The sequence below is a fragment of the Drosophila arizonae genome, chromosome 3 (assembly GCF_054131065.1).
Source record: "Drosophila arizonae isolate 15081-1271.41 chromosome 3, UAZ_ARI_1.0, whole genome shotgun sequence".
NCBI classification, from domain to species: domain Eukaryota; kingdom Metazoa; phylum Arthropoda; class Insecta; order Diptera; family Drosophilidae; genus Drosophila; species Drosophila arizonae.
In genome coordinates, this window is record NC_142923.1 from 6,810,754 (window position 1) to 7,030,173 (window position 219,420).

Here is a 219,420-nt window from a genome sequence, read left to right on the forward strand (position 1 = left end):
CCCAAGGCAAAAGTAGATTTTTAATTAAATATCATGATTCAAAACCAAAATTTGTATAAAATTTAAGTTTAAATTGTTCACAGTATATGAAAAAAAAAAGTGCCCAATAGAATATAAATGTATCAAATATTCATCATTTTTGGACTATATCTAGATCAATTCTTAATTTAAAAAATTCCCATCTTGTTGCTCCCCTCAAAAAGTTATTTTGTTGCCAAATTTGCAGCAACTCTGGCTATTCATGTGGCTGTGGTAATGTTGTTGCTGTTGAATGTTTGTTTGACTGTCGCTGTTTGTTGTTTGTGGCAGCTTTCATTGCACTGCGCTGCACGGCACTGCACAAAAGTTAACGTATCCTGGGAGCCAAAGTTGCGTTGTCAACAAGCGAACGCAAAAAGCGAAGCCAACCGGGCATAAAAACGTCCACCAGCGGGAAGAGCAAATGTTCCAGAGCGTGAAAAAAAGTATATATATATATATCTAAATCCAACATTAATGAAAAACTTTTTGCATAATCCAAGAGCAGCGGACGCCGCTGCTGCTGGTGTCGCTGGGGCTTAGGGCTGAGTTTTTGGCCAGACAGACAAACCCAACAAAATATCTAGAAAATCCAGCCAATGCCATCGGCTGCAGACACTCGCCGAACACTCGTACTAAAATACTTTACGCTAAAGAGCCAAAAAAAAGAAGAAAGACGAAAATACAGCAAAGGTGATTCAAATTCAATGGCTAAGCTATCCAGAAGCAAAGAGAGTTGGTTATGCGGTTGTCAGCTTTGCCAACTGAAGGCCAAGCGGCTTAAAAGACTGCGAAGGTTAAGCCATAGAGAAAAGAGTGAGTGAGGAGCAACTCGTCAAACTGATACTGATTATCAAATATGCCAAGGGTTCGTCTTAGGTCAGCTGCTTCAAATGTCAAGGTAGAGCAACCTCAGCTCTATTTAAAGATATTTAAGAAAAAAGAGTTGAAAACTGAGCATTGTGCCAGACCCACTATTGACTCTCTCAGAGTAAAACAAATGGGGAAAATGTAATTGAATTATGTAGTGAAATTTCTTAAGTCGGACTTGTCATACTTGAGGAAGACGTGAAGCTATTTTTTTTTTTTTTTTTTTATATAATACATATACAGAGCCGATGTAAAGCAAAACTCAAAATAGATATTCTTAATTTTGTGGCTTGCACTTTAGATTGTATAAATTCATTTAAAATACATATAATTATTCATTTATTTTAGTTTGTGTTTTTTTTTTTTTTTTTTATTTGTTATTTCTTTTTTTAAAATTTTTTTTATTGAATTGGAATGCTTAAAAATATTCTGCTATTAAAGAAGCTCATTTGCTTTAGCTTTTATAATTGGACAATATTCTTCTGTATTCCAAATCAATAAAAGCAAAATAAAAAAAATATAAATAATTATATTTATATATATTAAATAATAATTATATGTACAATAAAATAAATAATTATGAAATGAAATAATTATGGAAAACAAAACATTTGGTCGTTTGTAAAGATATTCATAAAATACAGTACTTTAGTTTATTCTGATTTCAGCGAATCATTAGACATCTATTAAAGTTGGTGAACTCAATTCTGTGCTAGGCTAAGTTAAAAAAAAAAAAAAAAAAAAGGACCTTCATTGCGATAGACTTTATGCAAATGAAACAATATTTAAAGCTACTGGATACACCTGAGAAGTGTCCTTGGAAAAACCTATAGTAAGGTAAGTAATTAGAGGTGCTGATAATTGTCGTAAAATAATAATAAAAAACATAAATAAAATTCATTAAAAATTCATTACCTACATTTGACTCACTAAGAAACCAATCTTATACATTTTACTTCCAATTAAGTCCTCCTGATGAGTCTCTATGTCTTTCCTTAACATTTATAAACATATTAAAGTCAGTTAAAGTTAAAAAATTACAACTACTGCAGTCATAGCTCTTCACGCTTTCTGCTCTTGCCTCAACTATTTCACAATGTAGCTCGAATATCAATGGTTTAGAAGTGAATGCATATTTTAATGCAAACCAAAAATTAATGTTCACCTGAGATACACCTGTATGCCGTTGTATAGCTTAGTTAACTTACATTCATTTCCCGCTCATATATTCACTGGTTGGTCTGGCGAATCGGGATATAAACTTCAAAGCATTTAACAGTTGTTCACTGACCAATACACCTACCCATGCACTCGCGCCACGCCCACCGGCCAGCCATTTTACGATGTAATCTGCACAATGCCAGAGCACAGTTTTAATTGCTGTGACACTGCAGATACGGCTGACTGAAGCTGGAAATTGGTCAGACTACAGAGAGGGCAGCAGATGGCAGCAGAGGGCAGCGGAGGGCAGAGGAGAGTTCCACTTGCTGCTCCGGCTGCTGTTGCTGTTGTCGTTTTCTAATTTGATAAAGATAAAAATCATTTTATAAATGCCGACGACGTTGCCATCAAGTGTATGCCCCTGACAGGCGAGTCCAGGGCTTAGATATACACACATACATACACACATATATATATAGTGTACAGCTTTGCTCTTAATTGAATGCTCATTTGAAAGAGGACGATGCTGGCAGCGTTGCCAACGTCGTCGCAGTCGACTTTAATTGCATTTTTATTTCATTTCCCAGCAATTATCGCTGGTTCGTGTTCAAATTTATAAGCTCCAGCTACTCGCTCGACTTGCACCTGTCGCCGCAGTCGCACCTGTGGCAACCTGCTAAGCTCCAAAGGTCAATCGTTGGTCAACTTTACCAGATGTATGTATGTATGTGTGTGTGTGTGTGTGTGTGTGTGTAGATGTGTGCAGTGTATGTGTATGTGTGCAACTAGTTGAGCATTGCGGTGTCCTGTTGTCGTAATTAAAGGTTGCCCTGGGCCAGTCCGGAACAGGGGCGCGTGCTTCCACTGCAGCAAGTTGTTGTTGGCGTTGTTGCTGCCACATTTTAGCAATATTTATAGTTGTTGCAACGCTTTGGCATTGGTCTTAGTGGAAGCCCAAGTTGTCGTTGGCAGTTGTTAGCAAAGCAATTAGCATGAGTTTGTTATTGCAACACGGCAGCAGCGCCAACAGCCAACAGCCAACAGCCAACAGCCAGCAGCCAACTGTCCAAGTCGGCAACAGTTGGGAAGCATGCTGAAAGTTTTTCGGTTGCCGCCCCTCTAAAGACCTCAATCCGAAAGTAAAAATTAAATTTATTTACTTTGCTGCATGGGCCAAAGTGTTGCCCATGTGGCATTTAACTCTTAACAACAAATCAAATGTAAGCGAGACTGCGCAACAAAGGGGCACACAGCCGTCGGTCATGCAACCCAAAAGCGGGGAAAGGCAGCTCAGGTGCTTAGCTCCAATTTCCCACCAAGCATACAATTAAAGTTTAACTAACGAAACTCCCTTTACATATAGGCCAATTAGACTCGGGCCTTGCTTTCAATTAGATTATCTTCTTGGTAATTTGTGATAATTAAATACACCAAACTGCATCTCCTATCTTCGCATTTACTCTTGAGACCCTCAAATACTCATCATTGTGCTGTACTTGATTTAAGGTGCTCAATAACTATCGCTGTAATGGCTCTAAAACAACTTTCGCTTCAATTTGCCTTCAAGCTGGCAATTAAAGTTTAACAAGCAAAGTATTCATTATCCATAGTCTAATTAGACTCATGCTTTGCTTCCAGTTTGATTTTCGTATATGAAGTGCAGCTCCGCTTGGTAATTGAGGAAAATTAAATACACCAAATATTTTTATTTCATCTCTTCTCTTTACATTTACTCCTGAAACTCTCAAATATATTGAACTCTGGTCGATTAAAAATGCAGCTTCCATGACTAATTCAAAAATTCGCTATTCAATTAATTTTTCATGAAAAATATTAGTAAAATTGCTCATAATTTTTTTAGAAATAAATAAATATATTTCAAATATATAAATAAAATATATTTTAAAAAGGAATCAAATATATTTCAAAAAGAATTTAATTTAATTTTAAATATAGTATAGTAAATTCTTTGAGATCGTCAACCGACAAGAAAACTTATTGAACAATTAAGTTCCCATGAAATTTCCTACTTGCCTGTATTGTGCCCGTCTCTATCAAAGGATAAAGTAATATATATATAGAGTAATAAAAATAAAAAATATATTCCAAAAAGAACTATATACAGTTCAGGAGGAATATACATAAAATATATATATATATATATATATATATACTTTTTTAAATACATTATATATAAAATATATTTCAACAAGATATCCGTATATTAGCTCAACTACGAGTAGCTATGTAAAATTCAATTGTAAAGCACAAGAGTTTAGCTCCGCAAATCTACCGAAATATTGTCGCCGTAATGTATCTGGTTTTATTTGATGTAGTGAGGCTAATTGCCTGTTGCTCAGCTCCGATATGTCCCATGTGACAATTAATTTTTAATTTAATGCACATAAACTGGGCGGCCTCATTCAGTCAGACGCTTTGCAGCGACGGCCACTCTTAATGGCATTTTGGGTCCATTTCAATTTACATGCGAACACAAAAGGACATACGTTACCACACACACGCACACAGATAGATGTTCCGGGGGAAGAGAGAGAGGGCAGAGAGGTCACACTGCCGCTGGCTGCATTTTACACGTGGTTCTTGCCAGGTGCCAGCAACGCTTTAAAGATGGGCGCACGGACACGCCTGCTGCTCCTCATGCTCAGCCAGCCAAAAGCGCCCCAGGGATGCGTTTGCTCTTCTCTTCTTCTTCTCCTTTTTTTTTTTTTTTTTTGTTGTGCTTGCTCGAAACATTTGCCTTCAATTTTACTGTCAGTTTTTTACACTCTTACGCTTCCCCTTGCTCTTGGCCAGCCACCCAACCGGTTTGGCAGTTTTGTTGTCTCACTTTATGGGCCAAGCGGCGTACTACAGCTTCCATTCATTTGAGTCGACCATTTTTGCCCCTCTCACTTGTTTTTTAAATGCCTCATTTTGTTGCTGTAGCTGTTGAGTGATTGACTGGACTGTTGGCCACGTGCTGGCCTGTGCGTTGGTTAACATGTTGATTTGCGTATGCTGGCCAAACGTCTAATTAACACATCTAACAACTTAACTTGCCAAGGTTTTTCTTTTCTCCCCCCCGCTACTCTACACTACTCCGCTCGAGTGTGGCAGCGGCTCATTAGCTGCTATTTGAATTTCCATTTTGTTTGCTCAATTTCATAAGCAATTGTGTGTGCATTTGCCTGCGCCTAAATGTATTCACCGCAAGCCATGCTAATATATGTTACATACACACATGCCCACACACACACACACTCACACATTTATGAATTTCAAATGGGCGCAAACGAAGTTCCAGCTGCAGCGCACAAAAGTATGCAACACAAAAGCAAGCAAAGTTGGCCGCTTTTTCTACTTCGCCTTCGCCTTCTCCTTCTCCTTCTCTTTCTGCTGCTCCTTTACTCAGCTTGCGCTCGCTCGATTTGCGCAACGTTTGTGCAAAACTTTATGCAACCACAACGGAACAGTTTTGCTTTTCTTTTTTTTTTTTACTGCTTGGGCAAGAGAAAGCTGAAGCTAAACCTTTTTCGCCACAGCGAAATGCGTAAGCCCCTTTTGCAGATGATGCGGATTAATTTTTAGCTGTTCTTCTTTCCCTTCTTTTGCTCCATAAAATAAAATCAGAAAAAAAAAAAACACTTTTTTTAAGCTAACATAATTGCAAACAACTAACAAATTCTAAAGGAGTGTAATAATTTGGAAAGTGTTAAGTGAAATAGTCAACAAAATTAAAGTTTATACATAAATTAAAGTATATACATAAATGCAAAAATAAATTATATATATAATAAAAAAAAAAAAAAACAAAAATAAACAAAGCTAACTGAAATAAAATGTAATAAAAATTCCAGTTCCATTCTTTTTTTTTTAGGAATTTATTGCGATGTTGAACACCGATTTTTCTGCATTCTTTTTACGATTTACATCAGAAATTTGTATTTACAAATACTTTGAGTGGTATCTCTCACCCTCAACATAGCTCGAATGCCCACAATGCCATGCAGAGTATGTGGCATAAAAATTGAATCAGTGTTAGGTTTGCAGTAGAATTTGCCTGATTTTCAATTAAGGCCACATTCTGCAGATTGCTGTGGGGCGAGAAGCGAAGCGAGAAGTTTCAAGCATGCCCAGCATGTAGCGTTGGTGGTGATTGCATCATAAATCCATTTGCCAGCGGGCAAACTCACTAACCAAACAGCCGCTGGACGGCGATGCGGTGAGACTCAATGGTCAATTGGCTGATTAGTGTTTAATTGACGACCTTTTGTTAATTTAGACCGGCGACATTTCGATCCTTAGCCTGAGAGCCCGAATGCGCACAAATTTGTGTCCTGCAACGAAAGTAATTACACGGCTTGCTTGCAGCGCTCTCCTCGAGTGTCCATTCAATTTGTGTGGGTCCAGGATCTTGGGGGAATGGCTGTTGACGATTTCTGCTAATTTCCGGTGCTCATATTTGGCAGACGGTCACGCCCATTTACACACAGCAGCAATAGCAACAGCAGCTGCAACGGCAATTCGAATAGACGAAGAGGCGAAGAGGCGGCGGCATGAGCAACAAACAGTTGAAATTGCACCACATCCTGTCTGGGAGTGAACGCAATTCAATTCAGCAATTGCATTCTTGACGGGCCCAGCAACAGCAACAACAAGTACGGGGTAAAGTGGAACCGAATAAAGAGATACCCTGTACGAAGATCTGATGGGATGATATACATATATATACCTACCTTATATGCTCCTGCTTTGGTTAAAGGATGTGATGAAAGGTATTCAAATGTATTATCATTGGTAATGACTACGATGAATATGATATAATATCAATACAATATAAAATACGACATCGATATATTTGACTTGATTTTATATTTATAATGTATGATATAGCATGGCTAGATCTACTAAACAGTACTACTCAACTACATGTGTGATTAAACCCACTTTCAATATTTTCAGGGTAAGCAGAAGACTTTCAGAAGAGCATCGACTGTGATATGACCAATGCTATGAAATAGCATCTAAAATCGGAAGCTGCCACAGACTTGTAAACACACTAAATCTATTACTCTGTCGAATTGACAAAACTCGATTCTTTATTTGTACCACTCACAATTCTCATGTGACATCCATTAGGGGTGTTCACTCTGTTAGTATTAGCTTTTTCGCAAACTTTATATAAATTCAATTTAGCCTTCACTTATAATAGACTCTTGTTTTAAATGTAATTTATTTAAATATTAAATTGATTTAAATATTTAAAAATTTGGAAGCTAAATATTAATATTTTCTCTTAATTTATTTCGATTCTTCATTTATTTAATTTGATATATATTTTTTATTTATTTATTTATTTATTGTTTATCATTTATTTCGTCCAAATTTTATATGGAATTTTCATAACAATTTTTTTCTAATGTGATTATATTTTATTCTTATAAAATGATTTAATTATATTTTATTCTTAATTTATGTTTTATTATTTATTATTGTTTTGTTTTTTTTTTTTTTTCTCTATATATATTTAATTTCAAATGTATATTAATGGATATATAGAAAAACAATTGTAAGTATAATGAAAAAATCTTATATAACCTGACATATTAAAATTATCATTATTTCTAAAAGTCCCTAACAACTGCATGTTTGATACAGATAAGCAAAGCTGAAATATTTATGCAATTGAGTATTGATAATAATTTACACTCTCATCCACGGCTTAAGTCAATCCATTGAAAATTTAGAATCAAATCCACAAATATTGTTATTTTTATTGAAGAAGTGCCAAGTATACTCTATAGAAATCGCGCTGTCTCATTCTCCTCCTCTCTCTCACGCTCTCTCTATCTCTATTCTCATACATAAGTTTGCAATTCGTGAATGTCCCTAATAGCTGCAACGCGACCAGCCATAACGCATTGAGTTGCCATGTCCACTGCATGCAGCTGCCCACCCACACAGCCGTAAGTGCTTGCAGCAATCAGTTATAGCCCGGCAACAACAACAGCAATAGCAACAACAGCGACAGCAACAAAGTCAGTGCAACAAGGTTTCCCCTTTTGGCCATCCAGTTCCTGTGGCGATTGTCAACAGCGCTGTTTTTACGCGCTCTCTCTCACACACACACACTCTCTCGCTCTTTCTCTTTCTCTTCTGTGTGGGCAGACGGCTCGCTGCACTGGCTCTATAAATCTGCACAAATTGGCAACACTCTGCGGGCTGCATTAAAAAATATTTTACAAAAGAGCAAAAGTAAATAAATATACAACGAGCGACGCAGCACAGCATATGTTGCCAGTCAGCCACACACACACACAGACACACACACACAGCATGTCCGCTACGGTTCTCTGCGCCTCTCTATATCTCTCTTCTTTTTTTCTGAATTTTTCAACAGCTGCTTGTTTATTTATGCTTGTAACGTTTATAAATCGCTTGGCCAAAACTACCAAAAAAAAAAAAAAAAAAGTAAAGAGAAGCAGGAAAACGAACGCAGCGAAAAGGCAAGTGCAAAAGAAGCGAATAAAGAGCACAAAGACTGACCCAAAGGTGGTCACAGCGTGGCGTATGCTTGTTGTCCTCAATTGAGCTATCAAGACACCATCTCTCTGTCTCTGTCTCTCTCTCTCTCTCTCTCTCTCTCTCGCTCTCGCGTTGTCCCTGTCTCTTGCAGGCTTTTACACACGCACAACTTCATAAATCAGCCAACTAACCGCATCGAGTGCCACCCGCTGCCTGTTGATGACCTTATTACGGTTAACTTGTCGCCCCCCCCCCCCCCCCCCCCCCCCCCCCCCCCCCATGAGGTGTCAGTGGTTTTTAATATTTAAACAGCGACCAGCTGCAACTTCAAGTTGTCATGGATTTCGCCACTGATTTGCCTGAATGGCGGCCAACGAGCAAGACCAAGACCACGCCCACGCCAAACGCCCTCGCCCTCGCCCTCACCCACGTCCACACGCTCGCCCAATGCTGAGCAAATATTTGTGTTGCCGCTCGGCGATATTTCATTTGGCTCGCATAAACTCATAAATCTCCTTGCCCGGCCAGACGAAAGTTATTTGGCATCGACTCTACCTGGGCTGGATGAGCGACCGCAGTAAGAAATCGTTAGACTGACAAACAGACATCAACATCAGCCAGCCAGCAGTGGCATCAGCCGTAGCCGTAGCCGTAGCCGCAGCAGGAGTGCAGCCAACTCCGCCAACTCGTGCCAAAATCAATATTTTCATCTGAATGAAAAATGACCCGCAGCGTGTCGAAGTAGTTGTCCAAAATGGACAGCTACAAAACCAATATGGATTGCCGTAAGCCGGGCGAATGAAGTGAGTGACTTTCGTTCGGGATGGATCGATGGCAGCTTTAGTGATTAGCGTAAATAACTTACTGTCTGCTTACTACAGAATTTGCAAGCGTTGCATAATTGATTAAACATTCAAATCGAATGACTTAATCAAGTGTGTGCCACGTGGCGTATACGCAATGCGAGCGCACACACAGAGACAAGAGCTACACGGCTAAGCAATCCAGATGAACTACATGATGATGCGGATGGCGATGACGATGACGATGATGATGATGATGATGATGGTGATGAAGACATTGACGATGATAATAAACAACAGCAACAATAACAACAATAACAACATCGGCAAATAAAGCTGCAAGAAAAACAAAGACACCAATCAGCAGCAAAAATAACACTGGTAAAAAACAACCAAAGGGAAGTGGCAGAAGCAAGAAGCAGCAGAGAAAACAGTAGAATCTTTATAGATATAGCAGATAGTATGCCTGCCGTGTCTTATTCGATGGAAATTCAATGCGTCCATGCGCTATGTGAAGCAGTTTGTGACGTTTGAATGTTTCGGAAAAGTTTGTGCTGGGGAAAAAAACATATATTTATATTAAAGTATAATTAATTATTTATTCTTATTTATATGAATTTATTATTAATATTAGATGATACGAATATTTTTAATTTTTTACCACTATTTAATTTCGTTAATTATTTTTATTATATATACTGAATCAATATCAGAAGTTTTATAATTTTGAACAATTTCGTCTCTAGATATTATGTATGTATAGAACATGCTTCAATTATTATACAAAATTATTTAATCTTTTATGTGTTCTTGAATCAGTTTTAATTTAATTTAATTTTTTTATCTTTATTTTTTATTTTTTTTTTTTTTTTTTTTTTTTTTTTTTTTGTTTATTTAGCTGAATGCTTCACAGCTTAAAGTAATATTCTTGAAAGTTTGGACTATCAGCAGTATCAGCTGTGTAGCTGCCTCTGAGAATGCTTAGGATATATTTGAGGATATATATATATATATATATATATGGCTAGATACATATATTGCCTTGTCGATTATTCAATAGAAAAATATCGAAAAAATAGTTCTAGTATCTAAACTAATATTTCCTCAATTTTCTTTCCCATTTTATAAAAAAAAACTTTTCTAATATATACTATATTATCACATGTATTCATATCGCATAAAATTCCTCGAATAGCTCGCTCAACTCGCCTCGCAGCGTATCCCAGCTTCGACATATTGAATTTAAGTGCTTTGCGCGTTGTTGTTGTTGTTGTTGTTGCTGTTGCCTACATCTTGTTCCGTGCTGCTCTCGCATTGTTATTGTTGTAGGCACTCTGCTACGTGACACTGACATGGATTTTCAAGTTGTTTGTCGTATGTGTCATTGCCTGCGGATGTCCTCAATGTGTAGCGACAACTGCCTGGCTGCTCTTGCTCTGTTTAGGCTCATCTATAGACGCCGCCATCGCCTCCGTCGTCAGCTCCTGACGCGTCGACTCGTGCCGTTGCCGGTGTCGTGCCCTAAAACCTGCTTGCACTTTGTCAATTCGTAAATCTTTTTTATACGCTATTCTTTTGGGCAAGTGCCGCCATAGACATGCCATAGCCATCGTCAGCCCCTCCGACTCCTCGGCTCTGAGCCGTGCGCCATCATCAAAGGCAACAACTTTAGAAAACTAACTCGGCGAGTGTTGTGCGGCAGCAGCTGTAGGCAGTCGTAGTCGAGGGCCGGGCCCCTCCCCCCGCCCACTGCCCACCGCCCACCGCCCACGTCTGCCGACCCATCCAAGCATTTGACAATTGTGCGAGCTAACTTTGATGAATTCAATTATTCGAGCACGACATGTTCGCCTTCGCTATCTCGCTCGCCGCACTCTGGCGCGGGGCACGTGTTTGTCTTTGCTGCCGTTCAATGAGTTTATTGTCGTCGTGCTTAGCAGGAATTGAAATTCCCCCAAGGGCTGCCACTGCACTATGGGTCAAAAGCCCGATTTTTTGGAAAAAAGTCTTATTTTCAAGTAGAAAAAATTTACAAAATTTTAATGCCAATCTATTAGGAATACTCTATATATAAATGTTACATACTCAGAATTTTAACAGAGGCGCGATCTGCTAACAAAACTTCTGTTAAACAGAGCTGTTATGCATGACACGCACATTATCAGTTTTGTAAAAACTTTATATGAGTTTCAATCGCCAATTGAAATAAAAATAATGGCAATTAGATCAAAATTTGTGGTGGAAAATATAGAATCGGGCTTGTTCTTTGTTTTTACGTGTTTCTATTGTCCAAAATCTTTATGTGATATGAAGTTTTGAGTAAGCCAAAAAGCTACTTTTGACATCAGTAAAAAAAAAATTTGCTGTCTTTGATAAGAGAAAACTTGTGTTTGTAGCATTTTGTAGCGATGAATTTACGCCCATCTTATAAAGTATTCAATTCCGAGCTAAGATCTATAAGTTCAACGTGCCCTTTTGCGCACTTTTTGCGCAATTTCATTTTTCAGCAGCTAACCTCGTCGCAGGTGAGGAAGAGGAAATAAGCCTGTTCGAAAGGCAGGACACTTCAAATTTTGAGGTTTATGGCATGCTAGCTTCAGATAATGAAGAATACGATGATTAGCAATAAAAGAGATATATTTTAATGTTATTTGTGCTTAAAATCATAAAATATAACCTTTTACTCCTTGAAAAAAATTTTTCTCAACTTCTACATTTAAAAACTATATGATATAGTTAACCGATTTTGATAATTTTTTTACAGATTCTTTAAAACATGAAAACACATCTAATTTGTGAATTTAGTGTAAATTACTTAAAAAGCTTAAAAGTTAGGACCGCTAATAATATGAAAGAGGGGTGATACCACGCCCATTTTTTCATCACAAATGCGTGTTGCAAACAAAAGTCAAATGCAAAAAAACAAATTTAATTATCTTTACTGATTCAAAAGTTATTAATTAATTCCAAAAATTCGGGCGTTTGACCCATAGTGCACTGCTGCTGCGCGTCCTTGTGCCTCAATCGGTAAAGTGGATTTATATTTGCCCCATCGAAAGTTGACTTCTTCGTCGTGTTACACGCGCTCCAAGCCAAAACACACTTTCTTCCATGCGTGTGTCTCTCCATCTCTATGTGTGTGCGTGTGTGTAGCATTAAAGGATTTAGCAATTGACGCTACGCAACTTAGGTAGGCTTCCATTTATTTTGCTTCTCGGCTGATTTGCTCCTCACAGCAGCAAAACACAACAAGTGTCTGATTAAATTGCTGTAAACTAAATTTGATATCAGGATATATGATTGGCATGGGATATATGTTTACTTAAGAGATCAGAGTCTACTTTAATTATATCAAAGTACATGGCTCAAAATTTTAAAAGACAACTTCTTGAAAATGTTTACCATTTTTTTAATAATTTTTAAAGGTTACCATAAATTGTTAGAGTATTTGATTTTCTTACTTAACAGATTTTTAAATACGTCAGTAAACATAAAACAAATTCATAGCTGAAATCAAACCTCAGACATTTTTATACCCTGAACCCATTGAAAATGGGAAATCAGGGTATAATGGTTTTGTGAAAAAGTATGTAACGGGCAGAAGGAGGCGTGGCAGACCCCACAAAGTATATATATTCTTGATCAGCGTGACGAGCTGAGTCGATATAGCCCTGTCCGTCTGTCCGTCCGTCCGTCCGTCCGTCCGTCCGTATGAGTGCGTCGATCTCAGAAGTTATAAGAGCTAGAGAGCTGAAATTTGGCATGCATACTCGTGTGTACCATACGCAGTACGAGTTTGCTTTATTTTTTCGATAAATCGTCCGATAACTTTTTATCGAGAATAATCGAAAAATTGATTTTGTTTTTTTAGCCTAACTTGAACATTTTTAGACCTGGAGTCTTCAAATTTGTGTTGTATATAAAGTTAATCGATACAAAGATTTTGTAATTTACAGATTTTGGATACCACGCCCCCTTCTCCCCCTATTTGTAAAAAACGCATTTCAAGTACTAGAGACTTGTGCTTTGGAATGTACACACATATTTACCATATAATTACAATCTGAAAGTTTCATTAAGATCATATGTTTACAAAAGAAATTATTCGACAAATAAATTCTCATAATATTGCCCACACTGCAGCGCAGCCCAAGCGCAGTCGCTGCTTACTGCGCAGTTAGCAGAGCGCAGGCTTATGCGTGCGTGTGGATGCATCTGTATGTATGTGTGCATAAAAGTGCAGAATGATTAGAGTATCAGATTAGAGGGTTCAGGGTATCTCCTAGTCGAGCAGTCTCGACTAGAGCTTTCTTACTTGTTTTTATTTATTTTTTTTTTTTTTTTTTATTAAAATTACCGAAACATCTCCAAGCGTTTTTGATATATGTCAGTTGCTTTGTCTATGACTTTTACTTGGCTACCCGATACATCTCCCATAGCAATCAATCAACCATCAAAAGCACAGCAAATCAATACATATATATACCAAATGTAGTTGAGGAATTTTTTACTACTGTAAACAAGTTTACATAGAATAAGAAATACAATTTAATTAGAAAAAAAAACCTTATTTATGTATTTTAATTTTTAGCAACATTTTGATCATTGATATAAAAAATAAAAATACATAAATACAATTAATAAAGAAACCAGAATTTTATTTTTTTGTATTTATTTTTATTTTATTTATTTTTATTTTGTTTATTTTTATTTTTGGCAAAATTTTGCTCATTATTATTAAAAATAAGTATATATTTTAATTTTCTTATTTAAATTTTAAGAAAAGAAAATCAATTAAAAACTACACATATATACTATATAACCAAACTTTCAATAATTAACAAAATAAGAAAATTTATTAAAAATAAAAATTATTTTTTTGCATTTGAGCAGATTTTTTTTTAGATTTTATGTTTGAAATAGTAACGAAAATTTGTCACGTGCATACAAATTGTTGGCCAACATATTGATATAGATATGAAATATACAAATTAATTAAAATAAATAAAATAAAAATAAATCTGAATATTTATATAAATTTGTTGCAATTTTGTAGCAAAATTTTATTAATCGAAAACATTTCTGAAATTGCCTGAATTTGGCGCCTCAGGCGCTGTGGTCAAATCATCGCCGTCAAAAATATAATAGCTGGATAAAGGAAATAAAATATAACCAGATTGTTATGGTTGTTAGTTTTGGGTTTTTTTTTTTTTTTGTTTTTTTTTTTTTTTGCATTTTGCATTTTGCAGCAGCTGCAGTTGATATTTTGTGTGATTTGATTATTTGCCTGCCAGCTCTCTGATATATATGTGGAATAATGTGCGGGATACACACACACGCACACACACATACACACTCATTTATTGTACGCTGCGTCATTTTCTACAAAATAAATTGTTTTCTGTTTTCAGCATTAATTTAATTGTTGCTCTTGTTGTTGCTGTTGCATCCTGAGTGAGCGATCGGCTCTGGCAGCTTTTATGATTATTACAATTGGTATTGTTGTGTTCCCCTTGCTGTTGTTGTTATTGTGGTTGCTGCTGTTGTTGCTGTTGTTGCTGGTCACATTTGTAATTTCTCGTTGGAGGCAATATATGAAATCGTTTAATTACAATTGAAGCGGTTTATGCATTTCTGTGGTCATTTCCATCGCATTCCGATGATGATTTCAATGCCGATGTCGATGTCGATGCTGCTGCTGCTGCTGCTCTGCTTCTGAAATGCAGCTGATGTCTTGTTTGCATTGAAATCCAAACAGCAATTTCTTTAAAGTGTCCACCATAAAAGCGTACACCGAACCGCAACTAAAGCCGCATAAATCAGTTGGCCATAAGCATTATTGCCGTTGTTGGCCAACTAGCAATTCCCGTTTAGCATAGCATTCCATATTTGACTGTTCATAATAAAGCATTAAATGCACTAGAAATTCTTTGGCCAGCATTTGCATTGCCTTTCCAACTGTTAACGAGTGTCTGTCTGGCTGTCTGTCTGTCTGTCCGTCGACTGTTGCCACTTTGCCGCCGAGTGGACAACTAACTAAATCTGATTGCCGGCAACCGCAGAAAGCCATTTTATTTAATCATTTTCCTGCATGTGGTGCATCTGAAATAAATTTGGACAACAATTTTAATAAGTAAAGAGAAATTTGAGCATAAAGTTTATTTTATTTATTTAGAAATGAATGAAAATTGTGTTTAGTGATGGGCAATCAAGACACAGTTAGATGAGCAACTGTAGATGTTGAATGCATAATTGAGCACCGATAAGGGATTGATTGTATTGGGTTTGAAGACGAGCTTCGTTTCAAATGGAACTCAAAATGTGAATAAATTTGTAAGCATATAAAAAATAAAAATAAAGGTCTGTCATAAACATAAATCATCTAAAATCAAAGAAAGATTTACTGCGGTGTAACTATCACAAGCAAAGCTCAAACAGATATTTGATACATTTGAAGTCAAGATCTGGTCCTGTAGATCTTGGGAGAAGAGTCCGACGCTTCTCTAAGGTCTAAGGAAGGAGCTAGTTGATATAGTCCAAAGAGAAAGAAAATCTAGATGTCTGTGATGCTATAGATTTGTTATTTAAAAAGCTCAATGAACGATCAAATTTAACGATATATAACATAAATACTCACTGGGAAAACTCTATGTCGTTTAGGAGGACAACAATTATATTTTTACTCTTATGGTTTCTATTCAATAAAAATTTCTGCAGTATATCCAATAATTAAATTATTAATCATAATTTCATTAATGTCGAAAAATAATGAACACCCAAATTACAGCACTAAAAAAAAAAAAAAAAAACGGACTTCAGATTTTAAACGATTTCTTGAGAACTCTTGCCAATACTATATATTCTTTTCCAGACTAGACTGAAAAGTCTCTAATGTAGGCCGAATGGCAATGTCAATGTGAAACACGTAAGTTAAAGCAATGAGTAAAGTGACAGAACAATAACTGCCTGGAGCTCTTAGTTGGCCAATTAAATTCAAATTTATAATTTATAAGATGCCAATTTAACGGCTGGGCGCACTGAGCGGCAATAATGACAACAGCAACAACAACAACAATAACAAATTGATATGCTGAATTAATGACAAGTAACTGGATAATGATTTCAGCACGAACTCCTGCAAATAGCAATCGGCATAAGGACAATTCTTGGCACAGCTCAAGTCGAGCGCACAGCCAGTGCCTGGCTACGGCCCAAGCCCAAGCTCAGGACCCAGACCCGAACCCGGACCTCGATCCTTGCCAATGCGTCGCCCAAGTCCCAGGCATATTTATAGATTATTTGCCTTGAACATTTGTTTGCTGAGCGCTGATGTCCTGAGCACGAAATGCAAATATGGATGTGCATAGAAGGCGCTCCACCCATCCACACACTATCCATGTTCCACTTGCCCCGCCCCACTGCCCCAAGCCCCGTTACAACCTCCAACTAGCACAAATAGTGTTTTGCCAAAAATTTGCACAGCACAATGTGTGCGGCGCTTTGACTTTATAAATAAGTGAAATTATTGGTCAAATCCATTTGATTATGTACAATTTATAATTGTTGGCTCATCCTTGCAGTAGATCACGTGCGTTCGGCTCGCTCCGGCTGCTGCCAGGACATGATTTTCATATCACATTTGAATTTTGATTTTGATTTGTGTTTGCCATGCGTAATTGCGCATCGGAAGTGCCGGCTGCCCATTAATGATGCTGTCTGTGCATTAGAATTCTCGCATCTCTTTACTCTAGGCTTGTTTATTGTTTGATTTACGCCCGCCAAAGAGTGTGAGCCGCACTGGCGCCATCTATTGCACGGCGGCAGCAACAGCCGCAACAGCACAGACAAACGTGGAAAGCTTGCAATGTAAAAGCTTCGCTAAGCTTTTTCCTTTTAACAGAAAAGCCATTCTAAGCATGTAACTCACACACAAACAATGTCCTTGCCCACGTGAGGGCAAAAGTTCCTCTCCCTCCCACCTCCGCCCACATGCGTCTAGCTATTTCCATTGTCATTGAGAAACACTCGCGGCAGTACGCATGCACCGAAACTTTTTCATAATATGACTCTATTAGTGTCGAAACATGTGGCTGCGTGTCAGATGTTTTCAGTGAGCAAATCACAGAGAGGGAAAGAGAGAGAATGAAAGAGATTTAGAGTAATATTTGAGCTTTTAGTTGGTGAAAAATTCATTGGACTAAGCATTGTTGTAATAATTCTTCGCAAGATTATTTCAAACAATATTTTAAAGAAATAATCAAAATATTATTGTATATTATTTGTATTCTTATTTAATTATTGCTATTATTATTTTCATTTATTTCTGAAAAATTTTACAATTTAATTATTAGTATTATTATCTTTTTTAACACTTTCTAAAATTCATTTAATTTTAAATTATTTATTTATTATTTTTTTAATTATTTACCCTTTTTTATTTATTCTTTAATTTTTTATTTTATTTATTTATTTATTTTTTTTTAATAAATTTTCTGAATATTTTAAATAAAATATACTACAATATACATATATTTTTATGTTAAAATTTATATATGTTTTTTTAATTTATAAAACAATTTTATATACAATTTTTATACAATATTATATGTAAATTTTTAGTAAGAAGTAGTAAGTGCTTATTTTTGCTATATCATTGTTTCTTATTTATATCATTAGCTTTGAAGTTTCAATACTTTCATCAACTCAAATAACATATTAATGATTTCCAACAGTCAGCTCGCCCATTGCTCGTCAATGTCTACACTCTCTGCAAAAGCTCTGTTGTGCTTTGCTCTGGTCTACAATGGACGCGCCGCCTCAACACAAAATCGATGCCTGACCCGATTCGCTCTCCTGCTGCTGGCAGCTGAACAGCGTTTGTGGGCTTTTTCCTAGCTGCTCCTTGGCTCTGTAGACCAAAACGCGAATGAACATCGACCGTGGAAGTTGACTGCAAGTGAAAAGCGCTGTGCTGAAGGTGAATGAATAGCAAAAAAAAAAAAGAAATAAATTCAACAAGGGCCAAGTGTTTGCACAACCCAACGACAAATAACAGCAACAAAATGTGCCTAAGATAATCCCCCCTCAGAGTGTGCTCAAAATGAAAATATAATTGGAATAATCAAAGTATTTTTTATTGAATGCCTATTGAGTTATTACATAAAACCAAATCCAAGCGAAAGGCCCAAAAAGTGTTGTGCGTGTGCTCAAGTGTGTGTGTGTATCAATTTGTGTGTGTGTGTGTATGTGTGTATGTGTCTTTCTCTCTCACTCTCTTACTCTCGCTCTCTCTCCTTCCACATATATGTGTGTGGCACGCGCTGTGCTAAAAACCAGAACTTTTTTTGTGTATCAGAATTTGTAGCGCTGCCTAAGCGAATTTGGTTTAGCTGAAAATTTGCAATAATAATTCGAAAATTTCACAAAAAGGCACGCAAACAGGAAGTGGTGGCTTATCAGATGAAATTTGTATTGAAAGTGAAAGCGCGTGTGAAGTGCATGGCTTAAATATTGATTTTTCCACACGATTTTACTCATTGTGACCCACTAAGAAAATCCAACTGCTTTTATTAAAATTACTATTCAATTCATATTTGTGGCCAACGAATTGAAAATGTAATGGAATACTTTCAGTAACTTGACAAATGAATATAACCCAAATATTTCGCAAGTTAAAACACTGTGCGCTCGTGTGACAAAAGAAAAGCTCGAAAAAATACAAAGAAAAAAATCGGCTCTAAGAAAATCTCTATCCTGAATTTGCTTTCACCAACGTCTTCGTGCCCAGCAGCAGCAGCAGCGCGAGCAGCAGCAAAAGCGAATTTGTCCTTCCCCTCGAACCATTCACACACACACACATACACAGCCACACATACATTTACAGCATACACTCTCGCACACAGACACCCAGAGAATACAAGCAGTCAGATTCGCTCTATCAATATTTACGCATACCATTGTATTTTTAATATTACGTATACGCGCTCTGCTCCCTCTCTTTCCCGCTCTCTTGCGCTCTCATCCGTTTATCGCTCATGCCGTTTGCATCACGCTAACCGTCTGACGAATATTAAAAAAAAAAAAAAAACCACAACAAAATAACATTACATTAACCACGCGCCGAACAACAAAAAACAATTCGAACCAAATTTCGCAAATGCGTCCTGGAAACTGCTAATCGGCAATCGATAATCGCCAATCGATAACAGAAGTGTTCAAATTACATGTGTGTGACTAGCGCGAAGCAAAGGCCTCACTAGCCAAGCAGCACAACACGCCTTCAGCCCTCACACACACACATCATTCACATGATTCGTCTGCCTGCAGCCCGAGCCTGAGACCGTCTTGAGCCTTCCGCCCTCCTGCCGGATCGACGTGAACACAAATACGCTGCGATCAACGGAACTAACAAACAACAACAGCAACAACTCATATACAACAACTACGTTAACTACTTGTAACAACAAACGATTTCGAGCTGCGCCTAAACTAAATACATTGACAACATTGTCTAACTAAGAGGTAAATATGAAACACGAGTTTAAAAAAAGAATAGCATACTTTTCGAGGCAACAATTTGAGATATTTAAGCCAAAATAATAATTAGGCTAAGCCTGTTTAAATAAAATAAAATAAAATAAAAAAATAATAATAATAATAATTAGACTACAGTAATATAAATTAATTATTACTTGACTTATTTTTAAAGCAATTTCCATTTAAGATATTAATTAAATTAATACGTGATAATTATTACAAACATATATTAATTTTTATATTGCTATGGCTGAGTACGAAAAACTTGTATAAATCTTTATTTTCATATTAATAAAATGTATCGCATTTTTCATATCTATCAACTTCTTCACTCACATTACAAATTTGATGACCATTTAAGCTATTCGCACTCAAGTCAATCCACCTGCCCACAGAGACATTGCCCTTCAGATTATAATAAGCGTCAGCTGAACATAATTAAGCATCTCTTTGAACGCTGCTTTTTTTTAAGTGGCTGAGCGAGCAACATCAAATATGTGCGCACACGAAAAACAACAAATTAGGGAGAAATAAGAAGGGGCGGCAGTCGAAGTTGTAGACGCGAAGCGTTTATTTTATTAGCACGAATTATGGAGCGGAGTTCCCAGGGCAACGCGTATAAAAACCGCACATAATTGCCAATAATGAAGTTGGCGGCGATGTTAAAGCAGACACACGCACACCCACACATACACCCACACACCAATAGAGAGTGACACTTGTATATATAAATTTGTGCGTACTTTTGACCCCTTAAGCTCATGCCAAAAAATTTTGGTTACAACCAACGTGGAAAGTCTATGTGTGTGTGTGTCTGTGTGCAGCTCGCGAAGATAGATGTGCAACGAAATAACGGTATATCGAACGCATTGTATGAAAGCGAAAAGCATAATGATGTGGAAAATTAGATTTCGTTTCGCCATCATCAATGCCTCGTGGGAGACTGTCGCCTAAGCAATCTTAACTTGGTTAGCCGTTCGTCTGGTTTTCTTCTTTCCGTTTCTCATTTTTCGTTTCTTGGCATTTATTTTTTTCTTTTCCTCTTTTTTTTTTGCGCTACTCTACCCACGGCTTTTAGCTTATTTTGTTGCCTTCTCTGGGTTATGTGCGCAGGAAGCGCAGAGAGAGAGAGAGCGTGAGAGTGCGTAGGGGCAGGCAAAACATATGTCTCTCCCTCTCTCTCTCTCACACGAGCCCTCTCTCTGATGAACGCTCTCTTGAAAAGTTTAACCGTTTCCTGCTCAGCGACTGTCAGGCAATGAAGAAGCTTAACAATTAATGGCTGAGTTTGAATGAGGGTCGCCTTCCTGCTTACAGCCCGCGCAGTACGACGCCAGAAAATAAAACACTTAATTCTATTTCTATTACACATTTGTTGTTGTTGTTGTTGCTGTTGTTGCTGTTGCTGTTGCTATTCGAATATTTGACTGCGCTGTGCGTCTGAGCCAGAGCTTAATTTGTTTTGACAGCCTGATTGTCAGTTCCTGACATTCGGCCAGACTGCAATTTGAGTGCCTGTCACTGGGCCACGACAGCAGCTACACTCGTTATCTCTGCCCGCTGCATGTTTTATGAGCTCAATTTATCTTATCGCTAAATGAATTCCGCCCCACTCCAAATGACAACCAATTGTTGCTATTTTTAGACAATTCCGTGCGACCTTCTAGCAGGTGCAAAGCAAACGGACTTAGCCAGAGATTAGAATAGCTTGCGTTAGCAAAAATCGAAATAATTGTAGCAAAAAGCGTGAGATTTGACTAGAGGTTTGGGAAATTGAAGAAGGACTGAAACATCAAGAGCTAAAACATTCAAATGTTAAGGGCAGCTTTAAGTGAATATTAGAAGAGTCAATAGATAAGGGATAACCTAAATAGAATATTAAATTAGAAGACTGATATATTTGCATTCAAAATTGCTTAAATATGGGAGACATATGGATGAGCTTTAAGGTATAGAGAATGACTGATAATGAATAACTAATAACAAATAACTGATAAGGAAGAACAGATAAGGGAGTGCAATATGAAAAAACACTCAGGACGTGTCTATAGATCATATAGATATATTATATAAATGATTTATATCTTAGAACACAGTTCAACTTCTTCTATCTTAGATCTATCTTAGACCTTATACCAGAGCTTAACTTAAAGTCCTCTATACACATACTTCTAGCAAAAGTGAGCTCATTCTTCATTAAATAAAAATCTTTCTATAATGCTCAGTTCAGTTTCCACTCGCTCACTCACTCCCTAATCGACTTTCGAGTGGTTCGTGTGGCATAAATAAATAAAACGCAATTAGGGAAATCACATTATAAAAACCAATTTATTTAATAAAATACAGCACCCAGGATATCAAGCATTTGCGACTTGCGAGCCAAAAGTTTTGTATTTGTTTTGCGACAGTTAAAACTGCGTAGTTTTGCTACCCGAATGGGCCAGACGAATGGGCACCAGGCACATCATAAAAAGCAACTCACACACACACATGCACACCTAGCTGACCTGTGTGCTCAAGGGAGAGAAAGAGAGAGAGAGAAATGGGAAAAGAAAGCGCAAAAGTAGCGCTGGCAAAATGACAAAAAATGTTGTGGCTGCGCTCAAATGTATGCTACAATAAAATGCATGCGTTTGCTTGTAGTTGTGCAGCTGTGCGTGTGTGTGTGCCTGTGGTTGTTTAAGAAAATGTATCTGTTAGTTGCACACACACTCACACACACACACGTCACAGCGACCATAAATTGCCTTTGTTGCCAGTTTTATGACAGCTATTCAGAGTAGTCTCCGCAGCTTCTTGGCCTGTCTTACACGGAAATCGTTATTTAGCTTTTGATTTGCGGCATTAATAAAATATCACGTACCAAATGTGCCAAATTTGCTTAGGCTTTTTATTTCTCTCAGCTTCTTTTTTTCGTGCATTTTTTCGAGTCGATTCCCTTGCCTTTGCATTAATATTTCATAAGTCGAAATTAAGTGGGGCAGGTGCTTGGGTGGCTAAAACGAACAACTTGAAGTGCCACAGCAGCAACAGCTAGCAACAGTCTTCCAGCTAATACGATATTCAACCCTTGTTCTCTATAGCACAATGGAAATTGCATGGGTAATAAACTTAAAAGGGTTTTTTAAATAGATTGGCAGCTGAAAAAATAAAAGTAGAGCTGGCATGGTCCAGCTGCAAGGCAAAGATTTTCAGTTTAAGATATACTCTCAATTTCCATTAACCTGCTTCAACTTGTCTATTCGAAAATCTTTCACTTGCCATTCTCGCACAGCTTCAATCGGAAATCTCATTCAACCTAATTTATTGATGTTCGTTAACCTTTCAATGTGCTCTCAAGGAACTGCTCAAACTCAATTTGCAATTGGAGCTCACTTAGGCCACTTAGCTGGCGTCGCGTCTTAATTTGCTCCACTCACAAGCTTTGCCGCGGGCCAACTTGTCTTTGAGCCTAGCCATTTAAATTTATTGATTTGGCGAAAAGTGTCGTCAATGTTTACTCAAGTGCCTGTGGCTGGATCGCTCGGTGGCGCCACATGCGCCCTGAAGCGACTACAGGGCGTGGTCTGAGCGAGGCACGAGTGTCCTTTAAAGGCCCACACCGAATTTTTGGCAAGTGGAAAATGCGCCCGCTGACCACCCCCCGTCTAACTAGGCCCAAGTCAACATAAGCAGCTGGCATTTGTATTTAAATGCGAGCGCGCATTTGTATTTTACGCATATTTATGAACCAACTTGGTCGAGGCTCTGCGTGGGTGGAATCAATTTGCATTTGTGGCCTGGAGGAGTGCAAAAAGTACGGGGCTTCATATGCTGAGTTTCCCATTACCTTTGACGTCATTTGATGTCCAAACAACCGCAACAGCAGCCCAGTTCAGCTGGCAGCAATCGGCGGTCGCATTCGCATTAAATTACGTATACGACACGATGGCAGAATTTTTTATTTTATTTATTTTTTTTTCCTACTTAGAGCTAACTAGATGCAGCTAAAAATAAGTAAACTATAAATTGGCACAAATAAAATGCGTTTTAAGTGCGAAAGGGCTTCAAGGGTTAAGTCAACTGGAAAATATGTTTTTCCTAGAATTTTCATCTTACCTCAAGTATTTTATAGACAAAAAGGTTCACCTTTGATTTAAGATACTTCAAAGCAAAAATCTTCAAGTGAAATTTCTTTTATTTTTAAATTCATTTTTGTCTGAGTTTGAGTAGATTTGGAACAGGCAGAGAAACAACTTTGAGTCGTAGCAGCTACAAAAAATTTGGAATTAAATTTGTATATACAAAACATTTATATTATTAAAATTGATGAGAGTAATGATTGATAAAAATAAAAATTCATAATAAGAAATTCAACAAATCTAATGAAATTCAAATCATTTTCATATCATGTTTAAAAGTCTCCGCCTTGGCCCTTATGGCGAGCCATTCAATACTTAATTGGCCAATTACTTGCTGTGCGGGCTTTCAGTTACAGCAAGCTGCTTTAGGCAGCTCAATGTTCATCAAAAAACAAAAAGTGACAGCAAGTAATGAGAATAAGGACAGTCGAAGGACCCCGTCTGAAAGGTCAAAGGCAACTGTAACTGCGAGTACACGCCATATGATAAAGAGTCGCAATTGCGTTTAGATTAACCGCGACTCAAGCTGTGTTAGCGCAAATAATATTTCATTAATTAAATATTGAAGCACAATGGAAGAGGAAACAATTATAAGAATCAGAGGCAGAGGGTAAACGCGGTTTTAATACAAATGAATTTAATTAGAAATAAAAATGGAAGCAGTAAAGCGTAATACTTAAATGTATAAGTGTATGTGAGAGGGCTAAGCTGCCTGTGGGTGTGTGTGTGTGTGCGTGTGCGTGGGCGCATTATTATGTCTGTACGTGTGTGTGTGTGTGCGTGCCCTTGGCATGCTATTCATAAGTACTCTTACTTGCTGCGCCAATTGTCGACACCCTCGCGGCATTTCTAGTGCTTCCAAGGATACGCCAAGCGTAAATTGCCAGCGACGTTTGTGGGATTTCTCGACTGAACTTTGTTGTCGCTATTCTTAAACGACGATTGGTAGCGAACAAAATAAAGTTTCTAAAAGAAAAACTTGAGCAATTTTCTTTTCAAAAGTAGTGTAATCACTAAGCTTTTAGTGGGAAAAAATAGCAGAGAAGCCAGAGCAGGGAATATAATTGACGAAGGTTAACTAAGAAAGAAGTCAGATTTAATTTACATAACTGCCAGATCTTTAAGGAACGTAATATATGGGATAACAAAGCCTGGATTATAAATGTTTTTATACTTAATGCAGCATTAGATTACGATCTAGTCGGTAACGAAAAGCAAAGACGAGCAGCAGCATATTTTTTGGATATAATTTACATTTATAATTATAATTTTTATTATTTTAAAATATAAAATCATACGCACCATACAAAAATAAAATGAAATAATATTATCCATATTATATTAATAGTATAATAATAGCCATTAATAATTAATAAATTACCAATAACTATTATGTCATCATTAGGCCAAGCTCTGCAATAGCTTATAATTAATTAAAATATTAAAATCATCTTATCGACGAGAAAAGGGTTTTCAAAGCCAAACCAAATCGATGGGTCTTCCCATCCAATTCGCCAACCATATAGGCAGTTCAAGCTCATGCAGTATATATAATAGCTCTACAAATATTTAATTCGTATTTATAAATATATATTCATAATAAATAATAAGTTGAACAAAAAAGAAACTATCACCACAAACTCAAGCCCATTCTAATCAAATCTCTTAAAATCCAACTATTTCCAGTTATAATCACAGTGCAATATGCCGCCAAATGCAAAATCGGAAACGGAGCCAGAGCCGGCGCCTGTGTCAGGCGCTGAGCCGGCGGCCGAGCTGGAGACGGCCAATCAGAAGCTGGAAGAAACGACACATCACTCCAAGTTTCGGGAACTGGATCAGCAGGAGCAGCAGGCGGCCGAGAGTCAAAGAATTGCACAAGTGGAAACAACAATAGCACCAAAAACAACAACAGAGGCTGAGGGTGAGTTGCAGAGCATAGATCCATTACTATTCCCAAGGTTTGGATATATATTAGAGCTTAATCTGTATAGAAGCTGCTACTACATCCGTGCCGGTTATCAAAAAGATTGAGCATGCTGGCGAAGTAGTCACTGAGGCAATTGCTGAACGCACTGGACTGCCCACATGGGGCGTGGTCGCGATTATAATACTCGTATTCCTCGTCGTCTTTGGTATCATATTTTTCTGTGTGCGCAGATTCCTGAAGAAGCGAAGAACCAAAGATGGTAAGGGTAAGAAGGGTGTCGATATGAAATCGGTACAGTTGTTGGGATCGGCCTACAAGGAGAAAGTAAGTATCTGCAACGCCACCAAATCTTAGTAGTTATTGGGTTCTGGTATGCCATAGGTTCAGCCTGATATGGAGGAACTCACCGAAAATGCCGAAGAAGGCGACGAAGAGGACAAGCAGAGCGAACAGAAGCTGGGGCGTCTCAACTTCAAGGTAAGCCTCGATCCCTAAACGCCGCCCAAAAGCCACTGAACTCGCCACAAATGCAAATGCGAATGGGCTGCAACACGCTGTCAACTAACCCAACTAATCCAATACCAGATCTAGTTACTGTCAATGCACTGTCGTTGTTTAATTGTTTTTTACATACACTGTGAAGGAAACAGCTGTCGAGTAAAGTCAAGTCAAGTCGCGTCAAGTCACGTCAAGTCACGTCAAGTGTTTGCCAGAAATACGTACCTTATGCTGCATACCTTACGCTAATATTTGCCTAACCTAATCACTTGCTCACAACATTTCTAGTATTAATCTGAATGAACGCCAAAGCTGTTTCAATTAATTGACATTTGGCAACTTCTTTGAATATTTCTTTGAGTAATTTTACCAAGAAATATTTGGCATACAAAATTATTTCAAATACTTTATATATTTTAGCTTATTTGAGTGAGATGACATAAACCAAGTTTGTCTGTCGTTATATAGCTTACTTCATATATATGTTAGCTCTAAGCCCTATTTTAATATTTCAATTTCGAATCCGAGCTATAAAACTAATATCTAAATCGAGTCTGAGTCGCTTCATGAGATTTCATTTTATTTTAATTTAAAATCCACACCATAGAGGATCTTAAGCCTACAATTTCATTTCATAACTCTATTCGAGCTATATGGGAGATATACAAATTAAATCGGGTTTTAAATCATTTGACTATGGTATTATGCAGAGCAAATAATAGTTAATCATTTAATACTTTGCGCTCTGCTCGCGAAACCAACAAAAAAAAAAAATTTTTTTACTTACTCTCACTTTGAACAAGAGACGACGGTTCTTTTCGTCTTGTTGTGTTGAGCACCTTCCGTCGTGTGAAACTCTTTTCACGAACATCGTTTAAGGAGCGATACGATTGGCGTTCGTGCAATCAGACACAGTAAATGAGCAACAACTCAAAGTCAAAGCAAACGGTCTTCACATATTCACACACACATACACGTGAATTGAGCTCGGGAGCAGTGTTGCCAGATTAGCTATTTAATAGCATTTTTAGCTATTTTTGAACCCTAAATGCTATGAAAATTTTGAAAATGCTATTAGCTATAAATTTAGCTATTTTACAAACGAATATTTTGAATTTGATTTTAGTATTTAAAGCCAAAAAAAAAAAAAAAAACATTTTTCGATTAAGTCCCAAATTGTACGTAATGATCTGCGCGATACTACCACCACGACTTTATCGTACTTATACTATCAGTTGTGAATTTACACCATCGCTAATTCTTCTTGGCGCGCTTCTTGGCATTAATTGTATGTGATGGATACAAAATATAAGCAGAAATTTCGTGATTCCTGGAAAACACTCACCGAATTTAAGAATTGGATTAAGGAGGATGAGTCAGACAACAGGTGGGCGTATTGTATATACTGCAAATGCAGTGTTTTTGCCAAATTGCACGATATTAAAATGCATGCCGCGACAAAAAAACATAAAACTGCGGTTGGCGCCTTTGGGCAAAAAATTTAAACATTTTCCATGATTCCATTTAAACATGATTCCAGTTAATCAAAAATATAATTCTGATGATGATTTGGATGTGGACCAAATTGTAACATTATTAAATAACATTTAAAAATAAAAGGTTTCAGCTATTTTGTAAGCTATTTTAAAATTTGTTTAGCTATTTTCAGCTATTTTTTAGAGACGATTTTGCTATTTTTATGTCTCAAAACCTGGCAACACTGCTCGGGAGCGCAAGCACACCAACACATATACAAAACTCATCAGAACAGTCGGCGTACAGCCACAACGAAATGAAACAAAAACAAAACGGCTACGAGCCGATCGCGAACGAACTCGTTGCACTCGCCGATGCCATCGGCTGCTCTCTGAGTTTTTTCTTAGAGTATGTATAAAAGAGACCTACATATTTGCAGATATCGTGAAACGGTCGACAGGGATTTGTGAGCTGTAGTAATATGTAATAATAATAATATGTATAGTGAGCAGCAAGCGCAGTAAGGAAAGCTCACATAAGGAGAGAGCAAGAGAGTAAGCAGTGCCAGCACAGGGAGAGCGGCACTCTAGCCCTTGCGGTGCCATCTTTAAATGCTGGTATTTTTGTGAGAGCATTTAATGCTGGAAGTGTAATAGTTGGAAGTCGCTCTCTGTGCTCTGTGCTCGCTCTACTTACGCTTGCTCTCCGTAATGCACTTAGTGAATAAACGCAGTGTGCAATCGAAGCTCGAGGCGATCGGATGGTGCTGTGACTTCTGTTGCTTTCGCAAAGTTTGATGCTCTATATTAAATTTTTTTTTTATTAACAACAAATGCAAAAGTATTTAAAATAATATTGTATGCCATCGAAGCAAATTGAAACATAGAAAATCTGCCAATAAAATACACAAAATTAGAATGCAGCACACAAAAGTCCATAACACATTTAATCCAACTGAAAATTTTAAATTATTGTAACCTGTCAACTAATATCGTTTATTCCATCTCTTTCTTGCTTATGGGAACGAATACCGCGCTTGCGGCTATTATTCTATAACCTATGTATTGCAGCTTGAATACGATTTCAACTCGAATAGCTTGGCCGTCACCGTTATACAGGCCGAAGAGCTGCCCGCCCTGGATATGGGCGGCACCTCAGATCCCTATGTGAAGGTATATCTGCTGCCCGACAAGAAGAAGAAGTTCGAGACAAAGGTGCACCGCAAAACCTTGAGTCCCGTCTTCAACGAGACATTCACCTTTAAGGTAAGCCTGACTATAATGAATTCAATAAAGTTCGCCCATCTCACTTGGCGTCTGCATGCAGAGTTTACCCTATGCCGATGCCATGAACAAGACCCTCGTATTTGCTATATTTGACTTTGATCGCTTCTCGAAACACGACCAAATCGGCGAGGTGAAGGTGCCACTGTGTACCATCGACTTGGCACAGACCATTGAGGAATGGCGCGACCTGATCAGCGTTGAGGGTGAAGGTGGACAGGTATGTAGAGAGTGGCCCATGGCAGCTTTATTGAATATCACAAATATCTATGTATATGTATACAAACATATATACATTTCGATCAGTTATTTAAGTTTTACTTTTGGTTCTTTTCATCTGGGGGTAAGGGCGGCTTATCCCTGGTGTTTACAATTCTGTATGTATATGTACTTAAAGAACTAAATGTGCCTCTAAGTGTGATTTATTTAGTTTTAATTGATTTGATTTCACTTTGGATCAATCAAACAAACAACAACTACAGCTACAACAACTACAAGTACAACAACAAATAACTGTTGCTTATCATTTTGATTTCGATATTTGGGTTTGTTTAAGTTATCCCACAGAACAAGCCACAAACTACAGTAAACCAAACAGAAAAAACAGTAAACAGTAAACTTAAAGCGTGTGAATTTGTTGACCTATGTAATCTAGACAGAGTATACAGAGTACTATTATCTGAGCTACCTTAACAAAAACAAACCTTAATCAAAATTGTGTTTTGTGTGTATGTAATTCGCAAATATAACATAAAAACCCGCCACAACAGAGACTAAGTTTACTAATTGTATTTTGAAACAAACTAAAAATAAATGTGTATAAATGTGTGTCGGCTCCAGTTATGTATTTAGCATCCCAGCTCCATTCAATGTCCTCGAAAGTACAACAGAAACAATTTACAAAGACAACCACAACATGAACAAAGTAAATACATTAAATGACAGACAGCAAAGTTCAAAAGTTTTTTCTCAACTTACTCTTCACACACCCAGTTCAAAATGCAAATCTAAATAACAACTCAATTTAAAATTCAAAAGTATATGCATACATATATCTATCTCTCAATATATACATATATCTATAACAGTTGTAATGCTCCATTAAACCCAATAACAAAACCAACAACAATAACAAAAGACAAACATGGAAAACAAAGCTACGTTAATTTTTGATCAACTTGAAGTTTCATGCGGACAAAGTTGATCAAAGATTATGAAAACAAATAAATAAAATACTCAATTTGATTTGTTTGCACATCATTTTGAAAACTTTTTGATTTTCCTTTATGAAAAAAAAAATCAAAAACAAAACAAATTTAATCAATAACACACACAAAGTACAAATTACTACTACTACTACAACTGAAATAAAAAACTCTTCAATTTCTCTTTCTCCAATTCCCCCGTCAACAAATTGTTTTCAATACATACATAAATATATTACAAATATAAAACTATTGTTTTCTTGAACTTTTGTAGAAGGTAAATACAATCAAAAAATACTAAAAAGTTTTAAAAGAAACAAATACCCAAAAACCAAATACACCCACTATGCATACCAAAACTTGTTTAGTTTTTCCTTCATTTGTTTTCTTTATCCTATATAACTTGCTCTGTCTCTTTGGTCTGTCGCTCTCATATACAATAACAACAACAACAAGAAACACACTCCAACAAATATATATCATAATAAAATAACAATTTGGATGCATCGAACTACACACACACACACACACACACACCTCTATATAGATACACTCCCTCTATACACTCTGAATACTTGTATTATATAAATATATTCTATATCCAAGATAATCTTAATCTTACTCAAATATATCCAACTAAGTACTTAAGAGAGTTTGTTGCGCATTGTTCTACAAATTTCTCGTGTTATGTCTGCATATTTTCTCGCATCATTAATATTGTAGCTGAATTGTTTTATAAGTCTAACAAATTGTTAATATCAACTTGCAAATGCAAATAATTACACTGCAATATTATTTTGTTGAGAGAATTTGTGGCATAATCACTAAGAAAAATAGCATGGTCTGCGAAATAATACTTATATATCTGTATATAAAATCTGTGGAAATCTCTATAACTAATACAGACGAAATGCTAGTAAAAATGCCTTAAGCTCTGTCATACACTTTCCACTCAACATTGCACACCTTTCCCCCTGTCTGCTAAATACACAAATTTTCCCTTTCTATTTGCACTGTGATTTGAACTATTTAAATCCCCGCCCCTAAGTAAAATCCGCTGAATATTTGCATTTAAGTAGCCTTTAACTTCTGCACCCAACAACAAAAACTCACCTATCTATTAAGATTTGATACTAAGAAGAAAAAAACCCCGCGAATAAACACTAAAAAACTGACACACTTACATACCAAAACTGAACCACATAAGAAGCCCTGAGAATGAAAAAATAAATGAATAGACAACATTATAAAATTATTCGGTAAGCCGGATATTATATACAGTTGCAGAAAAAATATATGAATATCGAAAGGAATAAAGAAATAGGTTGGAATATAAAATATACAAAAGAATAATAAATGACGAGATCATATTGATAATATATTGAAGTATATCAATATATAGATAAATTGTAGGAATAATGAATAGCCGCATGTCCATCTAGTGCATTTATGTATATCAAGGAATTTTGTTTATTTATAAGCTTCATTTGTGAAGGGTCTTCCAAATGTAGACTTCTCAAGATTTTCACGTTTCTGTAAGCTTGGCAACTGTCAAGACTATCAATTGTTCGTTTGCTTCGCCAGCTTATAGACTTCCTTACAGGCTGTTGATAGACAAATTATAGTTTGTTTTCAGACTATACATTGTCTATTTACTGAGAACCTAGTAATGGCTTAGCTTCTGCTGTACTATAATCTACATATAACCCCTCTAGGCTACTAGTGGCCTAGCCTTTGGTCTAACGATGCTCTAATTACAGCCTATCCTTAAACCATTAACTATCTATACTACTATAATATAGATTGCTACTACAATCTGCACACCGGTCTTTCCTTCAACTTCATAATATATTTACTGCAATCGTATAAACACGTTAAAAAAAAAAAAAAAAAAAAAAAAGACGAAGAAGAACAATATATGTTTAGCAACTGAAACACAATCTTACATCAAACACATAAATATATATATAAATAAAAAATAAAAACAAAATTATTTCAGCTGCATGTTTTTGCTTACGAACTATAATCTTCCGACTATATACTCTACTTAAGACATTTATGCCACCTATATTAGTGCGCTACACAAACTTTTTGACTATATTCAACACAAGCAAGCTGAACTCACACCTGTAAACACGCACACACACACACACATACTTAAACCCTGACACGCAGACACAACTCAAGCAACTTGTACACTGAAACAAATTCGTTGAAGCAATACATTTACCATTTTTGATTTAAAAACAATTTGCCAACTTATTGAAATTTTAATGGAACTGCAATTGAAAAATCTTTAATATGCTCTTCATTTCTCTCTTTAATTATTTTTAAACGTATCGCTAAAAAAAAAAATAAAAACAATAAAACCAAAATCAATCAACAACCAAAAATAATCTATACAACTCGACTCAAAATTCACCAAAAATTGAAACAAAAATCTTTGAAATCAAATTCAATATCCAAAACTCTACTTTACTCGAACTCGAAATTTGACTCATATCGAATAACAACATCTGGAAAACCCAATGAAATGCCTTGAACGAACATGTAAGTATCGAAACTCTCCTTGGGAGAGAAACTTCATAATTATCGTTATTTGCTTTGGTTGTTGTCCTCATAAATGTGTTCAAGTTATTTTCGTTGTGTTTGTGTTTTGTTCCGTTACAAAAAAAAAAAAAAAAAAAAAAAATTTTAAACAAAATTAAATTTAATGCAAAATGAAATTGTTATTAAAAAACTTAAAAAATACGTGAACAAATTTTGTTTTCATTAAGGTAAATGTTAAAATGCTTCTTTCGTATTTTGATTAATAGACTAAATTGTATTTTATGTTCTTCTATCGCTGTCTCGCCCGATAAATGTATAATGCAATTATATATATCTACATATATATATATATATACATATATTAAAATATATTTATGATTTGCGAATTGTTTGTGTGCTGTAATGTTTAAGCAGAGCTTCGATGACAGTCAGAAACAAATATATATATAAAACAAATGATCAACAAGTTTTAATTAATTACCTTTATTTTGATTTATTTGAAAGTTATTCAATTTCTTACTTTTCTATATATTTTGCTTATGATTTGTTTTTATTATGGTCAGCATAAACATAATTCACCATTCAACATTCGACATAATAAAGTCTTGAGACATTTTGAAAGCCCATGCAAAGTCAAAACTTTCAATTCAAAAACTCAAATTCTAAACTCAAACCAAAGTAGCGGTAAGTGACTACTCGAAAAAAAAAACTCTCTCACTCTCTCTTTCTCTCTATATCTCTCTATATATAAATATATATATATATATTACTGTTCCTCTCTCTCTCTCTATCTCACTCTGTTAATATATAACGCTCGCTCGTTCGCTCGCTCGCTCTCTATATAAATTAATTTACTTTTAAACTTAAAATATTCAAAAAACACACTTAGTTACAAAAATTTAAAAACCAAATAAAAAAACAACAATTATTTCACAACAAAATCCCAGGTTAGTTTGTACAAATTGCTTTGGCTTTGGAGAACTGAATTGAAGCAATTGGCAATTGATTAGAGTCTCTGTCCAATGAGAAAACGAAATCCAGTTCGTAAATCGCAAATCGAAAATCGAAAACTGAAAATCGATACCCAAACAAATGCAAATGGTTCCAACCAACTCAGGGTTTATATACAATATTATTAAAGTATTATACTTAGATAATGCTAGACATCATCATTTTGTTATCTCTCAATTGTAATATATTTATATAACTATAATTACTCTGTGATGCCTTTCATGTACATAGACATAAATAATATTCACTTACTTTAGCTCGTTCTAATCTCTCGCTCGCTCTCTTTCTATATATATTATATAAATTTGTTTTTTTTTTTTTTCCTAAATACTAACTACATTTTTTGAAGGCGCCTGAGGCCCGTCAGTTATCCAAAACGAAACGTAGCCAAACTGTACATATAATACGAATTGGCTGTCTTGAACCCCTCTCACTCTCTCTCTCTCTCTTTGTCTGTCTCTCTCACATATTCGTTTCGCTTCTTATATTAAAAATATTGACAATAAAAAAACTCCGTTTTGCTTTTTGCGCCGTTGGTTTTGAGCTGGGTTAATTGATATACAGTTTGTCTATAAGCATTATGACTCGTGCGTAAGTTTTGTGTCTTTGACCAGTAAATAGCAACAACAACAATATACATTCAAATATATAAGTAAACCAAAAACTCCGTACAAAAACAACTACAACAAACAACTAAACAACAACAAAAACTACAAAGAGTTAAACAAATAACACGCAAACAAAAGTAAATAAGTTTGTTTTATTTGTTCAGGTTAAGTTCATAATCAATTTTCAGTTCTACTCACATACATATACATGCTACTATACACTATATATACACCATATATCGTGTATATACAAGTGTGCATATATACATACATATACTTTAACAAATCGAAGCTCTAAGACGTGCAGTAATTGTATTTCCATGTACTTATTTGTGACGTTTTCGTTTTGTGTCAATATTAAAATATAAATCAAATTAATGTAACACTATTGTTTAAATATGTACTTAAAAAATAACTAAATTAACTGTATACGAGTACTAGGTGTCTCCCCGAATTGTCCCTGTTTGGCTATATGCGGATATATGTATCTGTTTTAGTTAATATGCAAACAGTACAATAATACATATACTAACTGTTTGTCTGCAATCCTCTTATATTCTATTCGTTTATCGTATTCGAATATCGTAATTACATGTTAATTGATAATTCAAGCGGACTATGTTAATTTATATTTTTATTTATTTTCTGAAAAGCTTTACAGCTAAGCTTTGATATTTCAACAAGAAATTGATGGCAAATCGATTTTTGTTATAAATAAATAAAGAAACTAAATGCATTTATATTTCTGAATTATTTAAGCACCTTCAATATGAATTTCTATTGCTTTCTCATCCCTGAACAAGGGCTGAAAATATTCTTTAAATATAATTCGATAAGCTCCATAATAGAGCTCATCAATGAATATCGCTTAAAGAGCTTCTTCAGTACATACCGTGCAGTCCTTGTGCCCGTCTCGAATTGAAAACCTAGTAAATATATATATTTATATGTATTCGTATCTAAATCGTGTTAAATGTAACCCAACAATTTTCTTAGACCTTATGTAAAGTGTTCAATGTTGTGAACCCGAATCTCGTATCTGAACCAATATCACTAATCCATAAAAACAATTTCGTTTTCTTAACTCTTTTCTGTCGCACAACAAACAGGAAAAGCTTGGTGACATCTGCTTCTCGCTGCGCTATGTGCCGACCGCCGGCAAGCTAACGGTTGTCATTCTCGAGGCCAAGAACTTGAAGAAGATGGACGTCGGTGGATTGTCTGGTAATATGGCGTGCTACCAAAGCGTTGTCCAAATGCAAACGGCGATTCCCCCATTTGAATCGCTGACAATTTTGGCAACGCTTCAGTGTCTATTTAAATATCTATCTCCCGTATATCTATATCTATGTGTATATCTATATTTGTATAACCAGTTTCATTTTCAGTTTTGGTATTTGCTTTGTTTCTGATCTGATTTGAGTAATTATCTTCATTTTGGTTTCGTGTCAAGATCAAATGATGAAATGCAAACGCCAAGGCAACGTTTGCATCGAGCAAAATATTCAATATCCAATGTTTTTTTCTACCCAATAATTTTTTTTTTTTTTTTTTTTGTCAATTCGCAATATTCGATTTTTCAACTAACTTTTAGCGCAAATTTTCGACTTGCATAATATTTTTATATAATACTCTTCTCTCTCTATCTCTCTATTTGTCTCTAAGTCTTAAGTAATATTTTGCGTACGCTAAAAATAAATAAATAAATATCATTTAATACCAATCAATGGATATATTTTCGTTCGGCAACGTTCCCATCACCCAAAAATACTGCACTTTTTTTTAATAACAAAATAAATATAAAAAAAAAAAGTATATAATGCTTAATTCGAACGGCTATTGCTATCAGAGATTAGCGGTACATTTAAATTCGCTTGCTTCTAGCTTCACTTTTGCATGTTATTTAATAACTACTCAATCAACATCAATTGAAATTCAAACACTCGCATTCAATATTTCGGAACTCCTCTACCTAGAGGGGAACCAAACGCAAACGTTGCCGCCGAATATATCCAAAAACCAAAAGAAACTTCCTTTAATGAAGGAAGTTTTCAAGTTCTTCTAGGCTTTTACAAACAACAGAACATTTTCCAAGTATGTTTTTGAAGAAGCAATTGACATTCTTTCCATGCTCTAATGATATTCGATCTGAAATTCTGAAATATGATGAGACTATCTAACTTTAATAACCATATATTTTCGTATCTTATGATTTCGTTGTTGTTCGCCTTGAGTTTCAAGTGTTTAAATGTTCCAAAATATTATCGTTAAACTAATTAACTAAATCTTTCAATAAATATATATATATATATATATGTATATTTGATTTTTAATAATTCTTTTCATGAGCAGGCAAACGAAAGTGGAAACAAATCTGCAAATAGCAATAATTATCGATAAACGCTAAACGATCAACGATCAACGCTTCGTGTCAATTCTATTTTCATGGGCTCTTTGTAAATCTTGCGATTTTCCATATGTTGATACGTTTCAATGCGATGAAACCTTAAATGCTAAACCCAAAGCATATAAGACTTTATTAACTTTCTAAGTTCTATAGTTACATAAACATATTTGCCACACATCCCTCTATGGGATTGGCCTTTATTTTACCCAAAACGTTTCTGCTTTCATTTGTTCTGGTCATTAAATCGTTTTTCCTTTTTCTTTTTATTGACGTAAAATTTATTCACTAATCTTATAATCGATAATATATATACATATATGTTATTATTATGAATCCAAGTACCGTTTTTCGTTATATGTGTGTGTAAACTGTCAAAACAAACAAAACAAAAAAAAAATTTAAAAACAAAAATCTGCTCATCAACTTCAAACTTTTACTTTATTATTATAAAAGAAAACGTTTTCTTTTTCTTTCTTTCAATTTTTTCTATTTTATAGATCCATATGTGAAAATTGCAATCATGCAAAATGGCAAACGTTTGAAAAAGAAGAAGACAAGTATCAAAAAATGCACCCTCAACCCTTACTATAATGAGTCGTTCTCATTTGAAGTACCATTTGAACAAATACAAGTATGCGAGAATGTATTATACTATCCTATAAAAACCTACTACTACTACTACTACCACTACTACTACTACTACTACTACTACTACTACTACTACTATTACTCTACTACCAATACTACTACTACTTACTATCTACTGTCAACTGTACTTGAAAGCTGTCCCTTTCTGAACTATCAACCAACAACAAAACAAGTTTCAGTCTACAAACCCGCCTTCCAAACTCAAACCACACACTTAGCCCTTATTCGTGCAATTTGTTGTTGTTAATATAACTATCTTTATATATACATATATATTATGTACATTAAATTTATTGAATACTCGTATTCTAACGCCGAACTCTTGAAACAAATTGTTTAACCAAAAACAAACAAACTACCAAATTACTTTCGTACTGCCCAGAAAAACCTCCAAAAACCCTCCAAGTTATCTAAATGTTATATGTGTGCCCCACCCATCAAACAATATATATATTGTATAACTTAACCGAAAACGTATTCAATGTTCAATGTTGTATTTAACCAAAAAAAAAAAAAAAAAAAAAATTACACACTTTTTGCTTTATATTTTGTGTTCCAATATGTATATTTCGCTCAACGACTGCCACGCCCACATGCCGGCTGTAAATAATAACAATTAAGATGCTGAGCGCAGCAAGTTGTTTGCGAATATGAAAACAAAAATATTTAAAACTTGCCCTGATTTGCTTTTATGTTTCGTAGTTGATTGAAAAATTAAGTGAAAATATTTTTAAAATAATTTTTAATTTTATTGCTTAGCTCTCTGACTCTGATTCTGATTTGGTTTTTCAAACTATCTATCTATATATATATATATTTATATATGTTCTTTGTTGATTTTGACACAGACAATGACAATTTGTTGTGATAGGTTTAGGTTTTGTTGCGCTTCGTAGTTAAAACTACACAAGAATTTGAGATACACCTCAGAGAACACAACACACAAAACGTAAAATGTAGCTAAAGATTCAGATAAAAGCAGCGAGCAGTAGTGCCGTTCGCTCTTGCTCGCACTCTCTATCTCTATCTGTTTCTCTTTCTCACTCTCTCTATAATTCTCTGTCGCGATAATTGAGGTTAAACACACTCACTCTTTAACTACAAAAAGAAACTACAAAGAAAAACCTATAAACTACCTACTACTACTCTTTCCATAATACAAACTATCGCAAACTATCGCAAACTATCGTCAGCGGCGTCAATAATGCACCACAATATGGGTACATTATTTTGACACTGTCTTCTGATTTGAATATCGAATAAACCAATCGCACCACCAACCACCAACAACAACAACAACCAACCAACCACCAACCACTCAAACTACAGTACTACTACAATACAAGAAATACAGTACAAGCTTAAGCATATCTATATATACTCTGTATATATACTATATGAGAACACCAAAGAGAAGTATAGCGTATCAACATAACATAACATGCCACATTCCAAACAACGTTGAAAACCAAACATATCTCAAGAACTTCGGCTGCTAGTCCAAGACCTGCCCCCCAATGCGCCCCCACTAAACCTGAGTAGCAACACAAAGGAAACTTTTGCATTCTGACTAGGAAAATATGTACGACAAATGGGATTGAATATTATACATTTTCGTTTACACGTATTTAATGAACATTTTTCTTTTTGCTTCAGCTTAAATGTTGACAAAATGTTGTATATAGCTATATATCAAATAAAAAGTAATTTGTTCATTAGCCCAGGTTAAAGAGAGGCGAACTATATCTATAAACATTTCTCTATAAGATCATTACACCAGCAAATAAGAGGAAAACTCATACGCTTTTCACTTCAACTAACTCTCTCTCTCTCTCTATCTATCTCTACATTTCATTTTTTTTTAGTTTTTTCATTTTTATTTGAAAGCTTAGTCAAATGCATGCAATGCTTGTTATAACGAAATATAAAATTAAAAAAAAATCCATTCCAAACATGGACCCAGCTTTAATTCATTCACTTTAGAAAATATATTTAATGGCGCTTTTTGTAATGCTTGAAAATATGTCGCCCACCTTTTTAGATAAAACTCCTTTAAAGCTTGTACCCCAACTCTGATGAGACTCTCTCTCTGCTCTGTAAGCTCTACAGACCTGTTTAAGCCCATATAGGGCTGTTCCAGGATTCCCGACCAAAACTCTGCATAACCGTTAACTCATGCACCTTGTTCCAACAGAGCACCCGAATAACTGTAGTTCAACTATGCCTATGTAAAATGCTTCCCAAAAACAACAATAAACAGTTCCCTCCCTCCCCTCAATACCCCAAAATCAAAGAAGGAAATACAGAACACGTTTATCTCTCGGCAAAAAGTTCTACATCCAAAAACATATTTCTATGCTACACGCATAGCAGTTCCATCCCCCCGTTTCAAGTGACCGTTTAGCTGATGAATATTACTGATTGATTATACGTATAAACTAACGCTTTGCTTTTTGCCATTGCCAACGATTTGGAAATTGTTTAGAAAATCTGTCTTGTTGTTACCGTTGTGGATTACGATCGTATTGGCACCTCCGAGCCGATCGGACGCTGTATACTTGGCTGCATGGCCACCGGCACCGAATTGCGTCATTGGTCCGATATGCTGGCCTCGCCACGTCGACCCATTGCACAATGGCACACTCTCAAGGATCCTGAGGAAACTGATGAAATACTGAAGAATATGAAGTAAACGCTACATAGCTGATCGATTCAGGTAAACACCAATGGAAGATCATGTTGTGGTCTACTATCTATAATAGTATTATATATTTTATTTTCAGAATAACAGCACACCTTAGTATCACACATAAAACATATGAAAGAAGCAAACAAATAACCAAAGAGAACTCAAGCAAACCGTCAACATTGAAATCGTATCGGATCATCGGATCATCCAGAACCTCAGTAAAGAAAACCTACAAAAATCAAGAAAAATCCAAACAACAATCAATACAAAATATCGTAGTTAATGCAAAATGTTCTTTTCGTGCAGTTCATACAAATGAGATCAAGGATAAATGATAATACAAAGTGAAACCATTCCATTCCAATAAGAACTAAACGGTTAAGTTCTAACCAAGACATTTTTATGCAAATTTTTGTCCAATAGTAAAAATGTTTATTAAAAGAAATCCATATGAATTAAACTCATTTCATTTCCAATTCGTTTATTGTTGAAACATAAACAAAATATAGTTAAATAAAATTAAAAACAAATTCTACGAGTATGTTGAAAATTGAATTCCAAAGTCTATATACTCAATATATATATAAATATATGTATATTCAAATATTGATTTAATGGTGAAAGGACAAACTAAATTTAATTTTATAAAATTTCATTTTTATTTTAATTGAATGGATAAAATAAACAAAAGCAAACTGTTTAAAACTTATTAGTAAATCAATGAAAATATTAGACATAATAAAAATGAAAATGAAAAAAAATAAAAGAAAATAAACTGTTATGTAAATTATTTATTTATATTTAATTATGGAACATTATGTATTACTATAACTTTGTAAGTAAATAAAATAAATATAATAAAAAAACAACAACAAACATGCCAGACATATTGAGAAAAGAAACCAAAAAAAAAAAAGTAAACTAAATATACTATATTGCGAGTCTATATATAAATATATATATATAATTTATGTATAACCCTTGCATAGACTTATGTTATATATACACAAATCGGCGGAAAAAGCTATATGACGTAAAAAATTCCGACGTATAAGTAGAAAAATAAAAAATTAAAAAAACACACACACACACAATACAAAACAAATAACATCAGCAACATAAAAGCAAATACAACAAAAGTTTAACTTTAAAGCGTGATTTCAATGGAATATATATCATCAGTTAAAACAAATTAATTAACTTATATATCAAACGTTTACTCTAGCTCCTCATTTCAATGAATATTCTTTCAATTTGAAAAACAATTGCTGATTTTGCTTTCAGTTGCATTCTGCTTTATGTCGAACTCTTACGGTTTCTAATACTCTACAATTTTTCGTATTTGATTTATCATAATTTTGGAAAAGCATATTAGATCATAATGAACATATATATTATATATACATACTAAATAAATGATTATTAATATAAAAAATAAAAAATAAAAAAAAAATACAATGTTAAAACAAGAAATATTAAGAACAATAATAGTTATTACTATTTATATATTATATTCAAGCATATATATAACATATATATGTATATATATATGTATGTATATATATATACGTGAAATATAAACAATATACATATATATATATATATATATATAAACCTCTATGATGTTATACCAACTCAATGAACTGGCAGAGAATATGAAACAACTAAAACAAAACTCTTAAATATGCTATAAACAATTTGGTTAATTGCAAGCATATTCCAAAAATTGAGAGCTGGCCATAATTATTATTGATTATTTCCATATTGCAAGTAAATTGAACTATTAAATTAGATGTTTTTGTCCTGTAAAAAAAATTAAAATGAAAATGGTATATATAAAATTATAATAATTATTAAAAAAGTAATTATAATGCGTAGCTGGGGATCGACAAAGTCCCTCACACAGTTTGTAGTTATGTTCACCAAGCCGAAAATTAAAATTAAAATGAAAAATACAAACACACAGCAAATACAATACAGAATACAATACCAAGCAACAAATATTTATGTAATATAATTCATCTAAATTACACAAATAAATAAATAAATAAATGTCTTAAAGACCCCATAAAACAACTCCACGACAACTAACAAAATATTGTTCATAAAAGCCAACCAAAAAAAAAAAAAAAAGAATACTTACTTTGCTTTTCCAAATAATTACTGTAAATTATCAAAACTAAACACAAACGACATAAAACTTACAACAAAAAAAGACAACAACAACAAACTATATATATGAAAAACCAACCAACAAAATACTTGAATATTAAACAAATTATATGAAATTATATAAAATGATGTTGATTATTGATTTAAACTGATGAATGAATAAAAGGCAAATGATATATGAATATATATATATATACATATATATGGTTATACATATGAGTATATATATACATATATGTTTATGTATGCGTGTATACATATATGCATACATATATAAACACACATATATGTATATATATATGCTTATATATACTATGAATATTATCAGAAGAAAAGAAAATTCATTTGCGTTTTCCTTCAGTTTGGTTACAATTCTTTCCACACGCCGTACACAATTTTGTAGAGCAATGTATTTTAACAGACTACATGTACATACACACACCCACACACACATATATACACATGCACGCAAGCACACACGCACACACACAGAGCCACCCATGAACTGACCAAAAAAAGAGAAGTAAAGCAAAACTAAAACTAAAGTTATAAAAAAAAATACATGGATGTACTATGATTACCGTTAGGCAGACATCAATTTAGCATGTTTACCGTTAGGCATACCTCAGTCTATAAAACTGTTTAATTTCGAAACGTTTTCAATGCAAACCGCAGCAACAGCAGCAGCGCAGGAGCCATCACAAAAAGCACAAATCAGTAGATGAAAACCAAAAACAAAAAATATATAACAGTAAAATCAAAAAGTAATGCAAATATGTATAAAAAAAAAGTATATACATAAATAATAGTTCAAGGAAATACCACAAGCTGTAGATGTCCATGTATTTTTATTTTTAGATATTTATGTATGTAATTTATAATCGATAAATCAGGCATAAATGCATTTAACAATCCCATACGAAAACCATGAGAAAAAATCCTAAACGAAATTAATAAGAAAACAGCAAAAATACGATATACATACGATACATAAATATATACACACATATATATCGAGAGCGCACCTGAATAATTGGCATAACGAATGGAAGCTGGCAGAGAAATCGCACTTACATACATACATACATAGCGATGCGCGTGTATGTGGCATGTAACATATACATACATATTTGAATGAATAAAGAGCAAGCGAGACATATATAAGTATAACTAGGTATACCAAAATATAGGGCAAATGTTTGATGTTGAATTATGCAAATACATACATATGGAATATATCATAGCATACATGGCATACATATTTACATGCATACATGCCTACATACCCCACATAGGCAAACAATCTGCGACAAATTGCAAATCATTTTATACACATATATACATATATATATATATATACCAAACAGAATAACAGAATAGTAAACAAAATTATGGAAGATTTATACATAATCAGTGCAGCACCGCATAGTATGAAGAATAACCATACCACATACATGATTATATATAAATACCTATGCATCCTATGTACATGCATATACATACATACACACATAGCATGCATACATATATTGAGTGTGGTCCATTATTGGGCATCTCCATTAGTTTACACGATTCAACTATTTAACCGTTACCTCGTGTATCGGCTATCGCAGAAGTCGCAAGCAACTGGCGACTCATACTCACCACGACACCACCATTCTCACCACAGTCTCCGCAGTGGGACTCTCCACCACTCCATCATTAAGCTCGTTTCGGAGTTTTGTTGTTTATGATAAACTGTTTATAGCTGTTTTTCGAATTTTAAACAAATTATATTTACTATATGAAAGATAAAACTCAAATAAAAATGATCAACAAAAAAAAACTCGTATATAATATATACATAATACTTACATGTATATGTTTTAAAAGCTCTTACCAAAACTTTATTGCAAACTGAATAACTGCAAAACGAAAACGATTAAATTATATTATTGATTAAACTGCATACTACATTATATATACGTATATATATATATGGTGCAACTGTATTGCAAGCAACAAGTATATACTTTTATTTCCAAATAAAACAAAATTGACAACAAAAAAAAAAAAACAAAACAAAACAAAAGAATTTAAAGCAGATAGCAGATGTATGCGGACGCTCCAGCCGCACACCGAAAATAACGGCGTCTGTAGATATATTAAACCACAAACACACTGATGTGAACACACAAATGAAATGACATGAAATGATGAATGTTTATAAAGAATAAACAAATGTTTGAAACTATTAAAACTATCCTTTTAACTCGTTTTATTGCTCCTCCCCCAATACGACCGGCCAATACATAAATAGAAATGAAGGTGCTGCGCTTTCTGCTCTCATAATGTGACGTCATTCACTTCCTATAATATCCCATGAACAAAAGTTTGCCTGAATTCTATAGATGCTATAAATTGAAGAAATTTATTGGCTTTCTTTAATCGAAATGTTAACAACAAATTCGATAACTCCATTGATTGTCAAACCGCCAAAGGAATTGCCATCAATAAATTTTTTATATGATCAAAGTTGGCCAATTACATATTCAATTGGATTACATTTGACAGCGATTAGGCATGAAATATACATATTCACAAGATAATTGGAACAATAATGACGGATCAAACAGTAAAATACGTATCCACAGCACGCATATTGCTGCTCGGCGAGGCAGGTTCGTAGTCCTTTACCATCTGATGATAGTGAATCAATTGGAACTCTCTTGGTAATTTTCAGGTGTTGGTAAGTCGCGACTAACAGATCTATTGGCCAGAAGCATTGACACGCCCACGCACTCCAGCAGGAGCGTCGGCAACCTATGGTGGAGTGTGCAAGTGCGCTTGCACGAGTATCCATCCAATAAGGACATGCCGCCCACACCCGAGTGGACATCGTCCTCGTCGCCCAGCTCATCGTCGCACAGTTCCGAGCCGTTTGACTCGTTTAAGGGGTTTCGTAGCCGGGCGGCAAGCGCATGCGAGATGATTCCATATTTTGTGGAATTCTATGATCTAAAGAGATCCATGCGAATGCCGCGCGAGCATAGGAACCGCCTCTTCCGGAACATCGATGGCATTATATTAGTGTACGATCTGTTAGATATGCGCACACACGACAATCTGCACGACTTGCTGTACCAGCCCTTGCGCCAGATCTGCCGATATCGGCACAACCGCCTGCGTCCCATATTGAGGCGTCGCCACGTGCCCATCCTAGTGGTGGGCACCAAATTGGATATGTTGAAATCGCGTCGGCTGCGCCGCTCGGGCGGCATTGCCGACCAATTGAGCACAGATGAGATATTGCTCAACTGCTTGGACACCGACAGCTTTGCGGAGAAATCGCGTAACGAAGCCAAGTTACGCAAATTTCTCAACAATGCCATCGACTTCAAACATTTTTTTCCAGCTAAACGTAACTGAATTTACATATGCTATTATCTGTATATTTTGTACATTTCACTTTTGTAGTTTTAATTTGAATAAGCTGTATTTATTTCTCTTCAAATTGTCTTTATTTGGGTTGATTCAAGGCAACGCTGGAATTAGCCGGGTGGCCATTGCATTTGGCGGCCGCCCAGGAAGTGCAAATGCAAATGGTAGACAGATTGGGCGCCGTGCTGTCCGTTGTTGATGACTACACGATAGCCCTTCTCCAAGCCCTGCTCCTTGGCCACCTTCCGGCCGACCATCAACAAATGGCCCAAAAGCTCGCCATCTCCGTCCTCGGCTGTGGAGAGCTGCGCAATCGGCTTGCGTGGTATGACCAAGAAATGGGTTGGCGCTTGGGGTGCAACATCATTGAAGGCCACACACTATAATAGAAAGCAATTCAGATAGTGATACTAAATAGATTAATTGCCCTTTGCACCTACTTTGTCGTCTTCGTAGATAAATTTGCATGGAATTTCCTTGCGTAGAATCTTGCCGAATATGGTGTCTTCGGATGCGGCTGCGCTCTGCGCCTTTTCTACCTCACTTGCCATTCTGGCGCAGGTAGTTGAAATGCTGCGATAACTGTGAGAACTCAAATTAATATAATTGAAAATAATTAGGTTTTTACAACTGCGCAGCCTACCGAAAAAGTCCAGCTAAATTCCGGCCGGCCGACACGAACATTGAAATAGGTGCTGCCAACTGACTTGTTTCTGCTTAACCTTAACTGTCACATGAATCCAAATAATAAGGTTGCTTCGATTATTAACCTATCGCTATGCTGCAACGCACGACGTCATTTATTGCAAAAAAGAAATTCATATAATAAAAGTTGACTTCAAGCTATATTTATATACTGAAAAATAAAAGTCCAAAGATGTATTGAATTTTCTATAGCTATAACATATTTATATAAATTTAGCCAGCAACTGTATTTATTGATCATTTTCGCATGGTGCTGCCAACTTACCTGCACCTATATTCGTGAAAGAGCTATCGATTGTATAACCGTTTCATACACGGTCACACGGGCAGTATTTCGGCATTGGTCATCTGAGCACCGAGTGTAAAGCAACAAAGAATATAAAGGTTTAGTTTATATTTTGCATTTAACAATAAAACAAATACCTTTTATTACTGGTGATGTCACAGCTGCGCTCGAAAGTTATCAGTCTCTATAAGCACGTAAGTATTAACCCAAACATTTGCCAGCACAAAGCACGTGCAGCTGCACTGCTGCAGCAGCGATTGTGGAGCAAGGGCGCATGTGGAAGGGGCAAACGGTAATAACGTTGCGTAAATTCCATTGCAGTTACAGTACCTGGGCCGTGACTATCCCGGCCTAAATGGGCCGCAAAAGTTTCGTAAGCAAGTCCACGATGCTTTCATGAAGAATAAGGATGAGAAGGATCCCAAAAAGATCGTCGCTCTGTTGGCACAGGGACGATACCTCGCCAAAGAGGTGGAAGCGTTATATTCGCTAAAGAAGTATCGAACAATTAAGCAGCGTTATAATGATTAATGCGGAAATGCAAATTGAAGGACTGAAAAAGAGAATATGATATATGAATATGCTTTATTTTTGTTTTTATATTGCTTTTTCAAAAACAAAGCCAAATGTATAACCACAAGCAGAACCACACACACACACACACCTATTGAAAGCAGCATACAAATGCGAAACATTGTTATTTTCGAATGTCTTGTCAATGTTTAACTTTAAGTTATTGTTGAATAAAAGCAACAGTCATTGAATAAGCGAAAGACACACACATACAAATATGTATGTGTAAAAAATTAATAAATGACCTTGATTTTTTGTGGGGGCAGGTTGTTGCTGTTAAACCGCTGGATACCGTTGCCAAATTATTGCCACGGGTTGATGATCGTGCAGAATGCGTTTGCCTGCGGCGCCTGAACTTTGTTATTGACAAAAACTGCGTATTTAAAATTCAGTTGTATTTCATCTACATATACGCCTATGCTGTCTGTCTGCCTGCCCATGTGTTGGTGATAAACAACGTTGACGCCGACGCTGCGCCGCGCCGTCGAAAACAAATAGCTTATTTTTCAGCGACCGCTGCGGCTGTGCACACTATGAAAAGCTTTTTGCTACACGATCCATACACTTGGGGAAGTTCTCCGGAAACATTTGCTTCATTTGGAGAAAACAATACAAAAATTTGTTTTCAGAAATCATAAAAAAAATAGTATGTATCAGAAATTTTATGTATACAGGGTAGAAAAATACCGGCATAGGCATATACAATTTTATATTACGTTTGTTGCCGTTACAGTACTTGAAAGCTTCTGATGAAATCGTGAGGGCTTGCCTTACGATTGCAAAAGCTTGTCAGCGTCAATAATCATGGAATGTTACTATAAAAAGCCTTTTATCGCGTCGTATACGTGCAATACACCTGATAAGAAGGTTCATTGATGCCGCGAAAAATAACGTAAAAAGCTCTCAGCCAGGAAATATCATTCCATACAAATTCCATTTCCCTTAAACTTAACATATTAATTCTGTTATTTAATGTTTACAAATACCTGATTTAAGACTCAATCGAATTTAAAGAAAAATAAAATTTTTATATACATATATGTATATATTTTTACTTATATATGAAGTATTTAATTTTATTGAGTAAATATTTATAAAAAAAAAAACAGTAATATAATTTGAAATAATACATTTAAATTAATTTCATATTAGGCTTGAAATCTTATAGTTTTGGAATTGAGTTTCAAGATTGAGCTGGCCAAAAGAGCAGAAATAAGTACTCATCATTTCATATACATCATACATATTTAGAAGCTACAAATTTCTCCATTTACTTTATCACAATTTGTCAGCATTTACCATTTTATTTATTTATTTATTTTTATTTTTTTGTGAATTACACTAGAGTACAGTGATCTGGCTACAAATTGCCATGACTAAAAATTATAAACTAACAAATTTAAAAAAAAAATACTTTAAAAATTTACATAGAATTGCAATACGCACGAAACCGAAACGATATAGGTTTCTAAGATTAGATATCGTTTAATCGAGTACCAGATATCGAAAGTACAAAGTGAACTATTTGAAACTTAAAATTTTTGGCAGAATTACCGGGAAATTCAGATTGTTAATTTCTTTATATATATTTGGAATATATTTCATACTAAATTAATATATACCTAATAATGACAGCGAGACATATTTATATAGAGAGCTATATCCAAAAACATGATAGCTGACGAACACATAGTTTACTTAATATACAAATTAATTTATGCATTGGTAATACAAATATTTGTAAAGTTATTTATAGTTATTTCTAACATAAACCGCTTTAGAGTATATTACTATTATATGCTAATATTCGCATGCCGCTGAATTAAATGCAAAATAATTATATAACAATTGGAATTAAGTATTTGTTGAGTTTACCCTAATTCTATGCTAAAATCACAAAGTTTTCCATTGGAAAGCGTCATGGTCACAAGGGTTAATGACATGGACAGTGAGTGACATCATAAGCATGCCAGGTATAAATGATATGGATATTGAAATTCAAATCATTTTGCTACACACTCTCACATAGTTCATACATGTGCATATATATGCAGAGTGATATCAGCCGAATTCAAAGCCCAACACATCATCTAAGCCATAGTCGAAGAGACGAAAGTCCTCCTCATAGATCTCATATAGACGACGTATTGCGCCAATTGGCAGAGGATCAAAGTATTTTCTTAGATTCGCACGCGTGCTGGATGGCTTGTGGCCAGTGGGGAATGTCAAGTTCTTGGCACCAGCCAGATATAGCGCCAATGCGGAGTCATCCAGCAATGTATCGTATTTGCCTGCAGGATAGTTATGATAGATTCATTAGTAATTGCGACAGATTTGAGTATTCCAGCTTGTCACTCACCCACTACGTTGTACTTCATGACACAGGGATTGCACAGCTTGGCGATGACCTCCCAGTGCTCGTTGTAATCCGTCTGATTGGTGCGACTCAGCTCCGGCGTCAACAGATACTGCACAAACTCGCCAAACTGAACATCGTTGCCCAGCTCCAGGGACGCATTACTAGCGCCCGGTCGCAGCTCATGCACAATCTGTCGACCCACTCGCGACTGAAAGTACCTGGCACTAGGCGAACCTCCCTCCAGTTTATTGCGATACGCCGAGAGCAGCCGCTCGAATGGATGTCGCACCAGAATGAAGCGTGTGTACTCCTCGCTGAACACCTGCGCGCGCTCCTCCTCACTGAGGTCAGAGAACTTGGTGAACATGCCCACCGAATGGGCCAGCGCACCAGGTATCATCAACGGATCCGTGCCGTTCTGCCATTTGCCCGTCAAGAGCATCAGCACCCGCTTCCAATTCGTACAGGCCACCTGCAAGTAAGAGAACGAGGCAAATAAAGCATTTTTCTTGTTTAGTCTTAACTAAATAAACATTTATATGAATGAGGCCACAAACTGAATATATATTTTGTTTTTCTTATGGAACGTATTTACCAAAACTTTAAATGTCGGTCAGTGATTCAGAATTTTCTGGTTATATTTATTTTAACTTATTTCTAATGAAATTAGATCCCATTAGGCCCACATATTGTCTTCCGGTATTCATTTTACTTTTACTTTTTACAAACAGAACAGCTAGGAGGCTTAAAAGGAGACAAACATGGGACCTGATTCTCCGATCGCCCCGGATGACTGTCAACAGGAGTTGACATATAGATGCCATCATTGTGTTATTATTGTATTGTGTTGTAAATATTTGTAAATTGCGATAGCAATGCCGGCGCGCCCTAATGGGCTGAATGAACAGATAATAAGCTCACAAAGGGGTTATTGAAAAACCTCGTATGGCTTTAACAATTTTAAAAAAAAAAAAAAAAAAAAAAAAAATTTTTACTTTGATAGATATAACTATGCTGGTGGTTATGATAAGAGTGTTATAGCTATTCTTTTAATAGGTTCTAGTAGGAAATTTCTATTTATTTGATAAAATGGGTTTGTAATTTGGTTTGTGTTCGGGCTTCAGGCAAATCAGTTAAAATAAATTATTTGAATGTAAGGAGTAAAGTAAAAATATTCACTAGATTTCCATATACATATACTTATAACATATATCCATATATATGATCATGTAAGACTAAGCCCGTCTCACACCAAATTTCGTTTAACTACCCAACTGAAAGCTCATTATAGCCCCTTGGAAACCAGTTATATTTCCCTAGTTTCTGTATGCATGAAATTTATCATAAATCAGAAATGGGCATAATTATATACAAAGTACATATAGATATGAATTTAAGACCTTTTTATACCCTGAACCCATTGAAAATGGGAAATCAGGGTATAATGGTTTTGTTGAAATGTATGTAACAGGCAGAAGGAGGCGTGGCAGACCCCACAAAGTATATATATTCTTGATCAGGGTGACGAGCTGAGTTGATTTGGCCCTGTCCGTCTGTCTGTCTGTCCGTCTGTCCGTCTGTCCGTCTGTCCGTCTGTCCGTCTGTCCGTATGTTTGAACGCGTCGATTTCCGAAGATATAAGAGCTAGAGACTTCAAATTTTTTGTAAAATGTTCGTAATTACAGCGCGGATATCGAGTTTATCATTAAAATTCGATAACTCATCCCGATCTTTTTTTATCGATGAAAAACCTTATCGAAAACCAGTTATAAAATTATATCTTCTACACCTTTATTGCTAGAGTCTCCAAATTTTGAATGTATGCTTATATGCAATTTATACAATTTCGGTTTTTGTTAAAATTTACCCCCCACCTCTAAATTCACCCCCTCACCCTCACTTTTGTAAAACGCGTATTTCAAATACTAGAGACTTGTGCTTTGGCAATTACATGCATATTCATGTTATAATCATAATCTGAAAGTTTCATGAAGATCGTACGTCCACAAATAAAGTTATTAAACAATTAAGTTCTCATAGTAAGCGCACACTGCAGCCCATGCGTGTTTATGCGTGGGTGCTTGTATGTGTATGTGTTTGTGTATGTGTGTGTGTTTCTTGTGTAAGCTGAAAGACGCGAAAAATTATTGAAATAGCTAGCACTCCAAGGGTTCAGGGGATCTCGTAGTCGAGCAGTCTCGACTAGAGCTTTCTTACTTGTTTAAATTGGAATTTGAGCCGACTGTGCAAAATGACTTCAACTTCAATTATGGAAAGTGAATGAGCAGCGAGCAAAGTGCAAAGGCTTGTGAAATGATAATTATAACAGCGAAAGTTCAAAACGTGTGTATATTGAATGAGATTTATATACGTGAGTTCACGTATGTATATCAGTTCAGACTTTCCTCTTAACTGCCAATGGTTATAAATCGTAATTTAGCTAGAGAAAAATGTGGTTTAATTGATGCATGTAAATTTTCTTAATTACGCTGAGAGACGGCCACTTAGCGAATCAACTAACTATAACTACACAACAAAAATACCAACAACAACAACAACAACAGGAACATCAACAATTGCAGCAACCAGCTATTTGAACTAAACATATAAACAATCCGCTTAGGCAATGTCGGGAGTAATTAAATTCTACATAAAACAAGTAAGAAAGCTCTAGTCGAGACTGCTCGACTACGAGATCCCCTGAACCCTTGGAGTGCTAGCTATTTCAATAATTTTTCGCGTCTTTCAGCTTACACAAGAAACACACACACATACACACACAAGCACCCACGCATAAACACGCATGGGCTGCAGTGTGCGCTTACTATGAGAACTTAATTGTTTAATAACTTTTTTTGTGGACGTACGATCTTCATGAAACTTTCAGATTATGATTATAACATGAATATGCATGTAATTGCCAAAGCACGAGTCTCTAGTATTTGAAATACGCGTTTTACAAAAGTGAGGGTGAGGGGGTGAATTTAGAGGTGGGGGTTAAATTTTAACAAAAACCGAAATTGTATAAATTGCATATAAGCATACATTAAAAATTTGGAGACTCTAGCAATAAAGGTGTAGAAGATATAATTTTATAACTGGTTTTCGATAAGGTTTTTCATCGATAAAAAAAGATCGGGATGAGTTATCGAATTTTAATGATAAACTCGATATCCGCGCTGTAATTACGAACATTTTACAAAAAATTTGAAGTCTCTAGCTCTTATATCTTCGGAAATCGACGCGTTCAAACATACGGACAGACGGACAGACGGACAGACGGACAGACAGACAGACGGACAGGGCCAAATCAACTCAGCTCGTCACCCTGATCAAGAATATATATACTTTGTGGGGTCTGCCACGCCTCCTTCTGCCTGTTACATACATTTCAACAAAACCATTATACCCTGATTTCCCATTTTCAATGGGTTCAGGGTATAAAAAAAAAAAAAACAACAACAGCAATTTCAAAACACAAAAACAAACAAATTTTTCATATACAATGTGAGAACGTTGCAATCGAGTGCAATCAACTACATAATACTCGTTCATAGTTTAAGAGTAGTCAATTTTATGGAACAATCTTTATAGCGATATTTTAAAAACTATCCAGGAAGAGTCCCACACAGGTCTCAGATTTTTTATATATGTATAATAATAATACTATGGCTTTATCTATACAGGTAAATATATACAATATATCAGAAAACAGTCGAACATTTTACACATAACCAATTATAAGTTTCACTATCATCAGAACGAGTATATCGAGGAGCCACAGTGATGCGCAGCATACGAAGTCTAGATCAATGTTATATTGTCAGTTAAGAGTGAAAAACCCATCAATCATTGATTGTTAAACAAATCACTGTATAAACATTTCAGATTCAAATTGCAAACAATTGACAGCACACCACTGTGCGTGCCGCAAATGACAGCAGCTAAATTGCGGTTGAGGTTCAGGTTCAGCATTTTTCAAAGGCAATGTGCAAATGTAAAATGTAATAAACAAAAATATTTGCAATCCGTTAGCAATCAAAATATATAATTTTACACAATTTTTTTGGGTTATAAAACTGGCATTAAGCACAACACGCGATGGTCGAATCAAAACCATGAAGCCAGGTGGACTTAATAGCAAATCTTAACGACTGGAACGAGTCCAACCAAGCGTTAAAACTAGACGTGCTATATTTCATTCCCTTCAAGTTTAGCTTAAAAATCTGCCTACTCCTCAGTCTATTGATTACTGATAACAGCTGATAAAAGAAATTGTGCGGGAGCGTGCCAACGAGCACGAGCTACGCCCACTTTTGCAGTCGAAGTCGATGTGATTATCAATGCGATATGGCGCCATTATCTGTATAATCTGACGTCTATTCCAATACTTATTTAGTTACTAACTCACGCAAATGCTAAATAGCTATCAACTAATTAGCGTCCGACTTGTCAGTCAGACTATCTTCTTAATTTATGATTATGATAATTTTAAATAATCATAAACTAATTATCATAAACTAAAGTACATTATTATATTATTTATACAATATTATTAAAAAGTAAAAAATATTAAAAAATAAAAAATAAACAAAAATACACTTAAAATAAACGAAAATGTTTTAAAGCAATAAAGACCTTATATATTTTCGATTGGTTCTAGATCTTCGAGATCTACATAAAGCAGCATTTACTTTAATGACATGAATCCTATTTCAAATATTGATATTTGATTTTAATAAAAACTTACAAATGTGGAAATATATAGGAGAAAAATAAGCCAGTTTAACTACTCAATAGAGCTTTTATATATATTTCAAATATCAAATTTCTAGCTAATACAATTACTGTAATCAAAACATTCTACAAAAATACGGCTCAATCTCTTCCTCTTACATTTAACAGGCATTTGCAGGCTGTTAATACAGCCAATTAGTATAACATTTAGGTATGTTTATTTATAGTCCATAAAATTTATAATATAAACAAAATAGGTTACAGTGCTGTGGCTCATATGTGGCGCCACTACCAAATGGCATACGTCATGGCCGGCATTACTCAACCATTGACAGGCAAACGCAATCTGAGTGCTATTCCACACAAAATAAAGCTCATTATGTTGTGGGAAGGTTCAAAGTGCGGTGAACACATGAAACAACGTCGCTATTTATATGCCCCACCTCGAACAGGTGAGCAATTTAATATTTGGCTGCCTAATCTAATCAAATAGTTCGACTAATGCTATAGAATAAGTTTTGATAGCAGCGATGGGGTAGAGGAAGTTTTTTTTTTTTTTTTTGGGTTTTTGTTTTTTTTTTTAGATTTCCAATTTCTTTAAATTTTCATTAATTGAATTAAGTCAGGCGAGATTCCGCTGCTTATCAAACGCGCCATTTGACTTGAAATTTAATTAATAAGCCAGCTAAAAGACAAATTATTTGATAATCCGCAATGAACGTCAGTAAATTCGCTTCTTAACTAAGTTTGATAATCTGCAAAACAGTCAACTAGTCTAAGACTCCTCATATGAGGCAGCTGTGTGAAGATAGAATATTATTTAGAAGCTCATCGTGCAGGTTGCAACTCAACATTTAATTATAAGCCATGGCTCATAATTGTAGCCTAGACTGAAGCGCATTTTCTTTATGAGGTCTACTCGACTTAGAAAAGAAAAACAGCTCAAGATTAGATGAGTTTTGTCGTAAATTCTATACTGCTTATATATAAACATATGTATATAACAATTTAAAGCCTCAAAGAGTGCGCCTTTTTATAATACTCCACGACTTTCATAGAACTATATATAAATATAATTCCAGAAAATTTATAAATGAATTTCTTGCACACGTTTTTAGAATTCCAATAGATTGATTTCTCATATATACATATATATTTTCCTATTAATAAATTACTGTGCCAAATAGACCCACTGTCAAGCAATATTTACAAGGCATAGTATATATATTATAATTAAATATTTAATACTATATAATTTATAATTGCACAGAGGTTTATGGAAGGTTATCTAAGCGAAATCGGCCTCTACCGATGGGCATAGGCGTTGAATTGTCTGCCAAAGATTAATAAAATTGTTTTCTGATAAGCTCCAACAAACACTTGAGCTAATACCAGCAATCAGGTTGTGCCACTTGTGGTCTAGTTGTCTAGTCAAACTACTCGGGTGAAAGCGCAACAAGCATCTATCGAAATCGATTACCAACATGCCACATACCATGTTGCAACTTGCAAGAATATAATCTTAGCGGCCGGTCTACATTGTTGCTATGGCGCTGCCTCTGGCGAAGCATCAAATGTCAGCAAGTTCGTAAAAGAGAAAACGTGGAGTAACAGAAATCTAAAACAAGTTTTCTTTTTATTTTGTTTTTATGTATAGACGAGGGGCATTTGACAAAGGGTCGTTTAAACACGCAACGCGCCGAATAGCCGCAAGCGGAAGGGAGCTCAACCGCACATGGCGAAACGGACAGTTCGTACAGAACAGCAAAAAAATAAACAAAATTATACGAATTGCGGGGTGTTTGACTAGCTAAATACCCTGTAACTAGCAGGTACATGGTGTAAGGAACCAAATCTACAATTCAATTAATTTAAATGCCGACAGTCCCTATATTACGGTAAAATAGGCATATAAGTAATAAAGTATTCGTAAATAGTGTTTACTACAAATTATATGATTCTAGCTTTTACAAATGAATATATTAGAAAGGTCTAAAGTCCCGAAAGAGACAGCATTCTCAACTACCCATAGAAAAATTCACAGCCAATGAAATCAGCCTATTTTACATACTTGCACACAACTATGCTACCTCATTACCTTTGCTTTGCACAGGGTATATATATATATATAAATATATAAAATTCTGCAAAATGTGCTTAAAAAGCAAAAACAACTTTATACTTAAAACTAACGTTGCGAAATAATTAAAAAACAAAACAAAAAAAAATAAGAGAAAATTGAGTAACTTTGTGGCGGGTACCTTTGGCACGTAGCAGTAGAGCAGTTTATGCTCCTTATCCACAATCATATGATCCATTTGCAGGTCTGTAAGATCATCCACTGTCTGTGTGTCGGCATCACGCAGTAGATCACATTGTCTCTGCAAATACTCCTGACGCTGTATGTTGATCGTCTGAGTGAGCTCCAGACTCTGTTTGGTGATCTTGACATTGTTGTTGTTCCCATCCCCGAATGCGGGCGCTGCCCAGAGCTGCGCAAATGTGTAGATCAGCAAAATGCCAAATAGTTGTAGTGCATTATGTTCCATTATCTCTAATGGCTGTGATTTTAACAGGATTCAAGCTGCTTTTCATTGGATGATTTTGTAAATTTGCACTCTTAGTTTGATATATGTATTTGTGTGGGTTCTTAGCTCTGCCGCTTGCGGCCGAAATACTTGACGCGATGCACAAACTTCAGCCTGGCCCCGTTCTCAATGCCCAGTGCCGTTAGGGTCGCGCGCCCGTTGTCAACGTTGTCATCGATCGGCTGATTGGTATCCACGTTAAACAGTGCAAAGCAGCGCCATAAAAAACGCCAAGAGACAAACGCGCGGTGTTCGTGCCCGTTGCGCAGCGCCGAATTAACTAACTCGCCGCTGGAGCGAGGCAAAGCTTTGGCTCCAGCAGATCCCACAACCTGTTGTCGGCTACCGTCGTCGGCCCGGCCGGCGTCGTCTTCGTCTGCCACCCGACGTCGCTCGCGTTGTCTTCGTTTCAGCTGTGCGCACGAGATTGTGGCGATTGCCTTTTTCAGTTGGGCCACAGTCGGAGAGCGCTGATGGAGCTAAAATGCATAAAGAATGCGAAGAGAAAGAGAAATAGAGAGAGAGAGAGAGAGATAGAGTGAGAATCAACAAATAGAACATATGTGCATTTTAGAGTTAGTGGAGTGTGGTTAAGAGTACAGGAAATCTAAAAGTTTTATTGAAAACAATTAGAAAACTTACTTTTATAGCATATCGAAATCAAAGCAGGTAATTTAAAGAACTTTCCACATATTAAATTATTACTGACTTGGTTTAATTAAATATTTCTAGAAAATACATAAATAAATAAACATTTAAGGCTTCACAATACACAAATAAACAAAGAGATATTCATACGAAATTTGTTGACAATCAAAAATTACGAAATATATGTACATGTATACAGTTTGTTTTATCATTTAATTGAATTCAAAACTACAGGGTTGAGCTATACTGGCGTATGCTATGATTATTTGCTCTAAATAATCTATTGATGGCTGCCCTATGTTAATATAATTCTGTGTAAACAGACAGCGAAAATTTCCCCAGTTTCTAGATAGAACTTTGAACGACTAAGAAATTAATCAAATTGATTGATACGCACCACACAAACACACACATGCACACTATATATACATGTAAATAATGAATTGAATGGCAAATGAGTGCAAACAGCTGCGAGGTTAACAGAAAAGTGGATTTCGTTTTGAACCAACAACTCACCATGATCTTGAGTGTGCTAAGGCCGTCGCGCTGCACGTAGACGGTTGTGGCACGGTTTTCTGCCTGAGCAATCTGAAATTATGAAATATATACGTATTGCAGTTAACGGCAACACTTAACGGCATCAGCTGCCATAACATTTATGATTCTATCCATCAATTAGCAGCTGCTACCGGGAGTAGGTCAACCCACTACGAAAGTGACGAAGCATGCTAATTGAGTTGCTATTCAGGCGCAGAACGGTGGCGCTAACAAGTACGCAAATAATGTGACGTCAGGTGTGTAGGTTGCTCTAGGAAATTGCTAACGTGCATCGTGCGAAGGAGATTCACATACCAGACCCAAAAGTTCAGTCGGCGTTGCATCGTAGGGCACGTCCGCCAGTTCCTCGAACTCCGACAGAATCTGTTGCAACTCGTTTGAGCTTGCTGTAAGCATTGCATTATGCTCAGCGCGCTCAAAATCGTTTTGTAATCGAGATTTAGTGGACGTTGACTTCCGAAGTCTTCTTCGACTTTTCGTGGGCTGTTGCATTCCCGCCAAGTTCCGTGCCTCTCTTATTGCTTTCTTGCGCAAATTAATTGGCATTCGTTTTAGTCTCCTTGGATTTATCATTTTACTTCTTTCCCGATTTGAATCCATTTTATGAATCAAAAGAACGTCTATTCTCGGTTCTTAATATGTTTTGTGTATTAATTGTAATTATTGTTGTATTCTCAAAATATATTTAATCAATTAACTCCAAGCTTTACGTTTAACCATTCACACGCTGCGTACACAAACAGCTGTTTCGAATTCAGTGTGACCATAGAACCTAACACTTATTAACCCTCTACGCAATTTGCTTAGCAGTGCTCAATTTGGCGGTTTCCTGGTCTCATTTCTGCGCTTTAAATTTGTTTTTGAAGCTAATTTTCTTGGACGTTTCATTTGGAAACCTGCTTTTTTTTTTTAATAAAAACAGAACAAACTATCCGTTTTGAAAGTGTCAACTAGTAACCTATGTATTAGTGTTCTATTATATACATTACTTAATAGGGGTTATGGCTTTGTATTCAGCAGATCGGATGTTTCTTTTTATCAAAATTCAAAATTAATAAGTTAGTCAAGCGTGAATTTCAAATATCAAACATATATATATATATATCTAATTCCATATATATCAACATCGCCATGTCAAAAGGAAAAGGCCCCCTTTCAAAACTGTATAATGCCATCATTAATTCTGTTGATGTAGTTGTACCGCAATCCATGCGACCTTTCTGGGAATCCCCGGCAGGTGCGTAATACCACTAACCAGAATTAGTGGTAGTACATTGAATACAGTCGAGCATTTTCTCTAAATATTTCTTACCGATTAGGCCCGAAAACTGTTTTCTTCTGGGCCCCCCTTGGCAAATGGGTAAGTGAAGATTAAACAAAACTGCGTTTAAGTACGGCTAGGATATTTGTGTCCTTTCAGGGGTTGGTACTTGCTGGCATTGGAGATCTTGTGAAACGGCCACCCCAAAATGTGTCGCTCAATCAGTCGGGTGTGCTGGCCACAACTGGATTAATTTGGTCCCGATATTCAGTTGTTATCATACCCAAAAATTACAGCTTGTTGGCTGTTAATTTGGTTGTATTTTTGACCCAAGGCTTTTTAATCGCCAAGCATTTGAAATGGAGGAGCGAAAATTCGAAACAAGTTGTTTATCAACATCCACGTTCTATCCTTCGTTTTCATGACAGCTCATAGCAAGGTTATTTTAATTCTGTTATAATAATCGATAACATTTCATACATTAATAAATAACAAATGCGCCATTCAAAAAATTAAGGTCGATGCATCTGGACTTTTTGGGGCATGGCGCAAGAAAATATTGATTTAAAAACCCAAATAGCTGTCAAAACTGTAGCTGAGTCCTATTCATTCATTACAGAATTATTAACTATACGAAACAGTTCGGAGACCATTTTCAAAATTAAAAAAAAAAAAAAGAAATATATACATATGTATACATACTCGTATATACAAGTCGGTTGATCATGTGTCGAAGTGCGGGAAATCTCAATTATATACCATGGACTGGTCAATTCAACTGAGCACATTGTACCCCGGAAGATACGCCAATTGTGGAAGTCACCAGCAGATGAGCTACGAAAATCGAGCTAGAAACAGTTGAGTTTTATGTTTATTATTTGCTAGGACCGAAGACAGCCTTCTTTTGTGGTTTCTTTGGCAAGTGGGTGAGTAAGCATAAATCGTTTGTATTCTCCTCAATTTAAATTGACAGCTCATTCGTTCTGTAGCTTCTTGTAGGAACTGGACATGCTGATGTCTTCCAACGACCGGCACAAAATATTTCCCTCAATCAATCGAGCACATTGGTAGCGAACGGTCTGATCTGGTCATGATATTCCCACGCCATCATACCCAAAAGCTACAGCCTGCACGCAGTCAATCAGGCTGTATTTATTACGCAGGCCTTCCTAATAATCAAGAACCTGAGTTGGCGGCATGCACACTACATGGCAACAGTTAGAACTGGTAGATCAATGTAATAGAGTATAAACAGTAAAACAGTAAAAAATTAGTTTTTCTTTTTTTTTTTTTTTTTGCGTGCCGCTCGGAAGCTTTACAAGTTTTTATTAATCTTTCTTTTCTTACGCATTTTGCAATCATCATATTTGAAATTCTTAAGTAAGTCTACATATATATCGTATATCATATATTCGTAGATAAGCTATTTCACGCCCACGCTAGCTGTTATTGCATGGGCATAAGCTTCGGGCAAATTTACTTAGAATAGCTGAGAGATAAAAACTAAAATCAAAAGAATTATATATATATACAAAATGTTATTTGGCGCTGGGTCCTGGCATCGCTGTGCTAGTTGGCGCCGAATTCTGTTTGGCCAAGGGCGTTGCGCACAAGCTGCGCTCTGATTGGTCGTTCGGGCGCATTTCGTCCGGCCAATGCGTTGCCTGCAAAGAAGGCATCGTTCGTGCAATTGTCTTGCGGCCAACGTTCGCTCGAGCCGGGCTAAAAACGAGCAGCGCAATGCAGTTGGCCAACTGCCTGGGCAAGTCTTGACACACACACATACACACACTGAGACTCACTCACTCACACAGGGACACACACAAGCACAGTCGAAGGAGCATAGTTCTTGCTGTGCCAACAGGCGTATGCGTGATTTATTATCAACGTTTTCCTCATGCGCGTGTGAGCCCAGCAATCACAGCTCCCTCTCTCTCTCTCGTCTTAAACAATGCTTGTGTGCGTGTATGTGTGCACAGTGGTGTTTCTGCATATATGCATGTGTGTGTGTGTGTGTGCCAATTGCTGTCAGCTTTGAACGTTTGCCAAGTGCATTGCTCTGCCTGCCGCCGACTTGAACTTTCAACCGCTGCGCTGCCATTGGCTGGTCAGACCGAGGACAGGCTGCAGCGGCCGCGGCCGCCAATTGGTCAACGAGGCTCCTTTAACGCAGCGCTGTAAAGAGAAAGAGAGAAAGAACCAGTGTGAGTTAGTTAGGTAGTCGAATGTGAGTAGAAGTAGCAGAGATCTATAGAAATGTTTTCATGCAAGTAAAGGCTTTATTTAATGGAAGAAGATAAATATAATATAAATAATATATATAACTTTTTATATGCATTTTTTAGTTGTATAACATATACATATACATAACATATGCAAAAAGTTGAGCTTCATAATATAATATGTGATTGCAAAGGAAATTCTAATAATCATTTGAAGCCGAGCTAAATTGTCATATTTTTCTATAATATTTTCTCATATGTATTTAGTCTTAAAAAACTATAAACCTATAGTTTTCATTATTTTTACAGACTAAATATAACATAATACAACTTTCATCAAACAGAATGGAAAAAATTCTTTACAAATGTGATATATAAACTACAATATCGTGTTCCTTAGAAGTCTAGAAGATTATTGAATATTAAGCTAGTCCAACAGATTTCAGAATAGCCAATAAATAAAACCATACTCATTTCTAACTTTCTTAGAGATTGACTCTTTTTATAAATCAATATAGCGCGCCCATCAAAGGTATTGCCACATCGAATACGTCACGGCTTTTGGACTTCTCAGCCCTCGACTGGCTTGGCAAGGGGCGACAATTGTGGGGGCCTGAGGGATGTGGATCTCTCAGGCCAATACGCAACGATGGGAATGGGCGCTTGCCAAGATGGTAGCTTGCCAAAATCTCGAAAGATTTTCCCACGCTCGCTTCCAAAGAATCTCAATGGCAATGAACTTTTTTCACTCTCAAGTTCTGTTGTTGCGTAATTTTGCTGCGTACTGCTGAGGAATCTTGGCAACCGTCCTGGGATTTCCCCAAGCACACACACACACATATGTGTAGCTATAGAGAATGCCTCTACACTGTAATTAAAGCGCCACCTGCCGCGTTGGCGCGTAAACAAATTTGGACTGCATAATTTATGATCATGGAGTTTTGCCAATAAGTTTCTGGATGAGCAGACAAACTGTCTGCCAGCAAATACTGGGCCGACGATCTTGGCTTCCCCACACATACACACTCTCACACGCACACACACGCACACTTAATGACTTCGCCTGGGTATAGTTAACTGAGGTCAGGGCTGCTGACGAGTGGGAGCTCGGAACTGTGCTATTGAACAGCTGCCAATTGAGACCACAAGATATCCAAACCAATTCCAGGCCTCACCTCGCCTCACTCGCCTCCAACATTTTCATTATATCTGATTTATTGAGTCTGGGATAAGGCAACACTTAGTCCTAATTGCCAATTGAACAGCTGCTCCGCTATGTAGTCCTGTGATTTACGATCGATTATTATTTAATATAGTGTAGCATAGACAACTAACAGTTAACAGACATTACTCATTCGCTGAATGCGCATGCAAGCAAAGTGCTGGCTAAAAATAACAGCGTGTCAAATATGACAGACAACTTTGCTAGCTGGGCGGTCTCTCGGGCATTACGCAAGACAAGTCACAAAGGAAAAGTCTATAGTCTATGGCTGACATCAGGTGCGAACATTTGTGAGCTGTTGTGGCATATGAACAGGTTTTACAGCAGATTTGATTGATGAAAGCGTGTGATACTTTGTGAATTTAATGGAATTTTACAGCTAATATAACTCATTCAGGCTCTAGAGACTTCAGAAAATATTAATATGTATGTTTATGAACTTTTGGTACATACTTCTCAAATACTACTATAATAATTCTGTGTTAAATTAATGTTTACTTAAACGCTCATTTATCAAACTTTCATATGCTCGTATGACAAAATATTGCAAGTATTAACAGCTGTTATATCATTTTGAATTGAATTTCATACCAAATCATCTTTATGTGCTACAAAATATAACTGCTATATGAATTGTTATATGTGCTGTTAAGTGATTTGTTTATGAACTGTTATATGAACTGTAATATCAGCTGTTACAGTAACTGTTATATGAACTATTATATAAATTGTCATAATATACGGATCGTTTAATTTTGTTAATTTAATAATTATAATAAGAAAATAAAATAGTTAGTTAATTATAGTTAGACAGTATAATGCCGTAAAATATTAATTTCTTATAAGAAAAACAGAAACAATTTTTGTTTTTCTTAAATATTTTTAAAAATTCATCCAGTCATTAAAATGGAAAACCATTTGCTTTACATTTATTTAACATTTGATAATTATTAATAAAACCCAGACAATTTTATTTAATGAAAATGCCGCACGTTTCGCATTTTTGTCTTATATATATATGTGCTATATATATGTATATATAAATATTTTTTTTGCGCATAAATTCGTTTAGGTTCTGTGGTCTATATATGTAGCATGTTTCACGGACGACGCAAAAAGTGCCCCATTCTTTGACGTTTTAAACAAATTTGGATTTTTGTATATTTTTTCAACTATTTTTCGTCGCTGCAAATTTGCTTTTATTTATTTTGCTCCGCAGCTGAAAGCGGATTTTTTGTTTTCCCAATTTTCTTGGTTGATTTTCTTTGCTCTTTGTTTTACTTTTATGTATTTTGGTTGATTTTCGAATTTCTTATTTGTTTGTAGATTTCTCATTTATCTAGCTATTTTCGGACACACTTGACGGGTTCTAAAGATCGACAAGCGAAAGGCAGAAACAAAATTCGAGCAGAAAAAAAAATTGCGCAGAACTGTCGCCAGAAGGCCCTTATATACCACATAAGTGGTAAATGCCCGCATATATACCCAATATATCTTTTCTATATAAATAGTATTTGGACCGCTCCTGATGCTATATACTGCCCGACCGATCTTCTATCCACAAGGCAAGGCAAGGCAGGCGAGCCGCGGCGCAGCGAGGCGATGACGCGCAATTGACGCGGGCAAAGACGCGTTGAAAACGCGCGACTATCGTCGCCGTCGCTTCTATTTTTGTATATCACATAGAGAAACGGACACAGACACATATACAAATGTATATATACATATAGATATATATATATATATGCATAAATACATATAGAGATGTAGAGACAAAGATTATACAGTTAGAGCAAACGTGCAGTTGTCTGTATATTTTCGCCTAATCTATTTCAGTGCTTCATCATTTTGTTAGTTTGGTATATTTGTATTTTGTTTTTTGCCTCCGATCCTATGTATGCTGTCTATAGGGCGACAGCGACGATGGCGACGGCAGCACAAATTGTAATTAGTGCTAGTTTTTCTTAGTTTTAATTAGATTTTTTCTCATTTTGCTCGTACACCTTGAAGACGCCAATGCGATGCAGTAAGACAGAAACTGTCACTCGAAAATACGAGAGTTGTTCATTAAATAGATACAAGAAAAAGAAAAAAAACTACAACATTTATATACGGTATATATACATACATTTAGCTAAGCAACTTAATTAAATGAATAATGAATTGCTTTAGTTTTCTTATTGAATTAGTTAAAGGACAAGTATGTAAAATAGAATACATACTTGTCTATAAATTGTTGCCAGAGTCGATTTGCCATTGTCCAATGAGCAGATTTTTATGTAAAAATCAATTCTTTTAACAATTCCTATAATTCTTTATATGAGAATATCATAAAAAACGAAAATGATTTTTTCATGTCAACTGTTAATATAAAATATTTAATATTTATAAATCTTAACCTTTTCTTAATTTATCCTCTGACAGCTCTATAATATAAATTTCCTTAATGAATAATTCATTTACTTTCTTCAATAAATAATTACTTAAAATTTAAATTAAAAAAAAAAAAACAACTTTTTTTTGTATAAAAAATATTAAATAATACATTTTTTATGAACTTTACACAATTTTACGTATATAAACAAATGAAAAAGAAAAACAAAATAAATAAGGCAAACATCAGAGACTTTTGATTATTTTTATAAGTATGCCATTTAACTACAAAGAGCACAAAACTATTCTTAGACATTTCTCAGAATATGATTAATCGCATTAATTAGTTTACACTGAATATAGATGCACTTATAGCACTTAAGCCATTATCTTCCTATTTAATTAATTAGTTTTTGCAGATATTTTTACGCGAAACTAAAATGTACTAGAAACACAAAAGCAAAAAAAGAAAAAAAATACAAAACACAAAAATAAAAATGATTGTATGTCAAGCAAATGGTTTTAAAGTTTTGTTTATTGGTTGACAGACACATTGAGTGTGTATATGTGTGTGTGTGTGTGTGTTAGTTTGCAGCTGTGGCACACTGAGGCCTGAGGTAAGCTCCAGTTAGGCTAACGGAACTTTAGCGGCACGGCAACTTTCACCAACGACGACGCGTCAACAACTGAGGCAAACGAATGTCAATCAAAACAAATAAACAAATGCGAAAAACAATAAAAACAACAACCACAACTAACAACAACAATAACAAAGAGCAAATTCTGAGGAAATTGGCAAATAAAACTTAAATATTAACTGCTGCCAAAAAGGCGGACAGCGAACAGTGAGCATTTGCAAGCCAAAAACATAAAATTTGCCTGAATATTGGCCAATAAATTTTACAAGTCGCTGACGATGGCCAACAATTTTCTCTTGGTCAAGGTCGAACCAATCAAAGCGTCATTACATATAAATATATATTTATATAAATACATTTATATGTATGTATATACATATTTAGCAAATACTTATAATCATAATCATGATAATTGGAAACCTGTTGCCAAAGCCAAATGCCGTTGGCCAATAAACGATCAGGCACAACAACAACAACTGATGACGTTGTCAAACTGGGCAACTCGTCAAAAAGCTACCAACTATGTGTGTGTGTGTGTGTGTGTGCCAGCAATTAAAATCATAATGAGAGTGGCCAGCGGCCAACTCGACGCGAGCCTCTCACATTCCACACACACACACTCACACACAGGATGCGCTGCTGCCAAGTTGGCAGGCAGACGCAGCTGCGTCTATGTTTATGTTTTGTTGCTGCTGCTGCTGCTGCTGTCTTCCAGTTGCTGGCTGGCAATGTGTGCCAAATTTGCTGAGCAGGAAGTGAGAATGTCTTGGAGCTGTACCAAGAAAATTGCTGCAGCAGACTTGTAGGCGCTGCACATTGCAGACGGAGCGTGCTAGATGGATGCGACAGCAGGGCGTATACGCAATGTTAGCCTCAAATTATGTATACGCCATGGCAGCCACCAAACTCATGCATAACAAATAGATAACCAAGTATCGTCGTCATTATACAAAAATAAAGGAAAAAATTATCAAAATAGGAGAAAAACAAAATTTTTTTGTAAAAATATAGAAAACCAAAGTCAAGTTCCCTTTTTGGTCATCAAAGGCTCGCCGCGCCGCACTAATAAGTTTTCAAGAAAATGAAAAATCGTTTGTGCATTTTTCTAAGTGCAAAAATATGCAAATCGAGTAAATCATTATGACTGGACAATGGCAGCGCAGCAGACAAAGTTTTACTGAAGCGCCGCATAAAAATTATTTCGGATGGCAGGCAGGCTGAAGGCTGAAGCCAAAGGCGACAGCAGACAGAAGACTGGAGGCAGGATAAGAGACAGGAGGCATAGGACCAAATAATAATTTGGCGATTTATTTGTTTGTTTGTTTTATTTGCCATGTCTACGCCAACGAAAATTATGGCAACTGACTTTTGCACCCAGAACATAATTTCAACAGACAATGCGAATGGCACTTGCTGGCTTTGATGACGAGGCCGGGGCTACGGCAATTGCATATCAGTCAAAAGCAATGAGGAGCTTTAAGTATTTGCGAATTAGAACGAAATTCAAATATTATTGATGCATCGGAAATTCGATTATGCAGATAAGACATTAGAATAGATACATAACAATTAGAAATGATAAATACATGCAAGTTTTATATTAAGTTTACGTTTCCTTAGTAACTGATAAAGTGCTCAGGTTTTATTTTGGTAGATAAGCAATATTGCATTTATACTTAATATGATTCATCTATAGCTAAGTGTAGACACATAAGGATGACTATACGGAATACCAAATAATCTGATCTATTTTTGTCATTTCTAAACTCTTTTTCTATCTATCTATACTCATATTTTTATTTCATTTGTATTACTACCACAATTCTCATATAGTTGTCTATATATTTTATCTATACTTATTTTGTATATCACAAAAAAAATCCATATTCTATATAGATATAAAACTAATTTAAATAGTCCTTCTGGCAGATTCCCAGAGATAAAGCTTCTTCCATAGCTACTATTAATATAAGGAACTGATTATTTCTAGCTATTTCTAGCTTTATTATAACGCTTTTGCAGATCTACGAAATCATTCAATGATTTATATTCGATTCCTAAGCATAACCCTTAGTTTACATTTAAATAGACAAAGAACTTTTGATTACGTTTTCTCTTCAAGCTTTGCCCTTTCAACCCGTTCACAGACAGGGCAGAAATTTACATAAAACCTGCCTGAGCAGAATAAACCTGAAATGCGCTTTAGTTGTATTCAGTTGGCCATTCGCAGAGGAGTCGTTTATTTACAACTATTTGTCACTTTGCATGTTCTTTGAGGCATTTCTTTTTTTCTCGGGCGATTCAATTAGTTTTAATTGCTTGTCGTCGCGCGTTGCCTTCGATTTATTTAAAAATGCGACCGGCTGCCATCAATAAAATCAATGCGGGCCATAAATCTCTGGGCCGTTCATTGAAACGTGCTCAAATGCAAACGGGCCAGTATCTCTCCTTTGTTTTTTTTTTCCCCTTTTTTTGTTGGCTTAAATGATAAGGACTGGCAAAAGGAAGTGTGAACTCTTGCCGGGGCTGACCAGCAGCCATTGTTTGCTAGCCGAAGACTGCAAGGCAAACATATGCAGGCAGTCAAGAGGAAAGGACACAATGCGCTCGCTGCTTGGCTTAGTTGCCAATTTCCGGCTAATGCCGGGCGGGGTGGGGTTTGAGGTGTGGGGTGGGTGCGTGGAGCAGACGGGGCCAAGAATTATTTGCCAGGATGTCCGAAACATTGTTGGTGTCAACAAATTCCTTTTCAGCGAATGCCAACAGCTAACGCAAAAAAAAGAAGAAAAATACGTTCAACTACTGCCAAAAAAAATAGCGAAAAAGAATTGTGAAAAAAATCGAAAATTAATGCGCAAGCATTAAGAAACGAACTGTCCAAACTCCTGCCCGCCGCATTTCGTTTGTCCTGCCGATGTCCTTTTTGCATATCGCGCGCACAATTAAATTTCGTGTTAGTTTTGAGGAACTTTTAGCTCCAACAGCTCCTTTGGGCTAATTTACTGAGTGCAGTCCGCTGTTGTTAATTGCTTTAATGGCTCGGAAATTTCTAGACAGAGCAATGCAAGTAACGACGTGGAATGCTCGACGAGCAGATACCTTGGAATGTTCACAAGTTGATTTGAAATATCATAAGTGAGTTTTATGGATATATGTGAGATGTACACCATAAACACATACATATATCCTAGATAATAATAATATAATAAAAACTGCATATTTTGTTAGATTGACAAATTGATCGATAAAATATACGATTGAATACTACGACATTATCGATAACAGCAATAATTTAGTATTATATTTTCTTATCACGCCAAATACCTTCAGACCTTCAGCCTTTATATGAAAATGCAAACAACTCTTTTGTCATATTTACAGGGTATCTAAGACATGTACAAGTTTTTCAGTCCGTTTCTAATTGAAAGTGATCCGCAGTTGCGCTCATAAATTCAAACATTAAAAATTGAAAAACAAGCGCATGTTCGAGTATTTAAAAATATTAATTGGTCTGCATTTGATTTACTCTTTAGATGTTTCCTTTGTTGAACACTGACCATGAATTAATGACTTTCACGTGGAGTCCCATTTGGCATAGGGTTACAATTTTGGTACTCTTTGGGAGGCACTTGTTGGGGTTCTGGACCATATATAATAATTTTTTATGTCTGTGCACTCGGTGGCGGCGTCTGTGCACTGAACCAGCACCACAGTGGTTAAGTGTAGCTATTAGGCAAGGGTGAAACCTATGTCTAATACTCTGTCTCTATCTCTCACTCACTCTCACGAGCAGCGGCCTTGAGCATCCACTGGGCGGGCGTGCTTTGTGCAGAGCCTATAAATTGTATGTCTTAGGCGTAACTCTTACGCCTACCCCACCAGCCGGTGTCCCCCCTCTTGCCATATGACGCATTTAACATGTCATTTTGTGCTGCATTTTGCTTATTTATGTGGCGCCAGACTGTTGGCTTTTGCCACTTGCCAACTTGGCTTAGATGCGAATGGAGGGCTGATGCAGGGTAGCACTCTAAGGACATTTGTGGGCTGATCTTATTGTGGTGACAGCTGCAAGCGTAAAGGGCGTCTATACTATGTTGACTTACTATGATAGGCTTTCAATAGCTTAAGAGTTTTTAATAGTGTATTTAACAAAAAATCTAAATCTAAATTTAAAAATTCGAATGCTTTTAATTCCATCTTTTTTGTTTTTATTACATATGAATGTTCCTCAATAAAATCAAAATAAATCTGATTTTTCTTTAATTTTGAACAAGTATTTCAAGACTCTACTTACACATAGTAGTAGTAGTACTTAAAATGTAGTAGTACTTAAATATTTTTTATATAAAACAAATTGCTCAATAATTTCAAGAAAATACTTTAGTTTAAGTAAAGATCATTAATTCGGCTTAAGCATCCAATAAAATAAAGGCAACAAGCATTCAGCACGTGTTTTTAATGAAACAAATAAATTTAATTATATTTTGAGCAGAGCAACTGAGCAATAAAAGTTGTATTTGTATACAGAAAATATATTAGGCTAAAGCAAGACAAACAAGCAGAGTTGAAGAAATGAAATATAAGTAAAACGAATCGTGGTCGTATGTATAAATAATTAATCAGAAATAACAGTCGAATCAGTTGAGTCCTATCTGAGTATATCTATAGAGATCTTGACTTCAACAAGCAAATTTGAAGAGCCATTTCTGCGGCTCCCTATTTATGATACATATTTTAATATCCTATATATCTATTTACCAAATATTTTAGGCTTTATATATCATATATATATATATTTATATCATGTACCTACCATTTTGGCACTCAATGAAGAACTCAGTTATCCTCCAGCTACTGCTGCTCCCCTTCCTGCTGTTGCTTTGAACGAATCCTCTCGCAGCGATGCACAAGAGCCACGCAGATAATTTCATTGATTTATATATAAATTGTCTACGAGTGCTGTCAGTTACCAATTAGTACCAATAATAATTGTATGTATAAATATATACATAACGATTAATTATTTATGTATAGATATTGCACTAATGTTTATGTAATTGTGTTGGATTATATCATAGTCGCTTGTAATTGATTATATAATTGGCATAGAAGTACTTGACACTACGTTGGCTACTATATATTTTTGATATTGATTATTTTATTTTAATTTTAGTGTTTAATATTTGAAATATAGTTAATAAGTTGAAGCACTAGTCACTACGTAAGAGTTGAATATTGAATATTTGTAGTATTTGAAGTTTTTGAGTTACACGCGGCGTATGCTTGATATTCGTAGCTACCTCTGCGCGTGATGCGCATCCTTTGAGGTTTCGCACGCGTTTGGTTTGCGCCAAATTTCATTGCGGACATCGCTGACATCGCAAATCATTAGCGGCCAGCTAAAACAAAGCTTGCTGTTGTTGTAGCAGCAATTGTTGCTGCTGCTGCTGCTGCTGTTGCTGCTGTTGCTGCTGTTGCTGCTGTTGCTGCTGGCTCTGCACTTCTTTTTTCTGGGCTTCACGCCAGTTGCTCCATTGGCGCACCTCGGTTTTTGGCACTGGCCACAAAGTTGACGGCGCACGTTGGTCAGCTCAAAAGGTTCTCACACACACACACACACACACATACGCACGCACACAAACACACGTATAAGCACAGCGCGTTTGGTTGTTGTTGCTGCGGCGCGACACGTTTTTTGTTTTTGTTGTTGTTATTGTTTTTTTTTTTTTTAAGCTGTATAATCGAGACGAACGCATCCTGCGAAGCTGCTGCTGCTCTTGTTGCTGCTGCTCCACTGCACCACTGTGCCAATCCGTGTGTGTGTACGTGGAGTGTGTGTGTGTGTGTGTACGAGTGTGTGCCTGTCAATTGGCGTCCATTGCGGCGATCTTGGCCAGGGTCAAACCACTGTTTGAGTTGGCTAATCAAACTGCGTTTGCGGCCAAAAAATATATTCCTTCACTGTCATCCTGCACTGCTTTGGCAACGTCTGTTGGCGCGTACTCATCATCATCTTGGACCTTTACCATCACCACCTCTTGGCCAGTAATTGCTGTTGTTGGCTGGCTGATTCGCTGGCTCGGTGGCTCGGTGGCTGGCTGGCTGACTGACTGGTTGGCTGGCCACTTTTCTTGGCTGGCTACGCGTCGCTCAAAAGTCAAAGCCAAAGCCAATCCAAAGCACTGCCCCGTGCCCTATGGCCAACAGACAACACACACAACATTCGTGGCACTGGCAGAGCCGGTGACTGTGCCAGCTGCCCAGCTGCCAGCTGCCAGCCTTTTGTTGGCTCGCAACACCGACGCTACCAGTTTCTTGGCCAACTGACTGACGACTGCTCGCAGTCAGCCAGCAGCAGCAGCAGCAGCCCTCAGCCGGCAGCAGTCGACGTTGTCGTTGTCGTTGCCGTTGCCGTTGCCGTTGCCGTTGCTGCTGCCGTTGTCGTCGCTGCTGCCTTTTTGTGTCGTCATCGTCGCCGCCTACCACAGACAACGTATCGCCTGCCCTGCCCCGCCGGCCCCTCTCATACATGCTGCGCCTTTGTCGCGTGCAATTCCAACTGGCTGCGCTCCAAGCGAATTCGCCTCCTCCCCCTCCACGGCACCTGCAACTCGTTTGGCCATCGTCTGGCTTCGGTCGCTGCCGCGTCGCGTCGTGCTCTGCTGCATGTTCGGTTCTCATGCTGCGTTCTGCTCTCTTCGCTCTCTGCTATCAGCATTTTCCTCTTCTCATTCTGAGTACGCAAAGAAAAGCTAAATTTTCAGAATTCTGCTTTTTACATGTGCAGCTCACTTTTTTAACCGCGCAAAAATCTTTCGCTGAGCATAGAAAATTTATGACAGCATCTGCCGGTCAGGGGAAACGAATTAGAAACGAGCAAACGGCCCCCGAATCTTTAAATAATGTTGCAATAAACCATACTATAAACAATTAAGACACGTTTAGCTCTTATAAAAATTAATATTCCTTCACTATATCATTTTTACATTGTAAATAAATTGCTTGGTCAAGCTGATTGAAGTGTGGCATATACTTAATTTCAATACTCTTTTCTCATTGATTTATATGATATTATAATATTTTTATATTCATTAGATTTTACAAAATAAAATTTTTAAATTGTTAGGATTTTTGCATTTTTAAATATTTTTCAATATTTATTTTTTTTTTTTTAGTCATTAGATTCATAAAATATTATAGATTCTAATTTTGTAAAATTTAATATTAGTATGATTTATAAATTCAATTAATATATTTAGGTTTTCAGGCACTTAATATAGATTTTTCAGATTTTCCATTTTAGAGAACTCTGTGATTTAAGAGTATTTAAGAAACTGATTTGGGACTTTCATAACCTTTGCATTTCACATGTGCGTATTGTTTTTTAAGATATCTCTTGACATTTTAATGTTAAACTTTTATATTTTAGATAGCTTTTAAAATTATAAATTAAATTGATTTCTGTATATGTTTTATAAATCCAGGCTAATGAGCTGCTATCTTGATTTTTATGATATTAATGAGCTTGAATCGCTGCAGAAACAATTCACAGTACAGTAAAAAATTATATTACAATAAATTGAGTACATTTAAAAAATCAAATACACAATTTTCAAGCCAAACTATTTGTACGGCCACTAAAAAATAAATAAACAGAAATATTATCCACCTAAGAGCACGAAGCCCAGGATTGGATTACTTGGGCATTTGGCACACGAAACAAATAAGTTAAGTAAATGCCGAAAGAGCTCTATCTCAATGACAATCTTAAGTAGATTTTGTCTGTGACAATTATGAGTATACTTAATATGCATGGCGGAAAATCCACAGAGAAATATCTATAAAAATAGATAGATGAACTTTATAAAGCAATACATGTTAGTGTGTGTGCATGTGAGTGTGCCTGTGTGTGTGTGTGTATTTTGCCTTTCGACAAAAGCATAAACGCTGACATAAAATTAGAATTTAAATGAGGCAGTAAAATGCTTACAAAGGAGCAGCCATAATATTAATGAAATGCAAATGGTCAACAGGTTCGCAGCGGTTTGCAGCAACCGATGGCAATCAGAGTAAGTAGGGAGGTTGACTTCATGCCCTTCACCCTTCACGCATCACCAGGACACTGTGGATACTTTGTGTGAGTTATGAAATCGAGTGGCGCCAGTATAAAAATTTTATGCAATTGCATAAAATGTGCAGAGTAGAAAAATATGCGATGCCCTAATAAATTTCTAATAAATGCATGTTAAATAAAAGCCACAATGTAGCCAGTGAGCGGGGGCGGGTGTGGGACAAGAAGGCGTGTTAATTGAGCCTCGATTATGTGGCTATTAATGGGAGTTAGTTAACAGGCGAACAGTGCAAAAACTGTGACAACACACACACACACACACATACACACATTCGTGTGTTGACCGCAGCCCGCAGCAGCACGTGCTGCCGCTAGACAAACAAGCGTACCCCTGCCACACACCTGCTGGCCTCACCCTCGCCTGAGCCTCCCCTTGGGGTCATCTTGTTGTGTTGCTGCCTGTACTACAGACTGCTGCGCTGTTGCTGTTGCTGTCGCCGTTGCTTCCGCACCAGCTAAACGTTTATTTATAGCCCAAAAACAGCGCAAAAAGGATCAAAACACACACACACACACACACAGCGCCACTTTAGCTAGACAAAGGCCACGCCAAAGATAAACATACGATTCGAAATTTTTTAGGGCTTGACTAACAGCCACAACGTTTGTTGGCAACGCTTTGCTGCCGCTCTTAACTGGGCAGCAGCTAAAGGGGTTTTCCTTTCTATTTTCTTTTTTTTTTGCTGCTGCTGGGATGCTGCACACATCTTGATTTTTGCCAAACAAAACATTGCTCAAGCACTCGAGCTGTGGCTATTGCCTTGGCTATAACTGTATTTACTTATGTTAGTCACGTGGCTTTCACTTGGTTGGCCAAATTGCCGGACAGCAGCAGGGCCACAATGGGGTAGCAGAAAAACAACTGTGAAATCATTTTGAGTGCGTTTTATAGAATAAGAGAAAGAAATACGAATTGCCACAGCAAGAATATATTTATTTTATAGCTTATACAAATATTGATGATGAATAGAAATTTAACAGAATTAAAATATAGCAATACATATTAATTTAATTATTAATAATTATTATTAATACAAAATTCAATTAAGAAGTATCAAAAAATATATATATTAATAAAAATATAAATAAGAATAAAAAATGAAAATATATAAAAATACAAAAATGTATTTTTACAAAAAATGTAAATAAAATAATAAAATATATTAATTAATAATAATAAAAATAAACAAATAAAAACTACATAAACATGTAAAAGTATTAAAAATAAAATAAAACAATATAATTAACAAATGAGGAGGCTCTAGAGCCTGACTAGCAATAGCTAGAATTTATTATTATAATTATATATTTAAATACAATTGCAGCGAAGGGAAGAAGTCATATTGTAAATTTCAATTTCTTTTCATATCAGTTTTCTACCGGAGCATGTAAAAAGCACAAAAAAGTTCCAATATACCGAACATAACTAATCAGTTACCATCATAAGTTTTAGTTAATGCATCTACAAACTATTTTTGATAATTTACATTTAGTTTAAACATTCCCTCTCTGTTTGCTAAGCGCATAATCCCTATTCTAAATTTACTATATCATCAACTCTTATCTCTGGCACCTTTTTTCTGTCAAGCGCATAGGAAGCGGAAACCCTTTTGTTTTTGCTGCCACAGTTAAATTGGTCGCTTTCTAATCGCCTTCCTGGAAATTAGCTTCCATTCCTTTTTTGTTTTTGTATGAAGTGCGACGAGTTGATAATTTCCGCAGGCGTGCACTCACTTCTACACACACACACACCCACACACACACACATATTATCGAAAAGTTTTCAGGTCATTAAGTTTGTCGACAGCTTTTGGCAGGAACCAGAGAAACAGAGAGACAGAGCAAACTCTTGCTAAAGAAAAGGTGCGAATTAACCTAAACTTGTGGAAATGCCAATAGAAAAACAATAGAAAATTCAAGTGCTTTCAACAGTTGAGGCAATTAAAGCTACATTCTTGATAGCTAAGAATTAAATAAATAGAAATTTGTATATTTCTATGTACATATATATTTATTTGATTTTTGCACTTCTTTAGGAAGGGAGAAGCAATTTAATGCACATATGCTAAGATTTATGTGTTTTGTTGGATTCGCTTGGCCAAAGTGCAAAAACAAAGAGACATTTTATTTTGTACAACAATTTTTTGTTGCTTGGAGAGCTTGAGCTACGGCAGAGTTGGGGCAGCTGCGTCTGCCAGCCAGCCATAAAGAAATGCTCATACACTCTTAATACACTAACTTTTTGGCATACTAACTATTCCCATTAAATAAGAATGAATGGAATGAATAGATCTTTGGAGTTCGATTTGAGTATGAGATATTTTTTATATAATATAATATAACGAATAGGACGCTGAGGCGACTTATCATTATGATTTATCAAATATAAATTTGACAATAAGATTTAAATTGAATATTTTTATAAGGTTTTAAAATTTTCATGTTGAAATGAAGTCGCATATTATAGAGTAGAGTATGTCTTGTAATAAAACAGTATAATAATAATAGTAATTAAAACTTATTATACTCATTCACGAAAGTGAATCAGTATATTGGTTTTGTGCAATGTCCGTCTTGCTGTCCGTCCGTCTGTCCGTCTGTCCGTCTGTCCGTCCGTCCGTCTGTCCGTATGAACGCAATCTATTTCGGCGCTATTGAAGCTAGAGACTTGAAATTTGGAACACATACTCGTGTATATCTCCGATTTATAAAGTGTTAAAATTTTCCCGATCCGCCCACTAGGGGCGTGGCAAATCGGAAAATGCATTTTCCGATATACCAGAAATCATGTTTGTTGAAGAGCTAGAAAGCTGAAACTTGGTATGTAGGTCCGCGTTGACCACCCAAGATCACGAGCTATGGCGGATATATCTACGCCCATTGGGGGCGTGGCAAATCGGATAAAACTATATCTCCTAAAGTTGTAAACCTAGAATGCTGAAATTTTGCACGTCAGCTAATGGTATGATTCTATAAAGTCTGAAGATAAATTATAAGTCTACGCCCGTTAGGGGCGTGGCAAATCGGACCTGAAGATATAGTGATTTTTAAAATTCTCCTATATTTTGGACACTATTGATGGCAGAGACCTCAAATTTTGTATATATACTCGGACTGATCACCCAAGACCAAAAAGTTTTGTCGGATATATGTCCGCCCACAGGGGGCGTGGCAAACCGCAAAAGTTTATATCTCCTAAAGTATAATAGCTAGAAGCTTCAAATTTGGATAGTTGAGTTACTGGTAGCCTCCTCTATCGATTCCCCAAAAATAATTTTTAGGCCTCTTTAGGGGCGTGGCATATCGAAAAATACCCTGTAATTTTCACATTTTTTTAGGGTAAGCATTCAAACTTTGCAGTTAGGGTAACGTTATCTCTTTCTAAAAACTGACCAAAAATGAGGTGTCTACGCCCAGTTGGGGCGTGGCAAATCGGAAAAACCTGTATATTCTACAGTATTAGAACGAAACTTAACTACTAAATTGTTGATGGGATGTGAATGAGTATTCCGCAGTCGGTAACGCCCGACTGCAACGTTCTTACTTGTTTTTTCATATTTTAGAAATTTATTTATTTAAAATTTTTTAAATAGTTTTATATTTCATTTTTACAAATAAATAAAAAGAATTAAATTTCCAAAATATGAAAAATTTAATTTAAGTATAATTAATTTACTGCTTAATGTATTTACATGAAATTGAAATTGTTTTGTTTAAAATAAAAAATTGTATTCATATCAAAGTATGTTAATATTAAGGGTTTGACGTAGAACATATGGCAAGTTGCTTGCATACCTTGTTCCATTATAATACCTCCCAGTTCCATTATCATTATAATACTCTCTACCTTAACTGTACTTAAGAGTATTACATATGCGACCTGTCTTAGCGAAACTTTTCTGCCTTGTTAGGTATGTAATATACATACATACATACATACATATTCATATATATAGATGCTGTCATGCTGTGCACTGCTCTGGCATTTGAATGCATGAAATTGTTTTTGTCGCATTTTCCGCTTCTTTTTTTTCTATGTGTATGCGTGTGTGAGGAGTCATCCTGGCATTGGAAAGGATGTGAATACTGTTACCACATCTCTTGCCCACTTGGCCGGGCCTGTCAAGAGGGCAGCCGATTTTTTGGCCTGGCCAACGCGACGAGACGCGACGGTCGACGCGCTCTGCCGGCATCGCGATAGCGCCAGTCAACTCTCCTGGAGCTCCACTCAAATATCGGCCAATGCGTCAAGGAATGCCCGTTGATAGAAGAAGAAGAAGCCAAGCACAGTTTGCAACACGCAACACGCCACATGCATATTAATTTCGCTGTCTTGGACTCCGACTCCAATCCAGCATGGGATGGTCGACTGTCGGGTGGTTAGGCCAGCGCTTCAGCCATCGGCTGCATCTGCATGCAGAATGCGTTGTTTATGGCGAAAAACTAAACAGCATTTTGCATTCAGTGTGCAATGCCTAGCTCTAACAATTGTTGTTGCTGCTGCTGCTGTTGATTGATCAGCAAATTGCAAAATCAGGGCAAACTTCAGTTGCCTATGCAAATTGTGAAAGTTGAACCAAGTAGCAACGACATTCACAACGTTGCCAATTGCATCGATGTGTGAGCCAGCTGAACTAAGCCTAACGAGCTAGCTAACTGGTAAATAGACTCACATAAAACGCTTGATTAATGCAAATCCTGTTATCGACAGATTTATGAGAAAGTGTTTTTTTTTTTAGTTTAATAAAAAAAATTAAAAAGTATTTGATCTAAATCTGAGAATTATAAAATGTGAAACCTATTTTATATATAGTAAATATACTTCATAGCTTTCGCATATACTCCCAATCGCCCTGGCCTTACCCACTCAGAGCTCAGTTGAGGCAGTGCCCCATTTGCTGGCGACATGTTTGAAACAGGTGTAGACGCCAGCTATATCCATTACCTATGCTATTTACGGCACGCGCTTGCTGAGTTGGCCAAAAATAGAAGTTCTCTGCGCAGCAGCTGAAGTTTGAAGCGAATGGCAGCCAGCAGTTAAATAGATGACAACTTAAGAGGCAGATGCACTCGCACTCACACTCACACTCGATCACACTCACACTCAGTCCCACTCACACACAACTCACTCACTCGCACAGTCAGATGCACTTTGGACACGCTTGTGTCAGGAGTCAACGCTCTTCAATAGCTCCATTACCGTTGCTCGGGTTATGGCCAAGCCGCAACATTGCGACACAAAAAACACTTGAACGAGCAGCCGCAGCAGCCGGAGCAGGAGCCGGAGCCAAAGCCAGAGCCAGAGCCGGAGCAGCACTTTTTTGTTTGAGTTATTTTACGAGTTTTATTGGCTTTTATTGGCAACGAGATTTGAATTTTTCAAAACGACACTTGCGCTGCAGAGGCGAAAGGCTACAGCTGCCTCGGCTGCTCCTCTTGCTGCTGCTCCTCCCTCTCCTCCTCCTCTTCCTGCGGATCGTCCTAATCGCTTTGCTGTTGCTGCCCTGTCGCGTTGTTAGTCATTTTTTATGAGCTTCGCTCTGACTGTGTATCGGTTCTCGTTTCCTGCCTGCAGGTCTAACAGGTGTCGTTCTCTCCTCTCCTTCGCACTCCCCTACCCTTCCTTCTGGCCTGACCATATGTGCTCTGGCCGTTTCTGTGATTTCTGGCCACATAACTTACCGCTGATTGCAGTTTTATGGTCAAAGTTTTTGGCGACATTTATAGACAACGATAACGTAGAAACTGCTAATTAACTTGGACATAAAACGCTTAAGCCTTTACCCGGTCCTGCTCGGCCTGGCCTACTCGACAATCACAGAAACCGCCAAAAACAAAAAAAAAGAGATGAACTCAATTCGCGGCTGCCATTCAAAGTGTGCCGCATAATGGCAGCCGCAGACAGACAACTTGCTAATTTTCATGCGCCATTTACGGGACGAAATCTGGCGAGGATTTGCCACCCACTTGCCAGCCGGCAAAGTGGGAATACCCTGCATTTGGAAAGTGAGGGATTACGAATAATACTACTGATAATGGGATATTAATGGATATTTAATATTAAAAATTTACATCTAAAATTTGTTTGTTAAAATTAAAAACCCAACGAAAAAAATATATTTTTTTTTTTGCATGTTCTTCAAAAAGTTCAAAAAACTATATGACAAAAAAAATAACACAGCTCAAACAATAATAATAAATTTTTATAAATAATAAAAATAAAATAATATTTGTAAATTTTCAAAAAATGTCTAACTGCTTCAGTAGAGTTTACTTAATGTCTGTAACTTGACTTTAATACTTTTGACTATGTTTTGCTTGAAACACAGTGTATTGCCTAGTCGACCAATTTATTTTGGAATTTGGAAATCCAACTAACTCCTGTTTTGCCTGTCGCATCACGAATTCACTTGAGAACTCTTTTTATTATTTTTTGCTCCCCTTTTCTTTTTGTTCCTTTTTTGCTGCATCAGATCGTCAGCCTCCTTTGGACTACTTAAAATTCAGTGGATGACATAAACATCCTTAAGTAACCCAGTCAACAATGCCAAATGCGCTTTAACGATATGTCAGAGATTAGAGCGCTAAAAATGCTAAAGCAATTAATTTACAACATTTTGGCAGGATGAGTAAGGCGAGAAGAGAAGAGGAGAAGGGAGAAGAGAGTCTTTGGTTTTTGGCTGCAATTTGATATTAAAATGTGTTCTCGAAAACGTAAACTCAGTTTTTAAAAAATAATTGATGATATCTATATCTATAGCTGGAATAACTGGAATTAATTGTGAGTTTTTAGTGTATGAATAAATTTATTTACACACGCAATAATAAAATTACAAAAATATATATTATTTATATTATGCTTAAAGCGAATTCATTTTAGAGAACATTGATATGAATTCAATTTTCTCTATTTTTCTCAGTAAATGCAAAAATAACCACAATAAAATGTTATAAAAATGAGCATTGCCTGGAAATGCTCGCGCATATATAGCTCATATATATCCCATAATAAAGGCAGCCAGCGGCAATGGCAACAAAGCAAACAATAATTTCCCTCATATATACAATAAGAAGTATAGGCAAGTATGGCTGGAGTCAAGGCTACAGGATATAGTGTAGAGTGTGTTTGTATTTATATGTGTGGGCGATTTCAAGGCAGAAACGGATGTACAAATTGCAAAACATAATTCAAATTGTTTGACTCGGTTTTTTTGTTTTTTTGACAATGACTGCGCCAGTTCCACTGATATTTTGGCAAGTGCTTTTATCTTGGCATATGCATGTCCATGTCTATGTCTGTGCATGTGTGTGTGTATTTGTTTGAGATGAGTTGGGCTTGGAGGCTGCCAGTATTTTATCTGTTTGCTTAAGCTGCAGTCAGCTGAGCGCGCCTTTAAAGGTTATTAACGGGCATTGTGCTACGTGGCGTATGAGTAACATTAATTAGCTGAAACTGCCAAGCGAAGTGCGCTTAAAAAGCAATTAAATGTGCTTAGCATAAGTTGCCAAAATATTTTGCATGCATTTAGTCGGCGCTTCAAAAACCATCGCATACTCTCAGGCGGCGCCCGCAATCGAATTTTTGGGGCTAGCTGGATTTTTAGCTCCTTTTTTAGCCTTTTTCTTTTGGCACACACACTCAAGCAGCGCGCCATTTGACTTAATTAGTTGGCCAACGCCATTGCTGTCGACGCCCACTTTAGCTGTGCAGGCGGACAGTCGGGCAGGCGGGGGCGTGGCTGTTGCGGAAAAACTATGAATTTATTTGACACTTGAATAAATGCGGTTTTTGCGGCCACAACGAAAAATGTCAGCCCATATTTTTCGGCTGGCAGCAAACCCTCTCTCTGTCTATCTCTATCGCCCATCGACAGAGAGCTCTGCCCAGGCGGTAAACGTTGCTCCATATTGATATATAACCCATGTCTTGCATGTTCTTGTGCTCGGTGTACTTCCGTTTCCTGATTTTCTTAGGCCAAAGCCTGGCCACACAGACACACACACACCCTCATACACACACACATGCATGTACTTAGCGTTTTGTAAAATCCCATTTTTGCTGTCTAATTTATGAATGTAAGCGCTAAGTATGCGCTCATGCCAGTAATTGTGATATGTGTAAGTGCATTTGGCTGGCAGAGACAGCGCCAAAAGCCAAAGCCCCAAACACAAGCCGAAGGCGCCAAGCGAAAGGCCATGATGTCATTTGCCTCAAATTTGGAGCTATTCATTTTTGGGATTAGATTAATTTGAATTTGAGTAAAGAGATAGTTAGAGATAGACAAAAAAAAACACAAATTTTTAATATTGTAGTTGTAAAGAGAGATTATATTTTCCATCAAGGAAGAGACGTGGCTGCTGCCTATGCCATCGAATAGCTATAAATAATAATGTATAAAAGCTATTCAGCATAACAACATTTACCTTTATAAAACATATGTATATACATATACATGGGCCTGTCTGTATATCTGACTCTCCTTTTGTCTTCCCGTCTATCTCACAGTCTGTCTCTCCGTCTGTCTCTCTGTCTGACTGCCTAAGAGATCAAAATATCATTTTGTATTTATATTTGAGTAAAACGACGCTAGAATGCTCGAAGCAGCAGAGAGTGTTCCCATTGGTCATTTAAAGCTCGGCTGCGACGATCTACCTGTCGTTGGGCTCAACATTTGAGAGCGACATACTGCTTGAGTGAAAGTCGCCCTATATAAAGGGCAGCAGCTGGCGCATTTCTTCAGTCGCCCAGGCCTAGTCAGTCGGATAATATACATAGAGGATATGCTTAGAGGATGTACTTAGAGGACCGACACAGACAACTCTTAGAAATAACTTACACATGCATATACATACATATATTTATTACGAGGGCATGGGAAATATTGCTTTAAACTGAAAAATAATTATTTGTAAAATAATAAAAATATTTAATGAAATATGATAAAAACCTAATACGAAAAAATTACTTTTACCGCTCTTGTATGTGTAATATTTCAAAATGTTTTCGCTCCTCCATGTTAAAACCAAGTTGGCAGCACCGCTCTCAACTATTCGAGTGAAATATCAAGGGGTATCGATACTACTTATCGACACCAGTTTCGATTGCTTGTCCGTTTCAAATAAACACGTGCGCCTGGTGAACGTGTTTGTGTTTAAGGCGTAGCTTAACATTTATTTCCTTAACTATGGAAGTAGCAGAGCTGGAAATAGCGCCAGCTAACAATTCGGAGGCAGCAACAGTTAGCAACGAGGTAACAATGACAGCAGTAACGACAAATGCGAGCATCGCTACAGAAACTGTGCAAGCAGCAGCTGATGCAAGCACTATCGAAGTGAGTACCGAAAATGATTCAACAGCAGTTGTTAGTGAATCAAGCCAAACAGAAGCGACTGCAAGTGTACACAAAGAGAATGAAACAACGACGGCAGCTAATCAGGTGCAACAGCAGACACAAACAGGTAGATTTAGATATCCTATAAAAGTGCGCATAACAATGTGAATGTCATGTTTTTAGATTGTGCCTCACCTGCAAACACAGCAGAGCCAACCTTAGGGGGAACAGAGCTGAACAGTGAAGTAATAGCTGTTAATCCTTCAGTGAACCAAACTGGCACCAAGATTTCCACAAATGTTGTTAGTCCTGAAGAGGAAATGTCAACCTCGGCAACATCAGCAGAAACTGCGCAAAGCATCGAGCCAGAAAAATCAACTCCTCAAGAGCAGATGACCACCGATGCTTCAAATTCTCAAATGGAAGAGAAAAACTGCTCGTCCACAGGAGCTGAAGCAGAGCTAAGCAACACGACAACCAATTCCAGTCCAACAGTGGAACAAGAAACCGTCAGCGGTGCAGTGGTTGAACCAGAGATAAACCACGAGGCAATAGCTACTAGTTCTCAAGGAGAACTTGGTGCTGCTGTTAGTGCAATGGACTGTGAAACCTCGCCAACAAATGAAGGTTCAGCTCCAGCGAAACAAACAAATGGCTTAAGTTTACTCTCTGGCTATGGCTCTGATATGGACTCAGACGTGGAAGAGCCACAACCAATAGCAGACAGCGATAATGATGATATTGTGGAAGTACCAGTAACGGGACCCTCCAGTATGCGTCGTCAAGTTGTGGCCGTCAGCTCGAGCAGCGACAGCAGCAGTGAATCGGACTCCGATTCGGAGGCAGAATACCTAACAGTATTGCGAAAGAAAATAGATAAACGCATAAATACCGATGATTGTGATGACGACGACGATGACGATTTGGAAGATGATTCGAAGCCGCGCCGTCGTCAGCCGCCGAGAGTACGTGGTGAAATGCTGCTGGATGACCTACCTCCAATTGAACAGCTTGAGATAACCGTTCCGGAGGACGAATGCATCGAGCTGGGCAAAGTGCAATCTATAGTGGATCAATTAGTTTTAGTCAGTGTCCTGCCCAACTCAATGCTGTTCGATTTGGACACTGTGCTCTTCCTGGAGAAGGGACGCAAAGTACTTGGCCAGGTCTTCGATGTGCTCGGCCAGGTGGCCGATCCACTCTACTGCGTTCGCTTCAATTCCAATCAGCAGATCAAGGAGCGCAACATCAACATTGGCGACATTGTCTACTGTGCCCCACAAACGGAGCACACACAATTCGTAATACTGTCCAAGCTGATGCAGGTGCGCGGCTCAGATGCATCGTGGGAGCACGACGTGGAGCCACCAGCGCGCTTCATAGATTACTCCGATGATGAGGCGGAGCGTGAAGCGCGCTGGGAGCAGCGCAAGAAGCGTCAACGTGAACGCACCAATTCCACGGACTCTACGGATACGGTGACCACGTCGACAACAACGAACACAGAAGCTAGCGAGGCAGCGCCTCGACAGCGGGGTCGACGTGCTCAACGCCAGTCGCAGAACTATTCCCATGGCAATCAGCAACAGCAACGCCAGCACAGTCAATCACGCTCGCAGTCCAGAGACTCGGAGTACAATTATCATCCCAGCTACAATCCAGGCAGTTGGCATTCGAATTACTATCACAATTATCATCCACCTGCTGCCAATTTCAATATGATGCCCGGCATGGGATTCCCCATGTCCACGCATGGCTACGGCTATATGCAGGGACCACCGCTGCCACCACCACCTCCGCCACCACATCCCTATGGCATGCCTATGGGTATGCCACCTCACATGTATCCGACGCATCCTTCGCCCTATGGCCCACCCCCTCATCCGCCACCCAATTAAACATCGAATCACTTTTATTCACTTTATTCCAATAAAAAATTTTGTTTAAAAATTGTTTGCTTTCTTTTTTTTTTTATATCGTTAAAATGCTTGAAGATTTTGTTGTATAAAAAGGTACTTAATCTGTGTGGGATCTCAACAATAACGCTGATTACAGGTGTGTGTGCGCATTATACATATGGCTGGGTATAAACATATCTAACGGTGTGTGAATGCATGGGTGTAGATGTACCCAATTGACAAACTTTTCTTAAATTTTAAAAGTTGGTTTTAAATAAATATAGCTGATTTTTAAGCTAGAGTTTCTATAGGTTACCAATTTCTTATAAGAAATTTTAGAATCTATGATGGATTTGTGGATGCATATATATTTATATATATACATTGGTTAGGCCTATAGCAACCTGTTTTCCATTAAATATTTTTGCATAACTTTATAATTAATTTTGTGTTTGTTTCCTTTAAAATTTTCTATCCATTTTATATTTTAATAATATATATTATTTATATTTGTGAAGCTTTTTAGCAATATAAAATTTTGCTATAAAAATTATAGTTTTGTTTATATATTATTAATATATATAATTAATATTTGTGAATTTTTTAACAATACAAGCTATTATTTTTTATTTATTTTATTTTTTTTCATCTTCAACTTCTTTTTTTTTAATGTTAAAACTTTAAAATTTTGTGTTTTAAATAAATTTGTAAATTTGTGTTTATTAAAATATATAATTGCTGAATAATAAAAAAAGCTAATTATTCAAAAATTGTATATTGCTTGTGTGAATTGAATTTATGTACTCTATAATATATTTTACTAATAGATTTTATACTTATGATATAACATTTTTTAAATTTTGGCAAGGGTCTTGAATTTAAGGATCTCCGATTAAGATGTATATTCTTTTAAAGATTTTCATTATTATCGATATTCTCCATTAGTTATTACATTGAATTATGCAAAAATTGTTTGTAAAATCGAGTGATTCGTTGGATTTTCGTTTCGTTTGTCAACTGGGCAACTATATATATAGATTATATATATAACTACAACTATATATATATATATATATTTGCTTCATATATGGTTGCTTAATATACAGCAATCGAATCGGGTGGAAGCACTGTGAGCTACTAAAAAGCGGCCAAAAACAATGTTAACTTCTTGGTTATTATGATTTTACCTGTAAGTATCTATATAAATACATATATGATATATCTCTAAAATGCATGTATATATGTATATAATGTGATATACATATAGTTGGATCAAAATGTTAAGCTTATTCGAGAGGCACAGACGAATGTGGTTGAATCGAATCGAAAATAGGAAAATTTAGCGAGCCTAAAGCTATTTACATGGAAATAAAAATATTTAAAAAATAATAATCAAAAATATGTGTGTGATAAACAGACAACAAATGCAGAATAACTATAATAATAATCTGGAAACAACATTCTGTTCTTTTGATTGCCTAACGTTGTACGATTTGGTCGCGCTTCTTGAGCAGAATGAGGATAACGGTTATATTATCCTGTGAGTCCCTATCCTTGGCAGCCTCCACAAGCAATTTGGGAATGTCTTCGAGTTGGGTGGCCGGCTCCGCTAAGCACTGATAGACGGTCTCCACAACGAAGGACTCGGGTACATGATCCCAGAGCCCATCGCTGCCCATGACCAAAAAGTCATGTGCTTCACTTAGCTGCACGTCGACAAAATCGGGCTCAGCTATGACAGCTTCCAGGCTGTAGTCGCCAATGGAGCGACCCACATTCAAGATGCCATTGACGCGCCATTGGCCCTGGGCGTGAATGACGCTGCCGCCGCTCAATTCGATGCGCCGCTTTTCATCGACAGCCTCTGGTTTGTGTGGTTTGACCAGCTGCAGCTGAGTCCGTTTACCTACAAGCAACGCCTTGGAGTCGCCCACCCAGGCAATATACAATTGCTGTCCGTTCACAATCAGGGCACAGACAGCAGTTGTGCCGCTGGTGATGCGTTTGCGAGCAAACCGTTCGTCCGCCTGCAAAAAGGACGCCTCGAAGGCGTTGCGATAGAAGTCCACAGTGCACTCCCCATTAGTTCGCACTCGCTGCAATTGCTTGGCCAACAATTGGGGTACTTGACTGGTTGCATAGGTGGCGGACAAGGCACCTGAATGGCCATCGAAGACGCCAAAGAAACGGCAATCTTTGTGATCCTCTATCTGATACATTTCACCAAAACGTTCCAGGCACACATGGCGATCTTCCATTTTACGCGGCTTATTCTTAACAGCTGCGACACTGTGCGATGGTGCTGCGGGCTGTAAGGCGCATGCGCAGCTAGAGGGTTCCTTGCATAGCGCACCATTATCTGCATAGGTCTGTAGCTTTTCCATGGCTGCATTGTCCGTCAACTTAAGCAACAGCTTCTCCAGCTGTAGGTTGACAAACTTTTGTAATTTCAATAGATCATATTGTGGCTCGCTGCCATCTGCCTCATTCAGCTCCAGCTCCTTGGCATGACAAATCTCCTGCTCCAGCTGGGAGGTTGCCAAATGGAGAAGCTTGAGCTGAAAGGAGACCGGACAGCCTCGGGTTGATAAGTATTTCCAAACGGCTGAAATAATTTCCGCGCGCCTTTCATCGCCATTCACTTTGTAGGTGTCAGTGCTGCTGCGCGTTACACAATTAATATTGCGAGATAGTTCGTTACCAGAGGTCAGTTCGCTGCTTACGGCTCTTGTGGACAAAAATTCTTTAAATTCCAGCAATTGCGCACATTCCGTAGCTGCTTTTGTTGGATCCGCGTCCGCGTCCATTGACATATTTTTAAACTGATTATCTGCTCAGCTAAGTTGCTGTTGTGCTTACAATTCGGCGCACTAGACACATGAGTTAATGTACATTAGCAATTGCCGATGATTCACCCGCGCACTTGCATTTTTTACGCAATGCTTCTATTTGTTTATATATTCTACGCAGTGTGGCTGCATTTGATAAGTGAAATTTTACCGCCTTTTTTACCGGTGATGCCACATTTTTAAATGTTTTGAATTCATATCGTTTTCTTGTATTTAATAGTTACGTGCACATATGCCAGACATTATCCATCTGGCTGTCTACATCTTCGTTTATTGTCAGGAATATCATTTAAAATTAATATATTATTGAGCGCGTGGTTTCATGGCTCGTGCTGCACATATTTATACTTTCATTGTGAATGCTAAATTTCTTGTTCTTCCTTCGCTGCCGGCAGCACTCAGCTGTTGCTTTGTTTTGTATTAAAGCCAAAAATTATTTAGTTTAAATTGTCGCTTTATTCTATTATTTTTGTGAAAAGTGTGTTGTTTGAAAACACTCATTACATTTGCACAGAATGTCGACACCACTCGAACAGCAGACAGATGAGCGCGAAGCTCTGCAATCCATTTACGAAGGCGATGAAAATTTTAAAGAAATCAACTTGACCACATTTCAATACAAGGTAAGAGCCACATGCACCAATCACAGCAAATATCTATAAATAATTTGTTTCTCTGCTTTAGTATGGCGAAGAGGATAGCTATAAATCATTTTTAGTGGAACTACAATGGGGCGAAAATTATCCCGACGAGGCACCCACGATCAATCTAAATACCTTCTACAATCGCAATCTGTGAGTGTTAATGAAATATCCCAACGATGGGCATCGCTTTAAGAATACTGTACTTTCAGCTTACCCGTTGTGAAGGATGCAATAGAGTCAGCACTCAAAACAGAGGCAACACAATGGTTGGGCTGTGGCATGACATATACACTCTTCGAATGCCTTAAAGACAATTTGGAACAATTAACTGCCTTACAGCCTGAAACTGCCCCCACTGTGGCTGTCGTAGACGACGGTGTTGGAGCGCTTAAGATATCAGATCCAACGGCAGACGCCAAGCAAAAGGAACCGAAGAAAGAGCAGTTGACTAAAGCGCAAAAGCGCCGTCAATGGGAACGCACCGATCATAAGGGCGAACGTGCACGGGGCTGGGATTGGGTAGATATCGTTAAGCATCTCTCACAAACAGGCAGCAAGGAGGATACAGCAGCGGCCTTAGAGAGTGCAGCAGCGGCAGCCGCAGCCAATCCGGTTTTGCACCCACTTAACACCTGAGTTTAGATGTCAACTAGTTAACTAATTCAAATTATCAACGAATTCAATCAAAACAACAAATATATGTCAGAATGTTATCAGAGCGGTTGCTGCTTGAGTCCATTAAAGCCGATCAATTTAGAACACGCATGTCTGGTTATTCTTTTTGGAGAGACGAGGCCAGCCACTTGGCCGCTAGGGTCAAGTCAATGGAAAATCAAATACTTTTTATAAAAATGAAAAAAAAAAACACTGTATGCATAGATCAGTCGCAAAATGTTGATGCGCTGCGTCAGTCGCTTCGTACGTGTTGATGATGTAATATTTTAAACGAAATTATGTTACAGTTCTTATTTAAATTTTTTATAGCGTTAAATATTGTCAGTTAATTGTAGACAGCGGGCGTGTTAAGTTCGAATTCGATGTTTAAGCATAAATACCTTGGGGAATACTAAGCGCTCTCTCGAAACCAGTTTAAAAGAAAATAGAGAGCGAGAGCGAAAGAGACAGCAGGCACGGTACGCGTCGTGTGCGATACTAGATTTAAATACTCAAGTTGGTGTGACAGAGAAGACAGTTGTAGACTCGTCAACATTAGCTTATCTAAACAAATATTCTACAATGGGTCAGAAATGCTCTTGCTTGCGTCGCAACGAAAATTCCGACGAACACTCGAAAAGCGAAGTCGACTCAAAGCTGCGTATGCGCACTATTAATGCAAATCTTTTAACAGCTCCAGGTAAGATTTGTTGTTGTTTTTCAAATATTTGCTTTGTTTACATTTGACAATGATAATGAGACTGCATACTATTATTACCTAATGTCGATTTTACCTTTTTTGTATGCCAATTTGCTGTTCGCTGTGGGCGTACGTGTGCATTTCAAAACTAGTTGCCTACAGTCTAGCCATTTATTTAATTTTTTGAAATGTACATTATATATGTATATAGATATATATATGTATACATATATATGTATCTAGTCAACACTTGAAGCAGTCTGCTTGCAAGCCTTATTCATCAATTCTACTTAAATAGCTCGCAAATGAACATTAAGCAAATATCAAGCACCTGGAATCTGTTATTCAATGAAAAAACACCAAAAATAAACGTAAAACAACAGCTCCCAAAAATTATTTTGATACTCGTGTGCGAGTGGAAAACGAGAGTGGGCTCAAAAATAGCCGACATCTTCAATAATATAATTATATATGTACAATACTTATTATTGGATCATTAATTATATAAATATCTTTGGAAGGGTATTTTATTAAAACAAACTTATTTAACTACAGTAACTTATCTTTACATTAAGTTTCAATATTATTCAGATAACCCCCGCACATGAGATGAAATAGCTTTTGTATTCCATAATTAGCTTAGATGCCAAACCTTTTTGAAGCAGTAATCATTATATTAATCACTTGTAAAACATAAATTCTGTATATCGAAAACATAAACATTAACATTTTTTGTCGCTTGGCACATGCTCATTTCCAGGTAAAATACCTGAGAGTTCATTCTACTGCAAAAAAGGTTTCAGATTTGTATATTTCTGTTTATCGTTTTAGTTAAAGTAGTATGTTTGAATTTTGGGAGGGTATTTGACCTTCGCGAATATGTTTTTCTCGCATTTATTATAACTACTAAATAGTATGATAATAGTATGATAATACAGGTATTATCAGTTGACAACCTGTTTGAGGCTGTATGAAATAATCAGGTGTATTTAAGCTGTGAAAAAATGTGGTCTATCAAATATGTTTACTCTTTGCTCTAGACAGTTTTAAATTGGAGATCATAGCTAAAAATAGTGCAAATAACATTAATTACACAGCATTCAAAAATCTGTTTTACTGCATGCAAATTACTAGATGATTTTGAGCTCTTGCTATTTATTCTATTTAATTGGCACTATTTGTTGCGCTTGTGATTCAAGATTTCAGATTTTACTTTGAATGTTGCCGATGACGTAGCCGCGCAACAGATGGTGGTAACTTCTACTGCCACAGCAACGCCAACGGACCCACCAGAAAAACGCTTCCCGTTCATAATTAATAATAACAGAGAGAGAGAGAGAGAGAGGGAGAGAAGTGATGTTCAAGAAATCAGTTAACGGCTATTTTAGAGATGGCAACCTTAGCGCATTTAAAGCTAAATTCTATGGCTACGACAGAGAAAGATGGCAATTATTAGTTGCACGAATCATAATGTAATACATGAACATAAAATAATTTTGTTATATATTCGTATATAGATTTTTATTATTATTTAAATTATTGTGTTTCTACGATTTAAATGCGTTTGTATCAATCTAGCTTTTTCCCCTTCAGCGTAGGCAGCCCTATAAGCCACAGACAATAGAAGAATCGAGAGTATAACAAGAGAGAGAAAGAGCGCGAGAGAGGTCATCAGAAACAGCTAGCCAACCAGCCAGCCAGCAAATAAACTATCTCAATCTTCGATATTGATCAGTGTTATTTGAAGCGTCGCGGCGTACGGTGTTTGATTTACAATTTCTGAGCACCTAAATACAATAGTTCAAGCTTAAAGCGCAGTTTCCGTTACGTTTTGTAGTCTTTGATTGAGACGATGACCCATTGGTATCGCAGCTATGCGCCCAGTTGGCTGCAACGCTGGTGGCAACCGCCGGCTCCTGCCAAACCAATAAATCCCTACCGAAGCATACGTCCCGGTCCCGATATTGCAAGTAATTAAGTGCAGTGAAAAAAAAAATTTCCCATTGTGAACAAATCTCATAGAAACTATTAAATATATTTTTGGTTAGATGAACGATGGAAAAACGATAATGTATATAATAATATAATATATAATAGATAATATATATAATTAAATGCAGTGATAAAAGTAAAAGTGTTCTCTTTCAACAACAATAATATAATATTTGATAAAAATCTCAAAAAATATAATAGAGAAATAATAATAATTTTGTGAAACAGTGAGAGGAACCATTTTATAATTTAAATGAATAGCTTGACGAAAATTATAAAAAATGCTGTAGATATATGTTTTTAGTTTAAATATCATCAATCATCAAGAAATCATCATTTATAGAAAAAAATTAATATTTGTAAATGTATCAAATATATTTAAATATTTTGTTATTATACATATATATTGGTAGATGATTTCACTTATAAAAATGATTGCAGATTTGCTATCAAATATTTAAATTATATTCTCAATATCATCTTCTCTCAGTGTACGCAGTATTCTCTCTATAAATCCTCCTATATGCCAAATATTTTTATTTTTTCGTCTATGACTTCACGCGTTTTTTTTTTTTTTTTTTTTTTTTTTTTTTTTTTTGTGTGTTTTGTATTATAGTTGTTTGACATGTTTTGTGATTTTTCGGCATTTCGCTTACCATGTACATATTTTATTTGGCTTTACACACTTCTATTTGTTGCTAATATTTATTTCCTGATTGGCTTATAAATCAAACAATCATTAGCATGAATCACGTTTCAACTTGACGATGGCATCTAAAGCTGTCTTATCTTATCGCTGTCTATTTCAGCATCCTACGATCCAAAGGCACTTCTTCGAAAGGTTAAACATCAATAGAAATTTAAATGCTTTGATAGTTGAGGTCTCAAAGTGCAGCCATGTGGAAATGGAATTCATACATATGTACTTGCTGGATCGTATATCAAATGATCCGCTTTTTATAGAAACAAGTTTCAAATTGCTCTTATTGTTTTTTTTTTTTTTTTTTTTTTTTTTTTTTTAATTTTGTATGTTTTTGGTTTTCGTTTTCAATTTATTACAGTTTATTAGTTTTTCTATATACGTAAATCAAATCAGATTGCCAAATGCTACTTATAAATTTCAAAAATTCGATTTGAACAAACGAATAATATTATTTAGTTTTGAAAAGAACTTTTGCATGAATAATTCTCTACAGAGGGCAACAGAACAACAGCAAATATATCAGCCAAAGTACAGTAATAGCTCGCTAAAGAGATGGCTCTTGAATAGAAAAGAGAAAAAATACACTAAAATCTATATCAATAGATGGTGCTTGAATAATTTATAAGCCATGTAAGATAATAGCTCAAAAAGCTATGGTAAAAAAAAGTATAGAGACAAATTCAACAGGTTTTTAACTGAACAATAACTTACACGAAAGTAAGCGAATAAACGAAGTATTACTGTAGACAGTCATAGTTAGCATATTATATACTATGAGCATACATATATGTATGTATATATTTATAAATATACTTTGACAATTTTATTTTATTGGATTTTTTTTTATTTTCTTAAGAATGGTATAAAAAGTTTATTTCTGGTATACAAATTTGTCCATCAACACAAGTGCTGTTTATGTTGTTGCAGCTAATTCCCATAGATCTTGATGATGCTGACGATGACGATTTTCAGTCAGTTTTAGGTATAGCCCATGCGTTTGATTGTTTGTTGTAGGCGTCGTCTTCTGTTTATGTATCGTTCATACGCCCGATTGTCCACTATGAGAATTAATTGACTTGGCATTGAACTGTTTGGCCAGTGAGCCGCAAACTTTGTATATTTATGGCCAAAGGCGATTATTTAAAATAATTCGTTTCGGCTGCAACATGACAAGCGATCAGCTTTATTTTATGAGATCATCGGGCCGTGTTACTTATTAGCAAATAAAATAACACAAAACTAAGTGATTCAAAAACTTGGCGCGCTTTAGGAATTGGCTCAGATTTAATTTCAGTTAGGAGTTACTGGTTCAGTTTACAATTCCTGATTATCGGCTCTGTAAGCCTCAGTGTGAAAGCAGTTTTACAAGCACTGATCAAATATGTAAATTTATATAACTTTTATATAAGTTTTAACTCTTGATTTAAGAAATCCGTCTAATATTTATTTAGTATATACATTCCTTTGTGAATGGCTTCGAGTTCAAGTTCCAGTAGTTAGGTCAGGGCTGCAAAATCTGCAAAAACGTTAGTTCGCGCCTGCCTGTTTCAACTTGTAGACCTCGACATCTGTAAACTAAATTCTTAGCTTCGATTATTTATCCCATTAAATCTTCCAGATGCCGGTAGCTCTGCGGTGCTGGGCATGCAGCGTGTGGATCTGTGCCTGGCGGACAACCATGACGAGCACCACACGAGCCACTTCTATGCGGCAGCTGCCAAGGAGGCGCTAATCGTGCGACGAGGCGAACCATTTCGTTTGCGCATCTACTTCAATCGGGATTACAGCCCCAGCAAAGATGCAATTAGCTTCATATTCAGCGTGACGGATGATAGCAAACCGAATCCGGGACATGGCACTCTGACGGCTCTGGTGCCGCACGATGGTATCGATTTTCTGGGTGATCCATTGGAGTGGGGCGCCGGCATTGAATCGCACGAGGGTCAAATATTAACTGTACTAGTGAAGCCACCGGCCACATGTCCGGTAACCGAGTGGCGTCTGGACATTGACACGAAGCTGCTGGGCGATGGCTCGCGCAGTTACCCGTTGCCACTGCCCATCTATATACTCTTTAATCCCTGGTGTCCGGACGATCAGGTTTACATGGAGGACCGGGATAAGCGCAAGGAGTATGTGATGCATGATACGACCCTGATTTGGCGTGGCTCCTACAATCGACTGCGTCCCTCGGTCTGGAAGGTTGGCCAATTCGAGCGCCATGTGCTCGAGTGTAGCCTGCGAGTCCTTGGAACAGTGGGACGCATTCCACCTGCCTACCGAGGCGATCCGGTGCGTGTGGCACGTGCTCTATCTGCTCTGGTGAACTCCGTGGATGATGATGGTGTGCTGTTGGGCAACTGGACCGAGGATTTCTCGGGCGGTACAGCGCCCACCAAGTGGACGGGCTCCGTCGAGATCTTGCAGCAGTTCTACAAGACCCAGAAGTCGGTGAAGTTCGCCCAATGCTGGAATTTCAGTGGTGTCCTAACCACAATTGCACGTGCCTTGGGCATTCCTTCACGCATCATCACTTGCTACTCCTCTGCCCATGATACGCAAGCGTCGCTGACTGTCGATGTGTTCATCGACGCCAACAATAAGAAACTGGATGCGGAGACAACGGACTCCATATGGAACTATCATGTGTGGAACGAGGTGTGGATGCAGCGTCCCGACTTGGGCATTGGACAGTACGGAACATACGATGGCTGGCAGGTGGTGGATGCAACGCCACAGGAGGCATCGGATAATATGTACCGAGTGGGTCCCGCCTCAGTGCTCGCAGTGAAGCATGGCGAAATTCTGCGTCCCTTCGACTGCGGCTTTGTCTACTCGGAGGTGAATGCCGATAAGCTCTATTGGCGTTACAATGGACCCGCCCAGCCGCTAAAGCTATTGCGCAAGGACACTCTGGCCATTGGCCACTTGATCAGCACCAAGGCGGTGCTGAAGTGGGAGCGTGAGGATATCACCGATAGCTATAAATATGCCGAGCGCAGCGAGGAGGAGCGCAGCTATATGCTGAAGGCCTTGAAGCAATCTCGTCATGCTTTCAGTCGTTATTATTTGAATGATAACTTCAATGAGGTGGAGTTCAGCATGGAGCTGAAGGACGACATCAAGGTGGGCGAGAACTTCTCGGTGGTGCTCAAGGTGACCAACAAGAGCCAGGAGCGCATTCATCAAGCCACCGGCCAGCTTAACTGTGATGCAGTGCTCTATACGGGTGTGGGCGCACAGGAGGTGAAGACCATGGGCTTCGAGCTGGATCTGAAACCGAATAGCACGGAGTTTGTGCGCATGGAGGTCACATTCTTCGAATACTTTGAGAAATTGTCCTCGCAGGCGGCCTTCCAGATCTCTGCGGCCTGTCGCGTCAAGGATACCGACTACGATTATTATGCCCAGGACGATTTCCGTGTGCGCAAGCCGGACATTAAGCTGCAACTAGGCAATGGTGACAACGCCAGCATCGTATCACAGCAGGAAATCGATATAATTTTGCGCCTGACCAATCCTCTGCCCATAGCACTACACAAAGGGCTATTCACAGTGGAAGGACCTGGCATAGAGCAGCCACTCAAATTTAAGGTACGTTATCCAAGAGTAGCAAGCGTGTGACGTCACAATCTACATAAGCATGGGCTAGGAAATGTAAAGAGGTTGCGCACAACGAGACGAGATCTGTAGGCTAAATTTGTGACGTCACAGACTGTATCGATGTTCTTAATGTTAGTAACAAGCTCCAATAATTATTCTTATATCCTATAGATTCCTGAAGTACCAGTTGGTGGCACGGCCGCTGCGACATTTAAGTATGTCCCACCATATGCCGGCCGAGGCACTATGATAGCCAAGTTCACTTCCAAGGAGCTGGACGATGTGGATGGCTACAAGCACTATGAGATTGAGCCGCGACCCGGCGATGTGCTGCAACCCAATGGCAGCCATCGGAGAAGCAATATCATACGCCGGCGCACGGATGTCATTCCCTGAACCAAATGAACCAGTTCGATATTGCAAGTCGTTCTTTTCTGTATTTGTAAGTTAAGTTTGAATTTAAGTTTTATAGATAATGAAAAATAAAAGAAATTCGTAAATTAGTCAGTGTCCTCATCATAGTCCTTGGGCAGTAAGTCGTCAATACCAAGTGCGAAAGCCGGCTTTTTGGCCGTCTTCACGAGATAAATACCACGCGCATCCTTTGGCACTGGATCACCCATTAGAATCTTGCTGCCGGTGCAGTTCCTGCCCTTCACCTCGGCCAATGTGCCACACGGCACGCCATAGAATCCCTTCTCACTGTTTATGGATTCCGCAAAGTACTCATAGGAGCGTCCATGACTGCAACCGGCTGTAAGAAGAACAAATTAGTTGGTATTCTGTATAATGCCTTCAATCTACTCACTGAAGATCTGTGAGATTTCCGTGCAACCTGGCTGCGGTGGCCCGCCCCCATTTGGATAAAAGTCCACCATGCCAATGGGCTTGCGAAATCCCAAATAGCCTGCACAGCTATGGATGACATCCACAAAGTTGGCATCCGTCTCATCTAAATGATTCTCTGGTCCAATGCAGTCCTCAAATGCGGGACGTGCTGGATCCAGTCCAGTTATGCGACCAACACGATATTTCGTATAGGAGCCCGCATAACCCATGATATGTGCACCCAAACTGTGGCCAATTAGATGAATGCGCTGTGGATCCGCCCCCTTTTCCTCGACCAGCAGATCAATCAACTTGGCCACCGCACGACCCACTTGGACAGTATATCGAGCCGGTGTCAGATAGTAGATATTATCAGCTTGATCCCTCCAGTTGATGGCGAACACATTCACCTGCCCCCGCTGGATATATGCACCCCGTATGGACTGTATGGAGTTGCTCATGGTGCTAGATTTCCAGCCATGCACCAAGATTTTGGTGTCCAGCTTTGGATCGAACTTTTCGGCCATTTCCTGCCAGGTGTCACGCTTACGACGCTCATGCTCAAAATCGTTCTCATCTATCCAGAAATTAGAGCTGATCATCTCATTGGGGGCGTCGCTAAGTTGGGAACAATTTTATCAGAGATAGTTTTAATCAGATCAAATGCGAAATTCTCACCTGCCATAATATTCGAACTTGATTAGTTGCGGTAAGCTAATGCGATCTTCTGGCGGCGGCTCTACTAGATAGGCCACCTCTGGCTTGCCATCGCCATTGGGCATATAGATCCAGGTCTTGTTGTAATCCTCCTGATTCAAAATCACCTCGCCGCGTATGCCAACTGCCAAGAGAACACAAAATTTGCCAATTCATAAAATAGTTCCAATTACTCTCTATTTTCAGTTTGGCATTACAAAGCAGCAGCACGGGTCGCACGACCTGAGCCAGTGCAGCGAATCCTGTTATTAGCCACTGGACGACCACAAAGGTGTTGGACACCTCATTGCGACAGGGATTAATCACATTGCAAATGCATGCGAGTCCATAGCCCGTGCCCATCTCGATTGCTTGTCGGTTGCCTGACAACTAAACGAACATCTTCAAGATGTTCTTGGGTCTCTCGTTTAGTGATCCTTCTCTCCTTATGGAAAACCAGTTTCTTAGTTTGATAATTAATTTGCAACGATCGGCGATACTAAAGCACTTAAATTAATCAGGTCAGTCACTCACTCACCTGGCCAAACGACGGTGACGCAGAGCCAACCCATCGCCAGATTCAACATCATTTTTGTGTTTGTACGTCGCTTTTTTCCTTACGTTCCCCCGTTACAGTTCAACTAAGGCATTCGTCCCTTACGTTTGGGAGTTTTATAGCTGTTGTATTGGCGGCCTATTTAAAAGTGAGACCAGGGCCAGTTGTCAATCAAGACTGGAACTGAACTGTCTTCCAACAGTTATATCCATTGTAGCCAAAGCAGCTTATCAAGCAACGCCACAGGGGTTAACTGGGTTAGACCCAAATTAATATTCACTGATGCATGCAACGGCTGCATTTAAATTTGAAATAAATAAAAAAAAGCTTCTCTGGTTCTTGAAGCTTCTCAAAGAAATGCGTGAGGTCCACTTCAACTTCAGATTGACCTAGCTATGCTCTCGAAAAGTAACGGTACCTGAGAAAGATGTCAGCTCGTTCTCTCAAATCTGTGATGCATATACATCTGCGGTAAAAATATATATTCGAATAAAATATAAAATTGATTGTTGTCGGAAAGGGAATTTAAAGGTTAACAACTTACAGGTCATTCCAAAAGACACCCTTCAAGCTATGCAATAATTAGCTGTACTATGCAATAGTTACTGTACATAAGTATGCTATATTTTTTCAATAGCTATAATAAACTTACATATTCATAAAAAAAATCGTTGCTTAATTAGTTTAAATATTATATACTATTCTTATTTCTATTTTTATTTATTTTTTTTTTTTTTCTATTTAAATTACTAACTCAATTCAAATTTTTTCACACTGCATAACGTGTTATCAATATCGTATTTTACGTCTATCGATATTTTTGGATTCTGTATTTTCTTGTTTTCCAAATACTGCCACATTAATTTTGTGCGTCATTTTAGAAACGACGCGAAATTCGCTGAAGTAGCCATTTCGTTTAATTGTTTAAGAGCTTCCGCGACTAAAAAAGTAAACTCAAAAAATGTCGGGCACCACTCAAAAGTACAGAAATTTCGTGGCTGAGCCAATGGGGGAGAAATCCGTTACAGAATTGGCTGGTATTGGAGAAACGCTTGGCGGACGTCTTACGGAAGCAGGATTTGATAAGGTAAATATAAAATGACGCCATATGCGCAGAAAGTGATCTTTTATGTTTACGTCTTTTTGTTTTTTTTTTTTTTTTTTTTTTTTATATATATATATAAATAACATGTGGCTTCCGTTTCTAGGCATACACTGTGCTTGGTCAGTATTTGGTGCTGAAAAAGGACCAAGAACTATTCAAGGATTGGATGAAGGATGTTTGTCATGCTAGCTCAAAACAAGCATCCGATTGCTACAATTGTCTCAATGATTGGTGCGAGGAGTTCATGTAAACGTTTCAATGTATAAATTGTGGAAAATCTCTGGACAAGCAATTCAGTCGAATAGGATAAAGAAATTTTAAGCCATACGATAATAATGATGTTTAAACTGTAATACATATATGTTCTGTCAACAATAATGTTAAGCTATCATTAAAATGTAAATGTATATTATTTAGAATTCAATTCCCTTGGCTATCCATTGGGTTACACATGATATGCCAACTTCCTCTGTCAGTACCTAATTAAAATTTAAATGAATAAAAAAAGCGTGATAAAATGTATTCGATGACTAATATTGGTCGACCATCATATAAGAAAATCGATAACAGCGTATATATGCGATCCGATAACTAGTGGTTGCCGGACTTTAAGAAAAATAAAGGTGAATGGAGTAAAAGCAGCTGCGTGAAAATCTAACAAACATTAAAATCATAGTCAAGCTGTGACATAACTTGCAAAATAAGCAAAGCGTAACTAACGCTTGCTTTATTGGAAAAGCACATAATTCTTCACATTTACTTAAAATTAAGCAAAGTGAAAATAGTACGGCCTGATGTGCGCTTGTATTTGTGTGTTTTTCTTTGTATATAGATATGTAAAGCGAGATAGCTATACAATTGCGCTACTAACACAACGTGTATGAGTGAGCTAAGTATATGCATGCGAGCAGCAGCAACTCTGATGTTTCAGAGTTCCAGGCCAAACATTCTGTGCGACGAACGGCTGAATCGACTTTTTGTGTGCAATGCACGACGTTTGCATTAATTATATTAGTAACAAATCGTAAATAACGCAGTCATAAATAGAAAAACGTATTTATTTTCAGATTTGTGATTCGTATTCAAAATAAAGTCTTTATTTGTCTGCATTTACACTGTAATGCCTTTTCGCGTCGCAGAAAAATTTAATGTGTGTGTGTGTGTTTTTTTTGCGTAAACGTCTCTAACCAAAATCGTAGTCGAAAAAAAACGGTAGCAACAACGTTTCCTTGGAAAAATTTGTAAATAGTCAACAAAATTGTCAAGTAAATGTGCGTAAGAATCATAGATTTATAAAAAAGTCGTATGTGCTGTATACATTGCTTCAGTATGTGTGCCTAAATAGTAGTAAACGTCGTTGTCGTTGTCATTCAAATCAGTGCGATTGGGTGAGTGCGTGTGTATGCATGTGTGTGTGTGTGTGTTGAGTGTGTGTTTGTGACGTTGTTGTATCGTAAAAAAAGAGTGAAAGAGAGCGCGCGCGGAGCGGGGGCGTGTAAGGTTCCGGTGAAGTGCGAACAAGAGAGTGTGAGAGAGAAAGGCAGAGCAAGCCGGGAGACAGGAGACAAGCCAGGCGAGCAGTCACTCATTTGAGCCCCGTATCCTTTTGCTTGCTTTTCTGCTACTCGGGAAAAATTCAATGACCTCATTTGTCTTACGTCTGGCCATTTCTGTTCTGTCTTTTCCAAAACAGGACCAATAGAAACAGCCATTTAAAAAATAACACTCGAGGGCAAGCTTTAAGAACCAGACCAATCAACGTGTCCAGCGCCATCGAGTGAATTATTTTGCAATACAAAAACAAGGAATAGAAGAAAACATATTCGGAAACAAAATACAACAAAAAAAAAACACAATAACGGATCGCTGTAACTGTCATAAGGAAGCCAGAGTTCGAGCATCTGGCTACGCAAAGCAAAACAATCTGCGAGCAGAAGTAGGAGGAGGAGCAGCGGATCCAACGTCAAGCCACAACACCAGCAACAAAAACAACACCAACAACAAATGGGAACCAATTCAGGGGCCACTGCTGGCATCAATAACAAGCCGGTCGGTGGCGCGGCAGTCCTGGGAGTTGGTGTTGCCAATTCCGCCATTCTTACCAACAGTTTAGGCAGCGGTGGAGGCGGTGGCCTCAGTATCAGCGGCCTGGGTGGACAGAACGCAAATGTGGGTGGCTTAGTCGGCGGCATGGGCGGTGCTGGCGGTGGCACTGGCAACAATGGCAGTGACGATAGTATGGGCGGACCCGGCGGTGGACCCAATAATCAGCAAGCAACAACGCCGCAATACACGATTCCGGGCATATTGCATTTCATACAGCATGAATGGTCGCGGTTCGAATTGGAGCGCTCACAGTGGGACGTCGACAGGGCCGAGCTGCAGGTGAGTTGGGTTGCTTATCCTTAAAGCTCACTTTCCATTTCAATGGGTTTTTCTTTGAATGAGTTTATCTGCCAGTCAGCGCACAGCTGTATCTAATTTATTTTGTAATCAACTTTATGCTCTGTTTGCTCCAGCGCTGCAACGGTATTCAAAATATGTATTTACCTACCTGTGCAAAAATAGTATTATATATTAGGAAAAAAATCATTTATTCACTAACAGACAGACTGAAAGAAACCGGGAATTTTATTGTTTTACATTTTACTTTATAATATTTGCTATAATTAATTGTAGCTATACTATTATTACTCAATAATATATTTTCATACTAATTGCTTATGGATGCATCAGCGGCAAAGCCTTTATTAAATAAAATGAGGGAATTTCCAGGAAATGTACAAAATTACTCAATTTTCTAATAACATGCAGATCGCCTATCGATGCTCTTGACTCTACCTCCACCCCCTCATACTCTCTCGCTTTCACCCGTATAGAGTTCATTAGCAGCTGGAAATGCGCTATCGTTATCGATACTACGCAGCATCGATGCGCTCAGTGTACATTCCGTTACGCTCTGATAAACAAGTGACATTCAAAACGTCACTGCACTGGAAACAAGTTGGCGACGACGCTGACTCTGCATTTTACCTACACAAGTTGCGCCGCACATATTTGTCGCAAACATTTATGTTTATGAACCTGTTCGCCTTGTTTGTGCTTTGCCAAAAACACAGAAAAAGGAAAGAAAAAAAATTATAAGAAAATAAAGCAAAGAGTGGGCAGTGACTAGACAACGGCGCCCATATCCAACAACAGCAGCCACCACACTTTGGAAGCCATTTTAGCGCGTTTGCATACACACACACGTGCTCTTTCTTATACATATGCATATGTATATAGATTTATATATGTACATATGTATGAGCGCCGGGCTCCACACGCTGAGAGTGTCTATTTCTAGCTTGCGGCTGTTTGTGTGTCAGTGTCAGTGCTGCACATGCAACGTCCTTGTGTTTGTGCCGGGGCTGGTTCATTGTACAATCTATCAACTTCCCGCTGCCGTTGCCGGCGGTGCTGCTGTCGCTGCTTCCATTGGAATCGATGGCAAATGCCGTCAGGCCAGCTGTTAATTAGTCTATTTGTTTTGCATTTGACGAATGGCCGTTTTGATGGAAGCGATTAGTAGAAAGAAAAACAAAGCGTAATTTCCTATCTGCATATATACATATATGTATATACAATACACATATATACATATATGTATGTATTTTATTTTACGTTTTATTTTTGGTCTCGATATGAGTTAGAGATATAGATACGTACAAATTTATTAAATTTTTTACTCATTGTTTTCCGTCTGTCTGGGCGTTTCATTATCTAGAGATGGGCTCGTGTCAAAGTTTACCAAACATAAAAGTATTGAAGTTATGCATCGTGACTATAGGAGGACTTTTTAATGCTTTTAATTTTTAATCTGATTACGTTGTGCTTATGTTCGTTTCGAAAGTTTCCGCAAATGTCAAAAACAAATTCATTATTCAACATTTATTTTGTACCAGCAAATGGCTGTTGCTCTGCTATTTGTATATCTTTGAAGAGAGCTTGCAAAAAAAAAAAAAATAAATAAATAAATATGCGCCACCTGCCTCCCACACTTTCGGCACTGTCGTCGTCGACGTCGTCATCACCATCATCATCACCATTGCATGTCGCTGGGTAATTTAAAAAGTGCTTGGCATTAACAAATACACACAAGTTCATTGGGATGTGGTGTTGTTGCAGTTGGTAGAGTATTGTGGCTAAAATGTGACAGTGTGCACTTCTGTCGCTTTTTGCATTGGCCACCTTTTTTCTTTCATTCAGCAGCTTTCAACACTGGCACGCGAACGGCATTCTAACATTTTGCTATTAAATGCGTGCTTTAATTAGTGGCCGTGCCAAATGAAATGCCATTGAATGTTAATTCAAATGCAGAACATGTTTCCATTAACAGCAACACCAGCAGCAGCAGAAGCAGCAGCAGCAATAACAACAAGAACAATAACAATAACAATAGCAGCAGAAGCAGCCGCCGCAGCAACTAAACAAGAATGAAACAAATTGTGTATAAAATCAAATGGCGGCACAGTTACGTTACGTGCTCTCTTCCTATGTCCCTCTCACTCTTTTACTCTCTCTGACCATTACTTCAAATCCGCTGCTCTCTTTGCTACTCTCGTGCGCTGCGGCTGCTTCTGTTATTAGCATGTATAAATTGTTATTGTTGTTGCCTTTGGGGCGCACACCCATTGAGAGCTGGCCAATTCTTTGTGTGTATGCATCTGTGTGTGTGCGTGCGTGTGAGTATGTGTGCACCTCCCCTTTTAAGACCAATTGAATGAGTGTGCTGAAGAGGAAATAAGCAAAAGTTTCTTTTTATTTATTTATTTATTTTTGCTCTGCATCGTCGTCACGCACCTGACACTCATTTTTTCGTTATTCTCCTGTTCATGTTAATGTTGTTGCTTTCTGCGCGGGCGTTTTATACAATAATATTCCGCTTCATCTCCCTTTCTCTATTGCAATATATTGCGTAGAAATCTATGATACATAACCTAACATAGTTGTTCCGCCTAAGGATTAGGGCGGGGTACGGCGAGGATGCTTGTACTGCTTTCACAATTCAACGCCGCATATCTTACGCAGTAGCAGTAAATGTTGCGGATTTCACTCTAGCTGCATTCCTATCCTTTTCACTCTCTTGGGCAACCACAATTAGTGCAGCAAGTCTGTAATTTTATATTACAATTAATTGAATTTAATTGTTTTTTGTTTTCGTTCGTTTTGCTATGGTGCAGCAGAGCGTCAATTATAAGACCAATCCAGCGTCGCGCCAAACGGAGCAATTGGAATGCAACGAGACGCATGCATTCATCATTCACACACACATACGCACATTACACATTACGTATATGCGTTCATATGCCACTCACATCCATATATATGTACATGTATGCATTTTTAATGGGAGCATATGAAAGCTTTCAAGCTTTACATTAATAAAAATTGATTATACCCTAATGGAGCATATGGGGTATTCGTATTTATATATATACATATGTCATACGTACGTACATATATGTATATATAATATTCATACACTATCGATACTTTTAACGTCTCGTCTTAAATATAATGTGATCAGTTATTATTACAGCATAAGTTGCTTATCGTTAATCTAGATTTGGCATTTATTGATATATCTATTTCAACTTAAACTAATCATTTTATCTTTTATTTTATAGGCGCGCATCGCTATGCTGCTGGGCGAGCGTAAATGTTTAGAGAGCCTCAAATCTGATCTGACGCGACGCATCAAAATGCTGGAGTATGCGCTGCGTCAGGAGCGAGCGAAATTCTATCGATTAAAATACGGCACCGATCCGCCGCAATTGAACGAGTTTAAGCCATCATCGAATGATGATGGTGGCATCGGTACCGATGTGGCCACCGATTCGGAAGTGCCCTACAGCTCTGTGTCGAACACCACGTGGCGGCAAGGCAGACAAATGTTGCGCCAGTATCTGGCAGAAATCGGTTATACAGACAACATAATCGATGTGCGTTCGAATCGTGTTCGCTCCATTCTTGGACTCAATAATAATGCGGATCATGATGGTGTCGGTGGTGGCGGCGGTGGCGGTGGTAACGCTGGCGGCATTGGCAGCGGTGGCGAGAATCTCAGTCCCAATATAAATGGCAATGAGAGCAATAAACGTGCCTCAGAATCGGAAGGTAGGTCATTACACACCCTCGTCCCCCCTGTTGAAGATTTGAATAATTTGCTCACATTAGGCCGTCATACTCCCGCTAAAAAAGTGCAACAATCGAATGATGCCATCATACTGGACACCGAGGCGGCAGTCATGGCCAATTTTGAGTTCCTTGGACCCACAGAGATGTCCGACGATGATGAAATCTCCGATGATCTGGAAATGGTGGCGACCGACAATGAGGATACTGATGTCAAAATGGCCAAACGGCCCAAGTCAGGAAAGGACATGCTTACCGAAGGTACGACTTGAGTACTATGGTCTTCTAGCTAATCCGCTCCCTCTTTATACCGATATACAAAGCCCTCCCACCCGTCGCATATTCTGTAGTATTTATATTTTTACTTTGCAAAGTCCCGTTTAAAAGAAAATAAGCATCCATAAATCCCATCCCCAATCGAAAAACAAACGCTGTATTTGTTATATGCTTTTCGCTTTCTGTTTCTTTCGCTTTTCTCTTCTTCTTCGTCTACGTCTTGTTGATGCGTTCATCATTTGCATAGATCTTGAGGCGGAGGTGGGAGAGCAGCTCTTAAACGATATGAATCTAATAACCGAAGGTGCTTTTTACTAATCACTCGAATAAAACAAATCACTAATTTCGAAAACTGCAAAACAATCTTTGGAAACTGTGACAAGAATCTAAATAAAATCTAGCGCTATTTTAACAACTATTAAAAGAGAAACTAACTCTAGTTAGTAAAACGTCAACATGTTTCCATTGATTGCCAATTCGAGTCATAATTATTGATTTCTGTTTTATAAAGTAAATTAAATTTCTTTTTGCATTTTTTCGCAGAGGTGGACGGTTCCTTGGGATTGGGTGAGCTAGCGCAGCTGACGGTGAACAATGAGTCGGACGGAGCGTACGATGCGAATGCCAAGGACGGCACTGGCGGCAGTGCCGGTGGCGCTGGCTATCGCAAAACCTGGAATGCCAAGTATACGCTGCGCTCGCATTTTGACGGAGTGCGCTCACTGATTTTCCATCCGGAGGAGCCCGTGCTAATCACTGCCTCCGAGGATAATACGCTCAAGCTGTGGAATCTACAGAAGACGGTGCAAGCCAAAAAATCCGCTAGTCTTGATGTTGAGCCGCTCTATACGTTCCGTGCCCACACCGGACCCGTCCTCTGCCTGGGCATGTCGTCTAGCGGCGAGACATGCTATTCGGGTGGCCTCGATGGCAACATCGAATGCTGGCAACTGCCATCGCCCAATATTGATCCATATGATTGCTACGATCCGAACGTGCATTCCGGCACATTGGAGGGTCATACGGACGCCGTTTGGGGTCTGACCACCATGCAGAATAATATTGTGTCATGTTCGGCAGATGGTACGGTTAAGCTGTGGTCACCATATACCAAGGAGCCGCTGCTGCGCACCTATACGGCCGCGGAGGCCGAGGGCGGGCCCTCATCCGTGGACTTTGTGCGCAACGAGGTGGATCACATTGTGGTGGCCTACAACAGTGCACACTGCATCATCTATGACACGGAAACGGGCAAACAGGTGATCAAGCTGGAGGCCTCACAAGAGATGTCCGGAAATACGGGGAAGTTCATTAATAAAGTCGTCTCCCATCCGACACTGCCCATCACAATAACCGCACACGAGGATCGCCATATACGCTTCTGGGATAATACATCGGGAACATTGGTGCATTCAATGGTGGCGCATTTGGAGCCGGTTACATCGTTAGCCGTTGATGCCCATGGACTGTATTTGCTGTCCGGTTCACATGACTGCTCCATACGCCTCTGGAATCTGGACAATAAGACGTGCGTGCAGGAGATAACCGCACATCGTAAAAAGTTCGATGAGAGCATATTTGACGTGGCGTTCCATGCAACCAAGCCCTATATAGCGAGTGCCGGTGCTGATGGACTCGCCAAGGTCTTTGTTTAACTTACATCGGACAAACCTCACCCCCAATTCCCAATCCCTAATCTCCACCTTCATACACACAGCCAATGCTGCAGCAGCTCTCAGCTAAGCGATTACGAGTTCGAGTTAAATAATTATACATATAAAAAAAATACACTTATATATATACATTATACTACTATACATTTAATTCTAATTATACAATTATATACATGAGATGAACAACAACAAACACACATTGCTATATATATATATATATATATATATATATATATATATATATATATATATACATATATAGATATACATGAAAGGGTATAAATCAACCTAAAAAATAATAATATATATATATATATATATATATATATATAATAAAATTGACATTATTATGGCATTTCCGAGAGTACGAGCGAGCACCATTTGTAATCTAAAAGATCAAGCGAATACGATAACAATATCTGTGCCGCAAATTAAACTCACATATACACACAAACTATTTGTTAACCACAAATGTAAAGTTCTTGATTTTATGGCATTTAATTTTTTATTTTTCTTAGCCACAATTTCAACAACTTTATGTTTTACTTTATTTTGTTTAATGTAGTCAATTGCCAATCGATGACAATTTAGTTTTTAATTATATTTTATATTGCTCTTAACTGCTCAGCGATTGCGTCAATAGTTGATCCAGTGGGAAGCTTTACTGTACATTTTATATAGAGAAAGAAAAAGCCCTTAAATGATATAATCGATTATGTAATGAAGTTGATGAAGGTACCTTTTGCTATATTGGCCACTCGCTGTGCAAGTTTTTTTTTTTGCAATTAAATGTACTCAGCTAACAAAAAAGGAAAAAAAAGAAAAAACCTTTACGTAATGATATATAGACGATCAAATTTGTAGAACATAAGTGGCATATATATAACGGTTTACATATATATATATATAGCCATTAGCCCCCTCTCTTAATCATACAAAAGGATGAAAAAACACAAAGAGCGAGTTGTAAATTAAGTTTAGTGAACGATGCCGACGATAAAGATGTTTATTTATTAAAAGTGTGAAAGTAAACAAACAGAAAGAAGTAAATAATCGCCAGAAAACTTTATTAAGCACTAAGTGAAAAGTAAAATGCTTCTATTTCTATAATTTTTCATATAAAAAACATATAGAAAAAGTACACAATGCTTGGGTTAGAGATCCGCAAAAATATATACAGATCCAGATCCAGATGATAAATAAAACATAATAAATAAATGCCGTTGAGCTATAACTGTATGCTAAGCTATTTATTTAATTTATGCCTAGTATTAAACATAAAACAAACAAGAAATGAAAAGGATTTCGTACACTTGTAATTGAATATATATATATATATATATATATATATATATATATATATATATATATATATATATATATATATATATATATATATATATATATATATATATATATACTCATAAATATATATATATATGATTTGGATCGCTTAACGATTCATTATTTGTAATCAAATAAACGTTAAAAAATGTGGACGTGAATGCCGAGCAACTCAATATTAGTAATAGTATTAACGATTATTAAAAGAAAAGGTAACGAAACGCAGCTAAAGAAAAAAAAGAAAATGAACCCAAGTTGATATTCGATAAAAAAAAAATATATATATATATATATAAATCAAGTGATGATTCATTACATATACATAAAAAACGTTTACTATCAAAAAATTATGTGTGTTTTAATTTGTACTTTTAGTTGTTACAAATTGAAAATGCGATATCATATATAAATATATACACCCACACACATTGTAGATCTATATGATATACTACTAAAAGAAAAACAAAAACATAATATAGTGGTAGCAATATAAACAAACACACACATATACAAACACATTAATACATTAAATCTATTGATTTTTAATTTTTTAATTGTACATTTTTTATTTTTTATTACCATGTATTTTTATTTTAAATAAAGTTTTACAAAATGAATTTGGCCTTGAGATATTTTTACAACACCAATGCATTTGTCAACAATACGAAAATATAAACAAATAAAAGCAATTTTCTAAAACGTTGTGGACCAGCGGGTTCTCGTTTGCAACGGTGCAGTTCATCCGAACAAAGTCAGTAAAAAAACACAGATCCAAACCTTTGTTGCCTTTTCATTTGAAAGAAGATAAATGACAGAAACAAGACAAAATTTCCGCTGCTGGCAGCAATTTTCATTTCATAATTGATAAAAAGACAAAACAAACGAAAAGAAACTCGCACAAAATGGTTTTTATTTTTGTACCGTTATACAAATCCACTGCCATATTTTCACCAAAACGCTAACATTACGAATTGAAATTAGAAACTGATTGTAAACATTTTTTATTTATTATTTTCACGCAATGGGAGGCCACAATTTATAATATATAAATAAAAAAAATAAAAAAAATAAAACATTCGATAGTGTTATTTGATAAATAACAGAAGCTGAATGCGCATGATATAATTACAAAATTAAGAGCAAAAAGAAAATAAATTTAATATTAAGTCGTACAACGTTCATTGTAGATTTGAGCATATAGCGGAATAGCCCCAATTCCCAGCACATAAGTTTATACATATAGAAAACAAAAATTTAAGAGAAAATTCATGCATATTAACAAAAAAAATATATATATATATTAAATATAAAAATACTTTTATAATACATCAAAAACAAACACCATACATGATACTTAAACAACAAGAACAAGAAAAAATAACAAAGAAAACTCACACACTTCATGTTAAGATATAATAAAAATGAATAAATAAAATATTTAAAAGCAATCAAAAAATACGTTAACGATCTTTTACAGCACTATTTGTACGCTTAAAGCACTGCATATAGTGTGGTGGGTAATCGATAGCATTATCTAACGTCATCGAAAGCGTCACATACCAAGTTAGTTATCGACATAAATACAATTAATAATAATAATAATAATGGAAGCAAGCGCAGCATTTACCGGGGACGTGGACAAAACGCAGATACCACCGCTAAATCAAAAGCGTATACTCGCTTTTGTTAATCACTTCTTACTAAGTACCTGCAATTTTCTCAATGAATTTGCCTTGAATTGCGAGACCAAATTCGTGCGAATGGAGCGACAGCTTCAACGAACTGAAGCTGCTTTAATAATCCTAGAAACGAAGCTTGCATCTATACCGGTGGATAAGGAAGTAGATAATTCCACCACAACGTCTGAAGCAAATACTGAGGCTACAACAAACGCAACCGATAAGCCAGAAGTAGAACCACCCGCAGAAATAAAAGGCGTTCGGGTGTGTGAAGATATTCGTTACAAGAAATACTTCAAAATGCTGCAAGTAGGTGTACCAGCGCCCGCGGTTAAAATAAAAATGAGCACGGAAGGACTGGATTCTGAAATGCTAGAGTAGGTTGACACAACAAAAATTATTTCTCCTTAGCTAAAACTATGTTAATTTGCAGTAAACCCGACTTTATGCTCGAGGATGGCATTCTGGAATAAAAAGCGGAATATTGTCCTGAACAGCATATATTGTGATATAGCATGAGCATGAAATGCTACACTTTTAAATAATACAATTGGTAAAATGTACTTCTACAATTTGTTTTATTTTCTCACTTGTTGCCGGACATGGCAAAACAGTCGATGAAAACTTAAAAACACTTCATTATCAAAAGGTAGCGGGCTATTACAAATCCTGGAAGCTTAGAACTGAATCATCTGTCCCTTGCGCTTCTTGTCGCCGCCCAGCTCGAAGTGCTTGCAACGCTTCAGGGGTGTTTGCTTGCGGTATTTGCAATCAGTGCATTCCATACGCAGCACAATTTTCTTGGTGGTCTTGGCCTGTTAGGGAATAAAAGAGTAAAGGCATTAATAACAGGTTAATAGATATAATTGTGGAGCTTTTCAAATTTAATATTTGTGTGTTGTGCAGGTGGGGCGCATATCGCATAAAAAGAGGCGAACACGCTGCCATTAAGGCCGCACGCAATGCAAGAACAAATTACTTTTGGCACCTCTTCCCAATGAATTGCTTAAAGCTTTATTTAACAGCGCAGCCAATTCAGTTCTACTTAAATGCCAATATTGATATGGTATTATCCCATTGAGTTACTCACCTTCTTCCTGAAGATGGGCTTGGTCTGACCACCGAAACCCTGCTGTTTTCTGTCGTAACGTCTTCTGCCCTGAGCACCCTTACGCTCCTTGGACTTCTTGTACTGCGTCACCTTGTGCAGCTTATGGACCTTGCACTTTTTGCAAAAGGTGCGACGTTGCTTAGGTACATTCACCTATAAGAATCAAACAACACATTAATTTTGGTTTTTTCAGTTCTCGGTTGCCGCCATCACAAATGTTAAACAGTAACACGGAAGCTTGCGTATCAAATAGAATGCATTGAAAGTACGCACATTCGTTTAATATTGTCACAAAATCACAGACAACATTATGTTGTGCAATAATCAATAATTTGTTTAACATTTTGAACGTTATAAACACGGATGTTTGCTGATTTTCGTCAAAGCCGATCAGAACACCTACCATCTTGAATAGGAAAGAAAACCCAAAAAGACGGAATTAGAGATGTGCAATAGTTACGTATCGCTGTGAATGGCCAAAAACAGTATTGCCAAGATTACCTACTTGTAACGATAGTTGCCAGTCAATAGATATTTCAGTTGCGATAAGTGCCACCACTAATTAGTAAAATTAAACAAAAAAAAAGAAGGAGCTTTGCAACTGAGAGAAAATATATTTTTCAGCGGTCGACGAGTTTACTGGTGGACCGACGGCCATAGTGCCTCAATTGTGTGCAATGTAAGAAGTGTGGAAAACATGCATCAACACAATTCCAACCGGATAAACACAATACAAACGGATGTGCCCGTCATTGTGTTAACGCAATTAGCATAAAATGAGATTGGGCTGCGAATGCGAGAGTGTAATTAAAATGCGAAGAATGTACGCGCTGCTGCCAACCTTGACATTTTGGTTAATCAGCTTTCAATTGCCATCACAATCGGATCAGCTACATATAACAGCGCCCTGTGATCGCAGTCGCAAGGTATTCACCGAGCCCTACGGTGAAATCAGCGATGGCCCCTCCGGCTACAATTATACGCAGGATTCGCACTGTGAATGGCTGATAAAAGCGAAAAATGACAGTCAATTTATAACATTAACATTCCATAGCATGGGCACCGAGTGCTCCTATGATTATATCTATGTATACGATGGCGATTCCTTCAATTCAACTCTCTTGGGCAGCTTCAGCGGACGCACACAACCGCAAAAACTAGTCGCACGGAGTGGTAGTGTAAGTGCCATCAAATTATCCATAATCTTACGTCCTTTAATAATCTCAAAATTGTCTACACAGATGCTCATCCTAATGTACAGCGACACAAACTACGTGCTGGATGGATTTCGTGCTTCCTATTACATATCAAACTGCCTGAATAACTGCCACAATCATGGCAAATGTGTGGGCCACCAATGCGTCTGTCATGGCGAATGGGTGGGGCCGGATTGTGAGGATGAGGCGTGCCCGCAGAAATGCGGCGAGCATCAGGGTCGCGGAAAGTGCCAGAAAAGCATTTGTCATTGCTCCCCAGGCTACAGTGGACGCTTGTGTGATCTTAGTGACAATCCACCAGGCAGCAGCTGGCGTTGGCTGGCCACCGATGCTGAGGGCATGACACCGCGTGCTGCACACTCCGCCGTTTATATGGAAGACGAGGATGCACTCTATGTATTTGGGGGCTACGATCTGAACAATGTCATTAGCACGTTGCAGGTACATTAAGAATAGAATTGATCCAGAAAGCTACCTATTTAACTATAATATATTTTTTATAGATATATCGCTTTAGCACCAGCCAATGGGAGGACGAATGGGGCATACCACTACAGAGTCGCCGTCATTTTTATCATCCACAAAAAATTGATCATACACTGTTGAAAGCTGTGCTGCAGCATAAGAACGAAGACGAGGCCAAACTGTGGGGCCTGACCAGCGACGTGAGCTTCTTTCGAAATATCCTCTACACGCTGGCCGAGTCTAATTTACATCAAAGACGCACCCGTTCCTCGCTGCCATTGACTACAGTTAACGCAAACTCTACGGACGAGGAGTTAACTGAATATCTGGAGGATATACTGGAAGAGGTGACCGATCACAAACCACATGGCCGTTATGGACATGCTGCAGATCGGGTTCCAGGGGGCTTTGTCATCTATGGTGGCAAGCATGCCAACGGCAGCTTCTACAATGATCTCTGGCAATACAATAATACGGAAAGTGGCGGCAAGTGGAAGCAAATGGCTGTCAGATCTAAGCTACAGCCTCCGGCACTTGCAAGGCATACTTTAACCACCGCCTTGGACTATTTGTATTTGTTTGGCGGCAGTGTGGAATCAGGTGAATTCTCCTCCAGCATTTATCGGATACGCTTGCCTCTCAGTGAAGATTCGCAATGGCAACTCGTTAAGCCGCGAGGCGGGAAAACCTTGGATGTGCGTTTGGCTGCTCATTCGACGGTTTACTATGGAGCAACTAATTCGCTAATTGTATTTGGTGGCATTATGACGAGTTTGGCACGCTTTTCGAAGCTATCGGATCGCATATTTGCATTTCAACTGGATCAGCTGCACTGGACAGAGATCTTATATCCACGGACAGCATTGAGGGATACGAATATACCAAGGGAGCGAGCATTTCATACGGCCACCATATCGGGCAATTATATGATTGTCTTTGGCGGCTATACGCATCGTCATAACAAGGATGAGATATGCTACGACAATCAAATGTATTGGTATCACTTGAGCTGTCACATTTGGATCAATCAGGTGGTCTCGGCCGATGATAGTTTGTACCCGAAGCATCAGGGCGTTTTTGCCCATGCCGCTGCACTGCGTCGCAATCACACGCTGCTGATTGTGGGCGGCTATCACGGCAATGTGAATGCAGATCTGTTTGCCTATGAACTGCCGCAGGTGCTACGTGTGGAGAATCCACTTTACAATCACAATCCGGAGATGGCGTGTCGTCTGCACGCCTCACATACTGCATGTCTATCAAATCCGGAATGCGGCTGGTGCTCGGCGGATAGCAGCTGCTATGGACGCACAATTGGAGCCAACTGCACCACCAATTTGCAGACGACACGCTGCCCCGGAATTTGCCCCTCCTTGGGCGATTGTCATTCGTGCCTGGTGCACGGTACCCTGTGGGGCCGTGGCAATGCCGCCGCCTTCTCCGTAGCCAGCAAACTGGGCCTCAACGAGTGCACCTGGTGTGTGCAAAATGCCCGTTGTCATTATCGTGCTGACAACTATGGCATGTGCGGCGATAGCACCGGCTGGTGGGGTGAACAAGGCACCGAAATTCGAGAACCTGATATGTGCACCCGCAATGATCGGCGTCCGGGCTTGACTTACATCAAGTATAACTATCCCGTTAACTTCACCATGCCCGATTATGTGGGCATTGTCAATGCTACCATGGTGGACTTTGCCTCGCCGCCGCCCACTGCGTACTTTGAACAGCGGCAGGAGGGTGAAATGCTGGCACGCCTCCTGGGCTTCGTGCGGCCTCTGCAGCAGTGGAACAACAACAACAATTCAGCCATACAGGTGTGCAGTAGCTACTCGTCAGCTGTGCTGCGTGTGGGTCTGGGCATGAATCTCGACATGCTGGACAATGTGACCACGCAAAGCTCAAATCAATCGTACTGCAGCAATGTCCAGCTACCCAGCACCGAGCAGCCATTCCTCATCGATTTTCAAGTGAGTTTATTGTTGCATTTTTTATATAATAATATAATATCAATCTGCCTCCAACTAGTGCTTAAAGCTCAATAAGAATTAACACTAGTCGCAAAAATATATATATGTATATATACATAAATAAATAAATGATATAATGCTCGTTGCAGGCTCGCCGTCGCATTGGCCAGAACAACATCTACAACACCTACCAGAAGACGAAAATGGAGCTGCAGCATTTGCATAATGGACAGCTGAATGCATTTACCTTCGAGTACTTGGAGCCGTACTATTCCGGCGATTGCACTCAATATAACAACTGTCTGCATTGCCTGACCGATGGCTCCTGCTCATGGTGTCCACTGACCAGCAAATGTCATCTGAAGTCAGTCAATGAGAGCGCCGTCTGTGTGGCCAATGATACGGATCAGGGCACCCATTGGGCGTACTTGATCAGTCAGCCCAGTCAGTGTGCCAATTGCTCCAATTATGTGACCTGTCGTGCCTGCGTCTCCACGCCTGGCAATGGCGAGTGCGAATGGTGGTTGGATGATGCGCGCTGTGGACGCATTGGCAAATCGAACAGCAGCGTCCGATCCATTGCACAGTGTCCGCGACCGTGTCGCGAGCGTCGCGGCTGCGATCAGTGTCTAGGCGAGCGTGGACGTTGTGTCTGGTGTGAGGCGAGTGCCCAGTGCTTTAGCTTTGCCGTTTACACCAGCGAATACCAGTTTGGCATGTGCCGCGAGTGGATCGACAAGGTCAGCACGCCGCCCATGTCGCCGGCAGCTGGACCCTCGTCGGCGTCTGCAACGCCCACAACCACATTGACTATGCATCCGGCACCGCACCGTTCCTTGCAACAGTGCAAATCCTGTGAGCGTCATCGCAACTGCACCTCGTGCCTGCGCACGCTGAGCTGCGGCTGGTGCTTCGATCGGGACAATCCCATTGAGGGCATTTGCATGCAGGGCGACTTTAGCTACAGCGCAGGCAACTGCTCCCTGGCCCTGAACAGCAGCTCGCAGCACGATGCCGAGTGGGCCTATGCTCAGTGCCCGGATGTGGATGAGTGTGGGCTGGGCTTACACGACTGCCACAAGGAGGCCAAGTGCACCAACACGCAGGGCAGCTACAATTGTCATTGCCGGCGCGGCTATGTGGGCGACGGACGGTTCAGCTGCGTGCGCACCTGCTACGAGTTCTGCCAGCACGGCTATTGCTCCGGTCCGCCGGACTACAGCTGTAAGTGTGACCTGGGCTGGACGGGGAGCGATTGTGGCACTAGCTGCGGCTGCAACAACCACTCCACCTGCCTGGAGCGTGTGGGAAAGTGCGACCAGTGCCAGGCGTGGACCGAGGGTGAGCGCTGCGAGCGTTGTCGCCAAGGCAGCTACGGCAATGCAACGGCAAATATCGGCTGTCATCCGTGTGAGTGCAATGGACACGGCAATCAGGATTTGGTAAGCAATCGCTCAATCAAGGGCCAGTATCCATTGGCTACAGCTGCTGCCTTTCTCTTTGCAGGGCATTTGCAATGTGAGCCACGGCGAGTGCTTCTGCAAGGACAACACGCAGGGCCTCAAGTGCGATGTCTGTGCGCCCGGCTACTACGGCGATCCGCGCGACGGTGGCCAGTGCTACTATCAATGCGAATCGCGTGGCATACTCACCAACATAGGACGCAGTGCCATCGGCTCCTATCAGTCGTATCGCTCGCCGTGGGGCGCCAGCCTTGAGGTGCGCGAATGCCTGTGGATATTGCAGCCAAAGACCTTGCATGCGGATAAGTCGCTGCTGCAGCTAGAGTTTCAGTGGAACAGCCTGGCCATGAGCTGTGACGAGAATGCCGTGTACATCTATGATAGTTTGCCTGACTTGACTGGCGCTGCCCAGCAAAATCAACTGCTGGCCGTTGTCTGTGAGCCGTACAGTGCGGCACGCATCATCGAGGCTCGGTCCAGTCACGTCACCGTCTACTACAAACAGGGCAGCGAACGTCGCAATTTCGGCTTCAATGCTTTGTATTCGGTCAAGAACTGTATGGCGGGCAGCTGCATGCATCCGCATATCTGTGACGCGCTGCAGCGTTGCGTCTGCCCCGTTGGCTATGTGGGTCCACGCTGCGAAATCGAGATCTGTCCAAGCAATTGCCATGCGAAGCGACTCCAGGGCTATTGCGATACCGAGTATGGACGTTGCATATGCAACAACAACAACTATGCGGGCGCCGATTGTGGCACGCTGGTGCAGCGTCATCATCTGGTTATGACGGAGCTGTTTAACACACAACTGCTGAGCGAAGGGCTGGAGCACCTGAGAAAGACCATCCCACGTTTTGGGCACTCGGTGAATGCGGATCGCAGGGGATCGTTGTGGATGTTTGGTGGCTATTCGCCGAGTCATGGACCGCTTAATGACTTCCGTCAGTTCGATACAAAGAACGCCACCTGGTTGCAAGTGACAGTCGAGTCGTCCACTCCGGAGGATCGCATGCCCCTTGGACGGTATTTCCATGCCGCCGAGATCTTTGTGAAGAAGCAGAATATATACATCTATGGCGGCATCGGCGCCAATTCACGTTTGCTCTCGGACTTCTGGCTGTTCTCGATACAGAATCAACGCTGGGACCAAATCGAGGCGGATCCATCGCAGGGCGAGTCGCCCCCAGCGCTGGCCGGGCACACCTTGACCCACACGCGCTATCAGGAACACGAATCGCTGCTCCTGGTGGGTGGCCTGAGTCTGAATAAATCTCGCCCACTGGAGTTGTGGGAATTCAATCTGGACACTGGTCGTTGGGTGCAACTGGCGGCAATGGGAGCACGGCTACCGGTGCTATACGGGCACAGTGCCGTCTATCATCAGGAGACGCACAGCCTCTACATATTTGGCGGCTATGCTGGCGAGGCCCAAAGCAAGCTTTATGCACTCGACCTGAACAAGCTCAGCTGGACGGAATTGCCGACATTTAAGGAATTGAATTCTCCGACTTCGCTGCTGCCGCGTGCCCGATATTTCCACTCGGCCGTCAGCACGGAGCACTATATGATTGTGTATGGCGGCCGGACGAGTCCATATAATGCCACAGATCTGCTCATTGCCTACGTGTATGCGTGCAACCAGTGGGTGAGGCTGACCGATGATGTGGAGCTGATTGGTCGCCTTCCCGTGGCCAGCTATGCCGAGGACATGACCATCGATCCGGACAGCGGTGCGATCTATGTGATTGGCGGCTGGGATGGCAGCGCCACCCAGAGCCATGTGACGCGCATCAACATGCCCGAGGACATCTGCCAGCTGTGGAGCGGCGGCAAGTCGATGTGCCGCCACTATATGGGCTGCAGCTATTGCACCATCCAGAACACCTATAGCAACAGCTCGCATTGCTTCACCCAAGGTCGGGCGCCGTGCGCCAACTACAATGGAACGCTGGTCATCAACAATGGGCCGGCGTGCAATGATGTTTGGCTGGCGAGTCGCAATTGCTCGAGCTTTGGCAGCTGCAGCGCTTGCCTGGCCGCCTGGCCCATCCACCAGGAGCTGAGTCCGGTGTGTCAATGGTGCGATGAGTGTGGAATACGTGGACGTTGTGTGCCCGCCGGCGTCGACTGCGCCCGCAACAGCGTTTGGTGTGAGAAGGAACTCAGTGTGGGAGTGCTCGGCCTCTGTCCGCTGCCCCAGTGCCATCAGCTGGACTGCGAGACGTGCATGCTGCATAGCGAGCAGTGCCACTGGGCACGCAACGACATGGGCCACGTGGAGTGCATTGCCCGGGAACTGGTGGAGAAGAATGCATATCACTTGGTGGACCAATGCCCACCGCCATGCCACACGCACAGCAATTGCAGCAGCTGCTTGCAATCGGCGCCAGATGCCGTTGCCACGGATTGCAAATGGTCGACCATGTTGAACGCCTGCCTGTCGCCCAGTGCACAGCCGTTGCTGTGCGCTGGCGGCGTATGTGGCCTGGTCTTGGAGTTCACTGAGCTGGAACGTTGCCCCGAGCCGTGCCATGTGTACACCCAGTGTTCCACCTGCCTCGAGCATGCGCATTGCGGCTGGTGTGCACGGGAGGGCTTCAATGGCGACGGCATCTGCACGGAGGGCGCGCTCGAGCATCGCCAGGAGCATCCGTCGGGCTCCACGTGTGATCTAATCTACAGTAGCTGGCGCAACGACTCACAGCTGACGCATGCGGACGTGGTTAGCTGGCACTACGTGCAGTGTCCGGCGGAGAACGAGTGCGAGAATGGACATCACAATTGTGATCCTGTGTCCGAGCAGTGCATCGATCTGGATACACCGACTCCTGGCTACAAGTGCGTCTGTGCCGCCGGCTATCGCGAGGAGAAGAACAGCTGCCTGCCCGTCTGCAGTCAGGGCTGTGTGCGCGGCAATTGCATTCGCCCCGACGAATGCAAATGCGACTTTGGCTATGTGGGCGAGAACTGCAGCATCCAGTGCCTGTGCAACGGACACTCCAATTGTGAGTCGAGCAGCCGGCTGGACATTTGTCTGAAGTGCCACAACAATACGATGGGCGAACAGTGCGAGAAGTGCCAGCCGCTGTTTGTGGGCAATCCGCGGGAGGGTCACGCCTGTCAGCCTTGCCTGGAGTACTGCCACGGCCACTCGGATGTCTGTGTGGCCTACGATGCGGATCCGGCGGTCTTCAATATGACACGCTCAGAGCTGGAGCTCATTCTGCCCGAGGGACCCGCCCACAATGCCACCTGCTTGCGGTGTGCGAATCACACGGCTGGCGATCGCTGCGACAGCTGCCTGCTGGGCTATTTCCGTGGCAGCGAGGATCTACGCAAGGAGTGCCGCCCCTGCCAGTGCCATGGCCACGGCAACATCTGCGATGCGGTCACCGGCGAGAAGTGCAATTGTGCCAACAACACCGAAAGCGATGCCACCTGCATCGCTGGCGGCGGCAAGAATTCGGCCCAGCTCTGCTGGAGCGTTCAGTGCTCCAAGTGTCGCGACTCCTATGCTGGCAATCCCACCGATGGACATCAGTGCTACAAACAAATCACGGTCGAGTCGCGCATGTGCTTCGATGCCAAGCCCATAGGTAAGATTGGACAACCTTATAGTTGTTATTGCACTAACCATATAAATCTATCCATCCACAGAGGAATGCAAATCGAAACCAGCTGCTCTCAAGCCCGGTCAGACGGTGTTCTTTGTCATCCAGCCCCGTTTCATGAACGTGGACATACGCATCATAATCGATGTAACTCAAGGAGAATTGGATGTGTTTATGTCGCCGCAGGACGATTCCTTTATAGTGGAAACAAATCAGACAACGGGCTACCACGAGATCTTTCTGGACAATCGCTATAACTGGGGACCCAAGACCGAGCGCCAGCATCCACTTAACATTGCCCTGCCGCGCCACGACAATGTTACGCTGCAGAAGCTCTTCGCGCCTGAGCGACGCACTGGCTCCAACGGCCCAACAATGGGCGCCAGCAGCAGCAGCAACAACTTCTATGTACCGCACCTGCACGACTGTCGCAGCCATGGAGGACACACTTTTGTGGTGCAGGATCAGTTCGCCAAGGACCTGAGCACGCATGTGACGTTGAACCAATGCAATACGCTGCTCCGTCTGTTCGGATTAAAGAATCGCTTGGTGCTGACGCTGCCACAGCATGCGCACAATTTGAGCGCCACGCGATTCTTTATCGCACTGCGCGCCAGCTCTGGCCCGGAGCCGAGCTACGGATCTGTGGTGTTCCGCCAAGATCAGCTGCACATCGATCTGTTTGTGTTCTTCTCCGTCTTCTTCTCCTGCTTCTTTCTGTTCCTCGCCCTGTGCGTTATCGTCTGGAAGGTGAAGCAGGCGGCGGATTTGCGACGTGCGCGCCGCCAACATGTTGTCGAAATGCTGCATCTGGCGAAGCGTCCATTCGCCCAGATCTTCTTGGCTGCGTCCAGCCTAGACATGGATAACAGTCCGCCAGCCACGTCGGCGTCGACCACACGTCAAATGCGCCAACGTGCACGCCAGGCGCTGCTGCTGCAGCAGCAACAGCATTTACAGAGCGAGACCCAGTTGCACAATCAACCAACGCCCAGTACCGCACACAGCTCTTCACACAGCCGTACTCACGGCCCCACACACAGCTCTCATAGCTCTCACAGCTCACACACCCACACCCACATCCATGGACATGGACACTACAGAAGCAGCAGCAGCAGTAGCAGCTCCCGTCCCGTGCAGCCAACGGAAATCATGCTGGTGGCCATTGAGCCGACTTACGATAATTTGGCTGCTGTTGGCACCGTCTTTGTCAGCCTGCCCGGGCGCTCGAAGGCTCCGCTCAGCATTGCCCTGGGCTCCACATTGATATCCTATCCACGTCAATATCCGCTCAATGCGAGGCACTTCATGCGCACGCAACGACATCATCAGGCTTAAGCAGTGACAACTACAGTGAATATGTGTGTAAGTGTTAGTCTATATAAATATAAACATCCCCGTCCCTTCCCGATCTGTACTAGTGAATTATAAATAACCATTATATATATAGATATATGTAGCATACTCGCATATACGATTTATATGTGGCATTCTATGCATAGTCTAGGCAATTTTTTGTACATAATACTTGACATACATCAAGATTTAGCCAGAATGATGTATGTCGTCGAACAAAGAAAACTATAAGATCTGAATATTTAGTGGAGCGTCTATAAGAGCAAAGCAAATAAGTGAACAACTTTAAAGCTGAACGAATAATTTCGCACATATACAAAAAATAAACTATTGAAAGAATATGTGAATCGCAAGCTATGGGAATATGATTTTTTTTTGGTTTAATTTTTTCTCAAATTTAATTTTTAGTTCAGTTAATTTGCATAATTTTCAAGTAGTTAAAACAATTGTTGTTAGGCAGTCCTTGAAGAAGTATGTGATCGATGTAAGCCTTGATTGGTGTGAGTGAAAGGAAGTAATAGATATTAAATAACTTCAGTTAAACTAATTTCATTTACTCGGACATCTCGTAGCAATCGGTTTGTTATTTTTAGAGACAACAGATACTGATACTATTATTTTTATATCGGATATCCTAATCCTAAAATCTAAGTAGTAACAGCAAACATGTAAACTGTTTAACTTTACACGGGTAAAGAACTCAGATTAAATGGTTTAAGAAATACAAAACTTATCAGTGTCATTCGTGGCAGTTGAAAGAGGAACGTCGTTCTCGTTACAGAGGCACAGCTCTGATAACTTCATAAGAGCGAATCTTCAACAATATACTCAGAATTAAAAGCCATTTAGAAAATTCACCAACAATTCTCATTAGCTTGCGATTCCTGATATAACTAAATCTTTTAGCTCTTCACTAAGAATCAAAAAACAAAAATATAAAGGACAAAACTGGAATTTGATCTAAATTAAAAACTAAACTTAAGTGTAAGCATATATGTGTATATTGTCAATTGATAGGAAATCAACAGCAACAAAATAACAAACAAACAAAGAAACGACAAAAAACTATTGTGGTGCATTTTTTGATATAAACGCACATCAACTTTTTTAGGCAGCCATGACAAACAAAGCAGACTACAGTATATAGATATACAAACTGAAAAACGAAACAAAGATATAATTATTAACAAATAACAAATACGTATTATATATATGTGTGCATGTATGTATGTATTTACAACTACTACTAAATGTGTCATTGATTCCCCGCCCAGTTCCAGAATTGGAGAAAACATATTGAAACGAATACGAAAACGAATCTCTATCTATGATATTTTCTTATTTTTTATGAATAACGGTTTAAGGTATTATTATTATGATTATTATTAATGAATTATTTCTTTTGTATAAAGAGTATTATGATATTTATGTATATTTTTCCCTCTCACTCTTCCCTCTCTCTCTCTCTCTCGGTTGATGGTTAGCATTTGCTCAAAATTAGTTTAATATTATATGACAAGCTGTCGCACTTTTTGCACCTGTGTACCTATTAAATATTAAAATAATGTATTTTACTTACTATCTATCCAGCAATCTCTACTACTATACACTCGTTATGTTTAAACACAATACAAAACAAACTATCGAACAAAAGATTTACTCAGTGATTTCCTATAGTTTTTCATCTTTAAATTACATTATCGAACAATAAACAAAAGGATAAAAAAAAAAAAAAATAAAAATAAAAACTGTGACCAAAAGGTTGTAAAAAATTACTCTTACTACACAGCTTTAAATTTGTAACTCTCATTTGTTACTGTTTTCTTTTTTTTTTTTTTTTGTATTTTTTTTTAAAGAATTTTGTAAATATTTACAGTAGTCGCTCGACAAAAAATCAATTTTTACAAATTAACAAATATACAAACAAATATTGTATATTTTTAAATAGAACAAAATTTGTAATGCTTTTTTCTCATATCACAGCGACTATTGTACTTTGTTTTTATTTAATTTTTAAAATATTCTTTTGCGTTAAACAAAAAATGTAGTGAAATTTTTAGAACTGAAATTGTAATTATACTGATGATATTTACATACGAATTATTTTGTACCAACGTACGTCTCCCATTTTGCAATATATATTGAATTATTATATATTATGGATATATTGTGTATTATTTTGTATTTATATATATGTATATGTATTTGTATACCGATTAGTTTTCGTTTTTCGTGTTTCAAAATAAAGTTATGATAATACATATGAATAAATCGTTTCTGTGTCCATTTTCTTTCATTGTGCAAACGAATAATTTTATTGATTAAATAGTTTTTAGGTGATAAATATATAAGTTTATGCATAGATATATGCTTATTAGCGGATAGCAACAACTGAACCCTATTAAGTGTTCAAAAGGCATCCATATAAATATGATGAGAACTGCATTTAAATTTAACTAGAGCTGGTAGTGGTGGGCAAGGCGCCTAGCACATCTTCAATGAAACTATCTGGCTGCTCGATTAGATTGAGAAGACCTAAGAAGAAGGAAAAGATGTTTTATTTACATATGTTTCATGTCTTATATGTGGATTGCTCTTGGGGAATGCCAACTTACCCGCCACATCACAGAACTCGCCAAACGAGGTGCACGGCAAAAACTCATCCGTCAGTGTTTGCAGTATGCTATCCGTTGACTTAAGCATGGCCTCGTCGTTCTTGCGTATGTATTCAAATAGGGATGCAGGCCAGTCCTCCTCCTTGACGGTGTTCACCGTCTTGAAGAGCGTATTGTAGATCATATCGACAAGTGCCCACATCATAAGGAACGGCTTATATACGCTATATTCTTTGGCCTGGCGATCTGCCGGCGATAGCAGCGCCTTGCACAACACCGACGGTGAAACGTGACGTGCCTGGGCCACAGCCACCAGACGCTTCAGGTGCGCCAGCTTGTACTTGTTCCACAATTCACGACTGTGCAGCGACAGCGATATGGTCAACATGTAGAGTGGTCCATCTACCTCATAGCCACATTCAAGCCACTTTTCCGATGGCGCAGCTGTCAAATAGTTTAGCAATGTTTTGCTGTCCCGGGCTGCGGAGCGCGAGGAGAGCAGCAAATAGACCGCATAGAATAGCAGGTACGGAACAAAGTGCATATTTGACTGTGGACCACCGCCGCCGGCGTCATCATGGAAGCTGCGCTCCCATGCGAAACGCACCAACAACAGCTTCAGATCATGCACACTGCTCGTGTACGAGATGTCGCAGCGCTGAGTGCTCTCCTGCATGTAGCTGCTGTGTCGCGTCATGCAGCCAGAGAAGGCTGCCTCCCCGACAGCCGGACCCCAGAGTGGGAGCAGTCCGTTGCAACGAGTATTGGCATTTTGCAGGCTGGCACGCTCCCATTCATCGCGACCGCGCGTCAAGCGTATGGCAGATGTATGACAATCCACGTGCACCACATTGAAGTGCGTCACGGTGGTGTAGCCGATGGTTTTACGTGACTTCAGTTCAAATTCCTCGACATTGCAGCGTTTGGTGAACGTATAGATGCCCAGCACCTTCTCTGGCTGGCAGGCATAGCCCTCGCGACAAATGAAGCAAGTGAGTCCTGTCTCATCGCGCAGCTTTTCGATTTTTTGCAGTATGGAACCTTTGGCAGTCACCTGACCCTTTTCATTGGTTCGCATGCCCAGGGCATCCAGTTGTTTCTCACGCGTCGCCATTGCCAGACGTTTCTTCTCGGCACGTGTAAAGTCGCGCACCTGTTGGACACGCGATGCCGTCGCCGCATCTGTGCTGAGCGCTTCGAGCAGATTCTCGGCCAAACTGCCGACATGCTCATCGCTAGACACCTGCTCCAGGCGATGTATAATCGGTATAATGTCCTTGCTAATGGCCAACTGGGTGGCCTCATGATGATTGGCCAGGCCGGTCAGGAAGCGCAAAATGTATTTCAAGCTCGGGCGCGAAATGAACTCCTTGAGTTCATCGGAGTCCGTGCGCAGCAGCGTGGGCTTAACGCATGGTGCATGCTCCGTAATATATGCCAAAGCGCTCTCCACAATGCCCAGGCTAACAATATAGTCCTTCAGAGTGCCGCCAATGCAATTGTGTTCAATTTGGTTTGTTAGCACGCAGAATAGCTCCAATTTGAACTCCTCCTCGGTGGTGCGCTCATTGTCAAAGCGATTGAAGTCAAGGGTGTGCTGCAGTAATGAAAGAGGAATTATGTATAACTGTAATTCAGTGAGAGACAACCAAGGGTAGAACCTACCTTGAAGTGCTCGCAGAGCAGCGCCATTTTGACCTCGTTGCCGTAGACAAGCGCCGCCAGGACACGTATGAGATGACGCAGCACAGATGGATTATTGCGCACATTCGGACAGTCGGTGCAGGAGATCAGAGCGCTCACATATTCGGGCCCGCCAAAGGTTAGCGAGAACTGTAGAAAAGAGTCGAGCGTATCGCTGGCCGCCTTGGACAGTATGGTCTCCATAATTTCGAGTAGTTGCTCGGTTACAGCCGACTGTATGGAATCGTTTTCCGATTGCAAGCACATTTGGAGCACCTTTAGCAGTGTATTGATGGCGCCCACCTCGGGCTGGCAGAGCACCTTCTGGCAGCGACGCACCTTCACACAGATGAGGAACAGCTTGAGCAGCACTTGGATCAGCTCACGCTGGCGCGAGATGCGCTGCAGGCTGCCAATCCGCTCGAGCATCACACGCAGCCCATTGCAATCGGCCAGCACATTGGCCATGCGATACAGCTGTTCGGTGTCCACCTGCTCCTGGCTCTTGTTGTTCAGCGTCTCCACAAATTCCTCGGTGGCATCGCCCAGCAGGCCGCGCATGCGATACACAATGCGCATGGCATCACGATCTCCGCCCTCGGCTAGCCACACCTTCTTGTAGACATCCTTTACAGGCAGATCCAAGCTGATTATCTTGTTGTTCACTAGCAGCTCCATGCCATTGTCGTCCTCCAGTAGCGCGATCAGTTCGCAGTCAGTGCAGATTTTATTTTTGACATCCCGCATCAGCGGACCCAAGCCCACCTCGCTGGAGGGGTATGGATTGCCAAGCATGCGTCCCTGCAGGAAATCCTCCTGCTGTGGATCCTTCTCCAGCGTCATGTAGAACTCGCTCTCATCATGCTCCTCGGGATGTATTATCGAGTAGAGACGTTCGAATATGAACACCGGTGTCTTTATATCATTCATGCGCGTCTTTTCCACGGTATCAATCAGAATTTCCATGAAAGCACGCGTCTCCTCCTCAGTGCCGCTCGTCATCTCCTCGAGCATTTCCAAAAGCTTCTCCTGAGCATCGTCGATCAAGCGTGTACGCTGCACAACCAGGCTGCGCAAAGCTAGATAGCTCTCCAGCACGGGACCCAACAGACGAGTCTTGTAGGTGCGCCGAATGTTGGGACACTCTAGGAACAGCCAGAGCAGCTCCACATACTGACGCAACGCATAGCCCAACGAGAGATCCGAGGACAATGAATGCTCCTCCATGCGATGTATTTTGCCAATTTCCACCGCCAAAAGCTGCGAGATTTCGCCCAGAACTCCGCGCAACACCAGATACTGCAGCCAAGGCGTCTCAGTGGCTACACTGCGATACAAGGTTAAGTACTCGGCACTGGCCTCTCCTGCTTCGCCAACATGTCGCAGGAAGCCAGTGAGCATATTGAGCGCCTGCTGCTTCCGTTCATTGGTACGGCACAAGCCGCTAAGCAGCGAACAGGCCAACTGGCGACCGAATCTAGAATTGGCATTGAAGAGCAGAGGCTGAATCCATTTGGCATTGAATACCAGCGGCTTGATCACTTTCTCCTTATCCAGCACCTGTTGACGCCAGCGATGTCCATATTTCTCGCTCAAGAAGGCGGCACGGACCTCAGCACGACGTCCGCCCTTAGATGGTGCATCGCCCACCTGAGACTGCTGCTTGTTGCTGGTGTTGTTGTTGCTGTTGCTGCGCTGCGGCTGTTTGCCACCTTCCTGCCGTTGGTATTTGTTGGCGGGCATGCGACTGCTCCAAGCGTTATAATCATGATTGCGATCGGAGCTAAGCCAGGCGCGATAATCAATGGTGTTGCCGTCCAGTAGTTTAATGCTGCACAGATCCGTGGGACCCAATGGCTGTTGTTGCTGCTGCTGCTGCTGTTGTTGTTGCTGCTGCTGCTGTTGTTGCTGCTGTGGCTGATTGTTGTTGTTGTTGTTCTTGTTGCCAGTGCTAGGCAACGCAGGGCAAATCAAGTTCTGCATGATGCGCAAGCAAGGATGCAGCACAGATGTCACAGGACCACGTGGCAGACTGAAAGAAGATATATTTGAATGTAATATATAATTGAAACAGGAATATATAAATTCCATAATCTCTTCGATCACCCACCGACAGTTGCTGATGAATAGCTCAAAGATAACCTTCAGCTTGTACTCCCAGCAGACATCATCCTGCCCGAGCAGCACCTCCAGCAGCGTCATTTCCTGATGCACAGCCGCCTCCAAACTGATCAAAGGTATAGCGCCCATTAAGGCATTCTTGACACGCGTCGTGACCAGCTGCAGCAGATGCATGCACGCCTCGGCATTGTCTTTGGTCAACACAACCAGCAGATTGCGCACCTCCTCCTGGATTTGCGGAGTACCGCGACGCAAATTATGCTCGGCCAACTCACTGACCAAGCCCTGGCTATACAAGCCCACACGGCAATCGTAGTTGTAGGCCATGGCCCGCAGCAGCGTCAGACATTGTTCCGTGGAGGCCAAGGCGCAGCCATAGCAACGATTTGTAGTGTGATTGGCCTCAATGCCAGACGGCATGCTAGCCGCCGGCTGATCCTGTTGTTGACGGTCATAGGCAACCAGTTCACTGAAGGAAATCGGTTAATCATTATATGGTTTATATATTTAATATCAATAGCCAACTCACCTGCGACAGGCCTTAACCTTCTGTACAATCTTGCTGAGCTCTTCGAAGCTGGTGCGCGACTCCACACAATATTTCTGGGCGAGCAGCTGGATGATCTTGTTTACCTGCGAGGTGCTGTGCACGCTGCCCATATTGTCCTCGACTAGGCGATCGCTGCTGCGATGCTCGGCCACCTTTTGGATGAGCAGCTCGAGCATCTGTTTGTTGGTCAACAGCTGGCGATAGATACGATCGGCACGCTCCAGCGAGCTATGTATTAGCTGTACGGTCTTCGCACGATCCTCGGCCGACTCGATCGGATCCACAGCGCAACAGACCCGCGCATACATGCTGAAGTCAAATTTGGCATACTTGCAGAAACCGCACGAGTGGCACAGGAACGGATCCTTCTCGTCGTAGTTGATGGCACGGCATTTGTGGCATTGGAACACATTTTCACCGCAGTTGCCACAGACGCCAGGATACGCCGGCACCGCTGCGCTGCAGCGTGGACATTGCAGATTCTCACTTGAACCACTGACCGTCTCGTAAAAGTCGGCAAATTCAATCATCAGATTACAAGCAGTGATTGGCAGAGGGAAATCAATCTTGAGCTCCGTTTGTCCCGATTGCAGCGAGACGGAGCGAGCCTTGTGCCACAGCGCTGGACGATTCTTAAGCTCGACGACGGCCTGCACACTACGATTGTTGTAGTACACGTTGATGGTGCGCACCATCTTGGAGCGTTTGAGGTCGGCAATGCGCACAATCAGCTTCGAGATGGTGTGACACTGCACCAGTTTATAGATCATGGTAGTGGTTGTATATTTAGAGTCCGACTTCACCGAGGGCAGCTTTATGTTGGCCATGGGCACCTCGGGGTTGTTGCACACCAGACAAGGCTCTGATTCGAGGTAATAGCCATTAACCTGAAATAAGACATTGATGAATTTTCCACTTTGGCCTTGAGGTATTTGATTACAAACTCACCTGCAATATGGACTCTAGTGTGGTGTAGATGGGCGCATTTGGATGCTTGCAGAGCAGCTCATTTTGTTGCCGCAACACCTCAACTGCTCGCGACACAAACTCCGGCAAACGATCCGTAATGCTCCTCGTGCTCAATGTTAGATAACCGAGTAGATCCACAAATTGAGCGGTTCGACGACCATAGCTGGGCACCAAAGGCCACAGATTCCAGAAGATGTTCAACAACTTCTCGCGCTGACGCTCGTTCGCGTGCTCGAAGAGACCCGTCATAAAGGAGTGCGCCTGCCAGCGCAACTGACTCACATTGTTCTCCAGCAAAAAGATGCGCACAAAGCGTATGATGAGCGCATCGCTGGCATAGCGGAAGATCTGATGGACAAATGTGCTGCACTGAGCCGGATCGAATTTCGAGTAGTATGCAGTATCCGTATCCTCGCTCTTCTCACGCTCACCACGCAGCTTGCTGCTGGTTGAGGTTGGCTGCGATTGCTGTTGCTGTTTGACGCCGGTCATGGCCTGTGGTATATTGCAAACGGCCGCTTGTAGCAGTTGAATAATAATGGGTGAGACACCATCGTCCAGCTGATAGCAGGCAATCTCCATTAGCATGGCCAAGGCATCCTCATGAACTACACAGAACTTTTGCCAGTTGCCGGTGCGCATTTGGCTAATCTCTTGACAGGTGCGCAAATGTTCGGTTAGTTCCACCAAGGCATCATAGCTGAGCATGGGCGGATTCGCATTATAAGGAGCACCGTTCTGGAATAAATAAAGATAGCATTAGATATAGCTTATACAGAAATTATCCCGCTTACCTTTGTGCTGACAATACTGCACACGCGTTTCACCACACGGAAATGTGCATCTAAGGAATGTCCGTCTCGGTACATGCGGAACTTCTCCTTGCTGCCACAGATGTACATCAGTAGCTTGCGCACCTGGCGACGCAGCAGCGCGTTCAGATTGAGCATCATATATTCGCAGAGTGTAAAGGTCATCGCCTCACAGAAGCCGCTGTCATAATTATCGGGATGGGCGCTGCTCAGACGCAGTATTTGGTAGGGCAGACGCACAATAATTTCGGTGAGCAGCGCATCATACGACTCAAATATGTCCGGATAGTTTTTCAAATAGTTATGCGGTATCAAAATCGATATATCCGGCTTCGGTCCGTGCTTAATGGGCTTCAACAGTTGTCCAGCTGTGCCCGAACCACTGACATTGCCACCCGCCGGCTGGACAATGCCAGAGCCGCCGGCAGCATAGGGATCGCCCAGCACTTGCTTCCAGTGCACCAGCAGTGTATTGAGTGCTTCAAGTGCATAGACAAAGGCACCTCGTTTGCTCAACACATTCGCCGTGGTGCTGGCCACAAAAGAACTGTTATCCTTGAACTGATGCGGCGGCGAAGTGGTGCCCGTTTGCTTCGACTTGGTCTTGCCCATCATAACGCCAAAGAGCGAAAGCAGTGCGAGACGTACCTCATTGCCCGGACACTTTGTTTCCATCTGCAAGCGAATGCTCTTGTTAAAAGAGTCTGACATTTTATTATTTACGAATTTACTTACCTTGGTGGCCACGCCTCGCTTGCCGATCTCGACGTAGTCGACGAGCGCGGTCAGCAGATCATGCAGCACCTGCTGATCCCTTTCATTGTTGCCATTCAAGTCTGTGGTCAGCATCAAAATCACCTGAATAAGCGGTATGGCCTGCAGGCCATTGCACATATCGAATGTGCTCAAGTGCTCGATGATGCTCTCCAGCACAGCAATCCTGATAATAATTTAATCGTTGAATTATTAATTAGATTATATATAGATTGTATACAGTTAACAGAGACTGCCTGTTATATTCATTATAAGAAAGGGCTTTAAAAATTTCTAGACTCACCTCAGATCATGTAGCTTGTTCAGCTTCTCATCCTCGTTGATTTCGTTGTCCTCGCTGCTGCTCATGGCGCTGAGTGCTGCGACACAGCCACTGCTTGTGCCCGGCTGTTCCTGATCCTGATCCTTGCTCTGGCGCGGCGGCGAAGCATTCGCATGATCACCAAAGTTGCTGCTGCGCGCCGAAGTGCCGCCAATACTTTCGACCCCACTGCCGCCGCTCTCGGAGCCACCGCTGCCCGCTGGTTCGGCGGGCGAGGTGCGCAGCGTAGAGCCATCGGTGGCCACATTGGAGCCTTCGTCATCATCCGATCCGGCTGCATCGCCGCTAGCCGCTGCATTTGCCGTAGCCGCTGCTGCCAGGCGTATGCCCTGCAGATTGGCCAAGCCCTGTTGCAGGGATTGCAGTGCATTCGCATCGCCGCCATGTTGCTGCAGGCTCAGGGCAATGGCGATATCCATAATGGCCTCGTCGTCGGCATCTTCGGGCAGACCGAGCGGCCGTGGAAAGCCGCCACCCATTAACGCTTCCAAGTTGAGCAGCTGCTGTTGCAGTTGTTGTTGTTGCTGATTAACGCCTGGTGGATCCGCCTCGAGCAGTGCGTTGGCCTCACCACCAACCACAGCGGATGCATCCACAGCCGCTGCAGCTGCCTCCTCAATTATATCACTGGCCGCCTGCGAAGCGGCACCCTGCAAAGCACTCAAGTTACTGTTGCTGAAGGCCGAAGCCGACGGCGTGGGCGTGGAACAGGCTGGCGGCGTAGTTGCAATGGCCACCTTCCTGCGCTTGATGCGTGGACTGAGCAGCAGGATGAGCGCTTCCTTGGCACTGTGGCTAATGACGCTCGCATCATGCTTGAGCAAATCAATGAAGTACTTTGTCATGCGGCCAACTTGACTGGCATCGGCCAGGGCAAATCCGTACATGATCTCCACCAGGCAGTGGACAATCGTCTCCGGCTGGCATAGACCGCGACGCACAATATTCGTTGGTTCATCCAGGGCTGGGGTTACCTTATGCAGCTCCAACACAATGGCCATCAGTGCTGGCACAATATCGTAGTTGCACTCGGCGCAAATCTTGGCCAGCGACTGCGGCCGGGCATTGGCGATGCCACGGACGAGCAATATCAGGCGATAAAAGGCCTCCGGATCGATATCCTGCAACGTGTCCAGTTGGGTTAGCTTCGGCAGCATTGCCTGCAGTTCGCTGTGCACGAATTGCAGCAAGACACTATCCTTGTAGGCATGGTACGAGCCACGACTGCCGTACAACGTGGCCAGCACATAACGGGCCTGGGTCTGCACGGGATTCGGTGTGGGCAGCAGCAACAAGGCGCTGGCGGTCTTAATCGCCTTCTGGCGCATAGCCACAGCCACGGCGCCTCCATTGCCGAGCAAATGCAGGGCACAGTCGAGCACCTCGAGTAGGTGGGTGCACATGCGGTCCAGTTGGGTGATGCAATTGAAGCCCTCGCCAAAGTTAGCCGAACTGGCCGGCGAAGCAACCGCTGTGGCTGCACTGGCGCCGCCCGCTGTAGCCGGTAGCTCCTCGCTATCGTCTGGCCAGCCGACGAGCTCCTTGGACTTGCCATATACCTCAATGCAATCGAGCAGCGTTACATGTTCCGGATCCTGTGACTTGGAAAAGCACACCTTAAGCACCTTATCCGACTGCAGCATCTCCTCCCGCGTCAGCGGTATATCAAACCAGCGGGCGCGTCGCACTGGCGTCGGAATTGTCCTACCCAATATGGTCACCGACTGCGGTGCTCGCTGAGTGTCCTGCGTGCCCAGCAGGACGCGTATGCCAACTATAACCACATTCGGATCATTGTTGAGCACCTCCAGTGTGAATCCGTTGGCCCGAGTGCTGGCCACGAACATGCCCGTGGAGAAGAGACGGGTCTTTAGCTTTTGCTTATTATATATCTGAAGCAGATCATTTCCACCAAATTCCACGTCGGCTAGCATGTTGCAGTGCTCGAAGAAATCAATGGGAAAAACGGGCACTCCACCCGACGTCAACTGCTTCTGCTGGCCACCAGCGACGCCACCTCCAACACCGCCACCCGATTTACGTGACAACTTGTTGGACTTGCTCGACTTCGGACTGCCAGCGGACAGAGCGCTGGCACTCTTGGCTAGCAATGTGGCGGAGTAGAGTTGATTGCCCAGCGGCTGGACACGTGGCGATAGCCAGAAACTGGTCAACTCCGGCTGGGCAGAGAAAATGCGCAGGCTGCCATCCTCGCAGAGCAGTAGCAGCGTCGTCTTCTCAGTGCCGGCCACAGAGTGACGTATGCCCACGACATCCATGATGCGTGACTTGGCCGATTGGGCCTTGATCTCCTGCATGTATATCAATTCCGGGGTAAGCATCAATATGATTGGATTGTTAGACGTTTGCATGTTAGCGTATATAAGTCCGGGATGGCCGGCTACTTCAGTCCACTGGACCAGTGGCTGCAAGGGGCCTTTCGAAGAGGATTTGCTAACAGCCGAATTCGTATCCAAATGGTAGATGCCCTTAACGCCTTGATTGACATTTGTCAAAGGAGAAACAAAGCTGCGACCCGATGCGTAGCTATAGAAGAGCAATTGAAGCGAGTGCGAGTAATATATGGAGACGCCGCCGCCGCCAACCTGTCCATTCACATCCTTAATATGGTGATGGCTCAACTCCAGTGTGTTAGTCACATAGAAATCTCCGTGCACGGCCAGACTCTGTTCGTCTAGGGTCTGGTAATAGATATAGCCGCTGCTGGCAAAGGTCAGCATATAATAGGCACCCTCCTGGTAGATGAAGGTGCAGTCCCGTATCTTTCCAACTGCCACAAGGTAGTAGTACTTCGGACTGTACGTGTCCACGGCCAGATCATAAATCTTCACATAATCCGAAGTGACCAAAGCGAGCAACGTTTGGGAGCCCGGCAGCCAGACAGCCTTCTTGATGTAATTGCCGTTGTCCAATTGGGGTGTAACCACAATGTGCTCATTGGTGCTGCCGCTGCTGGAGAAGGTCAGCACATGACACTCCTTCAAGCCACAGACGGCCAAGCAGTCCTCGTTACAGGGATTGGCTGCTAGCGAGAGCACGGTGCACGCAATGGGCGCCGAGCTGAGCTGTGTGAGGGTCAGCTTGCGCTTCGAGGCATCCGCTTGCTTTAGCAGCGCAGACAACTGCAGTATGGTGACCTTTCCCTTCTCATGAGAGACGGCCAGCTGCTGACGTCTGCCATGTGGCGAGGACAGGCAGCAGAAGGCGACGCGCCTCACGACGCCCGACGATATCAGATGCTTAATGGTCTGTCCCTGATCGCCGGAGTAGTTCATGCGCACGTTCTCAAACGCGCCCTCCTGGGAGCCCAGAGTAGCAAACATTAGCTGGTCAGTGATCTATAATCAATAGGAGGAGGATGTTATGAATACAAATTCATATTCAAGTTATCAAATATTGCTCACCTGGAAACTCTGATCGAGTTGATGCAGTCGCTCCAGTGCAACTGTGGCACGTTTGTGACAGCCCACGATCGAGTAAAGCGTGCAATTCTCCCGTATGGAAGGCATCAGAACATCGAAATACTCGAGAATGCAGCGCACCACGAGCAGCCATTGATCCGGATGTTGCAGTGCCTCACGATGCGGCTCCAGCAGCTTGCCCAGCAATGCAATGCGCTCATTGCTCAGTGAATCCTTGCGTATCTGTGTAGGCGGCGACTGGCGCTTCTTGCCGGCCGCCAAGAGGCTCATATGAGCCGAGACATAGCCATCACGTGAATCGCAGCCGCTAGTGGGCTGACGGCGACTGAGGGCTTGACATGAGCCATCCTCCTTAGCGCCACAGTCACAGAAGAAATTGCCATACTTGGCGTAGCTGACATCGTGACCTTTGTGGCAGACGCGGGCGCAGACGGAACAAACGCCGACGGTGTTGATCATGTTGCAGGTGTGGCAATGATACCAATGCTGGTTCATGAACTCCTTCTGTGTTTGCGAGAATGTGCACAGCTTATTGTTGAGCGTATCCTCATCGGAGTCGTCTAGCAGTGAGTCCTGTTCCTGCTGCTCATCGACAAGTTCATCGTATAGCTCATCGATGTCCGATTGCAGCTCATCATCCCACGGGGGCATATGTTGCCGACTGCCCCGATAGCCAATGCCCTGCAGCAGTTCGCTCAGGTAACGCAGCAGAGCGCTCACGTTCTCAGCATGGCGCAACTGCAGCTTGGCTAGCTCCAGCTTGGCCAACTCCAGCCAGAGCAACGTGGTATTGAACAGTGCCACATGACCACGTGCCGGCGATGCATCCGCCAGAGTTATCATGATCTGCAGCACATCAGCAAAATCGCAGCCATCCTGCGGCGGCGTTATCAATGTCTGTCCCAACTGCAGCAGGGCCTGGAACAGAGGCGGAGCTAACTGTGCCGCTGCTGGTTGCTCGCGCACCAGGGACTTCACAAAGCTCAACAATAGAGCTCCATTGCGTGGCTGGTTTCCGTTGTTCTGCTGATCGCATGCCTGCGATGAGTCCTCCGATTGATTATTTGGCTGATTATTGCCCTGCCACAGGCTCAAAATCTGAGATGTATTCGGCGCTGCATTGCCGGCACCTCCACAATCATAGTCTATATCCATGGCGTCCAGCTGATCCGAAATGCTCGGCATGGCCGATACCGTCGCCATATTTGTTGGTGTTTGGGCATTGCTGCTGGAGCTGCTCGAAGGCTGCATCACACTGGTCAACAGCTTGCACGAGGCTTCGCAGCTACTATTGTTGGCGACCACATTGGGTCCATAGATGATGTGGGCCAGCCACAGCTTGAGGCGTGCCACATCCACGTTCGCCAGTTCGCCGAAGCATTCAACCAATTCCTCGTGCTGAAAATGTGCATCCGGTCCAGCTGCATGCTCGAACAGTCGCTCCACAAACTGCAGCATCTTGCGCGCATAGCTCAAGGGCAGGGTAGTGCCCGTGAAGGAGAGCAATAATGTGGTCAAGCTACCAGCACGCTGCTCCTTAAAGAACTGCCGCATCGCCTGCACAGCGGTGGGTACCTCCAGCATTTTGATCATTGTCTTCAGTACGGCAAACAACATGGATTCATTGAAGACAGCGCGCTGTTCCTGCTCCGCAACAACAGCTCCAGTTGGCGGCTGCTTCAGCTCGGCAGCAAAGTCAATCAGCATGTGATAGCAGTGTCCAATCATATGCTCGAAGAGCAGCTGCTTATGCGCCTCATTGGTCAGGCCATGCAGAATCTCACGCAGGCACTGCTCGCTCTGGCTCTGCAGGTAATCGGTGCGCATGTCCATCATGGAGGCAATCAGCATGGGCTTCAGCTGCGCCTCCACATCTCCAATGGTCGTGCAGAAGGACAACAGCAGCTCTAGCAGATGCAAAATTGACTTCAAGCAATGCTTTAGCGTATGAAGCGTGGTGTAAGTCGAGGATTTGGTTAGCTCCGTGATGTGTGCATCTATCACATTTAATGTGTACGGTTCCACAGGATGCTGTTTGCCATTGAAGGCGTCATCGTTGACTAACAGACACTTGGGCCACTCATTCGCTATCAACTGCTTATCCTCGTTGGGCAGCAGCTTGAGGAAGGCAGCGTGAAGCTCCAGCATAATGGCTGGCTTATCGCTCACAACAGGCACAATCAGATTGAGTGCCTGCTCCGGCGTGCTGCTGGACAGCTGCTTCAGCATCTGAGCCTTCACAATATTCGAGAGTAGAGTGTAGGACTCCATTAGTTTGACCAGCAGCTCGTTGCTCAACTGTGTGCGCTCGAGAAGTTCACCTGGCGTGAGTATGCTGTCGTCTGTTAGCTTCGACTGCTGCTCATCGATGGACTCGCTCGAAGAGTAAACCTCCGGATCGGTGGCTACGCTTGAATTCTCACGATCGCGACTCTCTGACGTAATGCTGTCGCTGTCGCTCTCCTTGCGCTGTACCTTGTAGCCTTCCTTATCTGCCCAGGCCACAGCCTGCATGTGGGCAATAAGGGCATCGAAGAGGATTAAATCAGATAGACGAGGATTCGGCGAAGCTAAGGAGAAAATTAAATACAATACATATGAAATATTATAAATAAATATAATTTAATATTAATTTACCCTTGTTTAGTTGCTGGTTGAAGACCTCAACGCCTAGCATTGTCTGCTTCAGGCTGTAGCGTATATCCGCTGTGCGATCGCCCACCTGCGCCCACAAAGACTCCGCGTACTGGGTGTACATGCCCTGCTTGATGAGGCTGTTGACCACCAGATAATGCGAGCCGGCCAATGGGCAGCGTATGCTCCAGAGCAATGAGTGTAAATTGGGCACACGCTCCGTTTTAAGTGACTCCACATGAGACGTGGACGGCGGCAAGCCAAGCAGTAGCTTCCAGGTGATGCTAAAGCAATACTGCATGGCGCAGAGATTATGTAGATTGTCCTTATCCTTGGTAAAGGCAGACATATCGGTAATGGCCAATATATCAATGAGTGCATCCACTAGCAATGGATACTTGAGCTTATCCGGCGTGCATAATATAAAATTCCAGGCTAAGCCATCCAATTTGAATTCCTGGGCCCAATACGGCTTCGAAGAATCACCGGTGACCAAAGAGTAAAAAGTGGGACGAATGCCTGTAAGAGTACACATTAATATGTTATCAATTTCCTATTATTATAAATTTAAAGTAAACCTTACTTGAGCTCAGATCGCCCACAGAGGAATTGCGGAACCTTTCCTCAATGTCTTGGCGGCAATAGGACGTCAGTTTGGTTCGACTATTCAGTAAGTCCGTAATTTTTTGGGTATCCGGCATGGTGCTTACACTGAACAGATTCCAGCGCACCTGATCGAGCAGCTCGGGAGGCGCATTGTACAAATGCTTCATGAGATACTCGAGGAAGAGCAGCAAACGCGAGAGCAGCATCATTTGGCTATTGCGAACAGGGCGCTCCGCACTGATGCCGCGACAGACATCGGCACAGCGAATGACACCGCCAGCAGTGAGCAGCAATATCGACTTCTTCTGCATCAGATTTAGAGAATGGAAGAGGAAGAGCAGTAGCTGAGCGTGTTCAATATTCAAGTCCTCATAGTCAGTATCGCTGGCATTAGCAGACGAGCAAACGCCCTCGACCAGCGTGTTAATGAGACGATGCCAGACAGACAAACACGCCGCCTCCTTCTCCTGCGTCGGCTTCAACAACAGAATCTGCACCAGCACGGACAAAGTGCTGGGGTAGACCTGAAGTGGCCAACTGTTGGTATCTGTGGACCATGGTGAAATGGCCAAATGTTGCAGCAGATTCGATTGCAGCTGCTCCGAGAGCAACGATGTCGAGATCAAGTTGTGTATATAACGTCCGGCAGCGCCCGAAAACCGAATCATTGCCGATTGCCAGTTGGAGCAATTGCCTTCGCCACCACCACCAGCGCCACTCGGATTGCCACCGGCCTCCTGCCGCATAACATCACGATCAAAGTCTTTGATAATATTCGCCATGAGCAGCATTTGCTGATCACTGACGCCTGCCTTCACATAGCGCTGCATGTAGGCATGTCGATTGGCCAGGAACTGGTCCAGGAAACAGAATATGTCTGCAGCCAAATCCAGATATTCATGTGGTTCATCCAGCCTGGGCACTAGTGCAGATTTTTGCTCTCCGCTGCGCTCCTGAGTGCATGCGTTGGCATTATCATCATGTGTTTCGGGTGATAGTGTCTCTTTAAACCAATGGCCCAAATAGCTTTCGCTGTCATCCTCCTCAGAGTTGTCCGAACAGGAGAGAGAATCATTGAAATAGGTCGTTGAGTCTGAGTAGCTAATTGGTTCACATTCGGTGCGATCTTTGGCACTGGCTCGCTTTAAGGTGCATGCCTTGCGATACGCCACAGTGGCCAAGAAGGTGAACAGTTGATGCAATGTGGCCGTGTTCAAGACACGCACTATACGCTGCAAAGCTGTGTAATTTTGCAATATATCAAATTGTGCTGGCTCCACGTCCAAGCAGGTGATAGTTCCAGAGCTGCTGGTCGCGCCGCAAGCTGATTCAATTTTTAAGTCATCTATAAGCTCGGAGAGTAGTTTAATGCTATGATTAGCAATGGCTGCATTCAGCTCGCCAAATCCTTGCTGCACCTTGAACAGATTAACACGCGCGATGGGCGTACTGGGTGTAACATTCGATTCGGCAGTGCTGGCTGCCGTTTTGCCTGATGATGAACCGCTGCTGGTGCTACTACTGCTGCTGCTCCCCGAAGCGCCCATGGCGCCTTGAATGCCACTTATAAGCAGCCAGGAGCCATAACACAAATGGTTCTGATAGACATGCATGCGAGCGGAGGCCTTAAACATCTCTCCAATGCTTGTGTAAATTTCTAGCGCTTTGTTTACGATCGTGCAGGCCTGTTCCTCGAAGTCGTCGTGATCCTTGGCCCCTGTCGAAACATTGCTGTTATTGCCGCTGCCCTGGCTAGTTGTTGCCGCAGCAGCTGGCTGTTGCTTCTGAGAACCGCCACTGGCCTGGCACATGCTCAGTACACTGGCCGCTATAGAGGTGAGTACGGCATTGTACAACGCCGCTATGCCGCACATCGATAGCTTTTCGATGCGGCTCGGAGTCAGCGGCTGCAGAGCAATTAGTGAATGCGCCTGCCCCAATATGGACAGATCGGTTAACATATGTGCCATGGCCGATTTGACCGCGCTAGCCTCCACTTGGGTGAGCGGCAAATATAACGCCTTGCCGCCCATAATTGCCTCCTGATATTTCGAGCGATAACGATTAAGTATAGGCAAACAAATGCCGACGTCAAGTAAGGTATCCACGCCGTTCTGTTCTTGGAAGTATTCAACATTGGCGGCCAGCAGTTGTTCCTATCATAGAGAATACACATTAGAAATATATATCCAATTGGAAACCAACCAAAATCGAAGAATTTCTAATCCAATAAGTTGATACAAACGCAGATATATGTCGAATATATATAGAACAACGTGGCTGTATTCAACTATATATAGATATTATATCTGCAGGAATAAAATACTCATTGGATTCTTGCTTACTGTGCAATCGCTGATTTCCTCGCTCAATGGCACCCAGGTCATTTTGCCAGGCTCTAGGGGTGCCAATAGCTGTTGTAATATAACCGTCGAAAGATCTGAACGGGAACGTTTTATCTCCGATTTGGGTGATTCTTTTTCAGTGCCAGTAGCGCTGCTAGCAACGCTGGTGCAGCTGCTGCTGCTGATGCTCTTGCTGTTCGATTCTGGATGTTTGGCGCTCTTCAAGACAGCCGCCACCGCATTATAGTCAAACTGTGTAGGGGCGCCTTGGGTAACGCTCTCGCGACCCTCGCATAACATTTTCAATGCGCCCAGCAGCCATTTAATCTCATACACCGACACCTTTGGCAGCCGGAAGAGTATGAAACGTATGAGCACTGCGCTGGCATCGTGCAATTGAGAAATTTGTGTCTGGCATACTAAGAGAAATATGTATAGAGAGCAAATACAAATGCATAAGTTAGGCTTTAAATATTTATATAGTAGACACTATCCCAGCTGCGACCTGACATTTCTTTCTGATGCAGAATATACATTCAGCTGCGGTCATAAAATACTTGTAATAAACTCAATATTTTGAAAACAATTTGAATCGTATATTTATCCAACATATTTGCTATTAATTATTAACATCCTATTGAGAGTATCACATTTTTGTGTTCAATATTTAGCTATCAGTAGCACAACTATTTTTGAGACCACAGCTCTACGTATATTTGTAAATATATGTGAATAAATGTACATATGCATATACATATACATACATACATATACATATGTACATATATTCCTCGCAGGTATCTCATATAAATTAACAATAAGCCACATACATATTCACATAGAACAGACTAGAATAAAAGCAATCTGCATTAGTCATGCGTATATTATTGCATTTTCTCTAGCAAATTCTCTTTTGTTGCAGGCCGAACAGTACAAAAAATCATTACAGAAAGCAAGGCACGAAGGGGCGATACTTACTCGACTTAATTTGCATTAGCTTGTCGGCTGCCAGAGCCGCAAATGCTGTGTAGAATTGTGTATAATTACTTTCATCATCGAAAAACTCATGTTCACTGCAAAAAAATAAGTTGAAAATATATATTGCATTTGTTTGCAAACTTACAAAAGTTTCGTCATAATGGGTCGCCATATTTAATTTGCAAGTCACCTTGCAGACAAATTTTCAACTGCGCCATTTGGCCATCAAATGTTGTTTTTAGAGATTAATTCTATATGTACTCACCATTTGGTAATTGCCTTTAATAAATTTGATATTTCATTTTTGTTCAAAGCGCTTGTACGGTTTGATAAAAGTGGTTTTACAACCGAGTTCCAATCCGTACCTCCGCTGTGCGCCGACATTTTTTTAACTCTGACGTCCCTTTTTTTTCTTTTCTCGTCGTCGTCTTCTTCTTCTTGCTAAAGTTCGATTGCTTTTGCAACTGTCAGCGGTGCGCTTGCTTTGGTGCGTGTTTAGCGGTACTTTTGTTGTGGCGTATTCTTTGTTTACGTATATAACGAAAATGGAAGACGTATAATTTTTGGAGACTTGTGTGTGACACACCTTTCGTGCACAGCTGATAGATAAGTGTTGGCTAACAGATTTGCAAATTTCCACAAAAATTAAATGTTAAATTTATGTAAGTACATTAGATAAAAATCATAACGCGTACAAATAATATAGGTATGATATAACCTACAAAATAAATAGGCTACGCATACTGTGTTATTGTCTAAAATGACAGAATTGACATTTGACAATTTTTCGGCTTTCTATTGATAGGACAACACTGTTCAATGCAACGCGTGTTTTTGATTAGCGCTGAATTGCTTGCGACTACATTTCACTTTGTTGAATTGAATTTAAAAAAAAATGCAATTTCATTTCAAAATTGCAGAGCCAGAACCGAATGCTACGGGCGTCCCTAATACTACTAATCCACATAATGCATTACAGCCGCAACAGCCGGCTGTGCTGACTGAGTCCAAAGATGCCCAACATGAAATTAAATTGCAGTAAGTCTTTGCCAATATAACTGTTAATGGAATGAGCTAACTATTTATTTGTAGAAACATCGTGGCTACCTTTTCCGTAGACTGTGAGCTAGATTTGAAAACCATCAATTCGCGCACTCGCAACTCGGAATACACGCCCAAACGCTTTAGAGGAGTCATTATGCGAATGCATTCACCTCGTTGTACCGCTCTGATCTTTCGCACCGGTAAGGTGATTTGCACAGGTGCCCGCAACGAAACCGAGGCGAACATCGGATCCCGGAAATTTGCACGTATTCTACAGAAATTGGGTTTCCCAGTTAAATTTGTCGATTATAAGCTGCAGAATATTGTTGCCACTGTCGATTTGCGTTTTCCCATTCGTTTGGAGAACCTAAATCAGGTGCATGGCCAATTTAGCTCGTATGAGCCGGAAATGTTTCCGGGCCTCATTTACCGCATGGTTAAGCCACGCATTGTCCTGCTCATCTTTGTCAATGGCAAAATTGTGTTTACTGGCGCTAAGTCAAGAAAGGATATCATGGACTGCCTAGAAGCCATATCCCCAATTTTGCTCAGTTTTCGCAAAACGTAGAGCCTATATTCATTTATGTATCCTAAGTTACTTTTAATAATTGTAGCATTTATCGAACAATTTAATATATGGTATTTAACTATTTATACAGAATAGAAATGCGTTGTGTATAAACATAAACACAGACCAATGTGACCACACTTATTTTAATTGCTGTCGCCTGCGGTGCTATGTGCGCAGGCAGTGTGGCCACACTTTATTTTGTTCAATTTATTTACATCTTGTATTCGTCTCTCCATAGCCAGTAAATATTCCGCGCTAATCAATCAAATTCAAAATGCTCGTTAATTTTATTTGTTATATTTATTTTGTCGTTACATAGAAAACGTAAAATACAAAAAAATATTTCACTTTATAGTTTCATTTCATTTCACTTCTCTTACCATAAATGGAGGGACGGAGTTCTTGATTTGAGAGTACATGGCTTTATATATATAGTTCGTATATAATATACAAGAGCAATATCTAAACTGTTTTTGTCAAAAATACAAATACGTATTAAACTTAATCACTAATTAGATTCATTTTGTTGCATTATTTCAAACATAAATGTATTGGACGGTCACTTTCAACTCTAATCATAATCCATTAGCTTTTACAAATAAATTGTTCATTTTAAATATGTAAATAGAAAACTTGATATGCATGCAGTATTCAAAAATATAAAGGTTGTATATATAAACTATCGATTTCTAAAATCTAGTAAAGGCAATTTGTGATATATAAAAGACACATTCTTGTTACATGTTTTTCTTTTTCACTTGACTTTTAAGCTTTCATTTAAAGCGGCTTTTAAAGCGGTTGTCGATAAGGCAAAGAGATTCTTTTCGTGATCCAATTGATACAGCTTACAATATTACTATATATATAACTATATATAAGTTAATGGATTGTGTACATAAAATTTGATATTTCATTCTGTGATTGGTCAAATTACAAACACAATTTGTCCATTTGGATGCGATATTTTTTTCCTTTTGTACATATATCGAGATTACGATTAAAACGTTGATTACAAAATAATAATAAATTGCTAGCAGTTGAACATAAGATAAACGTCTGGACGGAATGCAATTTCGTAAAGAATAAAATTAAAAAAAAAAAAAACATAAAAGAAATAATAGATCCAACTATAAAAACTCAACACTCATTCGAATTCAAAGCTAATAAGCTAAACATAACTTGTGTTTGGTTGTTAGACATGGGTGGGCGACTGCAAGGATGTATGGATGGATGGATTGGCCTCTTCTAGGTGAATAGATGGAGAGCTTGAAGAACTAGATGCGTACGACTGCGCAGCAGATAAATAAATACGCTAAAGAACAATAGCGAGAGCGACATCGACGAACGCCAGCCCATATTATAGATGGAACAGTAGGGGCACTGCGAACTGCCGCACACCTCGCAAATATTTAGCAGATATGTGGGCAAAGCATCGAAGATGGACTCGTTGAAGCGCTCTGTATGGGAGTAATAGAAAGGTATAGTTATTAAATATATATAGTTATAATATTGAGTCTAATTTCTCACCTGGTGCATAGTAGTCATAGATGCGCACGGGCAGGTATCGCGACATATTGGCCACTGGATACCAGCGCTCTACGGTAAAGTTAACGCAAATGTCCTCCTGATCCAGCTATAGATATAATAAAATAATTATGGATAAATTATTGGATAAATGAGATTTTAGCCAATGTAAAGTAAAACACCTAAGAACGAATGTACTCCTTTTCCCTTTGAGAATAAAAGTATGAAAATATATATAAAAGCTCAACACTTACATAATCAAAATAGAAGACAATCTTGCGTTCCAAGTATTTTGCCCGTCGCAAATTGCGCACACGATTGCTCAGTACATAGCTATCCAGCTTCTGCTGCTGTATCCAGTAGCCCGTGGGTATGGCCACATCCAGCACAGCCATACCCGAACGTTCCGATTCCTTGGTGTTTATCCAGCTGGAATGATACACACAGATTATTAAATCAGTTCAGAGCGTGTTAAATTATTGAACTTACTTTTGACAGGCGACGTAGGAGATGTGCGACTGATTTCTGCCATGGAATATGGCATTCGTATGTAATCCAAAGGCTGGAACCGGCGGTTTCGTTTGGAATTTGGCTATATCCACATTGTATTGAACGTGCATCTGCAGTATAGCATAGCCAGCGCCCTTGGCCTGCACCTTAATAGTGCCCCAAGCATCTGGTATCTGTTTGAATAGAGAATTATTATTATCATACTTCCTTTAACTATCTATCTAGATCAGTGCAACCCACCTCAATGCTCTGCAACCTGGCCAAATTGGTATCATCAATGCGCAACTCCTGGGTCTTGCCGCCCTGTGAGGATGCTTCAATCTCCACACTCAACGAGGACACATCACGGATACGTGAACGTACGGTATACTCGACCAAGGCACGCAAGGCTGTGCTCGTGTCCTGCGTGGATGCCCAACCGCCTTCATTCAGACGCTGTGCATTCAACCATCTCACAATGGGTTCCACAAAGAATTCGCGACGTGCCACATAGACCAACAATGCGTATGCCGTCGTCTCGATATTCAGCGAATCGTATTCATACGGCAGTCGCGGCAATGAGAACCACTTTTGATTCTCCAGCTTACGTGGCGGCTGTGGCAACTCCTGATTGCCCCAATACATAAAGTCCCCAATGGTACGTGCATGACGCCGCAATATGCTAAACACATGCTCTGCTATCGGTGAATTACAGAGCTGCAAAGCGTACGCCGTGATTGCGACATCATAGGGCTCCGGCGTTTCTTTCAGGAATTGCATATTTCGTTCAATCCAGGCAACGGCTCGCTGTGTAGCTAAAGCCACACGTGAACCAAGCGTTCCGGACAGATCCTTGACGGTGGCCAGCGTGATCAGTACATGGGAGGTCAAGGTGATATTACGATTCCGTAGACTTGTGTAGCTGGCAAAGTTTGTACGATTTATTTTGCGATCCGGCAGCCAGGTGACCTCATAGAAAGCGCCCTCCGGCGTCTGATGCTGCAGCAGCCAGCGCATGTTCTTCTCAATAATTGTGGCATCGATCCAAATGAAGTTCTCCCACTCGTAGAACGAGGCTTCCTGGAAGATGCGCAAACAGTAGCTGGTCAACCACACCGACGATGCCGAATTATTCCAATCGGAGCGGAACAGCGAGAAGCTGCCGTCAGGACGCATGAAGCTCAATTGTCGCTGGTAGCCAATGTTCATGTGATAGAAGGCATTCCTCTCCAGCGTCTTGTTGCGCTGGTTGATCAGACGCATGTACATAATTGTATAGAGATTCGCAGCAAAGCTGAACGCGTTCTGCTCGGCCGACTCCATTGGCAGATACAGCAGCGAGCTGGCGTTCACGGGCATTGTGGGGAATATGGGTCCAACCACATCACCGACGACAGAGATTCGCGCCCGATTCGAGCCATAGACAAAATACCGATCCACCTGGTAAGGTATCTCCGGTGTCTGGGTCACATTCACGTGCATGTACTCCAGCACATAGGCGCGATTGGAGAGATCCAGCAGAACCGATTGATGGCGATATTGCGGCAAGCCGTCGGATTCGACGTGCAGTGTACGGGTAATCGTATCCGTGCCCAGCAGTGTCGCCACGTGAAGTGTGACATCCACGTCGCCCAGTCGCTGCGGCACCACCGGCACATAAACCACCGTCGTGCCCTGAGCATCCAAATAGATGAAGAACTGATGCTCACCGAAACTCGTTCTCGGATTATAACTGCGCACAATGCCATCCTCTTCCACATGGACAAATTTGTAATCCGGACTGCCATGCAGCACAACCGTCGCCTCAATGGCCGTTGTCATGTAGTTGAAGACCGTGACACGGATGCCCACCTGTTCGCCCTGGCGACATACCGTTGGCATCTCCACATTTATGAAGAACGGCTGCACGCCAACATATTCCAGCGCGCGATTCAGCATGCCAAAGCCCTTGGATGGACTGACGCTGAAAGCGCTGACCATCCAATAGGCGGGACGATCCGGCACATCCACATTAAATATATAACGACCATGCGGACCTATGTTCACATCCTTCCACAGCCAAACGTTCTCGTAGTGCCGCAGCACGCGATTAAAGCGATATTTGCGATAGTTCAAGAGTTCCGTATCATTTTGCACTCGACAGCCGATCTCGTCCGTGCCATCGTCGCAGTCGAATAGGCCATCGCAATGTTTCTCTAGGCGATAGCAACGTCCGCTCAGGCACTCACCATAGCCCAAGGTGCGATTGCAACTCTCCTGCCGGCGTGGCACATAACCGTCCGTGAAGACAATCAATCCATTGTACTCGAACGTGCGATTCGCATCGATGCCGAACGAAGAGGCTGGGAAATAGACAAGCTCATCGGGATTGCCTTCGTGGGAGTACCAAATGCGTTTGTAAGTGCCATTCGTTTGCTCATCGAAATTGGACATTTTGGTGATAATTTTTGCATAGGTCAGCTCGTTGCCCGCCTGCATGGTGTAGAAGGCGCTATCGATGCCAGAGAGACCCACATAGGAGCCCGGTTCACCAAAGATGGCCACCTCAACTTTCTCGCCCGTACGTGCCTTACGATTGTTAATGTAGACCGTGAAATTGTTGCGAGAAATTCCGTTGACGGGGAAGGTTAGAGAGTCGGCCACCACTTGACCCTGCTGGGTGATCTTCCAGACCACCAAAGTTGCCACTGGAGCCATCTCAGCGCTGAGCACCACCGCAATGGTGCGTATACCCTCGATAATGGTTTCTCGATCATTGATCAGGATAACACCCTTGGACATGATGAGGTAGTTGAATTCCTCCAAGTGGAAGTTGGTGCGTATATGGAAGATGATGTACTCTCCCACAACCGGCTGCTCCGTGCTAGTGGTGATCTTGATGTGTTGATTGCGCGGTGAATAGTGTGCGACGAGCAATAACTCAGTTTGAATGCGTTCACCTCGCGGATCTATAAAGACAGCCTGCAGGCGCATATTTTGTACACCATTGAGGAAGTCCCTCGACTGTGGACGATCGTCTAGCTGCAAATCGTGGCGTAAATCAATCTTCACCTCCCAGACGCCTTCCGTTTGCTGGGACATATGCAGGCGCTGAGCGGGCCAATCGCGACGACCGCCGTTGCGGCTCTCCACAAAGCCGCTGACCTCCATCAGTCCCTGACGCAATAAATAGGGATCTATGCGTGATCCATCATGATATTCCACCACTAGGTAGGTAGTGAAGGGCATTGCCGGCTTGAAGACCTGCGGCGATTCACCCAGGAATGCGACACGTAAACTGGAATTGTAGATGCGCGCCACGGAATAGCCGCTGATGATCTCATCGTAGAATTTCTCGCCCACTGTTGCCGTGATGAGCACCTCCATGTTGGCCATATTCGGCACAAGCAGCTCCAATTCACGCAGCGGCCATTTGAAGTCGAAGGTGCCATTGAAGTACCTCAAAAATGGCAAGGTATTGCGATAGCTGCTTGTCCACGAATCATAGCTGTCCAGTACTTCCGGTTTGCGCACCCAGAATGGCCACTCCTCCTCGAATTGATAGCTACGCTCCACAACGTATTGATTGCGATAGAGCAACTCCTGCGACAGATCAACGCCATCCTGCGGCAGCTGACCAGGCACATTAAATTGCTGATTCGGATTTTGATTGGGATTGTTATAGCGCCAGCGATCATTATATAAATTCATTTGCTCCAGCGGCGAGCGACCCAAGCGGAATTTCTCATTAAGCACTTGGTTGCTAAAGTAGCCAATGGGTCGGATGGTGGCCTTCAGTGTTAGATTACCGCGCACGGGCAGACCGCTGGTAAAGTTGGCCATGACCCGTCCATAGATATACGGATCGGTAGTGAAGAAGTACGCCGGCATTGTGACATTGACTTCAAAGCGTGTCTGATAGTATTCCTCGACAGTGAAGTGACTCTCCTCCTTCTGACCCTGGGCAATTACGCGAATTGTCCATTCACCAAATGTGGGCTGATCCGAGAGTTTGTACTCCAGCGAAACGGAGCCCAAATTCGATTGCCTACCAAGAGTGAGAGATACATACAATGAGGGAGTTAGTCAAGATTATGCAGATATTCATCAGCTATTAGATATTTTAATACTAAAAGCTTCATTCAACAAATACCAATTTAGTCTAGGTCAATACTACGTAAAACTTACCTAGACAGCCAACGCTTGAGTATGTGTCCATTGGGATCCAACATGTAGACATCGATGGTATTATCGAAGCCCTTCAGTTCTGTGGTAATCGGTATGGTACGGAATCGCACCGTCTCGCCCTGCATATAGAGCGGCTTGTCGGTCTGCACAAAGATCGTCATCGAGCGTTGCGAGAAGTCAAGTCGCGTATCATTCAGGAAAGCTACGCCTCCAAAGACATCTTGATAGAAACCCTCCACACGTAATCGATAATTTCCCGTTACACTTGTGGGCGGTATTCTCATTAGCAAAGTTTCGGGCACACCCTCCTTGACATCCTTGGAATCGCCACTAACTTGAACGCCATCACACGAGATACTCGCATGGACAGTGATTGGGTATTTCGCTTGAAGTATCGAAACGGAGACCTGATAAATTAGACCAGGGCGCACCATGCGAGAGGCAACAATAAAGTAGGTGGGCTCCCGATTATGCAATGTCTCCAAAAATATGTTCTTCGTATTGTAGGCCGACTTGCCGCGCTGCAAACTGGGCTCGTCATCGCCGTAGCCACCGATGCCCCCTCCCAGGCGCTTGTTATAGTCATCCTGACTGCCCAAATCATTGTAGCTGCCATCATTGCGATATACAGTTGGATTTGGATTCAAATTGGGATTCGTTCCATATAATGGATTATTGTTATCGTATGTCGATGTCGGCTGTGGCAGCAGCGGTTGTTGTTGCTGCTGTTGCTGTTGTTGTTGCTGTTGTTGTAGGTTGTAATAGCTGCCATCGCTTTGTGCTGCAACCAGCTGCAGCAGCAGCAACGCATGCAGCATGTGCCACAAGCGCTGCATCCTCTTCCAAGTAGTGACTGACTAGAAAAAAAGAGGAAGAACACAAATTAGATGAAGTCAATCAATCAATGCGCGAAGTGAAGTGCATCAATTAACAAGTCCCTAATGTATATATGTATATATATACTTTATATATAGCTGCCTGCTTGAGCTGTTTTATCTTGTACGCTGTGCGTGTTTTTCGAGGCTCTTGTTTAGTCTGCTCTGAAAGTTCTTTTCCGCGTGCTGTTCAGGGAACCAAAACAGCAACCGCTAACATAACAGCACCTAGACAAGGCAGAAAAGCGGACATGAACGAAACATGAGTACTGTACGATAGAAGAGAAAGATGGAGTGAGAGGAAGGGAGGTGCAGTGCAGTTCACGCTTGTAGTCAAAGCCTTTATTTTATATGAATTTTATTATTTTATTTATTTATTTTATTCTATTCTAGTCTGCTTATTCAAATTCTTTTAAATATATATTTTTTTTAAATAAATATGTATTTATTCAGCTAGATATTAAATTAAAATTCGTTTATTTTTTACTTTTAGCCAGAACAAATCTATGATAGAGATATACATAAAAGAATGTAAAAAAAAAATTTAACGCATTTAGCACGCTGCACTATGAAGGGTATTAAAATAGGGCAGAGCTTAGCTATTTATAGCAATTCCCAACTGGCAGGAATCATGCTACACTACACACATACATACATATGCACATGTGTGGCACACATACAGCGTAGATTTAGACAACGCACACAGATACATCCACACAGGGATTTACGCTCCCAAAATGCGACATTTAAATGATGTCAAATTTTAAGTTAAATGTCATTTCAAAGTGGGCGCGCAATTAGTCTTTGATATGGGATATGGGATATATGCCAAGCGATTTTCCTGGCAAACGAAGAAAATTCGAAGTAGACTTTACCAAAATTTACGACACATTCCGCAATGCCCCAGTTTAGTATTTGTGCTTGTTGGCATGAGGCCCTAGGCATTAGTTATTGGGAATGCAATAAACAAATGGAAAAGCCTATTCAACATAAATAGAAAATGAAAACAAGCAAATGCCATTATCAATTATTTAGAATTCTCGCAGTAATTGTACATAGTTTGCCCAGTTCAAAAGCCGCTGATTGTCGGTGACGAGTGCTGCCACCCAGTTTATGTTTGCTATAGAATGAATGAAAGGAGAATAGAAGAACTAGAACTTTGTGTTGTTACACAAGATAATCAACAATTTTTGTATCGACAAAGATTTTTTTCAGAAGTATTTTTTAGGAGATAATTCTACTTTCTATTCATAAAACTTTTTTAGATTATTATTATTCATAAATGTACTTTTTACAGATCTCAAGCTAGCTATTATTCGTTATTTGCGTATACATCATTATTTCCTAAAAGGTTTCAACGCTGCTTGCAAGTTTTTAGTGTTATTCTGATAGCCTGCTGAGGGTCATCGCTAACATCGATTATCGCTAAATTCCATTGCGCTCAATTTCCAACAGTAGAGCGTTGCCATCATATTGAATAATCTCATTAAAATGTTGCATACATACATACAGTTTGACACGAAAGTGTTTTCACTTGGGAAAAAAATAGCAATTTTGTTCTTTGACATTAAAAAAAAACTACTAAATGTGATATTTCTAATTTTTTTTAAATTACATTATGTTTTTCAATTTGTTGTCTTACAAAAATAACTTTAAAAAAATTAAAAAACTATTAGCATAGGCTTAAATAACAATAACAACATAAAAGATATTCAAATTCAACTGACACGAAAGTGTTTGCACAAAAATAAAGTATTCAAAATAAGGCACTATTAATTATATTAAGTATCAAAATTAGTATTTAGTATGACCCCCATTGGCTTCAATGACCGCTTCCAACCGTCTACTCATGGAATTGATTAGTTTTTGCACATATTCCACCGGTGTCTTTTCCCATTCCTCTAATATACAGGCTTTCAAATCGCTTTTGTTTGTTGGACGTCGCTTGGCTGTCCTTTTTTTGAGATCAGCCCACAGATTCTCTATGGGATTAAGGTCGGGACTTTGTGCAGGAGTATCCAACACCTTTGCACAATTGTAGAGAAGCCAGCACCTGACTATGTTAGCTTTGTGTTTGGGGTCATTATCTTGGTAAAACCTAAATGTTGGTTTACCATCCCTAAAAAATTCAAACTTGCGGGCACTGGACACTAGATTCGTGCGTAAAATCTCCAAATACTGTTTCGCATCCATTGTACTCTCGATAAAGCACAATTCTCCAACTCCTTTACTAGAAATACACCCCCAGACCATCACTGAAAGTTTTCCGAACTTAATAGTGGGAATTATATTTTTCCGTTCAAGGGCTTTCAACGGCTTTCTCCAAACACGGCTGGGTCCATCGTTGTAATACAACATCATCTTCGTCTCGTCACAAAATATGGTTTCATCCCAATATGAATCCACATGTCCCACATGCAACCTGGCGAATGTTAGACGTCTTTTCTCATGATTCGACGACAACAATGGTTTTTTCCGCGCAACTCGGGATGCAAACTCGTTCCTTTTTAGGGCTCTGCGGACACTTTCGCGGGATATGTCAATACGACATTCTTCCTGCAGCTCCCTGGCAAGCGTTCTGGTCGAAATTGTTGGGCTATCATTAACTTTCCTGGCCAGAATACGCTCGGCCCTATCTGTTAACGCCCGAGGTCGTCCAGTTGAATGTCTTGGCTCCAGTGTTTCATTGTTTTCTGCGCGGCTTAAAATATTGTAAATGGTCCTCTTCGATATTATAAACATTTCTGATATCTCCGCCACTGATTTTCCTATGGAGTGGTTATAATAAACCAATTGAATCATGTCAAATGACAATCGCTTCCCTGGCATTCTTAATTTGTTTAAATTTTTTGAAGATTGAATCGATTCTTACAAAATATGACGAAATTGTTCAGAACATAGCATTAGCCACAGCTGTGCACATTGAAATCGCCGAAAACAACGGTAAATACGAATTTAGCAGTAAGAAGAAATAAAGAATGGCATGTGTGCAAACATTTTCGTGTCAGTTGAATTTGAATATCTTTTATGTTGTTATTGTTATTTAAGCCTATGTTTAAAGTTTTTTAATTTTTTTAAAGGTTTTTTTGTAAGACAACAAATTTAAAAACATAATGTAATTTAAAAAAAAATAGAAATATCACATTTAGTAGTTTTTTTTTAATGTCAAAGAACAAAAATGCTTTTTTTTCCCCATGTGAAAACACTTTCGTGTCAAACTGTACATATACTATTGCTTATCAGGTCTTTCGAAAACTGCGAAATTTAACGCCACTTAAATTCTGACATTGACGAATTGAGTCGTATATTAAAAGGAAAAGCAGCTTATCAAGATCTTAAAAAGAAAAAACACCCCAACCACCAGCATAAGAAACAAAATAATAAAGGACAATATCTGCCCTAGGTAAAAAGACAACATCTGAAGGCAACCATAGAAAAACAAGCATAAAAAGGTGAGGCAAGGATAATTAGGTGCCCGGCAAACAAGCCGCACTTGACCCTCGGCCAAAAAATACAACAAAAAAAGAGAGGGGAAGAACATTTGAAAGGCAGTTGCCGGTAACGAACAAAATAACAAAGCACGCAACACAGAAGATAGTGTCAGTTACCTGTATGAGTGTATGCGTGAGACATGTGCATATGTGTGAGGGTATGCATGTGTGTGTGTGTGTGTATGCTGTCTGCGCAGTGAAGCAGCAGAAGTCGCTGGCCGATGTGGAAAATAAACAGAGAAGAGAAACGGTTATAATAATTCAGTTGAACGCTGCTGCAAGAGCAACGGACAGTGTAATCCACCCTTTTACTGCAGCAGAGAAGCATAGCGCACATGCATACACATACACACATTCCAGCTCACATATATGAATGTAAAGTGGTATTAATTAGTGTAAAGCGAGGGGTAAGGCAGAGCAAAAGTGCAATTGAAGTGCGTACAAGAACTGAGTACACACAAATATGCAAAAACAAAAATTTGAGCAGAGGCTATGAAATTTGAGCGTGGCTTAAATTTCCAATTGGGCAGCAGGTGGCAGACGCTTGTCTTTACCTTTTTTTCCAATGAAAAAGACTGCTGCAGCCATTTTTAAAATAGTTTTGTCTTAGCTAATGCATAAAATAGTTGTTAAAATTTGAAGAGCTTAGGCACAACTATTCAATTTTTGGTCAACGCCCATGTGAGGGCAACAACAACATAATAACAACGCAAGCAGCAGCGCAGGTATTTGAGCAATCATTTTGGGCGGGTCACTCTTGCGAGGCGCTCTGGCCAGCACTCACCCGTTTTATGAATTGATGTGTGCTCGAGCAATGCTGAAAATCGGGCGCATTATTTGTAATAACAAAAGCAACACAAAATATATAACTTTTAACTTAAATGTTAAATTAATGAAACACAAAACCACCAGCACGACGCACGCACACACACGACCCCGCAACGCGATGACTTATGCTAGTGACGTGCAAACAGAAACTGACGTTGGTTATCGCACCACACCCCTATCTATCGCATGCCATGGTTTCACAAATCTATCGATCTTGATTATTACGGTTATTTATTTCAAATCGAATAAATAGATTATTGATAATAATTTAAAGATTGAATATTTGCAATAGTTTTGAAGAAGTCAGGCTGTAAAACAAAATTCAAAATTATTTGCAGCTTTTGAAGCCAATGTTTTATTTTATTGATATCTAGGTATTTCCTAAATTATATGTAAATGAAGTAAAATATTAAATAAATATGTATTAACTAACATTGAAATATTTTGATTGGCTTTTTGTACGGGATATTCGAAACTATCAAAAGCTATCGATATGCGGCATAAGTGCTGGTAAACGATAGTTAAACCGAGTTGATTGATATTTCAGTATTTTTTAGGGCAAATTGTGTGACCAAACTTGAACGGGCAATAAATGCCTACAGTTTCAGGAGTGTGTGTGTGTGTATTGTATGCGTGTGATGTAAGGTCATTCGCGTGAAAATATCAGCGAGGAAAAAATCGAATTTTTGTGTTTTGTGCGCTAGGTAAATTTAAAATGAGTGCAAAATAATGCAGCTAAAAGAAGTGCGGTTATTAAATTAATGAAATTTGTGTATGCTAATGTGCGGTAAGCACGTGCAGAATTGAAATTCTATGCCAACTCAAAAATTATAAAGAGAAGCAGCAGCAGCAGAATACTCATACACTCGCACTCCCACACACACACATGGAAAAGCAGGCAAGCACGCATATACACATACATATATATATACATTTATATATATATGTATATATATATATACTTGAAAGCCGAGGAGCTTGAGCTAGAACCTAGAGTTGTCAACGCTGTCCAAAGAATTTCGTCATTGAGAGTGTCGCGTATTGTGTATGTTTGTGTGTGTGGTGCGTGCCTTGATTGCATATGTGTGCGTGTGTGTGTGTGTGTGTAGTTCTGGTAGTAAAACAAAAAAGAAAGAAAAGCAATCTGCAAAAAAGCTAATAATCAAATAAGTGAATTCCATATTATTTGTTGAAAATATACGGCAGGTGTAATACAGCAGGCTACATCTGGCTAGATCAAATTCGCCAACGCTTGAAAAAATGAAAAACTATTACATAAATAGTACAAAGTGTAAATGTAAATGTTATTGAAAAGCGCAAGGCGAAGGCGCCGCCGCTACTGCTGCTGTGACCGTCGCGCACGCTGTCGTCATCGCGGCTAATAAGAAGAAGAAACAATAAAGAAGAAATAGGAGAAAAAGTGGGAGCAGCTAGCAAAAAAAAAAAAATCCTGTAACTATATTTGCGCTCAATATACTCATTGTTTGCCATTTCTCGATACATACAGACAAATTATATATACACATATACATATTTACACACGCATATATATATATATATATATATATATATATATATATATATATATATATATATATGCATATGTACATGCTTCTATCTCGTGACTTGTAAATGTTGAGTATATTGACTCCTCTCTGGTCACACAAATTAATATTGTGAAAATCAACTAATAATTGCTATTGAGTGTGGGCTGAAGCAAGGGACGCGCGGTTGGTCACACTATATATCTGTGTGTGTGTGTTGTGTATGTATGTGTGCGTGTGTGTGTGTGACCTCGTGTCGGTGTGTCGCGTGCTTGCGCCTGTGTGTGTGTGTGTGCGGCAGCGGCAGGGAGTGTCATGCGTATTTTGCTGCCTCTGCCACGACGAACGCTTCCTATCAACAACAATCTGAATACGCGCTGCTCCTTTGCTCCGAGTTTTATCTTGTTTTCCGTTTTAATCATATGCGGGTTCCGAGAGACAATCACGTCATTCAGCCTGATACACATATACACATACGCACACTATAAAGTCATTTATGTTAACTTTAGAGCTGAGTCGCAGCTGTGTTCGTGTGTATTTGTGTGGGTAGGCGGCCCATCAATTCTATTGTTATTAATATTGTCTTTTCCTCTCATTCGTTTTGAGCTTAATCAATTCAATTAGCGTGTCCACATACTATATATACATACATATGTAACCAAACAAATATTCCTATATGTAAGTTCTTATCCTTATCAATGGGTAAAACTTTATTAAAGAGTGACTTGATGTATGCTACACGAATAATACCAAAATTTTTCGAATTCATATAATAATATTAGAGATGTCACACAAAAAAATTTGTTTGCCGCTAATTAATAATTGGTCAGCAGCATCACATCATCGACTGCGTCAACTTTGTTTTTGTTCCCATTTTCGTAAGTCAGTTAGCTATCGTGTGTGTTTGTATGTGTGAACAGTAAATAAACTATGACCGGGACACTGAGTCATGGCTGCTCGATGACGTTATGCTGCGCTAAAAGGCAATTTGTCTCGCAAGTGGTTTGAACTAGTGCTGCAAAAATATCGGATCGGAATCGTTATAATCGATATTTTCGAATTTTGGCAAAAGATCGATATGGCTTTCTTAGTATCGATATATCGAAAAAATGGTTATTCTTGGCGTTGGTTTTAACTGTGTAAGAAGCGCATTTATTTAATTTTGCTAAATTGTATACAAATTGATTGATTTAATTTAATTGCAATAGAAAGAAAAAAATGGATCAGTTTTTGGGAAGAAAACGTAAGTACAATTGATATATACTATTGGAAAAGCTTGGAATCATAGCTTGTGTGTTTTAGGCGCGGCGAGGGTTGACTCCGATGAAGAAAATAAGACCGTGGGAGCCCCAAAAAAATCCGAAGTGTGGAAATATTTTGAAAAAGGAAAGGATGGTTGTGCGGTGTGCAGAAATTGCTTTAAGGTCTGCAAAACAAGTGGAAATACCACAAGCCTTAAAAATCACTTAACACGCATGCATCCATCGCTGCAAGAGAGTGAATTGGCACCCAAGTCCGGTAGCATTTTGCACTTCGTAAATAAAAAATATGAGACAACGTTCTCTGAGAGCGAGAGGATGTTTAGCAAAGCTGGAATGATTGCTAATTCCAGAAGGGCGTCATTAAAACCGGAAACAGTAAACAAACTAATTTTTTAAAATAAAAACCAATGGGTTTTGTTTTAATTTCTTTTTTTTTCAAACTGTCATGGAGGCAATTGTTTTTGTTATTATTATAATATAATTTTAAGGAGCATAGTGAATTTAAGCTTTAATGAATTGCTGTTTTAGGTTTAAGTTAATGAAAAATAATTTGTTATACGACTTTGTTCGGTTGAATAAATTTGTTTTTGTTTGATGCTGTTGCTTTTATTTTAATCTTGAAATGGTTGCCATTTTATCCATTAAGAAGTCATAATTAATATAAATATTATAATAGATTCTAAGCAAGAAAATTAACATTTAAAAGAAGTGTTCGATATATCGTTTTTATCGATCTTTTTCTCTGAAAATATCGTGAATATCGATATTACGGAATATCGATTATTTTGCAGCACTAGTTTGAACTTTGTCAATAAAATTCAAACTTTATCGAACAAAAAAAAAATATATATATAACTAGCGTCAATCGATATCGAGTTCCGCTAGCAATCGATAACTATCGCGCTCAGCAGGAGTTGAAAAATTGCAAAAATCAAACTTTTTTTTTATAAAAAAAGTTAATTGTATGCTCGCTCGCACACATACAAAAAGCAGCGGTAATCAATGTTGAGTTCGGTTGAGAATCGATGCGACTTGAGCTATCGTGCTCAACAGAATTTGCAAAATGTTGACCAAAAATACATTATGAATTAGTATTGTTATTGTATTATCGTGCGTTGGGTTTATGAGTGCGCGCGCCTCTTTTGTGTTTTTTTCTTTTTTTTAGCTTAGCAGCTACCCAGCAAAAATCATGTTGAAACTACTGCCAACCGCTTTCAGGCAGCTCATCAGTGCCACTGCCGTCGCTTCCCTCCACCCCCTGCAGACGTAACTGTAGTCGCTCTTAGTCCATTGCTGCGATACGTGAACGTTTTACGTTGTTGCCGACTTGTATGTTTGTATTAAAATACTGCAATGAGCTCTTTATCATAATTATGTACGTATGTATGTATGTGTGTCAAAATGTATGTATGAGTATGTGTGGAATATGCGTATAAATTGTGACGGAAACATTCAGTGCGAATGCCGCCGCATGCACGTCGTTGCGGGGTAAACAAACTGCCGTTGCTCTGCAGCAGCTGCCGGCGTCTCAGTCGGCGTTGCTGCCTCTGCTTTTGCTGATAACACTGCTGACAAACGAATTTCAATCTAAAAGCAATAGCAAAAACAATGAGCTAAGAACAAATCCGTACGGCTTTTATCAGTCAGCCATGACGACGTCGCCGTCGACGCCGTCGCCTTTGGCCGAGTAAGCGTCAGCCTGTTATTTTTGCTCTTCTCTTCTTTTTTTGCCTACTCGCTCGCTTGGTGCACAGCGGCCAGTTCAGTCTGCTCGCTGATTTCGTTGCGTTACGTTTACGCTTGCTTACGTTGCTGCTGTGTTCCGTTCTGTTGTGTTCCGTGTCCGATTTTTCGCTATTTCTTTTGGTCAGTGTCTAGTATTAGATCTAGACGCCAGTCAGTTCGTTAATTTTTAAAAGTGTATGAAACTAAATGGAAATATATCTAAGAAAAAAATAAATAAAAAGGAATGAAGTACCAAATTTAGTTTGAGCTTTGACTCATATCTGAGTGCGTTTGCTTTTGAGCATTTTGCATGGACGTCAATGTGGCATATTTCAATTTTTAGTTTGCTAGCCAAAAATTCCTCGACCCCCAGTTTCGCTGCGTGCCTGTTCTTGAATGTGAATGTCTTTCTGTGCCTGTGTGTGTGTGTATGTGTGTATGAAAGAAAGAAAAAGAGCTTTTGGCTACGCATGTAAATGAATAACGTCAAAAAAAATTAACGCGACAAACATAAGAAATTAGCAAAGAAGGTGCAGCTGAATGCTGTTTGCCTCTAGACCCCTTTCCCTGCCCAAGCCATTGCGCTGTTAGCACGTGTGCAGCATATAATGCTGACGTCGATAAAAAAAAGTAGGGAGAGAGAAAGAGAGACAATGAGTGTAAGAATTATATTTAGTTGAATTCCCGTTTAGTTTTTATGATGTTGCTTCTGCTTTTTCACATCCTTGAGTTAGCTTCTCTTTCTCGCTCTCGCTCACGCACTTAAAGACGCCGCGAGCATTTCTCTCTGTATGCGTTCGTTTTATTTTGAATTTATGTATTTTTATACCCTGAACCCATTTTCAATGGGAAATCAGGGTATAATGGTTTTGTTGAAATGTATGTAACAGGGAGAAGGAGGCGTGGCAGACCCCACAAAGTATATATATTCTTGATCAGGGTGACGAGCTGAGTTGATTTGGCCCTGTCCGTCTGTCTGTCCGTCTGTCCGTCTGTCCGTCTGTCCGTCTGTCCGTCTGTCCGTCTGTCCGTCTGTCCGTATGTATGAACGCGTCGATTTCAGAAGATATAAGAGCTAGAGACTTCAAATTTTTTTTAGAATGTCCGTAATTACAGCGCGCATATCAAGTTTATCATTAAAATTCGATAACTCATCCCGATCTTTTTTATCGATAAAAAACCTTATCGAAAACCAGTTATAAAATTATATCTTCTACACCTTTATTGCTAGAGTCTCCAAATTTTTAATGTATACTTATATGCAATTTATACAATTTCGGTTTTTGTTAAAATTTACCCCCCACCCTTAAATTCACCCCCTCACCCTCACTTTTGTAAAAAGCGTATTTCAAATACTAGAGACTTGTGCTTTGGCAATTACATGCATATCCATGTTATTATCATAATCTGAAAGTTTCATGAAGATCGTACGTCCATAAAAAAAGTTATTAAACAATTAAGTTCTCATAGTAAGCGCACACTGCAGCCCATGCGTGTTTATGCGTGGGTGCTTGTGTGTGTATGTGTTTGTGTATGTGTGTGTATGTGTTTGTGTATGTGTGTGTGTATGTGTATGTGTGTGTATGCGCTTGTGTATGTATGCGTGTGTGTGTGTGTATGTGTGTCTGTATGCGTGTGTGTGTATGTATGCCTGTGTGTGTGTGTGTGCGTGTTTCTTGTGTAAGCTGAAAGACGCGAAAAATTATTGAAATATCTATTGCTCCAAGGGTTCAGGGGATCTCGTAGTCGAGCAGTCTCGACTAGAGCTTTCTTACTTGTTAAATTTTGTGCAAGAAGCATAAAATTCAAAGTGAGCCAAACGAGAAGAAAGCCAAAAAACGAAAAAAGAAAATAAAAATATATAAAATTGACAAAGAAACAAAACGAAATTGTTTATTTTAAAAAAATAATCTTTTCTCTACATCTATAAAACAAAATAGCGACGAGAAACAAGAACAAAAGCTGGAGCTGTTTAAATAAAGAGAAAGAGCAAAAAGAGAAGAATCGTCAGAACAAAACACAAAAATAACAAACCAACCAACCAACCAACAAACAACATCAACTAATATCAAATTTAATGATAAGCATAATTAATTACAACAAATTAAAATCGTATATTTAAAGCTATACATAAAGTAATATTAATAATGATCTAGTAAGTTAATCATAAAGTACAAAAAAAGCATAAATATAAAAAGTAAATAATAAACAAGCAACAACAAATATAATTAATCAGCGGAATTAGTTAAAGCAAATTTAATATGCAAGCAATTTGAAACGACAACAACCACAATAACAACCAACAACCAATAAAATAATTACAACAATTCAACAACACAAGCAACAACAACAACACGGATCAATACCAAAGATGGAGGCAAAATTCTTGGCTAGCGCTCTTTCATTCCTCTCGATATTTTTAGCGGTTCATGCTCAATCATTTGGTAAGTAGACAACAACAACAACTACAATTACAACATCCAACTATACAATAATTAACAATAAATTAAAAAAAAAAAAAAAAAAAAACATTAGCCAAGCAACCCCCTGTATATGTATACGTTTACATACATATATGTTACCCTATATTTAAGCTCTATATATGTTTGTCGTATACGTTCTCTAACTGTATAAGTGTACATACAAAACTGCAGCAGAAATTGCAAACAAAAACAAAACTACAAAAATAAAGAGGAAAAGAAAAAAAAATGATAGTATCTCGTCTCCCTCGCCCTTTCACCCTCGGCCCTAATTGCCTGGTGCCTGGCCGAACATATTTTTGTCTCTGTTCATTTTCAATACAGATATTTTATTTTTATTTATTTTTTTGCAACTCCCAGCTGAACTTTTGAGTGTTATAAATGCAGTGCAATTGCCATTTTTTATGCATTTAGTGATACTACTCTAAATATATAGTTGATACCTCGATTGAGTTTTCGATAATATATAAAAATTTAATTCAATTTTGTTCGAATATTATTACAGCTAAATTGAAAATTTATATTGCACATTTTAAATTTTCCAATTTCTTATATGTATATAAATTTTCTGATTCTCAATTCAATCCTCAATTGGAATTCTCAAACTTTTTATAAAATTTCGAATGGAACTAAATTATGGTTTTACCTAATATTAACTGATGATAATTTGAATAACATATCAAGCATATGTTGGCGTATTCCACACATAATGTTTCCTTAAATTTATTTTTAAACATTATTAGCGTTAATTAGAAACATATTGTTATAGATAGTATTACACTAATCATGATTTTTTGTTCATGAACAAAAGATGTTAGTGCTGAGGACACTTGAAGTTTTTGTTGTTGCTTTCATGATAATATTGCCCCAAAGTTCTGCTGGGTTTTTGCTATACACAAAGACACACATACACATATACGTCATAGAACATAACATAACGCACACATATGTATATATATATATATATATACATATATTGAGCGAACACTTTCCTTTGGTTTTTATTTTCTCTTTTACAATGTAAGCACACATCCCCTCCGCCCCCTTTCCCCACCTAGAGTATTCTCTGCCCACCCCCCTCTTAGAGGCCATCAGGTTTTTTTCTTGCCTTGTCCGCTCGCCCGCTCTTTTTCTGTGCCTCTTTCTCTTACTCTCTCTCTTTCTCTATCACTTTCTCTCTCTCTGTGTCGCCCGCTCTGTCTTTGTCTATCATTTTGGCCTTTAGTTAAGTGTACTTGTGCTTCGATATTTTTGTGTTGCTTTTTATAGTTTATATTGTTGGTTGGGTTGGGTTTGGCTACTGAGACTGCGACTGCGGCTGCGGCTGCGGCTGGTCGACTCTGTGTGTGTTTCGCCACCTCTACCTCCTTCTCCTGCTGTACCTGTTCTCTTCTTCTTCTTCTTCTTCTTCTGCTTCTGCTATTGCTCATTTGATTTTCAATTTTCCACACAATTGCAGAAACGAAAAGAAACAACAAAAGCAACATCTAAAATATATTAGGTTCACTTTAGTATTTCAGTTTAAGTCTCATGATGTTTTTCTACTATATTTTCCACAATTTTAATTTTAATTTTTTTTTTTACACGGTCGCCAGGTAAGCAGAGCGCCCCAGTCTTTGCCGGTTGCCCGCAGACAATGTCCGAATAGTTGTTTATATTAACTCATCGACCCGGTACTCGATACTCAATACTGCATATGCTATGTACATGGTTGTATATAGTACATATATTATGCCTAATATACACACATGGTCTGTATACTTTGTACCGGCTGTATTGTTTACACCTACCCAGTTTTGGCCATCAAAAAGTTCTCTTTATAATAGCCTTTGCCTTGGCGCTCGACTCCAAACTATTTATTATTCTAAGCATATCTGTTCGATATCTAACTATATAGCTCTATATAACACTAGTTATTGGCTACATCTTTATGTATGTATTCCACAGTCAAGGTGTATTTCATTCGAGCTTTTGATTATTTTGCATTTCATTTCATTTGATTTTGTGAGCACCATTCAAACTCTATAAATTTTGTTTCTATTAAAATGATTTTTGTTTAACAACATAAGGAGGAATAAAAATCAACCTGAGATATTTATTGAAGATTTCATTCAATTTGAATATCATCTCAATTCATAAGTAATTCAACCAATAAAACTGAATTTATAAATGGATGAGAGAATCCATTGATAGATCTTTAAGATCTTATAATTTATTTGTATTTTTATGAATATAAATAAATTTTTATCTTTGTTTCTTAGGTTAATTTATATAGTATATGTTTTATAGAAAATCATAATGATAATATTTGAATATTTTGGTTTATAGCTCGATTTATTTCTTTATATTGGGATCAAGTGTATGCCACTTATATTTCAGAGCTTTCTTCTTTATAAATTACAATATTGTTAATGTCTACATAGGATTTAATCTCATGTCCAGTTATTTGTGGACTCTCTCATTTTCCAATTAAGATGCCCAAAAGCAATATAAAAGGAGTAATTAATAATAAAACCTATAAACAAATTCAGTAATAAGAAAATAATATATTAATTTGTTTAGATACAGAGCTGAATCCCAAAATATACTTCCAGAAATTAATCTGATTTGTTCACTTTTGAATGTATTTGAAAAATATTTAGGTGTTCAATTATTTATAATTTGTAAATTCATAGCATACGATTTTAGGGAATTTCACTATTCGCCGTAATCCACTTGCTCAGGTGCTCATTTAATCTATGTGATTATCAAATTTGTATTTTGCACATGTTTCTGTTTTCCCTTTATTTTATAATTATTTTATGGTACAATATTTTCAATGCCTCTTTCTGTTGTTGTTGAACTGTTTGCGTAAATAAACGGAATCATACGTAAAATAATGGAAACCTGGGCGAACACTTTTGATATTGCAAATGCTAAATATTGTCTATATATATATGCAAACATATACAGATGTATGTATGTGTGCATATACTATGTATACATATAAACCCGTATGACCAAGCACTATATGAATCACGTATGTTCGAGTCGAGTTGTTGGCCTCCTGCCTAGAGAGATTTATCAAGTATTCGTTATCCATACTGATTTGTTGCTGCTATGCATTAATACTTTGATACACTACTAAAAAGTATATACATTTTTATAAACATTGTGAACTGAATTATCTTGTGGACAAAGAATTGTATCTTTTGTGTGTCGAGAAAGTATCTTAAAAGAGGAATATGTGCTTTAACCGATTTCAATCCCTCAAATTTTTCAAAAGCAAACTGTAGCGTAATGGGGCTTATATTTACTTGTTAGGTATAATTAAATATTCGACTACATTATATAGTATAATCAAAAGTATATCAATATATAAACACATTTGGCTACCAATTCTAAATGTTTGTAGAGTATTTTCACTTCATCCATATCCGTAAAACTCTTTTTCTCAATCTTTTATTTGCTATTGTTTTTTCTATCCGATTACTTCAAAGCGAAAATTTCGTTTGGTCCAAGCAAAAAAAAAAAAAAAAAAAAAAAATTAAAAGCTAAACCACGTGTTGTCCAGGTGTTTATGTTGGCTTATGGGAAGGTATATATATGTATGTATATCACTTTTTTTTTTCTTTCACAATTTCCCGTTCTGTGCCACATTTTCATTTGACGAGTTTTTCGCGCAGGATTTTGAACTCCCCATTGAACAACAACAATCATTGTTTTTGTTTGTATGTACAGTGGGGCTTACCTGTTTTGTTAGCCTTGTTTATTTAATGGCATTTTCATTACATTAATAAATGTCAAATATTGAAATTTGCGGGCTCACCCAAGTCTTCTACAGTGGAACAAACTGCGTGTTCCTTAACTCAATTTATTTTGATTAACCAAATAATAAGCTTCTCAATCTTTGCAGTGTAAGGTATTTTCAATTCAATTTAATTTGGATATTTCCTAGAAATATACACTTATAAAATGTCAGATAACTAACTGACTTTTTTTTCTCATTTTCTGATAATTCAATTTCCTAGAAATTTGTACTTGCATGAGTTAACGCTTGATTTGAATCTGGTTCTATAAATGTGTTTGGCTCGTATTTTCATTTTGTGTCTGATTTTTCCTTCGCCTACTGCAAAAATATTATTTTTATAAAGACAATAAACATGAAATGTAATTTCCCTTTCAATGTCGTCGTCGACGTTATTGTTGCTGTTGTTGCTGCTGCTGTGTCATAGTGAAAGAAAAGTCGCCTCCGCCCCTCGGGGTGCGTAGGCGTGCCAACATTGTTCTACTTGCCTTTGCTGCATTTGCATTGCCTGCAAACTTGAATAGTTAGCACATTTTGATATATAGAGGTTGCCTCTGTGTTTCCGCTTGTGCCAGATAATGACTGCTTAAACAGAGCGAATGTAACCAAGCACACACACCCACGCACACATACACTCAAAGATAGCGAGAGTGAGAGAGGGAGAGAGAGATGGGTGGTTACGGTTACAATTGTAATACAGCGTAAACTACAGTGATGAATAGCATACAAGGAAATGTATTGAAAAAGCTACATAAATGAACATCTTTCTATTAATTATAATTATAATTTTAGTTATTATTCATATTATTACTATTATTACATATTATATTATATTATAATATTTATATATAAAAATTATAATTAATTTTATTATTAATGCTATTATTATAATATATTATATTATTATATTTGTATATAATATATAATTGTTATTCTTTCTTATATTTTATTGATGTTTACAATTATTCAATATTAATATTTGTATTATTTTTCTTTTGATTAGTACTATATTGTTATTATTCTGTCGTTCTTGTAATAATTTCTAAAAACGTCCTTTTGTTATTCATTAACTTACTCATCCTCTGATTCATATTTTCTAAAGCCCAACATCTGCCTGAAAGGCTGCCAAACATAGTGTTCACTCAAGCGTGTCTTTACTGTAAATATATGTATGTATTGGTATATCAGCGAATTGCACCTTTTCGCAAGTCTTTCTATAGCTAATTTGCAACACGAAAAATTGTGAAGCCAAATGGGCAAATAGAGTTGTGGCCATCGTTTGTTGAGGAAGGTGAGGTGGTTGCGGAAGAGGTGAGCTTGAGGAAGCAACGGTTTTTGTATTTTTTTTTTTTTTTTTTTTGCACTCTTATCTATGGCAGATGACGGTGACCCTGGCCCCTCGTCTCCTCGGCCCCGTCAGCTATACCCGCCCATTCATGCTGTTAGCGCCCCCGCTTTCATTAGCAGGCACCTGACAAAAGCTAAAAGTTCACACATCGCCTATTTAGAGGCAGACAGCAGGCACTTATACACCAGATAAATATACATACGTAGACGCACACACACACATATACGCAAAGACATGTGTGTATATATGCATCTGCTGCTTTTGTTTAACTACAATATACATTTCATACATATATTTAAAAATAAATATAAATAAATTTTTGCGTGAGAACAATAAAAGTATATATACACGTGTGTGTCTATTCACTAACATATATGTATATAATATATTCATATATAGACATGAATGTATGTGTCAACAACATGAGCTGTGAAAACATTTATGCATTAATTCTTTTTCTTTATTATTATTTTTTGTCAAAATGTCAAGTTTTCTTTGCACTTGAAGACAATTGAGTGCGACCCACTGTGCATTCAGACCGTCTCTCCGTATGTGTGTATTAATATGTATTAAATGTTCGTCTGACTGTCTGGCAGCGCTTTTTGTTCTTGTTCTTTTCATGTTTTAGCCACTGCCACTGCGGCCAAGTACGAACAACAAAAACAAAGCAAAAAGGCGTCACAAACGTCACTGGCTGCCTCCCTCTCCCATTCACTATACCTCCCGCCGCCTTATTGTCGCATCAATCAGTTACTCTGTGCGGGGGGGGGGGGGAGGGGGTGATTTGCTATTTTTTTTTTCTTTTCAGAATCCGATTTATGCTCAAATATTTTCACTTTGCTAAGGTTGTCTGAAAATTTTTCCATTGTGACGTTGCGGCTGGCTGCCGAGTGGACAGAGTTGCCAACTCGTGCAATCAATGCCGTGTGGGTTGGCTTTTGTTGTTATCGTTTTTGATTATTTCTTCTGCACTCTCTGACACTTTTGTTTTGTTTTACAATTTCATTTTCACCATGCATGATGATGGTGAGAGTGTGTGTGATAGAGAGAGAGGGAGCAGCGGCCGGCGCTCAAAGCTTTATCGCTTCATTGACTTTGACAATTTGAAATTGCTTTGGCTCCAAAGTTCACAACTTACTGGAAATGATTTTTATGTGTGTATGTGTGTGTGTGTGTTTACAAGCTGTTCAATAAATACGATTGAAAAAAAAAATAATGGCGCATGTAGCTAAGAGAGGGTGTAATAAATTTGTAAATGTATCTGTGTGTTTGTGTGTCCATTTAGTTTTCTTCGAATCAATTTGCGTTGGTTTCAATTGTGCCGAGCCAATAATAATTGACACAAATGTCTGGCACGGGCAAAGAAGGCCGCATGAAATATTCAAAACTGTCTGAAATGTTTTTTCTGCATTATTTATTGGATCAGCAATATGCCAGGCAGACATTATCTCAGCTCGACCGCAAACCCATCTAGAATGACGTTTGCCTTTCTTTTGGACTGTTTAAAAACTGTTCGGCTGCGATCAGCAGTTTCTTACCAATGCCTTCTCAACTGTGATGCTGTGCGGTAATCCATTTGGTTCAAGTTAAATCGCTTGGGGAGCTGGAAATTAAATTTAGCTAATGTTTATTTCGTTTAATTAGACAACTACAAGGCAAATAGAATATTTATGTACACACCAGCCGCCATACACTGACGCAGAAATTCACGGCAACAACAAGAGCATTTAAGATTTTATACTATGTATTTTCTTCTCTTGCTTTCAACATACTTGAAAACGTTAAACAAGTATTTTGTTAATGTTTGTTTGCTTAAATCTTTAATGTGTATTGTCAGAAAAAGCCAAAATTAACAAAAAACAAAAAGAAACCCGCAAAATACAAATCAATTAAATTTTTATCAATTTCTTCTTTAATACAATTACCGTTAAAAGGTAGTTCTAGTTGCTGTCAGCGTTTGCAATGGTAAAATATTTAAAGCTAAAACCTAAAGACAGTCTTCATTGTATATTTAAAAATTGTTTATAAGCCATGTGAAAAGTTAACAAATAGTTCAATTGGGAAAGATAATCGGAATGCAGTCTTTAAAATATTTTTAAATTTTAACTTTAGAAAAGTAAATAATATTTATAACAAACATTTTTGCTCTTCAAAACTTTGTGAAAACTTTATTTTCAAGCCAAATTTGAGAGAAAACTAGCTAAATTGGCAGCACTATTTGTTGTTGCTGTGGCCAAAAACTGCAAAACTTTTGTGCTCACACACATGGACATGAAACCGCCGTAGTGAACGAGAGAGGGAAGAGAGAGAACAGTGTGTGGCGAGCAGACGCTCAGACGAATAGTCATATTCATTTTGGTTGCTTTTGCTAATTTTAAAATAGACAAACAATTTTTTATTTCAATTTACAGCAGCCAGTCGCACACAGGCATATAAACACACGCATACATGTGAATGCATACATACTGCCCAGACACATGATTCGATGTAGCCGTCGCCGTCGCCGTAGCCGTCGCAGTCGCAGTCAGCGCATCTGCCAGTGCTCTTATTCCCCAACCCGTTTTCAAACAAATTTGTTTGTTTTAGCGAGTAACTCGGTTGCGTATTTAAATATTTATATATGTGCCTCCTATTTATAAATCTCTCTGGCCGCCTGTCGGTCTGTCTGTTTGTGATAAGCATGATTATCATAATGGTTAGTTAGCACATTTTTATTATGTTCCTTTGCCGGGCGCCCATTAACAGCGTCGTGTCAAGTGCACAGTGTGCTGTCTTTCTTTGTGCCACTATAGCAAATCGCTGCACCCGTTCACTTCTCACTCTTTCCTCCTCACTCTATCCCGCGCTCCTTGTTTATTTGCATTTGCTTTATAATTCGTATTTGTTTTGCAACTAATGCAGTTGTTGTTGTTTAATGGGAATTGCTTTATTTTGTGCTCCTTTGTCAATTGTTGCGAATTGTTTTTGGATTTAATTGGCATGTTTCGTGCAATTTACTTAATGAATTTCACGTTGTGCGTTCAGTGACCGATCAACTCGTTCGATTGGTCAATATGTATGTATGTATGTATGTATTTATGTGTGTGGATGCGGTATTGTGTGTGAAAGTCAAATGAAATCAATACAAAACGCTTTCATAGTCTGTTGCGTTGCTGTGTAGTTAGAGCTCCTGTCGACTCCTATACAGGGTATTCGACAGCTGGTTTAAGCTTTTTGCATCCTTATCATTTAGTCATGCAATTTGACTAGCAATCATTTCAATGATACATAAACATGCACATGATTTTTTTTTATTTATTTAATTTCACATTTGTTTTTATTTTATTTTGGCCAACCTTAAACTCGCGCAAAATGGCGCTCATTAGTGTCCTCAAAAGTCATTTACGACATGACTCTCAAACTGTGTGTGCTTTCACGTGCACGACGACTGCCAAAAATAACAGCACACACACACGCACAGTTGTGCCCACAGACAATCGCAAACACACACGAAAAGGTACATAATATAGGCGCAATCAATTTTGTTTCGTGTTAATTAATTTTGTTATAGGTATGTATGTATGTTTCTTGTTTCATCTTTTGCTGGCAGAAAATTCTCTGTATGAGCACAGTTTGTGTTTTGCGGCATTTAGTTTTTTCTTAGTTTTACTTTTTGCAAGTTCTCTCTGTAAATATTTTAATTGCCTTCGGCTATAACATTTTCTAGTGAAACAAAAATATGAGACTATTTGTAGCACTGTAGCTTTATGCGTTCATTAAAAAATAATAAAACCTAAGCGAAAAATTAAAATGTAATGAGCAACACACACACATATCATACTTACGCATTCATCTATATACATATGTATATACACACACTATGCGAACGAATGCCAATAACAATATGTCACGAGTGCGCTATTCATATGGTGCGTTGGATGTAGGATAGAGAGAGGGATGTAGTGTGCATGCATGTGAATATGACTGTGTGTGTGCTGGCAGCCATAAATTTGATTAAATAAAGTTTTAGTTGGCGCTCGCTTTTGCATGCTCTTTCTTCTATTTGGCACAAGGAATGCGACAAAAACTATGCTACATGAACAAGCAATAAACCATAAATTTCTTGTCACCAACAACAACAGCAGCAGCCGTAGCGGTTAAGCATTGTGTGTAACGAAACAAAGAGAGAGCGCGAGTGAGAGAGTGTGTGGTGAGAGTAAAAGAATGTTAAGGTGTGTTATACGCACGTGTGTAGGAGTGTGTGTTGATGTTGTATAAATTTATAATGCTTTTCGACTGGGTCACCGCCTTCCATTCTGTCCTATGCTGCAATATGCTCTCTGTGTGTAAATGTAATGCTTGTGCGTGTGTGTGTGTTTTTGTGCTTATGCTGTCCAAAGTGACAGCAACAGACGAAAATGCTTGCAAGCTGTGGAAGAGAGATGGGGCGACATCTTGTTGCTTGTAAATGAAATTGCGTTGTCTGCAATCTTTTTGCGCTTAATTTGCTGTAAAAGTGTCAGCTGAAAAGGGAAGGCAAATACTACGCGTGCATACTTAAGTACATAAACGTGTGATTGTATGTGTGTGAATGTGCCTAATCACCCTGTGTGAAACAAATAAAGAATATGTCCGTTGACTTGTTAAAACAGCTGATAAGATTGCGGCTTTATCTGTATGCAAACAGCAATCAACAAATATATATTGTACATTCTTTGTTAAGAGCCTATATATTTATTGCCATGTTAGCCTTTTGCTTATTTCTAGTTATCAAAAGTACTTGTTACCTACCGTCCAGTGATAAGCGCAGATAACATTTTCTCGAAAAATAAAACAGCACATGGTCATTCGACTAACGGTATATATGTATGTCGTGGACATGGCCATGGCTTAAGAATATGCAGTTTAAACTGGACATTACTGACGTCACTGTTGACGCCATCACCCAATGTCAGACACACACACTCACACACAATTAAAAACATACATACATACACCTGGCTGAATGACGAGATTGATTTTAATCTCTCTACGATGGTAAATGCGAGTTGCGTCAGCAACCGGCGCTTTGTTAATTGTCTCCGTTTAGTGTTGTGTAATGACAGAATATCAAAATCTTGTGCTTAGAATGTGGAGGCTCTTGAGGGTATAGCTAAGTATGAATATATTGTTACAATAATGCCTAGATAATTATCGATTCATAATATAACTAATTGTCACATAATATAATTTATAAAATATTCAATTGAACATATTTATGTTATAACATTTATAACTTCTAGTAGAGAAAAATACAAGTTAAGCAACTCTATTTAACTATCCCCAAACAATTAATATTTAAACCCACCTCAGAGTTATTCCCGCAACATTATCGATTAGCTTTAATGCTGATCGATAACTTTAAACTGTTTACGTATCAAACTGTACATTTTATATAAAAAAAAAAGGAACGAGAACCATTAACACCTTGTGGTCTTAATTATAGCACTCACACACCACATTTATAATTTGAATTAGCTTTAATTTGACTTTTTGGTTATTCAGTTCGATAATCGGTTTTTTTTTTTTCATTTATTTTGCAAATATCTTTTATGTGTATATGTAAGTAAGATTTACGACACATTTAGTATAAATAAATTGATATATACATACATATTTTTGCAACTTGGCGCTGAAATCAAATAATCTGAAAACTGGAAACACACAAAAAGAAGAAAACGAAAAAAAAGCAAACAAATCTAACCGATAAAATAATACACATTCAATCGATCGACTCGAAATGGATCGGATCGTACACACATCTGCTATAGTAGCAATATATTTTATGGAGTGTATAAAGACTAATTAAATAAAAAAAAAAACGTTTATATTTTATGTTGTTGTTAATTGTTAATGTTTTCTTGATTTCCAATGATGTTTCTCCTTTCCCATTGCCCCCTTCAACCTGCTCTTTTTGCTATCGATATATCGATTTGTTGTAACCATCTTGCTGTGTGTGTTCTTTATATACATGTATATATATATATATATATATTATATATATGTATATACATATTTGTGGATTAAATTAAACATCATGCAGCGAGCATCATTGAGAATGATAGCGATGAATCATCGGAGTTTGCACTTGCAACCACGCCGATCGTCTACTACGGCGACGCGATTGTCAATATCGGTGAGCCGTTTTCGATAACGTGCGTCATACCGATAACTGAGCGGATACACTGGCTAAAGAATGGGGAGTCAATAACGCGCCACAATTTGCGGCACGGTCACGACGAGCACTCCTATACACTGTCGGAGAGCGCCATCGAAGGTAAGTATTTATTGATGATTGACGATTGATGAAGAACGAGCAACAATCAATCGATCAACCAACTGCAGGCGAGAAGCACAAGATCGAGGCACATCTGAAGGTGCGGCACGCCCTAAAGGTGCACGAGGGTCGTTATCAGTGCAACAACAACAAAAATCATCGTCGCGACAGCGGCTTTCACATGCTGCACGTGCACAACAAGCAGCAGCAATCGGAGACGCCCACAGAGAGCGGCTATCGAACTATCGATGAGCTGACGCCCAGCTCGGCCGATGAGATATTTACGCGGACGTGGCAGGAGCAACAGCAGCCGCAACGGGGCTCGGAGTCGCCGTCCCTATCCTCCGCCAAGCAGCACAATCAGCAACAAGGCAATGCCACAAGTCACAGCTTTGGCTTTGGCTATGGCAGCTACGAGTCGCAGCAGCCGGCGACAACGCGTAGATACAACGAATTGAGCACGTGGCATGCCACAACAACAGGTGACGGCGGCCAGGCGGGTGTCAATGGCATTCATCGCATTTATTCAGCCACGCCGCCAGATTTTCCACCACCCCGCCTGAGTCTGCTGGAGCATACGGTGGCGCCACCCGAGCCGCCCACCATACAGCTGTACAATCAAACGATGCCGATTTATCGAACGCCTATCGACACTGCCACAGCGCATCATCGAGCGCAGCATCATCAGCAACAGCAACTAAACAATTTTCAACTGCCGCTGCCGCCGCAGCCAATGCAACCTACGCAGCATCATAATGAGAAATATCAAACATATTCACCGCAATTTGTGCCGCCTGCAGTGGGTGGCGGCGGTGTTGGTGTTGGTGTTACCGTTGCAACAGCGCCCACAGCGCAGACAGCGCTAACAACCAGCTACAGCAACAACATCGGTTTAATGCAGCAGCCAAAGACGTTCTTGCCTATTAAAAAGGGTGAGCCACATACACTCACACGCATTCACACTCACAGCTCATCGAAAAAATACGCATACAAACATACTGACACCCCATGAAATGACATCTCACTCACACTCATGCACACATACATAGATACAAAGCAAAACTCACTCAAAATTTCCATACATACAAAGCTCGGTCAATTACACTTCAATACACACATACATACATGCATATTCGAGTTGTGCCGCAATTAGTTCGATTCTGAACTGAAAGCTTTAATTACAGTTTATTGCGCTTAAGAATTATTGCGTGACAAAGCGTTAAATATGTATAATGGTTAATTTGATTTGCAAAGTGTCAAATTATTTAGTTTATCAATCAAGCGCAAAATAAATTTCATGCCGATAACCTTAAGTGCTCAACAAACACTCAACTCTTAATTGTTATTAATTTGCTATGTGTATAAATATAAAGTGATCCATTTATTAAAATTAAAATCAAATTGATAATCATCAAAATAATTTGCAATCGCGCAGTAAGGGCAGAACCCCTGTATCCATTGAGTGGCTTACACACAAGTGCAATAACTCTGATATACAAACAAAACAAAAATACTACGAATTTCACTCAACATTTCAACTCAGTCTCATTTGCGTCTCTCTACAACAGTAACTGCATTTCACTCATCGTCAAATTCCAATTCCTTAATTTTATTTATCGTCTAAGCCTCGCTCTATTGCTCGTACTCTCACTCGCCATACGCTCTCTCTCGCTCTCCCGCTCTCCTACAATCGTTATCAGCGCACGTCTACATTGCTCAAACTCCCTCACATCGTTTAGTCTATTTTTGGTGTTGTTAATCGTTCGCTAGTGTTCTTAGGCTTTGACTATTCGTCGATATTTAAGCTCGTTCGCCTTCACACACACACATAAACAATCTCACATACATACATACATACATACATGAAACACAGGCAAATCTTTAAGTGGAGCTTTTTTTTATTCCTTTTTGTTGCTTGATATATTTCTTCTTTCTCTTACTGCAACTTTTTGTTTTGATTTGTATGTGTGTGTCGCTATTGTTGTTGTCATTGTTGTTGTATTTATATATACATATTAATATATTTTACTCGATTTATTTTAGTTGTTTACCTTTGCTTTTGAATCACACGACTGGCAGGTGCACAGCGCCTCACTGACCCCGTTTCTCTCCCTCTTTGTCTCTCTTACTCTCAGTCGGTCTCTCCTCTCTTTCTCTCTATCTCCGGCTCTTCAATTTGATTGATTGGCAGCCATTTTGTTTGACGCATATTAAATCCATGTGTAATTCAGAATTGGCGCTCAGTCGCTTGATAAGCGTTGTTGCTTTGCCCCCAATGACTGTGTTTGTAACCGCGGCTTAATGTTTATTGCCTTTGTTTCATTTATTCTTTCGTTTGCGTATACTTTGTTTTCTTGTTTTTGGTTTTGCTTTCGCTTTTCTTTTTGTTTTTTGTATGGCGATAAGGACAAGGCTATAATACATGAACAAGTATTGTGTCTGTGTCATGTTTGTATGTGGGCTAATGTTTATCGATTATCAGTTATCGACAATTTAGCTCTTGCTTTAATTTTAGCTTGACTTTGCTTATAGCATAACTTGATAACTATAAATAACATTTAGTATTTAAATATCAATAAACGATTATTGCTCCATTTGCAGCTACTTTTAAAAATAAAAATAAAATTTAAATTATGGAATTAATTATTGCATATTAGATATATATATATTTAAATATATATATATATATCATGCAAATAAAATTTATTTGATTTCAGTCCAAGTTAAAAAATATATATACTAAAATATATATATATATATTTACATATATATAAATATATATATATTATTTAAATAAATATTTAACTTTACATATGTATGTTTAGGTGAAATAAAATTCGAAAATTAATAAAAAATATTTTTTATTTTTTAGTTAGTTTTAGATTTGTTTTTCTTTGACTTGGGGGTTTTTTATATGGGAGCTAAAAAATATTTAATTTAATTTAGTTCAAATTGTGTTTGCAAATTTATTAGATATACGTCTTTTTTTTATTTAGTGCAAATAGCGTATGTGTGTGAAATAATTATTGGTATTTTTGATTTAAGCTGCAATTTCTGTTTTATTTGTATTTATTTTTTATATTAATAAATACTTGTTAGAGTTTCAATACAATCAAACCAATATATATGTATATCTATATACCACAAACATTTCAGCTCATTTTTAGCTCTCAGATCTTAATCAAAATCGTAATAAAATATAGAAAAAACCCTGCGTAAACCCCCCTATAAACACCCCTCATATATTAAGCTCTCGCCTCTACAATAAAACAAAAACTCGTTAATATATTTATACCTACCATAAATGAAGCCATCTATCGATATATATATATATTTTTTTCTTTTTCGTATATGCATAATTATTTAGATAAACATTTTTTTATGTAAACGTTTTTTCCTACTCTACTTTTTTGAGATATACGATTTGTATTTGTATATAAATATATATTTTATCCGATAAATATTTGCACAATTTTAATGTTTTTCTCTTTCTTTCTCTCTCTCTCTTTCCGTGTGGATATATAATCATGTTCACTTCAGGGCCAGATTCCTTGGTGCCAAATTATGACCATGTAGAGCGTCAACTCAAATTTTACGATATTCGAACGCCGCTTGTGCTCAGCTGCAATGTGAAAAATGTGGAGTCCGATGATCCACTCATATGGTAAGTTAGAAATATATGTATATATATACTCAAAAAGGAATTTTGCGTTGAATTGTTTAGTAAAAAATGTTTTAGTATGGTTAGTTTAGTTTAGTTTCAGTAAAAATTAAACAAAGTAAAAATAAAATAATCCTTTGATAATTCAAAAAAAAAAAAAAAAAACAAGATGTAATATAATATACGAAAAGAAAAAAAGAAAATTAAAATCAAAACGAATATAATTAGAAACAATTAATTTCTAATAAGTTTATCGACCCGTTACATAATTTCTGAGAGTGTACGTCGAGTTTAGCCAATAGAAAGGCAGATAGAACGCAGTCGAGCGGGCAGTCCGTCAGTTTGGTATCTCCCCCAGCTCTGGCCTATGGCCTATGGCTCTGCATACTAGTTGGCAGTTATAAGAGCAATCATTTTAATACGGCACAGCTAAGCACTTTTGCTTAATTATGTTGCCCCCCTTAACCAAGCACTTGACTGACGTAACCTGGAGAGCATAGCTTAGGCGCTGGATGGTTGGGGGGGAGGTTGAGGTGGGGTGTGTGTGTGTGTGTGTGTGCTAAAAAGTGCCCGATTACAGGGAGTGGGCTTATCCGACTCTAGTTTCTATATATGTATGCGTGAGAGCAAATATGTGTGCATGTATGTGTGGGTGTCTGTGTGTGGGTGTGAAAGAGGCCTCGTAATGGTAATGACACTTTTTGTCGGTCGCCAGGGCCAGAAAACTTAGCTTTGCGTGCCTCACTTTGAATTAGTCCTGAATAATTGGCACCAAAAGTTCTTGAACTGAATAAAAATATTGGTCTATGGAATTTTTGGCTAACAAGAAAAACGAGGTAAAGCCGAACCCGAAAATTTTAGTTTTCCGATTAAATATGGAAGATATAATTATCGGTTAGAAATGACAGTAGAAAAACAGAAGTTTAGAATATGTAAGAAAATAAAAAAAGTAATTATCAGAGCACAGCGAACAATCGATAATTCAACGTCTTGAAAATATATAATAATACCAATATCACGAGACAATCAACATAAAGTATCCACAAGAGTAAAATGAAGCTCAACATATTGTAGGGCATGGGTTAAATATCAACTAAAGTAAAAACATCAGTTTTAAAGTTATTGATACCTTCGACTAACCGGCTGTAGGTCCGCTCTTCATGACTTTCGAATATTATAAATATTTCAGCTGTAAATAAAATAGCCAGTAATAAAAAATAAACGATGAAAAAATTATCGATAATATAATTACATTGTATTTTATATTTATACATGGATTATTATTATATTAATATTATTCATGGAATATTTCGATAACATATATCGTAAACCCTTTCCAGATAGTTAACTTAAGTTTATTTCTATACAAAAATATCGGTATTTGAGCTGTAACCATTTATCAATTTCGTTATTCTATGCGTATTTTAAATTTAACTAATTGCTATGTTCTCCATTTTTAATGTATAAATAGGAAAAAGGGCGGCGTCAATGTGACGGATGTCCCCTCACTGAGAGGTCGATTTAAACTTATTCATGCCGAAAGAAAGTTCATAATTGACAGAGCGGAAGCTCACGACGATGGTGACTACAGTTGTGAGTTCAAGGGCGTGTCCAAAGATATTCACGTGATTGGTAAGTAAACAAACAGATAATTAACAAAAAAGGTATTTAGGAAAAAAAGAAAACATTTTAATATCACATTCCTTTTTTTTTTGTCTTCAGCTCGCGTGGTCGTACGAGTGCCTTCAAATGCTGGTGTTGTAGAGGGTGAAAAAATGATGATCCCCTGCACAGTTCTTGGTAGCAATCCTAGATTGTCATGGAGTTTTGGTGAGTGATCTAAGTTAATGAGAGAATCAAAGAGTCAAAACGAAAAAACAGATAGCATAATAACCTTAACTTTACAAGAAGAATCTATAAAATTTGCATTCTGCAGAGCGAGTATAAAGAGGTTTATATAAAACGGTTTATGTCGTTATTGTTAATTTATCATCCAATATTTCCAATATGGAAATCATATCTACTGTAAGCTCTATAAAGCTCTATCACTATAATTTAAAAACAAAAATGTATTTATCAATGATTATTTTTTCGATATATCTATATGTATAATCAGCATCTTTTTCCTTTATTAAGATGTTGAATAATTTTTTAATGGAAATCCTACCGATTTTTGAAACTCCAAAATACTCTATCACTATGATTTAAAGATTGTATTGATCGATGATTTTTTTTCTTCATATATATACATAATTTATATCTCTAAAAGGATTTTAAATGAGTTCTTGAATAAGTTTGAATATTAAAATATACTGAAAGCTAAAAATATAGAAAATTCAGCTAAACAACTTCAACTTTTGCAAAGATCTGAAAATTTCTCTTTAGGCCCGGCTAAATCAGATACTAATTTCAATTTCTTTTCTTCTTCCGACACAGGCAATTACACAAATGTCACAAATAGCACAGATCGTTATATATTGAAAGCGGATGATAATAAAATTGAGAATGCAATTTTAATGATTGAGAACGTGACATTGGATGATAGAGGCGATTACAAATGCCATGGACGCAATGAGGCCAATGATTATGCCAATAGCACCGTTGCCACCGATGTTGTAACCGTTCGTGTTAAGGGTAAATTATAATGCAGAATTCACTCTTTTCGATATATATATATCTATCTAATTGCTTTATCGTTTACTTTCAGGCAAATTTGCTGCCTTGTGGCCTTTCCTTGGCATTTGTGCTGAGGTTTTGATACTTTGTTTGATCATTCTCATCTATGAGAAGAGACGCAATAAGAGCGAGCTGGAAGAGAGTGATACTGATCCGCAAGAACAGTAAGTTGCCAACAACAACAACACCAAGAAAAACCCAACAACAACAACAACAACAACATGAAATCAACAAACAACAGCAACAAGCAGTCCACAACAAACAACACCAAATATTTTGTAACAATTTGAAATGCAGCAGCAAATTTACATTTTAGTTAATAAACTGCAAATTAAAGACGTTTGAAGCTGCATACGCAAATGCGCAACAAACACACACAACAACAATCACAGACACAACACACACACACACACACACAAACACACACACACACACACAAACACAACACACACACACACACACACACACACACACACACACACACAAACACACACACAAACACACACACACAAACACACACACACAGAGAGACATAAGCAACGTACTTACACACAGACACAGCAGCACCAGCAACAAGAAATTTAGCAAAATTTTTCTTAGTTAACAAAATTAAAAAAAATTATTAATATTAAAAAATATATATATATTTACATAAATGCAAGTATTTAGAAATATATAAACGTAAATATATATATATATATATATTTATACATATATATATTTTGTTGGCGCGCAAAATGCAGCTAAATTTATTAAAAATAAAAAACAACTATTTTTTTTTGCATATTTTTGCTTTTTATATATGTATATATATTGCATATGGTTTTAGCTTAGCTTTTTGCGTGCCAAAAAAAATAGTAAAAAAAAAAAACACGAAACTTAAACTCAATAATTAAATTTATTGTTTATGTGCTGCCTAGTTAATAACATTAAATAAACAACAACAAAAAAACACAAAAATAATTTTAAACTGTGTGCTAAACGAAAAAAAAAAACATTAAAGATAAAATTTGTGCTTCAAAGCTGACAAACCCACAAACACAACAAATACACACACACAAATACAAACACACGTGCATTACACACTGAGCGTAGTAGCCATATAAATACTATATATATATATAATTGTACAAATATATATGTGTATATATATATATTATGTATAAAACAAAAGTATGCCTTATAAAATTTGTATTGTTTGCTGCGCTTTTTGTTAATTTTCGCTTTCTTCCTTTTCTCGCTTCTTATAAATACAAATTATAAATTTCCTCTTTTTTGGTTTATATCGAGTGCATCATTTTAAGATTTTGAATGTAAAAGTAAACGATGAGAAAAACAAAAACAAAACAAAAGAAAAGAACATGTTATGAACTTTGCTTTTAAGTACTTATTGTTTAATTCTAATTTAAATAATTAGGCTTGAATGAAAGTGAAATTATGCAAAAAGTTGATCAATTCTATATTATCTATTGTTACTTATGTATATTATTATTATGCCTTATTATAAATGACTATCTAAGCTTAAAGAAATGTTTGGCAATAAATTCTTTGTTTATAAACAATAACACGACAACAACAACATCAAACACGGCTACAATTAGTTAAAAAAAAAAACGATAAATGGCTTCATTGCAGTTTTATTGATTTATTTTAATTTTATTTGATTGTCATTTGCTAAGCACCTATAACTAATTAGTCTGTACACCCACATATACACACACACATACGCATACGCACACACATACACACACACACACACACACACACACACAACACACACAGAAAAGTATTTGTTTTCTCTTTGTCCACTTTTTGTTTCTATTCTTTTCAGTTTGTTTTCTATTTCTATTTTCATTTGTAAATTTTCTTTTTTGTGAATAATTTGATATATATAATATATATATATACATGTTTACCGCTACGTCTAGCATTATTTTTATATGATTTGTTTTTTCCGTCTATTATTAATATTATAATTAAATTACATTTATATAAAAAAAAAAAAAAAACTGTGCTATTTTTTCGCCTTTAATTTCTGAGATTGATTTCAAATAGATTGAATAAATACACAAACAAATAAAAAACAAATGTAAATTATAAAAAACAATTGAAATATAAAATGCATTTTTAATGTTCACATTTTGTATATTTGTATGTTGTATATGATTTGCCTATATATGTGTGTGTAGCTGCTAAATAGCTTATGTATATAGAGAACTTCCCAACCTACTACCATATATATATATATAAATTTGATATATATGTATATATGCATATATGTATAGCTAAACAGTATTAATTGATGTTCAGCAAAACTCCGTTTTTTTTTTCTTGTTGGGAACTATCGCTATGTTACTGGCTTCTTTTGCAAATTTTTTTTTATTATTTTTTTTCAGTTTGATTTAGAGCTTTAATCGTCGAAATTCGTAGTGCCAAACAAAAAGAAATTTGTGTAGTTATTTAATCACATGAAGAGCTAATCAAATTGTATTTCATTCTTTTCTTGTTTTCCTCTCCCTCCATAAAAATTGAAAAAAAAAAAAAACAAAACAAAAAAAAAAAAAAAACATCGCCTAAAAACTAACAAAATTGTATTTCGTATGCCGTAGTTGATAAAATTCGCAATAAGTAATTAATTAATGCATAAGTAAATAGGTAAATGCCACAGCCTGCAGCTTGATTGATTGATTGAATAATTGAATCGATTATTATCGCTAATGCGAAAGCAAAAAAAAAAAAAAAAAAGAATTAAAATCGATTCAATTCCACCTAAAAAAAAAAAAACAAATCCCAGCGTGCAGCCGTAAACAGCAACAACAACAACAACTATAACAATAATATTATTAACAAAAACCAACAAGAACAACCAGTAGCCTAATATTTGTACCAGCAACAACAACAGCAACAAAAGTTTAAAAAAATTAAAAAATAAAATAAATTTTTTAGTAATTTTTTATTTTGGTCTATAATACAATTTTGTATTCTTTGTTAGTTTTCTTGTTATGTATTGATTGACTGATTGATTGATTGATTGCCCATATAGTTTACATTGACCTTCAATATGTCCTAGTGTCACATTGCGCCAATCTCTTTGACTCATATGCGATTTTTGCCATTTGTTTTCTATATATTGCAGGAAAAAGAAAAGGAGAAATTATGATTAAAATAAAAAAGTAATTCCTAAAGACAGCCTAAAAAACACAAAATATAAATAAATACTAAAAACGAAGTATAATTGAAAGCAACATATAAAAATAATATATCTTAAATGAAAATCTGTTAAATACATCCAAGAGAAATCTCTCCCTCACACCCGAAACTTTTCAACTTTTCATAAAATATTGTATGAAAGAACATTTTGTTTAGTCCAATTGTATTTTATTATAAACAAATTTATAAATGAACAATTTAAAAGGAAAAATTCAAGAACTTAACATTAACAAACGAAAGTGATAGCAGTTAAATAAACACTAAAAAAAAAAATCGGAACTTAGCCACTTTAATGGAATCTATGGATATTGCGGAAAGATTGAAGACAGATGAAGCCAACACCGAAAACGCAGTACTATTAATAATACTACTACTATCAAAGATGTCACACATACACACACACATACGTAGCACTCTATCCGCCATTTTTGTAGGAAAAAACATATTAAAATATGAAACAAAAGTCCAGAAAATGTTGTACATAACCTATAAAAAAGTTTATTGTTTAGTGAAAAAAAGAAAAGAAAACAATTGAAACGCAAAATTTAGTATTTATTTAATATATATTGAAATGTCTGAGGTTTTTCATTTGTAGCTAGATTTTTGTCTGTCCTTTAGGTTTTTTAAACAATTTTTTCGGGGTGCATCAGTTTCAGTTCTTTTGGCTGCAATCAGTATAAAAAGAAAAAAAAAAAAAAAATCAAAAGAAAAAGAAAAAAAAAAAATTATGAAAAAGAACACAAATAAAACTGTTGAACGAGAAATGTTAAAAATTTGTTTATTAATATTAGTTAAAGATAAAATGATAGAAAAAAAAGAAATAAATGAAACCAAAATTAAAAACTTTTTAAACAATTAAGTAGCGCGTTATGAATATATTTTAATAACAAAGTAAATTTAAAAAAGAAACATAATTGCTGTACGATTTATGATAGAGAACATAAACAAAACTACATTGTATATTTGCATAATTTTAAACTATTACAAACCAAAACAAAAACAATTACAATTAATATTAATACAACAAAATGCGTACTGCCAAAACTTAAAAAGTTCAGTACTAATTGCTTATACTATGTATTTTATGAATTATGAATTATAATTGATGATTCATGATTCATGTTGGCTGATTCATTGATGGCTCATGATTCATAAATGTCTTATAATTGATGATTAATTATGAATTGGTTATGATCATGAATTATGAACTCTGATGGATGATTGATTAAGAATTATAATCATCAATCATGAGTCAGTAATCAGGAAATAATGAACCAATAAAGAATCCAAGCATGAATTATAAATCATCATGAATTATGATAAAGATTGACGATAGGTGATTTCTGATCTATGATCAATGGATTACATGAATTATATTGAAATAAACTTTGCCTCATTTTTGGTCAACAAAACAAAAAAAAAAAAATAAAATAAAATAAAACACTTAATTACTTATTGGTTTTCGTTAGTTGTTAACCGTGTTTATTTTATTTATAATTTGTTTCTTAATATGTATGTATAAACAAAAACGAAGTGAACAACACAAAAAACACTTAAAAATACTAAAGCGGTCTTCAATTTTCGTCTGTAACTAAAAGTGAGATATTTTTTTAAAATAATTTTTTTTTTTTTCTAAACTTACTTATGTATTTTTATTTGGGTTTTCAATTTTTTGCCGCCACCAAAGCTTTAAATATTTATATATATATTTAAATATATATATATAACAAAAACAATGATAAAAAAATACAACACGAGACATTTGTATAGTAAACTTATAAATAATAATCGTTCTTGTTATATACCAAAAAAATTACATTAAAAATAAATGGATATCGATTAATATAATAATCGATATATATGAATATTTAAATATAAAAATATATATAGAAACAATTAAATAGTCTAGCAAAAAATAAATAAAAATCATACTTGGAAACCGTCGTAATCGTAATGCTCTATCGATCGATAACTTGACAATTGTTATCGAAAATTGAAATTTGAAAAAATCGTAGGGGCTTTGTCTATAAGTTTTTTTATGGTACATATACATATGTACAATGTTTTGTACAGTTTGTGGCTTATTTGTGTAACTACTATATTTATAAATATATATATATATATATATATATATATATATATATATACATATGTAAATCCCGATCTACATAGTATATATGTACATATATGAGTGTATATTGTATACAAAACATGTTTATTAAAAATCATAAATAGGTTGCTTTAGTTTAATTGAACCACAATTTCCTCTCATACATACACACACACATACACACCCATATACACTTGCATACATTGTGTATATGACCTACATATATGTACGACCTCTTGAACTGATTAAGTGAACCCACGTTGCTTTATACACAGACACAAACAACATAAACAACAGCTACGATACCTATTTACTGCTATAATGTACGACGTAATATAACCCACAAAATAAAACAAAATTACACAACAACAACAACTACTGAACATACTATGAACAACAATTTTGAAACAAACGTCAACTATATATATACTACAATAAAAAACAATTACATATATATACACTTATATACAACAAAGTACATACACAGTATTGTATGTTTCTTTTTGGTTAATTTTCTATGTACAGAACAAGAACAAAGCCTGACAAAAAACAAACGAACAACAAATCGTGTATCCTATAAATCCTCAGTATACATAAATATATATTTGAAAACCGATTTTCTTTAATGCCGTTCTTTTTTCGATTATTTACATTATGATTGTTATCGATAACAACAACTATAAAAACTGGCACACAATTTTAAAGCTCCCGCATTAAGCGCTTCATATACAAAATATACCAAAATTAAGCTAAGCTAAACATATGTATGTATACATACATAATATGTGTGTATATGTATATGATAACAAGATAATTTTAATTTAGTTCTAAGCCACGTTAAAAACAGTTTGGAACAACTACATATATTTCATGATGTAGTATGCAGAAAATCTACATAAATTAAGCAACAAACTAAAGTTTCAGTTTAAAAATACAAGCAAAAATACATGAAAAATACTAAAAATATGAAATATTTAATTAGTTACAACAATTATAGACTCGAAAACCCGATAGATATATGGCAAGTCACACGTTTTGATAACATTTTCCAGCACTGACAACCAAACTACACACAATTTGGCAACATTTATTCTGTGCTAAGCGACGATTCAACCAAAAGAAATGGGCAGCACTTCTTTTGTATGTGCCACTATTATAACCAATTGGCAACACTTTTTCCAATGGAAAAACCGAAAATGAAATTAACAATTCTTTGATCTAGCTAGAGCTCCGCAAACCAAGTATGTATCAATTATTATTTGCATACCATTTTCTTCTTTTTATTTAGACAGTAGCATAAAATTAGTATATATATTAAAAATATAAATTTAGAGAAAACAAAAAATGCCTTAGGGTTTCAGTAGGAATACAAAGATGAACAGCAAGGAACCTAACACTCTTTAAATGCCCAAGAAATAGTTAATTAATAATTAAATTAAATATTTATATAGAAAGGAAAGCAAATCAGAAACAAAAACGTGTGGCTTGCTCTCAGACAAACATAAATAGGTGTATAAACAATTTGTATGAAGTACTCTTTAAACCAGTTAGAAATACGGGTAAAAAAAAGAAAAAACATCAAAAAAATTAAAGCAGCGACATTTATTATTATTTGTTAAACAAATAAAATCCCGACGGTCAGCCAAAAATAAATGAGAAAAGAAAAAAACTTTTGTACAATAAAGGAAGGCTAAAGAGAGCGAGAAAGAAAGTAAGAAAGAGGGAGAGAGCTGCAGAGTTGAATCAATCAAGTGCCCCTACATAAGAAGTGAAATATATATACACACGATAGCTAGCCTATAGAATATCTGGCAAAAGTTTATACATACATCAAGTTTCTTTTTTTTTTATTTATTTTTGGCTGTTCGGTTTAAGCTGGCAGCAAATATATTGAAAATCCAGGCGTCTTCAACTAGGAAAATACTAACTAAATGCTAATCACAACAACTATGAACTATGATTTTTAGCAATACAATATAGTTCTATATATATATATATATATATATATATATATATGTATATATATATAATCACAAGTCAACAGGGCACAGCGCTTCTTAACTATATATATACATATATTCATTTCGAGCAACTTTTTAAAAACCAACGCAAAACTTAAACATTTAACTTTAACTCTAAACTATAAAAATATTAAAAACCAACAAAAAAAAAACTTTTTAAAGTAATATTGAATTGAACCCAAGAAAGTGTTCATTAAACTAAAAGAAACAAAAAAAAAAAAAAAAAAAAAAAAAAAAAACATACCCTGATTTCCCATTTTCATGGATTCAGGGTATATATATATAAAACAAATATTAGTATATATGTAATCGACACGACATTTTGTATGGCTATTTAGCTAAGTAATTTAATGTAAAGAGTTTAAAGAAATTGCAAACCAAATTTAATGCAAACCTAACAAACAAACAAAATTACATCAAAAACATTTCGCAACAAACTCAAAAGAAGTAAAAACATTTTACGATTTCATCTACATACAAAACTAAATAAAATAAAAGTGAATAAACGCCTAACGAAACTTCTCTTTCTAATATACATACATATATAACAAGTATACATATACAAACATAAATATCTACACATACATATACACACACAAAGCAACAGGCTTCAAATTTTGTTAAACAAAATTCATGAAAAATGTGTGCCGCTTATGTATATAAACAGTAAAAAGTTTTGTATATGTAATGCATAAAATTGTTTCAATGTTTGTCAAATGTACGCATACACACGCAAATACACACACACACACATATTCAAATTTAAACAGAAGAAGCAACAACTGCAAAGATTTATAACTAAGTCTACATAAAAATGAAATCAAATTGCAATCCCATAATAACAACAACTGTATTATATCTAAGTAAACCTCCCCATAACACAAAAAAAAAAAAAAAAAAAAAAAATTAACTAAATAATATTAAAACAGAAAATAACTCTAAATTAATAAGAAAATAAGTAAACAAGGTTAATTAAAGTAAAAAAATATATATACATATATATATATTTTAAAGAATATATATATGCGGCTAATTGTTAAGGTGATTGCGACTTTCAGCTAACAGAAACTAAATTAGTAATTGTAACATTAATAATAAAAAAAATATTTTAAAAGCAAGCGCTTGAATTGTAAATTTTTACAAGGCAACTGTACATTTAGCGCCCACGGCAGAAAAACTTAAATCTAAAAATGAAAAAAAAAAAAAAAAACTAAAAAAGAAATGAGTTGAAAGGCACAGCAAAATATAAAGAAATATATAAATAAATTAAAAATATAAAATACAAGCCAGAACGGAAATGAGTTTATTAAATATACATTTAAAAAATTCATAATTATAAAATTAAAAACAAAAACCCAATTCGTTGCATAATATTTAAAACGAAGGTAGTATTAACTCGATTGCCTAATTCTAATATTAAAACAAAAACCATGGAAAAACTATATAAAAAATAATTAATATTAACAGGTAAAATAATAATAATTGAAAAAAAAAAAAAAAACAACAAACAAACAAGAACAACAAAAATGTTATTATACTTATTATACCGATTAAAATGAAAACAAAACAAATTAAAATAAAAATTTTATTTAGATTAAAATCTTTTGCACTCGACAAATGTTTCCCAAGCACTTTACAGCTCAAGAGGTAAGCAATACATATATCTTATTAAAATTCGAGACTACTTATTTTTTACTTTCTCAACACTGGAATGATTGAATATTAAATGTAAGGCCATAGGTGCAAACAAATCAGTACGAATTGTTTATTTTATAATTTGCGAATATCATAATTCGGTTGATCTAATTATATGCATAATTAAAAAACACACAGAAACCAGAGACACGTTTTATAGATTTGAACTCAATTGGATGAGCTTTTATAGCCGTAGAACTGTGGTTCGTAGAATTCCAAACTCGTTTTTTTCAAGTGACGTAATTTTGCAGTTTTTTTTTCCAATTTTAAGTAAAAAATAATTGGTAAGATTTCTCAACAAAAATTTTTCCCATATGTCGTCAGATGGCCATATTTTATTGTGGGTTTCATGGCTATGATATATTACAGTTACTGGAAGTGTTGTAAAAAGAAATTTATAATGAAAAATATGATTATATAATAATAATAATTGTTGCTTTATTTAAAAACGTCTCTACAAAGTTGTTGCTGATTAAGTGTTAATATTTGATTCAGATAACACGCAAGTCTATTTGTATTTCTTGGTAGGTCTTCTTTTAAAAATTTTGCTACTCGCATAGCTCAATGTTTAGTTACCAAATAATATAAGTATATGTGTATATGTATGTCATGACATATCATATCATATCAAACAGCGTCTTACCAAGGTACTAAAGAAATATTTGCTTTTTTGCTGCGAGATAAGGTTGCTGCATTGGTTGGCCAACCCATTTTTTAGGGGCATCTTATGCTATCAAGCTGCTAAGCTCTTGACAGCTTTTCACTGCGAACAGTTTGTAGATAATATAATAATATAATATACTTAATTCCGACTACAATACTTTTAGAAATTTATAAGGACTTAGGTATGAAAAGTGGTCACATAAGCATATATACCAAATATAACATTTTTTTTGTGTTTTAAATTATGCACAGTTAAAATAAATATATATAATATAATGTAAAATATAATCATGCAATGTAGCAATATATTCAAAAGGACATTGACCTAAACTAAAAACGATTCAATTCACTTCATTCTGCTTCATGGCTGTCCATTCGATTGATTTGCATTGTCCTTGACGTAGCTGGGCGCCTGCAGCAGATCCGTGTACTGCAGCAAAGCCTCTCGCAACGAACGGGATACCTCGGGCGATGTGGTTGTGGTGCAGTCCACCAAATAGGGATACAGGCCGATCAGTAAATCCCAGGCGGGCTTATTAACTGAATGTAATGATAGCTGAAGCTTATATACATTTAAGTTACAGTAATTTATGGCACATACCTTTGGATGCTGGCGCTTTCTTCATGGATACGACAAGTGTTGCAATAGCTTTTAGCACAAAGGAAATTTCCGAAAGGCGAAACCTGAAGAATAGGAAAAGATTATCAATCCAGAGTACAAGTTTATCTGATTTCGAATTTACCTGGGCAGCGGGCACTTTCCACTTTGGCGTTCATCGTCATTAAAGCGCTTGAGCACCTCTTGAAAACGATGAAGCAGCGCCGTCACAGCCAGCCGCCCGGCAAAGTCCTTATTGACCGCTCCTGGGGCACCAGTGCTCAATAAATTGGCATTCAGACGATTATTGTTGCATGCTGTAGCCGTGGTCTGATCCTCCAGCAGCGAAAATTGCAGCAGTGTCTCGAAACAGGTTTTGGCAAATATTTCACGCAGTTTCCAGTCAGACTCGTAGCAAATGTTGCTATCCGAAGCCGAGTGAATGGAGCCTTTGTTCAACAAGACCACAATTTGCATGATGAACTGATGCGGCATCTCGTGTGCAAAGGGCAACACCTCATCGCGCAGCAGCTCAATCACCTGACAATCTATGGTCTCATCGAGCACGATCTCCTCGAGACCGCGATCCTCGATGGTGCACACACTGACCGGAAACAGAAATTTGTCAAGTGTATCGGCCAAATCGTCCCACAGGCTAGCAAAATGTTGCGGCTTAGCGCGCGCCACTTTTAAGCCAGTGTGCAATACGCTTATCAAGCTGGATATGGCCAGCTTCCAGGTACTCGAGGAAAGACACTTGTACTTCATGGCCAGCGGAGTGCGCAGCGCCTTGACAATGTCATGCAATATCTGCTCCTGCACCACCGACTCCTCGGTGGCTGTACTTTGGTATAGCTTCACACAAATGCTAATGGATTTTTCGCCAAACGGTATATAATTCATGCTGACCACCTCGACAGAGGCATTATTCGCATAAAGATTGGCCGATTTGCCATATTTGCTGTGCTCCACATTCTGCTGGAATGTGGGCGGTGCACAGGCGAATTTGCTGAAGATCAGCAGCTGACGAAAGATGGCGGGTATCAATTGGCGTATGCTCGAGTCAGAGTCAACATCCTGCCTAATGGCCTCCTTTTGTATCAGCTCCATGCACTCCAGTATGCCATCATGCAGCGGGGTCAGCAAAGTATCCGACACAGTGGACATGATGTAAGGAACGGCATCCGTTTGGACGGGTATGCAGACAGCATTGGTCAGCACAGTGCAGAACTTGTCAAAGTCCGATGCGCTGAATCTAAGGTTAGTAACAAGAGAGGTAAGCCTTTGAATTTGTATGTAATCCATTTGACTCACCTGCTTTGAATATGCTGAAAAATAGCGGGAAAGATTTGTATAAGTGCCGTGAGAAATGCCTGACTTGGTATGTAAAAGTCCTCCTGGCTATCGCCACTGCCACCCACGCCGGGCAGGTATCTCGAAGTCGCTGACATTTTGGTGCTCTCCATACCAATGCTGAGCCATATGTTCCAGGCAATCTGTTAAGTATATACATAAATAAATAGGTTATAGCTTTATCCTGCAGACCGACGTACATTCCAGATCTCTTCATCCTGCTGCTGTGCTGACTGGCCCTCCTTGAGGCCACGGTCCGTGCTGTTATGGTACATAATCTCCTGCAACGACTTGAGTGCCGCCAGAGAAACTTCACCATTCTTGCTCAACGCCGCATTTTGAATGAACTCCAGTATTAGCGACCAAGCACGTTCGAAATCCCCCAGCACTTGAAGCAGCTCACGCTTGGTGTTGAACACTCGACAAACGCCAGACAGGGTTAACACCTGCGTTTCGGCCCACTGCTTTTGGGCCGTGTTACGGGAATGGTGTATCAGAATATTTCCACTGGCATCCACCTTCTCGTTGCTGGCCGAACTGCTTAGTGCACGCACGTTGTCCAGCAATGGGAAGAGCACCTGCCACACCAAAGCCTGCCAGGTGGGTGGGTTAAGCAGAGTACCATGCGCTGCAATTGTGGAGAAGAGCGTTTGCCCCGCTGACTTGCGCACCGCTGGCCGTAAATCCACGCACAGCTCGCCCAGCTTGGCGTACAGGCACATCCACAGTTTGTCAAACTGTGGCATTTTCAGAGTGCCTGGAAAGTCGGGCAGTATGGCCACATCCTCAAGCTGTGTTGACATCAGTTTATCCTGGTTTTGATTGAAAAAGTCGGAGATATTCCACTGCAAAAGCAACAGCAAATCAATAAATAATCCAATGACTAGGACCCCAATCTCTTACCATGAGTCCAATGGCCGTCAATGAAATATTGAGCTCCTGTGTCTGGGAACCAAATTTCGCTGCTGTGCTGATGCATAGAGGCAGACAACGCCAGGGCATGACCGTCAGAAAGTCGGTAATGACGAGCTGCAGGCATTGAAAGGCAGTGCGTATCAGCGGCTCTCCGTGGTGATCATTAACAGCGCCAATTATCTCGATTATAGCAGGCCAGCCAAATGACAATATCTCTCCAGCTGTATTCAGAATCTGGAGCACACAATCCAATTGGCGCTGACGTACATCCGCATGCATAACAGTGGACAGCTCAGAGAGTGGACTTAGCAACATGGTTTGCAATTCCTATGAGTGCAGGAATATAACTTAATATATAATTATCTGGGCTATAGTAATTCCACCTACCAAGTTCTCTTTGAGAGGCTGTTTGTGCTTGAATTGCAGCGCTGATTTAACCAGATAAGTTATAGCCTCAACGCCCCATTCGCGCATGCGTATATGCCGATGCTGGCAAACCTCGAGCAGGTGATTGGTAAGCGGTCGCCAGAGCACCTCGATGCGTGGCATATTCACCAGTCCGGTTTCCATCAGCTTGGCAACAGCAAAGAGCGACGGCTCACGATTGGCATAGGCCAGCTCCATGGCCTCGTGGGAGAGTTTACACAGTGCATCAATAAGATGATGCAGGGCGACATCATCTAGACACTGACTCGATTCGAACAGTTGCCCAATCATTTGCGACAGCACAGGCAAGTCAGCCATTACGGCCGTCTGTATGCCCACGTTGGCTTCCACGGCAGGCTTGGGCATTGCCTGCAAGCTGCCGCCCGTCGAGGGCTTCAAGCCCAATATCCATACCAAATGCTGCAGCGTCTGCAGCACAATGTGCCATGACGTGCCCAAAATACTGCCATTGTTGTGTGCCAGCAAAAGAATCGCACGCATGCATTGAAGATTCTTGTTGGTCAACATTACTGGAGCCTGCATCACACTGTGCGGCAACGAGGCGCTGGGCAACGGAGTGCCAACTGCCACAATCTGTGGTCGAAAGTCGCCGCTATCAGCGTTGCAGCTGTTAATAAATTGACTGCTCAGATCCTGACTGCCGCTGCGCGTGTGGCCTGTCAATTTACAATGAAAATATTATTAAATATATAACGAAATATAAATTTATAATGCTTACATCTGAGGTCAACGTCTGGCTGTGCGCTATTGGCAAATATGGATACGGCATAGTGTGGCGGAAAGGAGGCGCGACACATGGCCATTATAAATGCATCGCGTGGCTGAAGCTGCTGCAACATGCCACAAAGCGCCGCATAGTTCTGCATGGCTTTCAAAATATTCTCGGTGGTGCCCTCATCGATGGACGTTTCCACCAGCGGAATGAATGCGCTTAGCAGTCCAGACCAGCTGGAATTGATCAATTGCAAACACAACGGCTTATACTCCTCGTCCGTAATAATGGCCATATTGTGTGTGGGATGCAGTTCCGGTGTGCGCTGAATAACTCCGCCAATGGAACGGGTTATATCCAACAGAATGGCATAGGCCACAGAAATGCCATAGCTATCGGGTATGTTGGGCGCATCCAGTTTGTCCAACATTTCCAAACTAAATGATAAATTAATTATTAATATACAGTAGATAAAACTGCTGCTGCTACTGCTGCTTACTAGACAGCCTTTGGTAAGCCGGGCGCAAAGCTGGCGACCAAAGGCAGATAGGCGCCGCGAAACAAAAAGCCGCACTGATTGTTCCCTCCACTAGACAATGCCGTCAATGTACTTGGCTGCTGTCCGGACGCTCCAATTGCTTGCTGTCCACCATTGCTCAACACTGCTGATGCATTGATCAGTGAGTAACGCACATAGCTACCCATGGCGGCAATCATGTCGTGGACAATATGCGTTGCGTGATTCTTCAAATCATACGATTTGCAGAAGAAAGCAATCAACGTGGATCGTGTTACCAGCTTGTGAATCACCTCCAGCGCTAATGCACGCTGCCAATGGGGCTTGTCGGGATCCAAGAATTTAATGATCAGCGACAAAAAGATCTCGCACTCAGTAACTAATATTGTATGATACTTTTGTATCAATATGGCCACCAAGCGAAGCAAACGCATGCTTATGGGAAATAGTGGCTTGTCCACGGGCACAGCCGCTGTGCCATTGCTCGGCGCTGGCAATTGGCGATGCTTGACATTGGGCGAGAATAGTTTAATGACCAAAGCACACACCCGTTCCTTCAAGAGCAAGCGAAACTCTTGATTCTGCAAAGGAGAAGAGATGTATTTATATTATGCATATATAATTATCGTAAGCTTCAGCTAACCTCATGAAATACAGCGCTAAAGTTGCTTAGGACTGCTTCTAACAGCTCGAGCCCAAAGGTTCGCGTCATTTCGGTCATTCCCAGCAGCCAGAACGGTTGCTCCGCATTGACCAGCTGCACCAGATCCTGAAACAGATGAAATGCATCCGTTGCAAAAGTTTGCCCATCCTGGGTGCTGCTATTCGCATCGGTGTCGGGACTATTCGAACTAGAGTGCTGCGGTGGCGCCTGTTGCTGTTGTGGCTGCAGACTGTGCACTGAATCTTTCTCCAGATAAACGCGCTCAAAGACCAATGAGACCAGCTGCCGTATGGTTGCACCTGCTGTATTCACAATCGTTGGGTTCTTGGTATAGTGCAAGCGAAAGCACAAGACCAGAGCCTTGGCCAGCGTGTCGCCATGTACCACCAGATTGGTCGTCAGTAGCAACGTCACCGTTTGCAGCACCTTCACTTCCTCTATATTGTGCTCCATCAGTGTCCATAATGCATTTGTGATATACAAAGCGCCCTTCTGATCGACTACCTGCTGTGTAATCAGACGTTGCATCATGCCTAGGCAGAACTATAAACAAACAAAGCAGGTAACAGTCGTGGAGCTATGCAACGATGATGAATGACTCACCTTGATAATTTTCAAGTCTTTTGTTTCGCAGCCTTGCACGAGCGGATAGAGTATCTGATTGACGGTGTAGTAAACAGAATTTTGTTGGCTGCTGCCGGCGGTGCATAATTTGGAGATTGCCTCCTCGCATGCCTGCAAGAAAAACGTAACTTAATGACCATTGACAAATCAATTAACGCAATTGTCATAAAAAAAAATCAATTTAATTTCTGTTTATTGCTGACCGGTTGGCCTGATAGCAATTTCATAATTGCGTCGTACACACACAGGTGCAGAGAGGAGACGCACCCATGAACCCCTCCCTCTTTAAGACTCCTTGCAGCCCACAAAACAACCACCGTATGACAAATTGCCGTTATGATGCACACGTCAGCGGATTTAAGCAGGAGGCAACAGCAGCTGACCCTGGGCTAAGCCCAGCCACTTACCTCTTTTATTTGCGGGTACTTCTTCTTGGTTTCAAGTGAGAGCGTCTTGAAGTCTGCCTGCAGGGCCTCAACAAATTTATGCACATCGGTGCCACCCACCACCCCGCCGCCAACAAATGACATAGTTATACGCGACTTTTTTTCTTCCGTTTCAACTGCTATTGTGTGCTTGTTGTGTAAACGCGACACTTAGCGCATTATATGTATCCAACATTTATTTAACTACAACAATTACGCTAAAACACATGCGCCTAATCTCACTTTACGCTTATATATGAACCAAACAATTGTACGCAGGCGAGCACAATAACAACGTCGGGTGTTGAAAAATTTTTGTGAATCGTTACTGACAGCTGCAGCTGACGTACACAGTTTATCGATAAGTGCAATGGCGCTGGTGTTCGGATATATGAACAGTTGAGCAGCTGTTGTCTTGTTTGCAATAGGAATTATATTTATATATATTTTAAGTTGTAACTAGTATTTGCCCAAAATACAATATATTTTTTCTTCACTAAAAAGTCAAATGTTATAATAAAAAAATATTCGGTAAGCTAATTACAACAATATAAATAATTAACATAATTAGTAAGATGTTACTGTTATTAACAGTCAGACAACAGTTTAACAGATTAACACATTCCTGTTATGAAAACTGTTATTTGTAACAGGGTGATTACAATCATTAGTAGAAAAAGCAAGAAGAAGCACAGCAGCACGACCAGCGGACGAGCACGGCCGACTCGCAGCACCCGTTGACGACGTCGCGGAGTAAACAAAAAAACTGTATTTGAGATTAATTTTAATGAGATTAAAACCCTAAATTCTAAAGGCATTTGATTGCATACGTGCTCGCGATAAAGTGCATAAACCAACAAAAGTGTCATAATCCATATAAAAACAACAGAAAATAGTCAAAAAACGAATCAGTAACTAAAATAAAAACCAGCAGAAAACCTCGCGAAACCTTTGCATACACAGAAATAAACGCTTAGACTGTGCTTTTGTTGTTGCTGTAATGCCTGGCCTGAATGACTAATGAAACAGCTTGAAAGTCAACTGACAATAAATTTTGTCAAAACAAATACTCTGGTAGTGGCTGCCAAGGCGATTCAACGCAACAAATTATTGTCATAATTCTTGTTTTATGTTATGTATGTGCATTGTCAACAAAACGTTAATTAATTATGAGCAAACACTAAAAATAGCTGATATAAAAAAAGGAAGAGAACAGGCCATCTAGTAATTATGCTTGACCCTGGTCCAACAATAGCCATAGCCACAGACCCAGCGCCGACGACTTTGTCGCTGTCTTCTGGCTAACGTTGCTGTTGACGTTGACGCTGACGCCGCTGTCTCAGTCGCTGCTTCAATTAACAAATTTACTCGCCAAGTTGACGTTGGCGTAGCGACTAAGCTGCTGCAGGTAAGTTAGTGTGTGAGAGAGATACAAAGAGTGAGCGAGGGAGATGAAGAGGGGGAAGGAGAAGGTGAGTAGATGGATGAGGGCCAGTGATAATGCAATGGGCCAAGCGATGACTGCGTTGTTTTTTTTTTATACATTTCATACTCTTTAACTATTGCAAAATATTTTTGTGGGGGTATAATGATGTTGGGCAAGTGTGTTGGTGACTGAAAGAGGAAGATATCGATAGATGTACATATGTATGTGTATATCAATACTTTAAGCTCAGTTGATTAAGCTGTTTCTATCTGTGTCAAAGTTTAGGGAAAACCTTAAAGGAAGTAAATTTATTATTTCGATAAAGAACGATTTAGGAACTTGAATCATATGCAACTAAAACTTGCACATGGCTTAAAGTTATTCTAATAAGTCTTAGCTTAAAAGCATAGATATTAATGTTTTGCAAGGTATCTACTAGTCGATCAGCCTTGTCTACAGCACCTCTCACTTAGTTGATTGTTTAATTTATTAACATAAGCATAATGTTGTATTTTTGCTTTCTGTTTTGTCTATTGAAAGATTGAGTAATAGTGTTTTTTGTTGTTCGCATTTTATTCAATTTTTTGTATTGCCAAATTATTCAAAATTGGGAGCAAAGGTTTGATTCAGCTAGACGGAAATGCTTTGCATAGAGCTAGCTGATCAGTTATATATTTTTGTTTAAACATATGTACATACATATATGTAATATCAACAGCTGAAGCTGGTCAACGCCCTCTTTTTGGCATTTTTGATGCGACTGTGATTGATAGCAACATGGTCCAGCCGTAGATTTTTTTCTCTCCTATTTTTTGTAGCTTTTCTTAGTTTAGTAGGAAACCCGTTTTGTCAGTATAACCGTCGATTATCTGCGGTTCAATGTACTTATCAGGGTCCATAGTTTTTGTACAATTTCAAGAAGAGAAGCAAAAGCAATGCTGTGCTGGCTACACCTACATACATCTATATGTATGTATATATGATTATATATATGTATTTATATTCATATAATGTAATAATATATTTATACAATTGTTAAAATTTAACAGCGCGTTAAATAATAATTGTAAATTTTAACATATCTATCGCAATTCGACACTGTTCCAGAGCTAATTTCAAAAGCTATACACTGAAAATATTTTTAAATTATATATACATATATATGTATGTATATGAACAAAAACACGTTTTGGTGGTTTTCTTTCTTTACATAGCGAATTTAATTAGAGTCTATACAATAATTTTTGGTAATTGCCATGCGAACTAATTTATAAGCACGATCTCTGAAAGTTATTGAAGGCGAATCAGTCTAGTTTGAATATAGATATAAAGTTTCAGAATAAAGAATTCGATATCTATAATGAAACAATATTGTTGCTATACTCTAGGAATTTTGTATTCGAATTTAAATATTAATGTTTATAAGCATTTTATGCAGGGAGAATCTCGACTACATAATTCAGCTGAATAGCATACAAAATTATATATTTGTATATATACTGTATTTATAGTAGCTAAACAATATAATTTCATTCTACATTGTTCTCTGTACTACGAGTGTAGTCAACTGATAAGACGAGAGCTAATTGGTATGGTCCGTTGAATATGTTAGGGCACAGCATGTCAGGCAGACCGGAAGTATTCTATTGATTAGCATTCTGTATGCCCTGCAGGCAGGCAGGTGCCTAACTAAAGCTCTTATCAGCGCAGATGACTCACCATGCGAGATGAAATATCAGCAGTCTAATCTACTACTTATTCAATATAGTATATTATAATATAATAAAATATATACATATATATAGTATGCATCACTTTCGCTTTTTTAAGTGTCGGGATTTAAGCGCGTCATGCTGCGGTCTCCAATACAATGCTGATTATTAGTTTTGTCATGGAAGCTGTTTGCATAGGGATTTACGTTTCAGTTTAGAACTCATCTTGGGATTTTCATTTGCTCTTCTTTGATAAGCGGCTAAATGGCAGAGAGTGCGTCAAAGAAAACACCATAAACAATCTTAAAACAAAGAAACAAAAATATCGCACTGACAACTGAAATATGTTTTCATAGCTGTCTTGTGCGTAGACTACTAATAACAACTGTATATTGAATCATCTATATAAGTTGTGTCTAATCAAAAAACGGGGTTTTCTCATCATCACAATGTGAATAGTGGGTAGATTAGGTATATTTGTCTGTTTGAAATAAACACTTGACAATTTGATATGTCATTATTGGTAGCTTCTGGACACTTTATAAGCTAAATTCAGCCAGTATGACGATGATAACTCAAATAGTTCGCCCATTGGCATATTTTAAAGCATATCAGTTTGTATCGAAAAATTTCTCTCTTCAAAATTTAATGTTGTCAAAAATTACTAAATTATTGACTAAATACCTAATTGTTGTGTGATTGATGGTTGCTTGCCTGATTGCCAAATTTCATAATGGAAAATTTATTTACAAAAATCGCATTGTTATCAGTAATTAGAAAAATTTCCCAGTTAGATTAGAAATGTTTAAAAATGTCGAATATTTTGAATAATAATTCAGTTTCTTGGTTGTATTATCTACTAGTTAGCTTGTGATTAGAGGGTAAAGAACAACGAATCAGAGAGATATGTTCAGGTATTTGACTTGTTTTTAATAAGTTCTTTAATTTGGTATTCGATTAGATAAAGACGCCCAGACACTGACCAGTTATCTATATCTATATATATTACTGATAAGTCATGCTAGAGCATTTCACTTTTTACGGCAGAGGCCAAGCAATTAACACCAATCGATTTTCGAGATAATAAAAAGCAAAACGCATTATAAACAGAAAAGTTAATCAGTATTTAAACAGAACTATTTCTATTTATAATCGAATGATTACACTTTGCAAATATTTGGAACTTTAATTTTTATTATGATAATAGGTTATGGTCTATGAATTTGTATTCAATGAAATTTGAAAAATATGTCAATACGTTCTAAAATATATCCTATTTCCATAAGTTCCACTGTGTGAGTGGCTACTGTAAAACTTTCTTAACAGCATTTTTATCGATTGTTATAAATAAGAAACTACGCTTTCGGTCATTTAGGTTTTGACGTCTGTTGTGAAACAGGTTCGTTATTTTTTTAATGGATGTCAGCGGAGGAAATGATTCTAAAAATAAGTCACACCTATTAACATTTGAAAGCCCTTTTGACAATTAAACAAGTTTCCTAATGGCACATATGAATATTTATAAATATAAATAGTAGATGTGTATATTATTCTAGTGAAATCAACTTGTGCGATAAAGTCACATTCCAGCTAACAGAGGAGCTTGTAAACGCAACTCAAATCTATAATCTCTAGCGATAAGACAGGAAATTCGCGTTTGACAATAGGCTGATTGAAAATGATTTTGCTTAAATTACGGCAGCTTTCAGATACCTGATTTCTAATCTGAAGTATCTGGTTCAAGGCAAGTCAAGTGTGTTTGTGTGTGTATGTGGATCTACAATAACAATCGACGAAATCACTTCAGCTTCAACTTCTGAATTCGAAATGGGTCAAGAATTGTTTAGCTTTTTTGAAAAAGTTAACTTTATTATCTCTCTGCGCATGCAAAACAGCGCGGCGTAGCAACAAATGTGGATGCTGCTGACTGGCCAGTGTTGGCAGCTCTTGAATAGCAAGAAAAAAGCAGTTTTTTTTTATGAACAAAATTTGATGTTTGCATAGGCGAGGGTTAAGTTGGCTTTTAACTACGCTTCACAGAAGTTTATTCAGTCAATATTCAATTTTTTGGTGAGGAAATAACTGTTTCTTACTCTTCGTTGAAAATAGTGTATGAGCTCATTGGCAATTTGGATATTAGCCATACTGCATTTGGCAATAAAAATAACTGGTTGGATAAAAAATAATCATAATAATATTGTTTTCTACACACCTCAAGCCAAAAACACAATTTGTCGGGAATCAAGCTAAACTTCCAACACTAATGCGGTTGTTATTTATGCGCATTTGCAACATTTGTCCTCCTCATTAGCATGAGGGCAGTAACGCAGCAGCTAAAAACTTCATCTTCAGCAATTTTAATGTTAAAGTAAAATAATTTGCTCTGTCTGCGTCAGTAAACGTGTTTTGTATACTTATTAAAAAAAAAAAAAAAAAAAAAAAACAACAAAATTTCTATCAGTGAAACAAAAAGAAGATAAAGCAAAAATGTTAATGGAAGTTTCTAACGTTAATGTTTGAAAGTAATGAGTTTTTGTAAGTGCTCGATCAGTAAACTAATTAAAGCGACATTTTTTTTAGTTTTCGTAATCTGCCGCCAATTAACATTTTAAGCAGAAAAAAAAATCTTGATGATAAACCAAATGTTCATTTCCCTTTGACAACCAAAAAGATTGCTAGTTTGGCAAAAACAAGATCTCTAAGAATGAGAAATCGTTAAAACAAAAAAAAAAAAAAAAAAAAAACAAAAAAAAAATATATTAAATAGTCGTTCTTATCAAAGCTTTACCAGTCAAAATAAAAAAAATAATCGTTTTATACTTTAATCGTTGAATTCATGGAATTGTATTTGATGGCGCTTAAGCACATATTTTCAGCAATAATAAATAGCGATTTAAGCAGGTGGTATATTATGATTAGATTAGAGAATCAATAGCAAAATAACTACTGAAAGTAGTTCGACAATTGTATTAACTTATTTATCGGTTCGAACTATACCAATGCAGTCAAAGTTAAAATTTTACAAAATGACTGAACCCAATCCAACCGAACCGGTTCACAAAGGCTTGAGGTAACTCAGTCAACGATATACATACATATGTGTAAAGTAAAAGCTCATCACTATTAATACTTATCGAATTGTCAATTGTATGCTCATACAAAATTCGTTTGCCCACGCAGAAAAGATAAGATAAATATCACCCAACTCGATAATTACAAGAACAGAACAGAACAGAACAGAAGAAGAAGAAAGCAAAATGTTATTAAAACGTATTGGACTTAATAAGTTGAATTCTTAGGCGCGCTCTCTTTGTTTATTTCCGTCGAACACTTGACACACACACACACACAGCCACGCAAAATAATGAAGTTGCCTTTTATGTATACACATACACATGTATGTATATGTATGTACGCGCGTGTATGTTTACAATTTCCTTTTGTGAACTAAGTATTCTTGTTTATCTTTCGTTGCAGTCGCTTCACGTTCGTTGGGCCGTACTAAGCAAAGCGCGTATAATATAGATATATAAATCTGGAAACTAATAGTTTTAAGAACAATACTTCATCTTAACATTTGAGATTTACAACTGGAAGATTCGAGATGGCTGCTGTTGGCAACATACACAATACGCGCATTTTGCGCTTTCTCCTAGTTCTGATTGTCGTCATACTCACAATATTCATCTATGCATCATACTCGACGACTGCGACGCTGACGCCGACGCCTATGCATGCAGCAGCGCCGCCGCCGACGCCGCAACAGCTGACAGCAGGTGGACATCAACAGCAACAGCAACAGCAGCAGCAGCAGCAGCAACCGTTGATGGCGGCGCCGAATAATACAGGCGAATTCGGTCTATCGCCCGCAGAGGAACCCAGTATCAGCAACAGTATCAACAACAACAACAATAATAACAAAGCAAAGCAACCGGAACAACAACAACAACCGCATAAGAAACCCCAACATCGTTTGCCCACCATAGATGAAGACGCTCTGCTGGATGGAGGTGCAGCTGGCGCTAGTCCCATGGCAATTGGCAGCGAACAAGGCGATGAGCTGCTCGAAGAGCCACAATATGTGCAAAATATTGATGCAATTACAGGTGAGTAGTTGCACTAATTGTCATTGGCCACTGCTAACTAAAAACAATATTGCAGGCAACATCAACACTAACAGCAACAACAATAGCAATAGCGAAACTAAGCAAACAGCAGCGGTTGCTGTTAGCCAGCAACAACAGCAAATTCAACAGCAGCAATCGCCTTCAGACATTGAGGTTCTGATGATACCCACATCCAATTTGCAAAAGTTCATCGAGAATGCTGATAAGATATTGAAGAACATGACAGCCAATAGTAGTAGCAGCCCCAACAGCAACATTAACACGGCTGCAGCTCCAGCAGTACCAGCAGCTCCATCGGCAGTTGCTTCCGCGCCCAGCGAACAACGCACGGGTTGGTTAATTAATAATAGGCGTGGCATATTGGCTTGCTTTGTGCAAATTAAAAACAACAGAACAAAAAATATCAAAAGTTATCTATGTCTTTCATGCCGAACTTTAAATACCCTGTCAGTTAGAACTATTTAAAAAAGGTTGAAGGTTAGAAAAACTCTACTCAAGAACTCTGCTCTATGAGGTACTAATAATCCGGTCCTAATAATCAAATATCTCTCAGGGATTATATTTGGGTCTAGCATTTATGACGATCTATTCATACAAAGAACAATTTGTTTAAAATATGTGCAAAATATTTAAGATACCTGCAGTTCAAATTTTAATTTGTAAGAGATCTCAGCTATGGTCCAAAGTTAAGACCCTAATGTCTCCCATTAGTTATGTTTGAAGTCTCAAACTTATTGTTATATCTATTCAGGAAGACTATCAGACTATCAAGATTGCAAAGTAATTACAAAAGTAATCGAAGTGTATAATTGCCTTATTTTGAGTACAAAATGTCTGTTAACAGAAGCTTATTTGCAAGGGCACTTAACATACGTCTATAACTAAAAAAGCACCTTTCAGCAACAGCTACTTCTACCCATTAGCTGAAACGTCTGTCGTTACGTTAGCTTTTGTTTGCATTCTAATTGGCAGACAGTGCGAAGTATCGCATTTCCTTAACGGGTCTAAATGGCGGGTCAGACAAAGAAAGGTTCGGCTTGTTTGTTTGCATATTATACAACAGCGCACATGACGTGCCTATGCTCCATAAAGCATATAGAATTTATATAATATATATAGATATATATAGATATATATATTATATATAAAATTAAGTTTTCCCAGCAATTACTCACTTTTCCTCATTTATTTGCAGATAAGACCAATCAACCTGGTTTGATAGAGGACGTGCAATTAAATTTGCTGGATAATAACAATGCACCTGTTGGTTCTTACGCTGTAATGCCCGTAAAAGTGATCGCAGAGGAGGAGAGCAAAAAGAAAGCGCCGACAGTTAAGCCGAAGCCGAAATCCATCAACAACAAACCATCCAATGGTCCCATGGATCCCTCGAAGGGCATTCCAGCTGAGAGAATCTATGAGAGCGGGCATCTAAATGAGGAAATAGATGTGGAACGTATATGTCCTTCAAAAGGACTAAATACTCGTCTACTTATACTGATCACCTCTGCTCAGACTCATGCAGATGCTCGGATGTCCATACGCCAAACATGGGGACATTATGGAACAAGAAGAGATATAAGCTTGGCCTTTGTTTTGGGTCGTGGCACAAACGAGACAGTGAATGCGGCTTTAAGCCAGGAGAATTATATGTATGGGGATCTGATACGTGGCAATTTTATTGATTCGTACAATAATCTAACGCTAAAGACAATCTCATCGTTGGAATGGACCGATCAACATTGTTCGAATGCCAAGTATATATTGAAAACAGATGATGACATGTTTATCAATGTGCCCAAGCTACTGAATTTTCTCACACAACTTGAGAAGCACAAGCAAAAGCGCGCGATCTACGGCCGTTTGGCCAAGAAGTGGAAGCCCATACGTAATAAGAAATCAAAGTACTACGTATCGACTGATCAATTTCCTGCGTCTGTATTTCCATCGTTTACAACGGGACCTGCTTACGTAATGACAGGGTCAATAGTTCATGATCTATATGTGAGATCATTAAAGACCGTCTATCTAAAACTGGAGGACGTCTTCACTACAGGAATTGTGGCACAGAGTTTGGGCATTGAGCGTATCCATGTGACTGAGTTTGTCAATCGTCGTATATCGTTTAATCCATGCAATATAAGAAATGCAATTAGCGTCCATATGATCAAATCGAATGAACAATTCGATCTGTGGAAGAAGCTGCTGGACCAGGCCACGAAATGTAAATAGTATTTTAGGTTTAAGCTGTAAATTTAATGTTTAAAGCGAAAGAAAAGGCAGCTAGTGGCAGCAAATAGTAAATATCTTAGTATATTAAGTATTAGAAATATGTATCTATATCTTATATATACTCGTGTTAAATGCATACGATTTTAAATGTACTATCACATTTGTTTTTAATTACGTTATGTTTTGTAGTTTAATTTTAGCATTATAAATGCCATTAATTAATTATCTAATAATTAGCTATAATTCTGTTAATAAGTATGTTAACGAAAATGAAAAAAATCGAAACAGTCTCAAAAAAAATTATGATCTATTGTGGTCATCTGTGTTTCTTTTTATTTTTTCGAAATATAAAAAGGCAGCTGTTTTAAGTATAGCAAATTGTGTTTAAATCTAGAATGAAATGTCTGCTTCATTTAGTTGCGAAAAGTTTTTAATATAAAAGAGCTTTTTTAAAAATGTGAGCGGTGTTTCATGCGATTTCGATAGTCGATTGTTTATGTCATATTCCGATTCATACTGAGTGCCCTTATTGAACCGCCACAAATATACTAGTGATATGATATCGATTAAAGCGGCGATATTCACAACCATCCTTAGTAAAGCCATAAAACTTAAATATTTTAAGCATATATCATTTGTTTTACATGTAAGATAAAATTAATACAAATTTAAAAATTATATTTTTATTAAGCGACGCCTTTTTTAACTTTAATCAAGTAAAACTAACGTAACTAAGTAATACTTTTTAATTAAGTGTGACACTATCATATACGTCTATAAAACAATTTATATAATATAATAACAAATTGTACAATGTAATTCCAATATATCCTAGTGATCATAACATTATTTCAAATATATATCGATATCGATACCGATAGTAAATCAACGCATGCGATAGTGAATTTTAAATCGAATTGGAACTGAACGAAATGAACGGAACGGCAATTCTTAACTGAACGCTGAAGTAAGTGAACGCTTAGCTCGACTCCTGAATGTTATTTTTATTTTGTGTCGAATTTGTGTACAACAAATTATTTACGTGTTAATTTAAAGAACAGAAGAGCTGCGATAAGGGTGCGCACTTAGACGAGCTTCAAATTTTGCAACGCTTCATGTGTCGTTTAATGCGGCAACGACAGCAACAAGTGGTACCACCACAAAAAGCCAAGCGATCAACGCCAAGTGAAAAGAAAATACAAAACAAAATATAAAATCAAAAAGTAAGCGAAATTATTGTCAGCTATCTATATGGTAAAAAAAAATTTGCGTGGTTGTTCCAACAAAATATATATGACTCGCCTTGTAATTTCTAAGCAAAGTAAGCTGGCGCTGTGCGTGCGCGTGTAAGTTTGTATATATATGTTAGTGTGCGTGTGTATGTGTAAGGCTGCCTGCTTAAAGTACGCTGCGCAGCTCTGGGCCAGCGTCGCGGCATATAAAACAAACAAAACAAAAAAATTCGGCCAGCAATAACAACAACAACGGGCACATTGACAATACAAACGTAACGGGGGGTGTTTGACTGCTCTCTTTGATTGTCTGTGTATATTTGTACGTATGTATAATTTGTTTTTGGTGCGCCTTTGCCAACCAAGCCATTATTTTTTAGTCTTATGACGTAAACCACCGAAAAATCAAAAGTGAGCAGAGCGACACATACACTGACACACAGAAACACACATACGCGTACATGCATAACGAAGCGAAGGTGAGCGCATTTATAAATTCTTGCTTTAAGTCGCGCCTCTTGTTGTTTTTGCTGTTGTTTGTTAATCGCCTCTTCTTGGAATTTCAGAATTTTAGAGCACGTTTCTTGCATTTCAAAGCCGTTATATTTGTAGTAGTTGTTGTTGATAAATTTGAAAGCCCGCCGAAATACGGACGATTGTTTACAATTGCCGTACATTATGTTCATTAGCAGCGAAGTGCATTAGCTTTTATGTAAACAAAGGTGTTGTACCCTGGGACCATTGCAATTGGAATGAAACCAAGAGTATACTAGATTCCATACAAAATGATTTGTATATAAATATATATGTATGTATTCATATATAGTGATTATGTGTACTTATGTACCTTATACATATTTCACAATGTACAGTTAGGTCAAGTCACTTTACAGGGTATGTACGTACTCTAACAATTGTTATAATTGCTGCTGCATTGGCCTATTCAAGCACTGAAGCGATTACAACAGCATACAACAGCAGCGGTAAATTCTTGAGCTAAAGAAATCTTGTTGAAAGCATTTCCTACTCGACATGAAAAGAAATTGTGTTGCCCTCTGCTGCGAAGTAGCTGTTAAAACTATTTTGCAATACAGCAGGCAGACAGACACTGAGCCGGCAGACTGGCGAGCCCATTTGCTTAAGATCATTCACAGTTCGACAGTGATGACAACATCGGGCAGCTGAGAAACCAGTCTTTCAAATGATTCATAAAGCTTAAGCTTCTAACCAACAAGCAATATCTATCGATAGAGGCGCAAATTTAAATATTAACTGACAAAGTTGCATTCGACTGCCGCCAAATGATTCACGCAAACACATACACACACACATACAGAGATGACCCCGCGCAACTTTTATCGCTTGCTTGCTTGCTCTCTCTCACACTCCCTCTCTCTATCTCTCACGAGCTCTCTTCATATTTTTAGTTGTTTCCTATTTTGGTAATTATCGCGTCATGTTTTTTGTTGTCGTCGCCAGTCCACTCAATAATACTTAATGTTTATGTGTTTATCAATTTGTTTAGTTTAGCTTTTTAATTTCAATGCCCATATTTGTGTTTGTAATGAACAGTTTTCACGCACCACGTGCCGCAACTTCATTATTGTTTGCATGCTAATTAACGGCCAGAGATGATGGTAATCATCTGAATTATTTGCGACAATATAGGCAATTATTATCGATTTAGTCTCATTTCGTTCATATATGTACGTATGTATTTGTACATATATTTGTTTTCATAAATGATTCATTATTAATTTTGCGATTAAACTTATCAATTTGATACGAAATATACAGCCATTGTTTCCAGCTTACATTGATTCAAATCCAGGGAGCTGGAACCTAGTTCTTAGAATTTGATTTGGTTCATATGAGCAGAGGCACGCGCTCATCACTACAAATGTTGCTTACACTCCGCTGCCGGTTTGTTATTACGGTAAATAAAGTACCGGCAGCATCATCATTATCATCATCACCATCATCCTCATCGTGACTAAATTTCCAGCTGATTTAATGGAGGGGATGCGTTGAGCGTTAGTGCCTCGTCGCTGCTCGGGGCGTGCAGTTCAAAGAAAGATTGTACTGCTCCCGTTTGTAAACAATGAACAGCTGAGCAAAGCAAAAAAAAAAAAAAGAAAATAGAATAAAAAGAAAATAAAAGTCAAAAGCTGCGCATGTCCAAGACTAATAAACATAGACAAGCACACACATACAAATATAGTGACGGTCGTGCAACGAAATGCGTCTCAAAAAACTACGGTTCGGTTTCTTATTTCAATTATTTTAATTTTAATTGATTTTTAATTCATTAAACAAACTAATGTTAATTTTAAAAATGTTGTAGAATGTCGCGTCATGAAAAATCGAAATCGGTGGGCGGCGGCCTCTTGGAGAGCTGGTTCGGACGACCATCGAAATCGAAAGGTAGCGGCACCTACAACAGCAATTCGCTGCCCCATGGTGCCGGCGGTCGACCTCTGTCTACGGATAACGAGGGCGCCCTCGTTGGTGTGGAGGAACTGCATCGACACATTCAAGACCTAAGCGAGGCGGAGGTGAATGCCAGATTTCTGGAGATTATCGAAGATATGAATATACCCAAGGACAAGCGTGAACCGCTGCTCAGCAAAAACATGGAAGAGCGCCAAAAGATGATATTCATGCACATGAAAGGTAAGTTGAATGGAATGAAGAGGCGGAGGGGAGGGGTGACGCAGCGCTAACAAAGACAAGCAGATAAGATTGACAACTGCACACAATGAGTAGATTGAACGCTAGACAAACACAGTGGTTGTTCGCTAAGTGGGTCGCTATAGAATATAGATTTGACTCAACAAAATTTAAAAACAAAATATGATGAAGTAATCAAAAGCTTAACATTTTAATATGTTTTATCAATCTATGTGAAACATAGATAGGATAGGAACATAGCTTGGATAAAAGTTTGGGGAACAATAATTATTGATGTACTGATTAATTAACACATTGATTGATGACAAAATCATTGAAAGCATATTAATGACAATTGCATAAGGCATTTATAATAAGTATATAAACAAATACTATACTAATTGATGGATACATCACTGCCTTCAATTGAATAGTTTTCTGTTGTCAGCTGATTGATTGACTAACTGTTTGTTTATCCTGAAATGTTTGAGCTGTACATTTAAATTGCTTAGAGCAATTGAACATTTTGAAAGTAACAAAGTAAATAATTGCACACTGAATTAATTCTTTACCTGTTCCAATTTGATGCAAGCTCTAGTTTGCGTGTGATTACTGTAAAATCATCATGTGTTTTTGCCAAGTTTTGTATCTGAGTTGGCAGAATTCCTATTAAATTCTCACCTTGCTCGTACTGCGCTTCTGAGCTATTTCTGCTCATGATTCAACATTCGGCGCACTTTAATTGGAATGTAACGTTATCATATATTGCTGTATTCTATTTACGATATGGATTACGTTATCTAAAACTGAAGTGCAATAAGGGCCAGTACGATTGTATGGTGGTATAGCTTTAAACCCAAAGCTTGCTGTAATACAAATTTTGATTTTTGTAGGGCTCTACAGAGTTGCAGTTGCTCATTTCAATTAACTAACTTAAAGCCTATGCAAATTAGAATTGCTCAAAAATTACGCACACACCTGCCAGGTAACACAGTCTATCTATAGACTACCACAACAACAACAGTAACAACAAAACAGTTTCATTAATTAACTCAAGCGGCACTCGATTGTAGCATTTTAATTAACAGCTGCTCATTGTGGCTGTAGTTGAAATTGTGCGCACAATTAAGTACACTTACTATAGATAAATATTTTATTTAATTGGCACAAAGTTGTTTAATCAAAATGGATTAAATTTACCCATGTATTTAGGTAAAGCAACCACCATGAAACTGTAGCTCGCTATCGGTTTGGCGCCATCTAGTGTTGGGTAGGCGCTTTATGGTATAAACATTCGTTATTGCATGTTAGATATAGGTTAAGTTTGCATTCTAAACTTTATGTTAATTATATATTTATTTTTATATATTGTGGGTTGTTACATGAATTTCTTGATGTACACGTTACATTTTCCATTAAGTCTTTTTCTTATTATTTTTCTACTAATTTTTTAGCAACAATTTGCGAAAAATAGTGCCTTTGTTGCTGTTGATTCAAGTCGAATTGGTTTCCAAGGGTATCTATTCCGATGCAGCTGTTTTCTGTGTTAATTAAATATGACAATATTAGATTTAGATTTGTTATTGTCATCGTCTCTGTGGTTTGGAAGATATTTTTTCAAAGTAGACTTAGAATTAGCCTGTTAAGTGCAATGAATGTTTATATATTTATATACATATTGCTTAGGCGGATATCTTATTTGATTATAGAAAGTTTGTTATTTTTGTTACAGACCTCAAAGACTTTGTTTCTTTTAAAAATGCAAGCATAAACTTAGCTCTCACTGCTTGTATACCCATATATGTATATATTTAGGCACACACTTTCGAAAGCTAATCATCTGTCGATTTAAAAATAATAGCCCTTAAACCATAACCACAACCATATACAACATCATATCGTGAACATAATTTCAATTCTCTACATATTTAGCTAGTACTTATGTAAGCCTGAAGAAGTAGACTTTACAGATGGCAAAGATAAAATTTATGATAATTTAGCTCTCTCAAGTTGATAAGCACCGCGCTATCTGAGCGATATATAGCCATAGTCTAAGATAAGGTTATCAAAATTTATGCAAACATTTGATAGCTGGTAAAATTCTACAAAAATTACAAATCCTTAAGCAAGTATTTAAAGCACTCGGCTCATAAACTCTATTTCATGTACAGTGCATATAAAGCATAAACATACTTATACTATATATGTATGTATATATTTTTTGTATAAACAATTCTTAACTCAGGTCGGTGATGCTATAAGGTTCAATTATTGTTCGTTTATTTTCGCTATTGTTTATTTTTGATATGCCAACCTGTGGCTGTATTTAACGCCTTCTCCGTTCACGTTTATTGAGCATCATTTGGATATATCATCGCCTTTTACACAGCATTTATTTTCAGTTGATTTTGTCATTTAAACACGTACGGACGCACACACATTTATACATGCATATAAGTGTGTATTTGTGTGTGTGTGCGTATATATGGATATGCATTACGTGTAAAGAGTATAAAAATGAAAGCTTTTGCCATCGATGATCTATGAAGATTGCTGCCTTGTCGCACTTGTCTGCAAGTGCTCTTTGATTCCCACCCTCTCGCTCGCTGCTTGCGAGAGAAGCGCATTATTTGTTTAGTTGTTATGCCGATGGCTGGACAGAGAGCGGGAGAGTGAGAGAGCCTTGCTTAGTTGTTATTGTTATTGCTATTTTTATAGTAACTGTTGCCGTGTGCATTTCACACTTGAATTTTTCCTTCTCAAGCAATAAAATTTGCAAAAACAAAATATCAACAAATTCAGCGTCCAGTCGTCTGCTTCTAGAGCACTTGACGTAATTTTAAATATGTGTATATATGTATGTACGCTTTTTCAATGATTATCTTTATAAATATACATGTATGCACATAAAGGCCGCAGTATGCTGGTGCATTTTATTATGTATGTACATATATTTTTTTTTTGGCGCATTCAGCTAATGGTTTGTGATACAATAAAAAATAGAAGAGTCAAGGTTAAACGTAAAGTAACCGTTAAAAATCGTTTCCTCTCGCTGATAAAGTCACAGCATACGCAGCATACGCATTGAATAGCTTCAGATAAGGAAGCCTTGGCGCACCAATAGCAACAGCAACAGCAGCAAAGCGAGTAACTGGAGCGAAACGAACTGACTGCTTGGCGTGCTTAATTTACAGTTAAAATAACTCTGTCTGCTCTTTAAAACAGTAGTTTAAGCCTATGCATTTTTAACAGTGGCTTAACAGGATGTTAAGCGCGTATTAATTAGCATTTGCATTAGTATTTGTGTGTAATTTATAGTTACTTGTATAGATTTACATATTTGCATATTCATTACTCTGTGAACTGTGGTTCAAAATCGATTAATCTTGCTTATTATAATTATCACTCGATTTGTTTGCATAAAAGCTATAAACTGTGCAAATTATATGTACATATGTATGTTTGAAGAAAAACTTGATTCACTTGACACGAAAGATAATACATATACATATGTACATATGAAGGCTTCTTTAAAATTTTAAATCATTTGAATGTGTGCACATCAAACAAGTTTCATGTTGCAATTGTGCTTTTGTGAATTTGACTAAATTGCCTTAACCTATAATCTACATACATATGTACATATGTCGTAATGTTTACCTAGTAGAAAACACTACGTGACACATGCTACATAATGCTCAATACGTGTCATGTAGTACTTGAATTACTATTACAGTTAGAATTATTTGCGGTATAATTAGTCAACGACAAATATATAAAATTTATTTATTTATATATTGTTAAAACTTAACATGGCGTTTACAATACTATGTTAACTCACTGCTAACTGGCGGCTTTCACTCTGCTACTGCTTTCTGTTCGTCTGGTGCAAATGAAAAATTGGGCTTCAACTGTCATGGCACAGCCCCCTAAGTTATACAACCATTTTTCATTAAGTGCATATTTTGACTGTGTATTTTGAATCATTAATTACAACCGAAGATTTTCTGTTAAATAGAGTTTGATTATTTATTGATACAAATCTTTGATTGATTTAAAAAATCAAAGTTCTTGCTGATTTAACTATTTTTATATATTTTTAAGTATATGTGTATATGTAGATATTTGTATACATACATATCTACATATAGATCTTTTAAATTAGTTTTTTCTGCTTTATATATTAAATTAAATTATATAATTTAGTTTTAGCATTATTATTCATTTAACTAGTGAAGCACATCCTGAATGTATCCTTTTCTAATTTACACATCCATTGCACAGGTAAAAACTCACTGGAGCGCAATACGAATTCTCGTTTCGAGAAGCCTATCGACTATATCGAGTATTTGCAGAATGGAGAGCATAGCGAGAATAAGGTTTATCAATGCGTGGAGTCGTTACGTGTGGCGCTCACTAGCAATACGATATCCTGGATCAAAGAGTTTGGGGAGGCGGGTATAGGGCAGATCGAGAAACTTTTAGTGCGTGCCAAAACGGATCGCTCCTATGATCGCATTGAATTTGAGGCTATTAGATGTCTAAAAGCGATTATGAATAATACGTGGGGCTTAAATGTGGTGCTTATCCCCGATCAACATAGCGTGGTACTCCTGCTGGCACAATCACTGGATCCACGCAAGCCACAAGCCATGTGCGAAGCCCTGAAGCTCTTGGCCTCCTTTTGCATTGTATACGAAAGGAATGGATACGAGAAAGTACTGAGAGCCATTACCACAATAGCCGCTACGTCCTACAAGGCCAGCGAGCGATTTAGACCAATTGTGGATGCCCTATTCCTATCCGATAAACATGATCCCAAGCGAGAGCTAGCCGCACATAGTCTGATCTTTATAAACACGTTAACAAATACGCCTTCAGATTTGAATTTCCGTCTCCACTTGCGCTGTGAGATCATGCGCATGGGCCTCTACGATCGGCTGGATGAGTTGAAGGAAATTGTCGAGGGCAGCAACAATGATACACTGCAGCAGCATTATAAGATCTTTAAGGATGTGCGCGACGATGATTTCGAGGAGTTTGTGCAGCGCTTTGATAACGTCACCTTCAACATGGACGATGCCACCGACTGTTTCGAAGTGCTTAAGAATTTGGTCACAGACACAACATCCGAGCCGTATTTCCTGTCCATATTGCAGCATTTGCTGTACATCCGCGATGATTTCTATTTCCGACCCGCCTACTATCAGCTGATCGAGGAGTGCATAGCACAGATTGTTTTTCACAAGGGCTATTGCGATCCGAACTTTGAGAATCGCAATTTTAATATCGACACCTCCGTGCTGCTGGACGATATTGTGGAGAGGGCCAAAGCCACGGAGACGCAGCGATCCGAGGAGTATGAGAAGAAGATCGAGGCACTGGAAAGTGCAAAGCAGGAGGCGGAGGCCAAGGCGGCGCATCTCGAGGAGAAGGTCAAGCTAATGGAGGCGAATGGTGTGGCAGCGCCATCACCTAACAAATTGCCCAAAGTCAATATACCGATGCCGCCGCCGCCGCCAGGCGCTGGTGGTGCAGTGCCACCGCCGCCACCTCCTATGCCTGGCATGGCTGGTGGACCTCGGCCGCCTCCGCCACCTCCTATGCCAGGCATGGGTGGTCCACGTGCACCGCCACCTCCACCAATGCCCGGCATGGGTGGTCCTCCACCTCCTCCAATGCCTGGCATGATGCGACCAGGTGGTCCACCACCACCGCCCATGATGATGATGCCCATGGCGCCGGTGCTGCCACATGGGCTGAAACCCAAGAAGAAATGGGAGGCCAAGAATCCCATGAAACGTGCCAACTGGAAGCCCATTGTGCCTTCCAAGATGTCCGAGAATGCATTTTGGGTAAAGTGTCAGGAGGATAAATTAGCCTCTGATGATTTCCTACAAGAGCTGGCCATTAAATTCTCCTCGAAACCGGTGAAGAAAGAGAACCAGAAGGATGCTGTGGACAAGCCAACAACGTTGACCAAAAAGAATGTCGACTTGCGTGTGCTCGACTCGAAGTCCGCACAAAATCTTGCGATCCTACTTGGTGGCTCCTTGAAGCATCTGTCCTATGAACAAATTAAGCTCTGCCTATTGCGCTGTGATACGGACATCCTGTCCTCCAATATCCTGCAGAATCTTATACAATATTTGCCTCCGCCCGAGCAGTTGAAACGTTTGCAGGAGATCAAAGCGAAGGGCGAACCATTGCCGCCCATCGAACAGTTTGCGGCGACCATAGGTGAGTGAAAGGGGATAGGCAAAAGAACAGTTAAGGATATATATTAAAACACTAAACTCTAAACAATTCTGTATCTTTCAGGTGAAATCAAGCGCTTGCTGCCACGCCTTCACAATCTAAACTTTAAGCTCACCTACGCGGATTTGGTGCAGGATATCAAGCCGGACATTGTTGCCGGCACAGCAGCCTGTGAGGAGATACGCAACAGCAAAAAGTTCTCAAAAATATTAGAATTGATTTTACTGCTCGGCAACTATATGAATTCGGGTTCCAAAAATGAGGCTGCCTTCGGCTTTGAGATATCCTATTTGACGAAGTTAACGAACACCAAGGATACGGATAACAAGCAAACGTTACTGCACTACTTAGCCGAGCTAGTGGAGAAAAAGTTCCCAGATTGTCTGACGTTCTATGACGATCTGTCACATGTGAACAAAGCGTCGCGTGTGAACATGGATGCCATACAGAAGAATATGCGACAGATGAATGCGGCCGTTAAGAATCTGGAAACAGATCTGCAGAACAATAAAGTGCCTCAATGCGACGACGACAAATTCACCGAGGTGATGGGCAAATTCGCAGCCGAATGCCGACAGCAAGTGGATGTGTTAGGTGAGCTATAAGGAGATATCTTACGTAATGGGATAGTTGCTGGAAACTGTGAACAGAATAGCTAAAAGAAGCTTTCGAATTGAATTTACATTATCATATTTATAACAATAATTTATAAGTAATATTTTCGCATTCGCAGGTAAAATGCAGGTGCAAATGGAGAAGCTGTTCAAGGACCTCAGCGAATACTATGCTTTCGATCCGAGCAAGTATACCATGGAGGAGTTCTTTGCGGATATTAAGACGTTCAAGGATGCCTTCCAGTCGGCATACAACGATAATGTGCGCGTACGCGAGGAACTGGAGAAGAAGCGCCGCATGCAGGAGGCGCGAGAACAATCGCAGCGAGAGCAAATGGAACGACAGCAGCGAAAGAAGGCAGTCGTTGATATGGATGCTGCACAGGCGCAGGAGGGCGTTATGGATAGTTTGCTGGAAGCGCTGCAAACGGGCTCGGCCTTTGGCCAACGAAATCGACAGCCACGTCGTCAGCGGCCCGCAGGTGCAGAGAGAAGAGCCCAATTGAGTCGTAGTAGATCGAGGACACGGGTGAACAATGGACAGCTAATGACGCGAGAGATGATTCTAAACGAGGTTCTGGGCTCGGCGTAGCCTGAACTGAGATTTAACCAACTGGATGTACATATATAAATAGACATATATATATATATACTAAGTGCTTAGACATTAGCCAGAATGTATCTATATTTCTGTATTTGTATCTGTAGCTAAGGGAAGCTATTGAAAGACCAACTAAAAGTAGTAGAAAGAATCAATCGACCACAAGCATGCAGACTCGTACATAGACAAGGCTTATATATTAGCTAGTAGGTCTGTATCTATAGATCTGTATCCGTTTATTGCTTTATCTAAGAGACGAACATCAGCAAAGTTGTAGACATTGTTAACAATCATATCTATCTAAATATATATACACAATTATATATGGTATCGGCCTAGTCTACCGATCTATATTTTTGATACGCTTTTATCTAATTTTTTTTCACTTTGTCACATTTAGTCAAATAATACATTCGCTTACGGCTTTTTGGATTCCTTTATATATATACTATATATTATTGTTGTTCTATGTCAATTGTTGTGCACTTCGTTTTCGATGCACAAAACAGAAAAAAAAAGAAACAAACACTATTTTAATATTATACTTGATTCCTTTTGTATTTAATTTGAATTTAAGTTGCATTTTAATTGGACTCTCATTTTTAAATTGTTTTTCTCACATAACAATTTGTTAATTTATATATAAATATGTTTTTTTTTTTTTTGGCAAAATGAATGTATTCATATATAGTTTGTAATAAATACTAGATTAGCAGCGCAATTGAGCAATAACATTTAATTTTGAGAAAAGAAAAACTAAATTTTAACTTGTAATTAATTATTTTTCTACAATTTAGGAATTAAATTCCCACAAAATGCTAAAACAACTGAAATTTATGTGTTTTTATTGATGGAAAAGATTAATTGGGTTCGTTTTGATAATGCCAGGGAATTGAAGATTATCGCGTATTTCATGAGTATAATATATATAAATCATAAATTAATGAATATATAAATTTGTTCTCTTTAATGTTTTTGTTCCCCTTGCCTCTGATCACCATTTACCTCCTATTGCTGGATCGCTTTTCTTGCTTTTCCTTTCGAGAACTATGCTAAACTAAACTTTACCTTTTACTCTTGTCTTCCCGAACTCCTTCCATCACCTATCGTTTCCTCTCATCTAGAGTCTGAAATCATTTTTCGTCGACTCCCCCTCTTGCCTGATTCCTTTGCATTGCATTGCCTTTCTTCTTTTCATTGCCTCTCAAGAGGTTCAGCCATAGTTAATAAATTCTTACAGATTATAACAGAGGCTCTGATTATTAACTATTTTAATCTACATTATTATAATACTCTAAGATTCCATCTTGCTTAACAAATCCATTTACAAATTTCTTAGATAATAACTATTGTCTTAATACAAGATAAGATTTTTTGGAGTTAATCTATAATTATATATTGTTGATCTCTACAAAAAATAAAGTAATATAGTTCTTTGTGATATATTTCGTCTTATACTTATAACTCTTGAATTCAACTGAACTTAACTTATAAAAGCCGCTAATCTTTGCTTCAAAACTATCGAGGCAAAGCAATTGGCCTTGGTCAAATAAATTACTCATGACCAAAGAAATTATATGAAAGTTTTTGCGCAAACTCATAAGAAATAATCGCAAATTCGTCGAATTTTCGGAAATCAGATTAAAAATCAATTAGTTATATATTATATTGCTGTAGTGTTTTATAGAGAAATTCCGCTGTTTACGATTCCAAAATCCAAAAATAATTTTTACTTAATGCTCATTTTTTGTGGGGTTTTCCTTTTTTTGAAAACGAAAAAATTTCGTTGTTTAATTTGTTTGATTAACAAAGATATTTTATCGCGGTAAACACAAAGGCGTCAAATGCACTTGCTTGGTGGAGTGGGGCGTGGCGGACGGGGAGTTGTATTGTCGACAAAAGCAAGGGGTGAGGGGGCTTGTTTTTTCGGCTCATTTGCTGCGGAGTCATGGCTATAAAAAGGCGACAGAAAAAAAAGAGAGGCAAACAGACGACAATCCAATCAAGCGAAGCGACGGCAAAATGTTGAGTATCCAAATTATATAGGAGAAATATACATATATCTGTATACCTGCGAGGGTGGACTGAAGAGTGCTAGCTCATAATAAAGCTATCGATGCTTAAAATAAATAAATAGATATAATATAAATTAAATAATATATATTTTCTGTTAGTTTGCGCAATTTTCAGATGAAATCGTTTGTTCTGTTTTAATAAGAGATCAAATTGACAGATGTCTGGAAAAAAATAATAAACTAATATTTACAATTATGAATAATTAATTTATTTTTTGTCTATACATACATTCATCTATATATTGGCATTTCTCCAGAAAGGTCAACCACAGCCAAAACATTCAAAGTCAATGAAAGCATGTTCTGCTAACATATTTTTTATAACTAATCCATCAAATTTAACTAATATAAACCAATTATACATTTTATCATAATACATCTCGAAATATTGAGATACTAAGCCGAATAAATGCAAAAGTTCTGTTTTGAGCATTTCTATTGCACATTTTGTTCTTATTATTGAGACACTATGCAAGTAAATATGATACTTCGAATTTTCTCTTTTTTGTTATAATTAAAAAATGAATATATTGAAAATCTTTTCTAATGCTCTTTTTCATGTACAACTACTGAAATATTAAAAAAAAAAAAAAGTATGGTGTAAAAAATTTATCATTCGACACGTCACATTCGACCTGATTAAAACTAAAAAAAAAAAAAATAAAAAATACTCAATATTTTTAATCAAATAAAAAATATTGTAAAGATGTGCCGATTTCTAATAATTTAAAATTATTCGTAATAAATTGTCAATTAAGGTTTCGCT

At 38.6% G+C, this 219,420-nt stretch overlaps 24 protein-coding genes and 3 long non-coding RNA genes across 72 annotated transcripts; 17 read left to right on the forward strand and 10 right to left on the reverse strand.

Moving 5' to 3' along the window:
• The first annotated feature begins 18,206 nt into the window (after window positions 1–18,206).
• Syt1 (Synaptotagmin 1) lies at window positions 18,207–42,475 on the forward strand. Of its 11 annotated transcripts, none has more exons than XM_018003728.2 (11): window positions 18,208–18,354; window positions 19,586–19,898; window positions 25,721–25,958; window positions 26,029–26,288; window positions 26,346–26,441; window positions 29,009–29,203; window positions 29,265–29,441; window positions 35,705–35,819; window positions 37,500–37,633; window positions 40,136–40,366; window positions 40,434–42,475. In XM_018003728.2, the coding sequence occupies exons 3-10, from the start codon at window positions 25,739–25,741 to the stop codon at window positions 40,340–40,342; spliced, it is 1,404 nt and encodes a 467-aa protein (XP_017859217.1). In that variant the 5' UTR covers window positions 18,208–18,354; window positions 19,586–19,898; window positions 25,721–25,738; the 3' UTR covers window positions 40,343–40,366; window positions 40,434–42,475. The 11 variants fall into 11 exon arrangements, with proteins under 11 accessions (XP_017859212.1, XP_017859214.1, XP_017859216.1 ...); XM_018003730.2 differs by having other exon boundaries at window positions 35,711–35,819; XM_018003729.2 differs by having other exon boundaries at window positions 26,352–26,441.
• A 136-nt stretch (window positions 42,476–42,611) lies between these two features.
• On the forward strand, window positions 42,612–46,504 carry LOC108611219 (rab-like protein 3). Its single transcript, XM_018003735.2, has 2 exons — window positions 42,612–45,171; window positions 45,234–46,504. Exons 1-2 carry the CDS (start codon window positions 45,111–45,113, stop codon window positions 45,917–45,919), a joined length of 747 nt encoding a protein of 248 aa, XP_017859224.1. The 5' UTR covers window positions 42,612–45,110; the 3' UTR covers window positions 45,920–46,504.
• HINT1 (histidine triad nucleotide binding protein 1) lies at window positions 45,960–46,729 on the reverse strand. The gene is made up of 3 exons (XM_018003736.2): window positions 46,575–46,729; window positions 46,372–46,513; window positions 45,960–46,311 (listed from the first exon to the last, which is right to left on the reverse strand). The coding sequence occupies exons 1-3, from the start codon at window positions 46,613–46,615 to the stop codon at window positions 46,042–46,044; spliced, it is 453 nt and encodes a 150-aa protein (XP_017859225.1). The 5' UTR covers window positions 46,616–46,729; the 3' UTR covers window positions 45,960–46,041.
• Window positions 46,730–46,944: 215 nt separating this feature from the next.
• Window positions 46,945–47,736, forward strand: osi (electron transfer flavoprotein regulatory factor orsai). Its single transcript, XM_018003737.2, has 2 exons — window positions 46,945–47,116; window positions 47,244–47,736. Exons 1-2 carry the CDS (start codon window positions 47,075–47,077, stop codon window positions 47,451–47,453), a joined length of 252 nt encoding a protein of 83 aa, XP_017859226.1. The 5' UTR covers window positions 46,945–47,074; the 3' UTR covers window positions 47,454–47,736.
• A 992-nt stretch (window positions 47,737–48,728) lies between these two features.
• On the reverse strand, window positions 48,729–57,140 carry LOC108611217 (carbohydrate sulfotransferase 13). The gene is made up of 3 exons (XM_018003733.2): window positions 56,853–57,140; window positions 49,855–50,326; window positions 48,729–49,786 (listed from the first exon to the last, which is right to left on the reverse strand). The coding sequence occupies exons 1-3, from the start codon at window positions 57,138–57,140 to the stop codon at window positions 49,557–49,559; spliced, it is 990 nt and encodes a 329-aa protein (XP_017859222.1). The 3' UTR covers window positions 48,729–49,556.
• Window positions 54,602–56,853, forward strand: LOC149269622 (uncharacterized). Its single transcript, XR_016269476.1, has 3 exons — window positions 54,602–54,802; window positions 54,849–55,043; window positions 56,249–56,853. It is a non-coding gene; the product is annotated as an uncharacterized LOC149269622 (long non-coding RNA).
• Window positions 57,008–59,147, reverse strand: LOC108611218 (uncharacterized). Its single transcript, XM_018003734.2, has 3 exons — window positions 58,680–59,147; window positions 58,344–58,415; window positions 57,008–57,658 (listed from the first exon to the last, which is right to left on the reverse strand). Exons 1-3 carry the CDS (start codon window positions 58,983–58,985, stop codon window positions 57,242–57,244), a joined length of 795 nt encoding a protein of 264 aa, XP_017859223.1. The 5' UTR covers window positions 58,986–59,147; the 3' UTR covers window positions 57,008–57,241.
• A 193-nt stretch (window positions 59,148–59,340) lies between these two features.
• On the forward strand, window positions 59,341–60,919 carry LOC108611926 (mitochondrial pyruvate carrier 2). The gene is made up of 5 exons (XM_089465681.1): window positions 59,341–59,622; window positions 59,705–59,745; window positions 59,806–60,085; window positions 60,164–60,572; window positions 60,636–60,919. Exons 1-3 carry the CDS (start codon window positions 59,517–59,519, stop codon window positions 60,079–60,081), a joined length of 423 nt encoding a protein of 140 aa, XP_089321807.1. The 5' UTR covers window positions 59,341–59,516; the 3' UTR covers window positions 60,082–60,085; window positions 60,164–60,572; window positions 60,636–60,919.
• Window position 60,920: 1 nt separating this feature from the next.
• LOC108611927 (uncharacterized) lies at window positions 60,921–72,953 on the reverse strand. The gene is made up of 2 exons (XR_001915740.2): window positions 70,915–72,953; window positions 60,921–61,821 (listed from the first exon to the last, which is right to left on the reverse strand). It is a non-coding gene; the product is annotated as an uncharacterized LOC108611927 (long non-coding RNA).
• On the forward strand, window positions 63,302–65,603 carry LOC149269623 (uncharacterized). Its single transcript, XR_016269477.1, has 2 exons — window positions 63,302–63,516; window positions 64,417–65,603. It is a non-coding gene; the product is annotated as an uncharacterized LOC149269623 (long non-coding RNA).
• Window positions 72,954–83,315: 10,362 nt separating the features above from the next.
• LOC108611302 (H/ACA ribonucleoprotein complex non-core subunit NAF1) lies at window positions 83,316–85,514 on the forward strand. The gene is made up of 2 exons (XM_089466246.1): window positions 83,316–83,691; window positions 83,748–85,514. The coding sequence occupies exons 1-2, from the start codon at window positions 83,418–83,420 to the stop codon at window positions 85,460–85,462; spliced, it is 1,989 nt and encodes a 662-aa protein (XP_089322372.1). The 5' UTR covers window positions 83,316–83,417; the 3' UTR covers window positions 85,463–85,514.
• LOC108611303 (protein phosphatase 1F) lies at window positions 85,471–88,480 on the reverse strand. The gene has a single exon (XM_018003839.2). The coding sequence runs from the start codon at window positions 88,273–88,275 to the stop codon at window positions 86,941–86,943; it is 1,335 nt and encodes a 444-aa protein (XP_017859328.1). The 5' UTR covers window positions 88,276–88,480; the 3' UTR covers window positions 85,471–86,940.
• Window positions 88,481–88,683: 203 nt separating this feature from the next.
• LOC108611306 (RWD domain-containing protein 4) lies at window positions 88,684–89,714 on the forward strand. The gene is made up of 3 exons (XM_018003842.2): window positions 88,684–88,934; window positions 88,996–89,105; window positions 89,165–89,714. The coding sequence occupies exons 1-3, from the start codon at window positions 88,827–88,829 to the stop codon at window positions 89,589–89,591; spliced, it is 645 nt and encodes a 214-aa protein (XP_017859331.1). The 5' UTR covers window positions 88,684–88,826; the 3' UTR covers window positions 89,592–89,714.
• Window positions 89,715–89,866: 152 nt separating this feature from the next.
• On the forward strand, window positions 89,867–98,263 carry Tg (Transglutaminase). Of its 3 annotated transcripts, XM_089466235.1 has the most exons (4): window positions 92,033–92,279; window positions 94,623–96,598; window positions 96,779–97,049; window positions 97,112–98,263. In XM_089466235.1, the coding sequence occupies exons 1-3, from the start codon at window positions 92,162–92,164 to the stop codon at window positions 97,001–97,003; spliced, it is 2,319 nt and encodes a 772-aa protein (XP_089322361.1). In that variant the 5' UTR covers window positions 92,033–92,161; the 3' UTR covers window positions 97,004–97,049; window positions 97,112–98,263. The 3 variants fall into 3 exon arrangements, with proteins under 3 accessions (XP_017859318.1, XP_089322361.1, XP_017859319.1); XM_018003829.2 differs by lacking the exons at window positions 92,033–92,279; window positions 97,112–98,263 and adding an exon at window positions 89,867–90,309 and having other exon boundaries at window positions 96,779–97,110; XM_018003830.2 differs by lacking the exon at window positions 97,112–98,263 and having other exon boundaries at window positions 96,779–97,110.
• On the reverse strand, window positions 97,025–98,806 carry LOC108611304 (pancreatic lipase-related protein 2). 2 transcript variants are annotated; one of them, XM_018003841.2, is made up of 4 exons: window positions 98,670–98,806; window positions 98,114–98,276; window positions 97,416–98,053; window positions 97,025–97,361 (listed from the first exon to the last, which is right to left on the reverse strand). In XM_018003841.2, exons 1-4 carry the CDS (start codon window positions 98,719–98,721, stop codon window positions 97,108–97,110), a joined length of 1,107 nt encoding a protein of 368 aa, XP_017859330.1. In that variant the 5' UTR covers window positions 98,722–98,806; the 3' UTR covers window positions 97,025–97,107. The 2 variants fall into 2 exon arrangements, with proteins under 2 accessions (XP_017859330.1, XP_017859329.1); XM_018003840.2 differs by lacking the exon at window positions 98,670–98,806 and adding an exon at window positions 98,350–98,494.
• Window positions 98,807–99,529: 723 nt separating this feature from the next.
• baf (barrier to autointegration factor) lies at window positions 99,530–100,216 on the forward strand. The gene is made up of 2 exons (XM_018003843.2): window positions 99,530–99,774; window positions 99,896–100,216. The coding sequence occupies exons 1-2, from the start codon at window positions 99,649–99,651 to the stop codon at window positions 100,040–100,042; spliced, it is 273 nt and encodes a 90-aa protein (XP_017859332.1). The 5' UTR covers window positions 99,530–99,648; the 3' UTR covers window positions 100,043–100,216.
• A 60-nt stretch (window positions 100,217–100,276) lies between these two features.
• Cka (Connector of kinase to AP-1) lies at window positions 100,277–109,879 on the forward strand. 12 transcript variants are annotated; one of them, XM_089466237.1, is made up of 6 exons: window positions 100,277–100,415; window positions 101,486–102,177; window positions 105,462–105,951; window positions 106,012–106,230; window positions 106,493–106,549; window positions 106,789–109,879. In XM_089466237.1, exons 2-6 carry the CDS (start codon window positions 101,797–101,799, stop codon window positions 107,898–107,900), a joined length of 2,259 nt encoding a protein of 752 aa, XP_089322363.1. In that variant the 5' UTR covers window positions 100,277–100,415; window positions 101,486–101,796; the 3' UTR covers window positions 107,901–109,879. The 12 variants fall into 12 exon arrangements, with proteins under 12 accessions (XP_089322363.1, XP_089322366.1, XP_089322368.1 ...); XM_089466240.1 differs by lacking the exon at window positions 100,277–100,415 and adding an exon at window positions 100,422–100,576; XM_089466242.1 differs by lacking the exon at window positions 100,277–100,415 and adding an exon at window positions 100,651–100,670.
• A 144-nt stretch (window positions 109,880–110,023) lies between these two features.
• On the forward strand, window positions 110,024–112,164 carry CCDC53 (Coiled-coil domain containing 53). The gene is made up of 2 exons (XM_018004871.2): window positions 110,024–111,318; window positions 111,375–112,164. Exons 1-2 carry the CDS (start codon window positions 110,867–110,869, stop codon window positions 111,412–111,414), a joined length of 492 nt encoding a protein of 163 aa, XP_017860360.1. The 5' UTR covers window positions 110,024–110,866; the 3' UTR covers window positions 111,415–112,164.
• On the reverse strand, window positions 111,503–112,554 carry RpL36A (ribosomal protein L36A). The gene is made up of 3 exons (XM_018004873.2): window positions 112,456–112,554; window positions 112,032–112,205; window positions 111,503–111,756 (listed from the first exon to the last, which is right to left on the reverse strand). The coding sequence occupies exons 1-3, from the start codon at window positions 112,456–112,458 to the stop codon at window positions 111,619–111,621; spliced, it is 315 nt and encodes a 104-aa protein (XP_017860362.1). The 5' UTR covers window positions 112,459–112,554; the 3' UTR covers window positions 111,503–111,618.
• A 51-nt stretch (window positions 112,555–112,605) lies between these two features.
• On the forward strand, window positions 112,606–123,787 carry Megf8 (multiple EGF like domains 8). The gene is made up of 6 exons (XM_018004313.2): window positions 112,606–113,230; window positions 113,294–113,710; window positions 113,773–115,704; window positions 115,854–117,146; window positions 117,211–120,763; window positions 120,825–123,787. The coding sequence occupies exons 1-6, from the start codon at window positions 112,829–112,831 to the stop codon at window positions 122,114–122,116; spliced, it is 8,889 nt and encodes a 2,962-aa protein (XP_017859802.1). The 5' UTR covers window positions 112,606–112,828; the 3' UTR covers window positions 122,117–123,787.
• A 633-nt stretch (window positions 123,788–124,420) lies between these two features.
• poe (E3 ubiquitin-protein ligase-like protein poe) lies at window positions 124,421–142,703 on the reverse strand. The gene is made up of 15 exons (XM_018002530.2): window positions 142,252–142,703; window positions 141,987–142,081; window positions 141,009–141,427; window positions 138,641–140,819; window positions 138,061–138,576; window positions 135,406–137,993; window positions 131,942–135,339; window positions 131,620–131,824; window positions 130,867–131,559; window positions 130,052–130,810; window positions 129,083–129,990; window positions 128,543–129,022; window positions 126,415–128,464; window positions 124,750–126,346; window positions 124,421–124,669 (listed from the first exon to the last, which is right to left on the reverse strand). The coding sequence occupies exons 1-15, from the start codon at window positions 142,368–142,370 to the stop codon at window positions 124,587–124,589; spliced, it is 16,089 nt and encodes a 5,362-aa protein (XP_017858019.1). The 5' UTR covers window positions 142,371–142,703; the 3' UTR covers window positions 124,421–124,586.
• Window positions 142,704–142,755: 52 nt separating this feature from the next.
• Trf (TATA-box binding protein-related factor) lies at window positions 142,756–144,724 on the forward strand. Its single transcript, XM_018002535.2, has 2 exons — window positions 142,756–143,024; window positions 143,079–144,724. Exons 1-2 carry the CDS (start codon window positions 142,882–142,884, stop codon window positions 143,596–143,598), a joined length of 663 nt encoding a protein of 220 aa, XP_017858024.1. The 5' UTR covers window positions 142,756–142,881; the 3' UTR covers window positions 143,599–144,724.
• On the reverse strand, window positions 143,883–155,136 carry Mcr (macroglobulin complement-related). Of its 2 annotated transcripts, none has more exons than XM_089466233.1 (7): window positions 154,932–155,136; window positions 149,782–150,634; window positions 145,876–149,641; window positions 145,615–145,808; window positions 145,380–145,554; window positions 145,129–145,234; window positions 143,883–145,058 (listed from the first exon to the last, which is right to left on the reverse strand). In XM_089466233.1, exons 2-7 carry the CDS (start codon window positions 150,615–150,617, stop codon window positions 144,847–144,849), a joined length of 5,289 nt encoding a protein of 1,762 aa, XP_089322359.1. In that variant the 5' UTR covers window positions 150,618–150,634; window positions 154,932–155,136; the 3' UTR covers window positions 143,883–144,846. The 2 variants fall into 2 exon arrangements, with proteins under 2 accessions (XP_089322359.1, XP_017858021.1); XM_018002532.2 differs by having other exon boundaries at window positions 149,782–150,638.
• Window positions 155,137–155,525: 389 nt separating this feature from the next.
• Bsg (immunoglobulin domain-containing protein Bsg) lies at window positions 155,526–188,316 on the forward strand. 15 transcript variants are annotated; one of them, XM_089466258.1, is made up of 11 exons: window positions 155,526–155,679; window positions 161,447–161,950; window positions 173,183–173,416; window positions 173,485–174,348; window positions 176,957–177,080; window positions 178,549–178,709; window positions 178,800–178,907; window positions 179,514–179,711; window positions 179,785–179,917; window positions 182,363–182,408; window positions 182,890–188,316. In XM_089466258.1, the coding sequence occupies exons 2-10, from the start codon at window positions 161,878–161,880 to the stop codon at window positions 182,364–182,366; spliced, it is 1,899 nt and encodes a 632-aa protein (XP_089322384.1). In that variant the 5' UTR covers window positions 155,526–155,679; window positions 161,447–161,877; the 3' UTR covers window positions 182,367–182,408; window positions 182,890–188,316. The 15 variants fall into 15 exon arrangements, with proteins under 15 accessions (XP_089322384.1, XP_089322373.1, XP_089322385.1 ...); XM_089466252.1 differs by lacking the exon at window positions 182,363–182,408 and adding an exon at window positions 156,182–156,427 and having other exon boundaries at window positions 155,531–155,679; XM_089466251.1 differs by lacking the exon at window positions 182,363–182,408 and adding an exon at window positions 156,182–156,427 and having other exon boundaries at window positions 155,599–155,762.
• An 886-nt stretch (window positions 188,317–189,202) lies between these two features.
• mon2 (Mon2 homolog, regulator of endosome-to-Golgi trafficking) lies at window positions 189,203–196,054 on the reverse strand. The gene is made up of 12 exons (XM_018004323.2): window positions 195,690–196,054; window positions 195,262–195,393; window positions 194,638–195,201; window positions 193,977–194,575; window positions 193,484–193,914; window positions 192,706–193,421; window positions 192,307–192,645; window positions 191,604–192,248; window positions 191,365–191,546; window positions 190,196–191,305; window positions 190,054–190,136; window positions 189,203–189,992 (listed from the first exon to the last, which is right to left on the reverse strand). The coding sequence occupies exons 1-12, from the start codon at window positions 195,810–195,812 to the stop codon at window positions 189,814–189,816; spliced, it is 5,103 nt and encodes a 1,700-aa protein (XP_017859812.1). The 5' UTR covers window positions 195,813–196,054; the 3' UTR covers window positions 189,203–189,813.
• A 312-nt stretch (window positions 196,055–196,366) lies between these two features.
• On the forward strand, window positions 196,367–205,429 carry LOC108610401 (uncharacterized). 5 transcript variants are annotated; one of them, XM_018002485.2, is made up of 4 exons: window positions 196,367–197,115; window positions 202,323–202,951; window positions 203,007–203,303; window positions 204,168–205,429. In XM_018002485.2, the coding sequence occupies exons 2-4, from the start codon at window positions 202,450–202,452 to the stop codon at window positions 205,202–205,204; spliced, it is 1,836 nt and encodes a 611-aa protein (XP_017857974.1). In that variant the 5' UTR covers window positions 196,367–197,115; window positions 202,323–202,449; the 3' UTR covers window positions 205,205–205,429. The 5 variants fall into 5 exon arrangements, with proteins under 5 accessions (XP_017857974.1, XP_089322391.1, XP_089322390.1 ...); XM_089466265.1 differs by lacking the exon at window positions 196,367–197,115 and adding an exon at window positions 197,189–200,589; XM_089466264.1 differs by lacking the exon at window positions 196,367–197,115 and adding an exon at window positions 201,761–201,915.
• Window positions 205,430–206,136: 707 nt separating this feature from the next.
• On the forward strand, window positions 206,137–217,412 carry dia (diaphanous related formin 1). 3 transcript variants are annotated; one of them, XM_089466234.1, is made up of 6 exons: window positions 206,506–206,758; window positions 206,817–206,915; window positions 208,781–209,109; window positions 213,391–215,346; window positions 215,428–215,958; window positions 216,098–217,412. In XM_089466234.1, the coding sequence occupies exons 3-6, from the start codon at window positions 208,782–208,784 to the stop codon at window positions 216,568–216,570; spliced, it is 3,288 nt and encodes a 1,095-aa protein (XP_089322360.1). In that variant the 5' UTR covers window positions 206,506–206,758; window positions 206,817–206,915; window position 208,781; the 3' UTR covers window positions 216,571–217,412. The 3 variants fall into 3 exon arrangements, with proteins under 3 accessions (XP_017857969.1, XP_089322360.1, XP_017857968.1); XM_018002480.2 differs by lacking the exons at window positions 206,506–206,758; window positions 206,817–206,915 and adding an exon at window positions 206,137–206,427; XM_018002479.2 differs by lacking the exons at window positions 206,506–206,758; window positions 206,817–206,915 and adding an exon at window positions 208,281–208,695.
• Window positions 217,413–219,420: the final 2,008 nt, after the last annotated feature.

Excerpts from the sequence above, each read along its gene's own strand:
- LOC108611304 (XM_018003840.2), bottom strand. The coding sequence starts at position 98,494 with ATGGGCACGGGCTATGGACTCGCATGCATTTGCAATGTGATTAATCCC. Across the intron at positions 98,277-98,349 it reads GCGACCCGTGCTGCTGCTTT|TTGGCATACGCGGCGAGGTG; the intron begins GTAATGCCAAAC and ends TTCTCTTGGCAG. Across the intron at positions 98,054-98,113 it reads AAGTTCGAATATTATGGCAG|CGACGCCCCCAATGAGATGA; the intron begins GTGAGAATTTCG and ends TTCCCAACTTAG.
- Mcr (XM_089466233.1), bottom strand. The coding sequence starts at position 150,617 with ATGCAGCGCTTGTGGCACATGCTGCATGCGTTGCTGCTGCTGCAGCTG. Across the intron at positions 145,555-145,614 it reads TCCTACGTCGCCTGTCAAAA|CTGGATAAACACCAAGGAAT; the intron begins GTAAGTTCAATA and ends GTATCATTCCAG. Across the intron at positions 145,059-145,128 it reads CTATGACTACTATGCACCAG|AGCGCTTCAACGAGTCCATC; the intron begins GTGAGAAATTAG and ends ACTCCCATACAG.
- Tg (XM_018003829.2), top strand. The coding sequence starts at position 90,192 with ATGGGTCAGAAATGCTCTTGCTTGCGTCGCAACGAAAATTCCGACGAA. Across the intron at positions 90,310-94,622 it reads AAATCTTTTAACAGCTCCAG|ATGCCGGTAGCTCTGCGGTG; the intron begins GTAAGATTTGTT and ends TAAATCTTCCAG. Across the intron at positions 96,599-96,778 it reads AGCAGCCACTCAAATTTAAG|ATTCCTGAAGTACCAGTTGG; the intron begins GTACGTTATCCA and ends TATATCCTATAG.
- HINT1 (XM_018003736.2), bottom strand. The coding sequence starts at position 46,615 with ATGTTCGTGTCGGCCGGCCGGAATTTAGCTGGACTTTTTCG. Across the intron at positions 46,514-46,574 it reads AATTTAGCTGGACTTTTTCG|TTATCGCAGCATTTCAACTA; the intron begins GTAGGCTGCGCA and ends GAGTTCTCACAG. Across the intron at positions 46,312-46,371 it reads TTATCTACGAAGACGACAAA|TGTGTGGCCTTCAATGATGT; the intron begins GTAGGTGCAAAG and ends TTTCTATTATAG.
- Cka (XM_089466237.1), top strand. The coding sequence starts at position 101,797 with ATGGGAACCAATTCAGGGGCCACTGCTGGCATCAATAACAAGCCGGTC. Across the intron at positions 102,178-105,461 it reads TCGACAGGGCCGAGCTGCAG|GCGCGCATCGCTATGCTGCT; the intron begins GTGAGTTGGGTT and ends TTTATTTTATAG. Across the intron at positions 105,952-106,011 it reads ACGTGCCTCAGAATCGGAAG|GCCGTCATACTCCCGCTAAA; the intron begins GTAGGTCATTAC and ends TGCTCACATTAG.
- osi (XM_018003737.2), top strand. The coding sequence starts at position 47,075 with ATGTCACAGCTGCGCTCGAAAGTTATCAGTCTCTATAAGCAC. Across the intron at positions 47,117-47,243 it reads TTATCAGTCTCTATAAGCAC|TTACAGTACCTGGGCCGTGA; the intron begins GTAAGTATTAAC and ends ATTCCATTGCAG.
- CCDC53 (XM_018004871.2), top strand. The coding sequence starts at position 110,867 with ATGGAAGCAAGCGCAGCATTTACCGGGGACGTGGACAAAACGCAGATA. Across the intron at positions 111,319-111,374 it reads CTGGATTCTGAAATGCTAGA|TAAACCCGACTTTATGCTCG; the intron begins GTAGGTTGACAC and ends GTTAATTTGCAG.
- mon2 (XM_018004323.2), bottom strand. The coding sequence starts at position 195,812 with ATGTCATTTGTTGGCGGCGGGGTGGTGGGTGGCACCGATGTGCATAAA. Across the intron at positions 193,422-193,483 it reads GCCAGACGTTGACCTCAGAT|GCCACACGCGCAGCGGCAGT; the intron begins GTAAGCATTATA and ends GTAAATTGACAG. Across the intron at positions 192,249-192,306 it reads TGACGGCCATTGGACTCATG|TGGAATATCTCCGACTTTTT; the intron begins GTAAGAGATTGG and ends TTGCTTTTGCAG.
- LOC108611219 (XM_018003735.2), top strand. The coding sequence starts at position 45,111 with ATGACGGATCAAACAGTAAAATACGTATCCACAGCACGCATATTGCTG. Across the intron at positions 45,172-45,233 it reads ATTGCTGCTCGGCGAGGCAG|GTGTTGGTAAGTCGCGACTA; the intron begins GTTCGTAGTCCT and ends GGTAATTTTCAG.
- LOC108611218 (XM_018003734.2), bottom strand. The coding sequence starts at position 58,985 with ATGGATTCAAATCGGGAAAGAAGTAAAATGATAAATCCAAGGAGACTA. Across the intron at positions 58,416-58,679 it reads CGACTGAACTTTTGGGTCTG|ATTGCTCAGGCAGAAAACCG; the intron begins GTATGTGAATCT and ends TCATAATTTCAG. Across the intron at positions 57,659-58,343 it reads TTAGCACACTCAAGATCATG|CTCCATCAGCGCTCTCCGAC; the intron begins GTGAGTTGTTGG and ends TATGCATTTTAG.
- LOC108611302 (XM_089466246.1), top strand. The coding sequence starts at position 83,418 with ATGGAAGTAGCAGAGCTGGAAATAGCGCCAGCTAACAATTCGGAGGCA. Across the intron at positions 83,692-83,747 it reads GCAACAGCAGACACAAACAG|ATTGTGCCTCACCTGCAAAC; the intron begins GTAGATTTAGAT and ends TCATGTTTTTAG.
- Trf (XM_018002535.2), top strand. The coding sequence starts at position 142,882 with ATGCAATTTCATTTCAAAATTGCAGAGCCAGAACCGAATGCTACGGGC. Across the intron at positions 143,025-143,078 it reads CAACATGAAATTAAATTGCA|AAACATCGTGGCTACCTTTT; the intron begins GTAAGTCTTTGC and ends ATTTATTTGTAG.
- dia (XM_018002479.2), top strand. The coding sequence starts at position 208,676 with ATGCGTCTCAAAAAACTACG. Across the intron at positions 208,696-208,780 it reads ATGCGTCTCAAAAAACTACG|AATGTCGCGTCATGAAAAAT; the intron begins GTTCGGTTTCTT and ends AAAATGTTGTAG. Across the intron at positions 209,110-213,390 it reads GATATTCATGCACATGAAAG|GTAAAAACTCACTGGAGCGC; the intron begins GTAAGTTGAATG and ends TCCATTGCACAG.
- poe (XM_018002530.2), bottom strand. The coding sequence starts at position 142,370 with ATGTCGGCGCACAGCGGAGGTACGGATTGGAACTCGGTTGTAAAACCA. Across the intron at positions 138,577-138,640 it reads TGTGGGCGATCTGAGCTCAA|GCATTCGTCCCACTTTTTAC; the intron begins GTAAGGTTTACT and ends GTACTCTTACAG. Across the intron at positions 135,340-135,405 it reads AACTCGATCAGAGTTTCCAG|ATCACTGACCAGCTAATGTT; the intron begins GTGAGCAATATT and ends TATTGATTATAG.
- baf (XM_018003843.2), top strand. The coding sequence starts at position 99,649 with ATGTCGGGCACCACTCAAAAGTACAGAAATTTCGTGGCTGAGCCAATG. Across the intron at positions 99,775-99,895 it reads CGGAAGCAGGATTTGATAAG|GCATACACTGTGCTTGGTCA; the intron begins GTAAATATAAAA and ends TTCCGTTTCTAG.
- RpL36A (XM_018004873.2), bottom strand. Across the intron at positions 111,757-112,031 it reads AGCCCATCTTCAGGAAGAAG|GCCAAGACCACCAAGAAAAT; the intron begins GTGAGTAACTCA and ends ATTCCCTAACAG.
- LOC108610401 (XM_018002485.2), top strand. The coding sequence starts at position 202,450 with ATGGCTGCTGTTGGCAACATACACAATACGCGCATTTTGCGCTTTCTC. Across the intron at positions 202,952-203,006 it reads AAATATTGATGCAATTACAG|GCAACATCAACACTAACAGC; the intron begins GTGAGTAGTTGC and ends ACAATATTGCAG. Across the intron at positions 203,304-204,167 it reads GCCCAGCGAACAACGCACGG|ATAAGACCAATCAACCTGGT; the intron begins GTTGGTTAATTA and ends ATTTATTTGCAG.
- LOC108611306 (XM_018003842.2), top strand. The coding sequence starts at position 88,827 with ATGTCGACACCACTCGAACAGCAGACAGATGAGCGCGAAGCTCTGCAA. Across the intron at positions 88,935-88,995 it reads TGACCACATTTCAATACAAG|TATGGCGAAGAGGATAGCTA; the intron begins GTAAGAGCCACA and ends TCTCTGCTTTAG. Across the intron at positions 89,106-89,164 it reads ACCTTCTACAATCGCAATCT|CTTACCCGTTGTGAAGGATG; the intron begins GTGAGTGTTAAT and ends CTGTACTTTCAG.
- LOC108611303 (XM_018003839.2), bottom strand. The coding sequence starts at position 88,275 with ATGTCAATGGACGCGGACGCGGATCCAACAAAAGCAGCTACGGAATGT.
- LOC108611217 (XM_018003733.2), bottom strand. The coding sequence starts at position 57,140 with ATGGAACATAATGCACTACAACTATTTGGCATTTTGCTGATCTACACA. Across the intron at positions 50,327-56,852 it reads TCTACTGCTACGTGCCAAAG|GTGGCCTGTACGAATTGGAA; the intron begins GTACCCGCCACA and ends TCTTACTTGCAG. Across the intron at positions 49,787-49,854 it reads CATGAAGTACAACGTAGTGG|GCAAATACGATACATTGCTG; the intron begins GTGAGTGACAAG and ends ACTATCCTGCAG.
- Megf8 (XM_018004313.2), top strand. The coding sequence starts at position 112,829 with ATGAGATTGGGCTGCGAATGCGAGAGTGTAATTAAAATGCGAAGAATG. Across the intron at positions 115,705-115,853 it reads CATTCCTCATCGATTTTCAA|GCTCGCCGTCGCATTGGCCA; the intron begins GTGAGTTTATTG and ends TGCTCGTTGCAG. Across the intron at positions 120,764-120,824 it reads CTTCGATGCCAAGCCCATAG|AGGAATGCAAATCGAAACCA; the intron begins GTAAGATTGGAC and ends ATCCATCCACAG.
- Syt1 (XM_018003723.2), top strand. The coding sequence starts at position 25,739 with ATGCCGCCAAATGCAAAATCGGAAACGGAGCCAGAGCCGGCGCCTGTG. Across the intron at positions 26,442-29,008 it reads TGGGGCGTCTCAACTTCAAG|CTTGAATACGATTTCAACTC; the intron begins GTAAGCCTCGAT and ends TATGTATTGCAG. Across the intron at positions 29,442-35,704 it reads TTGAGGGTGAAGGTGGACAG|GAAAAGCTTGGTGACATCTG; the intron begins GTATGTAGAGAG and ends CACAACAAACAG.
- LOC108611926 (XM_089465681.1), top strand. The coding sequence starts at position 59,517 with ATGTCAAAAGGAAAAGGCCCCCTTTCAAAACTGTATAATGCCATCATT. Across the intron at positions 59,623-59,704 it reads TTTCTGGGAATCCCCGGCAG|GCCCGAAAACTGTTTTCTTC; the intron begins GTGCGTAATACC and ends CTTACCGATTAG. Across the intron at positions 59,746-59,805 it reads GGGCCCCCCTTGGCAAATGG|GGGTTGGTACTTGCTGGCAT; the intron begins GTAAGTGAAGAT and ends GTGTCCTTTCAG.
- Bsg (XM_089466247.1), top strand. The coding sequence starts at position 161,878 with ATGGAGGCAAAATTCTTGGCTAGCGCTCTTTCATTCCTCTCGATATTT. Across the intron at positions 161,951-173,182 it reads GGTTCATGCTCAATCATTTG|CGAGCATCATTGAGAATGAT; the intron begins GTAAGTAGACAA and ends AACATCATGCAG. Across the intron at positions 178,908-179,513 it reads TAGATTGTCATGGAGTTTTG|GCAATTACACAAATGTCACA; the intron begins GTGAGTGATCTA and ends CTTCCGACACAG.